The following is a 288,358-nucleotide window of genomic DNA, read 5'->3' as shown; positions in this document are numbered from 1 at the left end:
CCCCCAGTTTTTGCACCATCTGTGTCAGCTTGGGTGCTGGGTGCATCAGAAAGCCTTGAGCATATAGAGTAGCTGATGTTTGGGACCTCCTGGAAGGTTTATGGAATGCTGAGCCCACCTGAAGAAATACACACAAATTTTCCTTTTTGGGAGAGAAGGAATTTAGGTTTATTTATTTCCCTTGACTCAGATTGTGGAGGAAAAATTAATTTCTGATGGAGATCTTTATAATGAAAATCCGTATTTTTTGTGTGTCCAGAGTATATCCAAACATAGATTTAAATAGATTTAATCCTTACCAATTATATAGTTTTATTTTTTGTCATCTTCTCATTGGGAGCACTGAGGTCAGAATTCAAACAGTATATGCTTAAATTGTTTAGTTGCATGGATTTAATGCTTCTCCTGGAGAATTTATCTTTAAAGTTAAATTCTGCTATCCCTTGGCATGGGGTGGGGGGTGGGGTGGGGATAGGGGTGCGGGAAGAAGGCTAAATAACTACACATTTATTCCACATAGTTACTGTCTTTGCTCCATATCTGTCAAATATAGAAATACGTAAACAATTCAATGAGTTAAGAAGGGCTAACTGTAAATAAGGAAAATGATTGTTGGAGTGTTTTTATCCAACTAGATTATTAATGTGCATTTATTCTTAACTGCCCTCTGTTACAGGTTTCATTATGCTGCCAGCTAGAAATGACATACTGACAGCTCTATTGTTTCTCTGGGTCAGTTTTATCTCAGTTGTTGAATACTCAAACCTCATTAGCTTGCTGCCAGGCCTTCAGAACTGCATGCATTGCTGTGTGCAAATACAAGCACTTAGTAATGAGTAGTTTTGCATTAATTTTATTGTTCTGATTAATTTAATGGGAAAAAAACCCCACAGCTGGACAATGGAAAAAAAGGACTGTTCTTCTGGGTACTGCAGTGAGTACTTAAAATATGGATAATATTTGATAGTGAATTTTCACATATAACAGGTTTTTTGTTCTGCTAAAGAAGCTGAATATATTTTCAAGTCACTCAAAAATTTTGATCTTTATCTAGTCTATTCTTTTGGTGCTGGTGGTTTACTTTAGAGCAGCTGGATTGTTAGAGCCTCTTCTGTTGCTAAACCATAACTCACATATGTACCAGTAAAAGTGATCTAACCTGGCAACAAGGGTTACATGTGTCCAAATAAGTCTGTGTTTATGCTCAAGGGGGTTCTGATTACTGTTCTATACTGTTTTGCAATTGCTCCTAAAATTCAACTCAAAGTTAAGTTTTTATATAGCAATCAAAAGTGATTGAAAATATATCCGTAACTGGCAAAGGAAGAATGTGACTGTGCTTTGCTTGCCTTACTACATCAACAGAAGGAAGAAGTGAAAAACCTCCAGTAAGAGCCCTAACGTGAGACATTCCAGGAGATTTAGCAGGACTTATGACACAGCACAAAATAATCATTTGGATGACTCCTCTTTCTCCATGGATGTATGTGTCTCTCCAGTGCCTATTATACAGGATATAAACTAGCAAACCCTACAGACATCTCCTTTTTGAATATTATTTGCAATTAAACCAATTTCAAAAGAAAGTAACTGTCTTGGTTTGGGATAAGCAACTGCCAACCACCCCCTCCCCAAGCACAGAGAGAAAAGCCTCCCTCCTAACACCAGGGAAAGAGAGGAAAAGGGGGGGGAAGGAAAAAACCACTTCAAACCACGTTTATACTAAAACTACATATATTTTCACAGAAAGAAAGAGACAATTAGAAGAGAGTACAAATATACACTCACACAAGTCTGCAACAACAAGTTCCCCACCTCAACTTCTTAACGAACACACAAATTCTACTGTCTAAACTACAAATTACTTAAGAACATACTTATTCCCCAGGGAGACAAACTCAAGCAGAAAGGAGAGACCCAGAACAACACATTTTACTTTCCTGAGATGCCCTGTGAGCCAGTGGTGGGCCTGGTCCTCTCCATCCCCCCTGGGACAGCATCGTGCGTCCTCCCAAGAGGAGGGCTGAGAAGCGTCTGCCTTAACCACTCCCACACTGGTTCCTACTTCCCTGGAGATGATGTCATAATGTGGTATGGAATACAAAATTACTGACTAGAGGAGATCAGCTGTTAGCTCAGCCCAGCTCAAGTCAGCTGACAGCTTCAGCCTAGTCCAGACTTCAGAGCCCAAATTTAGGCCCACCTAGGTGAACCCATAACACTAAGTTTCAAGTTAGGCTAAGTATTTCTTAAGTTTTAGTTGTCAGTTTGTATATATTATCTTTTGATGATGTGCAAAATTACCAGGTGTTTTTCTCCATTAGCATCATATTTGCTGTGAATAACATTATGATAATCCATCATCAGAAGGTTTCTTTTGGTTCATTTAATATGTAGAAAGTAAAATTTAACAAAAGAGAGTTTTTCCACTGGAACTCTTATACTTGCATTTCAACCACTTTAATAAGTATGGACTAGGAGTCTTGTCCCTAAGTCACAAAAACTCCAAGAAGATCACAGATAACACTGTTAAGGAAGAACTTGTGGGGAGGGAAAAGTGAAGTGTGTGTCCTCATCTGCAATTTCTTTCCCAATCAGCATTGAGGTGCCTTGGCAGGACAGTAAAAGAAAGCTCCAACATTTTCCTGCTGAGCTGTACATGTTAATGGGTATGAACAATACATTAGCTGTCCAGTCTGTAAATCCAGCACTGATATTGTAAAGGAACAACCATATATTCACAATTTGTTTCCAGGGTGATGGTAAAAATTATCAAAGCTTTCCCCTAAACAAATCAAAATATCATTGTACAATGCTGTGTAAGTGGCTCAGATAAGTAACACTTAAATCTTTTTGTAATATTCAAAAGAATTGTAAACAAGGGATTCTATAGTCTCAAGGATTCAGATTTCTGCTCTGCTTGAGCTCTACAGGTTAAAATCCCTGAATGAATCCAATTCTGAATGAAATGGAATTTTTATAGTGAAAAGTCTTTATCTTTGACCTAATCTTGCTTCATGCCATTAAGGTAGAGTTTACACCAAATAATATATACAGAGGGGTCAGAGCTTTCTGGCTTAGTCTATGTCAGATTATAGTGTAATTGTTCTTGGTTGCAATAGCTACTGCTTTATTTGCAGTGGTCTTTGGCTCAATAAATAGCACTGCTGTCATGTAAAAAGTGTCTTTAATGGACTAGAACAATTTTAAACAGGAGATCCATAAGCATTCTTAATCCCATCATGTACACAAGCACAGTCTTGTTGAAATGATGATTTTCAGATATGACTGGCTAATATTTAGCAATTTAGGGTCAGATTTTTTCAGATGAGGTGAACATCTGCAGCTTTTTCTGAATAGCAAAATGACACTATCCAGCAAAGCAACATTTATTGAAATACCACCTTTCCTCAGGACTATATGTATTTTCAGAGTACTTTTTATGCCATACAGGTAGAGCTGCCAGCTTTCTTATAAAAGCAGATCCATATGTAGAATGTTAATTAGGTACACAAATATATCTTGTTGTTAATATCCATTTTGTAAATGTGTCCTAAGAAACAGAATAAAGGTTAAAATGCCTTAATAAATGTGTATTGTAAAAGGCATAGACATAGCAGGACAAAAAGACATATGGAGATAGATATAGACAGATGATATAGATAGATATAGATATATAGATATAGATATAGATGATATAGATATACCCTTCTTGACAAAAGAAATAAGTGGCATATGTGGTTTGGAAATCTGAGTAGGGACACTTTAGATGAAGAAGAACAACAGGCAAATTAAAACCTTAAAAGCACTAAAAATTGGTATAGAGCTCCTAGGCAAGATTTAAAAAGAAAAGGAAGATAAGGAAAACCTATAAAAAGGAGAGATCATTAATCAGTGGAAATTCAATTAGTTCATATTTACTGGGCTGGCAATTATGGATTTGATAAGAAAAGTTAACTCTTCCTAGAAGTAATGCAGGACTCCTTTCTGATACACTTTTCAGGCTATCCAGCAGAAGTACAGGCTATTTTGTACTTACTTCTATTGCTGGAAAATAAGACAAGGATGATAAATAACATAAAAGTTGAGACTCATCTAAAGTGTAGTGGTCACAATGTCATCAGAACTTCAAATGCCCTTGAGGTTATAAATATGAAAGACAATATCTCAAAGTTGCTTCACTTTAAAATACAGTAAATAGAAATAGAGCATGAGTGAATGTGGATTGACTTGAAAAAAAAGTCAATTAAAATGAATTTTGCTTTGAAGAATTTAGTATGAAAAACTAACTACATACCACAGAAGCAGCCCTGACAGATGGCCCTCAAGAAACCTTGTTTCATGAGAAGCAGCTGGATTTTTATTCTCCTGGATGGTGTATTTTGGAAATCATTTGTAGTCCCTTGGGAAATACACAAGTCATACATTCCTTTCTCATGAAAGCTTTGTCTGTTGTCTCAGAAGACACTTTACTTACACTGATGCTTGACATGAGACATTTCACTTTGAAGGGGAGAGATTACAGTCAGGAATACTACTTCTAGTAAAACAGGAGCAAACAGGTACATTCACTGAAAACATTAATGACTTTGAAGATGTTCCTATTAGAGTAGGATTAATTGTATTGTCACAGAAAAAACATTGCAATCGTCTTGAGTTATATGAAATGAACCAGCTGAGAAAAGCAAAGAATTAAGCTGCACAGATCATTGAAGTCAAGAGGGAGTTCTCTTCAAAAAAAGAGTTATCATAATTTCATAGGACAGTGAAGGCTAATGTCAGGGCTTGTCTAAATTAAAAACATCCTTTGTTGTGATTTTCTTCTTTAGCTTTGTTGCTTTGGTCTTCACTGGTCTTAGGAAGACCTGCCACTCAGGAATGTGCAATATTCCAGATGGCAGGTATTAGAGTCAAAATTTTCTTTTTTATTTTCCATCCTACAAAACAACTATAATAACCAAAGACATACCATGTTGCACCTTTTAAGACAATACTTCCCAGTGTTCTGATCTGCATGTAACCAATAGCTCAGTGTTTTAAGTACTTTCATGAACTACTGGAAAATTGTGCACAATTTCACTAATGATGAAGGAATTGAACTCAGAGGCCTCATGTTCTGAGTGAATGAATACCTGTGTCACTGGGCTATTGATTAGAAATACCAAGGATTCATTTCCAGAGATTCAGGAAATTCTGTGGAAGCAGATTTTATCTTGAGAAGTGTTTGAAGTGAAAATAAACTTTAAAATAATATGAATATTTAATATCTATTTATATATTATAGATTTGATATATTCTAGATTTTATATATGTTTCCTTTTCTGGCTTGTGTTCAGACAACAGTATATAATATTTTAACAAAATCAATTTTCCTGACATCCCTGCACACACATCCTCATGTGTTCGAAGTGGTATAGCTTCATCAGCTCTGGAGTCAGGATAACGATGTCTGTTTTCCAATCTTAATCCTCTGATGATAGTGCTTTAAGTCTCCAAGCCTTCAAAACAGACTAGAAAGAAGAAACAAAAATAATAAATTGAATGGTTATATCAGACAAACTTTTCACTTGCTTTGGCTTTGTATCAACTATTTATCAGATTGAAATAATTTTGCTAATTAATCAATGGTACTACAGAATATGGGTTTTCTCAATTATGGAAATGTGGTTTCCATTACTATTCCATTATTATACCCTGTCATTTATGACTTTATGGTAATAATTGCAGGGCATAGTTTTCACTGATAGTATCACACCCAAAATTGCTTATTCTACTGCACATTATTTTATAGAAGCCATTAGGTGCACCTGTTGGAAAACACGCACATTTTTAGGCTGGTGAGCCAAAGGCAGACTCCCAGGTGGGAATCTCTAAGATAACTGTGGAATCCCTCAGGTGACCTTGGGCTTATGCAGAGGCAAGAGAAGATGCCTCTGCTGAACTCTGTGGAGAAATACATACAAAAGCTCTTTTTCTAAAGTTAAAAATAAGATACATAAAGACTGTTTGGATCCAACAATTTTATGACATATATATTAGTTGCTGTTTAGCTGTAGCAGTGTGTTGTTAAATAGCTTAGATGGTGTGTGTGTAAGTTTTAAAATTGTGTGCAACTATATGAAAAAATAGTTCTGCTTGTAGCCCTTCTTGTAGTAAGTGAAATCCCTGTGCAGAGAACCATAAAAATCTTTAATGTAAACATAGATTGCCCATTTTCCCTGATTCCTCAAGTAGCTGTAAGCCATGATGAAGAGGACTTTGAAAAAAATCACAAAAAAAAATTAAAATTAGATGCAGTCAAAGTTGTTATTTAACAATTAGAGGTTGTAGCCTCACAAAAGGCCACTCAGAACTGTGTCTGTGTGAGATTAGATGTCGTGACACACCTGCTTGGAAGTTATGTATGGCCAGACTTTGGTAACGAAGTGTGGGTGTGCCCTTCCAGCCTGTGCAGTGGATTTGGAAGTTATACTGCAAAATTACACAGTATTTCAAAGGGAGAGAGATTCTTAATGTCTAGAAAAATTATAAATATCTAGAAATTATTAATTGATTGTGTCATAGATACTATGATGATAGGCCTCTCAAAAATCTTATAAAGTTAAAATAGTGAGTTTTCGTGAAAAATATGATAGCACAAATATTTCCCACTGTATGTCATGGAATATTAAATACTTACTTTGAATAAACTGATTCAATTCATTTTCAAATATTAATTTGTTACTAGGACCTTACCCAATGCATTCAGAATGCCTTCTTTCAATAGCTTAATCACAAGTCTATGCAATTTCCCCCAGTCAGGACATGCCCATACATGTGAATTCAATGCTTTACATCTGTACTGGAGAGTGATTAATGGAAACAGTACAAATAACAAGGAATATTAGCCTTGCTAAACAAGTGTGCTGCTTTAAAGGTAAACTGGCAGGAGAAATGAACGCGACAAAAAAGAGATTATAAGTCAGAGTTACAATTTAATAACAATATTACAATAAATACAATGGCACAAAGGGAAAATTGGTTTTAACCCACAAAACCCCAGACATATAACCTACCACCCTGGGGCACAAGCACAAAGGGGTTTGTTATCCCCCAAGTCCAAAGTAAAAGTCCAAAGTAGAAAAACCTGTTGGTGCAGCTCATAGTTGCAGTCTGGTTGAAAGTGGTGGTCTCCTCCTGTCGAGGATTTTGGTCCTCCTCTGGATCTGATGAGTGACTCCCTGAGGTCTTCTTACCCCAAGATATGTACCCCCACGTCAAGGTGGGAGCACCCAGTACCTCCCCCAGGGCAGGGAGTCACACAATGGGTGATCTCACTCTGTGATGAGGTATTTTGGAATTGTTGCTGACCCATTAGCAGACTCAGGCTGGGTGTGAAGGTGCTCCCTTTGAGGAGAGTTATCACAGCTCTTATCTCACAGATGTCTTTCACACCCAGCTCACAGCCTGAGGGCTCAGGTGTGCCTTGGGCAGCTGCTGCAAATGGTCCATTGTTCTTGGGAAATGAATAAAGAGGGTAGAATACATAGCTTTGATCACACACAGTGATAAACTGGTCCCACCTGCTGAACTAGGACAGCAAGATAGGATGAGACAATTAGCATGCTTCCAGTCTCTGAGCTAATTAGCATTATGCTAGTACAGCACGGTGTTGTTTACGCAAGTTATGCTTTCTGGGGGTGTAAGAAAGAGTTTGATATGTTTTCCTTTAGCCTAAGTGGCTGTGATCATGAAATAAATTTTTGTAGAGCTTTAGCTGTTGCAGTATCAGGAAATATTGTGCCAATTTGTCAAAATTTTGTCTTTTCTAGCAGCTGATTTGAACAGATTCCATGTTTGAAACAATTCACCTCAATACTGCTCATTTTTTCACTCTTTCGTAGTCACTGAAGCTTCCTCGCCCTGAATTATTTTGCTGCGAAATGCACCAGAGGAACTCCAGTTATCTTTGAAGCCACCAGTTAATATGCATGACTCTGGGATCCTCTCTGGGTTTATGTGATAAAACCTCATGAGGTCGATTGGACTGCTTTTCCAGTGCAAAATGTAGCTTCTCTTTGATTCTGAGAAAAGTTCCAAGCCTGTTTGATTGTAAGGTCCTGCATAAATCCTCAGGAGAGGTAAGCAGAGGTCCCTGTACATCGTGTCTATCATAATTTTTTTATAACAGCTCTATTACGGATAATTCCCTGGAATTCAGCAGTAAAGCTCAGCATGTCCCCCCTGATATCTTTCACATTTGGATAATTAACTGAGCTGTTTGAACAACAGAAACTTTATAATGTTCAGCAGTGGGAGTCTTGCAGCTGATCAGCTTTACCTTCATCAGCACTTGTCATTTTAACACTTGAAGGGTAATGTTTCAGGATGAATATAATCTTCATCAGGAAAATAAAAGATTTAGAAGTGCAGGAAAATAAAGGCTTCAATAAATTTATTATGCAGACTGTAATACTTCTTGTGCTGCATTGCTCATGTACTCTGTGTTGCTGCATAAGAAGGATTTACTCAGCCTTGTATCTCTATAAAATAGGCTTTGCTTCATTGCAAGGGAAAAACAAGTAACAAATCCTCACAAAACCTATCCATGACATCCTGAGAAATAGCACACAGAAAACCTTCATGCTGATCACAGCAGTCTTTCTCAGACAAAACTTCATATGTTTAGAATAGCAAAATGAAATCACTTCTTATTTTTTGTTCAGTTGTTCCCACAGTTAAAAATGACCCAAGTACAAAGCCTCTTGGCAGAGCTCAAGGGAGCAAAGTTGTTGGTTTCTACTGAAATTCAGGGCAAAGGGACACTGAATTCTAAGCCTGGTTGACATGTATTTATTATCCAACTAGGACAGAGAATATAATCACAGAATCACAGAATTGTAGAATGTGCCAAGCTGGAAGGGGCCCACAAAGATCATCAAGTCCAACCTTTAGCCCCACACAGGGCCATCCCCAAGAGTCACACCATGTGCCCAAGAGTATTGCCCAAATTCTTCTTGAACTCTGTCAGGCTTGGTGACCACTTCCCTAGGGAGCCTGTTCCAGCATCCAGTCACCTTCTGGGTGAAGAACTTTTTTCTAATATCCAACCTAAACCTTCCCTGACAAAACTTCAGGCCATTCCCTTGTGTCCTGTCACTGGTGACCACAGAGTACCTGCCATTTCTCTTCCCCTCATGAGGAAGTTGTGGACTGTGACGAGGCCTCCCCTCAGTTTCCTCTTCTCCAGGCTGAACAGACTGAGGGCCCCCAGCTGCTCCTCATACAGCTTCCCCTCAAGGCCCATCACCATCTTCACTGCCCTCCTTCAGATGCTCTCCGAAAGCTAAATATCTTTCTGATATGGCGATGCCCAAAACTGCACACAATATTCAAGGTGAGGCCGCACCAGTGCACAGCAGAGTTGGACAATCCCCTTCCCTGATCTTGCCTGATGACCCCCAGGACACGGTTGGCCCTCCTGGCTGCCAGGGCACTGCTGACTCATATTCAGCTTGCCATCAACCAGGACCCCCAGGTCCCTTTCCACGGCACTGCTTTCCAGTATCTCATTCCTCAGTCTGTACATACATCCAGGGTTGCCCCATCCCAGGTGTAGAATCTGTCACTTCCCTTGTAGAACTTCACACAGTCGGTGATTGCCCAGTGCTCTAATTTGTTGAGGTCTCTCTGCAGAGCTCCTCCCATTTTGTATCATCTGCAAACTTGCTTAAGTATCCCTTCCAGTCCTGCATCCAAGTCATTAATGAAGATGTTGAAGAGCACAGAGCCCAATATGGAGCCCTGTGGAACCCCATAGGGTTGCCAGTCTCATGTTATGCCATTCACTATTACCCTTTGTGTTTGAACCATAAGCCAATTGCTCACCTACCATATGATGTGTTCATCCAGCTGTGTGCTGGACATTTTGTCCAGAAGGGTACTATGACAGTATGGAAAGCTTTAATGAAATCCAAAAAGAATACATCAGCTGGCTTCCCTTGATAAACTAGGTTGGTTAACTTGTCCTAAAAGGAAATCAGGTTTAATAAACAGGATTTTTCTCTCATGAAGCTGATCTATTTGTGACCAGTGACAGTGCCATCTTTCTGGTGTTTTTCAATACCTCCCAGAGTAATCTGCTCTGTAACTTTAGCAGGCACTGAAGTTAGACTGACAGGCCTGTAGTTTCCAGGGTCCTCCTTTTTGCCCTTCGTGATAATCAGCACAACATTCACCAGCTTCAAGTCAACTCGGAGTTCTCTGGATTCTCAAGATCAGTAGAAATCATCGAGAGGTTATGTGATGACATGGATCTTTGAAGATTCTGAGATGAATCACATCAGGCCTCATAGATTTGTAGGGATCTAGCTGGAGCAGCAGATCCTGCACAATTTCAGGGTAGACTAGTAGCTGATCATTCTCACAGTAGTGGTCCTCTATCTCAGGGTACTGAGATCCCTTTGGTCCATCATCCATGTTGAAGACAAAGGCAAGGAAAGCATTAAACATCTCTGCCTTATCTCTGTCCCCGTTAGGTGACCATTCTTATCCTGTAATAGACCGATGATTTTTCTATACTGCACATTGTCATTAATGTATTTGATAAACTAATTTTATTGCCCCACATATTTCCAGCCTGCTTCAACTCCAGTTGAGCTTTGACCCCATAAATTTTCTCCCTACAACAGCAAGCAGAATCTCTGTATTCTTCCTGTGTCACTTGACCTTGCTTCCACTGGGCATATACCTTCATTTTTAGCTTTATCTACAAGGCATGATGTTTAAAAGTGATCAGCACAGATAGACCTCAGCAAATGCAAAATCATTTTTTCCAGGGGACCTTATTTACTAATTCTCTGAGCAGCCTGAAGTCTGCTCTCCTCATGTACAGAGCTGCTCAGCACTTTTACTCCTATCAACAGAGATTTTAAGCCTGATTAAGAGGAGTTTGGAAATCTCAGTGCATTATTTACTGTCTTGAAATATAGTTGCAGCAGAAAATTATTAATTACAGTGAGATGTTATTGTTTTGATGACTAAATGTAACTGAAACAAGAAATATGTTTTAAAGTAGAGCAGAAGCAACATATGCACAGTGGTTGGAAATATCCACATTTATTGAAGCAGTTTAAGCTAATTTTAATGACCTACAGTTCAACTACCAAAATAGTCTTCAAAGGTTTATTCATTATTCTTAAGTTTCTGGATACACAGAGGCCTAAATTTTATAAATATAACCTGACAGAATAGTGTAAGTAAATAACAAAAAAATTCTGTATACCAAGATAACTCACTATATCCTGATTAAGAACATTTCCACAGAAGAATTTGTAAGAACTGGCATTGATTCCTATGAGACTCATTCTGATGAGCTTATGATGCACTCTGTTAGGTCAGGTTAAAAATTGCCTTCTGAAGAGAATTGTTCAACATTTGTTTCTTTCCCCTCTTTGTCCTGCTCAGCTTGGATAAGAGCAAGCCCAATAAATATTGTGTTACATGAGAATGACTGATAGCAGAGAGGCTGTTTGTTGTTCTAAGCCATTCTTCTTAGCACAAAGTAGACTGCTTTCTATAAGATAAGTAGAATGCCTTTTCAGTTAAAGAGGTGCCAGTTTCTCTAGGTCTTTATACTTCTCTGAGACATGAATCTGTTCTTTAATGATACAAGCAATGTCTAGGTGCTTGTTAGTACAGCCTCCCATGATAGTATTTCTTCAACCTAATAAAGTGAAAAATATGCAGTATAGTAAGTCACTCAGCAACCAGGTTAACTTAAATATTTTATTAAGACAGAGGCCATTAAACTGTAGCTGCAGTTAGATAAAACAAGACTCAATGTTAATCATATCAGGATTTTTTCTAACACATTCCGCACAATTCTTTATATATATTTTTGTAATACTTAAGGAATATTTGTCTCAGGTGTCACTGGTCTCTTTCTTATAAATGCCTTGTGCTAGAAATTTCTGCAATGTACAACTCTAAAAACAAGAATATTAATATACTGAAAGGCTTTAATCTCCTACTAGAAGTCAGACAAATCAAAATTAAAACACATTTATGCATGAAAAACCAATATCTAATAATTGAAAGAAATTACATACAACTCGATAAACTATTTCTTAATTGTTACTCATTAAAATAAATTATGGTATATTATCCCATTTGCAATGCTGAAAATAGAATTTAACAGCAGTTGTTCTGTCAATTTACCTTATATTATAGCTTTTTATGGCAGTTATGTTTTGAAAATAATTTGTCCTAATCAGATAGTGTTATACTTTATCAGCTAGTAGCTACAACTCCTTGCAAACATATCCTTAGAGAGACATTGTGTTAAACATTAAAACTTACACATTAGAGCTAATTGAATGTTAATGTAGTGAACACGAAAATTTGTTGCTGTGGTTCAAACAACCTACAAATCTGTAGATCCTTCCAATTCCATTGCTAACTGTGACCTTTCTTCTGTACACTAGGCAGTATTAGAGAAAGCTGATTTTGAAAATTCATTGAGCATAGAAATAAGCAAAATAATGGCAAATATTTTGTCATTGTCAAAGCCCAGCTTCAGGTCATTCAGTGAACATGTCTTTTGCAATCAGTGTTGGGAATCTCAATACTGCTCCTGTGCATCTTCAGCTGGATGCCTGTAGTAGTTTGAAACCTTGGCAAAATGCAGGTCCGGGGAAAAAACAAAACTGAAGCTTAAACCAGAACTGGTTTATATATTTACACAGAAGAGGGAAAATTAAAAGCAAAATGCAATACAATACATACCCACAAAGGTAAGAGAGAACAAACAACCTGCCCACTGAAATAGCAAAATCCACAACTCTGACCAACCCAGAAACCAGCTTACCGAGATGTCACAGGTTTGGCCTAGCTGTTGCCAACCCTGGACTGGCCCCCCTTCCCCCTCCCAGAACTTTCCCAGCAAAGGAAAGGGAAAAAAAAAACTGAAAAGAAACGCACTTTAAAGAAACTGAACTGAATAAAAAGAATAAATTATGTTTACTAACATTTACAAACCACACTGTATACACAATACATAGGATCCCACCCCCCAGGGGTAAGGGGAAGGGAGAAAAGGGGACTGATTAGCCGGAAAATAGGGAAGACACCAACTCAACTCAAAGAAACCGAATGAATTAAAACAAACACAATTAAAAAACTTCAAGGAAGGGGAACAAGAATGAAACAATCTCACCCAGGACAGGAGAGCCACCAGGGACCGGAGGGACCAGACTTCAACCACTTCCCTCCAGCTCCTCAGCCAAGGACAGGGAAGCCACAACAAAACCACACCCTCCCCTGCTATGTGGAAGACATGTGTGGAATACTTGTAACTTCCTTAGATACAATGGTTACTGAGGAAGCCATGGGTCAAACCATTACACGAGAGAAACCCCAACAAAGAGAAAAGCCAACAACAAAAATGTTTACTTCCCCAAACCAAAACAGATGTGAAGTAGTGGCAAGGCCCATTGTTCCCAGCACAGTGACAGCGTGTCCTCCTGGGACAATGGCCATGGAGAGAAAAAGAAAGGCCTGCCTTCTCATTCCTTTTGTATCTGAGATGACACCAGAATATGGTATGGAGTACCAGCTCTAGTCATCTGATAATGCAAGGCCTGCTCTAAAACTAAAGCCTAAATCTGGGTCTAACTAAACGTATGACAATGCTTCGCCTGGAATTAGGGACAACTGGACTGAAAGGAGGAGCACAAACCATCAAATCAGGAACAGTTTGAACATCTGTATTTCCTAATCCTTCAGAATTTGGCCTGATAGATGTGAAGGATTAGTTGTTTGCTTAAATTCACTAACCCACAATGAATCAAATATAATACAAGTTTGGTTTTCTTGCAATCCAGTCACAATTTACCACTTCTCTGTTGTTAAAAGCAATGTCTCTGGTGACAACACCATAAGCACACAGGACATTTCATTTCAATCTGAAATTAAATTAAGAATTTTAATTTTATTATCTATATTTCAAGAACAGGATTCTATCATCATTATTTTATTTTTCTTGTGGTTTAATTCTTGATTTATTTTAGTTAATTCTACTGTCTCAAGCTGGTTCTGTAAAGGATAGGTATAGCTTTAATTATGGAGGTGTCTACAGTATGCAGTGGAATTAGAGAATTTTCTGAAGTGATATCGGATTGAACTGACAGAAAATAGACTAACAGTCTTCCAAAGCTTATGGATTAGCTTCTCCTTTAATAGTCTTATTTATGTTTAATAAGTAGCATTTGGCATCTACAAGCATGGCTATAAAATTGTTCTAATGTGTTTCCAGAACAGTGGCTGGGTGGATGGAGTTGGGGATGTTGGAAGCTTGCTGTCCTCTGCTCCTTTTTGCCATGATCTCTGCTTATTATAGGCTTGATTGGACTACTAACTGTGCTCTGCAAAGTGTTGATTTGGGGGCTAATAAATGTTTTCCTGTTTTCGCCTCAGCTTAAAATGTTTGTCTCCCTTCACCTATAAAAGTGTGTGTGCCCTTTCAGATTGTATAGTATATAAAAAATTAATGCTTGTCACAGGAGGGAGAAGGAGAAAGGGGAGAAATCCAGTGCACATTTAAAATGAAATTGGGAATCAGAGACCTTTGGATAAAACCCAGGAAACATAAAAGTTACAAAATAATTTCTATTTTCAGTGACATTGTAAACTAGAATCTGTCTCTGCTTCTTTTGGAGGAGGCTGTACTACATAACTGAACAAGTTTGGGGGTTTTTATGTTGAACTTTAGAGACTTTGTAGAACAGAATACCTAACTTTTTGCTTCACTTATTGTTTCTTTGAGGGGTTGCTACCAAAGGGGTTGTTTCCAGAAGTGTAGGGAACCAAATGTCATATGAAGAATGGGAGCAGTGTTGCAGGCAATGGATGGAGGAGGACAGAGGTGCAGCAGAATCAGTGGAAATTGAATTTGAAGCTCCCAAAGTTTGAATGTTGAAAGATTTTGCACAGTTTCCCCCTCCCCTGTGGTTTCTGTATCCCTGTGTTCCTTCTCCCACTGTGTGCACCCTGCGGTTTCTCCTGATGAGCCTCAGCACCAGGAGGCACCGGTGCCATCCCTCCTGGACTGGATCAGTCCCACTCAGGCATGTCTCCTGCCACAGGACTGCCTGACTCCCACTGCTGCCACAACAGGCAGCTGCTGCCCCCTCTCACCCAGCGACAGATTCATGGCCCCTCTGCTTCTGGGGAGCACTGCAGCACCTACGCCATGCGACATGGATGGCATGGGTGGCGGTGGGGGTGGTGGCGCCGGCAGAATGCTGAGACCACAGTTTCTGGAGCCCACCAGGAGATCCAAGCCATTACAGCCCTTTCAGGCGCTCCAGCAGTCCGATGGAAGTGCACCTGTCTCTTCTGCCCATCCTGCCCTGATTCCTTAGCCCTTATTGGTCAGTTACAGGTGTTTCCCATTTGTTACTCAGGTTCTCAGTTATCCAGAGCCCTGCCCTCAGACTGTCTCCCTCTGTTCTCATTGGATGTTGACAGTATACTGATGCCCCTTTCACCCAGTCCCTCCTGAGGTTCCACCCTGTTCTAAGCCCCTCCCTGAACCGACCCTTTAAAGGTCAGGTTCCTCCATTTGTAAACACTTTTTTGTTTCACCCCCATGTTGTGTGTGGTGTGTTCTCTGAGAAGCCATTCCCCCACAGTCAGTTTCCATTACAGAAGGATACCTTTTTCCTTAAATGATGTATTAGGGGAAAGGTAAACATCCAAAAGAAAAGTCAGACTCCTCTCTAATCTTATTGCAATAGACCATTAATGGCTTTTATCATTTCAATACTGGAAAACAAATGTTAACATTAGAGTAACCTGAGTTTAACCTCACAATGCTGCTGTAAGGGACAAATATACCATCTCCATTTACCAGTGGTAGCCTGAAGTATAGATAGTTTTTTGTGTGTCTGGCCCAAGGTCATGGAAATGCTATAGCAAAAGTATACTTAGATTCAAGATCTGAGATCTAGTTTAATACTTAATAGCTGTCCTTTCTATGCTGTTAATGGTAATGGGAGGCATTTATACTTATGTAGGAGAACACTAGCCTGAAGAAATTATTCTTTTTCAAGCATGGCAGAAAAGAATTTTTTACTGTCTGTGATGGCTTTTCTTGGCCATAGCATGCAGTTAGCTAAACTTGTCTGAGTTTAACCTCAGCAATAAAAAACTCAAAGAGGATGCAAAGTGTAATTCTGCAGTCCTGATATGGTTAGCATTGTGAGGTTCCAGCTTGCTGTTGCTTTGGTGTTTTGAGTTACAAATATTCTCTTTTAAAGTTGAGAGGATTTTTTTTCCTGCTGTTTTTGGTTGCTGTCTTTTTATCAGTCCATTTTAGCAATAAAATGTCAAGCTGGTTATCAGTGGTCTATGCATCAATAATCCACATGATACTTACTGTAGTTAGATAATTTTCTTCTGGGTCACAAAAGGTAAAATGTCTTCTTGCTCTTCCAAAATTTAGGAAAGAAGAAAAACAAAAACCACCTGTTTCGTCAACATCAGAAAGATATGGCAAGAGATGACATCAGAGAAGGATATTTGTTAATTCTTTTGCTATTGTTTTCTTTTATTATTAGTTGTTTTTTGTAGCAGAGCAATGCTTCCAAGGCCTCTGCAATGCCAGAATTGCTAGAGCATAGGGCAACACTTCAACATATTTCATTTATTTTACTGGATGTGCTTACTTTCATGCAGTCTCACTAAGAAAAAGACTAAACTGCAACTTTCAAAGCTCAAATACGTGTTTTCAGTGCATATACTCTTGACACTTGTATTCTTCATAAAATGCTCATTTTGTGTTGCCAAAGATATAGATTCAGGGATGTTACAAAAGGAATCAAAAATCCACCTAAAATTTTATGAGAGAATAAAATCAGTGTAAAAAGGACAAAATATTTCTTTGAAGCTTCACTAGGTTCCATTAAAAAAAAAAAAAGTCTGTGAAGTTCCTGTTTATCACAGGAATCTCTTTGTATTGCAAAAGATTGCCACTTACATGGAGATGAGATCTTTTATCCCAACACAGTGATGCAGTTCCACTAGTAACACTGTGCATCAAAACATCTCTATAAGAAATTTCTGAGATGTGATGCAGTACTAGGGGGTGTTTTATTTGTTGATTTTTTAATTATTCCATTGTTCCAGTGACACATTAAATTTAACTTCATCACTATGCTAAAACATTTCTCTTCATGAAATTTGGTAATGGTGACAAAGACAGGACAAAGTTCTTTGTATACAACATGTCTTGTAAACTAAATAAAAGTTGCTATAAGCTAGTCGCTAATAAAACACCATAGGAAATCAGATGAATCACACAATTTATTTGTCCTTGCTGGATCCAGAAAGGACATAATTCTTTTGTACGGTAATGTCGCCCAACAGATTGCAGCATCATCTTCAAAATTAAATACTTTTTTAGCAAGTACTGAGATATTTGGGATGAATTTCAGCTTCTGGCTGCCAATTGACAAAAGAAATATGGCAGTTTTTCTTTTAAAAAGTAGCATTGTAGGAAAACATAGTAGAGTGCATCTTTTTCTAATAGGACTTTTGTCAGTTCTTCTTAATACAATCACAATTTCATTCATGGGGAGTGCTGCTGTTCTCATTAATCAAGAGGAAAAAAGTACAGCTTGATTGATTCCAAATGGTCATTGATTCTTGTCTGCAAAAGACTTTGTTTCTGTTTATTGAACAAAAGCTTAGAAAGAGGAAATCTCAACTCCATTATGAGAGTTAGAAATATGTTGTACACACAAGGGTGCAGTCTTCAAGCTGTCAATTGAGAAAAATCCATCCTTTTATATAAGAAAAAATATTTCTCAATATATTGTTTTTGCATAGCTATTATTTTGGAAAGATGAACAGATCTTCATATGAACACAGGTTCTTATTCTAGGAAAGATGAATCTATATAGGTCTGAATTCTTGACATTAGATAAAGATGACAGTAAAAACATGAACACTTCAAGATCAGTGATAACTCCATTTATGAGTAATTTATAACTTTGACAATTATTTCATAATTCAGAGGAAAACTGAATGTTGGGTGACTGATTTTCAAATTTTATTAGAAGAAAAGACTTCAAACACGGACTATTCTGATTGCCAGCACTGCTACATTTAGAACAAGACAGATATCCTTTTTGGGAATAAAAAAAGGCAATTTTGTGATCACTTTCAGAATAATCTTTTTCTCAGTAGGAAAATGTCCTTAGTTCACTAGATGTCTATAGATATAAATATTATTGGTGCCTCTGAAAATAACAGAATGTGATTACCAGAACCACCCTGCCATATCCACAAAACAGAGTGTTGTTATTTTCTCAGTAATAACCAGACTAAATAAGATAGACTGTCAGTAAAATAATCCTGCTTATCCTTCAAGTAATTACAGCTATATATGTATATCTTTATATGCTTCTTTATGGTTTCTAGAAGAGGTCAGCTTTTTTTAAAGACCATAAAAGAAATTAAACTTTAATTTGAAAATTATATTACTCTCTATCAGAAGAGAAAAGCTATCTATTCAGCATATCCTGTGACATTTTATGTCCTTCCCCCACTAAAATATCTTGACTTTCAACAGGACACTTGGATTTAAGCAGAGAAACCCCTATGCATCCATAATTGCAGACAGTTGTTAATTATTATTAAGCAGTGCATGATTTTGAAATAATTAAAGGAATGAAATCCATTATACAATACTATTCTGATCTGAAAGAAGAATTTTAAAATTAAGATAATTAAGATGAAAATGTAATAACCTCTCCTATTGACAAGTTAAATCACATAAAGTAAGGAACAGTAGACTCAAGTTTTCTCTTGAAATTTTCTCTAAAAAATGGCAAGCTATAATTCAGATTGATGCTGGATGCTTAATTAGGAGGGTATGGAATTGCTATGCAATGATTGTAGCAATATGTCAAATAATAGCTAGGACGTGGTATACCATTAAGTGTAGAGTGTAAGCATAGGCAATAAAAAAGGCAGTCAGAAGCAAAGTTAAACTAAAATTTGTGAAATTTTGCAGATATATGGAAAGGAACCTAATGACTGTTCAGTTCCTATGCTCATTTTCTAGGAAAGCTATGGTAAACTTACTAAGAAGTGATTGAAATGATGGAGCAGCAGAAAGACTTTCATGTAGGAGGATACTACAGTTCTTTACTGAAGGGCAGGGGAGGACATGAGCAGATGCATTGTAGAATAATTCATCTCCTTCATCATCTTGGTTGGGCGGTCTGTAACAGACACCCACAAGGGTGTCAGCCTTGTTGGCCTTCCCCCTGATTCTGGTCCACAGGCACTCAACCCTTTCACTGCTGACCTCAAGTTCAACAGAGTCTAACATATAAAATCACCCTCCACCTCTCCTACCCTGCCTGTCCTTTCTGAAGAGCTTGTAGCCCCCCATAGCAGCACTCCAGTCATGTGAGTCACCCCACCATGTTTCTGTGACAGCAACTATGTCATAGTTTTCCTGCTGCACTATGGCTTCCAGCTCCTCTTGTTTGTTTCCCATACTGTGTGTATTGGTGTACATGCACTTCAGCTGGGCCATTGATTTTAATCTCAACTCGGGCTCTGCACCCTTAGGCTTATCTCTGGAGAGCCCAGTTGCCGTCCCTTCCCCCTTCAAACCTAGTTTAAAGCCCTCCTAACCAACCCTGCCAACTTATGGGCTACCGTTCTCTTGCCCTTCCTAGACAAATGAAGCTCATCTGGTTTGAGGAGTCTAGGCAACATAGATCAAAACCCCCAAAATTTTGATGGTAGCACCAATCCCTAAGCCACCAATTGGTAAGCTGGGCTTTCCTATACCTCTCCTCATTTATCTCCTCATTCATCCCAGCTAGCACAGGAACTGAGACAATTACTACCAGTGCTCCTGTCCCATGAAGTGATCGGGCCAGTGCCTTAAAATCTTTTTAAATTACCCTCGTACTTTCATTGATGTCATCAATTCCAACCTGGACAACCAACAGTGGGTAATAAGTTTAGGAAGTCTGTAGCAATATCGCTCACCCTGACCCTGGGAAGGCAGAAAACCTCCTTGTGGGATGGGTCTGGCCGACATATAGGGACCTCAGTTCCCCTCAAAAGGGAGTCACCAATTACAACAACCCTTTTCTTTTTCCACGTATCTGTAGTTGTAATCCTTCTGGTAGACTGGGGGTAACCAGAAGACCTTGTAGACAGATCTTCCTCCTGACTGTCCTTCATCAGACTTTCTGGGTCCAGGGCCATAAACCTGTTTTTCAAGGGCACCCTGGTAGGTGGAAGGGGTCAAGAGGGGGTGTTTTTGCTTTTATGACCAGGAACCTGTTTCCATTCATCCCCATCCATATGATCTGTTCTATCTGCCTGATGGCAGGAGAGGTTGGGCTTCACCACCTCCTGCTGGGCTTCCTTAGGAGTTGAAAGGGTGTGACTCCACCAGTCAATTTCCCTTTCACTCTCCCTTATGCTTCTGAGCCTTTCCACCTCTTCTTTTAGCTCTGCCACCAGATACAGGAAATCGTTCACCTGCTCACATCGTATGCAGGTGCTTCTCACACTGTCCTCTGGTAGCAGTTCCAGGCTCAAACAGTCTGTGCAGCCAGAGGCCTGAGTGGCTGCATCCTTTTTAGAGGATTCTGTCTGTATTGGCACACCTCTACTGGTAACAGGAGCAAAAGCTTTCATTTTTTTGGAAGGCATGACTGCCTTGAGTTGTGGGGAAAGCTTAGAAAAAATAAAAATAAAAAAATAAAAAGCCCACAAAAACACCTAGGCTTGTGCCCTGCCTGCTCGCCCTGCCTGTGCAAACTGCCATGCCACGCCCCTGTTTGCCCTGCTCCCCAGAGATGTTTTTAAAGCCTTCTCAATCCCCTGCTAACGAGCAAGCTACACCTCTGACTCACCTCTGAGTCACCTGATGACAGTTGGAGGAGCAGCAAACAAAGCCTGGCAGGAAATGAGCAGAGCATTCTTGTCAGATGTTCAGACTCCTGGTCAAAATTGTTTACTTTTATTTAGCACTTTAACAATTGACTCAACATCATGACATAAGGCTGATAACCTAGCTGCATTAAATAACCATATCATTGGTTAACTCAGGAAACCAATGTGTAATAGCAGCAGTAAGGCTACTTTCAAAGAATACCGAGAATCCAAACTCAGTCATTTTTGATTTCTTATGTGCAGTACAATTAAATCTCTGGAACAAAACAGGGAAACCATTTGCCATGGTCGTGATTGTGATTAATCTCAATGTAAATCGCCATCCAAAGCAATGTATCTTCCTGTGACTGGAGAAAACTGAGTTACGGCTTTCTAACCCTGTGTAATAGTTCAAATCACTTGCAGGCAGACATAGAAAGAGCTTGTCAAACCTAAACTGGTGACATATTGTCTCTTTTGGAGTCTATGATAGACAAGAAGATAAATGAAACTCCTCCCTCACATCCACTTCTTTCCCTACGTGACCTGTTTTGGAGATGCTTAAGAGACAGAAGATGCAGAAGCAGATCCAAAAGGTATGTGTATATGGTAGATTTGTCTGTCTCCATGAGATGTATTTATGGAGCAATAATTTCCATGATTTTGCTTCACAGCTCAAGGAACTTTTAATGTCTGCTTTACTTCAAAAAACAGCAGCTATCTTTTCTGTCCTCTAATAATCTGAAATAAGATTTTTTGATTGATTTAGTCCTCTCCATCAATTGTCATTTTTATAAACTCCTGAAAGGAAGAGAATGGAGAATTCAATAAATATTACATTTGCTCAAAGAAATGTGTTGCTGTACTATTTAAGCATACTGCTGAGTAGAGGTGCAGGTGCTAGAACCAGTGTGAATGCAAACTTTCCTATGTTGTCTATTTATATTTCTGGTACTTGGAAAATTTCGTTCAAAGATACAATCACAGACAAAGATGAGCCCACTCACAATGATGGCATGAAAAGAATTGTCTGCACAATTGCTGAGAGGCATGGCAAAAATATCCACACCTCTGCAGAGCAGTAGGAAATGTAATTTTGATATACAAGGGATGTGGGTTCATATGTATTTACCACAAGAAAGTTTGGATCCATCATTCCATGTTCTGGGCTTAAACAGCAGCCTGGGATTCACTTGGTATTAGACCCAGCTTGTGGTTCCAGGCTGGCAAGACAAGCAAGGAAAAGGTTAATTTGTCATTCCTGTGTTTTCTGTCTTCTCTCTGTGTAGAGCTTAAACTCTGGGTTGATGTGGTATAATGTTGCATTATATGTATGTAAGTATAGAAGAATCTTTCCAGAAGATTTAGTCTGAAGAGGCATGGGGTATGTCACTCAAGAAGGCTTTGCCAGCATCTTTCGCAGGGATAGTCTTAGATGTTTTCTCCTCCTGTATTCCAGAGGAGCTGACTCACTAGTACAAGAGAAGATAAGTTCATGCAGATATGTTTGAAGGCACCATAGCAGGATGGGAGATTGAATGACCATAAAAGCCCTGAGAAGAACAGGGGTCATGTCTTTCCCAGGCCCTGGTGCAGCTTGTGTTGAAATGTTACTGTTCTCAACTTTTAGAAATAAATTTTCCTAAATCCTTCCACTGCCTTGCATTTTGAGGTACCTGTCCTTAATCTTTCTTCACAATGTGATAATGTGCACATCCAGACAAGTGCATAAATAACAGATATTTGAATCTCACTGCTTTCTATTCAGTAAAAGTGGTTGGTTTAATTCTCTATATTATTTGTTAATGAACTGCAACATTTTATTATAAAATTCTCAGCTGGTATTTGCTTATTGATCAAGCCACTGCCTTCTAAAATTTTGAGTTCATAATCATCAAAAAGTTCTGTTTTAATGGCATTTCATTTTCTTCTTTGTTGCCATGTCTTGCTGACAGGATACCAGAGAAGGAAAAGATCAAAATTAATATATTCATTGAGAAACTGCAATTTGAAAAGCGTGCTGTGATTTTACTGTAAAGAATCTGGAATTGTAGAGGACAGTGCATCTGGAAGCATAAACATAGAGAATACAAGGTAAATTCAGCATTTGTTGTAGATATCTAATGTTACTCTACCTTTTTGACAAATGAAGTCTAAAGGGTACATCTAGCCTTAAAAAACAGTATAGTTACTTTGTTCTGACTGGATCCAAGGTATTGGATGACAACATGAATATTGCCTTTAGGAAAAAGCAAAAGATACCATGACATAATGAGCACAAATTAGTGTAGATGAATTGGTAGTATAATTCAGGCACAAGTTTATGACAGTATGAGGGACCTCAGCTGTTTGACTGAAGACTGCAATCCCAAATGGTGTTGCAAGTGTTGCTGATTTTAATGTTGCTTATGTGTAGCTGGGTCAACTGTCAGCTTTTATGCCACGTTGAACTTGCTGCACGTGTACTTTCTGAAACTTGTGCTTTATAATCTACTTTCTGGACAATACAGTGTATGGCAGCATCAGTGTCAGCCTATTTACAGTGTATGAGATATATTCCTCCTTGGGAATTGTACAATTTTATCTCAGTCATATCTATAGGAACGTGGTTGCTGTCTGCTGCAGAAAAAAACTGTGATGTTTCTACCTGTTTGTAAATCTGTGTCTGTAATCCCACATTAGGTCCTACCTTATGTCTTTACCATGGCTTGCTCTTGCTTAATTGTATACCTTGAAGCACTTGCACTGGCATATCTGAAAGATATCAATACTAGAGAAAGGATGGAGTTTTGCAATTACTCCTCTCCCTGCACTTAATAGTACTTTCTTTGTAGGTGCTCTGGGCAGAGGAAGAAAGAAAACAACCTTAAAAGACCTTTTTCTCTTTAGATTTGTACTTTTCCCTTGTTTGAATATTCTGCTTCAGTGGGATCACACAGGCTAGTGACTGCCTGAAAATGAACAGATTGCTTGTGATTTTCAAAGATCTAAGTCACTCTGCTAGAAACCCTCCAAGGGAACAATGGGACACAGATCTTGTAAACATTTAACTGAATCACATTTATTATATTAGAAAGTTTTCAAATGCTTTTGAATCAGAGATCAGGAGAATGATAACAAGTGAAACTGAATAATTCTGTTTACCATTATGCATACCTGTCTGTGAGCTTTGAGGACATCCTAACTCCAAGGAATAAACATGGGTCCAGACTATATCCATGTCTAAATAAGTTTTAGACTCTTTTTTTTCTGTTTTATGCTGTCCATGTCTTTAGAAGTAAATGAGGAGTGTTTGGGTTATCATGGAGCAGGACTTTAGGTCTCCCCAACAGTGTAGGCTTGAGCTCAAGTCAGTATAACCAAGGATTACAGGTTACAAGTTTCAAACTACATTATTGATCTTTTATTTCCCTCTTTTTCTTTCCCCCTGTTCCCCCTGCAAATGTTATTTAGCAAGACCAGTAAAATTTTGCTTTGTAGACCATGAAATGAAAGCAAACAAACCTGGTACCTCATCACAGCTTGTAAGATCCATGGAAAGTAATTGAGGCTGAAGACATAAAGAGCCAGACAAACAGGAGAGTTATGATTACATAAAGTGAATAAATTCAGAGATCTACTTGAAAAATGGCAAAAGATAAGGTGAACTATTTCTACTGGAAATTTTTTATAAATAGTCCTGATTAGTGACTTATTCAATTAAATACATTATTGACTCTGTTGAACATACTTTTGAAAGGACCAAATATTAGAAGACCCTTTTTCCCCCTTGCTTCATTTAAAGAGCATCAATAATTGTTAGGCATGTAAATGTATAAAAATGCCAGGCCATCTAGTTTGTTTGATGAAGACACACCAGTTTCTGGCCCCCTTTTCCCAAAGTCATACGATAACAAATAACTGAATATTGTTAAGAACTCATTTCACAATAGAGAAACAAAGTAAAACAGAGAGTAAATTAATTGTCTAAGGTCACAAAACAATCAATTACAGAGATGTCAATGACATCAATGCATAGCAAGTTCTTAATATAAATGCCATTCTGTTTTTTAACTTGGTACTCTCCTGAGATCACGCAATACTTGGTGAAGAAAAAGTTCAGCCATATTTCTTGTTCTGGATTTACTGTTCTAAAAATGGTAGCCATGTTATGTTAAAGACTCAGAATCTATTGATGGCTAGAGATTTTTCTCCTCACTGTAAACAAAAAAATAAAACACCCTTAAATCAGTGCTAAAGAAACAGTAAAGTTGGTATTGATTGTATTGAACAATGAAAGTGTACATGTTGGAGGTTATCTTACCCATCAATAAAATATTTAGAGAATAAAAGTTTGCAATCCTCATAACTGTTGACAGCAGCAACAGCAAGAAAACATTGCTAAAACAAAGACTTTCATTGACCATTTATAAGCTAACATCTTCTGTGTCAGTCACTCACCTCCAAGATATATAAAGTAAACAAAAAATAAACAGCAGAGGAACTGGACTTCACACAAATCTATGAGATTCATAATGAAGACATTTTATTACACATAGCGCACAGTTTATATATGGTTAGAACTACAGCTTATTGGATAAAAAGAGTTACACAACACCATGCTAGAAACTTCAATTGGTTAGAATCCCATATCTCACAAGTCCAATGTTTTGGAGAACTTACCCTAGATGTTTTCAAGAACCTCGCTGTGACTTGTTTATTCTTAGCTGCCTTCAGTCTCACAGGGTTTTCTATAGATCTGAATTGCTCGCTTTTGATATTACTGTAACTACAGATATAGATGTGGAAGTTTTGCTGTCATCTGATGAAGAGCTGCCAATGTATTTCTCTCTCTTGCATGCAATCTTCATTAACTTCAGGAGTATTCAGCAGCTGGGAATAGCTACTTGGTGTTGAAAATTCAAAAGAATCAATTTTCCTTTTCAGCAGCTATCTTTTTTTTATCATTGAGCCTGAAAATAGGTGAAGAAATAAGATCTAAGGTCAATATATTTCAAGCTGAAAGAATCTCTACAATGTCTTTAACCATTTTTCCAGCTCCTGAAGATATCAAGGCATGCATTCTGTCTCTCAAGACCAATGTGACGATTCTGCAGCTAGCCAAGAGAATGCCACTTAGCACTGCAACTGGCAGGGGCATCCTAGGAGATAATGCCACACTAATTTACTACTGCTTCACCCATGTAGAACTGATGCTTTGAAAAAGGGGAATCTGTTTGTCTGTAAAGTTGGAAAATCTTGTACTGCAGCCACGTTTGTTCTGTGGAAGTAATGAGAAAAGATTTCAGCTTTACAAGGTCTCAGAGCCATAGCTTCTACAAGCACTAAGAGAATAGTATGAACTTGAAATCTAGTCATTCTTAGAAATTCTAGAAGCATCTTGCTTATTAGAATGTCTTGTCAAACAGTTTTTGTGGAATTAGTTACACTTTCCTAGTATTTTTCTTTCTACTGCTGTAGGGAAGAATACACAAACAAGAGTAGTCTGTTATGTGTGGGGAGAGTAAAGAAGTAACTACACATATGTTATGGCTTTAGATAGGTGTAGGCCTAAATTTAGGCTTTAGATTTGAGAGTAGGCCTATCAGCTGACTTGAGCTGGGTTGGGCTAGCTGACAGCTTCTACTGGCCAATGGTATTCCATACCATATTCTGACATCATCTCAAAACATAAAAGCTGGTGTGGGAGTGGCTTAGTCAGTTCTTTCAAGCTGTGGTCCCAGAAGGACGCACTGTGCCGTCTCAGGAGGGATGGGAGGACCAGGCCCAGCACCGGCTTACCACCATGTTATCTTAGAGAAGTAAAATGTTTGTTCTTAGTCTTTCTCTCTGCTTGGGTCTGTCTTTGGGGAATTGAGTTCTCCAGGGTGATTTGTAGTTAGAATGGCGGGATTTGCATTCGATGGGGAGTGGGGAGTTATTTTTTGTTATTTCTAACTTGTGTGTGTGTTATATTGTAGTTTTCTTTTAATTTTCTCTTTTCTGTATAAATATATATAATTAGTTTAAATATAAACCTAGCTTGAGTTTCCAGAGGGTTTTTTTCCCTGCCTTTTCTCAGCAGGGGTGGGAGGGAGGCTCTGACACTTGGTATTGGGCAGTTGGCATTTTGCCAGCTCAACCCAAGACAACTTCGGTTTTCAACAGGAAAACTTTTTAACAAACAAAAAATGAAGAAATTATTTCCCTGCAGATCTCTAAATGTTGCATCTAAAAACACTGAGGAAAAGAACAAGTTGTCTGTATCTCTTTAAATTTTTCCAGGATAAACCACTGGAAAAGAGTATTTCCATCTTCCAAAAAAACTCTATAGATACTAGTAGATTTTAAAAATATGTAGATAAATATGAGTTTTTCAATAGCCAGAGAAGTTACTAATTTTTTTGTTTGGGATTTCTTTTCTGGTGTTGAAACTTTGGGGAATAACTGATTAAATACTAAACAGTATCACCTTGTAAGGATATTTTAACAAATCTTTCAAGGGCATTAATGAATATGATGCAAGGAATAATTCCTAATCTGAACCATGGAAAGTGCAGGCAGGTAGATACTTGTCTCTTCACTCTTTCCTTAATAATTGGAGTCAATATTGGGAAATAAAAAACCCTCAATAAAATCTTTCCAGGTGCTGAATAGTAGACACAGCATTTAGTGGGGAAAATGCTAAGCATCTTGAACAATACAAATCACAATAAAACCTTTATCAAAATCTTTATTCCCTTTAATTTAAATTCTTTTGGGTTTGAATCCTCAATAACTGGTATTTTTATACTCAGTCACTTGTACTATGCTGAATGGCTCAAGTTAATATTTTATTTTTATATGTTGACCATAATTTATCTTGAATAGTATCGTCTACACCTTCATTACTTTGAATTGTGTATTAGGACACTTTTTCAGTGTTTGATTAGATGGTGTTTAACACTGAATTCCAAACCTGTCACATTGTCTCTTTTAGGGATGATTCTGCAAATACTTACAAACAGGCATTATTTATTTTGTGTAGCTCAGTTAACTGTGCTGTAAGGCATCTGGTAACAAGCTGTGTGAAATATTTGTAAGACTGAGACACTAAATTTTAAGCATTTCAGGCCCTAAAAGTAACACAGTGCCATGTAAATACAGAATGCCGTTATTTGTACATTATTTATTGTTAAATAAGTACACTTTCAATTATATAATACATTATAGTTTTCTGGGAGAGAATATACAGTTGGAAAGTGACATTTCTACAATCTAGGGAGGGGCTCAGTATTTCAATGCCACAGTTTTCCACAGCTTGTATTTGCATAATCTCTGCAGTCTTTAGAGATGAATATTTGCCAGCATTTTAACTCTTAAATCTCTTCTATGCTAATTGATTGCCTAAATGCACTCTTATATTGGAGTCACCCTTTCTTGGGGTAATGTAGATCAGCTTTGCAGCAGTCGAGGAGGCAGACACACTCAGGCTGCAGCATGATCAGAAGGCTCACCGAAGAGAAAGGACTTTATTTTTAGTAACAGCTTCACTTTTATCTACTCCTTCATATAACATGCCAGTACAATATTGGTCAGTAGTTCACCTCACATACATGGAGAGATTCTACTGGCTACAAGGCATCCCCATTATACAGGTGGCTCTCTGGTCCTTAAGGATGCATTCATCAGTCACCTCAGACCTTAAGAGATCCAGACAGCCTAGAACTGCAGCCCGGAACCACAGCCTAGAACCCCAGTCTAGAACCCCAGTCTAGAACCGCAGCCCAGAACCGCAGCCTGGTGTTGGGTCAATCACCTCAGACCTTAAGAGAGCCACACACACACTGTCATCCCCACACTCTTATTAGTATTAATATTAGCATTAGTATTAGAAAAGAATTTTATTTGTATGCTTTATTCACAGAGTACTTTTGTGCACTGAACTCTGACCTAGTAACCAGATCAAGTGATCCAGTGTATTAACTCCTTATATGTCTATTTACGGGTATCATTCTGCCCTTTTTCTGCTGAGTTAAAGTTTGAGACAATTTTAAACTTGTTTTTGTATGCCTGTATGTCATTAATATCAAAAGTAAAGTGTTGGAGAACCTGTCTAATTCTTAATAGCCTCAAAAAGATCTATTAACTGTCTGATCAATATCTTTGGCCAAATCTGTGCAGTTGTCAAAGGGAGTCCAGCTTTGTACAAAATCTGTTGATTTATCCTAGCCAAACACCATGCCCATAGCATCTGCATCTGCACTGTCTGTTTTTTGTACATCAGTGTAAGAGTAAAAATAGTTTCCAAGCTAGTGTTCACAGATGGTTCAAAAATATGCAAAGGTTTTAAATCAAATTCATAATACAAGTACGTTTCTGAGAACATGTGTCAAATTTTGAATATTTGTGCTTCTTAGTGGGCTGCTAATAATATGAATCTTCTACCATCTTCTGTTTAACTGTACAAATGTTCATGAGTCTCAGAATTTTTAATTATTTGAAATGGATCAGTTATAAGAATTCCTCCTGGACATGCCAGTGAGGGAGTGTGGAGGAGGATGATTTGTTATTCTTTGCAAGAAGATTGTTAGCCAATACAATAATTGAAACAGTCCAGTAACCACCCACTGTGAAATCTGAGAATACATAAACCCAACATTTCACTAAAAATAACCTGAAAATTAAGTTCTCTAAACTGTTCCAGGAGAGCTTGCACATAGCAAATGTATTAAAGATGAGACTTTGCTCATGAAAAAATCATAAATCTAATAGAACTGAGGTGGTAAAAAACATTATCTTGCAAGAGAAAGTGATAGGTCTATTACCTTCAGTCATCAAAGTACATGGTAAGTTCTGCATACAGCCCATGCTTGATCTTTTTTTGCTTCTGCCTAGTTAAATTGCTGAAAAATTGAAATTAAATAATTTGGTTTACAGTTTGCCTGGGTAGCCCTAAAGTCTTTTTCGTGTAATGAATATTTCTTGGATTTGTGAATTGTTGGACTACAAAGAGAATCACAGAATTTGAGTTGTAAGGGACATTTAAAGGCCATCTAGTCCAATGTCTCTGCAATGAGCAAGTACACCTTCAACTAGACCAAGTTGCTCGGAGCCCAGTCCAACCTGGCCTTAACCATTTACAAGGATGGGCATCCACCACCCCTCTGGGAAAGACAGATTGCCACTGTTTTACCACCTTCATCACGAAAAATTTCTTCCATTATGTAGTCTGAATCTGCCCCCTTTTAGTTTAAACCATTACCCTGTGTCCTATCATTCAGGCTGTGCTAAAAAATCTGTCCCCATCTTTCTTTTAAGCTCCCTCTGAGCACTAAAAGGATGGAATAAGGTCTCATTATAGAAGAGTTTTCACTACTTCAGGCTGAACCCCAACTCTCTAAGTACGCAGAGCAGTTTTACAGACAACCACCAGGTAAAAGATAGGATGTGTGTGCTTTTCCCATGTACAGACTCTGGTTTTGCACATGAAATGATAAAACCACACTAAAGATGGCTATGTCAGTATGTGGGAAAAAGTTAACATTGGGAGTCATCTGTGTATTATCTGTCTTGGATAAGTGGTCCTGATTTTCAAAACCAGATCAGAGCAGTTCCTTTTTCCTATATTTTTGATGCTTTCTGCTGTGGTTTTGATTGTAAATTTACCTACTTTTTTTTTTCTGCGATTGTTTCCATACAAGTTTTTTTGTTCTTCTTCAGTAAAGAAAAATTCATCCTCAGGCATTAAAGGTTGTGAACACTTACTGGACACCATTTTACTCTCTAGAAATGTTCTGTGCTATTTGATACTTATTTTTTTTCATCCATTATGTTTCACTAATTTTTTGCAATCATAGTGATTTATGTTTTCCCTCTGCTTTAAAAATTATTATTTTAGAGACAGATTTTGTTCTGAATATTGTTAAATGCTTAAACTTATGGAAACATATCAGGGCTATCCAGCATATTCCATTTTTCTAGGAAAATGTGGAATATTTGACCTATTTTTACTCTTCAGTTACTGTAGAGTTACTGCAGTTCCTGCATTGTGGTACCCTGTCATCAGTTAGAGCCCAAGTTGTTTTAACTTTCATTTTAACTTACATGCAATCTTGTAAGTCAATTCTTTTGCCTTTCTTAAGCTACCTTGGAAATTGCCCAGCTTCTAAAATCAGGTTCCCTGAAGACCTGAGCAGCTCCAGAGGGAACACAGGGAAGGGTTATTCTGTAAGGGAGTGCATCAGAAATGCTAGAGGGCTTGGGACCACCACCTGAGAGAAAAGGCTCTTGAAACTAGGATCAGTTTTCCTAAAGGAAAAGAAAAGAGAGGCTCAGTAACAGTTTTCAAATATGTATGTTGTTTTAAGATCTAAAGGAATGAGTTCTTTTTCCCGGTCACTGGCATATGAAGATATAATGGCCTAAAGGGAGATCAGATTAAGTTGTCAGTGTTTCTAGTGCAAGGAGAGTTAAGCACTGGAATGGGTTATTGATGGAGGTTGTGGGACTTTCCTCACTGGACACTTCTTAGCACAGTTTATGTTAAACATCCTTAGCTGTGGTTTTGCTATAGTTAATGTCACAGAGTTGTAAGGGAGTCCTAGACAAGCAAGAGGCTGAAGGAGATCAATTGATCAATGGCAAATACTTCCCTGATACTTAAACTAGCAGTGCGTATGCCAATCTGAGCACCTGGAGTGAGCAAGCACATGATCTTTGTACTGACCTTTTACGACTGCTTTGCTTCAGCTTTCAATTTGAGTTCAGTTGACTGGTAAAGGCAATCAAATACATACAAATCTGAGGGAAGTTTTTTGTTTTGGTTTTGCTTTTTTTGTGTGTGTTTTTCTGGAATTCCTGAAATTATAATTTGATAAGTACTTAAAAGTGTGTACAAAGTGATTATCTAGTTGTAGCCTCAGTTTTGTATCATCTGGATGTAGACAACAGGTCAGCACAGTTTATGTTCCGCCATGACCTGAGTAGATGAAGGAAATGCTAATAAAGCAAAGATAAAAAATATGAAGTGTGCATACACATGTTCCTATAGACACTAGCCAATGTGACAGTTGCTTGTAGTAGTCAAAAAGTGTTTTCACGTTTTGACAGACTTGTTGAAATGCATGACTTAACAGGTCTCTCTTCTCAAATTAGTTTTTACACAGTGCAAATTGAATTTAAATCTCATTAAATTATTAATGCCTAATTGGGGGCTACTGAGAGATGACAATGTCCTAGATGGCTGCAAATTTTTCCAGTGTCACTGTCTACTTCTCTCTCCAATGCTTTGAAATGACTCAGTAGTCAGCTTTCATTTATTCAGTTTAATTAAATTCCACCTGAATAAATGCTGAAATTTCCTGGATGATGTATTGCAGATGAGATCTGATTTGATAGTACACAGCCCTGCATTGTAAGCTCCTCTCTTCTAAAAGAGAGGAGTTCCATGTAAATACTTAAATAATAATTTTGATGAACTTGTAAGGAAAATTATATGAAGAAGGCAAAGCAAAACTTCACACAGAAAGGTATTTTTGAATATGCTATCATCATTCCTAGAATAACAAAAATCATAAGTGCATCAGAAGTACATTTCACTTTGAAAATCCTGTCCTGTTAAGATTAGCAGGTTATTTATATAGCCTGATATTGTTCTGTCTATGCATTACATTAATTAAACAACAAGTGCTGTAATGAGATAGAACAGTATTTTCTCCTAAGATGCCTTGACTTTAGTAGAAAGACTTTAATGAGTTATATTCTTATATACAATCTGTGATATGAGGAACTGAAATAAATGCTAGATCATTGTCCTTCTTTTTCACACTTAGTGCAAAATGGATCAAAAATATTCCTTCTTTTCCAAAGCCCTGGTCCTAACTGACTGATTGGATGCATGTTGACCAATATGTCATACTTGGGAAATGAGGAAGCATGGATACACATCATTCAGGTAACCAGTGCTTACAGAGGCTGGGAGCAAAACTTGTCCTTTCTGGAAGCAACATAGATTGTTCAGAAATTCCTCTTCTCTTATACTGTATTTAACAATAAGGACTCTTCTTCAGGAGCTCCCATGTATGATTTTACAATACATTATTTGTACTTCTAAATCAGTGTAATAATCAGTCCTTCCTTGCAGGGAAATTCACATAGACTCCTTTTCCTCTCTACATGCTTCTAGGTAATTTTCCGTTACTTTTTATAATTTTTATTTTATTTCTTCTGAATTTTTGTTTTACAAGAACTGTTTCATCTAGGACAATCTTCCAAAGTATGAACTTCATTGCCTGAAAGTTGCAAAGCAGAGTTGACCAAAAGTAGTGGCAGATGACTGGCTAATGATTTAAGAGAATACTCCCATTATATATGTTTATCTACATTCCCATAGGTTAAGAATTTATGTGCTGATGTAGACATAAGTAATTAAATGTTTAATATACTTTCTCATTATGTTGATACTTTCATTATAATTTAAAACTTGCTTATACTTTTATTGTAATTAAGAGGCAGTCACAACTGGTTTTCTATTTATAAAATTTAGAAAAATTAACACCTGCTACTTTTCCTACTCTGAGAGAAGTCCTAAATAATTAAAATCTTTTCACCTTCTGACACAAAACAAGGAGTCTGGATGTGGAAAATGCTTGTGTTTCTATAAAATTTCATATATATTTACAGAAAGATATGAGTTGAAAATTCAATTTTTCTCTAATTTTCTAGATTATTTTCCGTGGCTGTGTTTCATTGTGGCAGATAAAAAGGAGCACAGATCGCAGGTGTTACACGCACAATAGTTTATTATATCACACCAAAAAGAACATGAAGAAGAAAAAAAGAAAGAAAATAAAAGCCACTTACTACAAGTTACACAATATATATTGTAAAAACCCACCCATGGCCAGCTGCCATAGCTTCAATAGCAGTGTCCATAAACTTTATTATAGCTTCTAATTGGATGTTACTCACTGTCCAGATGTACTTTTTTTCATAAGAAATTTTTCTCCCTGTCCTGGGTTGAGCTGACAAAATGCCAACTGTCCAGGACAGAGTGAAGAGGGTTCCTCCTCCCCCCAACCAGCCAAGGGAAAAAGAAGAGAGAGAGGAAGAAAAAACCCTCAGAACCAGGTTTATGCTGGAACTAACTACATGTATTTATACAGAAAAGAGAAAATTAAGAGGAAACTACAATATAACACACACTTACACAAGTTATGTATAACAAGAAATAATTTCCCACTTCCCAGTAAACACAAATTCTACCATTTTAACTACAAATCATTCTAGAGAAGTCAATTCTTCAGAGACAGACTTAAGCAGAGAGAAAAGCTAAGAACAAACATTTTACTTCCCTAAGATAACATGATGGTAAGCTGGTGTCCCAGGCTTGGGCCTCCCCATCTCTCCTGGGACAGCAGAATGTCTTGCTGGGACCACAGCTGTGAAGCAACTGAACAAACCACACCCACACACCAGCTCTTACCCCTTTTGAGATGATGCAATATGGTATGGAATACAATATTATTGGCCAGAAGAAGTCAGCTGTTAGCTAACTCAGTCCAGCTCAAGTCAGCTGACAATTCCCAGGCCTAGCTGAACTTTTAAAACCTAAATTTAGGCCCATCTGGCCAAACCCATAACACTCCCCACATTCTATTCCCATGCTTGCTTCTCTCAAGTCCTCCTTATCTCACTTTGTTTTAGTTAGCTTGCTAGTTTTCTCACAGGATTAATTATCTTTCACTGTTCCCAAGAGGTACTAGCCTACCTTTAGGCCTAGAGTGCTGGCTGCAGCCCCAAAGCCTTCCTAATTCAAAAAATCTTTATAATCCTCACAATTTTCATATGTGAAAGGCTCTGGAAATAGTTATTGGTATAATCAGATAAAATTTCATAGAAGTTTTTTGTGTGTTGAAAATAAATTTCAATATTTGGAAGAATTTGCTCAAAAGACAAGCAACAAAGCAATGTCTCCAAATGGACAGGTCTTGCTTGTCCTAAGCAAAGAGACAGACTGAAGAAGGAACCGGGTTACTCATAGACAAGCATTTGTAGTATCCTATAGATCCTGCTCTGGGATCCATCACCTTAATGTGGTGCAGAGGCATGAGAGAGAGCTCAGAATATTGGTTCAGAATGAGCTGGACAGAGACACATGTACAGCCAACCAACAGCAACAGCAATCCTGCTGACACTGCTCAAACCCCACCCTCATCAGCCTACCTTTTGGGCTGCCAGAAGGTGACTACATTCAGCTGAAATCCAAACCCAGTATTCCACGGAGTCAGAAACTCTTAGCCATTTTTTTTTTATGCAGTTTAACATAGATTCACTTTTTTATTTCAGCACAGACCAAAAGAAGGATTAGTTTTGATAATGTGCCCAGAGTTTAGCAAATGCTCTTGGGAACTCACACACTTATGTCTTCAGGCTCTAATCCACAGATCATGTCTCTCAGGAAATTTTCCAGACTGCAGGTTTACATAGTGAGTTGCCTCTTGAGGTCTCTTTAGCTTTCTGAACCTTACATTTCCTTCCATATAAATGTCATTCTACATATGGTGGCACTTTTAGGTGCAATGGGAAGCTTAAAAGAAAGCAGTGGCTTCTTCTCCTGGAGTGCTCCAGACTGGTGGGAGCTCGGAGGGGAGAGGCATACTGGCAGTGTGCATGCAGAGATTGGGAAAGAAATAAAAAGAGACAGTGGGCAAGCCCAAAAAGTATACAATTGGCAGATGATGGACAGAATAGTGGATAGCCTTGGTATTTGACTTGATAGGCAATTAAGCTCCATCATTTGATAACCACAATTTGCAAGTTGATACTACAAGAGGAGGTTGGAAGTCAACAGTTGATTCACCAAAGAAACAGTGAAAGACTTTAAAGTATTATTATGCTTTGTGTTGAGGATAATTGATTTGATTGCTAGTAAGAGCGACCAAATTCAATTCTTAAAGTAATAAAGATTAGGTTTAGACACTACTCAGAAATCAATGTAAATTAAATTTTACAGGTGCTCAGAGAGCTCAATTTTTCAGTATTTCCTTCCCAAAGAGCTGCAAGCTTTTGCATTAGATTAGTGTAGCCACTCAATCTGAGGCAAATTTACTTGATTCACTCAGATGACTGTATTTCTTCTCCCTGAACTACATATTGTTCTCCACTTTATGACACAATTACTAGTTTTGTTCTTTATAGAACTATTAACAAAAATAAGAAAAAATCCATTACTATGTTTAACTTTCTGTCTCTACTTTGTTCTCTAACTTCAATACAGCTTTCTTACGTAATTTCATTCATTCTATGAGGAATAGGTAGAAGTGGAGTTTACTTAGTCCATCTGCCTTACTAAAGAAGTTTGGGGTTAGATTTTATTTCAGTTGTTATGTCCCTTAAATCTGTGTCCACACCGTGCTTTCACATTGGTTGCCTTTCTGAGATTTACTGGGCATGCTTGGGGAGCTGGTTGCTCTATGTTTGTTTTTTCCAAAAGTAGGGCAAGGGCTTGGAGTGAATAGTGTTATGTCTAAAGGGCATCAGAGGACATTAAGTATGGACCAAAGGCAGCCTCTCTCTTGAAAGAAACCCTACAACTAAATTAGTGATGTAGCTGTGCCCACTGAGCTCACAAGCAGCTTAATTTAATTTTCCTGGATTTTTGGTCAGTGGTTTACTACAGTTTATAAGGAGCTTCTGGAAACTGAAGATTACCCTCATTACTGCCAGTCAAAGCCTGACAAAAGTGTTACGCATTTGTAATTAGGTGGTCAAGCTCAGCTGGACATATTTGGCACCAGCCAAAGATGGTAAACAGCTTAGGACAGAAGTGAAAAGGATAAAGTGTCAGTGCCTTTGCTGGATGTCACTGGACAGGGGTGCATATATAACTTAAGGAAGGGGCTTGTGACATGCCCCCATGTGTCACAGCTGTGATGTGGGGAAGAGGACAAAGAGGACAGGCAAGTGGGGCCAGCCTCACTCAACAGCACAGACAAGTCTTGGGAATTCAAAGATACTGCAAGAGAATATGTTACTAATTTTAATAAAGATTAGTCAGTGTCTTGTCTGTTTACCTCAGTACTACGACATGCTACTGAAAAGAGACATAAACATTCTAATGCTCTAATTAAGAGAGTAAGTTTTCTAGCAATGCTAAAATAGCATCCTTACTCTTCTTTCTTTGCAGTCAGTTAATAATTGTGACATTCTTCTTGGCTTTAACTGTGTGCCTCTGTGTCTTAGCTTGAGGGAAACTGAAATTTTTACCAAAACCAGTGGAGAGGATTCCTCGTCAATAACCATATCACCCCTTATAAAATTTAAAATAAACCTTTTAATTAGAAAATGTATATAAGAAGGACAACTGTTCTTAACTACACACTCTCTCTCTCTCTCTCTCTCTCTCTCTCTCTCTCTCTCTCTCTCTCTCTCTCTCTCTCCACATATATATATATATATATATACACACACAGATAGATGTAACTATAAACAGACCAGAGCAAACTACTCCCCCAGCACCAAAAATACCAACCCCCGAAAACTGTAGGTTCCTCCTGGTGCAATTATATTTACGGACAGTAGCAGTGTTACACCTTGGCTGTCTGCGAGTTGAGTTCTCAGTCTTTTCCCAGCGAGGCAGAGATAAAGGGGGTATGTGACTCATGTGGCACAGGATGGAGCCTTTCTTGTGGGGGAAGAGCAGACTCTCTCTCTCTCCTTGTCCTTTGTTCAAAAGAAGGAAACACTGGGAGCTGAGGAATGGTGGTAATTCCCAGAAATCTCCTTGCAGTGGAAGTCAGTCCCCAGGAAAAAGGTCTGCAGTGTGTCCCGAAGCAGCTGTGACCCTCCTCTCTCTCTCTCTCTCTCTCTCTGAAGCTCAGGCTGCCCAGAGATGGAGGATCTCTCAGCAGCTCAGCAAACAGTGGCTCTTTCCCAGCAGCTCCGCCCCTCCATTAAGTTGGAATCTAGAATCATTAACCCCTCCTTTGTTCTCAGTCCTGGCACTTCAATGCCCCAAACCTTTGTATTGGTAGCATGAGAAAAATTCCCTGAAGGACTCCTCCCACCACCACTTTCCTTTATTTGAATCTTTAACACCCTGAAGGCATGTTCAAGGCCCCCTGTGATTACAACAATGGGAATCGTGTTGCTGTAGTGACAGTAGGAGAAATACTTACTAAAATTTGCCCCCTGCTGTTTGTAGTTTCTCAAGATTATGCTTCTTTAGCAGAATTTAAAATAGAATTACATGATGCCTGACAGCTAGAAATTATGCTATAGCCCAAGTGTTGGGCAAGAATTAGAGAGTCAATTACTGACAGTCATAACACCTGGAAACAGAAGTGATAGTGAATTGTTTAAAGTTGCAGTTAGCAGATCATTTGTTTTGTGGCTGGTGTAAAGCAGATTTCTTGACATACTGTGATTGTATGCAAAAAGATCACATGACATACTGTGCTATTTGAATGTTTGCAAGGCATTCACAGTGTTCATCTGCTGTTTTCGAGTCGTGGAAATATGATGCCACTTTCTTTTAAGCCTGTCCACCTGCACAGCATTTTAAATAAATACTCAATGTGACATGTGTCAGACGAAAACAACATTGCTGCTTGACTGCAACAAGTTTACACTGTCTCCTGAATCAGCAGCTCCTGTTTGTCTTGTAAGTTGCACAACAATTCTATTTTCACCTCTACTGTTTATTTCCCTTTCCCTTTCAGGCAATTTCAAAAGCCAGAAAAAGACCTTTGTTATAATGCCACTGAGATTTAGAGCATTAAAGTAGTCTCATTATCAGTTTACATCCCCAGCTGTAAAGTGGAGATTGCTCAGCACATCAATAGTAAAGTGCAATGTGAAGTCCAAGGGCCTGATGGGACGTGCTGAGTCATACAGTGTGAGCTCCAGCTGCCCTCTCCCTGTATCTGAGGGATGGGGACAGAGAAGGAGAGTTGCTCGGTGGTGCTGCTAATGAACTCGAACCACCATACATTATTTTCCATCTACATGCCAAATATGGTTATATTCACTTATAACAAATATCTACAGTTTATATGCAAACTGGATGTGGCCCTTGGGCTCTTGGTAAATAATTTGTATACCCTTCAGGTCTGAAGAATGGAAGCCTCTTGCTAAAGCTGGAATGAGCGCATGGGCCCAGAGGCTGCCTTGCAGTGTGAGCCCAGGCTGCTCTTTGCTCAATGGCAATGGAGGAGGAGGACTCTTTAGCTTATTTTTCCCACTCAGCTCTTGGATACGTGAACAAGAAGGGAGGAAAAAACATTCTGTTGGCCAGATGTTTGCTGTATAAATTCTTGCTTCTTTAACCCTTAGCAGCAATGTGTATATAAAACCCCCATCGCATGACTGAGGTCTTCATGATGAATCCGCAAATGACATTACACTGTTGAATTTTTATGCTGTGGAAAGAATTTTACTTATTTTAATTACTGTTTCTGAGTTACTGGAAAAGAAACTCAGAATATATCATTAGTGCATCCAACTGTGCAAATGCAATATACAATCAATATAAAATGGGTTTGTCATACCCAGTTTGAACAAAGATCTATGACAGTCTAAAATTCAGAGGTTCTATTAATGCATTAATTGACAAGAAATTACACTACCGTGTCTATGGGGCTTAATTCAGTAAAAGAACTTTTTCTTTGTTAGTAATTTCTTCTTGATGTTACTCCCCTCTATTCAGTTTCCCCAAAATGACATTTCTCTTAAAATCAGCACTAATACAGGAGTTAAGCTTTCTCAATATCATATAAGATTATAATGTTGAGATGCAGTCATGCAAATAATTTGACCTTAAACCCCTCTATTTTACCCACTGTTGCCAAAGAACAACACAATTTGAACCATATTCTTTATATTACAGATTGTACTTCAAAATGGCAATAGTGACTGATAAGTGAAAAGCACCAAAAAAAAAATAACTGCTAAGAGAAAGTTTTCTTCTAACAGCAGCAAGGTATTTATTGATAATGTTGGAGGCAAGCCACTTTATACTGGGCAAAACTTGCCTAACTTGTTTGTGTAAAATAAGCAATTTATAGCCTTAAGTTCATAGTTAACACCCTATAATTTCCGTATTAGTGACTGGGTGAAATCTTGGGCAGACCTTTTGGCTTCAAATTTGGGTAGTGGTCTCCTGACTTCATCCCTCAGGGTGGTCTTAAAGTGTCTTCATCAGTGTTGGACTTCTGCCTTTTCTTTGTTCAGTGGCATGACCTGTCAAACTTGTAAAACCTTGGCTCCAACTTTCCAAAATCTTGGATCTTTACCATTTCATTTTATTTAAATGTCCAGCTTAGTTTAACGTATGACTTCTAACTCATGGTGCACTAGTTTCTATAATTACTAGACAATTTGTTCTAGAACAAAGTGGCACTAGCACTTTATGCTTTTTAGTGGCCCTGCTGTGCAAATAACACTTTGCAAAGCAGTATTAGAAAATTTCACAAAACGGGTTTTTTGGTCTCTTTTCTTTTTCAATGACCTTGAAATTATAAATGAGCATTGGCTGGCTGACATACAGAATCTGAAGATTACTTTTTGGACGGGTAACATCAGTGAGTTGGTTAGTTAAGTTAGTTATGGTGGTCAGAAGAGGCCGATTCAGGTTCAGGCAGCAGCAGGAACAGAAGGCTTTGAACTTAGAATAAAGAGCTTAGAGCTTTATTTTTAGTTACAACTTTATTTTTTATCTACTCTTGTGTACAGCATGTCATCACACTATTGGCTAGTCAGTTCAGCTAAGCATACATGGAAACATTCTACTGGCTACAAGGTCTGTCACTCTTTAAGATCAATTTCCTCATCAATTACTTCAGACATTAGAGGATCCACAGACTCACTGTCACCCCCACAATTTTTGATATGGAAAGAAAGTATGTAATTATATTGTTGAAGCATTTGTACCAACTTCACTTATTTTTAACAAGGTACAGATTTCTAACATAATTTTTATTATTTCTTTTATTATTAAAATAATATTGAACAAGACATCAGGGAGAGGTTATATAACTGTCAGACTAACGGGTGCAAAAATAGTTTATTCAAAATAGCCCTCGATTTTAGTTTATTTAATTTATTTATTGTCATAAAAGAAGCATAATTTCACTTTTGGGGGAACAAAATCTGAGTGTGACTGCTCTTATGCAAAACGTGGCTTTACCTGGGGAAAGAAAGATGTCTGTGTTGTACCATGGTCCATTGGGGAATTATGGATGACAGGTAGTGGAAGCTGAACTTACACAATGAGGAATATGCATCCACATTTACTTGCTGCACCACTTCAAAAGGTGAGGTGAAAGTGCCATTTATTTGCATCCTGGCAGAATTTATTGCCATAAATCACTTCTTTATTGTCTCCCAAAATGGCAATTTTATTTTGAAAATGCACACATCTAAAGTTATTAATTCATATTATGTCTTGATCTGGTTTCTATGTAATAAGTTAGGATGTTTTATTTGCTAGCTGTTCTTGACAATCTTGGGGGCTAAAAACCTTCAATTTCCTTCACCTGAAAGCTGACATTCTCATCCAGTCATTTGGTTTCAGGAGCTCTGATCAACTATAGAGTGACACTTAACAATTAAATCTCAAGAAATTATATGGTTGCCTCTGTTACAGGACTTTCATTGATAATGAGAATAGTTCTGGAGTATTATGATCAGTGAATTTGTATAGATCCTGCATTGTCCTAGATCCCTTTTGAGCTGCTTGTAACAACAGATCTTAGTGCTATACGAATAAATGCCGCTACATTTTTGGTCTAAGCATGCAGTTTGCAGTACGCAGAGAAGCTGGATGGCCAACTTGCTGCCATCAGTACTCTGCACTGTATTTTCACTTGGATTCCTAAAGCTGAAGTACACTGCATAGTTCTGAGTTAAATTTTAAGAGGGAGAAAAAAATTGGCAAAACATAAATGACTCGAGTAGCTATATATCAACCAGTCAGTAACAAAGCATAAAAAACAGAGAATTATTTTATTAACATTTCAAGGTTTTGCTCTACTATTCTAAGAGATTATTTAACATTTATTAGCATAGAAGTGAATCTGAGAAGCACCAAATACAGGAGGATGCATTTTCATTGTGTTTAGCAATCATGGATGTAACAAAATGAAGGTAAGTATTAGGAACTGGCATAGTCTAAGAGCCATTCAGATTAAAATAAATTACGTATATTTTTTATAGATGAATGTGCCAGGAAAATAGCATTGGGTAAGTAATTTATGCCTCTGAACAAAGAGGGCTCCTTGAAAACAAAAATAAAGAGATATAGGAAAGCAATGAATACAATGGAGACATCAAAAGAACCCAACAAAAATTATTACATCAAATTAAAAAAAAATTAAATATTTTAAGGTGCAAGAGAGATCAAAGTCTTCCTAAAGATATAAAAAACATGAAGCCTATGAGGAAATTAGGATGCTAAGAAGGAAAGACAAGTTCATAAAAATGTACATACCACCATTTAAAGTGGAAAATGAAATACAGTGTCCTAAGGTCAGTTAAAGTATTTATTACTAGTAATCCTTTCATCTTTTATTAGCTAAAATTAAAATATAGAATACATAACACCTGAAAAATTATGTTATTATTGAATTTGCTGTCATGGTTATGCAGAAGAATAAAAGGCTATCCTACTAATTACTTAAACTTCTTTGGGCATGAAAATAAAAGTAATGAAGAAAAAGAAATCAAGGATATTTAAACAGTAAGAAAGCCTCTGACTTGATGTCCTAGTTACAGCGGCCAGGACCAGCTTATCACTGTATGGGTGTAACCAAAACTGTGTATTCTACAACCTCTATATAATTTCTGATGAACTGTTAATAATATGGACCATTTGCTGCAGCTGCCAAGGTCACAAATGACACCTCAAGGCTACAAGCTGGGTGCTAAAGGATCCTGTGAAATAGGAGAGTGCTCCTGTCTTCACATCAATGACTCAGATAGGATAACTCCCCTCTGGGGAGGCATTAGCACCTTCACACCAAGCCTGAGGGGTCATGTCTGCTAGTGAACCATCAAAGATTCCATAAATATGCCATAACTCACAGAGTTAAATCACCCATTGTGAAACTCCTCGCCCTAGGGGAGGTACTGGGCATTCCCAGCTGAACCTGAGCATATATCATTTTTTGGGTTTGGGACTTCTGATAACACTTGTCGGATCCAGAGGAGGACCAGAACCTCAATAGGAGTGACTTCCACTCTCAATCAGACTGTGACCATCATCCTCACCAACAGGTTTTCCTTTCCTTTTACTTTGGACTCAGGGGGCTCATGTGGGGCTCAGCACAGAGGCTAATGAACACCGTTCTGTTTGTGCCTCAGGGTGCTGGGTTATACTTCTGGGTTACTTGTGGGTTAAAATCAATTTTTTTCTCAGTGTCATTGCATTTATTGTAATCTTTTTAGTAAATTGTAACTATGGCTTATAATCTCTCTTGAGTTCGGTTCATTTCTCCCAGTGGTTTGCCTTTAAACCAGCCCACTTGGATTCAGGAGAGCTGAACTACGTATCTTAATGGAATATTTATACTGATGCCAGTGTTAGAGCCAGCTCAAACAGATCTAAGCTAGATGAGTACTTTATGGTGTAAAATTGGTGAAGGAAGCTATGTTATGACCAATCTGTTCTGTGAAAATATTTTGGTTCACTGAGGTGATTTTACAAGGTTTTATTTTTGTCAAATTGTCATTTTCCCTTATGTCTTCTTACCTCAGTATAAGCCTAAGTACTGTTCTTCCAACCAGTAAGAAAGATATATAAATATTTACTTGAGAAAGTTCTTTTAAACAGAGTTTGACCTTTTAATTTTGTGTCCACGTCTCCAAAACCAGGAAATAGAAAGCAAAGGGACAGATTTTCAAGCTTATCAATTAAGGTCAATGTGACCTTTTTTCCACTAAGTTATATAGACTTAGCTTTCAAATAATTCTCTTTTCCAATCCCCCAGAACACATCATTTGTGGGTCTTGAAGATATCAACTAGTTCCTTTGAACTTGGGTCATAACAGGATCCTGCTTCATATATCATACAAGTGGATTCCACCTTTCTCTTTCCTTTAGGCATTCTCTCTTTTGCTTCACTGTACATGTGGTTGTTCAGCATTTCACAAAACAGTGTCTTCTGCAAGGAAAACTAAACAGTCAGTGTAATTCATCAAACCAATGGCATTGGGGATGGGGGGATGCATGATGGAGGAGGAAGCGCTTTTTTGTGTGTGTTGAAGGCACTAAGAGTATATATATGTTTTATAGACCAAGAAACTGCTGGAGAGGGACCTGAGAGCCAGCTATAGAGGCCAATGCAGTCTATGATGCTTTTGGATAATAACCAGGTTATAGCTCCACAATTTCAACAATGAAACACAAGCAGTATGAAAGTATCATGAGTATGAATTTGTCCACTGTCACTAATTAAATTAAGTAATGCATATGGGACCGCACATTTGAAGAATAAATACACATTGAAATTCTTGAGTGTGAAGCTTAAGGCAATTATACCTTTCAGGGAGGGAGAAACAGCTTCCTGCTTGCTTTAAGTAAGATTAGCTGGAAAAATCCTATAGTACACCTAGAACAAAGTCTGAGAGACAACAGGCAACTATTTTAATGTGGAAATATTTTTATGGGTTTTAATTAAGCAATGACATTTTTACTGCGTGTCTTAAACTTTAATTACCACCCAAGAGCACTGCGCATGACATGAGTTATTTACTGAGTCACTGAGAAATATGGTTCAATATTTTCCTATAAATACTTCATACAGAAACAACAGAAGTGTCTTCCATGGAAGTTGGCTCATGTCTTTAATAAGCATTAGAGCTTATAGTAGCTAAAGAAACATTTTCTTATGACTGACAATGTCCCAAAAATCAGAATCTGTCACCAAATGTCAGCCCTGAATATGTTTGGGGCTTTGAGGGCTTTTGTGGTTTCATGATGGGGTTTTTTTGTAAAATGATGGGGGGAAGGTAATGTAAAGCTTGTTGAAAGTTTCAGATGTCAACTGTAGCAGCTGCATGTATGGATGTGATGTACAGTGTAATATAGACGAGATTTTCACAGGACTTTGTCACTTTCATATATCACAGAGAAATTGGGCTGTTGATTTAAATACACCCAGATCAACTTTGTCATGGGCATGGAAGAGACACTACCACTAGCAATGAGTATATATTTATGAATAGCTACAGCTAAACTGAGATTGAAAAGATAGCAGTCATTTATGCTAAAGGTTTGCCCTTAATCTCCAAAAAAAAAAGTAGTAGGGCCTACAGCTCAAGTGTATGAATCAGCTCTCTCTAAATTTTAAAATCTATGGCCTATGCAGTGAGACATGTAGAAGAGGGAAGGAAGCAGCAGTAATGTCACTGCTTGCATGAAGGTGCCTAATCTGTAGGGCAGTGCAATCTTTCCAAGATTACCAGGTACTTAGGGAAAAGAAGTCACTGCCTTCCAGGCTCTCTAATAGCCTTGCACATGGTTTCTGATCTAGATCATTATGTGGTGAAGTAAATTTCTCCCCTCTAAATGTATCTTACCTCCATGAAACAAGGTAATTTGTGATTACAACAGCCAAGTAGAACAAATGAGATCAGGACAAACCTACAGCTGATACAGATCCCAACTGAATAGTGATAATCAGAATAGCAAAGTTTGTGTCAGCAAACTGTAAGGCTAATTGTGATTTACCCTATGAAGAACATGACATGATGTTTTTTCCAGACAATGCAATCCCATTATCATACAGAATTTACATCTGTGCTTCTTTTGAGGATTGCATTACAGATGTGTCACAACAAAAGTGAAGGAAACCTCTAGGTCAATTATGTTTTTAAGAGACTGGATTTATGTGAATGAGAGCCCAGAGCAGCAGAAATTGGGGCAGGAGACCAGAACTGAGGAGACTTTGTGCTCTGGTGCCTGAAAGCAGCCTCTGGGGGATGTTGGTGCTGGAGATCCTGTGCACCATTCACAATTGGCGGAATGGACTCTTCCTTCAAAAGAGTCACCTCCTCATTATATCCAAGTGTGAAAACCTGGCTCTGTCATCACTTTTCTGTGACATATTCCTTCTGATAATACCAAGATTTTTTTTATCTGTGGGGAGGGCAATTTATTCTGTTAATCACAGACTAAATCAAACTGTTCCTACATCTGTTGGCATAAGCCCAGGTGGTAGGTCCTCTAAGCAAAAAATCTGCAAAGTGGGAAGCCACAGTAGGAAAAAAACAGCTGTTGTTTTTTATATTAAAATTCTGGGTATACTGTGGATCCCAAACCACAGTTTTAACTTTTCCTTTCCCAGAAGAAAGCTTAAAGGTGTATAAATATATCCATACTGCCTGATCACTACACAGATCTTACCTCCAAAAACACAGGGCTTATTTGAGACTCAAACATACCTCTCCTAGGTGGTCCAGGTTTGCAATTTCAGCCTCTAGACAGTGTTTGCACTCATGCATGAGAGAAATCATTAGTCAGAAATTACGAACTTTAACCTATGCTTCAGTAAAGCTTACTTTTCTTTATTTGGACGCTGTGTACCGAGTTTTCATGAAAGAATGAAAAACACTTAAGACTTGATGTGCACAGAATATATAGCATTATAAAGGAAAGAAACTTGTCTCTGTATAGGGCTTGTTCATAAGGGTGCCCATTTGACCTCCTCTGCCGAAAACAGTAATGTATCTCCTAAACCTGACATAGACAAATTCTAGACAGTAGCTTCTGTGAAGAAAACCACATTATTAAAAGCCTTTAAAAAAAAGTCTAGTTCTGTTTCAAATACTTCATAATTTTTGAGCAGTGACTTCTACAGAAACAATAAATAAACCAATTATTTGAGATATTAAAAGCCTGCTGGGTAAAAGCGTACAATTGTTACAGGTTTTGTTAGGTAGGCCTAAATTTAGCCTTTAGATTTCAGACTGAGCTGGGACTGTCGGCTGACTTGAGCTGGGCTGAGCTAGCTGACAGCTGACTTCTTCTAGCCAATGGTATTCCATACCATATTCCGACATCATCTTGAAGTGTAGAGACCAGTACAGGAGTGGCTTGGTCAGTTGCTTCAAACTGTAGTTCCAGGAGGATGCACCATGCTGTCCCAGGAGGGATGGGAAAGACCAAGCCCAGAGCACCAGCTTACCATCATGTTATAGAGAAGTAAAATGTTTGTGTTTAGTTTTTCTTTCTGCTTGAATCTGTCTCTCTGGGGATTGAGTTGTTGTAACATTCAGATCTGCTTAATTTTGATGCAGATTGAACTATAGGTTCAAATATTCTCTTGAGCAAAATGAAAACTCAAACAAGTTATCTGTAAATACCAAAACCTGATTTTATTAATTAATTGCTAGAGAGATGTAAAAGAAAAAGAGGAAAAATAAGAAAAGTTAGAAAAAATGATTGAGTACTTTTTATAAGCAGAGAAAAAGTTACCACCATGAAAAAACTACTTTTTGCCGTATCGATGAAAGGGGGTGGGGGAAGGAAAAGAGCAATTCCTCTCTCTGTTTCTGCCATGATTTTATGTTAACTCTTAGCAGGAGGAGGGTAGGTCTTTTTTGAAATGTGGGATGCGCATTATCACCCCTCACGCCAACCGGCTGGCCTCTAGTTCAGCTGCAAAAAAGGCTGCCGTTATTTAGCCCTTAAGAGAAAAAGATAGTGAAAGGATATACCTCACGCATGCAGTCTCAGTATTTCTCCAGGCTGGCAGGCTGTCTCTCTCAAGGCCGATGAGAAGCTGGTGATAGCAGAAGGAAGTTGAGAGAGTTGAGAGGAGAGAGAGGACTAGGTAAGAATTTCCCAGTTTCTCTTTTCTCTCTTGGTTCTTCTGATTTCTGAATTCATCTTCAGGTCTTTATAATGCTCTTTCGATAGCTGTACATGATTTTTGGCACGTAGTCAATTGTAGTCAAGTCCAGATGTTCGGAAACTGATGACAAAGGCAGGATTTTTGGCAGGAAACATTTCCTTGAGAAAGTCTTCGTGAAAAGCTGACAGAGGTTTTATCAGGATGTATCGATATGCAGAAAACAATACAGAAACATATTTTTGGCTTCTCTTTGTATGTCACAGTTCTCCGGAATGATTTGTAGTTAAAATAGTGGGATTTGTGTTTGTGGTAGTTTTAGCTAGTCCTCAAATTAGCAGGCTCAGAGAATCTACGTAGATTAGGAGAGACAAATATCACCTAACTAAGTAGCCAAAGAAATATTTCATAGCAGATGATGCAAACCTGAGATATGAATACAGGAGTGGGAGGTGGTCAGTCAGTTCCATCATGTCTGAAGTACAGGCAGGACACGTAGCTGCTGTCTTGCTGGAGTAGGCCCTGCTGCTGCTGTCGCTACTTGCGTTTTGTTTGAGTTTAGGGAAGTAGAAACATTTTGTTGTTATACTTTCTGTTTCTTTCTGGGTGTCTTTTGGGGTGCTTATAGATCTAGAGTGATGGAATCTGTTTTTCAGTGGGAGGTAGAAAATTGTTGTTATATCTAACTTGTGTAGAGTGTGTGTTATATTGTAGTTTTCTCTTAATTTTCTCTTTTCTGTGTAAATATATATAGTTAGTTTAAGCATAAACCTAGCTTGAAGTTTTTTCCCTTTCTCCCTTTTCTCGGTGAGGGGAGGGAGGCTCTAACTCTCTGAGTTGGGCAGTTGGCATTTTGCCAGCTCAACCTAAGACTGTTCACTAGGGAGTGGGAAATTATTTCTTGTTATTTCTAACTTGCGTAAGTGTGTATTATATAGTAGTTTTCTTTTAATTTTCTCTTTTCTGTATAAATATATATGTAGTTAGTTTAAGTTTAAAACTTGTTTGAGTTTCTAAGTTCTTTTTCTTCCTCCCTTTACTCGCCCTTGGGCGGGGGGCAGTGGGGGCCGGAAGAAGCTTTGACTCTGTATTGGGCAGCTGGCATTTTGCCAGCTCAACCCAAGACACAACAAGAATGCATTCTGCACTCTTTGGTTCTACTTCAGTTCACAACTTTCAGCTCTTAACAAGATCAAGTCCCAGGTATAAGACTAAACACTGCATCTTGTACCTACTTCATTTAAAGGTGAAATATAAAGAAAGATCTAGAAATCCTGATAGCATTAGCACAGAAGATGGAAGTGTTACCTTGGATTTCTTGTGCCTTATGCTGCTGGAGATATCAAGTTCATAATTTAAATGATAATATGCATTTTTTCCTTCCATAGGGAACTTGTTACCACATTGCTGTGTGAGTACTTGTCCCAGCCAATTTCCAGAACAATATGTAACATTGGCCTATGAAACTGAAATTTAGAATGAAGTTCACTTCAGGAAGAATATCTATGGTCTGATTGCTTGTCCACTGAAATGAAATGATAGCCATCTATTCAGCTCATTAGGCATGAAATTAAGATAGAACTAGAAAAAACAGTGGAGTTTCCAATGTATTCTTGTACCGAAAAATTGAGAATTCAGTTTTTCATTCTCTTGCAGAACAAGAAAATAAAAGTTTGGAAATGTTTTAGGGCATTAAGACAAAAGTATCACCTCTTGTTTTAGGCAAGAGGTTTTTAAAACCAACTAAACAAAACATTTTTCTTCTCAGCATCAAATTTTAATGCTTTCAATGATGGTGTATCTTTGGTAATTTTCATTCAATTTCCTAGCAGCAAGTAGTTTTGTTGAGGTTTTTTTGATAGCAGACAGAAGATTGATATTTTTCAGGTATATCAGAACTTTAGGAGTTTGACAGCTTTCATGATGGTCTTTCTCTTTTGTAGAAACTTCCTCTAATATCCATAAAAATGACAGAAGCTTTAGAAAATTGTCTGGATTTGCTCTCCACATTAACATCTCTGAGCATGTTAACATCCAAAGGAGGGCAATGAAGATGTTGGAGGGCTTTGAGGGAAAGCCATATGAGGAGTGGCTGAGGGCACTTGATCTGTTCAGCTTGGAAGATACTGAGAGGAGACCTCATCATGATCTTCAACATCCTCACAAGTGGAGGTGGAGGGACAGGTACCAGTTGCTTCGCTCTTGTGACTAGTGACAGAACTCAAGAAAATGGCTTGAAGTTGTGTCAGAGGTGGTTTAGGTTGGATATTGGAAAGACTTTTTTCACCCAGATGGTGGCTGGGCACTGGAACAGGCTCCCCAGGGAAGTGGTCACAGCACCAAGCCTTACAGAGTTCAAGAATAATTTGGAAGATACTCTCAGGCACATGGTGTGACACTTGAGAATGGGTGCAGGGCCAGGAGCTGGACCTGATGATCCTTGTGGGTCCCTTCCAACTTTCCATATTTTGTAATTCTGTTTGTGTGAGTCACAAGTCAATGACGTATATCTATTTCCTAGTGAAACAGCTTCCCTGGTATAAAATTATCCTTACAACTGGCGCTGACACCATTTCTTGAAGTGTTTGTTATCAGTGCTGTGGAGAAGAAAAGGATTTGGTGTCCTCTTTTGCTCCCTCTAAAATAATGGATAATGCCTGAAATACACAGAGCAGTATTTCAACACTTGCTTTATTGCTCCCTGTGTGACCTTAGCTTTGAGACCTCTTTTATAAAGTCCACCTGACTGAGTGCATGAGGATAAAATAAACTATAGATCACTAAAATTTTCTATGATGTTGCTGATTTTCTGTTGAGACAGTTGCAACAACTGTTTGATGCCTTTTTTTCCTCTTTGGGGCATTTGATGTCTTCATAAAATAGCACTGTGTGGATATCCACACAGCATGTCCATCCCCAGATTTGGATAATGACTGTTGACTTCATATGAAAATTAAAAGCTGCAGAATATAGAACATTCTTGTTTTACTATTGTCTGTGAAGATTTTTAGGGTCCACTTTGGAGATGGATAAGAAGAAGTATCTATTTGTGTTCCTTGACACTTCTTTTTAGATGTTTCAAAATTTGCCTAGATACAAGGTGAACAATTTGGGAAAAATTTGAAAGCATTACTCATTGACATAGAAAAATATTTCCTAGTCTGAATTTAAAATAATTATGTACTGTAACTGTCAAATTAATGTCAATAAGTTTCACAGAGAGCGATTGTTCCATCAAGGCTCTGACCTTTGCCATCTATTGGAAATTTGTCCCAATTTGCCCAGGTTCATGCAGCTAAATACAGGCTTTATATTTTTCAGCATCATTGTGCCCCGAAGATTTCCTCTAGCCTTCACATGCTTCACGTTCTGAAATGAAGATATTGGTTGTTCCAGATTGAAAGGGAAAAGGAGATGAATGCTTCTTGGCATAGATGGAAATGGAAGCAGAGGTAGATGTGCTTAGAAAATAGAAATGTGTGAGAGCTGGGGAGTGGGAACCCAAGGCAGAGAATATCGTGGCACGAATTTGGGAAATGAAGCATGTGGCCATACAACTTGTTGGAGTGAGATACAAGTTTTTGTGCTTGATTTCTAATCTGGCTAGGTATTGCATTCAGTGTGTCATTATGCTTGAGATATTAAATCCTGTTGTTAAATAGATGAAAATTAATTGGACAGGATATCTTAAGTCAGATAAACCAGGTTTGGGACCCAGGGAACTTAGCTTATCAGGACAATGGGCTAAGATAACAATGATTTTAAGAGGTTCTAGAAAATAAAATGAAAATGGAATGAAACACTGTTATATAGTCAGGAAGTCTAAATGGAAATATTTCTGGCAATTATCAGTATCTGAGTGTTGAAGTTTGCAATATAACCTTTGTCTTCTAGCACTGCATGTATGAGTATGTATGAACATGTCCCCTTCAAATTCAAAGCAGTAGAAGCCTAGTTTCCTCCTGTAACTTTTAAAGGAGAAAGGATATTTATAGAGTATCATATAATTCAGGATGGCACATATATGACAATGGACATAAATAAATGTATGACAGATAGTAGCACTGTAAAAATCTGCCTTTATCTTCACTTCCCTATGTTGTGCTTGTTTTTATTTGCTCTGCATGGCACAGTTTATTCGATTTCTGAGAGTCTTCTGCCTACATATGGTAGTCCCTTTTTGATGAGACAGAAAGGTATAGAATTTCACTGAAGAGAGAAATACATGGGTCTTTATTGAGTAATTTATTTTTGCTCTTCAGTTTTATGATGGTTACAATTAAAAGAATACCATTCTCCTTAATATTCAAAACCTCATGTTTATAGAAACATACACATATATGCATTGGTGTGGGGGTTAATCAAGAAGCAATGTAGGAATTAATTACCCAAACTATTCTAACTGGCTATCTCAAGAAAGATTGTAAATCTCTGATTACATTTTCTAGTGAGGGTTTAGAATAGGGACTACATATTTCATGATAAATAGGATAAATCTATATTTAGGTTTGCAAATAGTAGCTCTATTTCTAAAATTTTGAATGTGTTCTTAAATTCTTTGAGGGCAGGTTTAAAAGAGTTATCCTTCTCATCTGTCTTTCAAATGTAAATATTGTTGAGTAGTGCTCTCAGTCTTTTCAACATGAATATTCTAATTTACAAAAGGTAACAAACAATAGAAATGCCATTCTACATCTAAAAGCAGAGAATAGCTTTGTCAAAGTCAATAATGACCTTTAAAAAAAAGTTTTATTATCATTTTTCACAAATATCAGTACTATATACATGTGTTTTTCTACTGTATAATCAAATCTTAGTACTCATGCAATATGACATTATTTTGTTTTAGTCACAGGGCTCCCACTGTAACTAAGTTGTGAATGCATTCTAGGACTCCAGTCAGTAATATAGGTTATGCAGTACAGCATACTCATGGGAAGCATTCTCATGAACTATCGATAATCTGATATTCACCAATCTAATATTAATAGAATGATGTGTCTATCTGTACAGTGGGTGATTACTTATAGCTTAAAAAGCAGTGGTAAGTACCAAGTTAATGTGGACTTCCAATTTGCAACCGTGTGTCAGTCTAGCACCGAGTTATTTGGGAGCTGGATTTTTACCACAATCTCTTATACTCTTATTGGAAGGATGACTTGAAGATGATATTGTACAAAATTAGGTCTAAAAAGAGAAGATTTTTGTGTACCTTAATCTGTTAGAAATATCTCTATTTTTAATTTTTTCTCTCTTCTTGAGGGCATATTTGCCATGAACTCTGAATTCTGTGGTTTACACTTCAACATATTCATTTTGTGTTTTTTGAGTGAATCCTGTGCTGCTTCTGGAAGCATGAGTTCTTGGGAGATTTATATACCCTACAATCTTCTTCCAGTTGCCATCATGTAAGTGTCTACAAGAAAAAAGCCTGCTGGGTTGCTGGGTGTAAGTTCTCTGGCAATAGTCACCACACTGTTTCTTATTCAGGAACTGCAAAAGCCTAATTAATATGAAGGGTGTTATTAGAGTCATCCTTTCCCAGAATGAAGTCTGTGAGTTTTGTCCCAAATCCTCATTTGTTCTGTGCATCTATACCCAAAATAGCATCTTTTGATCCAAATTCTGGGATACTGTTCAAGGATGAACCCTGACAAAGAAGGTGCTGCTTAGTGATTGTAGTAACATTTACAGAAAAGACATTACAATTTCTACATAGTGTTCTCACTGACTCCCTGACTTAGCACTGTGGCACCTCTGTGAGACAAAAAAACTGTACATAAAATGCCACTTTTCTTTCCCAGGGTCATTCAGAGAAAGAGTGCTAAAAAATGGAACATACCTTTTCTGAGGCTAAAAGTCAATACACTCGATACTGCTCAAATGGTCCTGGGAGAACTTTACCTGGTCCTGGGGCATATTGTAGTAGTCAGGGAGACAGAAAGCTTAGGGTCTTATTTTTGCAACAGGGATAAAATGGCCTCCAAGATGTTGTGAAAAAGGTCCTCTTGAAAAGCTCAGATTTCATAAGATTTATATGAGATATATTGGGTTACTCCGAATTTTAATTAAAAATTGTAGAAAGTCCTTTAGTTCATTAATTGAAGATGTTTGCCTGTAAATGAGAGGTTAACTTATGCTTGTTTTTAATTGTTGAATGCCACCACAACTGGTGCTGCGTAAAAGTACATACAGTACGTAAAATATGAATTAAAAAAAGGGAATAATTATACCCACATCAGCCTAAAGGCAGGAGGCATTTTAATATCAGAGTCTAGTAATGGTGCATGAATTAAGACGAATTAATTTTTCTGAGACAGTTCAGAAGTATTTAGCCTTTATTCTGCCCTGGTTTAAAATGCCTCATATATAATACATGCTAGTATTTTACATAATTTAAAATTTCATAAGACATTTTGTTCTTACTTTATGAGGTTCTTCAACATACTAAAACATTCCTAAGATTTTAGGTCTACAAATACTTATCTTTCCAAACAGATCCTTTGTTCTGAGGCTTTGCATTGGTAATCAGTCATATCAGTGCATGTTATAGACCAGCTTCCTCATTTACAGTGGTATTTCTCTTACAGAAATAGAAATATACTTAGATATGTAGGTAGGTGTGCATATATAGATAAAGACATTTTGCACTGGTCAGAATATTGCAGGTATTGGTCTATTTAGCATTAAGGTGGAAAAAGTGCTTATATTCTCTACTTTTTCAGTGTCAAACATACAGCAGAAAGCAGACACTGACGGACAAATCAGAGACAAGGTCCTGTGGTTTTGTGTTCTTAGGAAATAGGTAACATGTATGAACTCTGTACATGTTTCAGGACACATACTACAAAGAGATACTGATTCAGCAGTGAGGCAGCTGACCATCAGTGAAGTATTTCTCAATATATATAATTCTGAATCTTGTTCCAGTGACTGTTCAACCGGTGTTAACTAAATAGCTAAAACTAAGAGTGTCCAAGGGCATTTCTGGGTTTGGCTCGGATATTTTCAGGCCCTTACTGGCCTAAGCATATCAGCAGATTGTGTGGCTCTTGCAGTAATGTGCTTGAGTACATATCTGAAATTTTTACGAAAATGAGAAATAGAAGACGTAGGGCAACAAAGAAGATTCCTAAAGGGGAAAAAAAGCGAGAATCCTTACCAACTATAAAAGTTTCACTAGAGAGTAGAGGTTGTATTACCATGTTGATGCCATTATTAAGGTTTCGATAAACACTTTTAATATGAATACTAACATGAGATAGCCTGGATTCAAGTTATTCACAGAGCACAGAAACATTATCTTGGGTTCCTGAGTGTGTCTGCCAGCATATCCTTTGATACTGCTTTGTAACACAACTTCTGTTTCAGTTCTTGGTCTTTCTATACAGTCTTCCAACTCTAAGAGATTATTTCAAAACAAGTGGTAGCTTTGTGATGTGAACAACATCTACTGGGATCAGATTCTTTAAAGTATATATGAATAGTAAATTAGGTAGATGAAGCTCTTGTTTGCCTGCAAAGTGTTTCAGTTCCCTCAGCATGTGAGCTTTTTCTGTATTAGAAAGCAAATCACAATCAAAGAACCTTACATGGGGTTTTATATTTTGACCTTGGACCAGAGACACTGAGGCCCTCTGTGGTTTGGTTTGAAGCTCAGATTTGTGCAAAATGCTGATGTTCTGTGCATCAAGGTGTACAATCTTTTATTTTTCCTTGCAGAAAAATATGAATACTGGAGCTGACCTTTTTTTTTTAAATTTCTGAAGATTTTTCTTTTTTTTTCGTTCTCTTGACCAGTGCCATATGCACAAACTGCATATGTATTTCCAATCCCTATATGAACATTTTATCCCTATCTGCTACTTCAGTAGCAGAAGTTCTTCAGTTTGCAGCAGAGAGGTCCTGAGTTTTGCCTCTGCTTGAGAACTCTTATTGAGTTTTAGTCTTGGCTGCAACAGCTTCTATGATCCCAGAGTTCACAGTCTGCCTCTCTTCTTTGACAATGGATTCTTCTCTTTCTCCTATGGGAAGAACAGTACTTTTTTTTTTTAATGAATGGTATGAGCTGAGAGGCTCTGTTTTATAGTAGCTTTCTCACCCTTAAAACTATAGCTGAGGATTTTGTGCACAGTTTTTCACCCCTTGGGATATTATGAGGTGATTAAACCACTGTACTACTGCTCATCTGGTGGTCCCACAGAGTCTTCTATTCCAGGCCCCTGTAGGATTTATTGACTCTACCAAGTTCTTCTGCTCTTATTTATGTTTCTTTTTGTCTTCCCTTCCTCTTGCTTCCCCTGCCTAGTGTTTCTAATAACAATTTAATGTTTTTTTCAGAGTGTGACTTTACGAATAGAAAAATCCTTTCTCAGCTGAAAGGATGGAAGCAGAGTTGTCTGCAGGCTCTACTTAACTGGCATAACCAGTCTCAGAGCCAAGGCAGCCTTCTAACAGACAATGACTCTAACATTTGAAGGAGCCAAACTCAAAAAGAAGTATGCAAAACGAAACTACAAATCTATATTTCTTGACAGCTCTGTCAGCAAGCAGCAGAAGCATGACTCCCTTTCTTACCAGGATGTGGAGGAAAAAGTAAGTAGTTTGGGCATGCTAAAAGCATGACACCATAAAGCTGCTAAGCAGGTCGTGATGACTACCATGTGGCTGATGAAAGACCTTGTCAGATTTTGTCATAGAGCATTTGCAGGAATAAGAATGTTTCATCCCTTCCTCAAGAAATGATGCTGGTTGCTTAAAGAGCCTACTGGTTATTAATTCCAAGCCTTGCAGAGGTGAGTAGTTGTCTCTGAATATCATGTTTCCTGCATTAAAAGAGGAAACATAAATGCTGTTTGTCACGTTTCTTTTGGCTGAAGTTCCGATCTTTTCCCAAAAATTAAAACACACTGTGAAATGGGGTTTACTGAAATTTATAAAGTTATGTATAGGGTTAATCAAGAACTCTTGTTGAAAATTATATGTACTTTTCCTTCTTTGCCTGGACAGGTTTCCTGTAATTTCTAGGTTCGTGTATTGACCTTTCCCTCTGTCTTTTAAACTTTTGAAATATTCTTTTTCAGTTTGGGTACAGTTTTTAATATCTGTTATATCCTTGTCTCCACTGTGTCAATGCATAAAGGAAATAATCCTTGATCTTTCTGGAGAGCCTATACCAGCTAAGAAGATAAGTTGTGTCTGGGATCAAGTGTTCAGACTACAACTGTCCACATGAGCTGACTGGTGACACCATGCCTTGTCTCAGAAGCTTGATTTATATAGTCATTGCTTTCTGTATTAGCCCCTTTAATTCCTCTGCCTTTCAACATTGCTTAACTTTATGTTGACTTTTCGGTTAGTTCATTAGCTTATTTCTAAATTAAGGGACAGACTAATTTGAGCAAAAGTGGGGTATTTTGTATTTTCTCACTGTCTTTATCGATGAAAAAAAGTAAGATGAAGAATAACTTAGAAGACATTGTGCCCTGTTCCATGAGTGTTCAAAAAATACTGGATGATGAATAGATATATTTACTTGTATTCAGAAATAAGTTTTATTTCTTTTTATTCTTTCAGTTGGCAATGCATACTAATGTGTTTTAAAAAGCAAATACACATAATCCCATGAAATAATACTGTTCTGCATCTAGAAAGAGTTTGCTTAGTTGTTTGTGGTTTCCTGAGGTAAACATATGACTTTCTTATGCATTTTTGTATTGAATGGAGAATTATGTTAATTATTCTACCTTAACTTGGATTGTCATTTTAAATTCAACTGCTGAGTACCATGGACTGATGTCATCATCTGTATTCATGGCTGAAGATGTCCATAGTCATTACTGGATTTCTTTAGCTTAACAAAGCTTGGAATTAAATGCAACCCACAAAGCAAGCATTTATCATTCTGTGACGCATTGAAAGCTAGTGCTGCAAAATGAAAGGTTTGTTTCAGGCATTAGCAGTTCAGTCTCTTTATGGAACTCTGTCCATTTTTGGTGGAACCACTGCAAGAACAATAACATCGTTACCATCTGTGTCCTTGGCAGAGGCTTCATATCTGAATGTTTAGCATTTCAAAAATCATACAGATGTTGATATTGCATTATTCATTTATTTAGAGACTGCCACAGCTGTGTACTTTCCTATATATCCTTTCAAACAATCTGACAGCAGACTCTAATTTGAGCAGGGCACAGTACAGACTGCAATTTTTATGGGCATGACTCTGATATACGTGATCTGTGCATATTTGGCAAACTTACCTTCTCTGAAGATGCAAAATGGAGTATTGTCAGTGCACTCCAGCAGTTTTAGTATTCCAATGAGAGTGTAATGGATTGAAAATGAACATGTCTTGTGTACATCTGCATGTTCCTGTGATATTGAAATTATTTCAGAGAATCCTTTCATATCAGTTACATCAACTTGTCAATCAATAGATTGACAGAGGGAAAGAAACAGAGTATCAAAAAAAGCAAGAAAAATAGTCATGGAAAAGGAATGAGGAAAATGAGAAATGATGAAGGAAAAGAAGGAAGAAAATAATAGGACAAAAAAGGAACAAAAGAGATGGAAGAAATGGAGGAGGATGTGAAATGCACTGTATATTAAAAACTGAAAAAAGGAAGCAAATTGGAAACACATAAAAAAGGAGAAAATAATTAATTAAATTATAAGAAGGGAAGGAAAAATTCAAGAGAATTCATGAGAAAGCATTTAGTGAAATGCAGAAGGACTTTCAATACCATCTGAGTTCGCTACTTGAAAATATACTGGATTCAAAAACACAGTTTCCAAAATATTTCTAGCGAGTAACTGGTTAAAAATACTCAATTTTTCCTGTGACTGTACAGCAGGAAGAAAAGAGGATTGGAATCCAAATTACCAAATGTCCATTGAAAAAGATTCTTCCCCAGGAATCAGTACAAAGCTCTGTTTGTTTATTTCTACTCACAGAATTTGATATTGGAAATTATTCAATTGCTTGAAAGCAACTTGTTTCCATAACTTGTGACTGGGAAGCCAAATCCAAAGCCTGAAAGCTTTACTGAAACTACTTTAAATACACTACAATGATACTAAAACTGAAAGGTGACCTTAACTCAGTAATGTCTCCCAGAAAGAAGGTTGGTGCTTTATGAATTTTTAGGGAGTCAGTTCACAGGTTTTTTACTATCTTGTTTTCACTAGTTAAATCTCAATTATTGAAAATAACAAATTCACAAATGAACATGGGGTAATTCCCTTGCACAATCTGAAAGAGCCTCCTCATCCTATCTTTCTGAATTTAATTCATTGACAGGCATTGAAATCCATGTTCAAAATGCAATGAAAGAATGAGTTTATTGACCTCTGCTGCTGCCCATCTAAACTAACTCTCTCAATTTAGGCAACATTTACCCCTATAATGTGGCAAAGTAGTAACTAGTGGTGTTACCTTATGCCTCCTTTGTTCTTATAGCTCTCCTTTTCTTTGGGAAAGACTATTTTTCCAGCATGTTCTAGACTCTGAAAGGTTGCTGTTTCCAGGTCAGAAAAAATGAATTTATCACTGAACAAGACATATATTTATTTTCAGCTCCTGCACAGGCAGTTTGAGAGGCAAGGTTGAGACTGTGTGTGGCTTTAAATTTCACTCTCTAAGTGAATGCCACTGGGTTTCTCATTCCTCATCTGAAGAGGATGATCCCTGAGTGCTTGATGCCACTGAATCCTTGCTCCAGGACTCTGCAGGGAAAGCTCAGTGTCATCATCCTACACTTGTATTCAAATTCTGTACTCTGACCGGTCTGGACAATTTAAAAAGAACTTTATGATCATTACAGAGGAGGATTGCACTATTCCACATCTCTTTACTTTTTCTATGTGATTAGTTTAATAAAGCTCCTACCTGTCAGATGCAATCTATGCCACTTGATTATACAAAGGAAAAAAAATCTTTTGGGACAAGTGTAATGAAACACCTGTTTAGCGTCCAGTAACAGCCAAGCCAGTAGAGTTCAGTTCTCATGAAGAATTGGAGGAAGCACAGTTGGTCAATAGTGAAACTGAACAATTTCATGAAATCAGCTGTGTTTTCACCTTTAACTCCCTACCCTATTCAGATTATCCAGATGGAAGGGTGACAAAATTTATTTGTAGTGTTCTGTATTATTGTGGAGAGATAGATAAAAATATCTAGTTATGTTTAGAGGACTAGATTTGTTAGAGTAAGGAATAGCATAGGAAGACTAACCCAAGTAATCATTTATTTCTGATGCAACACCACAATAAAATTAAGCGTGTCCTTTGAAACTTGTAGGAGGAACCACACCTTTCAGAAAATATTAACAGTGTTCTTAGAAGATTGATTCTTTATAGCAAGAACAAGGTAACTGACAGTAAATTATACTGTTTCAAGTTTGATTTCAAATTTATCATACAAAGCATACTGTCTTAGCTGTGAAGATTAAACACTATTTCTTAAATAGTTACTCTCAGTTGTTCAATGATATCTCTGTTACAGAAATCGGCTTTGAAACCGATGGTATGTACAACGCTAGAGATATTAAAATGAACCAGTAATGTAATGTGAAAGACAGAGTTCCATTCTTATACATAACCTGTCTAATGAACTCCCTACAAAGGAAAAAATAGGCTACTTGAAAGTAGTTTCTTCTCTTTTCTAAATAAACAGCAAATAAAATATTTTGAGTAAATATTTATACATGCATGTTAACTTTTGTAAAGTTTTTGTTGCCTTTGTTCTTGAAAACAAGACTGTAGTGTTCCCATATTTTATAACTAATTTAACTGTGAAGTATTATGACATCAAATGTAAATATTGTGCCTTCATTCAGAAGATATACTCATTGATCACTACCAGTATTACTATGGAATTTCTAATCTGCCTTCCAACACTTTATCTGTAAACCAGTGTGAAAATGCAAATATGAAATTGGATAATGATTTGTAATGTCTTTCCCTGCTGTCCTTGCAAAACCAATTTTTTTTTCTGTTTTTTTAAGAAATATTTCTACCTTGATTTTTAATGTTTTCCCTTGATGCTTAGTCATCCATATTCTTTGGTGAAGTCTAATGTTACCAGCATTTTGAGTAGTAACTTTTGCTGAGTTTTACTAACCAGGAGTGTACTTTGATCTTTTCTTTACATGTCCATATTTCTCAACATCAAACAGCAAAATCCTGGAAGCTCTAGTAGTAAAATAAAAAAAAAAAAGTTTTAAACTATCATTGAAATTCATGGGGCAAATTCAGTTTTAACTTGTGACATTAGGAGAAATGAAAAGTTTCAGAGCCTAAAGGCAACTGAGACAGGGTAGGAGATAATGTTACCTGTTGTGGTCATCAGGAGACAGGGGAAGGGATCAGATGCTACATAAATAAGAACTCCATCAGCAGCAGTGAAACAAAAGTGCCAGAGAGAGTCTGTGGAAATCAGTGACTATATTCACCCATTCTGGTCCTTACCCTACCAATGTTTGTTTTACAATGAGGACACAGCTCTATAAAGGGATCCATGTAGGGATCCAGCCATATAAATGCAATGTCAAGTTTTATGTTCAAGTTGTGTCATATCAGTCTATCTATTTTAAAACTGTTACTTTCTCAAAAATCCCATTATTTCTCCATGAATTATACTATCTACAAAATTGAGGAGGGCAACTGGGTGAAAAAGAAAACTAAAAAATGTTTCTGGGAGCATTATTAATTTAACATATAATACAAAAAAATGACCATCTAGTTTTCCTTAAAAACTGAAATACTTTCTAATATTTTAGAAATGTTATATTAAAAACTAAAGTAGCTTCAGATCATCAAATTTTCTGATGCTGTAATTTTGACAAATTATGTTACTATAGCAGGACTTAGGAGGATGGGTCAAGTTGTCAGCTGGTTTAAATTGCCATAGCTTCACTTGAAGGAACAAAACTATGCCAGATAAAGAGAAGCTCTGAAGGGGATATGACTTACAGGTACAATAAGGTTTGTGTTTTTGTTGTTATTTATATTGCAGTTGCTCATAGGAGCCACACTTATTAGCAGGCCCCACTGTATTGGAGCGACATGTGCAAAGAACAGAAAACTATCATGACAAGTGGCACTGCCTTTTGTACATTGGTGACTAGATATCATGAGTACTGTGCTAGATTGTTTGCAGAAGTCTCTTCCTTTCTCTAAAATAGTTAATTTCAGTAATGTTTAGGCCTCACTTAGGTGTGCTCTGTGCAGAAGTTCTGACACTCTGCATGAGTAGGAAACAGTTTGAAAGCAGTTTAGAGGGAAGAGAAACAGGTCTTCATTTCCCCTCCTTCTTTAGAAAGAGAATAGTTTTACACTTAGTAAATTGTCTCTTGTTTTGAGATTTTATATGGCAAAATGGATTGATTTGTTTATTAAGGCCATCTGTCTATATACAACATTCTTAGGAAGAACTGTGAATTCTTCAATTAACTCATGCAAGTTAGTGCCTTTTTCCTGCAGAGTTATCTGAGCCTATGGAGAAATGTCCATGCACTCAGAAAAGTGAGGAAATCATAGTATCATGGAATGGCTTGGATTGAAAGAGACCTTTAATGGTCCAAACCAGCTGGCACAGACAGGGACACTTTCCCCTAGACCAGGTTGCTCAAAGCCCCATCCAGTCTGGCCTTGAATGTTTCCAGGGAGGGGACGCCATCTTTCTGGGCAACCTGTTCCATAAAAGAAAATGTCTTCCTTTTATGTTTCAAATTATGCTCTTGAAAATAGATGTGGGGTTTGTGTGTAGCTTTTGGCAGTTTTACCTGTACTAATACCATTTTTCATTCTCTCTCTGTTGTTGAAGGTGGGGGAATGTTCCCTTTCAGTTTTAATTTTCCAAAGAACATATGCAGTTCTGCTTTACAAGTGACCAAAACATTCTAGACCTTTGTTTTTTCCAGCATATTAAAAAGTAATTCCTCTGTACTGTGTCATTTATAAAAATCGAATTATACATCTGATTTGCTTTTCAAGATTAGAAAGTAAAGGGAAATTATACAGAAATACATTCTTATATATTAGATAAAGAAAAATTTCCTAGAGGTGAGAAAAACTGTATAGCTGTCAGCAGTGATCCCTGTGTCAGACAACACTTGTTCCTACATTCCTGTAGAAATGCTTCAAAATCTTTCAGGCTCTACATCCCCAGCATCACTTCATTTTTTTACATGCATTATGGATTCTTCACTTGTGAAAAACATCCTTGCTTTGATGTGTCAGAGGTTATTTTTTTCACAATTGTTTTTAAAGTTGTCATAACTAGTTAGATGAAATATTAACATTAAATCTTTTTTTCTTAACTACATGCAAATTACAGCACAGAGAAGAACCTTGTGTTAATGGACCAGACCTATCACCTCTTAAGGCATGAGAAGTAAATGAAAATGTAGTTAATGACTTTGTTATCGTGTGTGTGTGAGGAGATCAACACAAAAATAGCAAGGATGGTAGAATATGCAATAGTGACAAGATATGGAGAGGAGTATTTATACAGCTTTTTCTCAAACTATGAAAGATTTCTTAATTTTAGGCTCTGACAAAGAACCTGTGTGGAAGTTTACCTCAGACTTCATTCAGTGGCTCACTAAAGTCATCATTTTCTATTTATAGTATTTAGGTACTTTCTTAAAGTAAGGCATAAAGACCTTGCCTTCATTAAATTTCCCCAAAATTTTTCTTTCAAAATAAAGAAGAAAAATTGCATTAATGAAATATTCAACCCAGAATCTTCCTGTTGCAGTTTCAGTATGTAATAAACATGTGTCTTTAAGAAAGATAGTAAAACTTTTGTAGTTCCATAGAAGTTCAACTATAATTTAACATTGAATACAATGCTAAAGTTTGAGCAGGTTATATATCTTGTGAACTTAATAGCCCAGACCGCTGGCTGCTGGTAAGAAACATATGAGGGAGCTCAGGTGGAGGGTATTCAAGGGTGTCTTTCAGTATTTCTTACAAAACTGCTTCCCCATATAGGACAGGGAACCTAGAAAACTACGCTAAAATATGGCCAGTGCTAATTGCAGTTATAGTCATTGCAGCTGAAAGGTGGATTTCATTACTTTTTTCTGCTCCCATTTTAGGATGATAATATCTCTTTTAAGCTATATTGTAGGAGTAACTTCACAAATTACTGCTAGAAGATACCCATAATCTCAAGAAATCTTGTTAGCCAGTGGAATTATTTAATATTCATGCTATTCTGGCTACTTCATGCTATCGAGTGATATTTTTTTCCTTTTCTTTTTTTTTTATGCTGCCTCTAAAATTTCCTTGCATGAATTTTCACAGTAATCAGCTTCAGGTTATCTTTAGGGCATAACAGGGTCATGCATCTTTTTAGAGAAAAAACACATAATGAAATAATGCTCATTACCAGAATTACACAAAAAGGAAATCAATATTTAGCTTCTCCACTTATTTTCATTTCTTTCCTCACAAGTCTTATGTTTAATGTTGGGCTTTGTGATTAGCATAAAAAAATGTAGTTTAGAACACTAATGTATTCTGCACATCGCAAAATATATCCCCTAACCCCCACTATTTTCCCTCTTTTCCTTCTCCTGATTGATTGTGTGGTTGATTTGTTCAAAAGGAAGCTCACAGGAACCAGCAAAATGCATACACATAGTATTTTATATGTGAATGTTCTAGAGTCATAACTATTTCCATTCCTCACATGTTATAGTCTGAGTCAATAACAATGTATTGTCAGCTTGAAATTATTAGCATTTGTAAAATGCACTTTATCTAGACAAAACAACCTATCTACTAATGTTGGTAAGTATATCTATTTGAAAATGACAACTTAATTCTCACCTTTTTCTTTCAAGATCCAGGAGAGTAAATGTCTCTGTAAGGCCCTCACAATGAACTATTTCTTTTAACATTTTGCTCAGATAGCTCTGTTGTGGATGGGAAGTAGATAAGGTTAGAGGGCTGAAAATCTGTGTAGTACTTTTCTCGTAAAAATGCCATGTTTTATAAAGGGACTTTTCCACCCAAAAATATCCATATGCCTTTGTCTACCACCTGAAGTATAGGTTCACTGCAGTGTAGTAGACAGTATCACCAAATACTCAGTGCTTAGAATGCTGAGAACAGGTACTTTCATTGAAAATTTTACCAGTGATTCATTGAGGGCTTGATCACCTCATTCTGCAGAAGCCATTTGAATTTCCTAGCCTTGATGCCAGATTAGTCAGCACAAGAACTGCAGCATCTGGCAGAGACCAGTCAGGCTTCCATTGAAGCTGAAATGCTTTTTCCTATCAATATTACAGAGTCAAATCCTAAAGACCAAAAAAGTATTGCACAACAATGAACTATCCATAGGTATTTTGTTTCAGAAAGTGGCTTACACTGTTTTAGACCTCAGGCTATTACATTCAGAACATGAATTTTTGCAGTTTATTGCTAGCAGCACATTTTTCTAAGTGGTGGGTGAAGCTCTGCTGTTTCAGAGATCTACTCTCTATGTGTGGCAATTTCCAACCTGTAGAAAGTCCTTAACCTTCTCACACACAAAATTTATGTAAGGTATAGATGCTCCAACACAAAGCACCTCAACACACACTCCCTAGCCCTTCCAAAAGGCTCTCTGGGGACTAAGGGTGCTTGCTCCACTTGCTTTGAGGTCTGTGCTCAGGCTGTTCCTGGGCCTCACTTTTGTGTGTGACTGCTGCCTGGGTCTGGAAGAGAGAGCAGCAAGTGCTTTTCAGGTTTTATTACATAGTCTTTCTGTGAGGTCGACATCTCAGCATATAAATCTTTGTGCAGTGAAGCCTTAATGCCCTGAAATAGGCATAAAGACCTCAGGAGTGCTTCCTGTGTGCACTCAGGCAGTGAAGCCTGACCAGCACCTGAAGAATTGCGAACTGAAGTGAAACATCTGGGGAGATGTTAGACCTCTAATAATTAAGTATTTCCATTAACTATGGCTAATCAAGATATGATTACCTGAAACATGCCCATTTTGCAGCAATAAAAGAAGATTTGATGTGGAGTCCCCAAAAGAGAGATATTGCCATCTGGGTAGGTTCAAATGACTAGCCAAATCCCAAAGTCAGAAGCAAATGTTAAGGAGTCAGATTTCACACTCTCTTTTCTCAGCCACAATGAAACATCCTGCTCAGCCTCACATTTGCTCACTAGTGATTTTCTTTTTTCATCTGCTTAGCTGATGAAATTAGGGCTGTGTCACATAAATAGAACAAACAACAAACTTTAGTATGCTGGAACTTAGGTGTACCTTGTTCATAGATAAATTAAAAGAGGTTTTGATTTGGCTGGGATAACAACAAAATAAGAGCAGTGTTTTATTTATTAACAGGCCATGTCGTGCTACAGGTATCACTGAATGTTTGATGTGGAAAACGAATCTGGTGGTTATTTGAATTTTAATGTCCTGCATAGCCTGAAGGTCAAAAACTGCTAAATGTTTTTGTTAAGTTGAATATCTAGCTGTTTTATGAAAATTATAACAATCATTTGAATATCCTTACAGACAAAAGTTATATGTAGTGTGTTACAACCTGCTTAAATGTTGCAGAAATAACTTCAAATTCAAATATTCCCCTGAGCAAAATTAAAACTCACACAAGTTATCTGTTGATACTGAAAACTGATTTTATTAATTGCTAAGAGATGCAAAGAGAAGAAATAAGGTTGGAAAAGGCTGCTAAGATTACTTGTAGAAGCAGAGAAAAGCTACCACCAAAACTACTTTTTTGCTGAGGGGGTATGTGGGGGCAGGAGACAAGCAGTTTCTACCTATTTATTTTTTGTCTCTACTGCTTTTCAATGTTATCTCTTTAGCTGCAGCAGCAGGGAGTGCTCACGTGGAGATATGCAGGCCATGCAGGGTCCTAATTTATAACATTTTGGCCCCCCAAATACATGGTAAGGGTAGAAAGATAAGATATAACTCACGCATGTGGCATAGCAGGTCTCAGTTCTCTCGAGGCTGGAAGAGTTTCGGTCCATGGTGGCAGGTGGGCAGCAGGCAGTGGTGGAGAAAAGTTGAGGGGAAGGTGGGGAGAGATTCCCAGCTGTGGCAACAAGTTCACTCTCTCTTTCCTCTCCTCCTGATTTTTCAAAATTTTTCTTTAACTTCTGTAGTGTTCAAAGGAGTTTGTACATGGTTTCTTGGTATGTAGCCCTATTCAGATGAAACAATAGCAGGATATTCTGGCAGGAAAATTCTAGCAGGAAGCTCTAGTGAGAACTTCTGGCAGAAGCCTGACAGAGAATTTTTGGTAGGAAGATTTGACAGGCAGAAACAATGGTGAAACATTACTCATGGCATTTCTATATTACCTGTGTGTTATATACTGTCAGATCCCGTTTATTTTCATTAATTTTTGTTTTATTTTTGTTGATGGAAGAAGGATGAGGGTAATTGTTGCTATTCAATGACATTGTACTCCAAAGCTAATATCTGGATATTAAATGGCTTATCACTCATTTTGGTATTCTTGGTATCCTAAACAGCTATGAAAGCTTTCTAGAACCACTACATGCATCCTAGAGATATTTGGCATCATAAAGTAAATGGGTCTGTAAATGAATGGTGATATAAATTACAAATTTCCCAATTCCATTTTAAAGTAGTTCTAGAATTTCTTTAAAGACTAGTTCACACAGCTCAATAAAAAGTTTCCCACATACAGCCATTAAATGTGTATCTACTATAAGTAATTCTAATACATAACATATTCCATTATTATTAGTTATTGATGAGGCATAAAAATACTTTTCTCTAGCTTTCTGTCCTACTCCTCTCAATCTGTTTTTAAAGTAAAGAATCTCAGGTGCAGGGGAAAACATGTATATATATATATGATATATATAATTACGTTGTGTATCCTGCCTTTCACCTTAAAATCCAGGAATTTTTCTCTTGCCCTAATTCAAATGTTCTATCACTAATGAAAATATACGGTTATAAATACTGTGTCCTTTGAATCACTATTTAGTGTAGGTTTAGTGCTTGTCAAACAATCTCGCTAACAGACTAATGCCAAATTGTCTTTTTTTGTGCTAGGTTAGTTTTCCATAAATTGCCAGAAAACAATTTATTCAGTCTGTCTTTCTTCTAGTAATTGATTATGCAAATATTATTTATTGTACTTCTGCAAGCACATCTTCGCATAAATTGGATGTGCTTTATCACTCTGTGTTACGTTGTATTTACAAATGCACTGTTTTCTGCTCATCATTGATGACTTTATTCTATGATAAAACTCATCTTCATTAGAAGGGCTTCAGCATTGGTGTTCCTTTATCAGCAAGGGAATTTGCTGAAAAGCCCCACCATGTTTTCAATCTTTAGCAAATTCTTTTCCCAAAAATTATGCTTTCAAATCCTTCAGTTGTTTTTCTCCATATGAAAATATAGTAAATAGGGAGAATGATTTTATGTTAGTACATCCACCCTCTAGGTATTTCTTTTAGCTGCTATACTAAAGTTTGCAAGTGATTTCAGTTCTACCAGTTAAATAAAAGAGCCAATAACAGTAAGAAGGTGCAGCATGCCTAGCATTTTCTCAAGTGTTAATGACTGTGTTCAGGTCATCCCACTCAGAAGTAGTAAGTTCCCAGACCGGCAATTTCCTTGGTTAAAGACAGGGTTGACAGGGTATCTACATGGTTTATTGTCTTTTTCCTAGTCATGAACATTGCCCACACATGTTGTTTCTGAATTTGACTGAGTCCAGGGAATGCATGCACAAATCTGATTCACTTTCAGGTACAGAAAAACCTTTTCTCTTTACAGTTTTTTTCTTCATGGCTAAGAAAGTATTTTGTCATTGCTTCAGTATATATAATTACAATAATTCATCTGCAGTAAAAAAATTTCAGGTTTGAAAACCTCATGTGTAATTGCACTGGCATAAGTGTTATGTTCAAACATAAAAGCTGACATTAGCATAAATAAGGGCTCAACATCCAGTGAAGTACAAGGCATTATCTACTTCCATGCAAATTAGCAGGCTGTGAAAACGCTCATAAACTCACAGACTCAAGCTCCAGAATAGGTAGTCAAATCACCACTCTCTCCTGCTTTTTTCTGCATGATAATGGAGGAGCCATTTACAATTCTTTCTGCTTGAGAAAGAGTTTGCAATGCCAGCACAATCCTTCAAAAAGTCTGAGGAAAATAACATGAGAATCGACATGTCTTCTATTATGCTGAAACATTGCTTCTTTTTTCAGTGGTGTGACACCTGTATGGAAGCAGTGAGAAAGAAATGGTCTCCCTCACCTGACCATTCAAGCTTGATGTGCACACATGCCTGTATGAGATAAAAGGATCTTGGGTTTGGAAGGACATTCTCAGAAGATGATAAGAGTACCCATCTAGTGCACTATCCCTGAGCTGTTTCAGCGAAGCTATTTTGCGACAAAATGTTAAAAAGCACAAGACTATTCTTATACTTGTGTGGCTGAGTGCAAGCTCATCATTGCTGGCACCCTCAGAAATGCCTGTGTTACTAGACAGGAGGAAAAGAGGGTGAGACACTGTGCAGTCCAGAGGGTAAATATTCACACAGAATGTAGGACACCTAGGTTGTGTACTCTGCACCACATTAATAAAAATTGGAAGGAATATAAGAAAGGTTTACTGCTCTATTATTCTTTGGTTTTCTTTATCATTCTCTGATTTTTCTTTGAGAATAAGAACCAGTGTCTGATGAATGTCTAAAGGAAATAAGCATCACTGTATCAAGCAGTTATGTAACTTATCTACCTTCGAATACTGAACCTGGAGTTGTGGGTCTCCTCTGACATTTTCTGCATTCAAATGAATTACCACTTTGCTGGTTTGTGAAGTTGCCTTTGTGGGTGCTAATTCCACATGTGCATTGCATACAAAACTATTTTAAAAGTCTTTACAGGCCTCTATGCTCATCTTGACAATCTTGCTCATGTATGTGTGCAACTGATTGTTAATACTGGCTTTTAACTGAATCAGGGTTTTGAGAAGCCACAATCATTTTGAAATCCTCTTTTAAAGGAGAAAAAAACTCCAGAAGGTAAACAAACAAACATTTATAAATCACCCTTAAAATAGTGAACAGAGTTGCAGAATGTATATGTCATTTATACAGCTTTATGTGTAGGTATATGTCAGGGTACAGTTGATTTACAGCAGTCAGAGGAGGACGAGACAGACTCTGGCAACAACCAGAATGGAAGGCTTGAACAGAAGACAAATTTATTTTTAGTTAGAGCTTTACTTTTATCTACTTTGTTCCACAGTGTATCATCACATAATTGGTCAATCTGCTTCCCCAAGCACAGATGGACACATTCTATATGCCAGAAGGTCTACTGCATTCTACAGGTAGTTCCTTCCTCCTTAAGAGTGCACTCTAAACTGCTTTTTTTCAAAGGATATACTTTGAGCTGTTCTATATCTATTTCTTCATCAATTACCTCAGACATTAGGGGTCCACAGACCTGCTGTCAACCCCTATAGGTATAGACATTTATAATACAAAGGACATATTTGCATATATAAAGTATATGTATTTTGTTTTCCTCAATGTCACATAGGATGGCTACATATATGCTTCACCTGTTATATGTGAATAATATATATAATCGGTGGATGCTCAGTTGCTCCTGTTGCAGGACTCTGATAAGGTTTTACTGGAATATTTCCTCTTCTACCCTTTGCCATTTCAATTAGTTTTTCATTCCATAGAGAAATTATACTTTATCTGATATGAATGTGGAACCTGTGCAGTTAAATTTTGGTTTCTACAGGTAACGATTGCTTGCTTCAATGTTCCCAGAAAGAGAATCTAAAAGAGGACCAAGCATAGCTGAAATTAATTAAGATTTGAATTTCAACAGGCAGTCAATGAAAGGGGTATTTTCTTTAAAGGCATTCAGTTTTTTTGATGCAAAGGATTCACCTGGCTCATGATTTGTAAAGGACTGTCTGGAACTTACAGTTTTAAGTTCTTGTGCAGGCTCACTAGCCATGCAGTCCCTTACCATAGATTGTCTCTTTGCATCCCCTTTCTCAGGGCTTGCTTTGTTTACAAACACACAAACTAAAACAGAACAAGTCAACTCAAACTGCTCAGTAATAATCACCCGAGGCCCTTTCAGCCTCAGGCAGCTGGGAGAAGACAGCACACATCATCTTATGAGATTTTCTTTTGTACCAGCCTTGTCATTCCTTTCAAGACACCATCAGAGACACCATTACCAGTTCAGTAACCTCTAACTTGCCAAACTGGCTTTAAACAATGACACACTCCTCTTTTGCAATGGCTGTGCATGCCTATTTAGAGTTTTCACACAGATAGCTCACACTCCAGAATGAATCAGTACTTCATAATAAGACCTTTCATAATCTGAAACTTCAAGGACTACTGTTGAAGGGAATGAAGGGAATTGCTGGGAAATACCAAGACCTGGAGCAACCTGGAGGAACTTTTGCCTTGAATAATTGACACATGTAGTGATTTTAAATTGCAAGGAGCTTTTGGTTTTTTCTTTAATGACTAGTACATCATTATAATACCATATGTGTTCAACTTACCACTCTAAAGGAGGAAAATGAACTTAAGACAGCATACAAGAGTAGATAATGGAAATACATATTTACAAATAAACATATACACGTTTACATGTATTTATAGATGTATATTTACAAATATACATATATTCACATATGTTTACATATTATGGATGTATGTACATATGCTTATATAGTTATTATTATATATGAAACTTTAGAGATATGCAGAAGATTGAGTAGGAAGTGCAAGAACTTATATTTGTGTGGACATGTGAACCATTAATGATGTATCTTAAACAAATCCACAGGGAAGCCTTTTTTTTCTTGAAGCTTTGCTTTTTCCTAGGAAGGGGTAATGTGCTGCAGTACTTTGAAAACACTTGATCATGTGTATTGTCCAAGAGAAGAGCTATGCGGTCCATCAGTTAGATGGCAATATACAGCCTACACAAATCAAATTTACTTGGCTTTTATCTGCCTCTGTAGCAATTGAACAAATATCACAGAGATTGAACTTGTGCTACCGTAACTGGTAGTCTAAATTCTTCCAGCAACCAGTTCCATTGAGCCAGAAGGTCTGTGCAAAACAAGTTTATGACAGTGTGCTATGAGTATGTTGTAAGTGAAAGCCAATAGCTTTCAAGACAGGTAAATTGCAATGAAGGATATGACTGGTACAGCATGTAAAACCTGATAACATTCTACTTAGAAGTGGTTTAATTTCTAACTGCAAGCTCCTTTAAAAAAATGAAACACTAAGGAAAGATTAATGTCAGATAGAAAATTTAAACCTGAAAAAACCCATTAGGCAATGAATAAAATTAAGCTGTACCTGAAAATTGAATAAGTCTCCCTAACTAGTCAAAAAGGGAACTACTATATAGTTTTTATGCCATAAACCATTAATTCTTACATTCAGGGCCCAACTCTTTTGAAATTCTCACTGACTAAATCAGGTTTTTCTTTTCAGTCTGAAATCTAGAAAGTGTTTTGTCCTATGACATTTCCCTCTACTCATCTTCTTTGACTTCTTCTATATGGTTAATTTTTAAGTCCTGTTGAGAAATACTTTCTGCAGTGTTTAAAGGCAGAGGAACTGGGGATGATGAAACTCAACCTGTGCCTCCCAAAGTGAAGACGGAAGCCAAGAGCTCTGCACTTGGCATCATTCAGTGCAGTCTTTGGGCTTCTTGATTGCTCTGTACTTAAGTAAAATGGGACCTCAGGGCTGGAAAAAAAGAAAATTGTTTTATGGCCCTGCCCCTCCCTCACCTCTTCCTGGGGGAAGGGAGAGGATTATCTTCCATAGGATGTGTTTGGAAGAGGAGCAGTATCAACTGGTATCCAACTACATTATGGTGCTTATCCTAGTTGCAACATTTTCTATAATGAGGTTTCCCAGTCATTGCCCTAGTTTTATAGGTATAATATCTTTTCATGGTATTACATATAAAACAGCATATGAAACACAGCTGTAACAGTTCGTTTTGGATACATGTCCAGAATAAAGCTAATCACAGTCATAAGATACCACAAACAGCATTTATTGCAATAACAACAAGCAAGAGAGAATTAAAAGTATAAAATACTTAATACTCAATGCAAAAAGACTAGAAAGAATAAAATATTTAAAACTTTATTAAAGGATACAAAAGGATACAACATAGTTGAAACATAGTTGATGCTGCAGCAGTTGATTCCTATTTCTGATGCTTACTTGAGCAGACAGGCCAGGACTACCAGAATGGCAGAAGCTGGATGGCACTCATGCTTAGCGGGTGTCCTCGCGGAGCCAACACGGGCTTGGTGAAAGGATGGGTGTTGCTCAGCTCCCCCACTCCTGGTGTTCCTATTTATCAGCTATCCATTATACTACGTAGGACCAGGACTCAGTATAAGGTGATGCCTGAGAGGCAGCCAAACACTATTAATTGCATGAGTGGTAACAGTCTGCGCATGCTTGCCTGTTGGGTAGTGGTCTTACGACCCCTGCCCACCTATTCTTTCTCCCATCATTAGCTTTCTCACCCCCTTGTACAACTTTCACCATTGTGTTCCCATGTGTGCAGCCAAGTCAGAGAGGAACAAGGCCTTGATAATGAAGAACATCTAGTGTTATATACTTTGTATACTATTTTGCCTAGTTTCCCAGCACCTACTTTCTCACCCTTCTATGCTCCACTGATCATCTAAATTCAAAAATACCCCCCTTACAACAGCTTATGGCAGAGATGGGGACTTAACAGGGTCTGAGGTGCCAGTGTACTCAATGTCACTAAACATCTGCTGAGAATCTTGTCAATTCAAAGCAATTAGAATAAAGTGTTTTGAAGATGAGCATGATCACTTAAGTGTAGGTGATTTAAACAGAAACAATGATTGAAACAGAAACACAATTAGGTACTGATGGCAGATTAAGGATGTATTTTGACAAAGCAAGAAAAAAGTAGATAAGGAAAATAAGAAAATGTAGTAAAATCAGTTGTAAAACAGACTTTCTCCATTGCACTATTTTACTAATAGTATTGACTTCGTCAGCAAATTTTCCCATATTCCTTGTGACAAATTGAGTGCAAGTCAAAGCCATACAGATTTCAGAACCAAAGGGGAGGTGAGTACATGGTATAGGAAAGCATGACCCTGCACTGCCGCTTTGCAAGGTTTATGGCAGGTTTTGGAAGTCAGCAGAGCCAGATACTGGACAAAGGGTGAGTAGTTTTTGCAAACTTCTGAACAGCCGAGTGCTCATTCGGGTTTGTGTGGGAGACCCTGTCTCTCTGCTGAAAAGCTTGCTGCAGTTACAATTTTAATGAAAATTGAAAGCTTATGTGCCACTATTTTCCATATCAGTTTTCCCCTAAAATGATTTATTGACCACTTTTACATGATATATTCTCCTGTCATGAATAACACCTTATATATTTATTTTCATGAATAATGGCTACCATTTTAATTGATAGTTTCAGACAGAAGAGTAGATTTATTTCCACAATGAATAAAACTGTCCTCAATATAGAGCCTGTTTAAGTTATTTTAGCATGTATTCCAGTTTTCCTTTTGCAACCCAGATTCTCCTAATCTTAACAGAAATCAATCAATTAAGATCTAATTCATCACTAAACACCAGCTTCTCTAAAGTATGCCAAGACATTTTTCTACAATGTTTTTAAAATTTGTCTTAAGAAGTGTTGCCAGGAGTGTTCACTGAATCAAGGAGCTTTTGATTTGGCTGTTATATCTGTCCATAACATGTTTCTTTCATTCTCTGATATCTTATCTGTTAGCTTATTTGACAAACTACTTATATACATATATCAATTACTTGAAAACATCTCAATTAGGCTACCTTTTTAAGCTAAAACTCTAAAATTCAGCTATGTTAATAATTAAATACTGATTATAGTAATGCATGAGCTTGTATGGGCAGATGAGGTGTTATGCATTCATTCCTGAGTGTGACACCAAAAAGTCAAGTCTATGAAGAATTCTCTTAGCAAACGTGATCACAGTTCAGAACTGAAATCCCCATTACTTGCAAATGATCTCATTCTGATATCAATGTCCAAGTCAGTGTGTGCTCACAAATATGCCTCAATCGTATGCCGCAGAACTATTGATGCAATAAGCCTGCATACATTCCTCTGGCTACTATAAAACCCTACAGCTTGTTGTGAATCATTTCAAAATAGAATTTAAAAATTACAGAAGGTTCACCGGCTGCCTTCATTAAAAACAAGCAAACTCCTCTCAGGAACCGATAGGGGAAGCAGCTCCCAAGAACACATACATACACGAGGAGGTGGTGGGACTCAAAAGCCTTTATTTCCTGGTTTGGACCAGTCTTAAAGGTTCGGATAAGGGAGTGGCTTCACAAGGGGGTGTAAACTTGGAAAGGATTGGGTAGTACATTTGAGGGCAGGGTTAGGCTTGGAGGCAAGGATGGGCAGCCCAGAGGATCAATAGAGGTTTAGCTACTGGGAGGAACCACACTGGGAAGGACACTCAGGGACGAGGAAGAACCATGGGGAATACAGAAACTGTGAGCGGGGGCCAGGTGGGCACACTGCCAGTCCTGCCGGGGCTTCGGGAACAGCTGCCACCCTGTGCTGCCTCAGGAGTGGTGGAGTCTGCTACAGCATGGCAGGGAACCGTCAAAATACCTTCACGGCATGGAAAAACCTCAGGGAGAAAACACAGAGAGAGAGGGAAGGAACATGGGGGGTGTGAGTCTTGGGGGTTGACCCTGACAAACTTCCAAAGAGAAATTCCTAAACAAATTGCATTGCAAAGCATTGAGCCAAATATCTGTCTAATATATTTGCCTACCAGTAATTTTAGACAGCTATTATTTATTCTTCAAAGTCAGGAATGGTAGAGTTCTGTCTTCCTCTTTAATAAGAATTTCCTTGTTGTAGACTGACTAGAGTTTTTTAAGGCATTACTCCAATCCTTATGTAAACACTTACATAACAGTTTGTACTTCCGTTAAGAAATCCCAGATTCATGCACCACTGGAAAGTTTTGATGTTGTTATTTTAATGTTTTTTATGATGCTAAGAGGTTGGAGATGGGAACTCTGTCAGATATAATGTGCAAAGGGCAGAGGACAGAGTTTGTGAATGCACTATATATGAAATGACCCAAATGTGAGTGCCCAAGAGTGAATTTCAAAATGTCACAATAGGTTTTGACAAAAACAGAGAGGTAGAATCCAAGTAAGTGAAAAATATTTTTGGACAGGTGCCTTGTCTTAAGTAAGACACTTTACCATCTACTACACTATTTAATTAAATTCTAAATAGTAATATTTTTGGAGCCAGATTCTGCTTCCTATTTCTATTGATAAAGCACTCTGCAATGTTTTTAGTGGAAAGACAGTGTTGTGGGGTAAATATTAGCAACATAATGTATCAAAACATTTTAATCACAAGAAGTATTGTTTACAAATATGGCATTCTTGCCAGATGTGCAGTAGAATGGATGTACAGCAATTTAGTTTTACTGTACCTTATGTATAATATTGTAATTGTTTTCATATATGTAACCATAGTTACAGCTATGGTGTTTGAAAGAAAATGGAAATACAGGATTGTGTAGGAATTTGAATAGATTTATCTACATCTGCTTTAACACGCAATTCCTTTTCTCACTCTAAAACAAATAAGCCATTTGCTTTAGAAAACAGAGATGTGATTCTGGAGTTTTCTGTTATTTGTGCTATGAAATCAAAGCATATTTAAATAAGACACCACAGTAAATAAATTCATCCGTTAAGCTAAAATAAATATCAATCAAAAAATACTGCTCACTGCAGGGAGGCAAGTAAAGCAATAAAGAACTGAACCTAAAGCCCCATAGTTCTTTTTGTTAGGTAACATCAAAGTGATTTGTATTATTCATTACAACCCAGGAAGGCAAAAAAAAACCCCATCCAAACCCCCCAAACCAACACATTAATATATTGAAAGGACTAGATGCAATCTAACTGGCAAATAAAGCAGAGGTAAAGCAAGGGAAGCAAAGAAAGCAAAATCCTATGTAAGAAGGTTACAAAGGGTTCTAGAAATATCTAGAGAGAATAGAAGAAGACCACTCAAAAGTAACAAAGGGACTGTGTAAGTGAATGCTCCAAGATGGATGAATTTTTCAAAACAATGCTTTCTTAATTTTCAGTATAAAGGAAAATTATGAAAATTAAAATATTACATAGAAAGACACAAAAATTATTACAAGAAATGGGCCAGAATTGTGCTTAACTTGCACACAAAGTCCCCATTTTCTGCCTTTCTCATATTGAATAATACTTATGTTGCAAGTAGTCCCCCAGCTTCTCAACAGAAGGGAAAAAAGAAAGTACTGGATTGTGTAAGGATGGCACACAATTAAAAAGTGTAATACAAGCACACTGTTCTGAAAGCATTCTACAGAATCTCACTAAAATGTTATGAAAAACATTACCTGAAATGAGTATCTGTGTGTTGTCTTAAGAGACCACAGCCGACTAAGTGTATGAGATAAGATAAAAAGGGTAAGTCTTTTAATTCCAGCCCTAGAACCTTACAGGAATACATATTGATGTGTGTCCCCAAACACCAGTTCCATGGGTTTTATAATAATGTTCATCCAATCCCTGTCCACCCATCCCTCAGTTCTACCCCATCCCATCCCCTGGCACACTCTGTCAGGAATTGAGTCTGGGGGAGTTGGGACTCTTTCTTCATCATCTTCTTTGCAGCACACAGGGATCCTTGGAGGTTTTCCAGTGTTCTGGGCTTGGAGGTCACTCTGCCTATCTGTATGTCTCGTGGTGCAGGCCTCAAGATGTTTTTCAGCCACTTCTACCTTGAAAAGAACATCTAACCGAATTTTGAGGGACTGATATGGGATAGGGGTTAGTATGTTTAAACATCAAACTTAAGCTACTAGAAATACTGGTACACTGAAATCTACATTGATTACAGTTACTTCTAAAATCTACAAAAATTAAAAAATAAAAAATAAAAAAAAACCCCTGAGGCATTAATGCAAATTAAATTATGTTCTTCCTCAGTTCCGGTACATTGTGTTTGAAATAGGAGACAACCAGTGTAGTGCATGGTGTCTTTCATATTAACATACTGTGCTGTCACAGAATATTTAGGTTAGATGTTAGGAAAAGTTTCTTCACCCAGAGAGTGGTTTGGGCCTCGAACAAACTTTCCAAGGAAGTGTTCACAGCACCAATCCTGACAGAGTTCAAGAAGCATTTGGACAATGCTCTCAGGTACATGGTGGGATTCTCGGGATGTCCTCTGCAGGACTAGGAGTTGGACTTGATGATCTTTGTGGGTCCCTTTCAACTCAGAATATTCTATGATTCTAACACCCTAGCATCATGAAAAAACACAGAGGCCATGCTTTAGGATATTAATGAGCACCAAATGAGGCACTGTCCATGCATTCATTTAGATCCTATTCCAAATGTACTTAAAATATAATTTTGTTTAAGAGACTAAACATATTGTGAAAGGGTATCTTAGAACAATTATGTGGGTGCAAACATCTTCCATCCGATACTTTTGGTTCAGTAGAATTCCTTCCTCCCCTGTTTGTTTTGGCTTTTAAATATTAATGTATCCCCATAGGTCCAGGTATAATGTTTTATTAAACGAGTTTCAATGGGAAAAGCCATTACTGTCTAATTAACACAAATAGTGGAGCAAGTAAAATCTGTCTGAAATTTAAAATATTTTAACAACATGGTAACACTTCTTTTTGGCATTTTTGGCTCAATGGGAGTTACCATTTTTAGATTACTTTTGAAAATTACATTAATTCAAATATGAGTAAAAAGCAAACAAAACTTAAATTCCAAACCTAATATTTCAGTTTTATTAGAAAGATTCTTTGATTGATGTGGAACACTCTGTTTCACATATAATCTCACAGAAGATTTGTACTTTTTGGGTTTTCAATTAAGTTTGTAATAGGAAAACAACAATTTCTGCCCAAGGTCTGAGATAGATCCTGACCTGATTTCCTGCAAATAGATAAAGACTGAACATACACAGGTTGTTATTAAAATATGAAATGGATAAAACTGAAACCTAAATAAAATGCTTACTTATTTGGACTTGCTTATGCATAAAAATTGTAGGAAAAGATGCAAGAAGTTTTAAAATTTGATATGCCCTTTTTTTTTAAAAAAAAGACAAAATCTAGCTAGATTTCATGCATATACAGGTCATAAATTTCATCAAACGAATCTTGCAACAGGACAACAGCTCTGCACAGGCTATGGGCCGACTGGCTGTCTCTTGATTTAAGCTGTTATAAATTAAGAACGTGCATGCTCCAAAATGAATAATTCCAACGGTTCCCTGCCTTCTCTGGTAAAAAAGCCCTAAGCTTTTAAACTTAAAATTCCCAGTAATTAAATTTTGTTATACTATGGAGCCTGCTACTATGAAGAATTTTATTCCCATTTAGGTTCCTGCAGATCAGGAGCAATTAATCTATGTTAACCAAAATAATCACTCGGTCTAAATGAAGATTCCAGATGCTGCGTAATAGTTGTGACTATTTTTACTGTACTCTTTCTAGTATCTCAATAGTCTTTCTAAGTGGAAGATAAAAGCTTTAAATTTGAGCAATGTAATTTGTTTCCAAAGAAAACAGACTAAGGAATTAGTACTAGTCAATAAATGAGAAAATGTTTGTTTTAGGAATGTCAGCATGGAGCTTTCTGAGAGGAGTTTGCAATTAGATACTGTCAGAGAAAAAAAAGGAAATGCAGTGTAATCTGCATTTTGATGTCTCCACAGAGAGTTTGATGGTACTGAGTGGGACACTTCCAACTGACTTGAACAGCTTTGGAGCAGGCCTTAAGTGGATCAGGAGGTTTTATGTAAATCAACTTAGGACTTGGCCAAGCTCTGGTGAAAACAGAATTATGTGTTCTGTTTTTCAATGCTTGTGAAGTTCTGGAGGCAGGCAACAAGAATGCTGAAAGGATTAAAATTCATGTGGGGAACCTGAAAGAGCCAAATGGATGCAGTTTAAAAAGAAGAAATCTTAAGAGATGCACAGCTGCCCTGTAAATTCCTTCCAGAAACTCATGTATCATCCTGTAGCTTCTCTGGGAATAACCTCTCTTCAGCTTGTCCAAAATACAAAGTATACACGATAGAACTAATGTGATATGCACTCTAATGCACAACCACTGTTCTTTTTATGACAAAATTCCTCCCCCTCCTTCTTGTAATCTATTTCTCTGCAGGGTCACTTTCAGCTCAGCTCAGAGCTTTGCAGTTGAGTTCAGTAGGAGAGAAGTAGTTGCAAGTTATAAGGATTAGTTTCTTTAAGCTCTGGGTTCCAGTACTGCTGCAGTATAGAAGGAAAAGAATTTGTGTGAGCTGGAGAATAATGAAACATCTTTACTCTTCTTTGCCCCTGCCCATGACAAAGAGTAGAGCTGAAATCTTGATCCTCATAAAGAATATGACAGAATTCCCATTGAATTTGGTAGTGCCAATTATTGAATTTTTCATTAACATTTATGATTTTTTTCCCCTCAACAGTTCAACATTGGCAAAATAGTCTGTGTAATTCAATGTGCATAAAAATATGCAAATAAAGCCCTTGGTAGAACAAGCTCTTGCATGACATAAAAGCCATATATTTCAGTTATGTAATGCAGTAAGGGATGGGCAACACATGTGTATAAATACATAGATGCACACACCCCTTGTGGGCATCCAAAGCTACAGGATATTCTGAGAGGGACAAAGCCTAAAGCCAGAAATTTAATAACTCATGTGTTGATGCATTATTAGTTATTTCCATAACACATATGCTCAAAAATTCAGTATTTTTATTCGTCATAAAATATACATTCTTATTTCCTTTGTTTTTCTTGATCTTCTCATTAAGAGAGTAGATCGTTTAAATAACTATAAATAATAAAAAGTATCACCAGCTGTTCATCTCAAATACCAGACATATGTATGTCTGCTATACATATATATATATATATATATATATATATATATATACACACACACACATCTTGCAGAATTAGAAATATCTGAGAATCTTGATATTCTGTGACTGCTTTGAATTTTCTGTATAAAGTCACAAGGAAAGAGCTCCTGGATTATCACTTGCCATGTCTTAGAACAGATACCAGGGTCTTGAATCTATTTGCAAAAAGATTGTACATGCTTCAACCCCACGCCACCCCACCCCCACCCCCACCAGCAAGGATAATTAGCTATAGCTCTTTGGCACTCCAGTGAATGTCACTTTCAAAATAATGTGCATTTTTCTCTATTTTCTCCCAAGTGGATATGCAATCAGTGTATACACTCAAACATGCTCCTAACATTTTCTAGTCTATTTTCAAGTATAAAAATAGAAAGTATGTCTCCATAAGTATAAACATATCTCCCTAACTGCAAAGTCTAATATATTTATCTTGAATTTATTTCTCATGGCGCAAGTAATTGAATTCTTGATGAAGACAGCCAAACTCTGTCAACAACATATTTACACTTCATAACTAAAACAAAAACAATAGCAACACTAAATACAATTTTTAAAATTAAAGAAGCCCTTTTACTACATTCATGGTTTCTCACCATTCATTAATTACAGTCATCTGTAGGAAAGATATTTTACATGCTTTAGAATGATGTCTGAAAATAGTCAATTCAGATGTTTATTACTAAACTTAACCATGATGTGAGTTCCAAAGAAGTCACTAGGGCCGTTTAAAACTATTGTGAGTCATTCTGAGTATTCCTTAAACTTTCCAAGATGCAATTAGTTAGTCAATTTCTGTTTGCAAAATTTTCCTTAGGAGAAGTCACATTGGTCTAGTAGGAGCAGCTATTCCATTTGTGCTTGCCCAAATTGTTCAACAATTTTGGAACAAGATGCTGAATTCTTCATAAATTTTCTCACTTGCAAATAAACAGCAGCCCACACATGGTTTTCTTAGAAATAAGCAGTGGCAATTGACAATTAGCCTTAATATGTGTTGTGGGAGTGTTTCAAAGCTTCCACTGGTCAGGAAAGCCAGACCTCATCAAGGTGATCACTAAGGAGTGCATCAGAGACATCAGAGGCAGGTTGTGAGAATGATGAGGTTTTTGATAGTAGGTTGACTGCTTCTGACATAGCATTAACGCTTATAAAATTGACATTTACCTAAAAAAAAAAAGAAAACAAAGCTTTAGGCAGGCAAAGAGAAGTCCAGACAAAGCCTGAAAAATCCTGGGGCCAGTGCTGTTAGTTTCACACAGAGCTGGTGGCTACACCATACTGAACTGGCTGTGGCCTGTACCAACACTGCCTTGTTGTGGCAGCTCTTCACAACACAGCTTATCCCTGTGCCCAGTTGACAGCATCTCACAGCCTTAATGCAGGGTATGAGTGATGGAGATGACCTCACACTGACCTTTAATTTTGTCTAAACCTTGCTGAACTTTGCAACATATTGGTACAGTTCTACTTAACTTGTGTTTAATGTTGTATTTCACAGATACGGATCATCAAGCATAAAATACTCTGTATAAAAATCTGAGCTCATACCAGTATAGAAAATTTATGCACAGTATTAGTCAGCCACTTTTCACCTACCTAAAGGCCTGAATGTCAAGAATATCTGAGACTGCAGGATATATGGATCATAATGTAGCTGCTGTATTCAGTCAAGAAGGTCTGAAAGGAGTAAATAGACATGTGCAGATTGATTCTCTTTTAAGGTTTTCACAGTAGCATACACTGGTAAACTTTACATAATAATTACTTCCCAAATAAACAGCTGATGAAGACTGACATTCTTCACTCATGGTAAAAACTCTGAACTCTTTAAGGGATGTCACTGAAACCCAATGAAGACACTATGCAGTATGATAAAACTGTGAAGAATAGAGTTGCATGCATATTTACTTAAGTAACTGATCTACTGAAAAATTAATGCTTATTTTGGAAAATAAAATGCCTAGGTGAGCATTAGACGTTTAATGCATTAACTAAAGTGAAATGCAGAAGAGTACAGTTTATGATCTCTTTCTTTTGACAGGAAATTTAGTAGCAACAGGCGATAGCAACATTTGTCCTTCTTGTTAATAACCATTAAATCCTGCCCTGAAATATATTTTTACAGCTACTTAGTCTCTGATAAAAGACTAGGTATTGAGAAAAGTTTCTTCACTGAAAGGATGCTCAGGCATCTAATAACTAATCTAACAACACAATTATACACAATTATATTTTAATTGTCTGCTTACATTTCTCTTCTCAGAAAAAGTTTGCAGATGTTTTAAGCCTTCAGCTTGCAGAGGAGGAACCAAATTTGGCAGTTGAGGTAGTGCAATGACTGTGTCTCTATAAATTCCTCTGCCAGCAGCATCTGGCAGGTTACCATCCTTACTGTCTTTCCAATCTGACTTCTTCACAATTCAAGTAGCAGTGACTCTTAACAGCTTGACCCATGTGAAGGTACATGTGTGCTTCAGCAGAAAATGGTATGCCAGAGAATATATCACCTATTGTACTTCTTTCACAGTTTAATGGACAGATCTCTCACCATGTCATTTTTGTGTGGATTCTGAAAGGGTTCTTGCATAGGTCTTTTCTTGATAAATGGTAAAATTCTTTCTCTGAAGTCATTAAAAGAAGGGCTGGATATTTTTCTCTCTGATGAAAAAGAAAAAGATGGCATTACAAAAAAGAAGGGAGACAGAACAAAGAAAAAGATATACAGGATATTTTACTGAATATGTTAAATTAAATATTGATGATTCATAATTTGCAAAGATAGTTTCACAAGAAAGAAGATTCAGCTGTATGTATAAAACTCAATAATGGCACAAAACTTCCTCTAAAAAAATTGTGATCTTCAACTGACTGCAGACTCTGTTGAAGTAATTGTCTTACTTAAAACTTGAACAGATGAAACTTGAGGTAACTTCAAAGGGAATTTCATGTAATAGAACTTGTCTATATTTTTTAATTCTCTAGTATCTCTGAAATGCTACTACTATGTTTTACCGGAAACCAAAGTTCATGTCAAAATGTTGGTTTCATTGTAAAATTAAGACAGTAAGAATTACAAGGTGCCATCTGCATAATTGTACGATCATACAATCACATTTCCTTTTTTGGGTCAGGTATTGTTATAGTTCCAGAATCTGTCATGGAATTTCCTTCTACCGACACAGAAGTTTGAGGGTTAATGCCCAGCTCCCCACACTGCCAGATAACAAAGGGGTGGCTGCTTTGAATTCCACCTTGATGAATTCGGTGGGGAGAGAAGTTTTCCCTAGTGCAAGAACTTCAGTGTGTTTCTGGCAGCTGCTGTGACTAGAACCCATTTTGCTGAGGTGATATGAGCACCTTTCCAGCTTAGCTCTCGCCACTTATTTCCCCTCCCACTCTCCATGCACCCTGGGTTTCAAAGAGGAAGAAAGATCCTTTTGGATTTGCGGCAGTCTTTCCTTAAGACCAACTTCACCTACAGGGGTCTGCTAAGAACCATCACCGTGCCTCCATCAATTCCCAGCATATCCTTCTTTGAACAAAGGACAAGGAAAAGAGTCTACTCTGCCCCACGAAAAAGCCAGGAAAAAGACTGGGATCGAACCTTTCACCCAGCCGTGGTGTGACACTGCCACCTGCTCTCCGTAAATATAATTGCACCGAGAGAGCCTTTTGGTTCGAGATTGTTTTGCTACAGTGCGGAGTGATTTTACGTTGTTCTGTTTTATAGTTAAATAGATATAGATATAGACATATATAGTAGTTAAGAGCTGTTATCCTCTTCCATACATTTTTTCTAATTAAAGTTTATTTTCTTTTTTTTCCTTACATTTAAAAGGGATGTAGTGTTGGTTATTGAGGAGGAGTCCCCTTCTGTAGTTTAGATAAGACACTTTGGTTTCCTTTAAACCAGGACAGGTATGCCTGTTTGATTCAGTCATATCAATCCAAGGTGCAGAACCTGTGTTAGTCCAAGTGAATGAAGTTTCAAATGAAGGGACAGTGAAACTGTTTACTTGGAAGGAAAAATATGAACATGCTGAAAGAAGTAGATGGTGGAAGATGCTGTTGCTTCACCTCTGATGATAGTAAGAAACTACTTAGGAAGTGATTTGAAATTATATTCTATGGGCAGCATGAGCTAAAGGAGACAAAGTGATTCTAAATTATTATTTGTAGTCCATATATAAACACTATTTTCGCATATTTTTTTAGCTTCTTCTTTCTTTCCCATCAATTTTCCACTCATAATAATAGTAGCAAGAAATAGAATAAACAGTAAAATAAAATAATTTTAAAAAATAAACCAAATTCAAACTTCTTCTACTGATAGAAATATTCTCAGACATGGCAACATGTGGAAATTTAATTTGCTTCATAAAAGGAGCTGTTACTAGATGAGTGCTTCAACATCTGACATAGTGTATCTTGACTAAATAGCTCCTTGAAGATATGAGTAACTAGATGGAAGCAGTTGTCCTCAAGGTGGTCTAAATACTGCATGATGTATTCATTAAGGACATGAGTCAGTGTGCTGTGATAAGATTCATGAGGTTCTCTGCTCAATTTGATCATCTTTAGAAGCTCACAAGATCACAGGCCAGATTCATCAAAGAAAGAGATAAAAGAGATTTTTCTTTGTACAGCTTGGATGTGGAGCTATTTAAATTAATATTTCAATAAATTTAGTTTTCATTTCATTAATAGTTTTGCAGTTGTAGTAGATGGGAGGGTGACTCATAAAGCAAGAATGATATAAGAAGTTATGTACTTGTTTATATATATTTTTCAATTTTTTACCTAGAATTTTTGTGCTATTATTTAGTACAAAATATTTTTAATTTGTGACTGTCTTAATATAATAATAACAGGGCCTCTTAATATGAAGGTTTTGCATACATGATATAATTTTCATAAGATGATAGACTGGTGCTTGGGCTTTTAAATTAGTAAAAAAATAGATTAATTAGAGCTGGATTTAGGATTCTGTCATCTCAGTTTGTGAGAACCTATAATTGTTTAGACCAAGAGAATTAAAAATGTGAAGGAAAATCACAACTTTCAAAGCTTTAATGGGAATGCAGTACAAAGAATGAAATTTGGAGTTGGAGCATACTTTAAAATTTGTCAGGATCAAATAAAACATGGGAGGCCTGCACTGAAAGGCAATCACTTCTCTTTTGGAACCCATTATCTGGGTGATATCTAGTGTTTATTGCAAAAAATTATTTACTCTCAAGGGAGATAGCTTTTCTTTGAAATTAGATTATAGCAGTTGAAAATGTTTTATTCAGCACTGTCTTAGTTTGAGGGAAATCAAAATGTTTACCAAAACCAGAGGAGAGGATTCCTCCTCAATAACCACATCACTTCTTATTAAATTAAGGAAAAGGGCTTACGATCTGACTGTATCCTGGGATATACATCCTCCAGAACCCTATGGCACCCAGGAAGGCTTGTGTTTCCTTTTTGCTAGTTGGTGGAGACATTGCTGTGATCTTATTGATGACTTCTGTTGGAATCTGACAGGGTCCATCCTGCGTCTTCACTCCCAGGAACTGGATCTCTCGGGCTGGTCCCTTAACCTTACTCTGATGGCAAAGCCAGCTCCCAGAAGGATCTGGATGATTTTCTTTCCTTTTTAAAAAACCTATTCTGCTGTGTCCCCCCACACAATGATGCCATCAATGTACTGCAGGTGTTCTGGAGCCTTGCCCTTTTCCAGTGCTGTCTGAATCAGTCCATGACAGATGGTGGGACTGTGTTTCCACCCTAGGGGCAGTCAGTTCCAGGTGTACTGCATGCCCCTCCAGGTAAAAGCGAACTGCAGCCTGCACTCTGCTGCCAGGAGGATGGAGAAGAATGCATTAGCAATGTCAATAGTGGCATACCAATTCTCTGCCATGGACTCCAGCTCATACTGGAGCTCCAGTATGTCTGGCTCAATGGCACTCAGCGGTGGGGTAACTTCATTCAAGTCATGATAGTGCACAGTCAATCTCCATTCTCCATCAGACTTACGCACAGGCCAGATGGGGCTGTTGAAGGGTGAGTGGGTCTTGCTGACCACCCCTCGTCTCTCCAGTTCACTGATCATCTTATGGATGGGAATCACAGCATCGCGGTTTGTTCGGTATTGCCGACGGTGCACTGTCGTGGTGGCAATTGGCACTTGCTGTTCCTCAACTTTAAGCAGTCCAACAGCAGAAGGACTTTCTGAGAGACCTGGCAATGAGTTCAACTGTTCAATCTCTTCTGTCTCCAAAGTGTCTATTCCAAAAGCCCATCTATGTCCTTTCGGGTCCTTAAAATATCCATTCCTGAGATAGCCAATGCCCAGGATACATGGGGTGGCTGGACCAGTCACAATGGGGTGTTTCTGCCAATCTCTCCTGGTCAAGCTCACTTCAGCCTCCAGCACAGTCAACTCTTGAGATCCCCCTGTCACCCCAGAAATAGAAATAGTTTCTGAGCCCACATGTCCTGATGGCATTAATGTGCTTTGAGCACCATGACCAACCAAAGCTTTATACTTTTGTGGGTCTGATGTACCAGGCCATCAAATCCACACAGTCCAATAGACACGGTTGTCCCATGCCTTTACCTGGCTAGAGGCAGGGCCCCCCTGACACTGGTCTTGGTCATAGCGGTCAGAGCTTTTTCTTGATGAATACAACTGGGAGGTGCCCTCCAATGGGTCAGATCCTTGCCCATGGGAAACTGGTACTGCAATTATCCTCACTAACCTTCTTCCATTCTCCTTCAGTTCTTGTACTCGGGCTGCAAGGGCACGGGTGGGTTTCCCATCCCACCGTCCCATGTCTTCTCCATGTTTGACCAGAAAGTACTACATGTCAGTTTGTGAGGTCTGTCCAGTTTCTCTGGTTGGGCGGCGTCTGTCTCTGACTTCAGAGGTTCTGATTCGCACCGGTGCCACTTGGAGACTTTCACTAATCTCCACTCTAGTCTCCTCTCTAAATTTCCTCTGCTCATTTTTACCTCTGCAGGTAGCATCTTGAGACTCTCAACCAATGTCTCTACAGCAGAAATACAGGCCTGTAGTGGGCTGTGGACCATGCCTTCATATATCCAGAGTTTATTTGCTACAGAGCCCACTGTTTCTTGGTTCCTTTCCATATACACGGATGCCAGGAAATTGGTGTATTCAGCTGGCCCCTGGTGTGAAAGGGTCCACCACATCTGTGATGTTCATCTGACCTTGTCAGGGTCATTATTCGTTTGCCTGACCCTTCCAAAACACACTTCTAACAGTGCCATTTCCCTCAAATGTAGAATTCCTTCTTCAATGGTCTTCCAAGTCTTCTTAATGTGATGTTCCTGCAGGATTTCTCTATAAACAAACTTCTCTCTTACACTCATTAGAAGTCATGCCCAGAGTGAAAGGGGCTTTGATTCCCTCACAAACACCTCTTCAATACCCACATCCCGGGCCAGAGCCCCCAAAAACCTGGCTTCAGCACCATCCAGTTGTAAGGTTTGTCCCATAAGGTCCCAAACTCGGATCAACCAAGTCAGGATGGGCTCTCCCATGTGTTGAGCAATGTCTTTCTGCAAACCACGGAGGTTATCAAATGACAGTGATTCAGTAATGACCTCTGGTTCTGGATCTGCTGGCTGTGAAGGTGCCACTACCCCCTCATCGTCTGATGGATGGACTGATTTGGTCTTATATTTCCATTTCTGGATAGGGGCAACTTCCATAGGCTTGGACTGTTTTCTTGGTTTAGCCACATCCTGCATCACTGTGACGTCAGGGGTTTGACTCTCTTCCTTTTTCCCCTGCACTGGACTGGGCTTCTGAATGTGTTCTTGGAAAGCCCTGGCCCTACCTTCAAACATAAGGTAGGCCATAATGATACAAACTTGCAGACAAAACACAAAGAGCAAGGTATCTCTGGCATCTAGAGAGAATTTAAACATCCCAAAGGCCGTTGTAGCAAACTTGAAAGGGGACTGGATGAAGGTTTGGGAGAAAATACTTCTTTGTGTTCCTTCCCAAGGGTCAGTACCATTATCACTAAATCCCCAGAGGTAACAATTTAGTTTAGGGCAGGAATACAACCTTGAGAACATAATCCAAATGAGACCCACAGGCGTTGAATTCATAACACCATAAATCCAAAGTAAGAACTCAACAATAATTGCAGCTATTTGAGTTTTACTCATCGATGATTTCTTGATGAGACTTAAACCTGCTGCACCTTTTGGCATAAATTTGTACCAACAAAAAGGCGATAAATTATACAGGATGGTCCTGATGGACCCTAAGCTCAATACACACATGGTGACACAAGAACTGTTATCCTTCTTTGCTCTTGCCCCACATTGGGCACCAAATAAATGTTTTAGTTTGAGGGAAGCCAAAATGTTTACCAAAACCAGAGGAGAGGATTCCTCCTCAATAACCACATCACTTCTTATTAAATTTAAGGAAAAGGAACTTTAATTAGAAGATGGATATAAGAAGTAACTGTTCTTAACTACTATATATATATATAGATATGTAGCTATAGATATAACTGTAAACAGACAAGAGCAAACTACTCCAGCAGCACCAAAAAAAATCAAAAGAGAACAATCCGCTGCAAAAAAACACCAAACCGGTAGGTTCCTCATGGTACACTTATATTTATGGACAGTGGCAGTGTCACACCTTGGCTGGCTGTGAGGTGAATTCTGTCTTTTCCCAGTGAGGCAGAGACAAGGGGTGAACACTCATGTGGTATAGGATGGAGCCGTTTTCATGGAGGAAAAGCAGTCTCTCTCTCTCTCTCTCTCTCTCTCTCTCTCTCTCTCTCTCTCTCTCCTTGTCCTTTGTTCAAAAAAGAAGGAAAAGCTGGGAGTGGAGGAATGGTGATAATTCCCAAGAATCTCCTTGCAGTCCAAGTTGGTCCCCAGGAGGAAAAAAGGTCTGCAGTGTGTCCTGAAGCAGCTGCGTCTCTCCTCTCTCTCTCTGAAGCTCAGGGTGACCAGAGATGGAAGGGGAAAAGGAAAGAGCAGAGCCAGAGGAAAAGCTTAGCAAGCAGTGGCTCTTTTTTTGCAGCTGCCCCAAAACCCCAAAAGTCAAACCAGCACACAAGTAAAAAACCTCTCTCTCCTCACAGGTGATGGAATTCTGTTTCTCACCTCCACCCCACCATCCAGCTGGAATCTGAAAGTCATCAGCCATCTTTTGTCCTCGGTCCTGGCACTCCAAGCCCAAACCATTGTGTTGTTAGGGTGAGAAAAATCCTCTTAGGGACTCCTTCCAACAGCACCTTTTATATTTATGGAATCACTACTACAGTTTCCTTTGGGATTTGTAGCTCACATGTGTCCTTCTGTCATTTTCATCCTGAGACTGTTTTGCCAGGTAAACTGTTTGCCTCTGTACTTTCTCTTCCTTGGAGTACAACATGTTTGGAGAGGGGAAAAGGGAGTGAGTGAGCAGCATGTGGTTTGGAGTTTGGATGGCAGCACTAAACTGGGGAGTACCATTCCTAAACTACACCACAACACAGTCCATATGAAGGAGATTGGGGGCAGAATGACTGTTATATGTTTTATACTTAGGAAATGCCTTGAATTTTCTTGATAAAACAAATATTCCAAATACTGAAAATTCTATGCAGAAAGGTGTCTTATTCTCCCCATCCAAAACATCACCAAAAGTGATGTTTTGTTAAAAACTTATGAGGAAAAACTGGTATAAAATTATCATTTTTTCCTGACAACTCTAAAAGTAATATCAGGACTAAATCTTCTAAACTTGAGGTGGGGAATGAAGGTAGAATATCCCTGTTACAGGCACAGAAGATTAAAAAATAATGAATAATAGGGACGCAATTTCAAATTTTCCTCAAATTGCTTCTTCCCACTGTATAATTAGACATATATTTACTAATTGCTGATTATTCTCAAGTTTTTTTGTGCTTAAATTACCAATTGATATGTCCGTATTATTGGTGCCATGTTAAAATCTCCTCTGCATGATCAATTAACAGACATCTGATCTAGAGACTTTTCAGGCAAGTGCAACAACTATCAAGAAGCACCAATTAATTGTAAATGTTTTCAATTGTTACCATAGAAGATATTTGTCTGCTGACATGAACTTTGAAATGAATGCTCAGCCATATGCTTCATTGCCTCTGAACACACATAAATTATTCTATTCCAGCTACCAGTTAAGTACATTTATACACAGAGAAGTCTCTAGGAATACATGTCTTTCATTATTTTAAAGAGAAAATGGCAGGATTCCTGTCCATCAGAGGAAAACAATCCTGATTGTTTATCTAATTGAGATAGAACATTATTGTGGAAGAAATTCACTTAACACATTTCAGTACTTTGTCCACTTTGTTCCAGAAGCAAGGCTTAATCCACAGTGAGAGCTAGGCATGTAAACAGCATTAGCACCTTCATTCAATACTTGCACATTCAGAAGAATATATGAATGGTGGAACTGGCAATCTCCTGTGACAGTCTTTCTCTAACAGAGATCACAGATGAGTGTCTTTGGAAAAGTACATGAAACAGTATTTTTAAGTATCCAGGAACAAGCCTTAGGGTGTGTGGGAAACACAAGAAACTAAACATAACAAATGTCATCAACTATTTTGTCTTTTGATAAACTAAAATCAAATGGAGGTAAACATTCTTCTTCCAGCCTGCTCAGGCAACTGATTGTTTGACACCAAAACCTTGTTGTGGGATTTCTATTTTAAAGGTTAGAAACAGTGAAAATACCAAATTTACAGTAAATATCTTTACAATATAGTATCTTTAATAGAAAGTCTCTTTCACCAGTCAAGGTATTTTCCTCAGTCTTAAGCTGACATTAGAGGTATTGAATAAGTCTAAGAACAATGCATAATATTATGAACCTTACATTTTAGTACTCAAAAATCATTAATTCTGGCCTAAGCTGGCCATTTTTTTTTTGCTTTTGAGTCTTTGAATCCTACCTTGAATATTAGTTTAACCAAAAGGGTTTCTGATTAATATGTATGTGCAAGGCACTCAGTTCACTGCACTCTTAAAGTTCATCATTGTATTGCCAAATAAACTTTTATTTTAATATTTGGCTTACAGCTCTTAGGTTCTAGATTTTGAATTAAACACTGTTTTTATGGCTGCAAATTTATAATGAGTAAATGTGCACTCATATTCCCTTCCTCACAGTTTCTGTCTTTATTTTTTTTTTCTTGGATCAAGGAAGATGGCCTTCTATAAAGACTTTTGTTAGTACAAGTTCCTTAGTGTCTACAGTATTGTGTAGTGTGACAAGGCCTCATTTACATAGATAAAGCTAAATTTCACTCTTTTTTTGCCTTTAAAGCCAGTGGGAGCTATGCCCATACAACTGATGACACTTATTTAGTTATTGGACATTAAAGAAAAGAGTTGTGGGAAAAGCAACAAACACTTCATGAAATTATGAGGCTTTCCACAAAAGTCACAGTAGACATTTTCAACAATTGAGATATATTGGAGAAATTATTCTTCAGAGGCCATGGACTATTTAAAGCTGGAGCATGAAGGGAGCAGCCAAAAACTACTCTGTTAATCTCAGCCTCTGCCCATCCAGGAATTAACGTATTTTTTTCAAATATCTGTGTAGCTCACCTGTACTCCACATCAATGTTCAGCAGCAGGAGGCAGTTACATGGCAGTGCTAATGAGCAAGAGCATGGAGAAAATATTTGCTGGCTGTGAGCTGATGACAATGCACAAAGGTATCAGGGAATTTTGATAAATACATTTACAAAACATGCTTCAGAACTTCCTGCGATACCACAGTGAGGAGCAGATTCCTCAGGCAGGTGCAGACAGAAGTATTATAGAATATCCTGAGTTGGAGGGGACCTGCAATGATCATCAAGTCCAACTACTGACTATGGATGTAATGACAACAGGATAGAATGTTGACTTTGTTTTTAAAGAACACATAATGCAAATATGCCAAATTCATTACAAATCTGCTGACTCCAATCACCCTTTTAATGATCAATTAGTTAGCATGTTTAATTACTTTATTTTCATGGAATCTTATTAGTTAATTTTCTAATGGTCTGTTATTACTATGAATTCTATATAATAACTTAATCCTTCTCCCATGGTTTGAATTGGTTAGTGCTTTCTTTTATGTTGCTCTCTCACTTAAACTATTGACAGATGCTTTCTGACTTACCTTCTGGTCTTCCTCTACAGCCTGAAGTCTTTAGGTTATTGAGTTGTACTTGGTACAACTTGCAGCTCTGGAAGCTGCAATTGCTTTCACCTATGTCATGATGCCACTTTAAACAGTCCTGTCACTTGAGACTGCTTTTGTTGCCTGATAGGTCAAGTATTTAGGTCATCATGCTTATGAAAGCACATTGTGTAATGACTTGACAAGTAGCTTAGATTTGCTTTGACTAGACTGAAATATGTAGAATGCCAAAGTATGTTGAACCTAATCATTTTGCTTCATGAAATATTGAAGAACACAAAGGATTCTGCCAAAAGCAACTCTTCTCTTCTCCTCAGGGGTCCTCCTTGGATTTCTTATAAAGACTGTGGACAGATTTTGATTGAGTAAGGCATCAATTAACAATAATGCAGTAGAGAAATGAACTCTTATCTTTCCTTGAGGCATCTTGAAAGAGATATTTTTCAAGAACAAAGACACAAGTTAAACACCTAGAATTTAGTGCCTTAAATATAAAAGGCTTGTTTTCAGAGAAAATACAATTAGGTAAGCATGAAATGAGGAAATCATGGGAGGAAAAGCCCTCAGTAAAAAAGGTCTGTTGAAATAGAACTTTATGGACATTTGCTGTGTGCACTTATGGTATTATATCAATAAAATAATAACCCAGAAGGAGCTGTCTCCCACTTTCAAGAAATATAGAAAACCATGTTTTAAAGAGACTCATGTATAATAAAAGATAATCTGTGATGCTACACAATATATTTAACAGAAAGTCTGGAAATAAATCCTGATACCCTTATTTTGCTTTTTAGCATTTGTCTGCACATTTCTGAATATTATTATAATGACATATAAAATTGTATTTATTTCTCTACAAATAAGCTAGACTAGTGATGAAATTCACATCCACTTCTTTTCCCAGCTGTTCCTACAAATGGCATGAGATTCCTTCTCATGAAATGTGGATGTGTCTGACATGCTTTGCACTGAACTACAATGGGCTTCTGTGCTCTGAGTGGGCCTCCTGGGTCATTGGAAGGACACACACCATAACAATAGATGCCCAGCAGCAGTTTCTTTTCTTCTGCCTACCGGTCAAGGCACTGCTGATGGGGCTGTGACTGTCCTTTACATCTCTCTTTTCAGGGCAGGATTTGCAAATGAGGTTCTGCATGCAGCTACTTTTCTGTCTTGATTTTAGTATCTTGACGTTAAAACTCACTTCAGTCATTTCCATGTTGAGTATAAAGCTCCTAGTCTGTGTCATACATCAAGAGGGACAGGCTTCTCCTCTAGGGAAATCTGGAAGGCAGAATCACCCACCACATCCTGGAAGCCCCCTTCTAAGTTCTCAGTGAAACTCGTACTTTTAGGTTACATACTCTGTCAGGACCTCTGAGAGACTCGTTATTTTCTGAGCTGTGAGGTCTTTTTATCTTTGTGTATTTGTTTGGATAGAACAATTGTGTGATACAGCATAGTATTGGCTTTACTGAAGTGAATATAGACTTACAAAAGTGTTAATGAATTTACAACTCAATCCTACCTTCCCACGTTGAAAAGTTTCCAGGCATCTACCCAGTTCTTTAAAAGGGATGTTTTTCTGACCCATCATGAGGCAGCTTACCTAAAAAAATGCAAAACCAAGTAGAACTCAGGTTATGAAGAGGTACTGTAATTTCAAAACCACATCTGGCAGATCAGGGACAGTTGGGATCCACGGACATCTGTCCTGTGCATCAAGTAATTCTGCCTTTCTTTGACTCGAGTTTGCTGAATTTACTGCTTCGGATGTTGGAAATTCACTGCCTCACCTGCAGAAATAATTTTCTGGTGTGGATTCCTCCCACGCTGGACAAAAGAAACTGAGTAGCATACCAAATTCAGAAGGAATAAAACCCAAACAACTTAAAATGGAAAGCATTAAATGAATGTGCTATCAACAAGGTTATGTGTATTTGCATCAGAAACAGAGAAAATAGAAACACAGTTTTAAAAAATCAGCCTGTGGAATTTTCCTTTTTCTGACTGCACTGCGGATTCTTCAGCCATGGGGAGATGATCAGTCTGTTTAGATGTTTCAGCAGAAAGATCAGTACATGTGGAACTTCACTTAGTGCAAGAAATTCAAAATGGGCTTGCAGTAAAGCACAGTATTGTTCTTGTTTGACTGTGCAGGGAGTTACTGATAGGGAAAAGAAAGTTGTCCAGTTCAATGCACAAGGCAGATTTTTCATATATGAAATTCAAGCCACCATACATCTTGCTGCTTAGTGAGAAGTATAACTCTTCAGTCATTATTGAGATTTGTAATGCATTATGTTAATTGCAAGTTTAAAAATTACTTCTGAAACTTATTTTGAAATTCTTTATTTTAGCAGATATTGCAGTCAGACCAACAGCTGATTTTGCAGGCACCAGTTTGAAAACTGGCAGTTATAGAAATCTTGTTTTGACTTCTAAAATGAGAAATTTGTTATGGATGTCATTTAGAGAGAAGAAATGCAGTAAACCAAGATATAATTTCTATATAGTCATTTCTCTGTGTGAGGACTGAAACTCAGCTAACAGCAGTAAAGAACTTAATATGTTTAAGCAGCAAAACTTTCATCAACAGGGGCTGAAAGAAGTCCTATCACCTGAAAAAATAGAGAAGACCTGTTGATGTTCAGCCTTGTTGATTAGCCTGTCTTCTGCAGCAGGATAAGGAAGGACCTCTGAGATGAATGTTATCAGACCATGTTGAAACCTGTTCTCTTCCCCCCATGTAAATCCTTGTTATAGAAAATGTTAACCACTTGTGCAACCATAACAGAAACTTGTGTAATCCCCTAGATAAAATAAATTACCATAACCCATCCTCCTCATTAACATCCTGCCCCAAAGACCCTTAAATTGTGTGTCGCACGTTCAATAAAAGATTTTGGTTTCTACCCTAAAAACTGGGATCAGCTGGTTGCTAGACCTTTACATCTCTTACCATAGCTACACATTTGAAATGAGATTCTAGGATAAAGAACTTCCAAAATATTACATGATGGGAAATTTCTACAAATGATTACAAGAAAAAATTGACTTTATTAGAAATATAAGTGCTTTGATCAGTGTTAATAAACTGTACATGAAAGGTATGGATTTTAAAGAAATTATAGAAACCACAATGCTTCAGGAATGCAATAAAATGTTTTGCCACACACTCCTTACTTAGTAGAAAATTAATGACTTACATGGCTGGAAACTCTTATTTTAAGATTTTTAATTTTGAAACACTGTTATTTATACCTAATAAGGTTAAGTTACTGTGTGTCATGATGCCTGACCTCCACAGACACAGTTGTCAATTGAGCCTCTTAGGGGCTTTTCAGAGGCTTCAACCCCTAGAGTTGAATAAATCACTTGACCGCATCTAATTTTATGAGGTTTTACTCTTTTTCGTAGTTTATTTCTTGGTCCTCTTCATCATGGGTTACAGTAGTTGTGGAGAGAAGGGAAGAGGAATAGAAGAAGGAGAAGAGAGGGGGGAAAAGGGAGGACAAGGTGCAACTGCAACTATGCTTACATTAACAATATTTAAACTGTCATTGCACAAGAATATTCAAGTTTCAGGAGGGACTATATTCAGAACTACTTTTTCACACAGTTACACACAATCTTAAAACCTATATACACCATGCAAACTATCTAACATCGCACAGCTATAGATAATTATTAAGTAATACATGTTTCCTAAAAATTGCTAGATCTAAACAGTCTTAATGCAACTTATTCAACTTTATAAAAGAGCTCTATTAATGTTACCCTGCAGAGTTTCTGCAGGCTTCATTTCCTGCTTCTGCACCAGCTCAAGGTCTCTTGACAAATCCCATGCTTGTCATAGCAGCTGGCACCTGTAAATTTGTCTTTGGTTTGCTAGCCTGAAAATGTATGAATCCCAACAACTGTGGACACAAGCAAACAAACTGCTTAGTTCACTTTGGTGTGTATATTGTTCCCTGAGCTCTGAAACATGCAATCCAGCTACAGTTCAGCACTCCTAGAATGCCAAGCTAAATGTGTCTTCCCATAAACATGTACCAATCAATTAATCAGTTTCCTTAATAACCATTTGCTTTTACTACAACCACAGTGTTTGAAAACAAGCAGTCTGAGAACAGTGGATTAAATTTGCCTCTCTGAGGGCATGAGTATGATGGCTCACATTGCGGAAAAAGCACTTATCAAAGAAAAAACATAGATGCTGATACTGCCTCGTCTTTCCTTATATGTCTTCCAGGAAACACAAAGTTTAAACATATATGCAGCTCCATGTCAAGAAATACTGCACACAAAAAGTATTTCTGGATCTCAAGAAAACTACCTTCCTTTTCAGTTCATATATTGCACACACCAACTAACATTTACATTGGTTTTATTCAAAATCCTTGACCCATTTCCTTTGAATTTCATGGTCTCTTCTCCTTGTCATTTACGTGATCTTTCTCCAAAACACCTCACCTTAAACTGTAAGGCTATTCTCAATGTTTGTACCATCACTGACACAATCCTGAAGGGTTCACAGGAGTCTCAGGGCTTGTCAACATTGCCTTGATGGCCACAAAGAAATTCACCTGTGTGTAAACTCTGAGTCTGTTGTTAGTCAGTACATGATGTTACTGACCTCCAGATGTGCTTCTGCAGTTTTGTAGAGAAGCAGAAACATTCCCAGTGGCCAATGCCCTTATTCCAGAGTTCAGTACCACCACTGTGAGCAAAATAAAAGCATGCTGTGAATTCACTGCTAAAATGCTTCTAAACTCCTAGCAAACCTTATGGCAAAAAAGGTTTTTAACACTGAAATATAAAGCTTAAGGAAACAGCTGTTGTCTGTGAAGATAGAGGCTGACAAATGATTTGGTGAAGCACATAGTTATCTTCCATTTGGCTTTAAAGTGAATTCTTCATGCTTTTCAAGTAACACATTTTTCTTACAGAAAAGCTGATCTAATCTAATAGCCCTTCCAGTAAAAGGGAAAATCCTGTTGTTCCCCCTTCCTTTACCTCTATTTCTTCTTCTCTTTTTGGCACTACCATTCTCTCTTCTTCCCTCAGACTGGCTGGACTGCACAGCTAAGCCTGAGTCAGCTCAACCAAAGCTGTCTGTAGAAGATAATCACCTCCATGAAAAGCTGGTAATAGAAGTAAAAGTCTTGGCTGTATCAGTGCAAGAGGTTAGCTTTCATTCATCACAGTTTTATTTATTTTCATATCTCTCTATGTATGTATATATAATGTTAAAGTAGTTCCTCAATCATATTTACTTGTCATTGATCAGCCATTTCAGCTTAATCACTGCAGAAAAGTGACACAAAAGAATCTCTTTGTGTTATTCTCGTAATTGGCCTTCTGGAAATCTCTGAAGATATCAGATAATGTAGCTGTACATCAGTGTCCCTGCTATTAAGCATATAATATAAAAGGTTCTTAATTGACTGTGTCATTTTCAATGAAACAGTAGCTGAAACAAAGTTGTTTGCCTGCCCCACTAGCCAGGTTTAGTGGGATATGCACATCTTAACCCCCAGTTTTTCAATAGCAGATGGTAATAATAAATAACAACAGACATAAAAAAAAGGAAAGGCTTTTTGTATGAGTAAACATACACTGAACCTGTTGATCAGGTTTACTGCTTGTGTGCCATTTATGTGCACATAATTTTCATGGCAGGCATCAAAGTATACTGGAAATTGAGGCTCAGATCATCAGCCTTTTTTATTATGTGACACACAGTGTCATTCATATATCTGTCACTTTTAATTGCTTGGTGCTGGTCACTCAGACACATAGTGAACAATAAAAAAAAACCCTGTCAACAAAATCCATCATGAATGTCACTTTGGTAGAAGAGTTTGTTTGTTTAACTATTGCTGTTTTAAGTTAAATGAAACAAGAAATCCTTAGATGCTGTGTCAGGAATTAAAACTGTTGACATTTTTGTCCGTGTTTTTGCTAATGCCACCAGTGAAAAGATTTATCCTTTTTCTGCCAAGTTCTAGGGAACAAAAGCTGATAGAGAGAAGGCTGCATCCTTGAAGACAGGCTTTGCATAAACAAAAGTTACTTGAGTCTCTCCTATTGGTTTGACAGCCTTGGGAGGAGAGCTGAGGTGGGGAGAGCAAGGAGGAAGAGAGAAAAAGGAGCAGCAGGGTCTGCGACCTCTTCCTGGGGGGTGGTGGCCTCACCTCCCCAGGCAGATGTCTCCAGCAGGCTCAATAAAAAATTAAGAGGGGTTGTGCTCTTCATGTTGTTTTTTCCTCCAAAAAATAGACAGCAGGGATGCCTGCTGTCTGCCAATGCTTAGAAGATGTAGCTTCTGCCTTTGGCAGAGTGGTCTGAGTTGGTAAGACAACCTGACATAAGTAACTCTTTGGTGACTGGGGTGCTTAGACATTTGGGCTTACTGCTTTAGTATCCCTTCTTCTCTCTCCCTTCTCTTTGGGTTCCTGCTATTTGGTGGCTCCTGTTAATAAAGATACTGTTTTCTGAACTTTCCAAAGTCTGCCACAAAAGCAGACTACAGTTTGGGAGGTCTTGGGGAGGGATCCAAATGTTATTTATGTTTCTTCTGTCAACAGTTCAACTAACTCAATTGCAGATTCATAGTTCTGATTTTCAGTTAGCCATTGCTGATTACAGGGGTCAATTTTCAGTTCACCTCCTGTCTATTCCTTTTTTGCAGCTGCTAGCCCTTACTCTACCAAAGTTAACACATAGTTATTCACCTGTTCCATTAGCAGGTGCTAGAACTGTTTTCACAGACAGTTCTGGCAAAACATCTAATCCAGTTGTCACCTGGCTTAAAGCAAAAAAATGGGTATATGACACGCACAAGGTAACAGGCTCCTCTCAGATAGTGGAGCTCTCTGCATTCATACATGCATTTCAGCTATTCCCACAGCCTTTAAACATTGTTTCTGATTTGGTATATGTCGTCAGAGTAGTCCAGTCAATTGAGAATTCCTACATAAAAGGTACCTCCAATTTACAATTAGCTCATATGTTCAAATCATTACTCTATGAGATTAGTCATCATAAACACGAATTTCACATAATCCATATTCATTCTCACACATCTCTCTCAGGAATCATCACAGCAGGAAATCATGTTCCAGATCAAATATCTAGTACAGGCCACCTTGCACAAACTGCAGTACCAAACAACTTTGAAAAAGCGAAGCTGTCCCACAGCTTTTTTCACCAAAATGTAAAATCCCTCAGAAAAACATTCCACCTTACACTATCTCAAGCCAGAGCAATTATTTCTGTGTGCCCCGACTGCCAGAGACTCACTCCTCTACCTCTGAGGGGGTAAACCCTTGTAGAATTAACCCACTTGACATCTGGCAGATGGACATAACGCATTATTCATCATTTTGAAAATTAAAATACAACCATATGTCCATTGATACATGTTTTGGTGCCTTTGCAGCAACAGCACATGCAGGAGAGAAGGTCCAAGATGTCAAAAAGCACCTTATGTCTGCAATATCAGTCCCTGGCATGCCCAAAACTATAAAAACAGATAACAGTCCAACATACACTTTTCACTCTTTAAAAGAGTTTTTCCAACATGTGGGACATCTCCCATGTCATCCCCCACTCGCCCACTGGTCAAGCAGTGGCACATCATGCTCAGCAGACACTCAAAAATATGTTAACCACATATTGGACTCACACCACAAGAAAAATTAAATAAGGCATTATATGTTCTCAATTTCTTAAATAGATTAGAGCATGACATATCACCCATAGAAAGGCACTTTAATGCACACCAAAATCAAGTCAGTACTGATGCCAAAGTTACTTATAAAGATGTGAAAACAGGTGAATGGGTTGGCACTGTTCCTCTTATCCTGCGAGAGGGGGCATGTTTGTGTCTCAACAGGATCCAGTCCTGAGTTCCATCATGTCTGGTGAAGTTTTACAACAGCGAGTAGCTACCACAATGATCTCCATCATCATCATCCTGATTGATCCAGTCATCATGTAATATCAGTCTTTGTCACACCTCCTCCTCTTCCAGACTGGGTTGCAAGGAATGGTGGAAACATATGGTCTTCTTTGGCTAAGTCCTTAAAAGTTGATTCATTGTGTCTTTTGGTTTCAGATCCCTCTAACCCATTCAAAACATGTTTAATTGCAATCCCCTGGTCCCCTCAAAAATGGTCTGGATTTTGAAATCAATATTCCCTTTGATGTAATGATCCTGACAAAAAAGAAAAAAAAAACAGATTGTGTCCTGCATTCCCTGTCCCCCAGATTCCAAAACAACCCCACAATCCTTTACCTATGAAAATAATTATCCTGAAGAACTGGAAATTTTATGCACCCTCCCCTCAGTCCACTGTTTTTATTTTAACACAAAAAAAGAGGAGAAGAGTAAGTGGCAGCTCAATGTAACATCTTATGGAGCCTATTCAAGTTTGAGTTATGGTGCAAGGAAAAAATAACCTTTGAAATCCAATCTTCCCCACTGTCCATTGTCCTCCCTGAGTAGGTGTTCCTTATCTGTGGACTCCGGGTATGGAAATCAATTCCTAAAGAGGCAGTCACAGGACCTTGCACCTTTGGTCAATTAACACTTTACAATCCCGCAAAGACAGTTTCTTCCCTAGTTATTAATCCACCCAAAGAAATTACAAAGTGTGACATCAGAAACCACCCCGAAAGGCGAGACTTAACCACAGTGCAGCTACTCAAAGAGAGTGGATGACCATTCATTGTAGGACCAGTTGTTAAAAACTTAGCCCTCAAGCAACCCCTCAGCTCCCAGCTCAGCAGCATCCCCTTTCTAAATTCCAAAATTTGTATCAGTTCACAGAAGATTATGACTCTAACTTTTAGTCACACAGCCAAGATGTTTGCGGCAGCATAGTAATTCCAGCCATTGGCACAATGCACGCCCTAGATTTGCTCACAAAAATGGGATGCTGGTTAGCCAAAGAGGCAAATGTAACTAGCACAGCACTGAAAGACCTTTTACTTGATTCCCAACAAATTAAGAAAGCAACATTACAAAATAGAGCTGGAATTGATATTGCATTATTGGTTAATGGACATGGTTGCAGTGAGTTTGAAGGGCTGTGCTGTCTAAATTTCTCAGACCATTCCCAATCCATCCACTCCCACATAAATGAACTTCGCTGACTCGTTCAGCAGATCCTAAAATTAGACAAAGTTATTTGGAACGATATGTTTACTTGGTTATCCCTAAAAGGACTTTCACTGCCCCTGAAAAAAATTCCTATTTTTTTTGCTTTTAGGTTTGTTTGTGGTATTAATCCTTCTTTGTGTCCTCCCATGTATAGCTAGATGTTTTCAATCTCTTGTTTCATGCAACGTTAAGTTTCATGAAAAAAATAAAACTGGAGAATTGTGCGAGAAAGTCCCAACTATATGAAATGGAAAGAACACCTTTAGAAATCAGATCACCATGACAGCAACCTTCCAGAATTAGAGACTCTTAAAGATTAAGCTTAGAACTTGTGTTTTTATTGTACGGGTTTCCCTTTAAGTTTTGTTATTCCCCAGCACGCGGTACCCACATGGTTTCCTTGATCAGCACCATGTCATTCTACACACATAGCCAGCCCCACCTCTCCCCTAACCCCCCACTGGTTATCTCACCCATCTCTCCCCAGTCCCTGAATTCCTACTGGGTTTTGATTCTTCCATTCCCCCATTGGCTGGCTGAGTACCCAAGCCACTCTCTTCCACCTGAGGCCTTACCCAGTTGCACACTATTTCCTGGGGCCTTCCCACAGAAGCCTTAAAAACCCTCTGTCTCTTTGAATAAATGCTTTGCTTTTCACCATTGCACTCTCGGAGTGGTCCCATCATGGCTTCTGCCACCAGCACCAGGACTTGCAGCACCCTGCCCTGTCTCTGAGAGGCTGTGCATAGGGAGCTGTCCATCCCTCAACCCCTGCTAGGTATTCATGACTACTCTGAGTAAACATTGTTTAACATTCTGTGGGCATCAAGACCAGACCACGTTGTTACTTCTTTTTTTTCAATCCTTTCAGTGGGAAACACTTGATCATTTACTCTCCATTCCCTGCACAGAAAAAGAGTACCAGAAGTGCTTGGAGCAGAGAGATAGAACTTCTTGACAACAGGACATGAACTGGACCATGGGTGGTGCTTCCAGGCAAGAAGCACCTATAGCTACTGGGTAATTTGCAGTGCTGCAAAATTTAAAAATCACATCTTATCCTCATCTAAAATCACCAACAGGAAACAAAATATTTGAAAGTAATAATTTTATAGATGACACTTTTTTTTCCTTATAATCTTGGCTGACAAGATTGTTGATAAGTGGTATGTTCAGGGAGGATGTAAGTAGGCTGTAAATCAGTTTCATCTCACTTGTTAAAGGGAAGAATCTGCAAGGCAAAACAGTTGAAACACTGGTTATAAGTCCTTCAATTTAGTAAAGATGATCAGATTTTGTTATTTTCAAAGGGACACATTACACAGAGACTCCTCCCCTTGTCTCTATTAAATCATGTGAGCATGCATCGGTGACATGGCTTCTATCTCCTCTCTCATTAAAATACAACTATTAAAGCTGTAGCAGAAAATGTGGAAAATGGGGAAAATTGCCAGATTCTGAGGAAAATAAAAGACAGAAGACCACTAAAGATTTGCATTGGGATAAAATAACTGAATGCCCTAAAAGTGCTATTTGCAGGAAGAAATGCAAATTGATTGTTGAATAATTTTAGCAAATTCTAATGCCAAAATAATATGGCAAGTTGCATATTGGTCATTCTGTATAAGAAGTGCAACAGGAGGATGAATAGTTTCATCTGGTATCTTTACTTTTGATACAGGATGTGATCAGAATTGGCTGGATTGTAACAGCAGAAAAGCATAAAATGGGTGGATGAGTTCTGAAGGCTATCACCTGTGCTCCCTTAAACCTTCAGGCAAATTACTGGAGGCTGATTATCCAGCTAGGACTTAGCCACAAACCATTTGAAACATGAATAGTAATTTGAATGTAATTGTCCCTTGATGGCTAGCATTCCAACTGGTTTTGATGTTTTCCAGTGGCTCAACATGAGGATATTTGCATTTTCTGTTTTATTAGTTTTTAAATAAAACCAATTTGTAAAGTATAAACTTTAGGAAAAGCGAGATTTCAGATTGCTTTTGCCCATTTAGAATTCTCTACATACAGATTTCCATAGGCTTTTGCTTTGTTTTTTTCAAAGTCCAACTTTTATTAGTTTCAGTGGAAGCTGTGTTTTTGCAAATGAAATCTTTGCTGTGACAAGATAAGCATTAAGAAAATGAGGAGCATCTTTCCTCTTAAAAATCTGGTTTAAGTGACTTACTTTGAATCATACGGTAATCTTGTGACAGATGACGATACAGAATACATTTTCTAAGTTGGCATTACACTGCCTTAACTATAGGAATAAAGCACATTGAAAAACAGATTGCTGCTTCAGTCTTGTGACAAAACTGAAATTATAAACTTGTATGATGAATTGCTGAGTGGCTCAGAACAAAAGATTTCAGCTACATCAGAAAAAAGTACTCCCTGAATTTATTATCCAAGTCTTCATCTTACAGGAAATATTTCTTTGTCAAATAAACAATTTTTGTGCAAAGCAATCCTACCCAATAATTTTAACTAGTATGGCCTTTTAGCTCCCTTGAGTCCCACATTTTTAAATTTCATAACTTGAAAAAGTAAGATGAAGGTCTTAGTCATTTGATTTCTAAGTTGACATCCACAACTGTTTTCTGGGCATTGGAAATTTTTTCACTGTCTGAACATAAAAATTCAGGTTAAGATCATGAAATTAATAACTTTATTATAGTGCCTATAGAAAATAACTCTGACATAACAGCTTTATTTATGGTATTTCTCAATTATATGTTGGGCTTTCCCAATATTATTATCTGACATTTTTTATCCCTGTAAAAAAGTAAAATAAATAACCATATATTTAAAGCTTCCTTTTCTGCTTGACTCTAGGCAATAACACCCTGAAAATAAGGGCCTGCTTTCTTCTTTATCTCTGAAAGAACTGATGACTAATGAGGAATTATTATTAATGTGCTATTATGTATAATTCTGTAATACAAAGAAATTATAGGCTTTTATAATTACACTTTAATGTTGTTGAAATCATCACAATAATAAAGCGAGATAAGCTTGATAAGATCACTGACATACAGTAATGGCTAAAAAATATGTTAGAAGTAATGTATGGCAATTGTGCTGTTTGTTATTGATATGTTAATATATCATTATGAATGTTCCCCCCAGTTCCCTTTTGGATTAGATAATGAGCATTGTGGTTGACAGTAAGAAATTTTAATTAGCTAAACTATGTTAAGAGCAATTGACTGACTTGGACTTAGCCGCTGTTGCAGTACTACAAACTAGAAAGGACTGGAAGACTGGAATTGCCTCTGATGCAGGCAATATATATAAGAACATTTCAAGGGAAAATTTCAGCTTAAACTTGAACTAAAAGTCATTACCTTGAGAATACTCCTGATGTTCTGAATAGGAGGTTTTCATGAGTCATTTGTTTCTTGTTAATATAAATAGGTCAACTCCAGCTTTATCTGCAGAACTCATGGATCATGGATAATGTGTATAATCTTGTTTATGGCAGCTACATGCTTAGAAAAATATACAGATAAAAATAGATAATTAATCAGGCTACAAGGATATGTGGCTAAAGCTAGCTTATTTCACAAATTAATAATTAGTAATTAAGGACTAATTAATGGAAAAATACAGGAACATGATTTTTGCTTCTCAAGACTTAAACAGTCTGTGTTCAAAGATCATCATCCTTATTTCTATTTGTAATTTCTGGCAAATAAAGTTCTTTAAAAAGCTTTCTCAAAGGAAATCTTACAGTGCTCCTTTGGCCTTCTGAACCTTGGGAAATGTTCTAGAAACCTCGTTACTGGCATTTCTGTAATTTTCTAATGTATCTTACCATTTTCCAGGGAAGACATGCAAAGTGATTTCTTTGCTGCTTTGGGTTCAGCTAAGTATTTCCTCCTCACACAGTTTCCAAAACATACAATTAAAATTTTGAATTAAACTTCAAAATGTTCCAGCTTTCAAAACAAAGGGATGATGGCTAGCAACTGGCTTTAATGTGGTTTCAGTGTGTTTGAAAGGCTTTCTTGAGTAAACTCAGGGACTTAGACTTCTTGCTACTCTTGAAACCTCTGTAGGTCTGAATTCTTCAAGCCTTTCATTGTCACCTGTGCTGCTTTAAAGGTAAACCAGAAAGTGAAATGAACCCAACACAAAAGAGATTATAAGTCAGAGTTACAATATAATAACAATATTACAATAAATGCAATGGCACAAAGAGAAATTGGTTTTAGCCCACAAAACCCAGAAGTGTAACCCAGCACCCTGGGACATAAACACAAAGAGGTTTGTAGCCTCTGTGCTGAACGCCACGTGGTTCCCCCAAGTCCAAAGTAAAAGGAAGCAAGAAACTTGTTGGTGCAGATGATGGTCACAGTCTGGTTGAGAGTGGTGGTCTCCTCCTGTCAAGGTTCTGCTCATCCTCTGGATCCAATGACTAGTTCCCCAAGTTCCAAAACCCCCAAGATTATATCCCCCCAGGTCCACTTGGGACTGCCCAGTACCTCCCTCAGGGTGGGGAATTACACACTGGGTGATCTCACTCTGCGAGTCATAGGGTGTTTTGGAATCATTGATGGCCCATTAGCAAACATGACACCTCAGGCCGGGTGTGGAGGTGCTAACAACTTCCTGGAAGGGAGTTATCACAGTTCTTATCTCACAGGTGTCTTTCACACCCAGCTCACATCCTGAGGGGTCAAGTGTGCCCCAGGCAGCTACTGCAAATTGTGCATTGTTAACAGTTCTTGGGAAATTGCATAGAGGGTTTAGAATACACAGCCTTTGGTCGCACCCACATAGCGATAAACTGGTTCCAGCTTGCTGAACTGTGTGTGCGTATGGCCAGACTTCGTGAACAAAGATTTGGGAAGGGCTCTCCCCAAGCGGGTGTGCCCTTCCAGCCTGCGCAGTGGATTTTTTAGGTGAGGCACAGCATGCGCAGAACTGGCCCCACTGTTTAAGTCCTAAGGTCCATCTGCCACAGCCAAGCGAGTTTGGACAGTGACAATTAAGTCCTTGGGACTGTCTTCAGCACCCGGTACTAATCAGGGCTGACCTGCTTAGCATCCGAGATCTGATGGGATCGGATGGCAGGGAGGCATTGAACTGCCAGAGGATGGTCCCCACTGAGACTTGAACTCAGGTCCTTAGGATTCAGAGTCCAGAGTGCTCTCATTTACACAATGGGACTACCCCCCTTGCTGAACTAGGACAGACCTTATTCCACCTTAACCTCTTTATGTTATAAATCCTAGCACTCCAATGTAATTAATTGTGCAATGAATAATATCAATGTAAAGATATTGGGTTTGGGCCAAACACAATGGGTGTCTTTCATGCACCCCTCAGAAGTGACTATCTACCACCACAAGAACAAAGAGAATGAGGTCAACCAAAATCCTTCATTTCCACTTCAAATGAAAGCTAGCTATAGAGAACAAGTGGAGCCTGTGGTTTCAGTCCTACTTATAAAATTCATGAAGGAGAGTTCAGTTAAAATACTATACAATGATATTAGGAAAATTAGTAGGAAATAATTATAAAGAGAAATAATACCTTTTCTTAAACAGGTCCTGCTATAAAGTACCAGTGCTGCTAATATAAAAGCTTAGCCCTCTTGGTATTCAGTGTTATATTGAAAGAATTTTTATTAACTAATTCAAGAAGAAAACATGATGATTGTCTCCTTCCAAATTCTATCCCTATCTTTCATCACTGTAGTATCTGGTAATAGAAAGTGCTTCTTGCAATACTTATCTGCATACAATGCATAACATTTTTAAGAAATAAAAAGGTCTGTATGAAGGATGGGTATTTGATCCACACCACGAATATCATAACATTTACTCCTTTGATTTAAAATTAAACCTTATAGTTCTTCTAGTTCTTTTGATCTTATAATCAGGAACTCAGAAACTTATATGGGAAAAGTTTTTAGTGGAAGAAATTGTCATAGCTCCATCAGCGAGTTTTTAACTCATCTGCCAATCTGACCCTGTATCTTTAATCCATCATTACAGTCTCAGACATTTGCCTCTTAGAGGTTTTTTTTTGCCTTTGTTTTTTTACAACTAAATGTAAAATAAACAATTTTGTTTGGTTGACATCTTTTATGTAACTAAATTCCCCAAACCTGTTGAGTTCCCAGGTAGTCTTATGATTCCTTCATGTATAGGTTGTCAGCACACATGCCATGTGTAGGGTGATAGGCCAATTCAAGGCCATGATAGCCTCCTGATTGGTTATGGAAAACACCTCAGCACCTGGATGGGCTATTCCCAGAAACCATTGTCAGTTGATAATGGGTTACACAAGAAGGGACAAAGAGACCTGGTTTGGCTTTGGCTTCCTGGAAGTCCTCAACAAAATGAAATTTCTCAGCAACAGACTGATAGGATTAATGAAGAATGGAGTGTTATGGAAGTAGCATGGCCTTTCTTTTCGACATCCTGTGGGAACACAGAGAGCTGACCCTTAAGCCTATGTCATCTGTCTATCACTCCCCAAATTATTATTGACTATAGTCACTAAAATTGCCTAACAAAAAAAATGTATAAAAAGAGATCGGACATGAGCAAAATGGGGAGAGAAGTTCCATCATCTCTGCAGAGGTAACCAACGAGCTGTCCTGTCTCTTTCCACTCCTTCAGATACTGTAGGGGTGAGCAATCATTTACTCTTTTTCTATGCCCTATATTCTATACCTTACAACTTATACCTATAGTTTACCATCTTTTACTTTTACCCCACAGATACTTTATTTACTAAGTGTACTTTGCTGCTTTGATACTAATTTTATTTTGCCCTATACCTTGTAACTTACCAGATATATATTTTTTATTTTACATTCTTTTTTGTTTGTTTTTTATTTTGTTTTGTTACGCTCTACTTTATTGTTGACTCTTTTTTTGTGGCTTGCTTTAAAGTGTTCCGTTCCTTATCTTAGCGAGTTAAAAGGTGTGTTAGTGGTAAGCGGCTATATTTCTTCCCCCTTAGAAGGAGGCTTTGTGTTAACAGGTGTGTTTAGATTTTGTTCTAGTCTTTGTAAATTGGTCTGTTGTGGAAAGGGGGGGTTCCTTGAGTTTTGTATTGAGGCTTAGGTTGTTGTGCTGTTTTGTGGAGCTTGCTTCTGGTTTTTGTTTTTTTGTTATTAGTTATGTGTAATCAGGCAGTTAAAGTTTATCACTGGCAGTGTGAAGCCCACAGTGGTTGTCACATACTTGTATTAATAAAAGTTATTTTATGAACCGCTAGAGTTAGTCTGGTTTGTTTCTGATGCTGGCAGGGAGAGAAGCTTGTCCCTTGCTGTTAAGTGCCATCCCCATATCAGAGTATCACAAGTCCTGTCCATCACAGTGAATCTGTCTAGTGAAGGGTCTCTTTAGGTGAGACACGGACAGAGTGGTTTAGGCTTTAAAAGGCTTTGATTTTCTGGGGACACATATAGTCAAGAAAAATATCTTAATACAGGTAGGTCAAGAAATCTTTACATTTCTGTCCCTTTGCACGTGACACCATGACAGCATGCTAGTAGTATCAATGTCTGTTTTCCTACCACAAATTGCTTTTTGGGCTATAGGCATTTTTGCCCAGCCCCAGTCAGGATCAAAGCTCTCTCAGCCTAGGTAAGAATTTGATCTAAAGTGCATACAGTTTAAGAAATGCAATGCCTGGAATGTTGCTCATATAAGGTACAAATTGCAGCATTAGCCATCTGCAGAGTGGTAGCAAGTAACTCCAAAAAAACCAGTCTTGTCATAGACTTAAAATTCTTATGTTAAACAGAAAATCTGGGAGCTAGACAGGTGTGCTGGTTTAAAGATAAACTGGCAAGAGAAAGGAATGCAACACAAAAGAGATTATAAGTCAGAGTTACAATTTAATAACAATATTACAACAAATACAATGGCAAATGAGAAATTGGTTTTAACCCACAAAACCCAGTATGACCCAGCATCCTGGGATACAAACTCCATGTGGTTCCTCCAAGTCCAAAGTATAAGAAAGTGAGAAACCTGTTGGTGCAGATGACAGTCCCAGTCTGGTCAAGAGTGATGGTTGCAAGCTGGTTGAAAGTGATAGTCTCCTCCTGTCAAGGTTCCGCTGCTCCTCTGGATCCAATGAGTGGTTCCTGAGGTCTTCTTACCCCAGGATATGTACTCCCAGATCCAGGTGGGATCACCCAGTCCCTCCCCAGGGCAGGGAGTAAAACAACAGGTGATTAACTCTGTGAGTCATGGGGTATTTTTGGAACTGTTGATGGCCCATCAGCAGACGCACCCCCTCAGGATGGATGTGAAGGTGCTAACGACCCCTGGAGAGGAGTTATCACAGCTCTTATCTCACAGATGTCTTTCACACCCAGCTTACACCCTGAGGGGTCAGGTGTGCCCTGGGCAGCTACAAATGGCCCATTGTTCTTGGAAAATTAATAGAGGGGTAGAATACATAGCCTTGATCACCCCCACACAGTGATAAATTGATCCCACCTGCTGAACTAGGACAATAGGGTTGAGGCGGCATCAGAGGACAGATGCTTTCTGATAGTTGGCTATGGTTCTGATTCAGAAACATATCTAAACACAAAGATATGTTTAAAAGTTGCACAGGGATGTATATAAAGCTGTATTTAGAGTTAAACATTGGCTGAAGCATCCTGCTAAACTATGTATCTATGAACAGGACCTCTTCCAGGATTCTTTAAGACTTCTCTAGTGACCTGTGCTAGGATATCTTCTGTTTTGCTTATTTGTCCATTAACTGTCGGTATGGGAAGGTCCATCAGATAGGAAATTCAAATATTTTGATTTTGTAATATTTGCTTTGTCTGATTCTGTCAGTAAACGAAGATAGAAATCACCCTAGACATGACTAGTAAGGGAATTTGTTTCTTCTCTCAAACTACCATTTGCCTGTGAAACAATTAAACCTACTGTATCAGCTTCAACAAATTCAAAATTGAACTGCACATAGGTCTGAGAACACTATTGTAGTGTTTTTCTTTCTTTAGTATGGGCCAAGAGCAATTAGGTTGGAATTACAATTACTGGTCAATATTAAAAATTTTAAAAGTTTTAGTGTGCAATCATTCTCTTCAACACTGATCAGTAACACCAGCCTACAGTTATCTCACATACCTCTGCTAACCATTCCATATCTCTGGTATGAGGGTATGTGGAAGTAAATATCTGTTATTGCAGTAGTGTTCACTGTTCATCCACGTTTCATGAATTTGAACTGCACATATTGTCACTCTTCTCATCAGTTCTTACTGTCATGCAGAGGAATCATGTTTTAGAAGATACAATTACAAGGTTACCATGACATATTTCAGTATAGTTGTATTTCATTGTCAGCTACACATTATGAGGTACATTTCTCATATACTTTTGGAATGATAATCTAATATCACCTGGAGAAAGTGAAATAGTAGAATATATACAAAGCCAAAAAAAATTGTAAAAACAGGAATCTTGTTCTGGAATTATTTTTTGGTGTCTGCTTCAGTGTTCTTATGAGTTCCCTGTCATTCAAAGCATAATTTTATATAAATGAGAGTTCTTAGAAAGCATATATTTGAAGACATGGCATTTTTAAGCATGCCTAAAAATCCTAGGAATCTGCATTTCAGCCTCTACATGCAATCATGATAACTGCAAATCATATAATCTCTGTAAACAACTCAACTCCATGCTTGAATATTTCTATTATTGTCAGCTCTAGCAACTGATTTAAAAGTCTAAATTCTTCTTTGTGATGGAATGAGAAATTTTTGTTTCCAGCCTTGGAACCTTTGAACATTGGCCTGGGGCACCATAAAGGCATTAAACCCCCTCGTAGTGGTCTTGGCAAATTTAAGATGCCAGGTAGAAAATAGTTAATTATTACAGCCAGAAGGATAACTGGAGCTCACCAAGCAGTCAGATCCAGATGCTTCCTACACAGGGAAGCAAAAAGGACTAGTGAGCAGTGAAGGGAAGAATCTGTAGTTATCTTAGGAGATGCAACTGTCACATAAACACTGAATATGGAGTGCCATCTGCTTAATGCCTGAAGTTGCTTTTGTATCACAGAATGGAAGAATCTTAATTTGAGGACTATGCTTGTGCTCTGAAGAAGTAAAGAAAGGTGAAGAGCCTTCATGCTTGTTATCTGTGCTGTATGTTGCACCATGTAATTTTTAATTTCCAAAGGAAGGGGAAAATATAAGAAAGATACACGGATTCTGGTTAAAATATAGAGACTTGAAAGAACAGTATAGTAAAGATGAAAAACAACTCAGGGGGCAAAATCCAGTAGTGGCAATTCCCTGTACTCAGCAGAGGTTTCCAAAACTGCATACAAAACCTCCAGAAAGAATCAGGATGCCCAAGCTTGATGTCTGAGATGAGCAGAGGTTAAAGTCTGTGAGTGAAAGGCAGGATTGTGGGACTTGTTAATGCAAAAGCTGGATTTGAATACAGACTGCTTTTGCCTTCCTGACAGCTAAGTTCCAACCCCCAGACTGGAGTGGTGCTTGCTGCCATCCTTGTTCTGCACACTAAGGAAGCATTTTTCCTTTGTGGAAAGGACTAATACATCATTTCTTGGGTCAGTTAGTGCAGTCAGCTGTGGGGCAGATTTAAAATTCACCAGCTATTCTAAACTACCTCTGTATGTGCGGTCAGTGCTCTGTAAAGCTCTACTTCAGCTGACTCTGTGTCAGCTTTTTGGAGTAAAAAAAGCGTGGATGATGGCCATTGATTGAGAGAGAAATGAAAATAGAAGACTTCCAGCTCACTCCTCCCACAAAAAAGCAATTTATTAAGGGAAACTCAGGTTTATAAAGAGTTCTAGGGGAAGGTTCCGGAACTTGGACAGGATTGGGTGAAAGCAGGGGTGGATTATGTAACTAGGGAAACCAGATAGCCAATGGGACAATGGTCACCAAAGGCCAATGGGAAGACAGGGTCTTGGGAAAGGTGGGACAGTTAACCAATGGGATTCTAGGGATCAGGGCAAAGGTGGGAAAAGGGTATAGGGGGAAGAAGACAATATGGGGGACAAACCGGGATAAAGCTATGAGGGAAAAATGAGCGGGAGTAACACAGGATTTCTATAACTAAAAATGGTACAATAATAAATGCAATGAACTTGAACCAAACTTCAGTGTAACAGTCTTAACAGTCTCTCTGTTTCATGTCCTCCGTTTGTCATCCGATATGTGTTCTGTCACATCTGGAGAAGTGATTGTTCTTGTCAAATGCTGAAGAATTCAATATCTTTTAGGGCTGTGTTAGAGAGAATGATAAATCATCTCTGAAAAAAAAAAAGAAAGCAAAGATGTTCACTGCTGTATATTAATTTTGTGTTGGAACCCAATTTAGAAAAACAGTCTCTTGCCTCTGATACGTGAGGAAACCCCAGTAAATTTATTATCTTCATTTGAAAGCAAATTTAAGAAGATTCGAACTGCAGTATTAAATCTTTATGGATCAAAATTGCATGATATTGTCTCTGAAACTCACTGGGAAGCATTACTAACCCCTGCATTGAAGATATTGTATGTGACAGCCCTGAAATTTAAAGCTGGGCAGTAATTTTTTAAGGGATAATGCTCTGTCTTGTGCCCTAACAAAGAATTCAGCTGAAGTGGAGGAGATGGTTCCAATAGATTTATGCTGATATAACATCCAAAAGCTGGAATAGGAACTGCCAATAGAAAAAGTGTGACAATAACATGTTTTTTTATTGGAAAAATAAGTTTGGGAAGCCTTCTTGGAGAGCCATTAGGTATTGTTGCAGTATTAAAGTTCTTTTTTTTTCCCCTTGAAAAATGGTAGAAGTAGGCATGTACTAAAAATGCCCTTTTTAACTATAATCAAGTTGTAAACATACATAAAAAAAGGAAATTTTTTTCAAAAGTCACTTTGATTTTTCAGACCAGTTCTTCAACAGCATTACTATTTAGCAAACTGCTTCTAAGTGGTGGATGTAGTTTGATCTTAAACCAAATGCAGTAGCAGAGCTCTAAGCTGTGTTCTATTAGATCCTCACACTCACCTTATTTAAGGTATTTTAAATGCCCTCTTTCTCTAATACATATTTATTTATAATACTCTCAAGGTTTTAAGGATTAACTCTAGCATGCTTACCTCAGTTAAGACAGAAGGGTCAAGACTGCTATTAATTGTGTCTACCTCTAGCCTGTGCGTAGTGACTAAACTTGACAGTTACTGTAATTTTCCTTGATGTCCCATAGTCCCAAGCATCTCCCTTAGAATGAGGATTAAAAAGGACAATAACAATGCTACATCCTCTTCCTTTCTCTTTCCTTCTAAAGAAATACAGAAATACTGTGGTAAAAGATCTTTACAGTCATAGTGCAACACATGTTGGGATTTCTGAGTTTGGAAATGTTTATGATAGTCACTGTAATTAGACCAACCATATTCTTTACCCTTATGTGGAAAACTTTGCCCAAAGTTAGCAATTAAGTGTTTCTTTCAGCACACCTACACACCATTAAATTAGCTGGTGTAGATAGTCATTGAATTTTGTTGTTACTGTTGAAAAGTCCATTGTATTCACCTGAAGGAGAACCACTATTTCATGCATAATATTTTAAAATTAGAGTAATAGGTGTTGAAGTTAATCTTCTTCTGTGCTAGGTAATGATCTTATATTTCTCTCCAAAGGAAATGAAGAAGCTTCAGCTGAAAGCCAGCAACATTTTCTGACCCTATTATTTGTAATAGAAAGGCTGGCACAGAAACTCCATGCTCTGGTGTTTGGAAAGTATCTAACTACCAGCCTAAATGTACTCATGCCTAGTATATAACTGCTCATTCATTTGCTAGTGTTGCCTTTCAGGCAGTTTGATTCCTGTTGTGGCAACTTCACTCCATGTATATTTATAGAAAGCAACAGTGTTCTCTGAACTTCCAGATTATGAGGCCAAGTATGTCAAGCTTACTTGGTCTCCTCCAAGAATTTAAGAGACCTATTCAACACTGCATTTTATACTTTAAAACTGATCCAGCACTGTTCACGGAACATCAGCTGCTCTTTCTGGACATGATATTCAATCTTCTTGTGTATTGACAGTTTTGAATAATCCAGGCATTTTACTGCCACTCTCCTGCTTTCTGTGCTTGAATTACCAATGAAAATTTTGCATTGGATTAGTTCACATGACTGAGCCTTGAGAAACTCCACAATTAATCTTTTCTGCCCAAATCTACCACCATCATCTCTCTGTCTTGTGAAACCAGACTTGGTTAACTGGTCTTTCACTTCTTTCATCTCTCCAGTTAGACTAATATTTAGAAATAGTTAATCATCTAACTATTTGTAACTGCTTAGTAATCTAAATAACACCTCCCACATGTTATAGTACAATATTTAGGGAAGTACAGACATATCAAATGCACTGGCATAATTCTTAAGCTTAACAAATTTTGTGTTTAAGTATAAAAATCTCTGTGTTGAGAGAAAATTGAGACTGGCTGGATAAATAGGTCTACAGTTACAGGATACATATAAAGATGACTAATAATGAGAAAGAATTTGCTGCTTTCTCAGTTACGGTTTTGTGGGAGTTTTATTGTTTTCTCCTCCCCCTAAAGTATTAAAACTATCTGCTTTAACAGGTAGAGGCAAGGCTAGAAACTACTCTGCCCTAAATTTTAATTAATGTGATTAGTTTTCTGGGTGGGTTCTGATACATAAGTACTCTCATCTGTGAGACTGTATCCAGCCTCCTGACAAACACAGCTGCCTCTTCAGAGAACTGCCAAATTCATGTGAGTTTAAGCAACAAAGTGAAAGATGGTGGTTACAGAAAAGAAAGGGCAAGTGAGAATGAGTAACATAAAGATTGCTGTGTTGTGTCTGCTTTGTGGTTTCTTATGAATGTAAATCCACTATCAGAACATGGCTTTTGAAAGATGGTGTAACTTCAGAGGTATTTGCGTTTTTACTGTAGTTTATATTCCCACTGTAATTGTGTTATTCCATAACTTATGTTTCGAAGCAAGTGTTGCTGTAAAGAAACTCATGATTTTTCTCAGTTCTGGTTGGAATTTTGGTATCAGTAATCTTAAGTGTTTGATTGTTTTGGTTTTTTTTTTAACACAGCCTAATGATTTTCCTTTGAAGGCTTGTGATCCCTTATTTTAACTAGGTTTATATTTTATTACTGAACTTGGTCTGTTGGCAGATTTAGACAAATGATCTGAGCATACCTTTGATGGGTTGAAGAGGATAAAAGAGTTTCTTAGCTGTCTTTGCAGAGGATAAAGGGCAGAGGCTCAGCTTCATTTTTATTCATAAGGTTTCATCAACGAGAAATGAAGTTCTAATCCTCAAATGGAGTCAGCAGAGGGAACCATTTTGCTTGCAGAGTTTCTCACTGAAATCTATGACCAGCTCAGAGCAGAGTGAAAAAAAATGAGCTTTTTTTTTTTTTTATTTTCCCTGCCCTGCCGCCTGCCAGCTTCTCAACTTTCATTCTTTTGATGTTACAGGCAAACTCCTAATGCTTCCCATAACATAGTAACTGCTGACTTGGAGGTAGGAAGACAGGATTTTTAAAAAACAGAATAAATACTGTTGAATAATAAAACCTGGAAAAAAATCTAGAGAATGTACAGAGATGTAAAAGAAAGATTTATCTGACTTAGGCCTGTGCGGTTAGGTTCTGTATCTTGAAATTTTTCCCTAATGAAGATTAAACAATTGTACATCTTTCAAATGCTGTGCAGTGGAACTACCTCTGGAGTAAGAATTGCTCTGCACTAGAAGTCTGAAAATGGCAGTATTTGGTAGAAACAGCATTTGCCTTGTATTTTTGTCCCAGTACTTCCCACCAGAAATGGGGAAGTGGAATGATTACCTGGTCGTTCATAAGCAGGCAGAGTAGAGTGTTGCATATTGCAGGGCTGCTCAAACCCAGCTGGTTCCAGGCAAATACAAAGGGGAGCTCACTAGTCAAGGTGGTGATGCCTCTGTGAAAATGCATTTAAGGACAGCAAACAGCAGAGGAAGGAGTGTTAAGGGTGGAGATTATATGCAATCCCTTTCAAATGTTTGACTTTCCAAATATTTAAAGCAAAACTGAAAAGCGAGCCTCCAGTTTTTAATTTATATTTTTCAATTATTTTAAGTGAGCCTCTATCCGTCTTCCAGCGTCTGAAAGGACAAGTAAAAAACAATGAGAAGACAACTCCAGTTACCTGGAGCAACTCCAGGCAGTGGATATACTCACCTCGGAGCAGGTATTTCCCCAAAGGAACTGAGGCCCCTGACTAAGCCACACTAGAGTAGATACACCTCTGGGTTGAAGCTGAGCCTGGAAAAGGAGGTGGAAAGTCTTCTGAAGTGTATAAATGTTTGTTTCTTTTTTGTATTGGTTTACTATTACCCATATCAGGAACTAAATATATGTTTTGACTTGAAATAAATTAATTTCCCCAGTCTATTTAGCCCATGGTAGTGATTAGTAAGCGGTTTCCCTGCCTTTCTCAAGCTGTGAGTTTTCTTGCTCCTGTTCTTATTTTCTAACTTCTGTCCCACAGAAGAAATAGACTGAGTGACCACATACAGCTTTGAGCTTTGCTCTAGTTGTGATTAAGGCCAGTTCAATTCTAGGTCCTGCTGGGCAAGAGTAGAGGTGTGCTTTTCATCATCCATCTCTGCTGGGCTAGCAACTGAGCAGCAATATCTTAACAGCACAGTATGGTTCCTCTAACTTAGTTTGGAACAATATTCTGTTACCCTGAAGTCACACAAAAAGTGTACCCTAGAAATGAAAAGCTATTTCCCATCTATGAGAAAATCAATGTACATAGGGGAAAATATCAAAAAGATCGTACATTTTCAGTAGATGTGAATAATTACTTCTGATTAACTTGGAAATTATTTCAAAGTGAAGCCGCAAACCATGACTTTTGTGATAATTGGTAAAGCTGCTGTTGTGCCTAGATGACACACAACCCATATGATATTAACTACTTAATCCAGGCCTGGGCTAACAAAAGATGATTTACTTTTTAATGCACAATTTTCTTTGACTCCTGATGTAATCCCTCCTCCATTTGTTTTGTTTTTCTTCCCTAAGACAAGTTTGCTTTGCAGTTTATTACTTGATAGAACATTAATTAGAAAATTTTAATGAATGGCAGATTAATTCAGTAATTAGTTCAGTGAACAGTCTGAACACTTCTACTTGCTGGGGACTTGAATATTGCTAGAGATACACATGCAGCAATGACTACTTCTCTGAATTTTATTCAATAAACTTTTACCCAAAGCAAACCTGAGAATGGAAAATGTCACTGCTCAGCTATTAACTTGGGACAGTTGTTAGCATATTGCTTTCTATGCAGTCATGAAATAGGAATGTAAAGAAGAGAGATGAATCCCAGAACAGAAAAAACCATGGGCCATCCTGATACTTCCTCACCCTATGAGAACTTACAGTCAGAAATTTGTTAATTTTGCTGTGCTTTTAAGAACTTGAAGTTGCTTGGATGCTAAATGTTCACGGTTTTCAAGCTGTAAATTTTTTCTTTCTATGACTTCTATGATGACCAGAGAATTTTATCTCCCATCTAAAACTTTCAGGACAAACTAAAGAAATTCTAGGTGCTTAGCAATTTCAACTGTTGGTGTTCACTGTCTTGTCTGACAAGTTTTGTCTGAGACACCAAATTGAGTCTGATCTTATCTGAAAATATATCCTGCTCTTCTTCTCCTCCACCTCCCTCAAAACACAGTTGATTTAGCCTTGTTTTATCCATTTCTGTACTCCTTTTTAATGCTTGACATTGGCAAATATATTCATGTTCCATTTTTTTATGGAGTGCTGTATTCTATTTTCTATAGTAATTTCATAACAGTTTTTCTCTGCCTGAGTTAACTGAAATCTGTTAAGCATATCAAGCACTACAGAACTAGAAACTGTCCAAAATAATACTGCTGGATGTATTCCCTGTCGCTAGGAACTCTTTTCATTTTTTCCCAATGAAAAAAAAGAGTAAAGGAAAGCCATTAGCTTTTTCTGTTCTCCAAAGGGTTTATAATGACAGGGATTTAAATACTGGAATGCAATTTCTACTTAAGGTTTTGGGGGTTTTTGGTTTTGGTGTGTTTTTTTTTGTTGGTTTTTGTTTTTGTTTTTGTTTTTTTTTTACTACATTCATGAAACTATATGCTATTCAGAAAACTGAGAATCAATTGTCTAATAGAGATTTTTTTTTTTCTATCTTTGTTCATTGTCTAGTCTTGACAGATAAATTTGTTGTTACCTGATCCCTTTGTGGATACAACCACTTCCAAGCTGGTTTGGATTTTGAAGGGACTTTGTGCATACTTATTTAGTACTTCTTTAAGATAAAATACTTTAGCACTCCAAAGTGTAAGGAGTCTTCTCCAAAGGTGAACACCCTTGCTGCTGGACTGAATTTCCTCAAAGTAGTCATGGCAGGTTGAATAAGCTAGTCTAGACAGAGAAAGACTTAGGTCTGACTCTCCTTAGCTTAAAGAGAAAATGAGCTAAGGAGAAAATGAGCTAATACATTAATTCAATGTTTGGAAGGCCCGGGTTAAAAGAGCCTACTTTACCTTCCTATCTTTAAAAAATCTGTAGGACTGACTGAAGTGGTTTTTTTTTGGTTTTGAGTGAGAGAGAGAAAGCTAGTGTGGGAATACAAGTAAATTAGTTTCAGCACAGCACTGAAGTAGCTTTCTGTTTTCTTTCTCTCCCCCCACCCCTTTTTGCTTTTAGCTGGCATCAGTCACTCTTTGACCTTTTGCCCTCGATGGTTGTATGGGATCAGTTGAGAGGATGATGTGCATACAATTAGAAGTACTGTTCAGGGAAGAAATATTTGTAGAATGACAATATCAGTGGTATGATATATGGAAAAAATTGGAATCTAAAACTTTTTTTTTGTGCCATAGAGAAATTAGGCACTTTTTACTGAGGTATTGAGCCTGCAAGTCTGGGATAGTAATACATCATCTGTTTCTAAAATGTTTTTTTAAAGTTCCCACAGAACTATTTAGGATAGCAAGGACCTGGATTTTTTTCCCATGTTGGTTAATCTCTTAGGATGCTAGATTTGATTTTTTGGTTTATGTTTTCATTTTGATTCTTTTCCCCCTAACTGATCAATTGCACTCCATGGTATTCTCATCCCAAAAGCTAAAACTTCACTTCTGTCCTGTAAGGCACTAAGCATGGCTTGAAGAATGTGGTGAATACCTCACACAGTCAAGGGTGATGACAGCATAATGATGATGTTAAACACTTTTTTGGGCACATGGTTATTAAGAATTTCACAGGACAATGTTAATCTGACTCTAAACCAATCCTGTAAATCAGAATTAGCATCCTGTATATTCTTGCAGCAGCAATCATATGGCACTTGCGTCTGAACTGGGCACCCCAGGGAAAAAGTTTAATCTTGTGGTCTCTGAAAGACTCTCAATTTGGGTTCACCTTTCTGAAAATTTCTGAAATTCTTCTGAAGCATTTTTTCTGCAGGAGGTACAGGCTGCCATGACTCTCCTATTGGATAAATAAAACTAAGTCATCTTCAACCCACAAAAAGGTGTGGTGGTACTATTTGGGCAAAAACCAAAGGATCCTTCCAAAATACTTATTTTAAAAAAATAAAACCAAAAGTCAAATACACTAAGTTGGGGAAAAAATAATTGCCTATGCAAAATTACATTTGGACATCAGTTTTGTTGGGAACTTGTTAGTTTTTAAGAAGGATGTGCTTAGTAATTTCTTTTAAGAAAAAAATTGCTTGCCCTCTCTTGGAATTAAGCAAATCCTTCCTGTATCTTTTCTTCATCAACTGAAACCTCTCTGACTTGACCTCCTGTCTCACCATAAATAACAGAGAAGAGGGTTCAGTGAGTCAGAGAATGACAGTCAAGCTCCTTATTCTTCCTCTGAGTTGGTTTGACTCACTCTTGTGCAATTCTGCTAGGCTGATGAAGTTTGTGGGATGTTGTCTCTTGGGAAATACAATTAGAAGGATAAGTTAATTCTGTTTCTCTTCAGTAAGCAGTTCTGCTTGACTTCTGCAGGGCCAGTATGTCCAAGTAGTCTAAATTTGCTTATCCTAAGCAAAAAGGTTTGCAAGGCCACAGCTGAAACCCTCCCCTTTCCCTGCTTTGTACCACTGCATTTCATTATAAGGGATGAGTATTTAAGAGCCTAAGAACAACTGAAAACAGCTAAATGAAGACAAAGACTAGAAGATCTACTATTTTCCTTGGTTTAAAAAGTAAAATAATCTTTATAGGAGGTCATACATTATATACATATGGGCAGAGGGATTTGCAGTCTTGGTTTACAAACACAAGTCATTGTGGAACTGAGATTTTAATATGTATTTAATTATTACCTGCCATGTTATGTGATTAGGCATCAATGCTAAACACCTACAGTGAAGGAATGAAGGTCAGACTTTTGGAACTGCTCTCAATCAAGTGCTGTTCATTGTGGCCCAACCTGCATGAAATAATGGGGATCTATTTCTCATTTGTTGGCTGAATTAAAGAAAGAAAATAATTTCTTCTAGTAATTGTCTAGAGGAATACACTTTCAGAGTGTGGGCCTCTTGGTAGGGGGAAAGTAAAGAGTGTTTGTACTAACAGGCTTTTTTTAAAAAAGGCATAGAATAAAGACTGATATGCTGGAAATTCCCTTCTGAAACAATGCATCCAGGAAAAGTATCAGTAAGCAAGAGATTTTTGTTTGTTTTCGTGGGTATGGTCTTGTAGCTGCTGTGCTGGTTTAAAGGTAAACCCATCGGAGAAATGAACCCAACTCAAAGAGATTACAAATCAGAGTTACAATTTAATAAAAGGATTACAATAAATACAGGGATACAGAGAAAAAAAATGGGTTTAACCCACAAAACCCAGATGTATAACCTAGCAACCTGGGGCATGAACAGAATGGTGTTTGCTAGCTACTGTGCTGAGCACTATGTGAGCCCTCTGAGTCCAAAGTAAAAGGAAAGGAAAACATGTCGGTGAGAATGATGGTCACGGTCCTGTTGAGGTTCTGGTCCTCCTCTGGATCTGACGAATGGTATCACAAGTCCTAAAATCCCAAGATTATATATGCTCAGGTTCAGATGAGAATGCCCAGTACCTCCCCCAGGGCCAGGAGTTCACAGTGCATGATTTAACTCGGTGAGTCATTGGAATCCTTGATGGCCCATTAGCAGACATGACCCCTCAAGCTGAGTGTGAAGGTGCTAAGGCCTCCTCAGAGGGGAGTTATCACACCTGAGTGATTGATAGGAAGAGCCTGTCTCACAGGGTTCTCTAACACCCAGCTTGTAGCCTGAGGGGTCAGGTGTGCCCTGGGCAGCTACTGCAAAAGATTCATATTAATAGTTCATTAGAAATGACACAGAGGTTGTGGAATACACAGTTTTGGTTACAACCACTCAGTAATAAGCTGGTCCTGGCCACTCTAACTAGGACAGCTGCCTAGTTCCTCAATCATTCTGAATGTTACTAGTAGAACACATGGTACCATGAAGTAAATTTGAAAGGTAAAGTAATTTGTAATGTAGAAGTTAAAAATACTCAACTTTTTGTGGAGGAAAGTCTTTACTCATTAGCTACAAAGCTATTACTGATTGAAGGCAAACTTCTTTTCCGTATATTAGAATATGAAGTAACTTCAACAGTCTTATACATTCTAATACAGTAATTGCTATAGCTCCTGGGTTTTTTTATCTATTCCTAAGTCTTTAGCACTGCTCAGGGATATGGTTTAGCTGTTTGAGAGAATGACTTTATTACAAAAATTGAAGGTCTTGATTTGTGGTCTCTTCTTAAAGTGTGTATGGTCTGTGTTTGACTAGGTAAGGGAAACCCATGACTGGCAAGCAGAACTGAAAACTAAATGGTGCACCAACAAACTTGTAACTTTTGTTTAATTAGTCAGTGAGTCCCCTAAATAAACAAAAATTAATGGCCAATTCATTGAGCATCAATGCTTAATTAGTTTTGTCATAAACTTTTAAAAAATTCAGTAATATAAATCTTAGAGACATCCCTCTGGAAAAATATATGTTCTATTTTCAGAAGGAGTGGCACATTAATTGCCTGCAGATATATTGTTGGACTAATGAGTAAAATAACCTAGTAACTAATTGAAACTCCACTGAAATAAAGTCATTAGTAAAACAGTATAATATCTAAATAAATTAATTCCATTTTTCTATCCTGAATTATCTAGCTGTTGTGCTTTGATCACAGCTCAATTAGATCATTAACTAATTAAAAGTGAAGCCAATTAATAATTGCAAGCTCTTGTATAAAGATTTTTTTCCTCATTCACAAGGCATTTCAAGAAGAGGTCTTGGCTCTATGAAATTTTTTTCTTCAAATGGGAATGACAGAATTGATGAAACTCTGGTCAAGGAAAGATTGTGAAGACTACAACTAGGTTAGGGAACTGTGCACCAAAACAAGACTTGTTGTGAAATCTTTTTATTTCTTTTGATTCAAATGTCTTGAAAAACCATAACTATTTTGTCTTGATTTGAGACAATTTGGAGTGGCACAGACCTCAGAAGGAAGGGTCCTTCTGCTGATTCAATATACCCCAGGTTCTCTCCAATACAGATAGAGAGAGAGGTCAAATACACCAGCATGTAAGTGAAAAAAAAAACACTTTACCAAGAAGAATACTAAAAAACAATACTGATAAAACTTGGTCAAGCTAACCAGAAAAGTCCCAATCTCCCACCTCCTGGACCAAAATAAGATGGTGACTGGTCTCCCCCAACCCATGAAAATATGACAGGAATGGTTTGGAGGGTCAGTGCTAGAGTGAGGCTGTATTGCTGGCAAAGAAAGTTGGAGCAGAGCTGCGGACCTCCAGGTGACTGGAAGGACTCAGTAGACACCCACTGGATCCAGTGATGAGACCTGGTTGCTGCAACTCCAATGGTGGTTGTAGTCCTGATCTACTGAGGTGGTGGTAGAAGTCCCATGGAGTGAGGGAAGAAGACCCTGGATCTGCCAAGTAAAATCTGAGTATGGTCTTTTATTGGCCTCAGGGTAGGTGGGAACAACTGTTACCTCCCCTGGGGCTGGGAGTTCTTCACTGGATGATTAATACTGGATCACACAACATTTCAAGAGTCTTTGACACCTTCTAAGATGGCTGCCTGTTATGTCAGCACAGTTGAATCCATTATGGCCATCAGCAGAGATGAATATCTTGAGGCCATGTGGCTGAACTGTCCTGATGCCCCCCTGAGGGGAGTTGTCACGGATGAGTAATTTGTGTAAGGACAAAGAAAGAACACCCAGCTCATAGACTGAGGTGGCAGGAGTGCATGCCCTCAACACCTGGGTTATCTGAATCATCAACATTCCAGTCTTTTTACTCTTGTGCATAGATATATTCTGCTAGGACAATAGAGTACCCCTCTTATCTTAAGTCCCTTCTCACAGTCTTAATTAGTAGGCATATTTGAGGAAAATAAAAGGTGGATACCAGAATCTTTGTGTAACCCAGGACATATTTTAAAATAAAATAATCTAATGGCTTCCTAACTGTTCTCATGTTTATTCTGGAGAATCTGGGCTTTTTGAAGCTTTAGACAGTCTTTTCAGAAGGAGGTTGGGGTCATTTAGCTCTATTGTGTCCTCTATGGCTCAAGTTCCCTACCACAGTGATGTCATTGAGTTGAGCTGGTGGACTAGGGCTCCCTGAATCTTCCAGGTCCCTGTCACAGGACTGATGATTTTAGGTATCTAATAATGGGTCAGGTTTCCAAGCTATTCTATAGGGATCCTGAAGTCTCTGTATTTCCAGATCCCCTGGTGGTGTAACTGGGACCTCTATGCTGAAGCTTCAATTTCTGCTTTTTAAGATTTAGGGACAGAGAAGGAGCTGAGGACCTACACATCTTGTGAGAAAAAAATAAGGGCTTGAAGGTGATGTAGACATCTGTGAACTGTGAGTTTCAAACTTATTAATGCTGAAAAGTTATTCTATTTTATGTATGTCATGCCTACAAACTGGAAAAGGTTTTTTCAGATATCTAATAATCTATGCCTAAGTAAATCCAAATTGTAATAAACCAGTCTGGATTCTTAACTTTTTGGCTTTCAATGGAATTCCATGCCTTTCTGGTAATTTCAGGTGGTGATACTGTGCTTGGACTAAGCTCCTGAAGACTGAAATGCTCAAAAGTCTTCATGCTAAGGTGAGACCTACCTAGGTTCCACAACAGAAAATTATACAAGAAAAGATATGTCAGGGAGGCATATCCTTCCACTGAAGAGTCACATTCAGTCTCCTGTCTGAAAACTATTTGTCTAAACAAGCTGTTCCTCATGAGAGACTGAATACTGTCAGGGCTCTTAGGATGAAGCATGTACAGTGTTAAAAACTGGACTGGTATCTGACCCAACTTTTTCATTTTGCCCAGGAAGTATCTAATTAACTGGGTTTAGAGTACTGGAATCTTTCTGGTTTGTGTTAAAGCAGCTGCATTTTTGCTTGTGCTAAATATTATTTGGTCAGAGGATATGATTCTGTATTTGAGGTGACAGAAATTTCCATTTCATAAATACTTCAGTCAAAACCTTACATAAATAGCTAAGTAAACTGAAACAGCAGTTCAACATGCAAGACTACTAGCTGTCTTCTATCTTTCTCAAGCAATAAACTGGGAAGTTCAGATTTTTCAAGTATTTTATCTAAACTAAAAGGGAATAAAGAAAGATAGATGTATAGTTACACTATGGTGGAGGGTGGAATCCTTGTCTTCTGTCTTTTTAAAACAATAAAATAAATAGGGGCAAAGGTTAAAAGCCCCGATGTTTAGCTAAAGTAAACAAACTTTCATGGAGAGAAAGGACTTCACCAACAAGCTTATGAAGTTTATAGTGAAGACATTTTATTTCACACAGCACACGGTTTATATAGGGTTAGAGGTACCTCTTATTGGCTAAAAAGGTCTCACCCCAACACCCTAGAACTTCTAATTGGTTAAAAGCCTATCTCTCACAAGTCCAGTGTTTGTATTATCTCATCCCGATGTTTTGAGGTCCATGTCCGGAGATCAGGAAGGCAGTTGAGACGTTCTCATGAAAACACTTGCAAGCAGCGACCGTCGCCTAACGGACAAACAGCAGGTGTGTGTCCTTGCAAGCTGAAATACCTGCATGATTCTCACGGAGCTGAAGCAGTTTGGATTGCTCAGAAATTCACTTTTTGCAAGCAATCTCACAACATTTATCTTTTTATCTTTTTTTGGGTTGATCAAGGCTTTGTTCTTTTAAAATCAAAGCCCCATAGTTTTGGTCATATGGTCTGGTCATACCCTCCCATGGTACAGGAAAGCAATTGCTTTAAGAAATGAGAGAAAAGAATTCCTAATGGGAGCCCTCTGGTGGCATGATGTCTTACTCTCCCTCTTCATGAAATAAGTAACTCCAGGGTGTCCACACTTGAAGCTACCCTTGCAAAGATGTCTTACATGATCTGCAAGAATATGGAAGCTTAAATGAAAAGCATATTTTGTTCAAAAGCTTTGCTAATTTCCAACATTTCACCTTCTTCTTCCTGGTAACATAACTTCTGTGGTACACCAAAGAGCAATTAATCTTCTGGCTTTGTCTCTGTGATATTTGCCTGCTATTTGCTCTCTCTCCAAATCTGAAGTAAGCACCTTGGCTATTTACAGGGAATTGATAGTGCATATGGTGACAGTTCTCTTTCCACGTTTAGTGATGGACATTGGCCAGATTTAGAAAACATGTTCTAACCCTGTAGCACTAAAACTAATGCCAAATTAGTGCACTACAAGAAACAATGCATTTTACTGAAGGATAAGACATGAATCTTCATGCAGAATGAAAGCATTGATTAAGGACTAATTTGTGCAGCAGGAGACATACATATCACTGAGCTGCCATCTAGTCTCAAAATGAGTCATAAGCAGCACGTAAGTGGTAGGTGAGATTTGTGCTGGTCCATTGCCCAGAGGTGGATTCTAATTTAATTTTTAGCATTGCTTAATTGGTACATCAACAAATGAGGGGTTGGTTTCATTGTAATTGCTGTCAAAAAGCCAGAAACATTACTTGACAATAATGTATGGGAAACATTAAAGAAATCCCTTGAAACAAACCCATGTCATGTGGAATTTCTTCCTGAAGAAAAAATATCTGCATGTATTATTTTTATCTCTTCTTTTGAATTGCTTTGAAGTGTTCCTTTAAGATAAATAAATCTACATTATCACCTCTGTGAAAAATGGTGGGTTTAAATAGAGTGATTATGAAGTAGGTGGACAGTTAAGATTTAACTCATGTGAGAAGTAAGCTGCACTTGGCAGAAAAAATAATTCATTGAGAAAACACTTTTTATATTGGCAGTAAAACTTCTTTATTATAAAATGCTTTACAAGAACAAATACAACTTAAGCTGGTACATATTTCTTCCATAACTCAAAAATAATTTCCCAAGGCAGCAATTTATGTCGACTGTTTAAAACGTAGCATAAATGATTATCAGGTGACAAAGACTAATGAGACTTCATTGTTGCTCATTGGGACTTATAACATTGTGCATTATGTGAAAGACTATTTAAAGGAAACACTTTTCAAGAAAACTGGAAAGAAATCAATGCAGTAAAGGTCATTAATTTTAAATTGGAATTAGCTATTAATTCACATGGTTCTGCTTTCAAAGTTATGAAAACAAAATATTGCTATTTTGTTAATAAAACTATTGGAGTAATAAAATGTAAAGTTGATATTTTTTTGGTCAGGAAATAATAATTTTTACTTTCATTTACTGCTGAGTAGCAGCTTCTAGAGCAGAGAAAGTGATTACAATTGTGTACACTTATTTTGTGTTTGCCATTATTCCTTTAAAATATTCCATGACTCTGAAAGCCCAGAAAATATTTTTCTGTCCATAATTACTCTATATGGTTATCTTTCTGTCTTTATTCTCGTGTCAGTTTATGAATTAAAATTTTACTAATGCTATGTAACAACTCAAGTAGATAGCATTTTAAAAGGCGCCTTTGGATGTTTCAGATTTTTTCTTTTAAGCTTGATTTTTAACAATTTTCATGGCAAGTTTTTTTCTTAGAGCTTTATTTGCTCTTAACCATAAATATGTGCTATATTATTTTTGGGCTTCTCATAAGTGTAAGTGTGTTGACATAAATAAAAAAAATGAGGTGAATTTGTCTACAGGTAATTGTAAATTTCTACTTTTTCTAATCTAAGGTATAGAGGCTTTTGCCTTACTTGTCATCTAATTCTATGAAATTGTTTTAATTTATAATTGGAATCAGATCCAAGTTGAGATTCTTCTCCTACATGATTTTCCATCAGAAAAACTGAACAAAAATATATTATTATTTTTTCTTCTAATAAACATATTGGTGATTTTGGTACAGAACATTATTTCTGAGCAAAACAGAGGATGCAAAAGAATATCATCCCTTAATAGCTGTTTTACCTGGAGCTGTTTTCAAACCTCATAATTTGACAGATAAACCATAGTTGAGGTATAAATAAGCATTGTCAAGAGATAATGAAGCAGGGAAAAAGGAACTGTTACACTGAAAATATTACTGGAAAAACGGAAAGCACCTTGTTATCTGGTGGTTTTTGGCTCACTTTTGTGATGTCATGGTGCTAATAACACCACGGTTGTGGGTTCAATCCCCATGTGGGCCATGTACTCAACAGTTGGATGCATGATACTTGTGGGTCCCTTCCAACTCAGAATATTGTGTGAAAATTGAGTGAAACAAATTTTGGACATGAGAATGGTCCTGTCTCAAGGGTGATACTGCTCGTCTTTCATGGAGCAGCCACAGGATTGTGGGGTTCCTGGGAATCTCCTCCTCCTCAGTCTCTTGTTTGGGCTTTTGTGATGTACTCTCCTCCCAGCACACGACTCTCCTTGATGCCCAGGAAAAGTCAGCAAGTTGTCCCAGCACCTCCCTGGGCTCACACATGACTGCTGCTGGTTCCTCGGGGATGGCCTGGATAGGATGAGGGCTTTTTCACCCTCATCTCAGCTGTAGCCAGTACCTGCAGAGACAGCAGCACTCACTTGCCTGCTTATCAGCTATTGTCACAGCTAAACCCAGCTGGGGCCATGGCAAGACCATTCCAGCCTGAGATCTGGTTCTGTTGGTTCTGCACAATGTCTGTGATCTTTTACCAGTAGTACCAAACCCTTGATTTACTGGGCTACATCTGATTGTGCAGTCCAGTTTGGATAGTGGTTCCATGAGATGTGAGACACCTTTGTACAGGCTCCAGCTTTGAATTTAGGTGTCCAGGTTATAGGAGTTTTGCATTCTGTTTTCTCTTTGTGTGTGTACTATTGGTTCTACTCTATGGTGGGACGATAGATTATTTGGATTGTTTGCTTATTTTTTAAATATCCATGGTATTTTAAGAGTGGCAAAAATATATTTTGGTGGGTGGACTTCCATGCGTGTGATCTCAGTAACAACGTTGTAATTTAAAACCTGATCAAAATCACAGCTCCAAAAATGCTGGTGTTAACAATGTGGCTACTGGAATTAGGGAAAAAAATCCATTTAGTGACACATTTTCTTTAAATACAATTTTGAGTAAAAACCCTAGAGAGGGGAGAGGAATAGACATTTTAGCTTTATTCCCACTGCTACTCATTTTAAATGGTGAAGTTTTTAATGTTTGTGTTGTGAAATGACTACCTTGAAAAGACTCTTTTTAGAGGATATTTTGAATCATGAAAATCCTTTTTTATTTTTCAAAGTCACTTTCATCATCCCAGTCCTTTGCAAAAAAATTTCTGTCTCCCTATACAGTGCAAATCATATCTATAACTAGAAAATACGTATTCTAAATTCCTCAGAGAAGAAACAACTCTAGAATATAATTTGGAAAAAATGTGTACAAATAGAAATCTAAGAAAAACAATTCTCAGAGCTTTTGGTATACCTGAACAGCTCTTGAAATGTACTTGGAATCTTCTGGCAATTTGCAGTCACTTTCAGTATAATACACTTGTTGCATAAGGCAATTTTAAACTTGAAGAGCATTGAGTGAGGGGGAAAAAGATGTTACATGTGTTCTGCATTTAAAAATAGCTTGTACTAGTCATATCTGAATGTTGTCTGGAAACAGAATTATTTAGCTCCAGCACAGATTGGCATGCTGGTAGAGCTTCAATGTACTGTATTCTGGTTAGCTCAATTTAAGAGTTCTGTATTATCTCACTACAAAAAGTATCACATAAAACCTAATAAAAGGACATAAACTCCAGGGATGTAGACAGACACATTGGTAAACTATCTCCTACACTTTCTTAGTCATATTTGTTGGAGGAATTTTCACTGTTTCTTTACCGCTCACCTACCAAATGAACTATGTAATGATCTGTAGAGAATGGAAAATCTACACATGTAATTTATGCTGTACAAAGTAGGAGAGCTAAGTGTGCAAATGACAGAAGGGAAGGTGCTAGACATGGAATCCACCTTTCACAGCTGGTGTCAATACCATCAGAAAATAGGAGCCCTGTTACCTCTGTTCTACAGATGTGCTGAAACAGTGGTCACTATTCTGTATTGTGGGTCAGGAACTGTAAGAATTTCTCTTGTCTCATTCCTTAGCTATTTCCAGTTCCTTTTAAGTAATTTTCTATGTGTGACTGTGGACTGAAATCAGACATGACTTGTCTGGCATGCAAGGATTGTGGAAACTTTCTGATATATTCCTCCATCTGCTGTACTCATCACATGTCGGCTGTGTGTCATAATTAAGGGGAGCACTTGATCTCTCCATGGAGTGGGAAGTGAATTTTTATGAAAGAAGGCTATCTGTCTAATGTCACTTCTATTTTTATGACTTTGGCAGACTCATACAAGACGTTGCCTGAAAAGGTGCATTTTTGCTGTCAGTTACATGTTCTTCTGAGTTTCAGAAATTTCAGTGCTACCTTCCATTTAACAAAGGGCAAGATTGTCCATGCTTCCTTTTGTGGCACTTTTAAAAAGCCTCTTATTAAAGAAACTATGGTGGAATTAAAAAATAGATTAAGAAGAAAAAAGTTACAGTACTGTGGGAGAATTTCGTACATATAATGGACATGTGAGCAATCCAGCCTGCATGGACTCTGTGAAGCTGATAGAGATATGACTTGAAGCAGGCTGCAGTGAAGTTTAAGGAAAGGACATGACTGTGGTTAACAAGGAGGAAGAAGTATGCTGAAGTAAACATCTCCCAGATGCTGAAGCAGGAACTTTTGGTGGTTTGACGAAAATAATGTACTCGTGAACTATGAAGTACAACCAATAAGAAATGTTGTTTTGTTGCATGTACATTATCATGTCACCAGTCAACATTAGAGTAAGGCACGTGAACATGATTTGGGTCTATATTAACCACTTGCAGTTTGTGAATAAATGGCATTTACTTTATCATATTGATTGTCTTGTGATGTCCATTTCATGTCCATTTCTTTCGCAAAATTGCTTAAGTAAAGGTTGCAAGAAAGTAAACTAAGAAGTGGTTCTAATATTGGAGCATGGAACTAGAAAATTTTGTTCCCCAAGAGATTGCTGCAAAAGGTAATAATCCATCAGGTGACTGAGGAAGGGTGGAAATATACATATTTCTTTGTCAGAGCACTTGGAGTATTTCTACTGACTAAAGCGGTAATGAAGGGGGTGGGGGGAAAGGAACCTAAATGAAATACTTAGTTACGATTACTAGTAGCCAGTTAGCTGTGGTTTTATCACAGATTACAACAAAAATGATTCTTCCTCAAAGTGAATATGTAGCTATTTAATTCTGACCATTGTGTCTGTCTGTCTATCTACCTAATCTAATCTATCTAATCTAATCTATTTTATCTAATCTATCTATCTAATCTACCCATCTCTATGTCCTAGGTGCTCACAGGTAGTTTTCCACTCAAACTGCAAGGTTGGTATTTAAATTGACATAGTTCCAAATAAAATAGGAAACTGTCAGATTCCTTGAGAAATACGGATCTTAGAAAGTATAGTATGAGTAGCACCATCTTCAGTGCAGTTATTGTCCTTCTGATGCTGCGTCAAGTGTTACCACCATAGATGTATAGTGTTTAAAATCTGTGACTAAGTTCTCTATGTATGCATTTGTTTTAAGTGAAACCTTTTCCACTAGGAAAATTGCAGTACTGATGGTGATGCCTGTACAACTGCTTTGTAAATATATTTGCAAGGAAAATTGCACATTATGCTCTAACAAAAATGTGTTATTCTCCATTGGAAAAGGTCTTTGAAAATATTCATGCTGAACAGGTTCACATAGTTTCATGGTTTTCCCCATTATGTTTAAATGATATTTATTAATAGTGTTTGTGTATGTAATTGTGGGGTTTTTAGCTGTCATTTAGGGATCTGAAAATAGTGAATTCCATGTTTCAGTACTACACTAATTAAAAAATTCTAAGATAAATGATATGTTCATAATCACTTTGGATTTGGGAAAAAATAAATTGAAAACAAGTGAATGGTTTTATGTTGTTTTGATTATATAAAACATAGTAAGAGTAGTTTTGTGATATTTAAGTAGCCTTTAGGTATTTTAATGTCTTTTACACATTCCACTGTGTTAATTTCTTTTAAAAGGCTAATTAACATTATCATCAATGTCATAATTTCAAATTACTTAGACACATCACTATGTTTAGTTATGACAGTTTTTTTTTAATCTCTGATGAATATTAAACATTAGTTTATGGAACTGCAGTCACAGTGGTTTGATGTATTAGTAACACTTTATTTTAGTCATTTGAATAGCATTAATTGTAATAAACTCATTTGGGATTCATATAGAACTAACATTTATTTCCACAAAGCATTTCACAGTAATTGAACATAATTTCAGTTATGAATGCTGGATTGCTGCCAGAATATTTGTTTCTTTCTATTTTTCTTTTGTTTCCTCACTGATGATTTTGTAAACCCACCTTTCTGCTTCATTACCAATGAGATCCTTAAACCTAAGGCTGGATTCTTACCTAGCATACACTGGACCTCAGTGGATGTATCCTGGTTAATACTGATTGACAAATCTGGATGTTAGTTTTTGCTCTATTTTCATAAGGTTTGGACTTTTTAGTCTCAGAGTCTTTTGTAACTAAGTTGACTTTTTATGTTATTTTTATAGACATGCAAATGAATCATACTTCTACATATGAATTGAAAAAGAAAAAAAGTATTTACATGGAGTATCTCTTTCAAGCTACATTTAAGTATTGAACATATCCCAAGTAAGGGAATCTGAAGCTATACCTAAGACTGTTTTCACACAAGTCACCTTTCATGATGGGAATTATTTCAGTAAAAGCATTACTGTTCTACAGTAATTCATTGAACCGTTGCTGAGACCTCCTTTGTCCCTTTGCTTATTCACAAGACAAGTATAAAAACACTCTTAACTGTGATTCAATGCTAATATAGAAATTTAAATAGTCCAGATTTGAAGTGCAAGAAATAATTTATACATTGTTTAAAAGACAAATTATTCATGTGCTGCACAAGATATTTATGACACGGGATGATATCTCTAGCAAATATGTTTCAGGAGACCTCAAACATTTTCAAGAATGTCATGGAATTGTGACATATGAAGACTTGCAAAAGCACATGGATTGAGAAATGGATACCATTTCAATAACACTAGTTATTTTACACATAAATAAACCACTTGCTTCTATTCTATACAGTGAATAGATAGGTAATTGTTACATAGAGGTCATTTAAAAAGATGGGTTTGTTCTACTAAAGCAATTATTCACAGTCATGTTTGGAGATTTTTTTTTTTTCAAAAAGACTCTGCTTATGCATCAGGCTTAAAAATGCATGCAGCTTTTGCGATTTATTTTTACAATAACGATTTCTGTAAAATTAAGTTTCTATTTCTCATTTAAAAAAAAGAAAAATAAAACCGAAAAACAAAACCAAAAAACAAACCCAGACTTGAGAGGGCGAGATGAAAGCATTGGATATCTGCGTGAACTATGGAAATTCCCCAGTAATGAAATTAAAAATGGGAAATCAATGTAGTCAATTCTGATATGAACAGAGATTTGGAACTTAACACTTGTTTTGGTAAATTTCAAAGCTTGTTATTTTTTGAGATGAGTGTTTAGCAAACATTAAGTCATTAAAACTAATGAGACTTTATGAAATGCAGGTTCACACTAGCTGTCTGAATAGAACCCACTTCCATGGTTTATCTGCCACAAAATAAAAAAAAAAAAACAACAACAAAAAACCAAACCAAAACACCACCATGTTGTTTTAAGTATTCTGTAAGTCCATCTTGAAAATTTCACAACAAACTTGACCCAGTTGTGATAGACCCTCCAGTGGAACCAGGGGCAGCCTTGGTTTACAACTTAAAGGTCTGGACTTATCTAATTATAAAAAAGCAGAAAGCTTGGCTTGGTCTTGGCTAAATGCCTCTCATAAAAATGGGTTTCATCTCGTATAGTGTTTACCTACAAAATAACAACTTTAAGCAATGCATGTTGTTGTTGATTTTTTTTGCTTCTCTTAAACCAATAATTAGAGATTTGAACAGTTGTGTTAATCAGATCTTGGACTAAAAGAAAAAAGCTCCAATCTTGTTATTCTGTGGTTTCATAAAACTCTGGTTTATTTCTTTCATTACCCTGTTGTTCAGTAAATGGAATAAGAGAAAATAATAGTTTCCTATCAAAAAGAAAAAAAAAACCAACGTATAATTTCTTTTCAAAATGTTTGCAATTGTGATTTGAGTCTTGAGCAAGTTTGGTGGTTTTATGTTTGTTTTTTTTTCCCTGGATTTTATTTCTTTTCTCTTCCCCACTGAAAATAACTGACTTAGTTAAATAAGAAGTAGACTAATGGAAGTAAAAGTTTAGACAGTTCAATAAATTTGAATGAACACTGTGTTCAAAACACATGTAATACAGTCATTACTGAAATTTTAAAATGGATGGCAAGAAAAGGCATTTACTGGTACTGAAGAGGTTTTTGTCTGACAGAACTAAAAGAAAATCATACATGGAGATCAGTAAGTAAGGGTTCATTGCCTCCAGTTAAATTGTCAAACTCCAATTCGTTATGGTAGTACATCTATCTCTTTACTATGTCTGTAGTGTTTATAATCTTGAAGGATTTTTTTTCTTTTCATTGCTATCATGTGAGTATTTGCCTGCACATTTGCTAGTACTTCACTTTGGAGTAAAAATGTATTCTGAAGCCTTATCTCCTGGTAGGTCTTGATTTATCCCAAGCATATGAACTAGATCTTTTTTTAGAGAAAGTCAGACTAGTAGCTCACCTGCTGCTCTCTGATCTATAATGGGCATGTGAGAATCCAAACCCATTGCTCCTGAGAATCCAAACCCATTGCTCCTCTGGACAGCCTTGAACTGTATGTTTGGGATGCTTGATCCATAAGACATGTGAAACTGACACTTTCAAAGTGGGGATGGTGATGGAGTGCTCTCAGAACCATGTGCTTTGATTTGCTTTAATCTACTGATCTCCTGTTTTGCTGAATTTTTAATGTCAGCCCAGTCTTTGTTAATAAAAAGGTTGAAAGTAGAATGGCAAAAGTGATTAGTGCTACTGCAGCAAAAAAGCTTGGGGAGCCTTTTATTAAGATTGAGTACTATAACCCCACTGAGTACTAAGGGAGGGAAGAACTCAAAAAAAAATGAGGCAAATACTATAAAGGGAAAAAGAAAGGCTTGTCAGGCAAACACACAGGTAACTTGTAAAAGAAAAGGTCATTTAATATGGATGCAAAACCCCCAATCTGCTTGACATTGAATTTTGCTAGTATGTGTAATAAATTTCCTAAAGCATTTCAGCTAGTCTGGTCTAGATAGTAAGAAGTATGAAGCATATCTTTACTCTTAAAAAGCAAGATGTGGGTTGTCATATTTCTATGTAGTCTCATGGAAAGGGTTAAAGAGACCTGACTGACAGAACTGATGCATTGGGAAGACCTCATATGGCTTGAAATTAGTGAGACTGGTTTAACCTGATGTGGTGGCTTTGGCCTTAGTTTTAGCTAGGCCTAGATTGTATTTTTTTAGTAAAAATTATCCCTATTAACCAAATGAAATGACATATCTTTCTAGAAAATATTTTATGTAGCTAATAGAACAAGATTCATAGTTTAATGAACAAACCATAGTTCAGCATAACTACTGTTCAGTGCTATTCTTTTCAAAATAAAGACATTACTGACATGATTATTAGCAATATGCTTTAGTGATCAAATGGCATCTTAATTCTTGGGTTGTTTTTCTTTGTAACAAGGCTAAAAATTACATGCGTGGCTAAAAATTACATGCTTTGCTAGCTGTATACTTATGGTACAAATTTAGCATATTGAGCTTCTCTCCTTAGATTCTTTAGCAAATTCTTATCAGCAACATGATAAAGTAGCAACACTTTTGAGGGGTAATCTGTAAGATTTTAATAACTATGTTGCATATAAACAAAAAATTATCAGATCCCCTCTGCTTTTGCATCTCTTGTAAGATAAATCTTCCCTGAAAATGGTAGACTTATCTACGGCTACATGAGATGCCTGCATGGAAATCATGATTCCATTCATTCCTTTTGCCTTCATTAGATCAAAAGTTCCTGTTCTTGTGTTTGCAAACAACTGTATTTTTGCACCTCTGTCTCTCTCCTGATACTCCTATGGGCCTGAAATTATGTTTCACCTGCATGGCATCAGCTGTTAGGCATTTACATTTCACATCTTAAGCATGGGCTTACCGTATACTGTATTTTGAAGTGTGATCCCATGTCATCATGTCCCTGTCCCATCCTGCCTCCTGACCCCCATTGTCACATTTACTAATAAGTACAGTAATTATATTTACTTGAACTGATCAATTTGTGTTTGACATGAGTGGAAAGATGGATAATCACACTTCCAAAGAATGTCCCTGTACTTAAATTTTTAAAAAGACATTTCCCCTTCACACTCCTGAAAAGGTAGAGATGGGCAGACTGAGTAGGCAAATGTTACAGGTAAGCAAATTCCCTTTGCTGTTTCAATTGAAGCAGAGCTCGATGAACTTAAAAGTCTTTACTAACATAAATAATCCTACAGTTCTATGATTTAAAAACACTTATCTCTACAATATTTTTCAAGATTAAATTTAAATGTCACATAAGTCAATAGAAAGATTTTCAGGGAGATTTCCATGACCTCTAGTTAGGGACACGTGTGTGTGTGGCTCGGCTTCGCGAACGAAGATTTGGGAAGGGCTGTCCCCACGTGGGTGTGCCCTTCCAGCCTGCGCAGTGGATTTTAGGTGAGGCTCAGCATGCGCAGAACTGGCCCCACCGTTTAAGTCCTGAGGTTCATCTGCCACGGCTGAGCGAGCTTGGACAGTGCCAGTGAAGTCCTCAGGACTAGAACCTACAGCACCCGGCATTTCCCAGGAGGTCTCCCATCCAAGTACTAAGCCAGGGCTGACCCTGCTGAGCTTCCGAGATCTGATGGGATCGGATGTCAGGGAGGCATTTAACTGCCCTAGGGACACATGTATAGACTTTCTTTCATGTATATTCTTTTCAGAGATGAAATTCTTTTTAGGGCCAGTTTCATTCTGCTTTTACAATCAGAGAAATCAGTATTTTTTTTAATGATGTTAGGATCACAATGTTTGTATTCTTACAGACACCAGCAGTGCAAGGTGTACAAAGAAAGCAGATCTGAAGTTTTGCAGAGTGAAATCAGATTTCTGCTAAAACTACAGTGTTGTGAAACTCTTCAGGAAAGAGACAGGTTAAGTAACAGGTAGGTTGACCAAAATCTTCCTTATACTTGAAAGTAGAGGATTGTTCTGGGAGACAAACAGTATCATAGTGTAGAAATTCTGACAAATGGCATTGGTGGATAGTATCATAGTTCAATTGATGAAATAGTAAAATTCTAGATGTTTAATTAAGCATGGAAAAACTCTGTTTCAATTCTTGGATAGAATGAGAAGGCAGCTGGAGCAGCACCCTGGGAGGTGGGGGGAAACATGGGAATTAAACAGTCACAGGAGGTATTACCTAGAATTTCTTTTAAACTGCTTATAATCCTATGATCACTTCTTCAGCTACCAAAGACTGTGTGTTATTTCGTAAGCAAAAGGTAAACCATTTTGATCATCTGTCCAAAGCTCAGCAGTTGCATGTATTGCAACAAATGCTCCTACAAACTCACATAACTTTCAGGTAGGTCTTTCAGAAGACTCATCTTAATTTTAATAGACTACTTTTTACTGGAATTGGCTGCTTACTTGGAATTTAGCTAAGGTATATGAAAGACATATTGGGAAAAAAAGGCTCCATTGCAAATTTAAAATTTCTCTATCCGAATCAAGAACCTCACTCAGAAATGTTAATGAAGGCACAACTACTGTTTAGCACTACATGAATGTGATATCAAATATTATTATTTTTTAAAATTTATATTTCAAAACAGTACTAGTAAATGAAACTAAATAGTCAAAGTGGAATAAAGAAAAGAGGAAGGTAATTCCAAATTATATCAAGGCGTCTCTACTTTAATGTGTGGGAACTATGAGAGAGACTTCAGTCATGTAGGAAAAGAATATGGAAAAGATCAGGAAAGTGACAAATGACATGATGATGGGTCTAACTTCATTCATTTGGTTTTGAATAAAACCTTTCATAAAAACTTCTCTTTGTGTTTCTTTTACCTTTTCCTTTCTTAGCCAGATATGTATCTTTTTAGGCCAAATAAGTGACAGTGGGGTTTCTTCAAGAATTCTTTTCTTTCCTTTCATTTTGTCATTGAATAATAGCTTAATTACCTCAGTAAATCTCTACCCTAACTGCCCTGTAAACAAATTAGACCACTCCTTAAGCGGTTTTTCCTCTTCTAGTTTCATCCCTTTTGTCCAGGTTCCTTAAGTTTTGAATAATATAATTTTGTGCTATGAACAGGTCAGTCTCTTTTTCAATTGACATTACCCCTTTGTGGTCTGCTTCATTTCTCCAGGGCCCAATGGAGCATTTGTCACTTCAGCATAGAGAGGAGAGGGCTTTAATGAATTGCGCAGTGTGCTCTAATTGACAGTAATGCATTCTCTACATTTTTTTAATTAAGTCTGTAGAACTCCCTTATCTAAGGTGGATAATTGTTTCCTGAACTATGCCTTTCTATTTTTATCAGTTTGCTTTATCTTAAAATTTAAAGTCATTGTCACCTGTGAATGTGTGTTCATTAATCAGCATATAATACTCAATGACATTTACTGCTTCAGACATAACTGATGTTAAAAAAATAATTTAAAAATACATGGGCCATAATATAGGCCACAAAAATCTTTCATAGAAATGTTCAAATTATACAGATGCCATTTTTCCAGTATGTTTTGAAATCAGAAAAGCCATTAAAAATATATCCTTGGCCTATTTAATTAGTAATTTCTAGACACATTAAATTCATCACTGTACAGAGGGTCAGTAAAGTCCAGAAATAAATTAAATCCAATTTAAGCCCTTTGGGCCTGATTCAGAGCTCTTTGAAGTCACTGGGATATTCTACTTTGAGTTCAGCACAAATAGTAGTAATTAACAGTCTTACTCAGAGTGCCTCTTGACTGAAACAAATAATCAAATATGATTAAAAATCCTCCAACTTTGCATAAATGTTTGAATGATAGAGCAGCACTGACTGAAAGCTGAGGTCAGTCCTTTAATTCTGTTGTGGGGGAGACCAGAACAAGAGGTTTAGTGCAGCAGTTTTTGGAAGAGTTGAGGTCTGCAGTGCACAGAGAAATGACACCAAAGGCTCACTATCACACTTCTTGGGAGAAGGAGAGATGTCAGCTCTGATTTTGACTGTTTCAAAGGTTTCTGTCACCTAAAAAAACCCTTATGGGTATTCAGGTTGAAGCAAGCTTCCTAGAGACTCTTTTTAAGTGTTGCAGTAATTAGTTGTTAAAGCAGAACTAGTTAGCATTTTATGGAAGCCAATTGATTGTGAATTTTTATAATCCTGAAAGATGATAAATACTTTGTGAATTTTTATAATTCTGCAAGATGAGAAATACTTTACAAATTTATGAGAATTTCTTTCTGTGTGAAACTTTTTATATTTGCTCATAACTTCTCTTATTGTAAAAAAATAAAAATGAAATCCAATGTATTAGGCAGGGAAGAAATTGGAAAAAAAATCAGTTGTAAAATCTCAACCTGGTCTTGCTTTAATTTGTATAAGGCACTGAAAGAAAATTTGGGCATCCTAAAGTTGGTAACTTTGACTCAATATATTTCTTTTTAGGAAGGCAAGAGAGTTTATTGTATTAAATTGATCCAGTAATTTTAAATTAATGTGAATTACTGGAATAATGAATCACATGGAGTTTTACTGAAATGAATATTTACATTTAAATCCTTTCACTGAAAGATAAAATCAATAAAATACACAACTCTGTGGTAATATTCGATGGGATTAAGTATGCTTAAGACATTGTTATTTGTTTCTTTAGTATCATCCTTTAACATTTCACTATTTACATCTTATATTGAATCTAAGGCAAGGGATGAATTTTAGCCAACACACAAATTCTCACATTTCACTAGTCTAGCAATTCAAGCTATTCAATGAAATGATATTATTTATTTCCATGCTAGTCAATTCAACTCAGGTTTGCATATACAATTGTTTCTATAGTAACTGATTCACTTCACAGGACACAATAGCAGTTGGAATAAGAATTTTTAAAAAAGAACAAAATAGGTGGCATGAAAAGACATAGGATACTGTGGCAATGTTATAAAACTTTATTGACATTATTTCAGAATGCAGAGCATTTGTAAAGAATGCATGGATGACACACATGATTCCACAAAATATTTGCAGTGTGTGGAATGGTGATTGGTTTAGAGGGAAAATAAAGAAATAATCCAAATATAAACATATTACTTATAATGGAGCTTCTCAACTTTCCCTTTTTCCCTGCTGAAGAATAGTCAATCCATTGACATCCTATGTTTGATAAAAACTTACTTACTCTCATTTTCATGAGAAATATTTGTCAGAAGAGTTATGGAGTACTTGAGGAGAGAATAAACAGTTACACATGTGTACCAAGTTGGCTCAGAATGGACAATGCCAAGAGGCTACATTACCAAGGAAACTTAAGTCTAAAGGGACTTTTTTTTTTCAGGAATCTAGTCCAATATTCTGCTCCCATGTTCTAACCACTGTCTTACCATATTCCCAGGGTAGTTCTCGGGGTTTTTTTGATTGTTTTTGTTTCTTTTTGTTTTTTTTTTAAATATATATTTTTGTTGTAATTTATAAATTTGAAAGCTCTAATTTTTATTCCACTATAGAATAAACAAACAAAAAGCATAAGCCTAAGGTGATTGGGTGAAGCAAGATAGTTGTTCCTTGCTGGTGAGGAGACATTAAAAAAAAAAAAAGTTGAATTTATGCTTATAAATGAAATCCCCAAATAGAAGACAAGTTTTATTTTGTGGTGCTTTCATTGAGTTATCAGAGTATTGTAGTCTATGTTCTTCACAGTTCAAAAGTTTTCAGTGGAATATAGTCCAGTGTAAATAGGAATTTTCTGCATTAGCATTTGTGAGAATCTTCAGTGATTATAAAACAACCTGACTACTGATCAGATTCTTCATACTGGAAGGGGTTATTCCAGTGTATGAATAATTGAGTGAAGAGTTAATATTCAAGGGATACTTTTGTTTAGTTATGGAAGAAGATCTAAGTGTTGAGATATCTTTTAGATCCTGTTAAATAGCTTAATTAAAAATAAGTGCAATTGCAGAGACATTAGTCTAATACCAGCTGACGATCTCATGCAGTTGGACAAGCAGTTGAATTTTAGGAACTTCATTCTTTGACTTTGTCCTACAAGCATTTGGCACATAGTCAACCAAGTGAAATCACTACAAACTTTGTAATTTATCCATTATACTTCACTATTCAGAAAGAGTAATGGCAAGAAAGTCTCATGGAATTCATGTTTTTCAGAAGAATTTACCCATGCTGTGGTTTCCCATGCTGAAGCTGTCCTGTGCTTCAGTGGGCATGTGGTTGGTGCATCTCAACTCCTTATTAATATTGAGTAGCCTACCAAATTAGGAGGTGGATCTTTCTTACTGCACTCCTGAAGGAAAACCTTAGAAAGAATGTTAGGACTATGACATTTTCAAAAATTACAAAAGTTGGAGGTCCACGTGGAGATTTGGGAGGTTCATCTGTGTCCAGGAAAACATATTTACATATTCAGGCCTATCTCAATGCAAAAACTGTTTGAGTCTCAATTGCTTTTTCCATCAAGGATACAATATTAAAATATGTCCATAAAGAATTGTTCCACCTTGATGTACATCAACATAAATGGAAAAAAATATTCTGGCCTATCTTTAGTCAAGATAATTTTGAAAAAATAATTTAACTTTTTTCTTAATTATTATTTTTCTTTGATGCTCTTTAATCTGAACACTTTCATGATACTCTCTAAGACATTGATGTACATTTATCTGAAAACAGAAGACAATGAATATAGGTAATGAATGCCATCTGTCAGGAAGGTCACCTCTCCTGTTTACCTCATAAAAACAATATTCCAAATCCATAAGATGTGTCTTGTCTGTCTCTTATGAAACTACAAGAATGCTTTATTTCTTTGGATACTCTGCCAGATACCCTTAGATCCTTTTGCATTCATGGTTAATCTGCACTTATTGAATAAGTACTATGAAGGAAAAGAAAGATTGCCAGTAAAGTGAACATAATTTCTTGCACATATAATACATCAGAATTTTCTAAGGATAAGTAAATTATATGTATAAGTTGATGGAAGTTTAGTCTTTAAAATCCTTTGTGAAAATCATCATTTTTTTGATTGAACTAGTGATGAAACTAAAGAAGACACAATTCTTTAAGTGAGCATCTGCTTTTTTTCAGAGTATCTTTCCAAGCATATTAAATTAAAATATACAACTCTCTGTCTGTTCTTGTCAGGTCTCTTTATTGCAGTGATTATATATTTTCTCAGTTGTTTTTGAACCAACTTTATCACAACAACATCATTACCTCAGTGTTTATTTTCTTGACTTTTTGTTTCAGTAAACTACTAAAATAATTTATAATATATATCTTCCATTTTAAGCTATTTCAATTTTTACCTAATCTGTTTCCATTTCTGTGTCATTAATTTTTGGCATATGTTTTAAAATCAATTGTCATAAAGAGGTGGGACCCTAGGGGGCTATTTCGCATTTTCTTCTGTATTTCCCTAATGGTGGCAGGCACTCCCAAAGCTTTTGGAATGAGTTTCAAATAGCTGATTGAAAAATTTTATTTAGAACAAATAAATATATCACAGACAAATTGTTTCTTAATAGTACTTAAGTTACTATATTAATTTTCTATGTTTTCTTAATGGTGAATGCAGATCTTGCAATTTAAATTTAGTATTTGCAACTTGAATCATTTTGGTATCTTGTTTGTTTCGAAGTAATTGACTAAGTTTGTCTTTAGGAAAGACATACTTGTAAATATGAGTAACTTGTATGCTTTCTACTTGGCCCTCATTGGAATTATATAGTGGTTTTATTTTAATCAAGGAAAAAGTATGATGATAAAGAGATAATTCTGACTTAAACAGTGATAACGTCTACATACATATGCAGATTTACATCTTCTTTGTACTGTTGCTTTTTAATTTTACGCCTTTTCCACATTTGACAAATAAAACTATTTAGTTTCAAAAGTAAATAATTTACTTTGAAATAAGATTGTGTTCTGCTACTTAAGTATCTAGAGCTGCAGAGAGGCAATTTGGGAGGTCTGTAAAAACTAGACCAGGCTGCCATAACAACGCAAAAGCTATTAAACACTGATTCATATCAGATGGTGTATGCTTATCGTTTCTCCTTCTTTTCCCACTGCACCACTTCTTCTATATTCAGAAAATTAAAGATATTATAGAACAGATTGACTGCCGCTGGCTATGGTATGCTACAGGCAGAATTTTAGATTGCTTATTCAGAACAGCTTTATGCTTTTATAACACCAACCTGCACACATTCAGAATACACAGGGAATCTCTACACTGTACTCTTGTAATGTGGTCTCGCAGAAGTGTTTATGTTTCAATTGTGCTCAGTTCTTGCAGGGTCTGTCTCATCATTAAGATGCATGATGATTTCCTCTGAACTTTTGCTGGTCTTTACTGACCAGTTTAGTATTTTAATTCATACTGAACAAGTATTTCTTTGTTCGTTCATTGCATTGTTGTTTCTTTGCCCCTTTTAATTCTACAATAGTCTGGCATTTTGTGCCCAAAACAGTTCTGAACATCTCTGCCCAGTGGTTTTTTGGGAGAGGAAAAGAATGCAGACTGACTGAATTTTGAAAAAGAAATTTATTGAAAGGAGATATGCTTTGCTCTGCCAATAGCTGAGGAGGGGAACACTTAAAGAAGATACTTTGCAAGTAGAAAAGCTTAGCATAGGGGACTTCGGAGAGTTTTACTGAAATCTTTTTTGTTGTGTGGGAAAGAAATCTCCATTTGTAGATGTGAGGATGTGTACACATAGCTTTTACGATTACATATTAATGGTTCCAGTGCATTCCAGAGTGAGGGGCCTACTATTCTGCTCTCAAATGAAGGGTGTGTGCCTAACTGTTTCAAAGCTCAAACAGGCTGCAGGTACCATTAGTGCTGGGAATCCTCTTTCTCCATTTCATTTGGATTGATCCCAAATAGGTTGTAGCCTTATAGCAAAGCTCATGTCCCTCAAGGGTAACTGGTAACTTTGTATATAATGGTAGTTTGTTATAGTTGTTATATTCCATTCATTATATCTTTTAGTCAAAAGGTTGGGAAAGCCTCCCGTCAAGCTCAGATTACAGAATTTTGCAGTGTTATTTCTTGCCTATATATAACTCAGGATGTAGTAACTTTCTCTTCAAAATAAATGACTACAACACCTCTGATAAATCAGGAAGACAGATTGTTACATTCTATTCAGAGCTATTTCTGGTTTAGTTGTGGTTTTCTAGAGTTACAAGAACTTTTCCCATTGTGATACAAAACAAGGGTGTTATGTCTGGTTTCTTCGGCCTACAAGAGTGCTCTGATCTACTAAAAGGAATGTATCACTCTGGACCTCATTTGCACTCACTGGAATAGTGCTTCTGATATCTTTAAATGTTGTAAGTCATGACCCTAGTTACAGAGTATCACTCTTAAGAACTTCTATTTCAGTCACTTTGAGCTCTTCATTTCTTTTTTCAGTGAAGGGGCATAACTGATTGATTTGGTGTAATACATGACCTCCTGCTCTCTGGGAAGTCAGTGAATTCTTCATTGTTGAAGCTTTTTAAAGAGATATTTCCAGGGCTCATTTTAAATCTAAATTTGATTCTCCTAGAAGTCATCTCGGTGACACTTTCATTTACTTCACATGCTAATCCACCAGATAACATGACATCTCTGACTGCTCGTGAATTCACAGCATTCATTTATTTGCTTTACATTGCAACAAATGCAAAAATAGATTCACCTTAATGCTGAACCTTGTCATTGCATCCTCTCTGCAACCACTGATCGTTTGTGGTGATAGTGCTCTTTTTTTAAGACATCTATAATCTTTGGAAGTAATTACCATTTAATGATTTGTGAACAATTTCATTAAATGTTCTCAAACATTTAAATTGGTCTTCTTGTTTTGTGCAATGTGATTTGCATGAAGACAATACCTACATATCTGTTACATACCAGGCAAGTGATTATTGGGTCAGAACCACCTTGTAGGGAGTGCATGTGTGTGCATGGAGGGGAAAGGGATGAGTTGAACCACATGGAAATGGGGTGGAGTCATACCCGTCATTGCAGGCTCCTGGAGCCCACATGGGGAAGCCCAGGAGCAGCTGCCAATCACAAACAGACCAGGAAAACCAGAACACACCACACCTCCTACAGCTCCAAGCCTAGGCTTGGATTGGCAGTGGCAGTGACAACACTGCCCCTCATCCTGGCCTGGAACCCCAGAGTGGCTGGTGGGTCAGAGGCCCCACCTAGGCGGTTTGGCTACAGAGACCAGAACAGATAAAACCAAAGGCATATGTTTGGCATGTGTTGCAGCCCTGGTATCTGGACATGTGAGAGCTGATCTTCCACAAATTTTCAGAGGTAGCTATATAATCTGTCTCTCCCTTTTTCTCCTTCTCTCTTCTTGTTGCCTCTGCTTCTCTTTCTTTGCTCATTTCTTGATGCTTTGGGTGGCTTGAAGCTGGAAGAATTAGATTTTGACTTAAGTGTTGTGGATTGATTGGATCCTGACTCAAGTATTGTGAATTGTACTGAGTTGGTATTGCGGTGGAACATTTTGTCTATCTTGTGTAGTTCTCCTTTTTAACCTTTGCCAAGTTTCCTTATTTTCTCCCCTAAATTAATAAAAAAACCCCTTGGGAAAAAGTATGTGGCTTATTATCATGGTGCTATCTCGAGGTATTAAAGAACCCTATATATATTTTTTTCAAGAAAAACTCCTAGCTGAGCCTGTGAGCCTGTAGCTTCTGCGGCTGGAGTGTTACAATATCTGTTTGAGCAGTTTTTCAGAATTTACACATCTTTCTTCCTATGCTGCATTGAAAGCAACATTAAGTGATGCTGCCATGACAACAGCACATTGGATGTCTGCTGTTCTTCAACACTTTATTTATTAAAGCATTAATTATGATGCTCATCAGTAGATATTAAAATATTTATATAGAAATCAAATATCAAAATTGATCAGACATCTCTTATCATCTATTTCCTTCTGATGGAGGGGGCTGTGTGGATACCTGTAAGGGTGTTTTTGTTTTGGGGTTTTGTTTGGTTTTTTTTTTTAATACAGGACTGACCAATATACTTTCAGGTTGATGTAACCTTTTGGTTTTTCCTCTTTTTTATTTTTTCCTTTTACTTCAAAGTCATACATATTGTTGCTACAATACAGAATTGCTTTAAGTGAGATGTGTGGATTAGTTCCCTGGTTGTTGAACACCACTGTGATGTTTTGCGAGTTGAAATAGGTGGTATTTGGTTGAAGATGTGCTTTGTCTTAGGAGATAAACCCCTCTATTATGTTGGATGAGAATGTGAGATGCTTAAACTCTGTTTGAAAGAGTAGTTCAATGGATCATGTGAATATTTTCCCTTCCTAAAGATAGGAAATACAGGAACAAATTTTCTGCTGTTATTCATTAAGTCATTAGTTGGCTTAGGAAAAAAGTCAAACCTCTTTAATCGCAACTGAGCATTCCACTGTCTCATTTTGTAGCATCAGGGAGAAGAATGACACTGTAGATTTCCATTTTGAACACAAATTGGCTAAATAAATGTGGTACTTAGGCCTGGACTAGACTTTAGTTTTACAGTAGGCCCAGAAAGTGCTACTTATATTAGAAGGGACACAGGTTGTCAAACCTGACTTTAGGCAACCAAAGAAATATTTCCTACCATATGATGTAAATGTGAATATAAAAGGAATGGGGAGGAAATGTTTGGGGTCTCTTTCCTCGTGGCTGCTCTACAGAGATATATGCTGTGGCTTTGTTCCAAGAGCTGGGCCTCATCACTGCCTTCACTGCTGTTTTAATTTGGGGAAGGAAACATTTATTGTTAGTTTTCTCTCTGCTCAGGTGTCTCTCAGGAGGCGGGCTCCTGGGGTCAGAGTTTGTGAAATTTACTACTTAGTAGGGAGTGGAGAATTGTTATCTTTTACTTTCATGTGTGTATATATTACTTTTTGTTTTCAATTACTTCTTTTTTGTGTAAATGTATAAATTGTCTTGCTTTTAAATTGCAGTAGGTTTGTGGTTTCTAGTTTTTTCTTTTCCTTCTCCCTTATTGGGAAGGGGCGGAAGGCTGCATCACCTAAGTAAATATTTGGCACTCTGTGGGGTAGGGGTGAGTAATGGCAGACAGAAGAGGTGTCTAGGACATGGACATATTAATCAAAGATTTATCTGGGATTTATCAAACAATCCAGAAACCAAGAACCAGGAAAATGCTTCTTGGGGCAGGATCCTCTGGTGACTTCAACTGAATCAAGGAAAGAAGGGTCCCTCTTAACATTTAAGCACACTCAGCACCTCTTGTTCAGAAAAAAAGAACACGGAACTTGAAAAAAAGAAAAAAGAGAAACTCAGTTGAGAGCTGAGAGATTGAAGCATGGGTGGTAGAAATTCACAAGAACAAAAACAGTAACACTGCCAAAGTTGTGGGCTGCTTGCGAAAGCAAGTAGAAAAAGACTAAACAAGATGAATTTAGTAACAATTCTAGTTCAAAGTACCTTTCAAGTCCTTGGGTTTTTTTGGGATGAAATGCTCCAGGAAGACAGACAATACCCCTTTAAGACGAGCAGGGAACTGAGGAACTACCCCTGTTCCAATCCGGAGCAGACCTGTGGTGTGTTCAAGATGGCACCAAGCCATGTGTTCCCAGGCACGGACTCTTGCAAAGTGAAGGCTGAACTTGCCGCTATGGGACCATGATGCTATGCTCCTGCAGCGCTGGTGAGTGCCAACAGCCATAAAATGATCAAGCCCCATGTGGGGCCAGACGTGAAAGCGAGCGGCAGAGCGAGCTGAAACTTGGACTCAGTGTGGGAGCTTGAGACAGTTCCAGAGGCAGTGGTGAACTGGTACTGCTGCCATGACTGCCCAGCATCTAAATCCAGCAATCCCCAATCCCTGCTGGGTGGTGCAGGACAGCAACACTCTAGTGATGGTGTCCATTGAGGGACCACCTTGGGAGTAGTTGCATGCCACACCACGTGGGTGCGACGGGCAAAAGTTCCACTGGCGGGAAGCAGTGGAAGTTGGGCAGCACTGTGGCAGGGAGCCTGGGCACCAGCAGCAACAGAGCCATGCCATGCCAAGCTGTGATAGAGGTGTGCCTCCACGCATGAGTAGCACAATGGCAGCAGGGAGCCAACAGCGTGCTGAGCTGGCATGATGCAGAGGCTTCAGGGTGGTGGTGGTGTGGGGGTGGTGACAAATCAGTTTCCGGTGGGTTCTGGAGCTGGCAGTAGGGCTGAGAGCAGTGCGAGAGGCGGCTGCAGTGCGAGCACTGGATTTCAAAACTGAAAGCATGCATTTGTTCATCTATCTATCTATCTATCTATCTATCTATCTATCTATCTATCTATCTACCTATCTATCCATTCATTTATTTATTCATTTATTTATGTAGGTATGTATGTATGTATGTACGTATTTATGTATATATGTACGGCTCAAAGCTTCCTGGGGGTGGGGCTGAAGCGTTTGGCAAAGGGTGCTGGCAGGCACCACGTGGGCACACTGCAAGGGTTCCGATAGTGGAGGGTTGCAGTGCCGGGCACTGCAGAACTCTGTGCCAGCTGGCACTGGGAAGGTGCAGCTGGAGGAAATGCAGGCAGGCATGGTGGGGATTGCCTGGGTTAGCAGAGAGTGCGCTGCCATCGGGTGCTGTGGTGTCAGCAGCACCGGTTGGCGCAAGGGGCACAAGCCAGCAGCTCAGTAGGAGAGAATAAACCCTCTTCTGGACAAGCCGTAAAAGTGGTGCGCTAGAGGCAGCCCTGTGAAACAGGAAAAATCCATCCTAAAGACAGGTCCAGCTGTCTCAGAGGAACAGAACTCATGGTACCCTCAGTCTGGGGGTGTGAGCAGATGTTTAATGGTTTTATATTTTTCTGCAGAGGTTTAGAGTGGCTGGTGACACGCCTATCTGCAGCATGGCAGGGGAATGGTGGCACTGCCCTTCCGGGCTCAGCAGGGCCAGAACAGCCAGGGCATTACAGGAAGATGAAAGTACTAAATGGTAATATAATCTGAAAATTTTAATGTTGCCCAAAATTTTCATGCTATATCTTTTTCATACTCTATACATTTATTGTGTGTCATGGTTTAGGAATGTTATTCTCCAATTTAGTGTTCCCACTGAAACAATCCAAACCATGCCTGCTGCTCACTCACTTCATCCTCCTCCTCCCCTAAGTCAGGCTGGAGAGAATTGGAAGCACAAAAGATGAAGATCATGGGTTGAGATAAGAATAATTTCTGGAAACAGCAATGAAATAAGAAAAGCAACAGTAACAGCAAGAATATCAATAACAAAAGTGTAGAAGAGAGGTGAGCACCACTCTACTACCTGAGCCTGACCTTACACAGACATCAAAATGTGTATTAGGCAAGATATCAAACCCTGACCTGGAAGGAACTCCTTCTCCACTCCTGGAAAATGACATGAGGTCCTACAGAATAACTTCTGAGTCCTGGTCATGCCTGCTCCTGGCTACTGCAAAAGTTAGACCTGTTCTAGCTAGAACCAGGACAGTGTGAGAAAAGCCTAAATTAATACCAGAAAAATGCTGTAATTTTAAGTTGTTATTCTTGCTTTGCCTTAGGCTACAGGCATGTATACATTGGTATAAGTGGAAAATGCTTGAGCTGTTGTTCTCTCTATGATGAAGTTGTTAAAACCATGGATAGGAAAAACACTTAATTCTAATTTTCCAATGTTTTTAAATTTGTGCTTTATTTCCCAATCTACTGATGCCATAGGGGTTTTTTGATTGTCTGATTTTTTTTCATTTTTTATAGATTTTAGAAGTACGTGTAACTGTAGTAAAATGTTGATTTAGTGTGTTAATATTTCTAGCAGTTTAAGTTCAATATTTATACATGCCAACCTCTGCCACATATCAGTAGCTCAAATTCTTTTAGATGTTTAGACTTCTCTTCAAGGTAGAAAGCTGAAGAATATCAAGCGGCTTGCAGAATGAGACATAAACATGAGCCAACAACCTTGGGTCTGAGAGCACTGGAAAAGCTCCAAGGGCCCTATGTGTGCAGAGAAGGAGAAAATGATGAAGAGAGGAAACCACTGCCCCCGACTCAAATCCTGAGGAGGTGTAACTAGGGGTAGGATGGGGCTGGACCGAGAGATGTGTGAACTGGGGATTGGGTAGACAATATTACAAACCCCATAGAAATCAGTGTTTGGGGTGCACATCAATATGTATTCCTGTGGGCCCTAGGCCTGATATTAAAAGACTTTCTCTTTTTATCTGATCCCACACTAACTTGGTTCAGAGTCCTGCTTTGCTGGGGTCTCTCTAGGCATCTTACATTAGGAATACATATTAATAATATGCAAATTAAGCCTGCTTTTCATGTATGTTAGCTAAACCTGGACCTCTTGTCACATTAGTCATGTTAGTTATAGCATACGGCTGATCCTGATAATATACCTGTAAGTGGTCTGTGATGGCTATGAGTATTCTGTTGGACAACTAAACTTTCCAAAGTTACTGAGTACCTCAGTGCTGATGTAGAAATACAGTTCAGCTTGCCAGCTGTCTCCCTAAGACTATGCCTCTAACAAGAATGATAGACTTATACGCTTTGTTGAGCTATAGTAGAACAGGGAAGCAATTAAAGAAATGAAGTAAGTCACAGCATCTCTCTTGCGACATACATTAAATAGAAAATGGAAATAGAAATGGAAATAGAGTAAGATGGATTTTGTACTATTTACCTCAAAGAAAGCCAAGTTCTGTCTCTGGAAATTAATTTCAGTATTAAAAGCATATATAAACACTGAACTCACTGTCAGCAACTAGTTAAAGCCCAGCTGCTCTGTCTCAGGCCTCCTAAGTACATCGGGATGTATACATTCTCCTGTTCATTCACACAGGTTTCCATGAGTGTCTTTGAAGCATTCAACAGCAAATTCTGTGGATAGCAAGAATGAATTTTTTAGAATACTTCCAAATGTCTGCTAGCCAGTGCACAATATTCTGGTCTGCCCAAAAAACCCTGTTTAATTTCCTGATGTTCTGGTGGATTCTTGTGCTGTTTGCTATGAAGATGATGGAGTAATATTTTTTGCTAGCCACTTTTTACTTTGCTTTGTAATTCTAATGAGCAATGAAGGAAAGTGAAGGAAATTTCAAGCACATTTCTTTTTCCTTTTTAAATAAAAAGAATTCTTGTATTCATTTATATGGATTTCATATTAAGTGCTACCACTTACCTTTGACTAGTTTATATCCTCTTGGAAGGATTGATGATGGTAGTGGAAACTGCTTAATTTTGTAATGTAAAAATCAAGTGACAGGAGGGTGGTGCTATTTGAACATAAAGATTACTGATGTGTTCAAACTCAGAACTGACTTAAAAATGGTATAAAAATGGGTATGTGCCTACTTCTAGAAGTGAGATAGGCCTGTTTCTTAACCCTAAATGGCTGAGCATTGTTTAACAAAATCTCTTTGCAGTTTTGTAAGTGTCAGACCTGGTAATGTTTCCAGTGATAGTTTCTATTCTGTCCCAGGGGGAATAAATCTTACTACTGAGGAAACACCTACCACTTTTTCAGCTTCAGCTTGTTTTTACAGAACTGTACATTACTTTCACAACATGGATTCCAGTGTTGTGGGTTGGTTTTGTGTTTTTTTGGTGGGGCTTTTTTGGTTGTTTGTTTGGGTTTGTTTTGTAGGGGGCATTTTTTGGTAACAATAATTGCTTCTTAAGTCATACCTATATGAAAGCACACTTTATTTAAAGGAAAAAGAGGAATTTACACAGAGCATGACTCTCTCTTATGCTCTGAAACTGTGGGATCACAAACCACCCCGATTGTGAGAAGATTGGTTGGGAAGTCTGCAGCCCCTTGGAAAACCAGCAGAATTTGAAAAGGACGCCAGTAACAGCTGGAATAAACGTCTGCAGGTATTGCTGTCCCTTGCATTTAAAAGAAATATAGATTGCATATGTAAACCTTGCTCAGCCTCCAGAGTGTAAAACCTATGTAGAATTTCTCTTTGTTCTTCTTCCCCTTGTTTCATGAATAATGGATTAGCTTTAGGCCTCTGCTGTAGACAGATATACAAACTGTAAATTCCTTAGTTAAGAACTATTTTGCATGTTGCCTGCCCCTGGATTGTAGAACCATATATTAAGCAAGAAGCTGTACAATAAGTTGTCTTTATTCCTCCCTCCGAATAAAGTCCGTTTTTGACTGTCTCATGAAACTGCACTGTCAAAACATTTTTCTAAAACAAACCGCAATAGAATAAATGTTGAATGAAGTTTCTGTAATTTTTTGCCTTAGTGCTAGCTGATCTGCTGCAGTCAAGGGCACAAGACAAGGGGAGCCACAGGGGTATCCTGAGGAAGCTCTCACAGCTTCAAACTAACTCCATCAGCTGCCTTTGGCCTCACAGTGCCAGCAGACCTTGTGGCAGCTGCCTCTGGTGATGGAGGGTCAAACACTCTTTCTGCTATTGTTGTGGAAGGGTCTCTATAAAATCCATGTGCAGAGCACAGACCCAGAGTGCAATTGTGAGACACTGGATTATTATATTAATTACTGGCTGTCACCAACTGAGTTGTGTGTGTGTAGGGTGGGCAAAGGGACAGGTCGAATTTCATACCTCAGCCCCCTGGAGTCTCCTTGAACAGCCACAGAGCAGCTGTCAAACAAAAGTAGCATGAGAGCACTCCTCAATAACACACATCCTTTCCTCTCCAATCCAGCCTCTGAATGGCTAACACACCAGGAGCACTGCCTCACCCTGCCCCAGACTCCCAGAATGGTCAATGGGCCCGAAGTCCCACTTGAGGAGAGGTGGCCACAGGAGACCAAAGGAAATAAAAGCAGCAACAGGTGCTCTTCATGTAGTTCGAAACTTGAAAGTCTTCTGGACTCCTGTAGCTGGATCTAGGAGTGGTAGCTATAATTCTCTTTTTCTTCTCCCTTTCTTTACTCCTTCTCCTAATCTCTTAATTTTTTGTCTAACTTAAAACTGGATGACTTACATTTTGCTAAATTGTATGCATTACCATGTTCTAAGTTAGTGCTTTGTGAAATACTTTATTTTGGTTAAATGTTGCCCTTTAAAACTTTTGACAAGTTCCCTTATTTTCTCAAGTTTACTCAGGTAAAAGTACCTCCTGGGATAACACATGCAGCATTTGTCCTTTGTGATTTCTTAAGATTTTAAAAGACTAAACTATCTTCTAATAAATTTGGCAGGCAAATTTTTGGACTCCTGCATATTTTTGAAGTCAAATCCCTCCAGTGAGCTCGCAGCTTGAAGTGTGGAGGTTTACAGCAATGAACAGGTGCGGCAGTTCCTGCAGAAGGGCACAAAGAAGAGACCCTCCCCTGAACTCAGACCAGCCTAAAAGTTCCTGATTATGGTGGTCTCACATCACAGGGCATGTTGCCCAACAGCTTTGATGCAGCCCCTTCTGTCCCAGGCTACCGGTTCTTCTACCTGAGGCCAGGAGAAATGGTCCTTTGTCTTGAAGGTGATGCGCTAGCTTTGGAGAGTTTTGTTGCCAGTGGAGGAGTTAAGGAATGCAACAGCCTGTGTAGTGTCAGGGAGGATGAGAGACAAACAGGATCTTCTCAGAGATGCAAGAACTTCAAGAACCCCAGAGCGCAACTGTGGTGAAATCTGCAACTTTGTTCTTAGAACAGTAATGCAAACTCTGGGAAAGGTCAAGGGGGGAGGATGGTGACTCCAACTCTACATGAAGTTTTGCCACTGTGGGACAGGTTTATTACCCTCAAAGCCTAGGAGGAGCTGGGATTCTTGAAAACAAAGCATTTGGACAAACTGACCCTGAACCATCAGGAGGAAGCAGTGAATGATAGTAATGGGACAACTCTGCTCTTCAGATCAGGCACACCCATCTGCCTCTCTGCAAGTCTAAGGAGAGGTCCTGAGCATCATTAAATTGTGAACCAGCAGCATTCCATTGCTGCAAAAGACACTACCAGGATCCTGGGCTGCCTCAGAAGTGTTTCCAGCAGAAAGGAAGGTGATTATTCAGCACTGGTAAGGCCACACTTGGAGTACTGTGCACAGTTTTGGAACTCCCAGTATGAGAGATGGAGTTAACAGAGAGACCAAGGGCCACTATGATGACTTAGGGACTGAAGGATCAATTCTATGAGGAGATGGTGAGGTAGCTGGGATTTTTTAGCCTGGATAAGAGAAGGCCTATGCAGCACTGGGAGAAGGGGAAAATGGTTCCCACCTGCCCCCCAGAGCTGATATAGTGCTGAGAAAGAGATGTTTGGAGTCCAGAGGACAAGAGATTGTTATAGATACCGAGGCGTTGGCTAGATAAATCAACGTTTATTTTATTTTATAAGGAAAAAAAGGTTAATAGCATTTATAAAAAAAAAAAAAGGTAGTGATTTTATTAAGTGATTTCAGCATCCAGCTCTGTAGGCCTTAGCCTCAGTGATTGCAGCGTCCAGCTCTGTAGGCCTTAGCCTCAGTGATTACAGCTCTTTGTGAAGGCAAGGAGAGGAGCAACACAGTGCTTGCAGGATAGCAGAGCACCGGGTGACCCAGGAGACCAGCTCCCAAAGGTTCACATCTGGCTCTCGTCCAGGGCTCTGCTTATATTCACTTTTTCTGGCGTAGGCCACGCCCCCTTTGCGCAGGCGCAGTTTCCATGTGTTACATAACAGTTTCGCAATCGCTTCTCGTTTGCGCAGGCTCAGTTCTGTGCGTTGTAACAGTTGCAGTCTTCAACCAGGTCCGGCCGTGTTTCGCAATACCTTTGCCTCATGGTGCCCAGGAGTGGGGGGGGGGTTTCCATGTGGCTGTACAGTCGGGGGTACTTGGCAAGGGACAAACTGCAGGCTTTGCCATGATGTCCTGTTTGGTCGTACACAGCAGGAAGGGTTACAATGCAGCACGTTCAGACGGGGGTCGGCTCGTGCCGAGCCGGCGCCCGCTGGCATGCTTGGTCGCAGGCTCCCCACGCTGGTTCAGCTTTTAGCATGGGCGGCGGGACTTCCCCGGTGGGGCTGCTTTTGTCCGGCTGCGTGGCTAGCTGGAGAAGCTCTCCAGGGTGGCGGCTATCTCTGCTGATCCATCTCCACTGTGCTCCTGCCTTGGCATGGGGTAGCTGGGGCCAGGTGTGGGGGCTGCACAGCCTTCCTTTGGGGGGGAACTGGCGGGGAGCTTGGCAGGGCTTGCGCTGTGGGTGACCGTGGTACTGGGACTTTTGGGGGTGCTCTGTGCGACTTGGTTTCCAGCGACATGGCTGGCAGGCACCTTGACAGAATATGGAGGCAGCCAGGGCTTTCTAGCACGGCTGGCGTGGGAGTCGAGATTGACCGGGGCCGTAGGGGAAAAGAGAAAAACTGGTGGCTTTGAGTTTTGGGTGTTTTGGGAGTGAAACCGGGCATGTATGGCCAGGAAAGGCTTGTACTGGGAAAGATGGAGGGGCTGAGAGGAAGTGGGGGTTTTTCCCGGGTGCTGGCTTAGGAGGGGAACGAGACGAACCGGGGGGGGTTTGCAGGGCACGGGTCTTCCCCGGAGATTCAGTGGGGGGGGTTTTGGAGAAGAAGGGAATTCTTAGGGCTAGAAACGGTAAAAAAAAGGGCAGGGAGGTATTTTTCTTAGCAGGGCGAAACTGTTTGGGGCTAGAAAAACCTGTAGGGGAAGGAGGGGGGGAAGGCACCGGGCTGAGAGGTATCGAAACTGGGGAATCGTTCCTTTTCTCCACAGAGAGTACCCTACATTCCTTGTTAAGCACCGAGCCATTCTCCGATAAGGCATTGCTGGGAAGCTGTCTTTCTGGTTTTTTTACAATCCTCCAAGTTTTCAGGCATATTTAAAACAAAATTAAAAATACTATTTGATTTGGTTTCTAGCAAATTAATTAATTCATCTATTACAAGATGAAACACCTTTCTTGTGAAATACATGAGGCTTTTATGAGATCCTGGGGATAGAGTTGCTAGAGTTGGGAAGGATTGGGTAAGAACTCTGGATGGGGAAGTGGCTTAGGTGCTCAGCTAGTGAATAGGAAAATGGAGGGACCAACATGCAATAGAAGTCCATGGTTCGGGGACAAATGGGGGCGGTAGCCAATTATTTAGGACAGGGGCGGAAGTGGGCAGCAGCCATAGGCTCTTCCCGCCCTGGGCAGCACTGGCTCCATGAGGCAGAGGCATTCTGGCACGGAGCTACCCCTGCTTGGACCAGTGGGAGCAGGGAGGGCAGCTCCGTGCAAGTTCTGGCTGCTGCTGTCACTCCAGTAGTGCGGGGGAGAGAGGGAAGGCACCTCCTACACTCCGGGCAGGCCACGACAGCCTGCGGAGAAACAATAGCTGCCTGGGACCAGTGGAGGCATGCCAAGGCATGTTCTGGGACTGTCCCGATTTCGGGGGTCCCCTGAGGCTGGGGGCTCGCCCAGCCTGGGAAGAAACAATGCTGTGTTTAACGAGCTCCCGGTGATGACTCACTTGGAGAACAAAAAGCCTCCAGGAAACACAGGGTCGGGGGTGGGAGGGGGACACAATACAGGGTGGGTGCTGGCAACCCAGCAGGAAAGTGATAACGAACAGGGAGAGCTGATACAAAACTTTGTAACTAAAACCTGGTACAGGTAAAAACACATAAATTTACAACTTCAAGTCTCTCATATGTATGCAGCTTCTCAGGTTCAGGGTGCTTTTCCAGTGCTGTCCTCCTCCAAGTCCACAATCAAAGCCTGTTCTTTCTTATACTTCATAGTCTGGTGTGTTTCCCACGAAGGCCTAGGGAGAGAGCTCATCAACATGAAGGAGGGCATAAAAATTGTAAAGACTTTGCCTTCATGCACATGCACATGTATGAAGTGTAATAAGACTGGACAGACTTGTTTGTAGGGATACATAGACATGTGGAAGTTGAATCTTAATAATTATTTATCTGCTTCAACAACAATAAGCAGGGAAGATGAAAAGCCAGCTTCAGCTCAAAACCTCTTCCAAATTTCTTTATACACCAAATTTCTGGTGATCTTGCACAGGTAAAATAAAATATTGTCCCTTGAAAACCTTACCTTACAACTTATTCCTCAAACAAAAAACACTGCTTTGCTGTTATTTTTATGCAGTCTCCTGCCTCAGGTTATGCAGAATTTGCATGAACATTTTTAGCTTAGTATCTGTTAATGTAATTTTTAATAATCAAGAATCAAAGTATGGGAGAAAAAACCACCAAATGATTTATGGACATATGTTAAAGTGTGTAAGGAAAGAATTAGAGTTTTGCAACGTGAAAATTAGTTCTCAGGACAAGTTTAGATGGTGTATAACTTCTAGTTAATGGACAGTTCTCTAATAACAGTATTTTTTCTCTTCCAGTAATCTGTTGTGGTAAAATAATAAATTATTTGGGCATATTATTTTTTAACATATTGAATGTATGCAGGTATGTCTTCTTCAAACAGTACTGCAGTCGTGTGTATGTGTAGGGGGGTTTTGGTTTTGTTGGGGGGGAGTTTTCTTGAGTATTTTTGGTTTAGTGTGGTTCTTTGTATGGCTATTTTGTTGTTGTTTTTAAGGCCTTGTAATTCAGTGCATATGTGTATATGATAGGATTGAAAAGAATCATTGATTTCTGCTGGCTGAATTAAGAGGACTACAACAACAGAGTAATGACTGAAAGCATTTATGAAAAGGAACTGTTTATTGTTTGATGCAGCTTGGATTAGGCCATATGTACAACCTACAGCTGGCCTATTTTTTACACTCTTTGAAAACCTCTGAATTCTTTAAATTGCTCAAAATAATGCTACAATGCAGACAGTGTGCTGGGGTGCTCCAAGTTCCGAATGATGGATTAAAAATGCACTGTGTTTTGACAGCTCTAGCTATCCATCTTGTTTTTTTAAAAATTTTATTCTGTACGTCTTATGAGCACCACCATGGATCATAAAAGATAATTCATTTAGTGTTAGGAGCATAGGGGTTTGAAAATTTCAGAGGTGTGACAATGCTGTAGCATTTGGAATCCTAAAAATGCATCTTGGAATTTCCTCTTTGACATCAGAGTGAGAATAGCTCTGGTGAATGTATGGTTCCTTTCATTTCTTCCATCTGCTACTAATAATAGAAGATTTCCTTTGAAGTTTTGGATCTATGATATTATTGGTAATTACATGTTAGTTCATCCTAATCTTATGAGAATGCCAAACTGTCTTAAAATATTGCCTTGCTTTTTGTCATTCAGGGACCAGAATTGCTCTGTTATTATTAATAAGTGTGAGGAAGAAAACTTAAAAGGAATTTTTAATGTTTTTTCTATAAAAAATTGAATCAAAGGCCTGATGCTCTGAATTGTATGAAGGGCAAACAGCTTGAGGAATGAGTGTCAAGCAGTTTGGCAAAGAAATACTTTATCTGTTTAATTTTCAGTTGCAAACTTTGCACATGGGAATTAGAGATGGGTGAACAGCTGGGAATAGATGTGTTGGGTAATGGTTGCTAGAGATTTTGGCAAACCTTTTTAGTTTTTCTAAACTTTCCTTACATATTGTGAATGTTGATAATAGGAACTGAAGTGAAAAACCCTGTACAGAAGTTTGAAGAGCAGCTGTCTTAGTTTGAGGGAAAACCAAACTGGTTTACCAAAACCAGAGGAGAGGATTCCTCCTCAATGACCACATCACTCCTTATTAAAGAAGAGAAACTTTAATTAGAAAATGGATATAAGAAGAATAACTGTTCTTAACTACTATATATATAACAAGACAAAAAGAAACAACTACCCAGTACCCGCAAAGGGACGAAAAAACCTACAACCCATTAGGTGAAATTGAGTTCGCATCTCTGTGACTTATCTGGTGCAACAATATTTGCAGACAGTAGGGGTCGCTGCTGCGCCTCAGCTGGCATGGAGGTGGTTATCCTAACTCTGCTTTGCCTACTGTAAAAAAGGCAGTGATACTAAAATTTATTTTTTGTCCCCTAACACACTCAAAATAGAAATTGAAGATGCACATAAATTGCTGTATCTACTAATCTGATGCCATAGCATACTGAGTGGTGCCAGAAGGTCAGGAAAATGTTCTTAGAATATGTCTCACTTCCTGTATTTAAATTTTGGAAGCAAATTTATTTTCCTCTAGAATTTCTCTTTTTGGAAGTTAATTTTTAAAACTTTATTTTGCCTTCTATATAACATTTTAGGCTTCTGGATTTGTGAAATCCTCTGCATCTCCCATATATTTGTAAATAAAGACTTTGACTTGATGAAGTATTTTATCATTGTGTATAGTGTTATCTTTTTAAATTTTCTTTATGTCTAATTGTTTTTTCAGAAAAAAAAAGTCAACTGCAACATCTTGTTTTTTAATCTTAGAATTTGTCACAGGTGTGAGATAACAGTAAAACTATTGCATCTTTACATCACTGTGCAACTCTGCTAGGGCTCTACTGAGACTTCATTTATATGCAAGGTCTCTGTAGCATATAAAGGCCTTAATAAGAGAAAGTCAATGAGCATCATGTACGTTTTATAAAACGTGACATAAGACAATATAATTAAAACTAAATTTATTTCTGGTAGTGAAATTAACTTACAGAAATAAAGGTGTTTATTTATTAAATAGGATCTCTGGAGTTCTCGCTTTGTTCTTACTCCTCCTGGGAAGGTTTTGATTGTTTGCTTCCTTTTTCTTGACTGCTTGCTGTGTAATTTAAAACTGATATCTTCCTTTGGGAAACAAAATTTGATCGGAGAACAGCCTGCATCACTAGCTAAACAAATTAGCAATGTTTTGCTCACTTTTCTTTCCTATTTTTTCTCCCCACTCCTAATGTAAGGGGAAAAAAAAAAGTCTGCAGAGGTTTTAGAAACATAGTAGTGCAGATCAAATTTCCTTTTTTTTCAGTAGCAAGGAAGGCTTTTTCTTTCAGGGACAGGTAAACACCTTTGGGGGTTTTTGTTGTTTTTTTTTTTTTTTTGGATGGGTTTTTGTTTGTCTGTTTGTTTGTTTTAAATAGCAAAAGGAGTTAGCAGATGGTTGCTTTTTTGTTCATGTCCTGTGACCAATGCTTTCTGTGTTGAGTGTTAGTCTCCTAGTACATGAACTGAAATGGATGTGGCTGCTTTATGTTATATAATGTGTGATTTATAGAAGGATTAAAGAGATATTACTACTTAGCTTCAAATGGCCAGCAGTGCCTTTATGATGATGTATTAAAATACAAGGCAAAGCAACACAGTTTTGTTTACTTGTTTAAGAAAAACAAGTATCAGTGAGTGGCTAAAAAGAATGATTATAGCCAAAATCAAGAAAGCGCAGTTTTTTCATGGGGTGTCATGGTTTCTTCTAATAAGAGTATTGACAATAGAAATGTTCTTTTAGTGTGAAAATATGTTATGATATGGGCAAAATTAAATCTTCATGCTCATAAACTTCAGTTGAATGAGTTTTACCCTGGATTCCATATGGATCTGATCTGGATGTGTTTCTGCAGTAATATGGGCAGAGGAATAGTTTGGGGTTTTTTTTCATATTTTCATCATCCTTTATGCAGAGGCAAAAAGTTGAATAATTTAGATCTTATAGTCCTTAGAAAGTAGTAGTAATTTGTAACTAACTTGAAAGATTTTTTTCATTCCGTTTTGCACACTTATACACTGTCTACATAGAATTATTAATTATTACATTCTTTCTCTGAAAAATCATCATGGTTTTCCTGTACTCTGTGGAACTGAGAATTGTTTAGACTACTCACTGGAAACTGTCAGCCACTAAAGGTTCATATTCTAATAGAAAAGACTTTTTTTTTTCCCTATCATTGATTATTGAAATTGTATTGGGAAATTCACAAAATAAAATTCAAGAACAAGGTTCAATTTAGGTTCAGTTTTAGTGTTGTGTAAAACATTTGCTATTATAAATTGGTTTTTGAGATATGAAAATCAAAAAGCAATCAATTTTTGACTTATATCTATTTTTGGTAACCAGGACTCTTGGTTACCAACTCTTGACTTTTGTATACTATTAATATGGTGTGAATAACTCTTGCAGAACTGGAGTTAGAGAAATATGAAAATACTGACCAGCTCTAAAGATTCCAGTGAGTTAGACAGTGGATCTTCAAGATTTCTTTAATGCACAGTCTTGTACTTACCGAAGTAGTTTACACTTCAGATGCAAGAGGGGAAACATTAGTTTGCTTCATTAACTGGGAAGAAAGTTTTGCAAAAGACAGATTTTAATCTTACAGAAATGGTAGGGAAGCATCTTGTTAATCCATTGGTCTTTGTACTCCTCAGATGTGAGGAAATGGATAACTCTTAGTTAAGTATGGTTAAATGCAACTCTGGCTTTTTTCTGTACTTTATCTGCCTAATGTCTTGAATTAGTAATATTTTCTGCCTCTTAACAAGTTCAACCTGTGTAATTTAGTAGGTGTCTGATTTCTCCATATTATTACTATAAAAATTGCATTTAAATTTTTATTACTTCTATTCTCTCACCGCATATTGTAGGCACAGAGTGGAATCTAAGAATTCAACATTAAAGCCTTGTAGTTCAATTAAGTTACAGCAATATATGCCAAAGTATCTGAAAGGTTTGGGTTTACTAACTTAGAATTTCCTGAAATTAAGCAGTGTGTGGTTCTGAATTGCTGACATAAATGCCATTGCTTTTAATAAGGTAGCACAGCATATGAATCTCTAAACTTACGACTCCAAATGCATCTAAATGCACATATTTCTTTTCTAACAAGATGATGTGATTTAGTCATGGTCTTGGATTGATCAAGAAGCATGTTGGCTTTACCTTTATAGGAACCAAAGTGAAACTAGAAGTTGACCCAATGGAAACTAAAAAGCCTCCTTAACCTTAACAAGCATGCAAAATTCTGCATTTTTTTTTCCATGGCCCCTAAGTGTTTTATTTTACTGTTTTGAAAGTTTTACTGTGCTTGAGGTTTTCCTAATTTTGCAGAGCGGAAAATGAAATGAGCATTAAAAGGATTTTTAAACTGAAAGTCCATCTGCAAGAGTGCTGAAGAATAAAAGGATTTTTTAATCAACATTCTTTTCCATTCCAGTATCCTTATAAAGCTTCACATATTACTGCCTGTAATATCTTCATTTGGAGTCATCATTTATTTCTCCATTTTACATCCTGAAGTAATACAAGTGTTTTTATGGGCTTATAACTGCCTTCCTGTACTCTTTTTAACTTCTGTGGATATTTAATTTATTTAATTGCTAGGAGAAGTTAATTTTTCTCCTTTTGGAATGTGCCATTGATAATTTTACAGAGTATGTCCTCTCCTTTTAAAACAATTAGTCCTAAGAAATGTAATTGAAGGAAACTAAATTCTTGAGGGACGCAAACAGCAGGGAGGGAGACAAGCTATATAAAGTAAAGGACAATATTGATACAAGAACTAATGGATGTCAGTGGCTATAAATAAATTCAAGCTGAGAATTAAAAGAAGGTTCCTAATTGTTAGAGCAGTGAGGTTCTGCAATGGTTTTTCAATCAAAACGAAATAATAAGCACTCTTAGGAAGGAATTTGATTGCCTTATGAAAAGCATTAAATTATGCAGTACTTTTCATGAACTGAAATTTGATGGTCCTTTCCTGTCCTATAATACTTTGAAGCGTGTGCTTTCTGAGACATTTGTGTCCGACTCAGAAATCTGTATGTCCTGATGGATGCATAAATTTAAATCCTGTTGATTTTAGTCATAAGATCAGCCCTCAGCACATCTAGTTTGATGTGTTAATTCTGAGGGATCAACCTGGAGTCTCAGTTCAAGTTGCCGAGGCTCACAGTTTGTATGCGATAATGAGGAGTTAGATATTGAGGTACGTAGAAGCTGGAGGTTTCATACATTCAATTCTCCGAGTTTACATGAAGGAAGGTTTGTAATCTTTTTACTGATAGTATATGTTAAATTAGAAGAACAACATTTTTTTTATTGCCACTCTTCATTTTTAGTACAAACCCAAATAGCCCTTTAAAAAGTACTACCTACTTGGGTAGCTTAGATGTAGTAAAATTGAATGTGGTTTATTTCTGCATTTTTCTGGTCTCTTTCCCCTGTGTCTACCTGAAGTGTTTAAAAATCAAGAAATACACCAGCAAGACAATGCAGAGTTTTCTCATTAAAAATATGTGAAGCCTTACTTGTACAGTTACCCATTCCAATGATTTGTACTGCCTCTTGCTGATTGAGGTTAACATGTGTCCTGGGTTTAAGTAGGTGAGGCCTAAATTTAGTCTTTAGTTTTAGAGCAGGCCTCTAATTATCAGCTGACTCAAGCTGGGTCAGGACAGCTGACAGCTGACTTCTACTGGCCAGTGGTATTCCATACCATATTCTGACATCATCTCAGTATAAATACAGTGTAGGGAGGTGCTTAGCTCAGTTTCCATCATGGCCAAAGTAGAGACAGGACACACTGCTCTTCTGTTCCAGGCCTCGCTGCTTCATGCTTCTACGTCACATTTTGTTTTAGTTCGGGGAAGTAAAAATTTTTTTTTTATTATCTCCCTTTTCCTTGCTAAGTGTTTCTTGGGAAGGGTTAGTGGGGTGATTTTGTAGCCGGAATAGTGAATTTTTTGTTTGGAGGGATCCAGTTTTCTCTTGGATTGAGAGGTAAAAGAATTATTTGCTATATCTAACTTGTGTGGGTCTGTGTTATATTGTAGTCTACTTTTAATTTTTCCTTTTTCATGTAAATATATATTCCAGTTTCTGTTTCAAGCTTAAGTGTCCAAGTTTTTTTCTCCCTTTTCTTGGCCAGTGGGAGGAGGGAGCCTTTGCTGTTTTGGTTTATACTTGGCATTTTGCCAAAGTATTCAAACCAAAACAATGTTGGTATTTCTGCCCAGTTTTGACCAAGGACCTTTGGCGGGTGTTCTGGAGCTTGGCAGGTTTCCTGGGAGTTGTTTTTTAAACTATCACAAATTTATCTTTATGTTTTGAGTACATGGAGAAATTATAACATAAGCAATGTTTTCCTGGTGGATGCTTGTGTTAACCCTTTTTTCACTGTCTTTCTGAGTTCAGACCCCTTTCCCATGTCAAGATCCTGAGAATATGAGTACAGCCCAAGAGACCCGTCTCTCTCTCCTGCCCTACCCCAAAGGAGAGTAAACCCCAAGCATGGGTCATATGGTGAACTGTCGTCCTTCCTGTGTGGCCAAGGGGCATTTTGCCAAAGTATTGAAATCAAAACTGATTGTTGATTCATCTACATGGTCCACAGACTATCTTGATGTACTGTTATGCACTGGAACTTAACTATTCTGATCCTGCTTTAATTTTTTTCATGCAGAAGTCTAACCAGCTTCCGAATTGCTGTCAAGGAGACTGAGCTAACTCACACGTGCTTGAGCACTCTGACAATCTTTTTACAGTATTTTCTGCCTCCTCATGGAATCCTGGCATATTACTTTGTGTGTTGGGGTGTTTCATCAGGGATTTTTTGACCTTTCATACTAGCACAAAAACAAGTGAATATGTTTACTAACCTGTGTCAGCTGAGCATTTGATGTACTGAATTTGATGAGAAAGATTTTCTTGAGATTTATCCATGTTGAGCAGCTGCTTGCTTGTAGTGCATTCAGGGAGTAGCAGAAGGTCTGTTTATTACTTTAACATGCTATAAAGACCACTCTTCTTAATGAAAATGTATTTTTATTTTTTGTCTATGTTAAGATGTGCTGGTGTGTTAAGGGTGCACTCTGTTAACCTTACACTGGCAGAGTTGGATTAGAACCTGGAATGGAGCATCAGAGGGCCTTTCAATACAAAGTTGAAAGAATCCCCTGTGTAGCGTATGAAAAGCTGGCCTTATGCCATCTGACAATTGCTTTGATCATATTTCTCTTGTGGGAAGGTGGGTTTTATCATATTAGACTCTTACAGGTATTTTCAATGAGCTATTATGAGTGAAGCAGATAAGCACAGTGACAGTCTTTGATGTCCATTTGATTTGTCAATGGTTATTAGAGGAGTTTCATTCTGAAGTAATTTTGTTTACCAAAATAACTAATTGTCTTAGTTTAAGGAAAACCAAAATGTTTCCCAAAACCAGAGGAGAGGATTCCTCCTCAATAACCATGCCACTCCTTACTAAATTTAAGAAAAAGAACATGGATATAAGAAGGATAACTGTTCTTAACAGAGAGAGAGAGAGAGAGAGAGAGAGAGAGATAGATAGATAGATAGATAGACAGACAGACAGAGAGATTTAGATGTAACTATAAACAAGCCAGAGAAAACTACTCCCCCGGCACCAAAAAAAAAAAGAATAACCCCCCCCCAGCCCCTCACCAAAAAAAAAATCCTTGTAGGATCCTCCTGGTGCATTGATATTTATGGACAGTGTCTGTGTCCCACCTTGGATGGCTGCAAGGTGAATTCTCAGTCTTTTCCCAGCGAGGCAGAGACAAGGGGGTGAACAATTCATGTGGTACAGAATGGAGTCTTTTTTTGTGGGGGAATATTGTAGTTTTGGGATGTTAAAGAAAAAATTCTCTCCCCTGCCATTACCGAATTCAAAGACTGAATGCCTGAATCCCCATGCTATTAGTTAACAAAAGAAGTGGTCAACTGCTATGAATTCCTGCTTGATGGTTTTGGGTGGGGGCAGACTGGAGGCTGGGGGCAGGGGGAGGAGAAACAGTTACTTTTTGTGGGACTGGGGATGAGGCCGGCAGTGGAGCTGGGCTGCTCTGGTTCTTTTTTCTTTTTCCTTTTTTTTTCTTTTTTTGCTACCTATGACCCTCACTCAGCCTCTGCAATACCAAGGGGAAGTAGATTACACCTCTCCAGTTCCTTCCCTCAGGAGACGGGGGCCAGTGCACAGTTTCTCCAGGCCTGCTGCCTGTGGCTCAGCCCCATAGCTCTGCCTGGCAGCCCCAAGCTGACTGTGTGGGCAGGCGGGCACGGTGAGACTCTGTTGTTTCGTGCTGCTCGTCAGAGAGAGAAGGGGAGCTTTCCCATCTGCGGGGAGAGAGGTTCTGCATCGCCTGCTGGCTTTTTTTTTCGGCTTTCATCTCTCCAAGTGAGTAATTTCGGCGAGGTCATTGGCTGCTGACTGCTTTGCCCCGGAGGGAAGCTGCACCACCTCACTGCCAGCAGAGGTGTGGCAGTGCCCCCTACTGTCTACAAATATAGTTGCATCAGTGAAAGAGCAGACACAAATTCAATTTCATCTAAAGGTTTTGTTGTGTCTTGTTTTGTTCTGATTTCTTTTCTCATTGTGGGGATGGTGCAGTTGTTTTGGTTTTGTACTAGTTTTTGGTTATACATGTATAAGAACAGTTATCCTTCTTATATCCATTTTTTAATTAAAGTTCCTTTTTCTCAAATTTAATGAGTGACACGATTATTGAGGAGGAATCATTTCCTCTGGTTTTTGGTAAATATTTTGGGTTTTCCCTACAAACTAAGACAGGGAAAAAGCAGACTCTCTCTCTCTCTCCTTGTCCTTTGTTCAAAAAGAAGGAAAAGGTGGGAGTGGACTAATGGTGATAAATCCCAGGAATCTCCTTGTAGTCCAAGTCAGTCCCCAGAAAGAAAAAGGTCTGCAGTGCGTCCTGAAGCAGCTGTGTCTCTCCTCTCTCTCCCTCTCTGAAGCTCAGGGTGCCCAGAGATGGAGGGGAGAGGACAAGGAGCAGAATCAGAAAAGAGGTCTCACCAGCTTAGCAAGCTGTGGCTCCTTTTCTGCAGCTGCCCAAGATCAAAAGTCAAACCAGCACACTTGGAGAAAACTTCTCCCCCCCACCCAGGTGCTGGCGTTCTGTTTCTCACCTCCATGCCACCATTCAGCTGGAATGTGAAAGTCATCTGTCATCTTTTGTCCTCAGTCTTGGCACTCCAAACCCAAACCTTTGTGTTGCTGGGGGGTGAGAAAAATTCTCTGAGGGACTCCCAACACCACCTTCCTCTCTTTGAACCTTTAAGAGTAATTAAATCAGCTAGCCAAATATCATATTAAAAAAAAAAGGAAAAGAAAAAAGAAGCCTTTCCTTTCAGGAAAAATTCAGTTTAGGATTACGTTCCATATTCATGTCTTATTTACAATTGTAATGCACATTTTCCATCAATATTTTCTGACAGGTTTGTATTAGATTTAGGCCCAGAAGGTTTTCTCCATATGTAGGTTTTCCAAAAGGTATTGTTTTAGGGATTTTTTTCAGATTTTTCATAGTGAATTATAAATGGCTTCTTTTCTTTACCGATTTCTCTTCAGTTTATTTTATCTGGAGACCTGCTCAGTAGATTAAAGTATTCTTACTCATTCCAGTCCCAGTTAGTTTAGCCCTTTGTGAACTTTTCTGGGTTTTGATGCAGTTGGGGACTGTGGCTTTGAGCACTGTACATTTGGGTCTGTGCAGGTATCATTCACCAAACTGGCATAAACACACAGCTTTCTTTCTCCTCTCCTGGAAATTCGCAGTCTGTAATAGATACACTTGAACATGGATTTTGCAACTTTTGAGGAATATTTGATTTCAATTGTGAGATGAATGATGATTGATATCATTACACAGTAAAATTATTTTCTTTAAGAAACAATTTCTCAAGTAAAAGAGGAGTGTGGGAAACCTTTGTTTCTGTGGTGTGACTTTCTAGCTCATTTTTTTTTACTAGGGTGATTTATTAATGCCACCTTAAGACAAAAGTTATAAACTACAGTTAAAAAAAAAAAAGAAAAAACAAACCAAAACCCAAAACAAAACAGGGGAAAAGCACAAGAGGATGGGAGGAAAGGAGAAAAAAGGGCTTTTGGAAATGTGCCACACCTGGTTTTGTGGCTACGGCTACTAATTCTCTCATTAGGTGGCTGTAGTGTCATGTAAATACAAGTAGAAAGTGACTTCAGCCAGTTACAGATGCACTTTTACAAGTTCTGCTGTTTACTGGAGTATGTTATTTCTCATAGGATTTTATTTTCAACTATTAAATGGAGGGCCAAGCATTTTTTATATAGAAAGCTTATGTTACAACATTTTGTCTCCCCAGAGACTATATATTACAGAATAAGTGTTACATATCCATTGTACATCATGGAGCAGGAGCAGGAGGAAGGGAAAACCTAGCAAAGTAGTGTACAAGGTTTTCAGAAACAACAGAAGAGTAAGTGCTAGGAACAGGAATACATTCTTAACTGATATTGGAGGAAAACATATGATCCTTAAGTGCTATGTAGAGATTTTTTTTTCTTATTTTCTTTTAAGCTGCTTCCAGAATCAGTGGTAGCTTTGGTTGCTGGTAATGTAACAGGTCAGCAGGCATACCAGGTCTGGCTAAGGTACTGTTTAAGATTAAACTTTTGTAGGAAACTTTTTTCCACAAAAATGTCCCAAACCACAGCAAACCATCTTGTTTCTTTTATTAGTTTGCAGTCAAACCTTTATATGTTGGAATGCTAACATTGTTGGTAATTAAAGCTTCTCTTTTCCTACAGAAGCTATTTTGTAACTAAGGAGGAGGATTTGCTGTTGGATTTTCAGTGACTCTAAAGATGATTTGATAATAAACATTAAATAGATTGACAGTGGTAAAGAAGAGGGTATGGATATTTGAAATAGATAGTTGTACATAATGTTTTAGCATTTGAAATTCACCATGCAAATCAATTTCTTTTTAAAAAGTTTTGTTTGAAAATTTTTCAGAGAATTATAATTATATTCTAAGTTATGCTGGCCCTAGTTTTCTTAAATTAGCTATTTTAAATGTGTATGTCTAGGAATATATCATTATGGAATGTGAGAGCAAATTGGATATGGAGGACCAGACGTGTGCTGAGTGCTTCTTTCTGGGAATAAAACCATATATTTAGAAGCCTCTTAGGCTGAAACAAAAAGTAAAGTTGAAATGTTTCATAAACAAACATTTAATTGGTGTTGTTTTTATTTAAAATAACCTGGGTTTGTTTTAACATAAACTGTTAAGGTAATCTGTTTAGTCTTAATTCCTACTCTGAAGAATTTCAAGTCATTGTAACTCTTTGTCATTGACAAAACAGTCTCTTTTAACAAAGTAGAAAAGACTAGGCTGATAGTAAAAGTTTGCTATTTTAACTATGTTTATTATGTATTATTTTATTTCTATGTGTTTTATTCTCCAAATATCTGAATAGGTCAAATGCTAATAATAAAATTCATCCATACAACGTAGTGTTTTGCATGGTGCTCCTGTTGCAAGCACAAAGGAGGAGCATAGATCTTCTGGGTCATGTCTTGTCACAAGCAACAACATTTATGTAAAGCTTTTGCACTTTGATCAAGTTTCAAATTGTGTTTTTGTACATGGGTCTCAGAGCTTGCCTTACCGAAAGTGTGTACTGTACAGTCCAATCGTGTAATGTCACACATGAGTGCTCTGGAAATAAGTGGAAAAAATGAGCATTGACAATATATTCTAAAAACAAGTGCTTTCTTCTGAATTTTTTCTTTTTGGCTCTATCCTTAATATTGTCTTCCTCCCTAAGCAAAGCTTTTTCTGTCAAAATATGTCTGCTGAATAATAAAAATGCTCTGTAAACTAAAGACCTTTTTTATTTTTTTTAAGAACTCAGATGTCGAAGGCCTGCTTAGTTCTCTGCTGAGTCCTTCAAATTATGTATCATGTGCCTCTCTCTGCTTAGGAAGAAAACCTGTAGTTCATTTCACAGTTATGCTGACATTTGTTCTGTTCCATTTTGCTAGGGAATTGTTTGATGCTTAGTTCATGACAAGTCTTACGATTTATTTAGTTTTGAGTGATAGCAAGGCTTTCTTTAGACAAGATTAGGCCTCATGTACAACCCCTGATGGTAATGTGGGAGGATTTGTGTTGGTATGTGTTGGTTGCCTAGTTTTAAAATCTAGTCTTCCCAAAATAATCCCCTAAATTTCTGTTGTTAATAACTGGAAATGTATGCCTTCTTCAGGGACAAGCATTTTAACTCTCTCTTGGATACATAAAACAACCACCAGCTTTGGTGTCTCTTCTAGGTGCTAAAAGCTTCAGCTCTCCCCTTCTCAACTGTCACAACTTCCAGCTCTTTTTCGATAAGTTAGGCATTGGTGTCTTATCTTCAATGTGAAAAATCAGGATGAGAAATTGGTCTTTATCATGGAACTAATACCATCAAGTACTGGATAAGAGAAGAGGGATTGGAGGATGGTGATGCTGCCTAGTTTTGCTTCCACCAAAGAAGGGTGAAGCTGCGGGTAGCATTTCTGCTATGTCACTATTTTAGTTTTGCTCTTGGCCATTTGAGAAGTATCAGTCTGTGTAAAATAAAATTAGTAGTTCTGAGAATGGCTGGTTTCTATGAAAATATCCTTGCTGGTTCTCCTGTGGAGCAGCTTCAGTAGCCTGCCTTTCTAACTGTTCTTAACAGCATGAAACCTGATTTTACTGTGTGGAAACAGACTTTGTCACAGCGGGGATAAGGCAATGTGCATGTGTAGCTGCAAAAAAGCTGAAGGAGTCCCACATTACTGCAGTTTCTGCAGGGTCCACCTTTATGCTTCAGTAATTTTTCTATCAGTTAAGATAACTACATTGGCATAATGGAGTTCTTACATACTAGTTTATAAAGGAAAGTCTAAGACTAGAAGAGATAAATGAACAGTGTGGTAAAGTTAAAAACAAGGAAATGTAAAAACCAGATCTTATCTATGTGAACTGCATGACATAGATAATGCAATATATAATATGTATTGTAATACACACATAAAATGAAATCTACAAATTGTGTTATCACAGGGAATTGTGGGAAAGTAAGGCTCCAGAAATTTTGCTCAGTTGCATTCTAGGTTTAGGTTAATTTAGGTAAATAACAGATAATCAAAAACTGCTAGTCAAGTTGAAAAAGTATGAGAAGGATTTCTTTCTCCCATAGTTCTAATCAGAATTTACCTGAAAGAATTAGGTGAGATCAACATGGTGCTATTTTTGTTTTAAAATGTATACCCAGGTTTTATTAAGAGAGCTGCATAACAGACATTTTATTAAATATGAAACTGAAAAGCAAGTGGCGCAAGCTACTGTGCTTTCATTACTGTAAAAATATTTTGCTGGAGAAAATAGTGAACGAAAGTGTATTAGTTGTTTATTTTTCTTTCTCTGTTTGTTAGTTTTATAAATAGTCCTCATGAATAGAACAATAGTTCTGATAGAAGAAAGGGAGCTGTAGAGGTAAGTGCTTTGTGTAGTAGTAGAGAAATCCATATGTCGAAACTGTAAACATGTTATCTCCAATAATGAGTAAGTTCTGCTTTTATCGAGCATTTTAATATTAATATTTAATAATAATGTGGGGTTTGATGTCCTGCCTGTCCCCCTCTCTCCTTTCAATAGGTTTCCTGCCAATAAGCATAGGTTTTGACTCTGGTGACTGTAAAGAAACTAATTTTCAGGTTTTGCTTAATATCAAGACATTTGGTGTTCATCTGTAGAGCAAAGGAAACTTTTTCCACTAGCTAAGTAAATTCTTCTATACAGCTGCTCTGAATTTATAAAATACTAACACTATGTTATATTTCTATACTTCTCCTGAGTGCTTTGAGTTGAAGAAAGCATCAGATAATTGTTTGTTGTGTTTTCAAAGTGTAATAGCATCCAAAAAAACTGATGATACAATGCTTTCTGCTTGGTTCTATGCTGAAAGGGACAATACAGTCAAACACTGCAAATGTCACTATAGGTGAAACGCTAGTAGCATCACAGCAAATTTCACATCCTTTCAGTTTATTTAAAGAGATTCACAATGCAGCAAGCAACTTTGAATAAGTTTGAAAATACAGTATTGGAAAGAAAACTAATTGAAGTAAAACTCTGACATGAAATGGGATATCCTACCTAGGGGTAGTAGTATGTGTTCATACAAACAAGGCTGCTTCTATAATGGGAAGAAAATGTTTTTCAAGGTCAATATGTTTGTAAGGAGCAGGGGGAGGCTCTCACATAAAGCAGACAACCTTAGACACCAGTATTAACTGGTTGTTGATTTTGAAATATTATAGCAGTTCTTTATCCTCAAACAGAAACACAGTTTCTTACCCACTGTTGTGTGTCAACTATGGATTTTTGAATGTTTGTCTTGAAGTTCTAGCTCACATTTAAGGGCATGTAAATAGTCCTAGAGAGAGGAAAAATTAGTGAGGAAAAATGTTGACTAAAAAGCCCAAACCCCCTAACTTTCAAATTCCCACAGCTCAGATCAAACCAGTGTGGGGATATCTGACTCTAGTCTTTGTGCACCAAAATATTCATATCCTTATTAGAACATAGTGTTCTTATTAACGGTGATTAGATGGACAAAAATGAGAAACTGTAAATCTTAATATTAGTGAGAAGATGAAACTAAAGTAAAAGATGGGGATCAGGTTTTGGTTTATTTTTTTTAAATTAGAACTGGAACTTCAATTAATTCTCAGCTGAAAAGAAATATTGTATTTTTGTCAACTAATGAAACCCACTGTTTCAAAACAAAATTCACAGTTTAATATTCCACGTTAAGTGTAAATAGTTCATTACTGCAGGTCTTGCTTGAAACATTGTCCTGAATAGGCTCTAAAGAATGGTATCATTTTATAAATGTTAAATAAGTCTTATTAATAAAAATATAGTTTGCACATGCATTGTTTGTCAAAGTGGAATAATAGTCAATTACTTTCTCAACACAGAAACCTGAATGCATATTTTCTGTTTCTGTTACTGAAGAAACACTTGAGCAGAATGCTCTGATTAGCTTAGTTCAGCAATGAGATCTTTTATTGACCTCATTTACTTACTTTTTTAGAAAAAAACAAACTTTATTTCTTGTCACATGTCAGGGAACTTGAGGACAATACTGTAGAACACACAGGCACACTAAGAGAATTATTTGGTATTTAAGCATTTGTTACTGCAAGTTTCTCAAGCAGATTTATTTCATCTGATTTTGGTCCATTTATGGAACCATAATGAGAGCATATGCAATAGTTGACTGTCTTAAGGGTCAAAAATATTTTCCTCTCAGTTTTTTGCACTAAAATATTTTTTTTTCCAGCCACAGGGGTAGAAAATCTTGATATATGCATAAAGCTAATATGCAGTGTAATATAAAATTACTAATTATTGAATCTGTAACTTAGAGTTTTGTATGTTTTGATTTTTTTTAGTTGCCTTTAATCACAAGCATGTTAGAAAGACTGGCTTACAGTGAGAATTACAATACTACTCGGGTAGTAGGTATTTAAAAAGTGTAAAAGGCTGCACTGTAGGAGTTTTGGACAACTTTTACTAATGTTTTTAAAACCTTGCAGAACATGTGCTTGCAAATACAGAATAAGTATGTTAAAAAAGCATTTAACTGTGTTTCTTAATAAATTCTAAAGAAGACCTAGCTTATTTTTACTGGGAAAGAACCCTAATTTAAGTATTTTGTTTATGAATGTTAGCAAGTTGTGAAAGCACTAAGATGAAATTTACAAATGAGTGAATAAATCAGGTTTTGAACTATAATAATCTAATGCAGTATGGACAAATACCCAGAAATAATTAAAATGATGGACATGTTGGTACTGCATCCAACTTGTTATTTTGCATGAAAAGGCCAAGGAGGGGGAAGATGCCCATACATTATTGGTTTAATTGGCAGTTTCTGGTTATTAGAATAGAGGGTTATTTTCATTCCCAATATGCCTAATGCGAATTTAGTACTTGATAAAGGTTGATAGGTGAAAGATTAGGTTAAGGGTGGACTTGTGAAAGGTTTAGTATTCCTGGATTGACAGCTCTGAGAATCTCACAGTAGCTGTACAAAGAACCAAACCAGCACAGACACAGCACAGACAATACTGCCACCATCTTCTAATTGCTCCATATCTTAACAGTGGCATACCTACTTTTAACTGGAGTTCATCTGGAGCTCTGAGATGTATTCCTTCAAATCTTGTCTTTTTTTTTTTTTTTTCCCCCCACTAAATTTACTTGTAAGAGGACTAAACACAAAAATGCAACCATAGCATTGTCTCCTTTCAAGATCCCAACCTTCTAAAAATTGGCTTATGAGGCCATATATACCATTCTATTGCAGTCAGCTGCTCCTTACTTCTTCTGGAAGAACGTTGAAAGCATTAAGCCTTCGGCAAACTGATTTTTTTTTCTCTGAAGTGGTAAAAGATTGTTACAGACGTCAAGGTGATCATTCAAATTCAGACTCCAGTAAATTTCTTTCCTCAAAAACTGGTAAGAGGTAATAAGCTGCTCTTGAACTTTTCTGATACCCAGGATGTGATCTGTTGTCCCATCTCACAGTCTGTCAAATGTGAATTGCTTGAAAACATCTGAGGAAGCTAAAACACATGAGTTGGATGCTAATTGTCCAAGGCTGTATCTCTTACTCATATGTATGTTTCCTTTCCAGTGCTGCTTTTCAGAAAGACATTAGAATCTTTGAACATACTTATGATAATTTTGCTCTTAATAACCTGACCATTAAATAGTATTACCTGCAGTTTATATTCCAGATATGTGCAGGTAAAATATAGTAATATAATAGCTAAAATCTGTGGTATTTATTTCTCAAGAGAGCTAGACTTCCAGAAATAAGATGTTTCTCTGTTGACTTAAATGAACACAAAAAAAAAAATTATTTTTTTTCCCTATCTTGGAATGGAATACTCTAAACCGATAAAATTTATGGAGTTATCTAATTTTATAATTAAATTATTTTTTACTCTTCATTGTAAGGTCCCACTTCATCACTAGCAGAATATAATTTTGTGTATGAATTTGTAAATATACTTGAAAAAAAATAGCATGGGCTTTGTAAGAGTTTTGGAGTTATCCAAGGCTTTTAATTATAAATGATAGTTACTAACTTGATGTGATATGATAAAGCTAGAATTTCCTCTCTATTGAATTAGTCATCTACCATGCAACAATGGCTAGTGTTTTTAAGCAAGAAGTGGATACAAAGAATGGAAGTTCAGCCTCTAAAGTTTGATCACATCTTCTTGGCATCAATTCCTCTATTGCTAAAGTTTATCACTACAGTCAGCTATATCATATTTAATATGATCAAAAAATTCATATATTCAACTATTCATATTTTGTCCATTAAAGGGCAATTTTGCCAAGATCTGAGGGAAGTTGCAAATATTTTCACCTTTTAAGGTAATGTTCCTTCTAAAATTTCATTATTTTCTTTGCTATGTTACCTCGTAGCAAAATGTGCAGTGTGTAGCAAAATGTGGTAAATTTTATTAGTATTTAAATATTGTGGCTATATGGGAAAGTAGCCCTATCTATAGCATGAACTTCCAGCAAAAATTCTGAGTCTTTTAAACAGGATTCCTTTAAGAACTTTTGAAGACTGCTATAAAACAGGAATGACAAACTGAGAAAACCAGTTTAAATGAGGAAAACATAATATGTGGCTACAATCTGCATGATCTTTGAAGCAAAATATGTTTCAAGGACAAGATGCCTTTGGAAACATTGAAGAAGAGCATAAAGAGGATAAAGTCCTTGCACATAAACATTTGAAAGTGGGCTGTACCAAAGAGGGATTTGACTGCAGTACTAGCATGTGGAAGATTAAAAGAAGGATTCTTCGTAGGACTGTTTCATGTTATGCACTGGTGGTTCTGCTAAGATTGCAGGTTTAAATAAAAGACCTTTCAGGTCTTTCTTGGTCCTGGTCTCTTTGATCCCCTGAATTTGACTCATTTGTTTAGTAATTCCCAAATGTTCTTCAAGTAATGTACATTAACAGGATATTGACTTCTCTTGAGGCAAACATCAATGTTTATTGAAAGGAGAAATAAATATTCACTGAAGTAATGCCAAAGTTAATTTTTTCTTGGAACTGTAAACCTTAATGTTCACTGAAATGTCAAGTAAATATACAGTGTTTGCCATTTAAACCTGAGCAATTCTGTGGAGATATATATAACATTACCATTTCTGTTTACATGTAAAATATGACTGTTGTAATAAATACATTAAAAGAATTTGCGAAGGCTTAGGTTGTTCAGTAATGGAAACACAGCTATGAAAATGAGATTTGATAATTTTGTCAATTATGATCAATTATTTAGTAGTATCATAGCCTTTAGTAGAAAATGTTTTATTTGTATTTTAAATTAGTTTTGTGTTTGTTTGCTTGTTGGTTTTTCTGTAGTGGATTTTTTTCATTATTATTCCTAAGAGAGTAATGCAACGTACTTACTGCAAATATGAACTTATGCTAATTAAAGGAATTGTCATTCAGTTGTAAGCTGGCTAAACATGTAAATGTGATCTCTATCCTTTAAAAGTGTCTTGTCTGAAAGACTATGTTTATGTATTTGTTGTGTATCTACAAAATTATGATCCATAAACATGATCTCAGTAATTATTTGTTAGAAAAAGCATTGCAGACAAGTTTGTTGCTGTGTTGTAATTGGGCAAGAAAATGTTTCTAAGGATGAATTCACATTCAGGTTAAGTACTTAATTAGACAGAGATATCTGTCTAGAAGTAAAAGCAGCAGATGATGTAAATGGAGATACAGCTTTTTGAAGACACTAACAAGTCTGACTTATTAATGAAGGCTGGTTTCAACTTCCTGAAAGTTTACATATTAATATAGGATCCTGTTTTGTTGAGTGATTCAGTCATAAATGATTCTTGTCGTGAATAAATGAGCAATTACCAGTGAGGGTCAAGGTACAAATAGCTTTTGAGGAAGGCAAGTGACAAGATAAGTTCCATCAAAATCTCTTGAGAGTATATTAATTGATTTTCTGAATGACTGCATTTGGCTAAAACTATTACTGCTTGCAGTACTATTTGCAAAAAATCTTCATTAGACTGATAAAGTCCAAGCAGATTCTGCAAATCTGATCTGCACTTATATTTGACTTAACATTAAATGGTTTTCTTTATACTTCTGCTTCCCAAGCCAAGTAGAATATGGTCTCCATGGTCTTAATCCTTGTAGTGGTGGATCTGAAGGACTGTTTTTCAGTCTTCTTTTCACTAGTTCTCTTTACAATTTTTTCATTTGATACCTCCCATGTAAAGGAAGCATATTTTTATCTATGGTTAAGGGGTTTCATGCTCACTGTGGTGATCTGTGCACAGAAAGGTCACTCTGAGTAAGATCTTCCTTTGATTGAAGTGGCAGTAGCACACTGTCTTTGTGACATTATCCATGATGTCCAGAAAGGGAATACTTTTCTGTGTCGTTTGTGCTCTCTTTTCTCCGGTATGGTCCTTGCTTCTGAGTGTCTGTCTGCAGTGCGGAGTGAGACAGACACACTCTGCATGCAGAATTTTTAGCTGTCTTCTAGCACCACATAGCCTGACATCAGATGTTGGTCCAGTCTGTAAAGGAGAAGGCATGTTCCAATGCAATAGGTGAACTCCACATTTTGGATTACTGGCGTGTGCTATTTTCACATATGTAACCTTCAGGTATCACTACCCTTTTCAGAAAGCCAGTACCTGGAAATGAAGTGGTGAGGGGTTTAAGGCAAAATTAGACACAGGAAGAGACAAAATCAATGGCCCTTCCAAAGTAAAAGAGACACCAAATGAACTTACTGAGCTATGTGATACAACCAACACTTCTGCTGAATGGTAAAAGTTCTTTTCAGGCAAGTTGCAGGTTGTATACGTAAAAGTAATGTAATTTTTAAATTTTCAGTTCTAGTTTGAAAACTGATGTAACAGAAAATACAATGCCCTCCCCTTTTATAAAGCTCAAATCAGTAATGTTACTTCATAAAGAATGCTGTCATTGAATAACAGTCCACTGCCACGAAAATGCTGAAGCAAGCTGTCTTATATTTTCAAAGCAGGCACTTCTGCCTTTGAAATAATCTTGTAACTGTTATATGATGGAATACTAAATAGAAGACCAATTCCAGATCTTTTGACAATGTTCTGTTATAATGACTTTACTCCTATTATATCAAATGATTGATGCAGATATAAGTATTTTGGTTGATTGATGTTAGGGTGGCAGGGTGACATTTGATTTCTGTTTTGTTTGAATTCTAATTAGTTTAAAAAATAAATCTATGCAGTGTGGCTAGAAAAAATGTTTACTGTATCTGTGTGACTAAACTGGTGTCTGAAATTTATTTTTATCAGTGTAGAAGGGTCAGCAATCCTTATTATTCAGACTTTAAAGTGAATTTTAATGCTTATGAAAGGAACCAGAATGACAGCTAGAGAAGTGAAATCCTTTCTCAGTCTGCAAAGGAGCCATAGCATAGGCAAGGAGGATGGTTCGTATCCTGCCTAGGGACTCTTTATTCTTATTTGTGGGTGAATAATGTTAATGGTCCCAGATCTGATAAACAGCAGTACTGTGTATTTTGGCCATGTGGGTTTGTATTATAACCTGCCATATGTGGGTTGTGGGAGTTTGAGGGGAAAGTAAAATTTCATGATCTGTTTCATGTGGGAGAAAACCAGGGGTTGCTGATAAAGTGGCTGTGTGTAGAGGTGACAGAGATGAAAAATGTATGAAATTTCAGTTATTTTCATCTTCCTTTCTGCACCTTCTTTCATCTCAAAGCTATTGCAGGGCAAGAGTAGTGATAGATTTGTTACTGGGAAGGTCAAGAAAAATATTTTCTTCTGGATATGTAACTAATTCCTGTTATTATTTTATTTTATAACTTTTATTACTGTATTGGCCTATTTCTTCTTTGCAGTTTGGTTCAGCTCTGTCTCTTGGTGAGCCCTTAGGAGCTGGAGTGGTGATTTCCAGCTCTCACCTGCTGAAGACTAAAGAACCCATCTGAGATGAAGTTCATTTTCTTTGTAGCAGCACATATGGTGCTGTGTTTGAGATTTGTGACTATAACAGGATCTGGCTGTCGCCAATCATTAATTGCACAGCACTGAGACTTTCTCTCTCTCTTGCTTTGCCGCCCACTTCAGTGAGCACTATGGGGTTGGCAACAACTTGAACAGGTACTCAATGCTTTCTCCCCATGACTATTTTTACACACTAATCAAGTTACTGCTCAGTCATCTTTTCGATAAGCTAAACAGATTGAGCTATTTCACTCTCTCACTTTAAAATGTTTTGTTCAATCCTTGAAAGATTTTTTTGCGCTCCTTCTTGCATTTTTAACACCTCCTTCAGATCTTCATTATACTTTTGAAAGTATCAGAAGGAGATATTATATTCCAGCATTGATCTAAATAATACTGTATTTAGAGATAAAATGACCTTTCCATTCCTTTGTTTGTACATGAATCTCTTTGCTATAAAACAGCCTGCACTTTTTTCCTCCCTGGATGTACGATTTTGACTGTATTAAAATATGTTTGATTTAGAAGACCTATGTGTACTATAACATGAAATATTTAAAGCTAAATACAAGTTACTTATTGTTTATTATTATATATCTTCGTGTTGAGAGGATTCTGCAACTGTATTTTGGAAAATATTCCTGTAAATGAAATGAGCTTCAGAACTTATTTATAAATGTTTCTGTTACAGTTAACTTACAGCTATAGGAATAGATAAATGTGGTCTGAATATTAGACAAATATCATTCGTTTTTTATGGAAATGTATTGAATGAACTCTTGATATTTGATCTGCAATCAATTATTTGTCTATAATTTTCCTCAATTATTAATAGGACCTAAATTTAAAAAGAAATTCTTGAAAAACATAACTAGTGTTATAGGAATAGCTCCTGATCTCATGCAATAGTTTTTTGGTGTTTTTGTGTCTTTGTTTGTTTGTTTTAGTTCATTTTTGTTTTTATTTTTTAATCTTCCATACTCCAAGGCTCCTCAACTCTCAAGTTATAATCTGTGTATTTGTGAACTGATCCTGGTTTCTGAACTTTTCCTGTTGGAATCAAGTTATATATATATGTATATATATGTATATATCTATATATATATCAATATCTATATGTGTGTATATATATATGTATATATTTATTTATGTATTTATTACTTAGTTAGCTAGTTAGCTAGTTAGTTAGTTAGTTAGTTAGTTAGCTAGATAGTTAATTAATGATTCAGTAGAAAAAAGACTTCGGAGTTAAACAAGTATTTGTTTTTAGGTTCATATGCAAAATAAATCTTTGTTCTTCTCTCCTGAAAGTTTAAATATTCTGAGGTATTTGAGATGATACATGACATTGTTTTTCCTTTGAAGTTTTCTTTGAAAAGATTACAATTTCAAAAATATTTAAATCAACTTAATGTTGAAATTACTTTTCTGTTGTTCAGTTCCCTGAGAAGATCAAATGAAGCTTTTGAGTTGATCAAGAACCAATTTCAAGAATGAATTATTTACACATCTTTAATCTAGATATCACCTAAATTTTTTCTTGTCTCTCTATATCTGACTGCTGCATGATGATTGGAAAAATGTACAGGGTTCTAAATATGGACAAATTCTTTAATATATAGAAATTAAAATGGTATTTGCAGGTCAAATTAATCCTGTAATAAAACCTGAAGTTGAATTTTTTTTAGATTAATTTCTCACTCCTTTTAAAAGAGTTTAAATTTCTGGAGGGATTTTTAGCCTAATTTCTAACTCCTTTTTAAAGGAGTTTAAATTTCTGGAAGTTCTCAGCTACAGTGAGCATTGTTATATGCCATCACTCTAGTGATACAACATAGCACCATTTTAAGGTAAAGGAAGGCAAGAAAGGAAGCACTAAGTAAAAAGAAGAAAAAATCAATTGCTGTAAAAAAGACAGAAGACCTAGAGTCAGATAAACAAGTGGATTTATGTTGTGTCCATCCTGTCTAAAGGTGGATAAAACCTATTAGTTTTTGTCTTTGGCGTTATTCCAAAATGAATTTATGCTGAATCTTAATTGGAAGAGATTAGTGATTTTCTCAGAAATTGTTCTGTGTTCTCAGTCTGCCATACAAATTGTAAGAGTCCTCAGAAGTGTTTATGTATCAAAATACTACGTAAAACTGCCTATTTCTGCATTGAAAGAAACAGTGGAGAGAAAAAGGAAAGTATACTGCAATGTAGTTCCTCAACCCATGCAGATGCTGCTAGTGGTTTCACCTTTCTTGTGAAGGTAAGTAGGGAATAGCAGAACCATCTATTAATGGACAAGGTAGAAGAATCTGAAACTGTCAGCGGACATGCTCAGATTAGAATAAAAGTTATACTTTTGTTTAGTCATAGCCTGTCAGAAGAAAGGTAAAGGACTGAGCAGCCCAGAGATTGTTCTTGCCAATTAAAATATGATCCTGTCAACAGAGATGTTGGCAAAGCAGTGCTGTGACACATGGTCCAGAGTTTTAAAACAGAAAGCATTGTGAATTAAAAAACCCTGTGGATGGAGCATGAGCGCTTAATCCAGTGGGCAATCCTGCTCTCCGACCCACCAGCCTGTGAGAAAGGCCCCAGTGATAATTGTCCAGTGTGTTTGGGCTCAATGAGGCAAAATAATCCAGCCACTCTTTTGAGTGCAAATTACATTGAAATGCATTAAGAGCCTGCTATTGATGTAAAATGTGATGACAATAATATATTAATTGCTTAGCTTAAACATAATATACTTTGCCTGTTGCAGGGAGTGTTAAAAAATGTACTGAGTAACATTGCTGGGTAGCCTAACCCATAGCAGAAAGTGTGGTATGAAACATTTGAACTAAAACTCCCATGAAAGTTTCAGTTTACTCTTTCTTTGAGGAGAGCCAACATACTGCAATATTTGGATGGGATGTTTATCAAGGGTTTATGCAAAGTTCCATTTTCTGCTGAAACTAGTTTGATTTAAAAGCCTTTTGAAAGAGAGATTGGTGCCTGATTTAAATTCTCCCTCCCCCATCTTGTTCATCCTTTCACCTTGGTTTCTGTGAGGAAATGTAATGTTTTGAGGTGCAGAGGGAATCACTGTCTTTATCAAAATGCTCAGAAAGAGAAGCAACTTTATGAACAGACAGATCATTTTCTAGGACAGTGAATGCCTTGCCATTCTGTCATGTAGTTTTGATGCAATCTTAAAGACTAGCACATCTAGATATACAAAGCCTTACTGAGATTCTAATTCTGACGCTTTTGTGTTTGGCCATTTAAGTGACAATTAACTCTAGAAAAACTTCTAAAGGCTTAAAAAGTAGCTTGAATCAACATTCCACATCAGATGTTTAGATAATGACAGAAACTTAAATGAAAAGCCTGGTCCTCATGAGGCAGCTAACTAAACTGAAAGACTATGAGCCATGGGAATTTTGCTACTCGCTTTGTGAAGTTTCCAAAATACAATTGAGATGTATTCTTTTTACCATAGTGGGGGGAAAATTGTCACTGTTGTATTCCCTTTTTGTTGTGGTGTTCAGAGCTTACACTGGCAACTTGTACTGTGGCAGTCAGCTGAAGTACATACAGAGTATATGGAAGTCACTACAGATAAACTAGTTTTGAAATATTTGACCTTCTCAGGGGGATTTCCTTTTGGCTCCAGTCGCAGAAACCTCCTGTTTGAAACATGAATCTGGAAGTGCTTTTAAATTCTGAACAATACAGACAATTTGGGAAGTACTGCATGGCTGCCAATGAGTAGGTTAAATGAAGAGAAAAGAGGCAACAGGGAGATGAGTAAATCCAAATTTGTGTAGGGTAGAAAAATGTAAAGGAAGAGAATCCAAATAAAGAAGGGGTTGGGACAACAGGGAGAAGAAAGGCTCAGACATGAGAAAGAAGAAAATAAAATCAGTATATCAGAAATAGAATCTCTGAGTTAGGAACATCTTCAAAGCTCCATAGTCTCCCTTAATCCTTTATATATATTGCTTTGAAAATATATCCACTTGATCTGTTCTTTGAAAAGTATTTTTTGGAAATAAAACATTCCTTGACCTCCCTGAAAAAGAAGCACACTGACATCAGTAACAGTGACCATCATTTCATCTTCCATAGGTTGGAACCTGTGTGTCTTGGCCTTCTAAACTCTTCTTATTTTGGTGATTTCTGTGTTACATGACTCTTTCTTGTTCCTGTGGTCAGAATTTGACTTCATTTTTTAAGCTGCAGGCAAATATTTGTCTTAAAAACATAATAGTATAAATGATGAAGGGCTAAAATCGCTTTATAGAATGAGACACAAAAGGAATTAATTATATTTCTTAGGTACTGCTATAGCTATATCCTTCAGTTCCAATCTGCAGTAAGTTATGCTAGTTCTTTCTTTCAAGATGAGCTTTTTTTGATAAATGATGCTATGCTGTGCCAAATGCTGTTATTGTATCAATTAGTATCTCATAAAAAATGTCTAAGAATAGAAAGCTCATTGAAGAAAGTACTTAAATGGGATTAGAAAGTCAGTATGAAGAGAACAATTTGATTCAAGCAAAGATCCTCTTAATACTGATAACAAAGGATTTAATATCTTAAATGTATTTAAAAATTGTGAGGTTGTTACCATGTATATTAAAAAGTATGCTTGTTGAGTATAATTTTGGCAAGAGTCTTAGATCATTGTGTAGTTTTGCATATTGCTTGTGTAGTAATTTCTAGACATTGGAGTCAGTATTAGTTTTGCATGAGTAAGAACTGCTGGTTTCATCCCCTATGATTCATTGATAAGGGTATTGCTTCTGACATTAGATTCAGCTAAGGGTAAAAGACAATAACATGGCTGATTACTAAGTAGAAGATGTAAATTCTTTCACATTTCTATGCATTAAAAAGGCTTAGAATTCCTGAATTTTAATATAAAATACAATGAAGTGTATCAAATAAGATTCCCCTATCTTGCTTTGTAATAATAAATTGCAGTGTGCACATTCAAAGGGTGAAAAATGGTTTTAAAGAACCTTTGCCTCCTAAGGTTGAGCAAATACGTTACCAAAATCTCATTAAACATCCTTGCATTTTGTGTGTCTGATTGTATGTTCCTTTTTTTCAAGTGATTATTTCTAGACTTGCATGATATTATTAAAACCATTTGGACACACAGTGGCTGAGTGGGTCTACATCAGTGGCATAACTGGTATGAATGACATTGGTTATTACCTGTAAGAAGAGCAGAAACAAATGTTATCTCTCTAGGTGGGGATTCTGGAATACATTTTCTACTGTGTTTCTTATTTTGATGTAGGCTTCACCACCTTCTTTTCTCCCAAACTTACCTGGCATCCTTGTTGAGCTGTGCTGATAGTTTGGCCTTTAAAAGCTTGGAATGCCTTCCATTCTGGGATTTCAGTTCATGTTCAGTTTATGCACACAAATATCCATCAATACTTGTGTGAAAAAGACATGTTGGGTTTTGTTTTCAGATTTTCACTGCTCTTTAGAATCTGTGTATGGAAGGGAGAAGAGAGTTGATACTGGCCAGAGCTAAGAGGAGAAGAGCAGATGCAGTATTCTCATCGGAGTAGGGTGTGGTGGGCTTCATCTCTGAGTAAAATCTTCAGTTATTATTTTTTAGGCTAACCATGGCAATGACAGACATACTAGGACCAGAACATTTTACAACATGAAGCACAGTGTGTTTATGCAGTGGTGAGTTAATAGAAGGACCGCCACCAACTAAAAATCACTGGAGCCTCCACTGTATCCAAAGACTCAATTTTTATTCCTATTGGAAAAGTAACTGAAATACAATGACACAGCTGTGTGAAATCAAGTTTGGAATTCAAACTCTAATTATCCTCAGTGTTTTTGGACATGTCCCTACAAATGCCATTACTAAAACAAACAAACAAAAATATATATTTTAAATATATTTTCCAATGTTTTCCTTAGCAGAGGTAATCAGGCTTCATAGTTGCTCAGGAATAATTCATGATATTTGTTTTGCCTTCTTAAATAAGATTTTAAGAATATACTGGTGCTAGGAAAGAAAAGAATTGAACACGTAGCTTCTGTAATTTCTAAATTTTCTGGGATCTCTGCTGCCAGCTGCTGTTTTGCTCCCTCGAAATACACGTGGTCCAATTTAAAAAAACCCAAAAGCATATCTAGGGAAGACATGGCAAATGAGTTGCTATACAAATAATTAACAATTGTAATTTCCTTTTATTTTTTTAAGCAATTGCTGCTTTCAAATAACTCACTGCATTTTTATCAGATAATTTTTTTTTCTGCATGAAGAATAAAGAAGCCAATATCAGAAATTTACTGAAATTCACATAATTTTTAAGTTGTGATGCATGTTTCAGCACTGTTGGGTTATTGTGAAAGGGTGAATTAGTTAGGAGTTCCCTGGCTACATAATTTGCTCTGTGAGCAGTTAACAACCCATTGAAATAACTTATCTTGATGCCTTATTTTTATTAAATGCTCTTATTTTATTAAATGCTCTTATGTGAATGTATTTGTTTGACTGATTGTGCTGTGGTTATTCACTTGTTCCACAATGACATTCTCATCATGCCGTAGTACTGAAAGTATCTGGACATGATCACATCTGTAAGAAAAAAGTAAGCCTTGAATGAATGAATGTAAATATAGACAAGTTGAATGATTTTCATGAGTGTTAAATGCTGTGAAACGTTCACTATTGATGTATTGTACATAAGATTCTATCCAAATTACTTAGCCCATTATGTAATTAGCAGCAAAGAGAAAGTAGAGGAGAGTTATTGTCTTGAGTGATCTATAAATGCAGGGAAGTCGTTTTTAATCGAACATTACCTTTCCGAAGCTCTTAAATAGCAGCTGAAGTGTGTTTTTAATACCAGTAGATGGCAGCATAGATCTTCAGGAGATTGATAACAAGACACGGCGACTTTGGGTTAATGTAAATTACCTTAGCAGAAAGCTGTTATCTGAGTATATGTTGTTCTGCTGCATTTTAACATGTTCCCCACCTATTTTTGCTTTAAACAAGCAAGGAAGAAGCTACGGATGGGACAGAAGTAAAGACTTAATTTTATTACTAAATATATACTAGAGGAAGATTTTAAAAGAAAAAGCATTTTGTACACACAGACATATTTCTCAATCCCAAAATAGTAATTTGAGCTAAAAATCTTAATTATGTCTTCTTTGATTTGACAGAGCCTACATTCTTTTCATAGAACATCAAGAACATAAATCAAGATTACCACTTTGCTGTTAGGTAACAGTACCTAAGTCAAGCAAATAAAGCTGAATAAGTAGTCAGTGTTGTAAACCCTAAAGGTTTTTAAGGGAATTGTAAAGTATTTAGATGGACAGATTTTTCTATAACCTGTTCTGGAAAAGTGCATTCTTATTGTACTGTTAGCCTCTTAATTTTAGTCTGAGAAGTGAGGAGCTGATTGCATAGGATCCTAAATGGTCTTGTTGAAGGATAAATTACTTTGAAATTCCAATATTCCGGTATCAACAATAAACTATTAAATGTATGCTTGGTCAACACTGTGATTAACTTTGGCAAATGGGGTGGAGAGAGGCAGAGTGATGTGGGACGGGAACAAAACCCACAAAGCTTTTTATAATACCATTCACAAACTTAGCTTTTCTGTCACCTCTCACAGTGAGAAAGCACGTGTGAGAGAAACTAGAGAGAATGGAGAGAAGGATTCATGAAGGGCATTTAAGGTTGGCAGTGGCTGGAAGCTTTCTACTGAGATGCAGACTGTGTTAGACAAGAAAGCAATCAGATCAGGGAAACCACAACTAGTAGGGAACAAACAAGTTCTTCCAGTCTTGATTTTCAATGCTTTAGGGGATATAGTAGCACATTCTGAGTTGGAAAAGAAGATCTGTTTCTGAAAACAATGTTCTACCTTCTAGCTAAGTTCATGCTGCAAAAATTTCCTCTATCCTTACCATCCTCGCTTTCTGACTGAGGCTCATTTTGTTTGTATTAATTTCCTATTCTTTGTTTGGGGTTTGTTTTGGAGTTCTTGTTTGTTTTGTTTTGTTGGGAGGTTGATGGTTTTGGTTTTCTGGTGTTTTTTTTTTTTTTTTTGTTTTGGTTTGGTTTGGTTGTTTTTTTTTAGTTTGAGGAGAGAAAATTGTCCAACTTCTGTTATTTGACTTACCTTGATGGCATAGAACAACTTTCCATATTACAGATCTTGTAACTCTTCTGCTCTCCTTTTTTATTTGGAATACAGGGAATCTGTTTACCTTTCAACAGCAATGCATTTTCCTTATTACTCTTATTTGAAATATTTAGATATTATTGCATGACTGGTCACTTCAAGTGAAAAAATATTTTCTAGCTGTTAACTTGCCTGAAAGGCTGATACATAAACTGGTTAATTGGACAGAAAATCTCTCTCAGCCTTACAGCATCTGGATTTGCCAGTCTTTCCATTCAAAAAGAAGGCATGCATACTTCACTCCTCTCCTATTGTTGCTGACCAGAAATTCATCTTGACCACAAAGTGAATTTTTCTTGGTGGAAGTTTTGTTGAAAACACTGTATCCTTGAGAGAGCTCCCTTGACTGACCAACATTTTTCAGTAGGATCTTTTTCTTGTGTTAGAAAATAAATTAGACTTGGAATGCATAATCCTTTAAATTTTTTTTTGAAAGGAAGAAATAGATTACTTATCAGATTACAGGATTTTTCCCTTTATACAGAAGTTATTTATTCAAGAGATTAAAATTGTAATATTCAAATTTTTGGGGGGGGTAACTGTGGGAAGTTCCAGAGCGAGTGTCCATGAAATATTCTGTACTTTTACTGTAGTGATCTCATAAAAGAAGATTCATCCATTAATACAACTGATATTTCTGAGGGGGAAGATTGGTATTTCTGAGAGATACTGGAAGAGAGGGATTAAAATAGTAGGAAGATTAAATTTTTGTGTTTCACTTATCCCTATGTTATCTGAGTAGCTTTCATTCATGCATCACTTTATATGATCATATATTGTTTCTTTTCTTCCATACCATAGGAGCAAGTGTACATCATATTTTAGCAAGTAGGTTTTGGGTTGGTCTGTTTGGTTGCATGGTTTTAGTTCAGAAGTATGTGCTCAACAGGGCAACATCAGTGGTTTTTTGAAGGAGTAATTTGTGGTACTTAAAATGTTTCTGATCAGCCCACATGGTGATTGCCTGAGGATATTAAAAATCACCAGTGAGTACTGTTCCTTGTAGTCCTTCAGAAATGAGCAAGCCAGAGATGATTGTACAGTTCCCCATCAATATTTGCTTGTTAGAGGTCTTCCCAAAAAAGAGCTCAACCCTTTCTGATGAATACCTCACCTGTTATCACCTCTCAGATAAGACACATTTTCTGCCTTACAGGTAATAGTATCAGATTTTATCACCAGGTGTTGAAGTATGGGGATGGGTTCAGTCAGTATTAGCTGATGGTTCTGGTCAAGAGTTTGTACCAGTTCCTTATGATGCTCCACAGCCAGCCAAGGAAGATTTGTAAGTAGTGTATTTCTAAGGAGATGGAATATTTTTTGGCAGAAAATCCTGAACTGATCAGCATTGATTGTAGTAATTTTTTTTGGTTGAGACCTCTGCTGTATTTGTATTTGAGCTCTTAATAGTAGCTAATGGTGTTGCACGGGTAGTTATGGAAACAGTTTTTTTGTGTTTTTGTGTTATCTTACATCCTGGGAAATATTTCTCTTGGAATATAACTGTACCCTTCTTAGTAAGACCTATTTAAAAAAAAAGAAAAAAAAGAAAAAAAGGTAGACAATATTTTTTAGCACTTTCCATTTAAAAGTGTCTCCCCAAAAGTGGAAACAAATGAAACATTCCAAGGAAATATCTTCTGCCAGTTATCAATTTAAACTGAGTTTATGACAGGACTTCAAAGTGTCTCTGTATTTAGGCCCACACATCGAATTATCATTATATTTTTTTCAGATCTGGAAGTCCATGAAGAGTCAGTCATATCCATGAAATACAACAGATGGCCTTCTAGGCTAGTTTATCTGAATTTTCCACCCTCTAAATGTAAGTTTAAATGTAAATTTAAGAATGTGAAAAATTCTCAGACTGTTCCCCCAGCCCCCACTTGTAGATTTATAAGGTGATTTCTGATAGATCACAGGGAGTAAAGAGAATCATGAAACTGAAAGAATATAATCAGAATATATAACAGAATGTATACTGCAATTACTTACAACTGCCTCATAATGTGATGAAGAAAACCTTTGTAATGGTGTCATAGTTAGTCTGAAAGATCCCTATAGGGGAAATGTTGAGAACTAAACAGTTGATATTTGTAGGAACAAGGTTAGACAACATGATAATGGGAACTATCTTTAATGAATGCTGGATTAATCATAAGTACTTTATATAACCCTTTTTCTCCCCAGATTACTTCTATTCTGAGTGTAGAGAGATACACAAGCAGTAATCCTGTCATGTTACTCTAGTTTGCTATTTAACGGTTTTTATTAGTGCCTGCAAGAACTGTATGCACAAGTAAATTTATGTACTATTTAATGTCTTATTAATGCCAGCTATCTTAAACTATGCTCTTCACAATATTTCAGGTGATCTAAAACCAAAACTAAGCTTCAGGCTAAAAAAGAAATATTCTTAAGCTTATTCTTCCACATCCTCTGCAAATCAGCTGAAGCATATCCCAAACTTAACGTGCAGTAGGTTGCAGATAGTTTTTGATTTAATGAGTAAATAGCTTGAATAAAGCACATCATAAGCAGTGTGATCTTGTGCTCCATGATAGTCTTCCTAGTTTGTTTTGTTTTTTCTGTGCATTAGCATGCATTTTTTAGGGAATAATGAACTACTTTTCCTTTTTTTAGTATAAGACCTATATTAGTTTATTTTGGTCTCTAAAATGTGTTTGTGCTTTGAAATCACTGAAGGTACTTTTGAAAATACTGACCTTTGAAAAACTTGAAATTCATAGCCTAGTATTAGATATCCAATTTGGAAACTGTTGACTCTATAATAATCAGTATAGAATACAATACCTTTTAACAGCAGATTATTAACTGATAGCAAAACATTCTATCAGTTCCAATCAAATCCAACCTAGACTGCTGCCTGCAACTATTAGAAGTCAGCAGAACATGGGGAAGAAGCTTAATGATTCTTAAGGGAACATGCACTGGCAATTCTGTTATAGTTTATGTTCCTGGGATGATTGTAATACTGCCTAGGTCAGCTTATCATCCTCATCCTGAAAATGCCTTGGCAAGACCAGAAGAGAACCATATCCAAAACTGAGTTGTACTGTAACTTCCTCATGCCCATAAATACAACCACAGATTAGTGCTGGGAGAAAATTGGTCATTAGTTCCCTGTCATGTGTACATCATATGTTGCTGGAGTAGGGAAGGCAAAATCCTTGATATCTTCCTTCAGTATGCATCCTTGAAACCCTAGTGGACCATGAAATTAACTGTAGTGTTAGGTTTTGAAGACAGACAGGAATTCTTTGGTTAATGTAACCTAATCTCAAGCATCAAAGACATCAGGGATCACATTCAGGAATCTCTACATCAGAATTTATCAGGAAATCTTACCAGTTTATAGTTATTTGATGTTTTATTTGCATTAGTGTTCTTAATCCTTTTAAACTCTTGACTTCAGTTACACCTTGTGAGAAAGATTTCCAAAAGCTGTTCCCAAGCAGTCACAGCCACATCATTCCTTGAAATGCTATTATTTTCAGAAATGTGCTTTCCTCCATTCTTTGTTCTGAAATACAGTTTTCTGTGTACTGTAGGGCATTGCTGAAAAGCCACCTTTCATTCTTCTGCAGTAAGGAGAACATACCAGGGTTGTTTAAATGCAAGAAATTTAGAAAATGTCTTCATGGAGCATAGGTTAGTCTTTAATAACATCTTTTAAATCTATTATTATCTTTTTTGTAGCATTTCCAAATACCATTCTCTAAGAATTAAAATACTTGCAGACTCTGACAACTTGTCCCAAAACAATGATAGTAAATTTTGTAGTATATTCTGTCATGTTTATATCTCATTGTGAAGTCAACACTACATTTACAAGTAACCCCAATCAAATTCAAGGAAATGTATATTTATGATTTAATTTTTACAGTACTGGATATGTGTTATACATATTATTTTCCCCCAAATTGATATTTTCTTATTATTCAATGTCATGTGTTCATCATGTGTTATGCAAACACTTTAAAATAAAAATATTTTTATTTTTAAACCTGCAGTCAGATTTGAACCACAGATGATTAGCTATGTAGCCGGCAAAATTCTGTATTTGCTGGACTGCTTTTGTCATGTTTATGTTATGTATGCTTGTCTTTTAATCTAGTCTAGTTCTTAGATGTTTTTTATTTCCTATAAAACTTGAGATCATTTTTAGTATTATTCAGAAATGTTTGGCATATTGAATTGTATAATTAACTAACCAGCCTAATTTGGGAAATTAGCCTGCCATTCTAGGCTTTGAGAACTGCCATTATATTTTAGTATGTAAAGTCTTTTTTCATTCCTTTCATTCCTTTACAATCTTTCCTCTTAATCATTTTCTGCTTTTAGCAGACTGAATGTCTGAAGATACTTAGAATGAATGTTATTCACTGGTCATAGAAAACTTTCAATTAGCAGACTGATGCAACATATATTATTATCCCATTATCAACTCATCCTCTTTTTATTGTTTTTTAAACTTTTGTTTTGTTTTATTTTTTTCAGAGAAATGATCTATTCTCTATTTGTATTCTCCAAGGTATCTTTTCAGTGTCTCCAGTTACACAGCGCCACCCCGCACAGTGATTGTAATATTTCAGAAGTACAGAAGGCTCCTATAAATAAAGACCAAAATATTTTTAAACCCAAGAAAACAACACAAGCCAATGTAAAAGAACCTTTCTAAAAACGGTCTCCCTTTTATTGTCTTTATAAAATTTTCATACAAAATGATCACTTTAAGATACAAGATTAATTGTCACACACAGTAAGGTGCTGGCAGTGTTGTCAAAAGAATAAGATGCTTGTTCCTATTTTAAAGCATTAAGCACTTGCATTTAATAGTAAAATATTTTTATTTTAAAAAATTTTGTAGACTACTTTGCCACTTCTTGCAAGTATGCAAGCCCATCTTTCTTTGTAGATAAACTTCACTGTTAAAAATCATGCCCTTTTCCATATAACTCTCATATAGAGCTTGCACTCATCTTTGAAGATGAATTATAGTGAAGGCATGAAAGGCTGGTGGATCTAGGGAAGAAGAGAAATGGGCAGGTTTTAGGAGTGGCCTTTGCCCATACCATGAAGTGAGAGCTATGATGTTTGTTTGTCACAGCTTAATCCATCTGGTTTTGGCATTACGAATTAGCAAGTCATGACATTAACAAGTTGTCAGAAATTAGCTCAGTACAGTTGGGTTTTTTGACTTCCATATGTCTTCCCCAAGAATCTTTTTTCTATTAAAATATCCTTGTTATGCAAATATTTGTTGAACAGGCCTTTATGAGTATTTACCTTGGTGTTGGGTCTTTTTCTGTGGTTTTGTTGTGGTTTTGTTGTTGTTGTTTTGTTTTTGTTTGGCTTTGAGTGTTTTTGTGTGTATGTTTTTTTGTTTGTTTGCTTAGAGTTTTTTCACTTGTGTTTGGTGTTTTGTTTTGTTGGGGTTTTTCCTTTTTTTTTCTCACATGTGAAAATCTTGATGTCCTTCAAAAAGTCCAAATAGTTCATGATAGAAAATAATTTTGAAGACACTTCAAGTAATTTTGAAAATGCTGGCAGACTACTGTAGTATTAATCCTTGTGCCTTAGAAATCAGTAGGAATTTTTTTTTGTCTTCATAAACTTATAGGATGAATAATTATTTTTTGTCTCAAAATGAAGTTATGTTTTTGCTCCCTATGTGTCCTGTAGGATGGATTCTTTTCCATTTGAAGACTTGTTTGCAATAGAAACATCATTAGAGTTAATAGTGGAGTAAGTATGTGGGCTAAGTCCATATATAAACACATTGAAATTAACCCTACGTTATAATATTTATTATTACTAAGAATCTAATTTTAGCTGTTAAAACTGAAGGCCAATTTTCAGGCAAAGTTTTGCTGCTATTCTTTTTTCTTCGCCTAAGAAAAGCCAAGTAAGAAATCAAAGACAAGATTTTTAAAGTGTTTGTTTACATACTAGTGCCTCCTTTCTTTTTCTAGTAGTACAGTTTTTCTTAATAGTTTCCTGTGTAAGTTACCAGAGGTTAAACAAAATAGCAGTGAAGAACCAAGCATATGTCATTTATGCTTACAAATATCAACAATAGTTTATTTTGATTTTTGCACCTACCTACAAAGATGTAACTTGATTTAATTTAGAGAGCCCTGAAACCTCCTAAAGTTTTGTGACACAACTGATGAAAACTTCTTCAGTTTTGAAAAAGGAGATTGAAAACATCAGTGGTCTCCCTAAGTAGAAATCCCAATAAAAACTAGCAGAGATATGTTTATAAAATTAAGCACTTTTACATATTTTTAATTGTGTGCTAATATGTCCTTTCATCCTCAGTAATTTGTCTTGGTTAAAACCATTACAGAATCAAATATAGGAACATTAATATAGCATTCAAGTTGATATTTTATTATGGAAATTCAAGAAATTCAGTTATTTTTCCCACTACAACCTTGTCTTCATACTCCCAAGTGTATGCACTACGAAGAAGGACTTTATTTAACAATTACACTGCATGGACACATAAATATATATATATATATATATATATATATATATATATATATATATATATATATATATAAGCTTCAATAAAATAATTAATTCCAGAGTAACTCAGCTGGTTGCCTTAACTTAAAACCAGGAATCACAGTGGGTTTCATGCAAAGTATGGAGGAGTTGCATTGTGGTGATGTTTAGAAATCGTGACTATTACCATATATTTATTAATATTATCCTTTTATGGCAAGTAAGTAGCTTACATTGCCATTTTAACTTTACAATATGTTAAGCAAGTTGGCTGAAGAAATGAAACTGCATAAAATAGACACGACTGGCAGCTGAGGATTCATTACTTCTAGTGGTAGAATTGCATGAATATGGAATTTCTAAAACTACATTAAAATTGTGGTAATAAATGATGATGAATTTTGTAACTAGTATGATGCTTTCTAAAGTTTGAGAAAAATTTCCAGATCATCTCTAGATTACACTGATAATGACTTTGTCAGGTTTTTAAATTGTGCAATGTTATAGTCATGGGGAATGTGCTGAAACTATTTTCCATTTCAGCTTCTTAACTGCTCAATATTGAGTGTACGTTGTACAGGACTTGTAGTGTTCACATGGAATTCAATGGCAGAACTGCCATGGATTTCACTAGTATATAACTCTTCTGTGAAAGGAATTCATACTTTTGGGCTGCTTTAGACAAATTTGAGGCAGCTCTGACCCTATCTAAATGTGAGATTGGACCAACTGAGAATCCTTAGATGAGAAAAATAATGTGTGTGTACCTTCAATATTCAGTAGTGCAATTCAGTCTTCAGAATACTGCAGCTCTCTGCTCATGTGCTTGCTCTGGACAACTCTATACTGGACATGTGTGGCATTTGATTTACAGTATCTGGAATGAAAAAAGTACTGTCAGAAGTGGACTTGTGAAGAAAATGAAGAAGCTAACTGTAAGCCTTAAAAACTGAGGGGTTTAATGTTGTTTAAATGTACAAAATGAAGTCTATTGTTCTTTTTTGCCAAGTCACCCTTCTCCTTCCCAAAATCTCTTGAGTTACCCTTATCTCCCACTTTGGAATGTCTGCAGTGTCCTTGAGGAAGGCCCAGAAAGTTTTCTCATTGGCCTATTATCTAACCCTTTCTATTTGTTGTTAACCCTTGCATCCTATTGGTGAAAATCCAAAGCCCTTCGGGATCGCTATTGGTCATATCCTGATCCTCCTTGAACCCACACATCCCCCTTCTGTTATGAATAAAGCTCTCTCTCTCATCCCTCATCCATGGTCCCTGTGTGGTCCTTGCAGGCTCCCTGGGGGCTACGTGGTTGGGGGCAGCGGGGGGAGCACACCCCTCTGGGTAATGGGTTAAGCCCGGGACCTAGAGACCCACTCAACCATTGCAGATGACATGGATTTAGGATTTTGCAAAGTCTTACAAGGTTACTGAGCCAGGCAAAAGCAGAGTAAGGTAAAAGCACAATGTCACATTATATACCATTTAAAAGAAGAAGTCACTTTCCAGTTTTGAAATAAAAAGTCTAAATTCTGTCTAGTGAAGCACAGCAGGATTAACAACAGGGTAGAATGTGAACCACAAGGAATTTTATCTTCTCTAGACTTAAAAACTCTGGAATTACTACTCTAAAGAATACAAGCTGCAATTATAACCTACTGTTTTCATTTTATCTTTCCTTTTTATCCTTCTTCCCCTTCAAATTCACCCTTTTCCTTCAAACAACCAAAAATATGTAAATACAAATAGAGGCAGGGAGATGAAGCATAAGGAATTTTAGCCCAAAGTGTTACTTTGTGTCAATGTCACAATAAGAATGAAAGCACTAATTCAGCCCCTAACTTGAATGTTGCCACATCTGCGTCACTGTAATCACCATTTTCTGGGGAAACAGTTTTGAAACTACAACATGGTAGGCTGAAAACTTTTCTGAATGAGGCAGAGGATTTCTTCGCATTTGACTTGCTGGGTTGCAGTTCTGGTAACTCAGTGGCTGCAGAAGTCTGGAGGAAAAGAGAAATAAGTTTTGCATCAAAAAGTGCGGGTGTGTACTTTGTATATGTCTGTACTGATTAGGGGTATGTGTCTATGTATGTTAAATATGCATATTTATCTTTGACTGTTTGAAATCACTAGCTTCTCTTGTTTGCTGGAGTACTATTGCAACTTCCCATGCCTTCCAACTGGATACACTTAACTGAAGTTTAACTCTGAGTTTAATAAATAAATTATAATAAAAAAAGTTTTTGCCTATCAAATACTTTAATAGGTGTTCACTTAAATATTAACACCTACCTCAGGATAGGCCCATTTGACTCAAAAAAACTCCTTTCAAAATATATTCTGAGTCCTATTTTAAATATTTCCCTTTAAATATGACTGTATGATATCAGGTTAGAGCTAAGCTAAGTTACTGCCTTTCCATTTGGAGATGTACTACAGTGAAAATAGTACAGTGGCAGTACAAAATGTTGCCCCTGAAACCAAGTCTCATACAGTTTGGTGTGCCTATGTATCTCTATATTTTAAATGAGCTAATTTAATGCTTGCTTAGGGTTTTATGCCCTCTAGTCCCTACTGTAATATGTGCCTGTGTGCAAAGGGGAATGAGGTTAGAATGGTAGAAAGGGAGCCTGCAAGAAGGGTCTTTGGAATGTGAAAGCTGAGGGCTGAAGGATGTCAGCTGATGTAACTTTAGTTATTCAAACTGCTGAGGTGTGAAGTAGGAAGCATTGAACATGCTGCAATCCTGCAAAATATCATCACATGCATTCTCTCCGGAATGTGCAGTCCTCTCTGTATGAGCAACAGGGTAATATATGTAAACTAAATAGGTATTTGACAATCTGGCATTGTTTCACTTCATTGACACCATTTATCTTTGAGACATGGAATAATAAACTCTGCCCACTGCACTGAATGAGGGCAGAAATATAGTCAGTCAAGAGAAGCTGAGTTTTTAGAATGAAGTTATACAAATGCTAGTGATAGGTAGTGCTCCTTGCTAAACTGTAGTGCAATGGAACTGCTTGGTTTCTTCTTATATAGTTGTATTTCTTTCTTTAAAGAGAAGTGTCAAAAAAGAGTGGATGTAATTGTCCTGTTGGACTCCTTTATGCAGAAAGGCCACTGAATTGTAAGAAAAATTTTGTTTTAAATGCAAATGATTAATCAACATTAAGGATTCAGTGCTTTCTGCAAGGCTGCTGCAGGAAGATCTCAAAGACAGGGAATGTCACCAAGCCAATCTGTAGAGTTTTATCACTTTAAGAAATAAACAGCTCATTTTTTTTAGTATTTTTTATTTATTTGTTTGATTTCATTTGGTTGGTGGTTTTTTCCTTTTTTTTTTTTTTGAAATACTGGCTTCTGGTGGCTGCAGGCTTGAAAAGCTGATATTGGAGCAGCCCAACACAAACTAATAAAGCATGTTATAGGCTAAGTCTGTAAATTCCTATTTGCAAGGGATAGTTTTAGAACTCTGCATTTAGAAAAATTGCATTGTTTTAAACATAAAATTTTGTGATTAAAGAAGGATATTTTTTGGTTAAGAGGCAAGCATGAAGCAGTGTGCTTACCTCCTTTCTGTCAAGGAATCTAATGTGAAGCATGATTGAAAGATGATACAGTCATATATGTGAATACAGGGGTGAAGAGTGCTCAAAACATACTGAGCCTTGTCATAAGTACATACTATAAGTCCACTAGCATGTTATTTAAGAGTGTTTTTCTCTTTCATATTAATGGCAATAGCATTATATTGGGTATCAACTTCTCTGTAGTTGTATCCAGACTTTACCTTTTTGGCTTGTCTTTTTGTTTTCCTTTTTTTTTTTAATATATTTAGGACATTCATGGAATAAAGTGGTGCTTGCATCTACTTATATTTACATCGTAGTAGGCAACTTAAAAGGATCCATTTCACCTTTAAGTTCACCTTTGCTTTTCTTCTTTTCTGTACCTATACAAGAAAGGAAAGTTATCTTCCTTTTTTCGCTTTTTTTTTTTCTAGGTCTATGTCAGATACCAAATTGTCTGTAGGTGATCTCCCTCAGTGATATGGACATCAATACTTGGATGCAAATAAGATCCCACTGGCTGTATATGCAGTGTGCTATTACAGTTACATAGCCAAAGCCTCCCTTTCAATTTCAAAGACAGCAGACCTGAATCAACTGATGTCATTTGAGTTTGCCATCTGACATCTAAGCCTGTTTTGTTGTTTGTTTTTTTTTTACCTTGAAGACATTCTATGCATCTTTTCTCCTCCCTTTCTCAAAGTTGAGTTCTGTTTTTTCTTACAAGCTGTAGAACCTGCTGTTTCTTATTACTCTCTACTTGTGTCTTGTGACTGTAAATAGCTATTACGTTCTTAAAGAACCAAGAGATTTTTACCTCCCCCTGTTGATTAGTTTCTGTCAAAATCTGTATGTACCAATAAAATGATGTACTGGGTGGTTTAGGACACACCAAAATTGATAGTAAATAAATAAGATTTGTATATGCCATTAGTTTCCATTTTATAGGCAATATTGGCATAGTCATAGAAATTAGAACTGGAAAAATATGAATTATGCCATTCAGTTCAGTCTCATCCAGTGCGAGATTGCCTTGGTATATTTAGAATGAATATTTCCCAATGCTTTGTTTTAACTAATCAAGTGATGAGGCTTTCAGCATTAAACTTGGGAAACTCATCCAGAGCACAGTGGGTCCCACTATTATTTATTTTGCAGCAAAATTTCTCTTCTCTCTCTCATTCTTTTTTCTTTGAAGTTTTCTTTAAACAACATTTCCAGCATGTTCTTAAAGTCCATAAACTGTACAGGGTTACATCTAATCTTTTTAATTCAGTTTTTGATTTGTTGGTAATAAGTGGAAATATAGCCACACTTGCAGGATGGATGGATGAGTAAGGATTATTCAGGAATTTTCAATGCAGACTACTTATTTAGCATGTAACTTAGATTTACATGCCTTGCTAGCTTGACCTGAACTTCGATTTCAGATTACATTGTTTTCTGTTTGTTTGTATTTTTTTCAGTATCATCTTTCTCAAATGTCTTTATGTTTACATTTTCTATAGAAATAAACCCTTAATGAAGATTATTGTGAGGTTTCTGATTCCTACATTGGAATAATTTTTATCTCTTAAAGAAAAGTTTACTATTTTCCATACCTATAGTTTTAAATACAAGTGTGGAGAGACTAGTGTTACTTTTATCTATTGCCTAAATAGTCACTTCTGCATTTGGTTATAATTATCTCTACTTATCCTAAAAAAGGCTGTGTGATGTAATAGAAATTCTGGAGGTGTTGTTCAGGAATGTTGGAGAAAAGAAATAAATTTAACTGTGCCCTGACGAGCGTTGACCGTGAAATAATGATCCACTCAGACCCAGTGGAAGGAAGGCACAAAAGTGAACCTTTATTGAGGAACTCACAGATACTTACAAGGTTCTGAGGGGAAGGTTCTGGAACTTGCATGCGATTGGGTGAGGATAGGGACAGAGTGGGTAACTGGCAACTGGATAGCCAATGGGGAAGAACTTGTCCAATGACAGGAGAACTAACAATTAGAAACCCAGGGATTGGGGCAGAGGCAGAAAAGCATAGGAGGGGCAGGCATGCTGCAGGTGACTGCATCGGAAACTCGAGGAAGAGTGATCCTGAACTGGGGAGGCCCTGGCCCAGACCTGCCGGGGGTAGTCCTGGTAGGCCCTGGCTGCTGTTGCATGGCAGCAGCAGCAGCTGCAGTGGCGGCTGTGTTGGCAGCATAGGGCAGGGGTGTCCCCTGGGCAGCACAGCCCCCACGCCTAAGTGGTGCGATGACTCATTGGGGACAATGTCTCAGGGGAATGCATGAGGGAGGGGGGGTTGCAACCATGTAGGGGGATACAGAAAACTTTCTGAACCAAAAACGGTACAGTAAGACATAACTTTTTAATTCCAACAAGTCTCTGATATTTGTAGCTGGCCAAGTCCCAACTGCTTCCCAGTGCCATCCTCCTCAAAGGTCCATTTTAGCATTCTCCCACAGTGTCCCATTAATAGCACTTACTGAAGATGTGTTGTTTGTAGGTATAAAATGTAAATATCAAATAGTCATTCAATAAACAATGTAGTTGCATGGAAATACTTCGGGTGATCATAGGGAAGTCTTGGTAACAAATATTGCCACCTGTTGTACAGTACATTCTATTGCAACAATCTACACTGTCTTTCGGGAGCAGGACTCTTTCTAGGAAAAATGCAGATGTTTTCATTCATTCTATTCCATTTTATTTAATTCCTACTCATGGGATACAGTAAAGAGAATACTTTTAAAACAACTTTGCTGCCAAGAAACAAACAAAGTTGGATCTGTTCTAGGGTAACGTGTCAGGAATTAAAACTGTTGACATTTTGGTCTGTGTTTTTGCCAATGCCACCTGTGAAAAGATTTATCCTTTTCCTGCCAAGTTCTAGGGAACAGAAGCTGATAGAGTGAAGGCTTCATCCTTGAAGACACTTTCCATAAACTAAAGTTACTTGAGTGTCCCCTATTGGTTTGACAGCCTTGGGAGGAGTGCTGGAGGGGGAAGAGCAAGGAAGAAGAGAGAGAGAGAGAGAGAGAGTGAGCAGCAGGTCTGTGACCTCTTCCTGGGGGGTGGTGGCCTCACCTACCCAGGCAGACGTTTCCAGCAGGCTCAGTAAAAGGTGAGCAGGCTCATGCTCTTGGTGTTGGTGGTTCTTTCCCCAAAAAGACAGCAGGCACACCTGCTGTGTGCCAATGCTTAGAAGATGTAGCCTCTGCTTCAGGGGAGTGTTCTGAGTTGGTAAGACAACCTTATGTGAGTAACTCTGGTGACTGGGGTGTTTACACATTTGGGCTTAGTGCTTTAGTCTCCCTCCTTCTCTCCCTTCTCTTTGGGTTCCTGCTATTTGGTAACTCCTGTTAATAAAGATACTGTTTTTCTGTACTCTTTACAGTGCTCAGCCTTACTTTTTCAGCAACTGTAGAACCCACCCTGTTACAGGTAATATAAGTGAGGATATGAATTTACTGAGATTTTTCAGTAAATTCTTTTTTGTCTGCCTTTTCTGGATTGGTCCCAGATTTCCTATATGATCTTCTTTTCTGAAAGTTGCAAAGCAGGCATGTAAAATTCAAATGGTGTTTCTATTACTCTATTGTTGAAATGTCACTTGCCAAAGTCTATAATCAGTTAAATTGTTATGTGACAGAAAAGGGGCTCAGGTAGTGGAAGAAGAAGGAATACAGAACTATTCAAGGAATCTTTGAGAGCCAGGTCTTTACCTGGCCTGAAATTTGGCACTGGGCTTGTCCTTGTTTGAGAGGATTTTAATTTGTTTAAAGTGGTCCCATAGTGCTGGCAAGAGGCAGTGACAATCCTTTGCAGCCACTAGTTAGGCTCAAAATCAAAGGCTGAAATCATAGATCCACCTTGAAACTCCTGAAAAAAGTTTTGATTTAAAATATGTGGATGAAAGAGTACATTGTTAGTGCTAGAATCACACTTATGAAATGAAACAAACTAAGAAGAAATTATCACATACAACGATTTTATGACAAAAATTATTGAGAGTGACCATGAAGAAACATTCAAATTTCTTTTATGCCTCTCTTTTTTCTTGTCCTTTCTATTGCTCTTCTGCTTAAAATTCTTTATGCAACAATATAGACTTGATTACAGCAGAGTAGATTATGATTTTCTGTTTGAAAAGATATTTATATTCATTATGCAGAGATCTTTGTGTGCTTCTGATTGTCTCCAGTGGTTAGGCATTTGAACCTCCTGGATAGCAGCTAGTATAATCCAACTCTAATAAAAATAGAGTTTATGCATATCACAGGAAGGTTTTAGGCAGCTGTGAGCTATTCATACTCTCTCCTCAGGAGAGATCTAAAATTTTCTGTTTTAAATCAAGTGCTTTCTTCCAGTTAACTTTAACTGGGCAAAAGTATTAAAAGAAAATTCCTGACATCTGTACACCCCCTTCCCTGATCCTCCATGTTTGACTCTGTCCCAGTGAAAAGACCATCCCTTCTTTAGCACACACTTTTGGTGGGCAGTAACTCAGAATTGGAGGCATTTTGATGGGAAGGGCCTGTGGGATACAGCCAGTTTCTTAATGTTGTTCTGTTCTAAAGTTAGGGAACTATGTTGCATGGTTTGGTTGTTTGGGTTTTTTTTGTTTCCTAGTTACCATTCTTTGTACAGGTTTTAATATATGCATATAAATCCACTGACGTAGCCATTTGTGACCCTATATAACCAAATCTTTAAAGGAGGAATGTTACAGATAGATGTATAGCCACATGCGTGGCTGCTAAGTCCAGTGTTCAGTTGCAACCTTCAGGTGTAGAAGTTCAGGAAGGGCAGACTATTGGAAGCTGAGAGCATTAACAATATTGTGTGGCCTATGCTCATTCCTAACACCTGACGTTACGCACTCTTGGAGATAGTGTAACACAGGGCGTGGCAGACCCTTGTACGTTCCAGTACATACAATACGTTCTTACACAAGCAAATGGACCTTTGAACAACCCAGTTGTAGGTAATGTTTAAGAGATTTTTTCTTTCACAAGTCTTAAGGGTAAGGAGACTTATGTTTTAGATACTGAAGGAATATATGTTTGCGTTGAGTAAATTAAGCCCTGGTGATGACAGCAACAGAGCTATGGCCATATCCAAATGCAGCTCTCCTTGCAGGACTCTCCCACAGAGTAAGAACGGTGCTCCCCACATGACTCACACCTGCAAGTGTGCCTGCACTTTCTAGAGACATATGCAAGTTTAGGGTTCAAATAAGTTTTGAAGTACACCTTTGCTAGGGAGATGCTATGCCTGTGTTAATAAATCCAGCTTGATGCACTTAGAGCTGTGTATCACACCGGGACCAAGCTGGAAACTTTGGATGGCACTGGACTCCACTGCATCATGCAGGATGAGTAACGTGTATTTACTGCTTCAGTGACGCCTGCACTTGTAAAGCATTTCTTACTATCCATTTCTGCATGCAGCTTGTTTCTCCCCTGAGACTGACAATAGGAATGCTGGCTGTGGTCATCTATTGTAAAAATGGATGTTGAGCTCAACCACTCATATTATGTATCCTCATGAAACAGGCATCAGATAAAATTGACTCAAGGTCATTGTGGGCATGATTTGGTATTGAAACCACAGCCTGTAAAGAAAAGGCTCTCTAGCCATTAGCAGTCCCTTGAGCTATTCAGTGTCTTATAAACTAAGCAAGATAATCTGATGTGTTTGAGCATTTGTCTTGCTTAGATGTCAGAATACTTGAAAATTCAAGCTAGAGACCTGTGAGGGAGAAAATAAACCAGAGATTGAAGTGGATTATGCATCTAGTTATGTGAATTGAGGGGTGAGGGAAAGTTGGGAGGAAGGGGAATGAGGATGGGAGACCAGAGAACTGTCAGCTCTTCAGCAATATGCTGCTGCTGTCTCTGGCAGAGAGTAGTGGGGCAGGAAGGAGAGCACTGAATCAGTACATGACTGTACATGGATCACTTGTTTCTTATACTTCACTCTCTGAATAGTGTGTACACTTCCTGAGATAACAGGGATAGCAATGGCAAGAAGTTCATGGAATAGCTATTGTAATCAGTGTGGCATTAATTAAGCTACACAGTTATAGGTCAGAGAAAGAACAGCAACAGAGTGAAGTAAAATGTTACTAAGGGGCAGATACAGGTGACAGTAAGAAAAAAAAGTCTTCATGATTTCTTATTCTTAGTTCTTTTAAAAGTTGAATTGTCTAATGTGTTAAACATTTTAGGTTTTATTATTTTTGTTTTATTTTATAATCCTATGCTTTGCACTGAAATTTTAATGTAAACAGACTGTTTTGCTTAGAAAATAACTGGGAAAGGACATTAATTTTTACTGTTACTTTTTGTATTAAATGTGCCTAAATTATGTATCAATCCTGATTTTTCCAAGCAACATTAGTCCAGGAAAGACAAGTTCTTCAGCTTTGAGTCTCAATAAAGTAGGGATTCCTGAATTAAAATTTACATGACAGCACAATGATATGAGATGAAAAACCAAACTGAGCATTTCTGCTGTGTTTGTAAAGGTTTTTAAGTTGCGTGTTAAGTTGACAGAATTTACAAGACTTGCAGACACTACTTCAGCTCATGCTCAAATAAATGAGGATTTATTCCTTTATGTTTCTTTGGTTTCTATGCTCTAAGGAGAACATAGAATTGATTCTAGCTCAAAAGAAACATTTTAACAGTGAAAAGTCTCCTTATAACCACGTTCTAAGATGTGATTCCTGAGTGGAAACCTAAATCCTCAAATAATGTATTCATTCTTTTAACTAAAACTCCTGAGGCGGGGAATGTAAATGGTGAAGCGGTGGCTTTTAGAAGTATGAAAAAGTATTCCATATTGTTGATGGGAATTTCCTCAGCAGTATGTCCAACAGCACCATTAGATTTTTGGACATAGTGACATTCCTTGAATAATGCCTTCAGCTATCATTAGTGCTTTGATGGTATATTATTTTAGTGATATAGAGCTTATCCGACTTTAGCTTTTTAGACATGCATGTGCAGGAGTGCACTCTGTGATTTATTTGTAACTGTTGCAGGAGGAGCATTTCCTAACAAGGCTGTCCTGGAGTGATTGGAGGGGTCAAGAGCCTTGTGATTTGTTTCTTCAACCTCTGTAAGGTGAATGTTCTCAAATGCAGTTTGCAGTAACTTTGGGAAATTAATTGCATAAACATTACTGTGTAGTTACTTTGACTTAAAATTCATACTATAGATGAGTCCTAGAAGCCTACACATTGAATATGAGCAATATTTCTAGTTTGTTTTTATTTCTTTAATCAGGAAATTATTTTGATGTGTGAAGCATCTCACATAAAAATATGCCGCTAAAATATCAAAACAAAAAGGGTTATAAAAGACAAAATATGACACACACTCCGTCCTCTTTGTATGTGCTATGTAATTATCTTTTCTTGTCTTAGTAGATTCTAGTTTGTTTCACCATCTTTTTTCTTAGAACATTTTCTTCTGGAAAATCATGGTAAACAGGCTTCAACTTTTTGTGAGGATGGACATGGTTCACCTGTCAAAAAGGGAAAGAATACTTTACCTGAGGAAGGTGTTAAGGTTTGAATGTAATTCTTAGCCAGGGAGGAAGTTTGTTTATTGTTGGTTTTTGTTAGAGTTTATATGGAGAGGTATAGACAGCACTGCGAAGCTTTTTGTACCTACTTTTTGTATCTACTCTCTAAGAATTCAAATCATAGTTCACATAGGAAAGGATCATGTAAAAGGCTAAAGTCTCTTATGACTCTAGTGAAAAGTGATGAAAAAATTCACAATCATCCTTTCTGTATTAATATTGTGCAAAACATTAGTTTTTTAAAAAATCTTAAAATCTTGTGTTTCAGACACTTTGCCAGGGTGAATGTTTTTGTGGGTTTTTTTGGGGTGTGTCTGGGTTTTTTAAGTGTAACATAAAATATGTGTTTAATTTTTTAATACAGCAATGCTTTAGCATTTCTAGCAATAACAAATGACTGGAATTATAAAGCTCAGATAAAATTCAGATCATTTGGACATGTTCATCCCTGAATAAAATTTTGGGCACAAGCTCTAAAGCACAGCAAATATTTGCAGACCGTATATTGACTGTGAGAGGAGAGTAGTGTCTGTATGTTGAGTGGCTGTGAACTCTTTAGTATCAAGGATTCCTCAAAAGCAAAAGTATTTATATTTAAATATTTTTTATGTTCCACAATGGTAAGAAACCAAGGGTCTTCTCTGTGTATATTGGTACATTGGTTTCTTACTCTCTCAAGAATATATATGTGTTTTGCATCTCTGGGAATTGGCAGAAGCAAAATTTGACTCCATATTTATATTTTTAGTATCACATGGATATAGTAAATCTGTTTTAAACCCCATATTTGTTGTGAGCAGCCCATTTTCTGGAACATCACTGAATTTTGAGGCAGCTCTACATACACAACAGCTACAGAACTGCTCCCTCATTGAAAGCAACACGGTATTAGGTGCCAACCAAGGGCTCCCCAGAAATCAGCAGGAAAGCAGATATATGAGAGCTGTTTTTGCTAGGAAGAGTAAAGTGGCAAGACAGGAGATGGATGCCTCTTAAGAAACCAGATTTCAGCTTAGTTTTGAGGAGCAAAAGGAAATAAAACAAGGTAATAGACTTTGTAGTCAAGTGGAAATGAAAGCAGGTTTATTGTTATTAAAAAAAACCACTATTGCAAAGCTTTCCACTTACATGAGGTAGACCACATAGAAGTCGACATACCTGTTTCTTTTATGTATAGTATCAACAGAAAATCTCCGATCTGTAGATAACAATGGTGATATGCAGTTTTGCAAGAATGTGGACTGACCAGACTGTTAAAAACAGGGGAAAATGAACATCCCAGGGGAGATGAAAGTTGCTGGAATTGAAGGTTCAGTTTTCCCACAAGTTCTTGCAATAATGCCTTGTTTGTGGGTTCATGTTTATTTTAAAGAAAAAAATGTTTATGTGATTGAATGTATGTATGGCCAAACTTCATAAATGAAGTTTTGGGCCGGGCTTTCCCCACGTTGGTGTGCCCTTCCAGCCTGCACAGTGGATTTTTTAGGTGAGGCACAGCGTGCGCAGAACTGACCCCACCATTTAAGTCCTAAGGTCCATCTGCCATGGCCGAGTGAGCTTGGACAGTGACAGTAAAGTACTCGGGACTGTCCACAGCACCCGGTACTAAACCGGGGCTGACCCTGCTTAGCATCCAAGATCTGACAGGGATCGGATATCAGGGAGGCATTTAACTGCCAGGGCACAGTCCCTACTGAGACTTGAACTCACAACCTTGGGATTTGGAATCCAAAGTGCTCTCCATTACACCACGGGACCACCCTGTGATTGAATGACATATTTTTTTAAGATAAAAAAATAAGGAAACTCATTTTCACTGACAAACCATAAAACTGAGTTGGACTGAAGACTTTCCCTTCTGATTTAGGGCTTTGGCTGCTGAATCCACAAACAGACCTTCAGTCTAGCCTTCCTAAGTGAAAATACACCTGTGTGTTTCTCAGAACATTTTGTATTGCTGTTAAAACTCTCTGTGTTGTTCATGACTTTTTAAAGCCTTTTTGAGTCAGAAACTCAAAAATGCACAAGTCTCCATTTAGATGATGGGAAGTGAATATCAACATAATAATATAATGATTTGACCTCATCCCTCTCTATAACTACCTGAAGGGAAGTTATAGCCAGGTGAGGGTTGGTCTCTTCTCCCAGGCAGTCAGCAATAGGACAAGGGGGCATGGGCTTAAGCTCTGCCAGGGGAAATTTAAGTTGGATATCAGAGAGAGTAATCAAGCATTGGAATGGGCTGCCCAGAGAGGTGGTGGATTCACCACCCCTGGAGGTTTTTAAACTGAGTAGACGTGGCACTGGGTGCCATGATCTAGTAAATGGACTGGAGTGGACCAAGGGTTGAACTTCATGATCTCAGATGTCTTTTCCAACCCCACTGATTCTATGATTCTATGATTCTATGATTCTAAAAGTATATAGCATCAGGAACACATAATCAACGTGACGGGGTAACTGACATAATCACTGCAATCTTTAAAGATGCAAAAAGAGTAAATGAAAAATACAGTACTTGTCTGTGTGTGTGTGTGTGTGTTTATGCAAGCTACTTTTTTATCATGGTGATATATATTTTTAACCACATTTGATGCATAGCAAGCAAAATACAATTATCTTTTACAAATGCACGATCAACTCAGGTGAAACTCAATTTCACTCTGTTGCACAAATAACATTTGGCCTTGACTGAGTAGTCACACTCCTGTCAAAAGTAATGTAATTCTTCCAGAAGTAACCTACAAACAAAATAGGTTTTTATGCTATGTGTACTTGGAAAGGTTGTAGGAGGGAGAGGGAGATCAGAGAGCATATATTATTGTTCAGCAGATATCAGAAATTAATAAGGCAAAGAAAGCAAAAGGCAGCAAGCAATGCAATCAGCAGCAAATAAGTATGGGAAAAGCTCAAGTGTTGCCAGAGACAGGAACATTAAGTGTTCTCTCCCTTTCCTGTGTAACAAACTGGAAAATGTGGAGACTTGAATAAAAGCATGGAGGTAGTCATCGAACTTCAAAACAAAGCTGGAAGTCGCTAGTCCTATGCCAAGATTAAAATGAGCAAATGAGAAAATACAAGACAAATGGATCTGTAAATGTTACAGTTTCTTAAAAAAAAAATTCCTAATGAAATGAGTAATCTGGTGTTTCCCAGAGCAGCATCTGAAAGCCCATCACAAATAGGGATGCTGTCTTCATTCCACAATTGTAAGCAGTTTCAAACCACTGTTTTCTCTGTCTTGCTACAGAAATGTTTATTTCTTCTACCAAATGGAAGCACAGTTTAATTATTTTTATGGGCTGATGGGATAGAATGAATTTTTTGATATTTTGTCATAGGTGACAGAAAGATAACCCTCAGACCTGATTCATGGGAGGAGGAAAAGGCAACCTCTCTGTTTGTTGAGTGATACATGGGGTGTTTTAAAGTACAACACTAATGAATGTTAGAATTTTAAGATACACAGAACACAGCTGGGGTAACACAAAAAGCTGCATGCCATTTTTGTTAAAATAATGATACATTTTCTGAAGCAGTCTGAGTTTTTTCACTATAAATACAAGGAAAATAAATTAGTTTTATGGCTTTATGGGTATTTAAGTGGGGTTTATCATACAGGAAAAATGCAGACTTCATTAACTCAGTGAAACCATTCTGTCATTTTGTGCTTTTTATATTTATGGTTTTAAAGTGAGCTAGTTTCAGTTAAAGCTCTACATAGTTTGAAAATTGTTTTGCTTACAGATGATAATTTTGGACATCTGTATATCTTTTCAGAATCATTAGATTAATTTAAGAAAATATCTACTGAACTCTCCTTGCCCTTAACTGCTTGTTAGATCTCCATACAAATAGTTGGCAAAATTCTGAGTTTCATTACAGTGCAGTAAAGCAGGTCTGCCTCAAAATTGGTCATTTATTGATTTCTAGTGGCAAGGGATTTGAATGTATTCACTTTGTAGGCTGTTACTGCTACACATTCAGAAAAATATCTGCTCTTGTGAGTAGCGAATTAAACATGCAGATATTATGATATTAGGAGCAAATGGAATATTTGTACTAGGGATGCATACCTGAAAAATTGTGTGGAATATCTTTTCTGGAACCTTTGTCACTAAAAAAAGACTCTAGCCTGGCTTATAGTGCAGCTTTGTGCTTCTTTTTCATGTTCAGCTTTCAGAAAACCAGTTAGGAAGATGCAATGCTTTATTTCTGTGTTTAATTTTCACATACGTGGCATTTGTAAAGAATCAAGTTACTTTTGCAGTCATTTTGTTGCCATTCTGCCTTTTCTTCTAGCTTTTCCTGGTTAAAAATCCTAGAATATATTCTGTTTATGTAAATTGAAAAGAGAAGAAAACAATCAATTTCCCACAGCAAAGATGTTAATGTTATGCAGTCACTAGGTCAACCTGACGTACTGGCTATATCTTGCCTGAGAAGTAACAGGGATAAGAAAAAATGCTCTTTGCGTGAAAGAAGTGGAATAAGTGAGTTTATTCATAGTTGACTGTCTTCTTCCTCATGGAGAAGGTTTAATTTAGTTTAATTTATTGAAAATAAGGGAGTAGGGGAAAAAAAGGATCAAAGTTACTGTAAGTCACAGCTCAGCCCTGCTGTGCTCAGGCCCCCATGGTGCTCTCTGTCACTCAGGAAATTCACAAACAAAAAAACCCACTGAGTCCTGTACACAGTGAAATGCCAGTACTTAGATAATTGCTGTTCACAGAGAAGATTTATTCTGGTTATCTAGAACTTTAGTATGTTAAATTTTGGAGATAATTTTCCATAAAATTAAATTACAGCAGTTGAAGAAATAAAATCTTATTATACTATTTATCTTAAATACACTATACTTTGAAATTATTGCGTAATACTAAGGGATGTATTAATTAAAGGGTGCATCTGTTTCTTTGCATTTAGATGACCTTTATATTTGCATACTGTTTCAAGCCTTCAGAATGGTACAATTAATGTGACTCAATAGTTTTCATTGATACTATCTGCTTAGAATCGTTATGTAACCCAGAACTGCCCGCCTGACACTGGACAGAACACAACCTGGGAGGATTTTCAACACTCCTGTGAGGGCTACACTTAAGCCAGGGAGAACTTTCTCTATAAAGTTATTAGCTATAAGAATCCTCAGAACATCAAAGCTTTATACAACTCAGATGAGTCTGTCTGCGTCTCACTTAAAGAGACAACGCTGCATAGCAGAGTCTGGAAAGGTCTTTGACACCGCTATGAGACCACACTTAATAACAAGAAAGAACTTTCTCTAAACCAGCTTCTGAAATAACTTTTATTAATACAAGTATGTGACAGTTATTGTGGATTTTGCATTGTTGGTGATAACGTTTAGCTGCATGATTGTATTTACTGGTTGACAAAAAAACTCAAAAGAAAGCAGCACAAAACATACTCTACAGACAAGCATACCAAACTTAAGTTTCAACACAAAACTCAAGCAGTATATTCCCCACAACAGACTTACCTAACAACAGAAAACTACTGACCAGAAACACAACAACCTAAAACACAAATCTAAACCCCCTCGGAAACACAGAAAAACAAAATGAACTGCACACAACCTTCTCTGTAACACAAAGCAAAAGGAAAGAATATAGCTGTGTCCTATTTAACACACATGTTAAAAAAAACTACACACCTTAAAGGAACATAACCACCACTATGAAGTAAATTACATACCTAGTAGGTTATAAAGTGTAAAGCAAGTTGTAATTAGCATTAAAGTAGCAAAACACAGTTAGTAAATAAGGTGCCTATAGAGTTAAGATACAGCCCAGTGAAACTGGTATAAAAGTGAAAGCACAGTATAAGGATTTAAGGTACCTTTTAAGTTATAAAGCAATAAGCATAGTATAAGACATAAGAGAGCAAGTATGAAGTAATAGGCATTGAAAGAATGTAAGTACCAGATATAAAAAAAAAAAGTATAAAGAGTACATAGTTTCTCATCCCTACATTGTTCAAAGATGTGGGAGGAGACAGGACAGCTCCTCTCAGCTACCCCTGCAGAGACAATGGCATTTCTCCCCAACTCCTGCTCATGTTCAATCTCTTTTAGACTTTTTCTTAGGTGAGTTGAGTGACTATTGTAAATAATAAGTTTTGGGGTGATAGGCAAATGACATAAACCTGAGCGTTGGCTCCCTGTGTTCCTATAAGTTGTGGCAAAGCAAGGCCATGTTATCTCCACAACACTCTACCCTTTGTTAATCTTATCAGTCTGACTTTAGAACTTCTGGAAAGCCACTGGGTTTCTTTGTCCTCTGACAATGCTTCTGGGAGCACCCCTCCAGAGGGCTGAGGCATTTCCCTCAACTCATCAAGAGTTTATCAGGGCTATCATCCCACAATTAGTCACAATAAAAATTGGACTATAGATATGTAAGTTACATAAATGATTTTACAAACACTTCATAATTTGTTTTGGTATGCAGTTAATTTGGGGATCAATAAGAATTCAAGATACAGCCAACATGGATTTTCAAGGAGTCATGTTAAACTGATATAGTTTTTTCATGGATTGTTGGGTAGGTGGCAAGCAGCATCTGTGATACAGTTTGACTTCAGGCAGGTTTGTTACATTGACCTCTTGCACATTTCAGAAGCAAATCACCAAGAATTAAATTCCCAAGATGCTTAATGCAAAAAATATCTTTGCTGTTCATTGTGAAGTTGAAAGGATGTTCATTATGGGCTGAGTCTTAATTTGATTTTTATCAGCCTCCTCCATGATAGAAAAGATAAAACTTTAAGAGGGTTTTATTGTGCAAGGGCTGGCAAGAACTTGAAATCCAGGTTGAAAATTCAAAAAGAACTTGGTAAATAAAATTTTGAGATGACTAAGATCAATGAAGACAAATGCAAGTGAGAAAATGGGGAATAATTAGCAATGCAACAGTGATGCTGAAAAGGATAACAGCGCATCACAGTACATGTTAGCAATATGTTGCAGTTCCAAGGAAGCCAAAACTCATTCTGAAGTGTATTAACTAATTTACTGTACAATACTCTATTTGTATGGCATTGTATTACTGTCATGGTACTCTATTTGGTGCTGGTCAGGCCTCAGCCGTAGATGTTTTAGGGCTTGGAGATACCTGCAATAATGATGATTTTGAAAAGAGAAAATGATGCAAGTATTGGAAGAATTTTCACTAAATAAACAACAAAATCTGAGAGGGGTGTTGGTATATCAGCCATACAATAAAAATTGTTAGAAACCATCATCAGCTCTTTTGGTTCTTTGTGGTTTTGCTTTTGTTGTTTGGTCATTTTTGTTATTTATTGAGAGGTTTTTGCTAACAGAAGTAGAAAGGATTAGTTTGGGGTTTTATAAATCCAGACATATTTAGGAAAAGCTTTCCACTTGGAAAATTAAGCCCCGGAGGAGCTCCTACAGGAGATGCTACTTCAGGTTTAAAAAAAAAAAAAAGTCCATATATCATAATTAGACTATGAATTATTTTGAAGTGGAATTTAGGTTTTCTGCATTTAATCAAAAAGTTTTTCTTTCTATTACTACAAATGTAATTTAAGTGCCGTTTTTAAAATAAGTTTTAGGTTTCAACTGCAAATATAATTTAGGTGTTTTGGTTTTTAAAAAATTAGGTTTCAGCCAATATGTGCTTTTCATTACAGAAAAACATCTGGCCACAAATTCCTGGCTAAAACAAGGGATCCATGAATTCTGTACACAAAAAGGTATATAAATGTTGTTTGACAATGAATTCTTTGTTTATATTTTTGAACAAATTTTAATTTCAGCTGTGCATTCCTAACTTAATTTATACAGTCTTGTGTTTTTTTAATACCAAGAGGAGATTTGTCAGCCCCATCATGAGTTCAGAATACTTCTGGTACTGAATAGGGTAAACAGGAACAATTTCGGCTGCTTAATGTACCAGTAGACTATTGTTCATATATATTTACAGAAACTTCTCCGAGGACACCCCCTTATCGCGGGGGAGAAGCTTGCGTGCCTTCATGAGGTTGTGTGCTATGCTGGCCGTGGTTTGTGCCTCCGGTAGGGTCTCCCATGCCAGACAGGTCTCAGCTGAAGGGTCAGATAAAGTGTGTCCATGGGCAAGATGGGCTTGCTAGCCATCTGGCACCCATCCTAGGAGAAGAACAACTCTAACACCAAAACCCAGGCAGATGGAGCTTGCTTAGCCCTGTAAGGCCATCCATCTAAGAGAAGGATACTCTAACCAAACCTACATCCTGAGGTATTTGCTGTCACCATCCAAGCTCACTAGGCTGTGGCAGATGAACCTTAGGAGTAAAGGGTGGGGCCAGTTCCATGCAAGCTGTACCTCACCTAAAAAATCCATTGCACAGGCTCAAAGGGTTCACCCACATTGCAAAGCCCTGTAGCAACAGGAGAAGGTCGAAACAGAAGATGATAAAAAGCATTGGAAGCTGCAGACCCAACGCTGCATGCAGGCAGTTCAGGACATTGGTCGTCCGAGACTGACTCCAAAGATGTCAGTGTCGTGTGGCAGCATCCTGAATGATCAAGCAACCTATTTTAAGGAGAGCACTGCTTGCTTCACCCGGAGAGTGACCTAGAAAATGTGGCTTAACCAAAGCTCATCTCCTCACCTCGGCCAACTGGCATCTTCTGATGTGGTCAAACAAAAACAAAGATAATGATATTTGCAAAATGAATAGATAAGGCATATTAAAACCTATAACTATATATAATTTAATTTTTTTATATAACAGTTTTAGAATTTATGTTTATATAAATATATATAGTTATTTCAGAAAAATATTTTACAGTCAGGTCTTCTGAGTTGATTACTTGATCTTAGCATAAGTGGCATGTGCTGCTTCAGTGTGGTCAAGCTCAATTGCTCTATCAGCAAGGCAGTACAAAAAATTATAGTAGTATATCAAAAATAGTATTTAGAAATAATATTTTTACAGCTTAATATTTAAAACATAACCAAGTTGACTGTCTGGCAATGGCTGTGGAGATACACATTTTCTTGAGTATATTATACTATGTAAATATATATATATAAAGTTATACTACATATATAAAAATATATACTTGGAACATGAGTGTTTAAAGTGTGTTGCCTGATGATCCAGTGTGATTAATCACAATGAAAGACATGACTTATTGTCTTTCATGTGCAGTGGCTGACCTTGCAAGCACTTGTGAAATTGCCTCAAGGGAATAGGAAAAAAATAATCTGTTTCTTTGGCTTCTTATCTATATTCTTTATGAATGTTCTTAAAATAAAGTTTGGGAAAGTATGTCTGAAATCTAAAGAAAACAGTAGCTATTATGTTGAAAATGTCTGTGGCGTTTTATACCTTTTTTATTTATTTCTTTTTTAATCTTTTTTGACTGTTCTGTTCCCTACAGTCTATTTGCAAAGTGCAGAAAAAGTCCACAGCAGATATTATGCAGAGTAAAAAAAAAAAGAGTGTTTCCTGATGTTCTGAAGGAAACTTTTATAGTTCATGTTGTGCTCATTGCCTCATCGTGTTACTGGACACTGCTCTGTCTCCTTGATATTTGTACACATTAATGAGGTACCTCCCTACGTGACATCATGTGTACTATACTTCTTTCTTATCTTTAACTTACATCACTGATAAGAAAGACTTGTTTATGAGAATGTCCACTCCTGCCCTTGTTTGCTTTTTTATTTTTTTTGGATGGGAGGGATTCTATAAAGAAGATTTAGTCGTTGGATTAGTGCACTATCAGATTCCACTTTCTCTTTCAAAGAATTTAAAACATTTTACAGTTCATAACTAATGGATAAAAATACAGAAAGTATTTTGGAAGGAAAGACCACAACTTTGACTCTCCCAAACCACAAGGAAATTTCTATGGTCATGAGGCCTATACAGGAGAGCCTGTTTCCATGATTTCACATTCATGGGTGATAGGTGAGCAATAAAAATATTCAAGAGGATAAAATGTGAAAATACATGTCTTAGGGGTAAAAGAACTTGAAAGGAAAATTTTCATGAGCCATGAAACCATCTTTTACGTAAGATGACTTCTTCATAGTAGTTTACAGTGGCTGGAAACTTTTTTTTTTAATAAGAAACCTTCTCCAGGTTTATCTCTGAAAAATATATGTACACAGAGTAAGAGAGAAGGATAAAAACTGTGTGGTGTGTATATGTATCTGTAAGAATATATCAGAAATCCATATTAATTGAGGAAGAGTTTTTCCTATCTTGCCAATCTATACTGTAATTCAGTCACCTTCGCTGTGTTGAATGAATGAAAACTGGTAATTTTCATTGCTTCCTGCAGTTCACTGCTGTTTCCATTACTTCTGTGCAGTTTAATCATTTTTATTAAGGCATTACTAGGTTTTCCCTTGGAAATGCTAATTTTCTGAATTCAGAAGATTTCTTCCTTACAGCTTCATGAGAAGTTTTTTATTGACTGTTGAATGTCTGTACTACCTTGTGTGACTGCTCAGTCTTGCAGAGCACTGACATAGTTGGTTGAGAGAGAGTAAGAGTCCCAGAGAACTTATGAAAGCCATGAGTGAGGGAGCTGGAAAAGGCATCTTGACCTTGACTTGATTGCTGCAAACCCTCTTTTTTTTCTCACTCAGTTTGTTGATCTTTTAAGTCTTAGTTTCACTGCCTCTTTTACAGTGTTCAGTCCTCCTTTTGTGGAAGACCTTTACTTTCAATAGTCTCAACACTTTCTATAGTGGGAATAAGTATAACTTGACAGATATTACAGCCAGGTAGATGTGTTCTGACAATTCCATATCTTCACTGCTCAGAAGAGTTCACACTGTTCATCAGAGAGTTCCATGCATTTCTTAGGCTAGTGGCTATAAAGCCCCTGGTTTAAGTCACACTCTGCCCAGGCATTTCACTTATATTTAAGACTCCCAAGAGTTTGCTCACCAAACTTCTGCAAAGCCTTTTAGTTCTTTAATACCCTGAGGTTGCATAAAGAGAAAATGCAGACAAGTCTTCCTAAGAGATTTCCTTTAATTTAGTGAGAATATAGGTATTCTGGCAAAAGTTTCAAAGGAGTAACATACAACTAAGGCAGAAGCATTTCACTAAAGAACCCAGCACATAACAACCCTCACAACACTTAGTAAAATACAACCCATTGGTTTCAAGGTACCCAAAAGAGATTAAGGACAAAATAAAGAAAAGCATAAAGGAAAGAAACTGAGAGAAGAAATGGAAGTAATGAGAGAGAGAAGGAGCCGAGAGTGAGATTAGAACAAGAGAGCAATAGTGACTGCTAAGAATCCTTCACATGGTGTCCACTGGAGAAAAGAAAGAGAAGACTCTCTGCCCTTCTATTCATATGCTCTGGCCACTGTGGCCACTCCTCCCAGGTGGGACATCTGGCTCAGAGACCACTCAGGGTCCTCCAGACCAGATTGAGGGGTGGTGCAGTCAATCCCTGTGGATTGGAGATCCCTCCACATACACAGAGCTTGATATGACACAATATTTAAATAATCCTGTGAGATACGAATCTGATCTCTCACAGTGGCATTGAGTGCTTTTAATGTTTCTGTGATCTCTATAAAGATTATTTAGAGAAAATTATTTCTTTGTAGTAAAGAGCAGCAGATTTTCTGAAAGTGGAAGGGTTCTGAGTCCAAGATGTGAGCTCACAGTCAAATGACAGTGCCAGAGCCAGCACTGGTAGAAGTCTTGACCTAAACTTCAGACTTGTTTAAGCAAGAGAACCAGAACTTTTACCTGAAATACCAAAGGAAGGATTATGCCATTGATGCAAAGGCATATTATCTTCAGGGATGCAGAAGAGAAAAAATGAGATGGGGAAATGGGCTTGTACATAAAATGTTCACATAATCTCCAATGTGACTGAGATGAAATTCAGGTACTTGCACTATGTGATTGTTAGAAGTGTGAATGAAGTATAAAAACACAGGAAGTTTTTGTTGTTAAATTCCTTTTTCCCTAGTATTTTTGCTCTAGCAAATTGATAAAAAAATTTAAGTATATCAGGTGTATGATAAGGAGGATAAGCCAGATGTCCAAACTTATGTAGCCTCACTGAGATATGCCAATAGCAATAAGGGCCATTAGTGTGTTCCTATCACCTTTTCTTGTTAGGCAGTTAAATGCCTCCCTGACATCTGATCCCATCAGACCTTGGAAGCTAAGCAGGGTCAGCCCTGGTTAGTAATTGGATCTCCCCCTCCTGGGAATACCTGGTGCTGTAGTTCTAGTCCCGAGGACTTGACTGCCACCATCCAAGCTCGCTTGGCTGTGGCAGATGAACCTTAGGAGTTAAAGGGTGGGGCCAGTTTCACTCATACTGTGCCTCACCTAAAAAATCCACTGGACAGGCTCGAAGGGCACACCCACATGGGTCGAGCCCTTCTCAAATCTTCATTTTTGAAGCCTAGCCATACATATGTCTTATTTTCTTGTAAAATAATGATAAGTGACAAATGAATTCAGAAACAAAGTTGTCCTCTTCCCATTCTGATTTTAGGGACAAAATCTTGCTGTGTTCAGCATTTTAAACATTCTATTTTGTTTTGTTTATCTCATGATTCTTATGAAAATAAATTTAATGTTTGGGGTTTGTATTATTTGTTTCTGTGTATGTGCCTTTCTCTCTTCCCTCTCCCAGTTCGGAAGTAAATGCATTTTAAAAAGTGGTTGTTTTTCAGGCAATGAGTATTTGCCATGCAGCCAACTTGGCTTCTGTGTCTGTTTGCTTGCCCTTTGGATCAACAGCTGCCTAGCAGCTACTAGTGTAGCTGCTTGCTCTGTGATGGAGAAGGAGATGTTCTCCTTCTTCCAAAGTATCTCTGGAACTCGTGTTTGTTGATCTCACTGGAGGAAAGCCCAGGGAGAAACAGCTGAAGTTTGAGTCATCCTCATCAAAACATTTTTTTAAATGGGAGCTTTGTGAAGGTTGTACTGTGTTGCCTGATCTCCCAGCACAGAGGCAGCAACTGCCATATGTAGTGCCCTGGCAGCCAGGAGGGCCAACTGTGTCCTGAGGGGCATCAGCATCGCCAGCTCATCAAGGGAGGGGATTGTCCCGCTCTGTTCTGTGTTGGTGCATCCTCACATTGAATATTGTGTGCAGTTTTGGACACTGCCGTATAATAAAGATATTAAGCTATTACAGAATGTCCAAAGGAGGGCAATGAGCATGGGAATGGCTTTGAGGGGAAGCCATATGAGGAGGAGCTGAGGGCACTTGGTCTACTCAGCCTGGAGAAGATGAGACTGAGGGGAGACCTCATTGCAGTCTACAACTTCTTCATGAGGGGAACTAGAGGGGCAGGCACTGAGCTCTTCTCAGTGACAGAACCTGAGGGAATGGTCTGAAGTTGTGTCAGGAGGGGTTTAGGTTGGATACTAAAAAAAAGTTCTGCATCCAGAGGGTGTTTGGGTGCTGGAACAGACTCCCCAGGGAAGTGGTCACAGCACCAAGCCTCACAGAGTTCACAGAGTTCAAGAAGTATTTGGACAATAATCTCAGGCATGTGGTGTTTCTCTTTGGGATAGTACTGTGGAGGGCTAAGAGGTGGACCTGATGATCCTTATGGGTCCTTTCCAAGTCATCATATTCTACAATTCTATGACCTCTGATCCAGTGGCCATGGCAGGGGACACAGCCAGCTTCAGTGGCTTTGTGCTGGGGTGCCCCCATTCTGGCAGAGGTGCTCCCTCCTGCTGGAGACTCCTGTGCCAGGGCTCAGACTGTAGCTGTCTGAATGGATGTCTTTGATTTCAATGACAGTCAGAAGAGACGAGTTTCAGATGACTGAGTTCAAGAGGTCACAATATTTTGCACTGGGTTTTTCTCACTACCATTTTGGTGCAGGAACAATATTCCAGCATGTGAATAACTTGTTCCTCTGTTAGATATACTGTTGACTGGCAGGCAAAGAGAAATTTGTTTTTCTGTACTGTGGTGATGTCTTAGGATTTTATTTATTTGTATATTTTTATACACTGCATAGTTTCTCACGTTTGAGGTAGCAGCTAACAGTTTCTACCTCTGTGCCACATTCCTGGATTTCTGTCTCAAGGGTGAGCTAGGAGCTAGAACATCATGTTTGGGACATGTAGCAGGACTAGAACAACAAGCCATATTATGGTCAAAATAAGATAGAATACCCAGGACTCTTGGATGTGTTCCAAAAGGGCAGTTCAAGGGTGGCATCAGAGTGGCACCAGGGTGGTAAGGTCTGAAGGGTTCTTGGGTTGGATGTAACTTTTAGTTATGGTAATTAAATAGTGTTATACATTTGTAAGACCCCTATATTGTGGCACAGGTCTATATACTGGGGGTGACGGGGATGGAGCAGAGCCCCCCCACCCCTGGACAAGCCATGAAGAGCCTCAGGTCCCACCTGAAGAAGCATAAGGCCATCATTAGGGGCAGGGTGTGCATCTATATGCTCTGTGCACCTGAAAATTTTCATTAAAGAACTGTTCTCTGCTTTTCCCAGACTAATGTCTCGAAAAGTTTTACCTTGATTTTAGGCAAGAGTCGTATGTATGATAAATTTCTTTTCAGTGTGTAGCTGATCAGCTACTTCCATGTGACAAGTTTTCCTGCAGTCTGGGTAGATTAAAGAAATTAGAAACAGTTGAAGTAGTGATTTCATAGAACTATTCTTTTAGCATTCTTTTAGGCTTGTGCCTAAGGACACTGAGTTTTTCCAGCAAGTGCTTCAACAGGTTCTGAAGGGCCTCATGAAGTCTGATCTGTTGTTGAGTGCCCCAGAAAAATGTTATGTATTCTTCGTCTGTGTGAATTAAAAAAATTATACATATATACTTTTGTTGGGTTTCTTAAGTACTGTAAATTTTAAGAAGTACATGAGGTAAGAAGAAACAAGGAATTTTTACAGTTAATACAAAGATTTTTATGAATCAAATTTCTAAAAATCAATTGATTCCACAATGATTAACAGAAATTACAGAGAATGTAATACCACAGGTGTGGTAGTTTTGACCTTGGCAAAATGTTAAGTATTCACCTACTCAGCAGCAGCTTCCCTCTTTCCCAGAGGGGGAAGGAAAGGGGAAAAAAAACCCCAACACAACACTGCGATTTCCAATAAGGCAGATTATATTTACACTGAAAAGATGAAATAAAAATGGAAAAAAGCAATATACACACACGCAAGAATAAAACTAACAGAAAAATATCTACTTCCCCACAAAAGTAGCAATGAGGGATCTCCGGAGGGATCTCCCAGCTGGAGGGAGCAACATCTGTCCTCAAGGACTGCCACCATAATAATAGCCAGAGCAGCTCCTCCTCTCTTTCTTTTATATCTGTTTTGACATCATATGGTGTGAAATAGCTCTTTGGTTAGTTAAAGTCAGCTGACAGCCTGTATCCCTTTCGGTATCTACTGATACAGAAACATAGGGCCTACTAGGAGAAACTAAAGTTTGGCCTAACTAAACCTATCACAACAGGTCTCAGTCACCTCATCTGAAATGATGAAGTACTTCTCATCATTAAAAGCTATCATGAGCTTATTTTTCTTTAAATATATTGTTCTATCAGGATCTCAAGTTTATTATATAAACAATATTAACTTCTGAAAATAAATCTACCAAACTGTTCTTGTTCATCATCCTGGCCACTCTACATAAGCCACTCTTTGATGCATTATTTTCCTTTTTACCCTTGTGTTTAATTTTTGCATGCATTAATGCAAAAAGCTTAAACCAAAACTAATGTAACATAATCTGTTGTTATTTTATTAGACCAGTCCCACAGAAAAAATGGTGTGTCTTTTCTGCTTAAGCCTATAGTAGTTACAAAGCAAGATGAAACTCTAAAAATTAAACTGAAGCTATTTTACTTGTTTAAATTAATAGTTGTTAAATTATAATGGTAATTTGCACAGTTTGAAATTTTAAATTATATTCAAGATCATTCCTGCAAAATAAAAAGAAATACAAATAATGAAACAGGGAAAAAACTGGCAGAGTAAATGGAGCACTCATGGCCTTTACTGGCATTTCATTACTCAGATTATGAAAGGGACACTGTTTTGGTTTGTTTGGTTTGTTTTGTTTGTTGTTTTTAAATGGCTTAGCTTCCAACTTCTGCTTTACCTCTGGTTACCAGGCACATCACTGGGTTTATTGACTGCAGAATGGATCCACAAAGGCTTCTGAAATCCAAAGATGTGGGCTTTCCCCCATATGCTCTATCTTGTTTATGGTGGTAAGAAAACAGTTTTGCGATACGAAGGCCTTGTAACTGTGACTTACTTATGTAACCCAGTGTTTTCTGTTGTAACAGAACAAACTTTCCCATCAACTCAGGCCCAGCATGGTGTGCAGGTCAGCCTTGTACACTTTCCCTGTTTGCATTTTCCATCTGGTTCTAAAACAGAATAAGGAAATTGCCTGCTGGTCATACTTTCTAAGCACTTGACAATATTTATTATCAATTTATTTCCTTGGAATAACTGAGATGCTGATAGTAATAAACAAATATTACTTCAGATTGCTCAAGAAATTTTTTTCTTTGCCCTAATTAAATTAATTGTATGACTGTTAGTTTTCTTAATTAAGGACTTCTTGTAGCCATTTGTTTTTAGTCATTCAAAGCCATCATTACCTAAGGTTATTCAGCTGGAAATTATAGCCGCGATGTGAGACAACCTGGAATAGGGATTACAACAGAGCTTTCAGATCTTTGAAATGTGCATTAATAAAACTCCGACTTATTCATGCTGGAATAGATACATTTCTTTAAGTCTTCATTGATTTGATTAAAGTAGAAATAAATTTCCATACAGTGGAAATTATTTGCCTTGGGGAAATAAAGGTAATTAATGAAAAATTAATAATGGAAAATTAGACTCATAGAGGTGGGTAGTTCTGATGTGAGTTTTCTGTGTGTCAGAATATAGAAAAAAGGTCACTAGAGCCCTGGAGTTCTGGCATCCAGAGTCAAAGGTTTCTCTTCACAGAAGTAATCATCAATGCTCTAATTTATTGTTTATTACACACAAACTTATATCTCATACTTCTAAAAGCACGTGAATAATACAAGCACATTATTGGCTAATAGTGTTCATGCCTTACAATATGATTCGATTGGTCTCTGCTTGCTGCTGCTTACTGCAAGTCTGTTTGTTTTGGGGTTTTTTTTTTGAAACTATTTCAAGGACACAGAGGCTTTCTATTTTCTGCATAGACTGGGTTGGGCATACAAGCCTCAAAGTTCAAATTTCTCCCTTCATCAGAAGGTTTCAAATGAGGTGGAGTCTGCCTGGCTTTCACTCCTGGATCTTATGTGGGATACCACTTATTGGATTAACTGTATGTGGAAGCTGAGTTGGCAGATATGAAACCAAGTTCATCTGTTGTGTGATACGTTTAAAAACTAGAAATCACATATATGTGTCCTCCGCAGTTTTAATTGATGTTTCTGTGATATAATCATGGTATCATAGGCATGCCATGCAGATAATAACATAGTACTTCTTTAGATAGGGACAAGCCCATTTGCACTTTCTACTTCTACAGATATTTGGTTGTCCATTAAGCTCTGCTAATTACTTACAAGACCAGAAGATAGGCAAATGGAGTAGGTTTGTAATTTTGATCTGAAATGTCTTGGCTGATTAATAATTTCCTAAAGTAGGATCAGAACTTTACCTCACTGTGTAGAAGTAAGATCAGAAGAAACTCAACAATCTGCTGAAGATCCTATAGCTGTGTTGTGGCTTCTTTAACCCAATCAGAAAATAAAGCTATAAAAAATTATTGAAATATGCCTGGACAAAAGCATCAAGTCCAGAAAATGGAGATGCTATGTAAACTATGGCTGGGAGTCTAAATGCGTTACTGCTTTCTTATTCTAGTTCATATCATGAAATGGACTAGTGTACTTCTGCAAACCTCCCTACTTTCAGAGTTGGTAAATGATTTCTTGTTCATTTTCCTAAGAATTAATTTTTTTTACAGAAAAGTTTATGAAATTATTAGGTTATGCAGAAAGTGAGTTTTGAGGAAGGTTGATCTTATTTTACCACAGTTTTCATTTTCAGAAATATTTGAAATGGTTTTTTTTGAGAAAATAGACTTGTAATTAGTAATGAGTGTTTGTTATGGATATGATATGCAAGGATTCCGAGGCAAAACTATGACAATGTTTAAAATTCAAGAAAAACAGCAGTTATTACAAAGTAGCAAATTAGAAGAAAAAAAATAGGAGATAAAAAGAAACCCAAGACAACTCCCACTCACTCATGTGTTACTCGCACAGTTACTGTATATACTGAACCCAATGTGTTTAAGATCCCCAGTATGACTAGCTGCTGCATCCTTGGGCTTCAGTAGGCTTAACACACTTAGTGGGCATTCTCGTGGAGGCAACGTTATTCTCTGTGCCAGCACACACCTCTGTAGCACTCGACTTACGATATTTGGAATGGAAAAAGTCATGTCAGAAGTGGATTTATGAAGAAAAGGAAAAAGCTAACTCTAATGCCTTAAAAACTGAGGGTTTTAATGTTGTTTAAATGTACAAAATGGTTTCTATTGTCTTTTTTGCAAAGTCACTGCTTCTCCTTCCCAAAATCTTTTGAGAGAACTGTTATCTCACCCCTGAGGAATGTATCTGGGGGTCTGGAAGGAAGTTACAAAAAGTGTTCTGATTGGATGTTATCTACCCCTTTCTATTGGTTATTAACTCTTTGTTCCTATTGGCACAGAGCCAAACCCACTTTGAATCATAGAATCATAGAATCATAGAATCGATTGGGTTGGAAAAGACCTCCAAGATCATCGAGTCCAACCCTTGGTCCAACTCTAGTCCATTTACTAGATCATGGCACCCAGCGCCACGTCCAATCTGCATTTAAAGATCTCTAGGGATGGTGAATCCACCACCTCTCCGGGCAGCCCATTCCAATGCCTGATTACTCTCTCTGTAAAAAATTTTTTTCTGATATCCAACTTAAATTTCCCCTGGCAGAGCTTAAGCCCATGCCCCCTTGTTCTATTGCTGAGTGCCTGGGAGAAGAGACCAGCCCCCACCTGGCTATAACTTCCCTTCAGGTAGTTCTAGACAGTGATGAGGTCACCTCTGAGCCTCCTCTTCTCCAGGCTAAACAACCCCAGCTCCCTCAGCCTCTCCCCATAGGACTTGTGCTCCAGTCCCTTCACCAGCCTTGTTGCTCTTCTCTGGACCCGCTCCAGCATCTCAATATCCTTTCTGAACTGAGGGGCCCAGAACTGAACGCAGTACTCAAGGTGTGGCCTCACCAATGCAGAGTACAGGGGAAGGATCACTTCCCTGGTCCTGCTAGCCACGCTATTTTTGATACAGGCCAGGATCCCATTGGCCTTCTTGGCCACCTGGGCACACTGTTGACTCATGTTGAGCTTCCTGTCAATTAGTACTCCAAGGTCCTTTTCTGCCTGGCTGCTCTCTAGCCACTCTGTGCCCAGCCTGTAGCGCTGCAGGGGGTTGTTGTGGCCAAAGTGCAGGACCCGGCACTTGGCCTTATTGAACTTCATCCCATTGGAATCAGCCCATCTCTCAAGTCTATCCAGATCCCTCTGCAGAGCCCTCCTGCCTTCCAGTAGGTCGACACTCCCTCCCGACTTGGTGTCATCAGCAAATTTGCTGATGATGGACTCAATCCCCACATCTAAATCATCAATAAAGATGTTAAACAGGACAGGACCCAATACAGACCCCTGGGGAACACCACTGGTGACTGGCCGCCAGCTGGATGCAGCTCCGTTCACCAGCACTCTCTGGGCCCGACCCTCCAGCCAGCTCTTAATCCAGGAGAGGCTACACTTGTCCAAGCCATGGGCTACCAGCTTTTTCAGGAGTATATTATGGGAGACAGTATCAAAGGCCTTGCTGAAGTCCAGATAGACCACAGTCCAGATTGCTTCCTATTGGTAGATTTTCAATCCCTCCAAAACCCATACAAACCTTCACCTTTGAGCAATAAATTCTCTCGTCCTTCTCCTGTGGTTTCTGTGTGGGTCCTTGCGGGCTCCCTGGGGGCCATGTGGTCGGGGGCAGCAGGGAGAGCACACCCCTCTAGGTAACGAGCTAAGTCTGGGACCTGGAGAACCCCACACAACCATTGCATACCTCCATCTGGAGCAGCAACTGTCTGTTTTTTATACACTATGTCTGTGACGTCTATCTAGGTGGCCAGCACACACCCAGATAAAGAGACCCTCCACTCGTTACATAACTGGACATCCCCCTGTGCTTGAGCAGTGTATATCAAACGTTTTCCTTTTTGGGCCAAGGGTCATTACTTCATCATTCTCCTGTTTCTCCTTGACTCGTCCTTGGCTGGTTGTCAGCAAGTAGTCAGGACACAAAACAGTTTGAGTGCACACAAGATGTTTCTCCTTCAAGGACAAAGTCACAATTGCCAGTACTTGTTTTTCATAACTTGGCAAGAAAAGAATAGACTCTCTCAGGTGGCAAGGCTGGACACAGATAAAAGTAAGGTGTATCATCACACACGAATACAGCGGTTTTTTGGTGATAGTGTATCCGGGATTAATTAAATGCTAATACTTTTGGTCTGTGTTTTGGCCAGCCACCTGTGGAAAGTTCATTCTTTCCCTGCCAAGTTATAGTGAACAGGCATTGATAAGGGAAAGCTTTGTCCTTGAAGACCACGCTTTGCATAAACTAAAATTAACTGGGTTTTCCTCATTGGCTAACAGCCCTTGGAGAACATTTGAAGGAGAAAGTGAAGATGAGAAGGATGAGGTTAGCCCCCAGACCCATTTGATTAAGACCCTCAGGATGATAACACACATGCTCAGGGGACTTCCAATGCCCACACACATGTGCAGAAGAAGCACCGCTTACATAACAAGAGTGTAGGGCCATGGTCCTCTGGCCACACCTGCCCAGGTAGATATCATTGGCAGACTGAATAAAGGGCAGATGGCTCATGCTGTGTCTGGGCTTGATTCACATGAAGAACAACATTGCCTGTCTGCAGGGACACCTGCAATTCTTGTTAGCCGGCTGACGCCTAGAGAATGCAGCCTCTGCCTCTGAGGAGTCTAAGCACTCTGGGTTGGTAAGACAACCCCATGAGTAACCCCTAGGTAATTGGGGGTGTTTACATGTAGGGCTTATGTTCCCTCCTTCTCTCTCTCCTTCTCGGGTTCCCATTTATTTGGCCACCTCTGGTAATAAAGATACTGTTTTGTTAAACTGTCAACAGTGTTGAGTCTCACTTCTGGCAACCCTCTGAACCATTCCTGGTACAGATGGGTAATGCCTAAAAGATGATAGGACTTCCATGATGTATAAGCATTAGATTTTATCTTTTAAATATTGAGTGTGAGAGAGAGAAACATAAAATAATGTTCTAATAGTTAACAGAAGATAACAGATATTAATAATGGAAAATGGAAATGTTCAAATCAGGTTTTGAAATTTGTTTTAAATTCTGCGATTTCAATTTTTATGTATATCATGGGCTGATTATATTAGAGATTATTTTCCAATATATTTTGATATTTTTCCTTTGGAGTTGCATATCAATGTTTTGATGTTATCTTTTAAAACCATAAAACAGTGTTTAGACAATAAAAAATAGAATAAAAAATATCTAAATATGAACCAGTAACATGGGAGCTGAGAAATACTGATGCTGGGTGTCATGTGAAAGGGAGGAGGGAGACAGAAATGCAAAGATTTATAGTCTTAACTGTATTAATAAGAAATTATTGGCAAAAAGTGCTTCCAGACAATCAGATCCTTATGTCCCAACACTGCCTATCAACTATGGACAGCACACAGGTTGGAAGGGTTTCTGATCTCTGATACAAAGCCACACTTAAGCTGGGGAGAACTCATCAGCTAAATAAGTGCTTCCAGAAAATTAAAGTCTTATGAACCCAGCACATCCTGCCGAACCTCTGGGCAGAACACAGGCTGGAAGGATTTCTAACCTCCAGTTTGAAGCCACACTTAATAGTTAGAAAAGAAATTTCCCCACAATAGCTCCTGAAATAACATTTATTACTACAAATATGTGACAGTTATTGTGGGTTTTGCATTGCCGGTGATAACATTTAGCTGCAAGATTGTATTTAATTGATAATAAAAGACCCCAAAAGAAACCAGTACAAAACATGTTTTACAGAGACAAACACACCAAACTCAAGTTTCAATACAGCAATGTATCCCATTTTCACGACAGACAGAAACTAGCAACAAAAATCTGCTAACCAGAAGCACAGCCACCTAAAACACTTCTCTAGACATTATTTCAATAACATAGGACAAAAAAAATAGCTTGCACACCACTCTCTCTGTAACACAAAGCAAAAGGAAAGAACAGAGCTGCTTCTTATCAACACATGTTGAAAAAGAAACTGCACATTGCAAAAGAAAGCAATAACTAATATAAAGTAACAAAGCGTAAAGCAAGTTACTGTTATAAGCATCAAGGTAGCAAAACACAGTTAGTAAAGGAGATGCTTATAAAGTAAGAATCAAAGTAGCTGTTAGCATAAGATGTAAGATAGAACGTATAAAGCTTTGTAAGAAAGTAAAGTTAAGAAAGTAAAGAAAGTAAAGTATAGAACAATAGAAAGCACATGGTCTCCTTACCCCTACATTGTTCCAGGAGGTAGGAGGAGGCAGGACAAGCTGCCAGCAGCTACCTCAACAGAGACGATGGCATTTCCCCTTTCTCCTGCAGTTAAAACTGCATTTCTTTTTATACTTTTTTTCCTTCAGGTGGTTTCGTGTGACTATAGTGAAAATGTTCTGGGAGGTCATACAGATGCCTGAGGGCGGGGTGGGCTCCTTGAGTCTGCAGAGACAGACTGCAGCAAAGAAAGGCTATGCCAATCTAATAACATTCCATTCCTTGTAAACACCCACCACTTACCAGTTTGCCTCTGCTTTTGGCTTTGGCTAGGAACACCCCTCCAGGGGGCTGAGGCATTTCCTCAACCCATCCAGGCTTATCAGGTCCATCACCCCACACTGGGAAATTAGTATTTTAACCTGTCTTAGAGAGATTTGGTATTGTCAGACTCAAAAAGGAAGACAAGGACAATATCTTCAAAATAGCTGGTGCATTTTTACTACGCCTTATTGGTTTGTTACTTTGTTAGTTGATATAGAAGGAAAAGTTTTTGTCAATAAAAAGTGAGTAAATCTTGCCATGCATTGATCTTTAGAATATTCAGTTCCAATTCAAAAAATAACTGTGAGAAATGTGTCATTGCTTTTGGAAGGAGAAATTGTTAAGTATAATATATGAAGCCCATTAGTATATTCTATACAAAATTCAAAATGTTGTAATAACTCCCCTGCTCTTTTTGTATCCTACCATTTATTTATCTGTAACTGTAATACAGTTTATTTTTAAATATGTGATAATATATTTTTAATAATTTCTCCTTTGTCAATAATTAGCATGCATATTTTAACATGTTTGACTTCTCATTTTTTTCTTTGCCCTCTTCAACTGAAGGAGAAAGAAAAAGGCATTCTTTCTTGCCTTAAACACCATAGAGCAAAAAGAAAAATCTAAAAGCTCTTTCATTGAAGATAAAAGATAGACATTTTGGAAATAGGCTGTGAAACTTGTTTAAAAAGTGCAAAGGGAGATAGCCTTAGTTACTTGGTTTATGTAAAAGGCCAGATTGTTAAATGTGTTTATACGTTTTCCTCACTTTGAAACTAATGGGAATTAGATAAAAAAATGCCTTTTGAAATCTGACCGAAATGTTCTAGATGATAATTTATCAAAATCACAAGAAAGGCAACTTGTTTTCTCTTTTTCACCACTGTGACTTGGGAGTAGCTTCACTGAGGTCAAAGTTAAAGTGCTTCAAGTTGTACGTGGAGGGGTGTGTTTTTCTTGAGGAACCATAAAATTTGCATTGTAAACACAAATTTTGCTCTCTTTTTATTTTTATAGTTCTTATCATCAAAGAATCTCTCAGTGACTCACAAACTCTAAGGAGTTTAGTGCTTGGACTTGTCTGTTTTATGGAAATATTTGGATTTAAAAATCGCAAGCAGAGGATATGTTTATGTACATGTACACACCTGTTCACTCCTTAAATTGCAGCAAAGTCAATGATACTGACTTCTGTGTGAAAAGTTATTCCTTTCCGCTGTGGAACACAGTAACTCAAAAAAGAGAAAACATCTGCAAAATGAATTCCACAGTTTCTTCTGGGAAAATAATTCCAAGTAATATATTGCACTTGAAAGTAATGATTTTTTCCTCCTCTGATTTTATGGGATGAAACTACTTGAAGGTGGCATTTTTCTCTAAGCATATTCGTTCTTTGGTATACCTGTAATGATTTCTGTTCATACTTGAAGAACCTAAATAAGGTTCTCCAAACTCTTCTTAGAAAATAATTTTTCAGTATTTCAAAATATATTTCTGGAACAATAAAAGCCAATACCCTAACACTTTTAAAAAATATATATCCTTTACCATTTGTCCCTCATTATGTATATTATAGGAATTCTTTGGACATTGGAGAGAAATTGATTTTCAGTACTGAATAAAGAATTAATTCTACAAAGAAGGGAACCAGCAATTCAGCTGGGTACTGTGTCAAGAAGTCACATTCTCTCTAGTTTCTTGCATTCCCTGTATGAAGCATTGGTATTTTTTGTTGTTATCATGGTTATTCCACTGCTTTAATCTCTTACTTACATTCTTCTACAGCTTCAGCAACTGTTAGGTGTGCTCTGAAGGACACAGATGACCTGAGATTTATATCAGTGTACTCTGACTTCAAGATGTTAATTTGTTCCTTATGCTATATGTTTTAAAACACACTAAACTCTTATGCAGGAAGGTTGAGAGGACTCTTTTGTTATTATATGGCCATCTGATTTTTTATTCCTCCCTTCATCATTTCTAAACTGTTTTGTCCAGGTGACCACTTACTGTCACTATTTTGGCTACATACCACATTACTTGGATGTAACAACTTCCTGTATCATTTTCTTTCTTCTAAATGTGGATTTCTGTGGGCCTTGGTTCATCACTTGTTTCACACAGCATAATCACCTGATCTATTTAAATGAAATTTCCTGTAAAATTACTTCTCCACATTTGACACACTGTCAGCAGAGATTGCCAGATTCTGTGTTACATCCAAGAGAACCTGCAATGCTAAGTGACTCTTCTCCTAGGATTAGTGCGTGTCTATTTTATGTTTTCTTTTTTGGTCATGCAGTAGCAGTGATTTAAAACACTTCTCAAATGGTCCTCATTGATATGGATACTTAGTTGATTGTATTCCTTTCCTACTGAGTCAGGAGAGTAAGAACCACAAGAAATTTGACCAAACTGATGAAATAAGACTATTAGGAAAATTTCAATATTTATGCAAAAAAGAACTCCCTATCCCACTAGTGTTACTGGTGTTGCTTAGCAAAATCAAAGATCCTTGTCTTTAGCTGCTTATTAGCCTAGCACATCTATGGAATCAGTTGGAAGGGACCCAAAATGACCATCCAGCCTGATCAGTTCAGCGCTGACCAAAAGTTAAAGCATGTTGTTAAGGGCATGTTGTCTAAAAGACTCTTCCAACACGGACAGGCCCCCTCTTCAGGAAGCTGCAGAAAGCAATGAAGTCTTCCCTTAGCCTCTTTCTCTCTAAACTAGAGAAACCTAAAGTCCTCAGCTGTTCCTCACTTCCAGCCCTTTCACCAGATTTGGTGCCCTTTTCTGGATGCAAAAGACTGCAGACTTTTTTTTTTTTAATTACAGTTTTGGTTTTGGGGAAGACAGAAGAAAAATAGGAATAATTAGCATCAGTAAATGTTTGTGGTTGGTTTTGGTTATGCTTTTTTTTAATCAGTAAATCAGGCTTATTTGCAGTTCATGGCATTGAAGGGTTTGAAAAGTGTTTGAGTTTGGATTAAGTTTGGCTGCCTCAGAGTTTTGTATTGCATACGTACATATATATATGTATAATTAAATCAGCAGTAAGCTAAAGAACAGGCATATTTGTATATAACAGTGGCCTCAGAGAGGGAGAAAAACATTTCATATGGCCCAAAGCACAAGCAGTTTTCAGAAGCATAAGCTTTCACAATCTACTACTTGACTGTTAGGAAACAGAAGTAGCAAATCATAATATGGCCATGTATTTAAATCCACACCCAAAAAGCATCTTCAAACCCCTAAAAGTCACCACCTCTCTTCCCCAAATCCCTACTGAAAGAGCTAACCTTATATAATGTATTCACAGTTAACTTCTTCATTAAATTTTTCTGGTAGATTTTTTCTCTTAAGTTCCTTTACAGAAGTGAGTGAGCTGACATACTTAAGCCTGTTAAAATATGGATGGGAGCAATTTCACTCCATTAACATTTAAGCAGTGCATTGGAAGTACAGTTGTACCTTACAGGATAGTGTAGCTCTCAGAATCAGATAATAGATTAATTATAAAATAAGTTTGGTGGAAAATGGTCCCTGGAAGGTATTCATTTGATCACATCTTCTTTTACATGATTTCTGCACTGCTTAGCTAAGCCAGTGAGGGTTTTTTTAGGCATTAGAGAACAGGAAGGACAGAAATCTGCTAACCAACCGCTGCTATGCAACATGCAAGGTTGCAAACTCGCTGTTTAGTAGGTAAGCAGGTCTTTCCCCCTTTCATTATGGCAAGGCTTCACTAATGAAGATTTGGGATGCTTGCTGCAAGCATGTTGGTGGCTAAAACGGCCAATGCGGGATAGGAAAGTCTGGTCACAAAAGGCACAGCAAAAAGTCTCCTTAGGTGGTATTGTCGAGGAACAGTTCTTTCTACATTGTCCTTTCTCCTTGAGACTGATTCTGTGTGCATTCTCAAAGGAAGCAGCAGCGTTATGATAGTGTGTCTCCATTAATCCTGATTGGAGGCCAGAGTGGACCATTGATGGCAGTCAATATGGCCAAGACTGAGGTGTTATTTCAGGGAGTTCTTGTATCTCCTCTTTGGGGCTCTTCTCTTGCAGCAGCCAGTGGTGAGTTCACCACAGAGCACAACCTTTGGGAGGCGATGATCCTCCACCCTGGAGACGTGCCCTTCCCAGCACAGCTGCATTCTCAGCAGCATGGCCTCGATACTGGTGACCCCTACCTGTTCAAGAACAGACACATTAGTCACCTAATCAGACCAGTGGATGTTTAGGATTGTACGAAGGTAGTGCTGATTGAAGCATTCGAGGAGCTGCAGGTGGTGGTGGTGGTAGATGACCCATGATTTATGAGACAAGTAAATTTGTAGAGATGGTGGAGATAGAAAAAAGCTTTAAAAATTGTGAAGAGAGGAAACAAGGAATTCTGCTATGTCTGAGTTGTACCTCAGCATCTGTTAATAAAACAATTTGTTTTAAGTAAGCATAACATTTTTGGTTGGGAAGCTTGGCACTGTGTTGACAATAATAAAAAAAAAAGGAGTTTTTCTGTGGAAAGAACCTTTGAGAAGGATGTCCAGAGCTACAATTTAGCTGTTTATAATCAAGAAAAGGAAAGGAGGATCAAAGACTTTGTAAATTCTCTGAAAGTCTTATCTGAGAGGAGCTTAGGGTACTATACTGATGACTACTATGGAAATTCCTGAGTTTAAATTTGCCTTTTTTTTTTTATTTTATTTTTGTCACTGCACTTCTCTCTTCATAAAGCAGAATGAGATAAAAACTATATACCATGCCCCAGGAATTCCTTTCTCTTTACTGTAAGTCAGCCTTGAAAGAGGTAACATCACCCTTCTTTTCTCTCTGTAGATCAACTTATTATTTGCAAAAACTGTGATCAGTATGTATTCCTGAAAAAATGCTGTTTACATCTAAACATTAGTAAGACAATAGGAAAGCAACTATCAAGAGTTCATGAGCCAGAAAGGCATGAAATAATGCATACCTTAGAGGTTTTTTCCTCTACTAACAAATTGAGATGACTTTCTGTTGGAAATGGAGAATGTGCAGGATCTAGCCTTTGTTCAGGAAAGCAACCTATTAAAACTTGATTTATTGAACTATTTCTCTGCTTCTTTCCTTCCTGTAATACTTCCAAAATATTTGAATGGTGTGTTTTTGGATTGGTGAAATTACAAACTAGATACTAAAGCAATCAAACATTGAAGTATACTGTTGAGTATGCACATATCAGCCCTGCAGGGGTAGGTAGAAGTTTCATATAAAAATACATTGGCTGAATTTAGTTCACAGTGTGTAAATGGACTTGAGAAGATTTTTATATTGCACCTTGATGCCCTGTAATGTATTCATACTGTGATGCTCATTTGTTGTGCCATGGTCCCATTGTATCCCTGAGAATTTTTCACTGCCCTTTGTCTACAGATGAAGAAAAACAGGATATGGAAAAAAATGTACTAGAAGGTTTTCAAAATGACTAAGAAATAAATTAAGCAATCAACATTTCACCTCCTGTAGTAAATGGATGCTACTAGTAAACCCTAGAGGGTGGGTTTTTAACATATAAAGACTCTGAGTAGCAGCAATCTTTGATAATGACATAAATTGCATGCTTAATTCCCTGCATGCCTTATTGAGAATTAGCTAGTGGCTGAGACTTAAGATCTGTTAGAGCTGTCTGCAACTCCAAGTTTTAATTTCTCGAAGTTGAGAATACTTTTGGCTTACAAATCTGTAGACACTCTGAGCTGATATTTTACATGCAAATTGAGTTTAACTGGAACTTTCTGCATCAGTTTGAGCTGATGAGAAAAGCCTTATGCTAACCATATGTTACACTATCTCTGTAAAGGGAGCAAGGGGATATTCTGTACTTTTCATAGCTGTCCCTGGATCTGTAGCTTTTTTCCTAAGCTGTATATTTAGGCACCCATGGAGGACTGGATTTACACTCCTCTGTTTCCTGAGTTACAGTGATTTTGGTCTGGAAACAAAAGAAAATATTTTAGGGAGGAAAACACAATGCTCTGTACAACTGTGAGGGGACAAAAAAGGTCTCAGTAGATGGAAATTCATCATAAAATTAGTTTTGTCAGCTTTCATGAAAACTAAACATTTGAATTCGTTTCCTTTATTATTTTCTTCTCCCTTCTTAAATGTAGCACAAGGTATCCTCTGGGATTTTTGGAACACTTATGCTAAAAATCAGTGTAGTTACCTTCAAATACCTTCAATAGCCTTTACTTGCTACTCCTGTTTACTGAGAAAGCATCCCCTATAGTTTTCTCCCACAAAACTGACAAGTTTTTCCATTTCCCTGAGAGTTCTGTACATTTTTGTACCATACATTGTTTTCCTGGTGTTCTAGTTCATTTGAAATGTACTGTGATATTATCAGACAAAGTTGCCAATCAGGCTTTATCAAACTGGGAGGAAAATTACAAAACTTATTAATAAATGTAGTAACTATTTATCTTTTATTTTTCCTTGTAGATATGGTTGAACGTTGTTGTAGCCGATCTAAGACTTCTTCAAGGTTTTAAATACCTTCTTGAATATACTGCCTGAGGTTTTCAAAGATATCAAAAAATCTGTTTAAGGACAAAAATCTTCCCTTTTTTTTATTATGTACTTTAACATCATACCTGAAAAGACTGTATGTTGAAATGAAATGTTAGAAAATATTTCTATAGCTGCCAAAAATGTTAAGAACTGTAGCAATTAAGCAAGAATAGGCATATATGATATTGTCATACCTTTCCTAAGGGAAGACCTTATAGTTCTCTACAACTACATGAAAGGAGACTTTAGCCACGTGGGGGTTGGCCTCTTTCTCCCTGGTGACAAGAGGAAATGGCCTCAAGCTGTACCAAGGGAGGCTGAGGTTAGACATCAGGAGGAACTTCTTCACAGAAAGAGTCATTAAGTATTGAAACAGAGTTCATTGGGAGCTGGTGGAAAAGTGTTCCTGAAAGTGTTCAAGAAATGACTGGATGTTGCACTTAGTGCTATGGTTTATTTGACAAGGTGGTGATTGGTCAAAGGTTGGACACAATGATCTGAGGTCTTTTCCAACCTTAATGATTCTATGGTTCTATTATATTTGGCATAAATTTAAACTAGAGTGTGTGGTGTAGTTAAAGCTGAAAAAAGGTGGGGGGACCCATTTGAAGAGCTAGATTATATTAATTCTGGAGGGTTAGTAAGATGTTAATCATGCCCTGAAATTACCTCAATTGGTTAGACCAAGGTTGTGTGTTTGATCTCTGTATGGGCCATTCATTTTAGAGTTGGACTTGATGATCCTTTTAAGCCCCTTCCAAATCAGAATATTCTGATTCTGTAATTGAATGGAGTAAATATGTAACAAAGCTGTGACAATCAGAAAGACCTCAAGATGACTTTGCCTGTGAAGATACATCATTTTATGTTTAGAAACAGTGTTTGTTTGGTAATTTTTCTCTTTTGCCAGACAAGCAAGATTTTTGCAACCACACAGTATTATATCTGTCTCTAATAATTTTTAGATGTATTCTGATCATAAGGACTTGTTTTGACCATGTCTGATAGTATGATAAAATCACATTGAAATAAACAGATGGATAACATGCCCAAATGAGAGAGATGCTGTATTATTTGACTATCCAGTAAAAAAGTGATAAATGTCCTAGGCTCCAAGAGAGGTCCGCTTAGAGCTTACATCTTCAATACACATCAAGGTCAATCAACCATGGGTGACAAATCTGTGAGATACCAATCTTCTTTAGACCTCATTGGTTTACTTTTTTTGTTCGTTTGGAGGTAGGGCGTAGTATGACTTCCCTGTAATGATGTTTTGTTTACCGGTTCACAGACAGATGATGTTTCTGTCAATTGGATATCAGTAGCTTTGCTGCCTGGTTTAGCTTTCCTTCTTAAACTATTACCTTGAAATAACAGCAGCAACAGATTTTGGAGAACACAGTGGCAAGTATCCCAAGAGAACATGAGAGAAAAACTGGGGTAGGGCTGGGAGAAGGAAGACAGAAGGGCGGTGAGATATTTTTTTGCTTTAAACAGGAATGTGTAGTTGCATATCTCATCTATTAGGTTGTTAGCAGGTATTTAGTTTGCTGCTATATATTATCTGTTCTTTCAGCTGGTACATGCTCTTTCTCACTTGTTTTGTGTTCAAAAAACATTGTATAAAAAGACTGCGTAAAAGAGGTATTTGTTCTCCTATGATGTGGCCTGCTTCCCTGGCTTTTGAGCAAGGGAAAATAATGGAGTGTTGGATTTGGATTTTTTGGGGATGTTTCTTGTGTGTTTTTCTCATTTTCATCTCCAGCAACTAATGAGTTGTTTGGAACCATCAGGAAAAGCTGACCTCTTGGGAACAGGTTTGGGGCCAAGGTGGGAGGAGACAAAAGGAGGGAGTTCAGTCTCCAGAATTTCAGTGCTGATGGTCTCTAAGCTGTTTCAGTGTTAATGTGAGGAGTTCAGTAAAATGCACTTGAGAATTAACTGGTTACGTGTTCAAGGCAATAATTTGGCCTCTGAATGCTAAGAAATGAATCATATGTTGATCAGTAATGGAAGGGAAAGAATACTGATTTATTCAAGAAATGTGAATTATGCTGCATTTTAAGAGGATTCCTGCCAACTTGCCACCCTCTGTTAAAAAAAAAAAAAAAGGTGTCCAAGTGAGGTTATTTTGTAAAATCCTTTGATAAAAGGACAAAAGTGGTTGATGATAGGAATAAAAATATCATAATTTTTGTATGTGATCAGGAGTTTACTTGATGAGGCATCTCAGAGCAAAAGCATTACATGAACTAGATATTTATCAGAAATTGAAGATCTGAATATTTTGACATCAGCCATTCTTTGAGTAAATAAATGTTTGCAGAAGATTTCTTATTCAAGCTTCTTTCTTTTTTTCCCCTCATTTTTTCTTTTTTTTTTGTTTGTTTTTTCTTTTTTGTTTTTTCCTTCCTTCCTTCCTTTAGAATGAGCCAGGGCTGGTTGCAACAGCCTATCCATATTACAGATAGGTTTAGTAACCATCAAGGCAGTCTTTTTGCTTATGATTAAGGTTGTTAAAGCAGTTTTTATTTATGTAAATTTATATTTACTAGTTTATTAATATTCCTACACTTGGTGAATATTATGTACAAGGAGCTCATTTATCTGGTATAAAAACAAAATCATCATTTGATATATAAATTGGTCAAAAATATTATGTACATTTACTTATAATAATATCCAGACTGCCAGAACCTCACCCAAAAATGCTTTAAAGTCTTGACCTTTTTCTAGTTTAACAATTTTAATTAAAATTTCCCTACTGCCTATAATGATGACAAGTAGGATTTTTCACTGTTCTTTTCACTTCTTATTTCCTAGTGACATAAGTAAAGGAAAAATTTGAAATGTTGAACAGTGTATTTGGATAAAGTGGGTTTGGTTTGGTTTTTTTTTTCTATCTACAGTGTTGCAGCTACCTGTATTAAAACCCAAAGGGGATGAAACTGAATGGAAAGAAAGAAAATGTCATCTGAGAAGCATCATTTGCATTTTCAAGATTGCTTAACAAGCATTTTACTTTAATGAGCATGCTTCAGTCATTTCATAGGAATTTGAGAGTTATTTATAGCGATGTCATTCCCAGAGCAGTCATAAGTACTTAGATCCCTCTACTGAGCTTAATCAGTTTAAAGAAAAAAAACACAAAAAACCCCAAACCCAAACATATACATATATGTACACACACACATACACACACACACATCTTTTCTCCCTAGTGTGCTGCCCCCAAAGCATGTTTTTCAGTGGTCAGACAACCTCTTTCTGCTTCAGGACTCTTAATGACTTCAGAGGACTTAAGAGTTAATTATTTAATTAAACTATTTTATTCTGGAATATCTCATTAATTTTATTCCTAATTTCAGAATTATAAATAGCCCTAAAGACTAGATCATGTAAATTACATTGAATATCTGCTGTTCAAATAAATAACACAAGCTTTTGCATAAGTGACATGTAATCTCTGTAATTATATTTTATTAGGATTTTCTCTTTAATACTAAATATTGCTTTTATTTTTTAATGTTCATGTGACATTTAATTAAATATTTTCTAGAGGAGTGCCTTCTAGAAATATTGCGTATAGATGACTGTGAAGCATGAATGCACTTAATGCATTGAGTTTCATACTCTGCCATGAATAATTTGAAATTAGCATTAGGCTCTAGAAAGCACTGGATTAATATTTAAGGAACAGATTTAGCAAAATATTTGAACACGTTCATGATTCTGAACACAAGTATGTTCACACAGGCTTCAGTTAGGCACTTACATTTACACATGCGATACTACCTGTTTGAGTCTAAGGCATACATGACCAATTTATGTGAAAAACTATTTTAGGATAATGTAAAGACAGATCTTTCCTTGTGTATGTTTCTTTTTGCTAAATTACCAAATCCGTTAAGAGAAAAACTCTAAGGATTAAACTAGAACTCTTCCTCCCCAGTGATTGTAAAATACAACACCAATGAGTCACAGTGCATTGGATGCTTCTCAGTTCCACTCCATTTAGTTTTGCCATTTTGAATAATGTTATCTAGGTTTGAAAAGCCAACTTCTTTAATATCTGTTTCTTTTCCACTGTTTGTAAATAGAAAGCATAGCTGTTCTATATTTTCAAGCCTATTATGTCGGTGTTTCACAAACAGAAAGCAAATAGAATAATTGGGATGATAGAATACCCATTCCCATAGTTTCTGTCTTTTAACCTACCAAACACCATGTCTAGTCTTCTTCCTTTCTGTGATGCCAGTGGTTTTTATTTTTCAGCTGGTATGGTTGCAGCGGTTTATGTTACAGAAAGAATGTCTTAGTTTAGAAGAAACTAATATATTTACATGGACCAGGAAAAGAAGGGCTTCATAGGACAAAACAAACCACTACCCTGTCCCTCCAAAGAAAAAAGAACAGAACCCTTTAAAAGAAACTGATTTTTTGTCTCTACTCCTTTTTGGTGTAATTATATTTACAGACAACAGGGGTCGCTGTCACACCTCAGCTGGCAGCAAAGTGATTCACCGTTTCTCTGGTAAGACAAATAAAAAAGGTGGTCTGTGAATCTCTGACTTCTTTGAATCGCTCACGTGGAGGGATGGAGGTCGAAGATGAGGATAGGGTGGAACCCTCTGGCAGGCAATGCAGAGTCTTTTGTCCTCCGGTCAGACACTAGGGACAGGGACTGGTGGTGGTGGTGGTGGTGCTCACTCTTCTGCAGACAGAAAACTGGCTGAGGAAATGGGATCTTTAGCAAAGGATCCAGGACCATGGCCACGGCTCTCCGCTCTCTCTCTCCCCCTCCCTCCATCAAGCATCACAGAGCAATAGAGCTGCGCTGGGGTCATGTGTGCCAAAACCAGGGCAACTCAGCTCCCTGCAAACACCTTCACCAGTTTGGTGAACGGTGGGGCTTTTTTCACTAATCACAGCTGGCTAAAAAAGAAAGTGATCTTCCTTCATCCTCTGAGAAAACCTCTCCCTTCCCCTTCAAGAAATCAAGTTGGAATTCAAAGCAGTTGGCTACTCCTTTTGTTATCTAGTGGCATGGGGGTGCGGCATTAGCTCCTGAATTCTGTGGTGGCAGGGAGAGTGAATTTCTTTAACATCCAAAACTACAACAAAGGAGACTGAAGCTTGGAAGTTGTCTGTGAAGTGCTGGTAGTTGGAGTTGTCTGAGTAGATGGGGTAACTTAATGTGTATGTAGAAAATGTAAAAAAAGCCCTGGAGGAATGGTAAGTGTGCATGAAACTGCATCATCACAGATATGTCAACTCCTTAGTCCTGTAAACTCTCCAGCACTATGAGCTTCTTTACTGAGATAGACTTCATAGGCAGTTGCAGTAGATTACCTTTGAAGCAAGCATGTCTTGACCTTAGACTGACAAAGACACTCTTATGAGTAAGAAGACCATGTTCTTTGCTTTCTCTGCATAGTGATTGTGCACAATGTGAAGACCCTTGGGATATTTAGTGGACAAGGCTGTGTTCTCCTGCAGTTTAACTTTCCTCAACATGAAGTTGATCAGTGAGCTGAAACAGAGAGAGAGAGAGAAGAAATAGGAGCATGAGAGAGAAAATCCACTTAAATAGATTAACCTTGACATACATTGATTTAACACAAAAAGAAGAGCTTATATAGCAAAACAATATATTTTTCATTTTATTACAATATGAGGAGAAAAAAAACTCATATAACTATGTTATAAATGAAATTACATAGCCAGAAGAGAAAATTATATACAACAAGATGAAAAAATATTGCTTTATTTGTTTTCAAAAGGAGCAGAGGTAAATTTATGGAAATTGCTTCTATTTTCCAGCTCCACTTGCTTTCACAGAAGATTCCATTAAAGAAAGATGAAAGCTAAATATATGTTTTGTATAATTGTGTGACTTTTCAAAATAAAGAAGTTATTGGAAGAACCTGAATTTAGATACTGCTTTTTTCTTTTTTTTTTTTCATTCTTCTTTTTTTTCCCCCATTGAGGGAACTGGAAAATATTTAATTTGAATGTCTGCAACTCTGGAAGGTGAAATATTAGTTTCACCTACCCAGTTCTATTCAGAAAAGTCTCTTCAGATGTATACTACTGCTTTTTTGTGGTTACAGTATTTTAGGAAGTATCTTTTTCATTCCTTTGTTGAACCTTGATTTCACAGCACCTGGGGCAAAAGCCTTGTTACAACTATAGTTTCTACTTTAGTTTCACTTAATCAGCTATTTATTTACAACTCCAAAAGATGAGTTTGCATGAACATATACAAAATAGAGTAACAATGCATCTTCACTATTAATGTACCTGGAATACTATACTAACTTATTGCCCTCTGGCAATACATGGCATTTCTGCCCAGCTGACAATGTAGTACATCACTATCTGCTGATGGAATGCAGGGGCTTTCTTTAGTCATAGGATACTTTGGATTGGAGTCTTAACAAGTAAGGTACATTGATGTTAAAGTTTTCAAGTTTTATAAGTTTAGAGTTTGTGGTATTACATGTCTACCAAAGAGCTGTGCAGAATTTAATATCATGCCAACTGCTTTCACAGATATTATCACAAATACATTTGTGTTAACATTGTTTGTGCGTGATATATGCAAGTAGGAGTTGAACATGCCCATTAGAGGTGGACTCTTTTCACACATTCACATTTTTATTGCTATTTCTTGAAGTCACAAACCTAATGTATTAGTTCCAGGTATCATAACAGGTGGATTAACTTGCTGTAGGAAAAATTACTTGGTACTTTTAGAAATATCTTAAATTGTTTGGTTTGAAACAATCTAACACCAAAAGAATCTTTGCAATATTTAGTCAAAGTTTCTTGAAACATTAGCTGGAAAGTATGAATTTACTTGTTTTAAGCAAGTGATAAACCCTAGAGTTTAATATCAGTAAAATCTGATTTATATTAGGAAAAAAACCTAATTACATGAACATACATATTAATACAAGAGAGGAGACAAAATTGGTATCACCTTTGTGTCAACTGCTTTGCCATTCTGGTATCATGTACTTTTAATTAATGTGTCAGTATCACTTAGTGTTGATACTGAGAAATTAAATGTGAACAATTCAGATCTATATGGACCCTGTGGGGCTGAAAGAGCTGCCAGCTAAGAATAAACAGGGTCACAGCTGCTGCTGACCAGTAAAGGAGAAATCACTCCCTAGGAGCTCTCAGCTACTCCCCAGAAGTTTCTCATGAGAACTCTTCAAGCTTCCCACAGGACTCTGGAGATGTACTGGAAAACAGTCAGGATGAGTTCACCAAAACACTGGACTAGTGAGATATGGATTATAACCAATTAGAGTTTGCAGTTAGATGGTGTGAGGTTCAATTTAGCCAATGGAGTGTAGCCTTAACCCCATATAAACCGTGTGCAGTGTGTTATAAATGGCATTTTCTTGATCATATTGGTCTGGTGTGTGATCTCCTTATTCCTCTGCATTTTTTAAATTTTGTTTACTTTAACTCAGTCCCTTAAAAGAATCTCCATATCTTTTCTTTAGCTAATGACCATCAAAAAAGTAATTGAAACAGACTCAATTTCTTTATATCAGTGTGCTTTAAATACTCCAATTATTTTATTTCTGCTATCCCTGAGATTACTTGTATGTGGTTAAGCAATTTGAGTATAAAGGAATGAACAGAAATAGGCCAACACATATTTAATTTTGACCTATAGCCTCTTTCATGAAATTTAAATCTCTTATGCTTTCAAATTAATGGTAATTTAATCTGAATGAAGAATTGTGTTAAATATACCAACAATACAGTTATGACTAATCAAAGAAAGTAATAATTTTGCAAAACTAAGATTCCTGATTGTACACCTTTATTTTTATGAGGGTGAAGATGTTTGTGCTCAGAGACTTACACTTTCTTCTGCTTACACAATATATATCTGATTGAATATGTGTTGAAAGGAGTAGAGTGACCAATGTCTACTTATCCCCCTTTAACTCATCTTTTCTTATTTTTTTCTTTTAGAAAAGGTAGACTCTATAAATAATTTGTTCTGAAACAGATCTAAGGAAGTTTGATGGATGTGAAGCTTTGATGATAAATCAAGCTTCAGAGACACATTCATTAAAACAGAATGGCAGGTCTGCAGTAATAAAAATCAAGTGTCTAGAATGGAAACATCTACAGATGTCCTTTCCTGGAATATCTATTCATCTTTAGAGCACCACAGATAGTTTTACCAATGCTTTTTCATAAGTTTGCAGCACAAGATGAAGTATAAGGGCCACAATATTTCCTTTCTTTATAGTCTCTTAGTTTATAATGCCTCAGCCTGAACTGAGGCTGGAAGTCTGACACAAGGGCTATCTTTTTGTTTTAGCAATGTCCATGAGTAGAGCTCCTGATGTTGGTTAAATATTACTGACAAAGCATGTAAATACCATTCTGCTGGACTTTAAAGTATTTTTGTGGTTGAACTAATTTAATTTAACATTTCTGTTACAGGCGAAGAGCATATTCCTCTCACCAGTCAAGACTAACTGCTCAGAGGTAATTTATTCTTTAATATAGGAAACTCTTATTGGAAGTAACATTTTTATTTGTCAGATGAGCAGTCTATTGGTGGATGCAAAATTCAATCTGCAACACGAGATATATGGCAAGATTTGCAAAAATGGAGCAGCAGGTTCTGTGACGTCTTCACATCAATTGAAACTTCTATCTCAATTGGAAACTTCAACAGTACTTGAACTGGAAAACAGCATTGTCACTACAAGACTGTAAATACAAAATAATCACATTTTATTACTCTGTGTGCTGTTCTAAGCAGACTTTTCACTTGCCATTTGGTTCATTATCTAGAGCAAAATGATAGATTAATATTATTTCTTTGGTTTTGCCTCTGATTCTTGTAAGCACTTACTGTGGTTTAAAATCATTATTTCATTCAGTAAAAGCACTATGGAGTTAAGTATCTAGCAATAATACAGATTATTTAATTTGATATTGAATGCTGTTCTGCTCTGAATAGAATACTATAACTTTATTAGCCATCTAAATTTTCATTCAATTATCTTTATCCAATGCTAAAAAAAAAAGATCATATTGATTCTTCCCTTCAGCTGGTAATGATCAAATTTTCTGTATATCAATGATCAACAACAATTAAGTCAATGTTATTACATACATAAATTAAAAAAATATAAAATCTACTTCATTTTGCTTTACTTACAGGTATATGAGCATGAAATTTTAATCTTTAAAAATTCTGGTTTTTGTTATAAAAAAAAACAACAGGAAGAAGACATGTCTTCTAGTAACATGAAGGAATAAAAGTTACTTCATCAGTCCTTCATAAACTTCTTCCATAGGAACAAATTCACATCTGGAGAGGTCAGGTTACACCTGTAATTGTGTGTTGGTTTGAATGGAGGGAGGTGGAATGAAAATGAAATTACAGAAAGAAAAAAATGAATTATTAAGAAGAAGAAGGAAAGGAAAAAGAAAAGAACTTGGGTGACAGCTTTAGAGTTGTACATGTTTGCTGGGAGATTAATCTGATGAATTCTTCAGTTCTGACCTGTACAGTCCTAGTTAGTAAATTATATGAAATCTGTTTGAGTTTTTTTGTCCTTTTTTCCCCATGATTTTTATCCTCCTTTGATCTTTACAGCATAGCATATAGGTCATCCGATGACTTGAACTAATCAGTGTACTAGGCAATATATTTGTGTAAACATCTGAAACCTCTTTATATTTCCTTGCTGTTTATCAAGGAAATACTGTATATTTATATTCAAGACATTATGTATTGTTGTTGCCCAGACTTAGAAAATTGATTCATATGGAAATAGCTGATAGAAATTTGAAATATAAATGCTCTGACAGCATCCATATTCTCCCTACCATTGTCGAGAATTTGGCTGGCATTTGTGCCAGGGAAGTACTTCTTTATTTATTTGATGTTTTCAGTTCAGTGTTGAAATACAAGATTCTTTTATGCAAATGACAAAATTTCACTTTGTGTTCTATAGAAATAGCTGTCTTAATCCTTCTTAAAATTAATCCAATCCTTATGGAAGATTTTTGCTTCTTTACAGCCTCATAAGTGTTTCAAAAAGTTCCTCATTATTGGTTCTTTAATTTTAGGTCAGTAATTTCATTTGGCTGTTCTGGAATTTCTTGCACTCTTTGTGTTTATTTTCCAGTGACTGAGCATTACTGAAACTGGCAGGTAGCATAAAGTGACCTCTCAGAGTAAATAATCAAATCTTGAATTAGCTGCAAATTACCTAAAATTTTAATATCGGTGATTATATTTAAGCAGTATTAAGTCACACGTCAAGTAGATTAAGGACAGAATACTGGAACAAGGAGGGCTCAGCTCTGGTGACTAATAACAATTTAGCTTTACAATTGTCTTGTCACTTATTATCCTGATGTTAGCTGAAAGGGAGGAGAGAAAATTGTGTCATTAACTACCTCAATTCCCCTTTTCTTTCAACATGGATGATGGAAGTATAAGGGAAATACATAGTCCTTCCATATTTTAATGGTTAGAATAATAGAATGTTTGCTGTAGGAATGGTAGAAAATCCCTGGATTTGAGGAGAACAGGTTGAAAAAATGAAAGGTGGGAAATTGATGTGGCAAAGTAACTAAACATTTTTGTAAGAATAATTTCTTCCCTTTCTCTGAGACAGAAGATAAGTGAAAGAAAATGTGTTAGGTTTCTTTTAACCTTTTGACAACAGGAAGACAGGGAATTAAGTTCATCTGTCTTTCAATTCTGATCAAACTGGGCCTGGCAGTATCTTAAGTCTTTCTTATCAGCATGCAGAGGATGACTACAAACTGCTTGTGCTTTACAAAACTCCCATTTCAATAGGGCTTGCTGGAAATATAAGCAAGTCAGCACTCAAGTTGGAGAGTGTCAAGGCAGTCCCCAGGCTAACTTTCCAGAAGCAACATAAAGGCATCACTGGTACTGGGCATGTTTGGGTGGTGGTTGTTTTGTTTTTGGTTTGTTTTTTTTTTTTAATCTAGATTGGTATTAGTATTGAAAAGAGAGGGAAGGGGAAGGGGAAGAGAAGGGGGAAGGGGAAGGGAAAGGGAAAGAGGGAAGGGGGAAGGGAAACTGAGAACATGCAGATCCTTTTTAAGGTCGTTTAATTTCTGGGCTCAATTTTTATGCAGCAAATAGAGTTGGGAAATTAAATATATATGGCTTCCAAATGTTATTGCTTTGTGTCTTAAAAACTTTAGACTGTGTTTGTGAATGTGATTTTGCATCAGCTTAGCAAGGTCATGCTTTCATTTCCAAGGAAGATAAATTACAGCAAACAAAAGTGACACGTCCATAACTTGAAGAAAATAGTGGAATTGTGTCATGGTTAAGGAATGATATTCTCCAATTAAGTGTTCTCACTGAAACAACATGCCGCTCACTCACTCTCCCCATCCTCCTCCCCACTATGGTGGGCTGGACAGGAGAATTAGAGGTACAAAATGTGATGATCACAGGTTAAGATAGGAACAATTTACTGGAAACAGCAATGAGATAAGAAAGGAAACAGTAACAGTACTAGTGATGGAGGGTACCAAAAAGACATGAATGATTCACAGGGAAACAATATCTGACCTCTCCCTGCACTGACCTGAAAGGAACACCTTTACCCTGGAAGAGACTCTCCTGCTCCTGGCAATGACAATGAGGTTGTATAGGTTAACCTCTGGGTCCTGGCCATGCCCCCTCCTGGCTACTGCAAAAATTACCCCTGTCCTGGCTGAAAAGAGGACAAAGGGCCACTGATAAATTCTGCATCTCCTGGTTCTCAGCACTAATCCCTCATTCGAGTGTGTGTACTTAAAAATAATTTTAAAAATCTTGAAAATTCATCCGGTGTATTTAACCACAGTTTTTATGCCTATGCAGAATAATCTTTTACATATAATCTTCTGTGAAAGGAAAAGGTTGCAAATAGTGTTATAAAAACTTTGAGATTTATACTACATTACACAGGGGTATCTGAAAGTATTTTCCAAATATTAGTGAGTTGCTCCTCTACCACTTTCTGTGGACACCTGCATGATGCAGGTGGTCAAATAAAGGCACACACAGTGTTGATGAAATGCTAAAATTGTCATAGGAGGAATAGAGCAAAGCCAAGGAAGGAATAGACAGCTGACACTATGCAGAGCCAGAGTCACAGAACTTTTCTTCCTTTTTGCCAAAGATGAGAAGCTAAAAAAGTCTGTAGTGTTTTGAGACTTGATAGGTATGTTGAAAGTAATGAATAAGGAAATCCCTATCTGTCAACTTAAGCCCAATCATTATGCTGAAGATATTACACAGACACAGTTGATTAGTCTGTTGTGCTGTACTGTCTGGAAGAACTTTAAGTATAAAATGGCAGTCTTTTGTATCTATTGTGAGAATGCAGCCCCTTTCTGCAGCCTTCAGATGACACATAATTTTTAATTAATTATTCTTACTGATCTAGTTTTTCTTCTTGCTTTAAAATTTTCTACTACCTTTAATTAACTTTGCCAACCTTGCAAACATATTTGTAAATCAGCAAAAGGAATGCTGGTTCAGAGAGCAGGCTTTCTCCAACTTGGATATGTATAGATCAGTTGTTCTGACACAGGTTATTACTAACAGCTCTCTCTATAAAACATCTTCTGACTGTTATCCCTGTTATCACCTTTCATATTTCCACCAGTAGAAGCAGATCGGGTTGGGGGAGGCATTCATTTTTTGCAGTCTCAGCAGTATCACAGGCTTCCTCTCAGCAAAAATAGAAGGGCAAATTGGGCAAAGACGACTTAACTCTCAAGTCATGAGCTCTTTGGAGCAAGACTGGGATGAACAGAGTCTGGCACATGGCAACTTTGGCCTAGTTGGCACCTCAACATGATCACCAGCAGAAATGTGTACTGAAACCTTTTGAAGTTTTCAAAAGCTGGTCACTGCCACTTCATTTTTGATGAGACTTGTGCACACATTGTTTTACAGTAGGAAGAATGGAACGGTTTTGGTATTCTTGCTAGCTTCATGTCTTCCCAAAACAAACTGCAAAGAACTATTTGAATTACCACTCTGTTACATGTGTGGTGAATGCTTCCCCGGAAAATCAAGCATTGTGACACAGTATTCCCTTGGCATACTTGTGAGTTTGTGTTTTTGCTGAACTATGTTGCTATGAATCTAATTTTCAATTTGAAGCAGTTTTCTGTCCTTGGGCTGATGGTTTCAGGACAGATCACACTCCAGAAAAATGCTAAGTGAGGACAATTTAAGCAGTCATCTAAAAAATCTGAACAGCAGTAAATAAAAATAGAAATTACACTGACTTTTCAGGAACTTGAAAATATTTCTTTATGTATTTTTTGAATGTTCTGCCTGCTTTGAGATAACTGTTGAGTCTTATAGACAAATATATTGTTAATATGGGTCTGTAGAATAAAACTTTGAATAATTGGTATAGTGTTGCAACAGCTTTTTATTAATCACAGCCCATATGACTTACATTTTCATTTACTCCATAGGTTGTGTTTCTCATAAAAATGTGCAGCTGTGTATGACCCACGAAAGAGTAGTAATACGTATACAAGACTTCAGCAGCAGAAAAGAAGAAAATACATCTTCCCTTTGTAATCCTAATGGAGCACTTTTTTTAACAGAGCATCAGGGAGTGTATATTCATAATGTACATTACCAAAGCTACATTTCTTATTAATTATTTTGTAACTGAGTTTCTTTCAACATCAGACATAAAAGTGAAGGGCTTTTTGTTTTTGCATTAATTGGTGTCTTTGTGATAAAGCACTTTTTGCTTCTGTGGCTGATAAAATATTCAGCATTAGGGTATGTATGTGAATATTCCCTTAAGGTTGACTTCAAAGACTATGAATGAGGCAGATTTTCATACGCATGAAGAATTGGTTTAGGACTGTAGGACATGTTGTTTGATAAACAATTCTGCAGCATCCCTTATAGTATGCAATATACAAACAAGGTAATATGTCTTTTTAAATGACAATTATTTTTTTAGGCAGAAAAATGGTTTTTCATCAATACATCATAATGGAAGGTTTTTACAGCCTAGTTGTTAAAGTGCTTCTGCAGGTTGCTATATTCTGTTTATTTTCAGAATGCAAAGATGTGATTTTTTTTCCCCTTAAACTCACAGAGTTATGGATTGTAGACCACTTGTATACATCTGTTTACACACAGGGGAGCTTCACTGTGTATTGAGATCAGAAAGGAGCCAAACCTGGTATCCTTAGCCAATGCTCCCTATCTCATAAAATGTCAGGAATATTTGCCTAGCAGCATTGTTTTGAAAGTGAGTATTCATACTTATAAATTGTCCTTCTGTATTTAGGATTTTGGCAATCAACCTGAACTTTGCATACAGATGAACATTAATAAAAAATATTTGAGCCTTGAATATCTGAACAAATGTGGCTTGGGATATTTAGAGGTAGATGAAAACTTTCATTGATGCTCTCAATCACCTAGTACAAAGTAAGTGTTGATAGGCATTGATAATGCAGTACCATGTACTGCTTGTAGTTAAACTGAAAGAAAAATACCATGGGGGTTATATTACCCAGAGAAAGGATTACTTACTAGCATTCCATTATCCTTAAAGCATTTACAGAACTCTTGGTATGATCATTAGGGAATTTGCTGGGAAAAAACCATTTGAGATTATCTACTGCATCTAAGGTCTTACACTCTGCTCTTTAGAAGTTTATTTAATTATGGAGCTAATGGAGAGCTCATGAAATGGAGTTTAAAAGGTCAGTAAGAAGAGCTACCTGCTTGCAAAGTGGATTTTTGTCTGCTAAATAGTGACAAGAATTTGCTGGGTTTGAGATGCAAATTTTTTTTTAGGATATAATTTTTTTTTGAGGATAGAAGATATGATCAAATGATGATGCCATTCCTGAGCACACCAGTGGAATATACAACTACTACTTGGGTAGGACTTTTAATTGTGTACCTACAACTTTATGTTTTCAATTTCATCCTTCCTCACTAAAAGAAAGGGATTTTTGATGGTCAGATTATGGCCCAAAGTAATTTAGAATAGAATAGGATAGAATCATAGAATCGATTGGGTTGGAAAAGACCTCCAAGATCATCAAGTCCAACCCTTGGTCCAACTCTAGTCCATTTACTAGATCATGGCACTCAGCGCCACGTCCAATCTGCGTTTAAAAATCTCCAGGGATGGTGAATCCACCACCTCTCTGGGCAGCCCATTCCAATGCCTGATTACTCTCTCTGTAAAGAATTTTTTTCTGATCTCCAACTTAAATTTCCCCTGGCAAAGCTTAAGCCCATGCCCCCTTGTCCTATTGCTGAGTGCCTGGGAGAAGAGACCAACCCCCACCTGGCTAGAACTTCCCTTCAGGTAGTTATAGACAGTGATGAGGTCACCTCTGAGCCTCCTCTTCTCCAGGCTAAACAACCCCAGCTCCCTCAGCCTCTCCCCATAGGGCTTGTGTTCCAGTCCCTTCACCAGCCTTGTTGCTCTTCTCTGGACCCGCTCCAGCACCTCAATATCCTTTCTGAACTGAGGGGCCCAGAACTGAACACAGTACTTAAGGTGTGGCCTCACCAACGCAGAGTATAGGGGAAGGATCACTTCCCTTGTCCTGCTGGTCACGCTATTTTTGATACAGGACAGGATCCCATTGGCCTTCTTGGCCACCTGGGCACACTGTTGGCTCATGTTGAACTTCCTGTCAATTAGTACCCCCAGGTCGCTTTCTGCCTGGCTGCTCTCCAGCCACTCTGTGCCCAGCCTGTAGCGCTGCATGGGGTTGTTGTGGCCAAAATGCAGGACAATTTGTGTAATTTAATTTTGTTAAATTTTTATCTGTGGCATGTGTTGACTGCTGTTCTCAGTTCAAGCATGGCCAAAAGGAAGAAACCAGTTCCTGAGTACGTAGCCAAGACTTGGGTTCCATTTGTATTCTTCTCTGTTCTTCCTTTATAATTTTGATCAAATCACTTATTTCATTTGTACCACACTGTAAATTTAGATGGCTCATAAGAATGAAAATCCAGAGGGAATTTGTGTTTCTGTATTACCTAGAGAGATGGTGCATCAGTTGAAATGTACTTTGTTATCATACTTCTGTCCTTCTCATGAGAGTGCTTTGATTTCTGTGGATCTTGGTAGAGTGTTTGGAACTGATTTTTTTTTCCAGTCAAACCTGGTGTCTCCTCTTTTGAAGATGTGACCACAGTAACTTGCTTAGTTTATGCTGATTGACATTTTGCATGAAAATTTGCAGTGTGTTTTCAGTTTCATTAGGCTTTTGTCATTTTCTTTTCTGCTTTTGCCATGTACTTTAATGTCACTAAAGATGCCTTGATTCCTGTCATGTCTTGCTAGTATTACATGTACCAATTTCAGAAAAAAATTTTTGTTCCAAAGGGTATCTAAATTCAAAAAGATGTTTTTTAAAATAATGTTAAGATAGTTACTTAGGTGTTTGGTTAATATTTATAATAAATTGCAAGTATGTGACATGCAGTGGTGACAGAAAGCCTATAGCTGACAGACTTTGGTACTGACAGGTTGTCATGTTCTTTGTTTGAACCTAGGGTTCTGTGAATATCTGAAGTGCCTGAGTATTTTCTTTTACACTCTAATTGCTTAGTTAATTCATCCTGATAATCCTTCCATCTTTTTAACACTGCTAAACTGTGCCTTACTGTGGAGTTCTTTATCTGCCTTAGACCTTCTTGTTAATCTTGAGAGCCGGATCCCCAGTACATCTCAATCATACAGTATTTACACTCTATATAATATCCCAGAAGACATGTTATGCATTCAAACATGTCACAGCGGAGTATTCTAGTCTATCCCTCCTTATTTTTTTCTAACATGACAGATCCTGTGTTAAACTCTGATGACTTTTTTATCAATTTAGCAAGCTTTTAATTTCTATTTTTTTAAATGTATTTTGCTTCTTACAGAGAGATAAATATATATCTGACATATTAAGCTTTGTGCTAGCATTTTGCATTTCATTTCTCTTCTTATGTAAAGAGGTAGGGGGAAGATACTAAATGAGGATTTTTGTGACTCTTTTATCTCACAACTCTTTCCAGAATGTTACATGGCTGCACCTTTTCAGCACAGGCCTTGAGACAGCTAAACTCTTAGTAATGGATCTGACAGAGATGGTACAGTTTGCCTCTTCTCCAGGTCACTAATAAAGTTATTACGCAAGATAGATGCTAAGATGGACCCCTGAGGAATTTGACTTCTAGTCACAGTATGAGCCATTAATCCCTACTCTTTGTTGATTTCCATGGGATTCTTTGGTGAATGATTTCACATTTATCAGGGAGAAAACATCAAAGTCTGGACAAAAGAAATTTCCCCTACATTTGAAGAAATTTTTGTGGCAAAATGAAGCCTGGAATTACTTTCACTCTGCTTTTATATTTACATTATTGTAGGAATTGATTCACAATATCTAGAATGGAGAAAGTCCTGCCAAAAATGGATTTGTGAAGAAGACCACAAGCCACTGAAAATGCTTTAACAACTGATGTTTTTAATATTGTTTGAATGTAGAAAATGGCTGGTAAAATGTCTTTTTGAAAAGTCACTGCTTCTTCTTCCCCGAATACCCTGTAATCTCAAGGCTCTGGAGGAAGGTTGCGACATGCTGTTACCTGAACCCCTCTCTCATTGAACGTAAATACCCTTACTCCCATTGGCCCAAAGCCAAATTCCCTCTTGTTTTCTATTGGTGAGTTTTGAATCCCTCCAAGGTCCATATAAACCCCTGACCAGCAATAAACTTTATTCTTCTCTCTCTTCAGTAGGCCTTGTGTGTCCTTCTCAGAGGCTCTCAGGGACCATGTGGTCAGGGAAAGAAGGGAGCATATTTTCTCCTGGGTAATAGAATAACCTTCAGGACCAGGAGAATCATCCATACTGTTGCAGATTGCATCCCTGCAACAGACAGCACCAATGAGGCAGAAAGAACCCCCAAAGGGTCACATTATATTGCAATCTTTTCAGTATTTCTGCCCAGTCTTCTGTACCTTGTAAAAAAAAATCACCTAAATAGAAAGTCAATTTAAAACCAAGTTAGGGTACTGTAAGTATTTTGGGCTCAGTTGAAATTACTTGACTTTTTGTAGCCTTTTGTTATTGCAGTACCTATAAGCAGAAAACACTATCTCAGTACTCTGTGATGAATAATTAAGCCTTTGAAGCTCTGATTGTCCACCATGAATGTGGGTTTTTTCTGTTCCAAAGGACTGACATAATTATTTACCTAAATTTATATAATTTATACCCATACTTCTTAAAGTATTCAGGATTTCATTCTTAAATGCTGCATGTATTATCTCTTCTTTACTACAATCAGTTCAGGAATCCTATGCTAACGATACAGTTGGTCTGGAGAAACACTAATACATGGCAGGAGCAACTGGCCATCTTTTAAGAACTGTGGTGAATACAGCTACAAACAATGCTTTGCTGACATCTTGAATGAAATGCCAGTGCATGTGGGACTTGCTGTAAACTGAATTACTTTCGTTCTCCTGACTGGAATACTTTTTTCGGCTTCTAAATTCCTTTATGCCATAGGGCTGATTGCCTTAGGGCATTGGAGGGACAGTTCTGTTTTTTTATAGCACACTCTTCATTCTGATATGTGAACTTATGACAAAATATAAATGTAAAAATTTGATTGCGAGTTCAGCACAAATTTTCTTGGCATTTTTATTTCACAGTCTCAAATGTAAATGGGAATGACACTTAATTGCTGATGCAATTTAAGCAAAGAGTATCGGAGTCAAGGAGGTGATAACATGAGTCATGATAACGTGAGTCATGCTAACGTGCTTGGACTTTGTCCATTTTTGCACTACACTGTGATCTGTCTGCTAGGTCTAACACAAGCATTACTCCTGTAATACTGCCTGATAGCTCTAGAGCTCGTGCACTTCATCTAACAAAAACATTGCATCTCTTCTCTTTGGAGGGTACTGAAGCTCTTCCGCTGGGTTGGAGGAAACTGGAATGAGGACAAAAAGCATCTCAGCACTTGTCCCCTCCTGCTTACAATTGACGGGGCCATCCTCTGCCTTTTCTTGACCTGGAACTTTTGTTTCCTTCTTTGGTATTGCCTTTTGTATAGGAGAGAGCTCCAAAGAAAAACATGGAATCACCGAGAAACCAGCTTACCTTCCTTCTCCTGCTACCTCAAGACTTTTTCCAAGATATTCCTGGTAAATTGAAACCTGACAAGGGGTAGACAAATGGAAGAGAGAAGTCTGCTTTTGCCAAAGGGTTCTGTGTACCTTATGCTTTGTTTTGCCATACTTCTCTAAATTCTTTTATTTTCTAACTCTTATTCCATTTTTTTTTTACTTAATGTCTCAAATCAAAGTCTTTAGGAGAGGTCTTTGATACTTATTCTGTTCCTGTGAGAAAGAAATGTCCTAGTTCTAACCAGGACAGGGTTAATCTTTTGTAGTAGCTAGGGGTGGTCATGGCTGGCACTCAGAGGTCATTCTATACCACATCATTACTGGGGGCAGGGGAAAGGAACTGTCTTCTAGAGAGACGGGGTTCCTTCCCATCAAGAAAATGTGACACAAGGAGCTGTCTGCTGGTGTCTGTTATTAGGTAGGAGAATGCTTTCCATGTGAATAATTTCTTTTCTTTATCCTCTATCATTAGCATTTTGTTACTATTCATTTTCTTATCTCATTACTGCTTTCAGTAAATTGTTCTTATCTTGACCAATGATCTCTTACTTTTTGGCTCTAATTGGAGCGGGGAGGGGGAGTAGCACATGTTTTTTAGTAGGAATACTAAATTGGAGAAATACCATTCCTAAATCACCACAAGAATTTCAGGCTGGCTAAGGTCACTGGATGCTTAGAAAAAGACATGTAAACAGTAAAAATGTTAATAATGGTAAAATTCCTTGTGGTGTAACAGAATAGCAGACCATCTGTCCGCAAGTACTGGTAGAGTAATTGTGCCAGTTTTCTCTGTAAGGACTATGTAACACTGCTCTCCCCAGGGAAAAGTTCTGCCTCAAAAGAATTCTCAAACACTTCAATATATAATTTATTTTTCAGCTCAGGTGATGCTGTGTGGGAAACACACCAGACTATGAAGTGTGGAAAGAACAGGCTTTATTGTGGACCTCAAGGACAGCGCTGGAGAAGCACCCTGAACCTAAGAAGCTGCATACAAGAGACTTGTTGAAGTTTTAAAATAATGTGGTTTTAGTTACAAAGCTTTGTGTCTCCCTGCTTGTTATCGCTACGGGCTGCTACCACCCCCACCCTGTCCTTTGTGTCTCCCGGAGGTTCTTTGTTCTCCTGATGAGTCATCACTGGGAGATCGTTAAACACAGCTTTGTCTCTCTCTGAGACCCGGATGGCACCAGCCCCCTCACCCCCCTCCACAGAGGACCCCCGGGATCGGGACGGTCCCAGACCCGCCACCTTTGCACTGCCGCGACAGGAGCTGCGCCAACGGGCCTAGGTGCGTTCTTGCCAGTTGCAGCAGGTATTGTTTCTCCCCAGCATGACTATGGTGGCTGCCCGTTTCTGTCCGTATCCTAATCCTATTGGCTACTGCCCCTGTCTGTCCACAAACCATGGATTTCTATTGGGTGTTAGTCCCTCTGCTTTCCTATATGCTAGCTAAGCACCTAAGACACTTCCGCTTCCGGAGTTCTGACCCAATTCAGTCCCAGCTTTGGCACCTTCCTCCCAGGAACTTATAAAAGCCTCGTGTATTTTACAATAAACATCTTTTGCCTCTCTCCAGACAGCAAACATCTCTTTCCCAGCGCTACCTCGGCTCCGGAGGCAGGCAGGAGATGCCTCCCCTCCCCCCAGTGCTGCATAATGCTGTTAATTTTACTTGCTGGCAATCCTTTCTGTAGCAAGTACTATTGCTGTAGCAGACTTCTGTAGGTCACTTTTATCTAGTCTTGATACCAAAACTTTGAAAATGAGGGCCAGTAATTTACAATACAAAGTCTGATATGAGATTCCTCTCTCTCAGAGCTGTTTTTCTTCTTTGTAGGTGTAAAAACTGAAGATTTTTGTATATTCTCCTTTATTTCATTACTTTTCCTCAGAAATTTCAATTTCTGTTATGCTCCCTATTCTCTCTTCTCCCTTAAATTCTCCCATCTTTGGCTCTTCTCTTTTATTGCATATGTCTAGTTTGTTGGTTTTGTTTCACACACAAAGAACTAAACACCAGCTTTTAAGAACAACAGCATTTACCTTTACAGCAGTTAACTCTCTCGCTATATCCCTGAGCATTCACATTTCTTTCTGTTATAGTTAAGCTGAATTCATATCTGTGATAGATGAATTCATTAATTTGCTGAAATCAAACCAAATGGTATTTAATTATTTTATTCGCTTGAATGTAGAAGTAGATATGCTTAAAAACTTAAGAATCGAGCAAACAGGGCAAGCAAGATAACACCAGGAACCCCCACACGTGGGGCCCCGGGATGGGCAGTGGAGCCAGGTGCTTATCAGGATGGAAAATTGCAAACCGCACCCTGCTGCCCAGATGCTCGCTGTGGGGGAGGGAAGGATGGAGAGCCTGCAGCAGCCGTGGGCGACCTGTCAAGCCCGTGGTCCAGCACTGCACCCACTCACCCGCACCGGCCCTGGGACATCCACGACCTGTGGCCCCCCCGTCGCAGCCCCAGTGTCACGCACACTCCCCTTTTTCAGTCCCGGCCCCGCGCCGTCTCCAGCGCCCTCCCATATCCCGCATCCCGGCTTCCGCACAGAGCTCGCCCAGTGCCTGCCATGCTGTCCAAAGCCCTGCTGCCGGCCCACGCTGAAAAGCCACCAGCTGCCTCCACGCTCCGGTGGGTGCCCACATGGCCACTCCACCGGAAGCTGATTCTGTCTGCGGCTCGCCATTTTCCCTGGCCCATCCCACGCAGCCCGCATGGCCCTGGCACTGCACCCACTCCCCTTTCTCTGCCGCGGTTCGCTCCTGCCGACCTGCAGGGCTCCAGCGCCCACCTGGCCCTTGTGAGGGGATGGCCAGTGCCCGCCATGCTGTCTGGGACACCCTGCTGTCTGCCCTCCCTGTACCAGCTGTGGCTGTGGCTCCGCTATTCCTCAGCCCACGGCGCTGCAAACCCCCCTTCTCTGCCGAAAAGCCAAGCCTGCCGCCAGCTCGCGCTGGGGAGCCCCGGCCGCCCTGCACCCATGCTGAAGCAAAAGCATGCCTGGGATGGTCCGGCACCTGGCACAAACTGGCTCCTGCTTGGAATGAGCCAGCAGGTTTGCCCTGCTGCCCACAGCTGCTCGGAACAGCCACCACACCACGTCTGCAGTTCCCTCCCCCGCTGCCTGTGGCCGCCTGGAACGCCCGGGACACCCGGGGCGCCACCGCAGAATTTCCCACGCCGCCTCGCTGCTTCCAGACGGAATGTCCCCAGCTTCACCGCGCTTCTCTCAGACCGCGCCGTTCTGCGTTGCATGGAACACTTTGACCCTCCCCCAGTCACAGGACTGCCATGAGGCAGCAACTATTACGCAACACGTGCAAAGAGCCTATCGGACCTGGTTGAGGACTGCTACTACACAGAACTGAGTCTGCGCAAAGGGGCGTGTCCTACACAGAAAAAGTGAATAAAAGCCGAGCGCTGGCTGAAATCCAGTGCGTGCCTTGGGAGCGAGACTCCGTGGTCGCCCAGCGTTCTGCCACCTGGCAAGCTGTTATGGGTTTAGCCAGGTGGGCCTAATTTTAGGTTTTAAAGTTCAGATTAGGCCTAGAATTGTCAGCTGACTTTAGCTGGGCTGAGGTAGCTAACAGCTGACTTCTTCTAGCCAATAAAATTGTATTCCATACTATATTACATCATCTCAAAAGGAATAAAATCCAGGGTGTGGGAGTGGCTTAGTCAGTTCCACCATGGCCGAGATACAAGCTGGACGTGGTGCAGCTGCTGTTTTGTTGGAGTAGGCCTTGCTGCTGGTGCTGCCACTGGTTGCATTTTGTTTGAATTCAGGGAAGTAGAAACACTTTGTTGTTATACTTTGCTTCTTTCTAGGTGTCTTTTAGAGTACTTATAGATCTAGAGTAATAGATTTTGTGTTAACTAGGGAGTTAGCGGTTATTTCTTGTTATATATAATTTGTGTAAGTGTGTGTTATATTGTAGTTTTAATTTTCTCTTTTCTGTATAAATACATAAAGTTAGTTTAAGCATAAACCTGGTTTGGAAATTTTTTTTTCCTCTCTTCTTCCCTTTTCCCTCAGTCTCGGACAGTTGGCATTTTGCCAGCTCAACCCAAGACACAAGCGCTGTGTTGCTCATCTCCCTGCCTTCGCAAAGAGCTGAAATCACTGAGGCTTGAGCTAACACAGCTGGACGCTGATATCACTAGCTGAAATCACTCATTGCTATTTTTATAAATAAAATCACTCAGTTTTTTTTCTTTATTAAATAAATTAAACGCTGATATCACTAGCTGAAATCACTCATTGCCTCGGTGCCTATAACAATATCTGTGCTCTGAGATGCTTTTCCTCAGACTTCATCCTTGCCCCTCTCTATTCCTTGGTTTCATTTCCTGAGGTTCATTTTTGCTAAAGTAATCTTTACCTCCTTCCTAGCCAAGTCAGGGCCTTCGTGACCTGTCAGTCATCTTTAGGACAAATGACCGTTCTTTTTTTTTTTTCCCCAAAATCGTTTTTCTCCTGATTCTCTTCTATACCTGTACCCAGACTTCACAGATCATTTGATGAATGAGGATATTCCCTTTAAACTCCGTTCCAGCTTTCTGTGGCACTCTTGTTGGTGAATCTATGTTAAGCCTCTTTTTTTCATCTTGGGATAATTTCATTCACAAACACAAATTAACAGAATATCTATTTACCTTCTACCCAAATGTACAACTCACTTATAAAAGGGAAAAATATATACAATGTTTTTTTCCCACTATATCAAACATATCACATAACCATTAATTTATGAAGGTAATTTCTGTTAATACACTTGTTATTATTAACAAGGTATTTGAAATAACTATTTTATTTTAAAGTATTATTCAATTTTCTCTGCCATGCTAGACTGCTGTACTATTTCAGATATGAAAAGCCATTACAAAAAATGCAGGAACTTTCCTAGTAAAGTCACATCTTTCGCCTTCAGTTTTCAACTAACACACAATCTTTAAACATCCTACATAACTTTAGCATCTGCACACTTCTCATAAGTGTTGTAACACAAAGAAAAGGCAGTTAAATACCTCCCTGACATCTGATCCCATCAGATCTCAGAAGCTAAACAGGGTTAGCACTAGTTAGTACCTGGATGGGAGACTTCCTTGGTGTACCGGATGCTGTAGGTTCCAGTCCCATGGACTTCACTGTCACCTCCAAGCTTGCTCAGCTGTGGCAGATGAATCTTAGGAGTTAAAGGATGGGGCCAGTTTTGTTCATGCTGTGCCTCACCTAAAAAATCCACTGCACAGGCTCAAAGGACACACCCACATGGGTAGAGCCCTTCCCAAATCTTCCTTTGCGAAGCCTAGCTGTACATAACACAACATATGGAATTAAGTAGAAGATGCTCAAGTATCCTTAGGGTTTTTTTTGTTTTGTTTGTCGCTTTATGTGTATTTCCTCAAAGTTGCATTATTAAATATATTTACAAAATTATTGTTACAAAATTAATCTCTTCAGCATAAGGATCACTTGGTGTGACTGGATAACACATACACTGTGGCAAAGAGGGGAAGGTTATCTTGCTTTGCTTAGTTTTATTAATATGCACTGTTGTAGCTTGGAATTATTATGTAAATTCTCTCCCCTGCCACTAACTGCCCATGCCAGTAGTTAACAAAAAAAGTAGTTAACTGCTGATCACTTGGGTGGGGGCAGGTTTTGTCTCTTTTGTTCTTGGGGACTACACACGGTGGGGAGTAGTGTGTGTGCGGGGTTGAGGAGAAGCCGTCTTGCTGCTGCTGCCTGCCCCGGGACTGCTTCTGGCTGCTCGTGTTTCTGCTTCTTGGACAAGGAACACAGGGGGAAGAGACAGAGTTCATCTGAGAGCTCACCACTCATCTGTCTCGCTGGAGAGGGACTGGAAACTCACTCCGCAGCGACCCGGGCTGTGACACTGACACTGCCTAAGTATAACTTTCCTCCTCGGAGGAAAACCTGCTGGGTTTTGTTGTTGTTTTTTTTTTTTCTCTCTCTCAAACCAAGACATGCACATATTCACCAACAGTAAGGACTTGCTGGTACAACATTTGCAAATATGTGTGTGATACAAAGTGGTTCTGAAGTTTTATGTTTTCTTTCTTTGTATCACATTTAATCCTCTCTGTTCTCTTGCTCATCATTTTGCCCATTGTCTAATTCTGGTGTTTGATTTTATAGTACTTCATGAAAAAGGGACAAGGAAAGTAAAAGAAATGATTTTTTGCTTTTCTGTTTTTTTATTTGGTACTTTTGACTATTTTTGAGCCACTGACAAGTGAAGATTTTCTTACCTTTGAGAGAGACAAGTCTTCATTGTTTAGAGTTTGATGCTTAGTCAGAACCTTCCCCAACCCCAGCACATTTGTTCTGTATTTCTATATACAAAATCTCCATAAGATACTTGCATCAAGTGATCTGTTTGAACACTGCTAATATAGTGTGAGAAATCTCCTTTCATGTAGGTCTGTTATCATGGTAACTGAAAAGATTCAGAGTAACACTTTCTTTTTTGGGAGGGGATAGTATACAACTGGAAAGGTATTTGCATGGTAGAAGTTAATAATTTGGGGCATAAAGGACTAAAAAGCATCAGAGAATGATATATAGTATTAACCTATGAGTAGTTCTACTTTTTGTTTAACAGTGTCTTATCTACCTAGTATGTCAGTTTCCAAGCTTGAGTTTGGGAAAGAATATTACTGATGGTCAGAGGGCATTCTCCAATCTTATTCAGAACCCTGCATTGTCCATGGAAGCTGTTGCCTTCTGGTAGATGCCCTCATATACACCTGCCTGCATCAGAAGGATTGATGATTCAGTCTTGTTCCATATGTCACAGGTCATCAACATTCACTAAATGCTGGTTGCAGAAAGAGCAGGATTAAACTTTTTGAATGTTAAATGTTTAGTCTCTTCATTCTCAAGGTCATTGTTGCATATGATTGCCTCCAATTCATAGTGTTTGCTTACACATTTACTGTATATGGATTTTTTCACTAAAGAAATGTCTTTTGAGAGAACTTTTATCAGTAAAGTAGGAAATTATCTGGTGAATATTAATAAGCATGTCTAGTGTCTGATGCTTGAAAGTAAAGCTATAAGTGTTTGATCCTTAGCTGCACTGAAGTCAGCTTGAGCCACTCAAGTAGATATTGTAAGTAAAACTGAAAAAGAGAAGGAAAAACAAGAAAGAGGCTGTTGGGCTCATTACCTGAAGCAAGTGGCTTTACATACTGGAGGTGAAATGTTTTGTTCTTTGTTTCTGAATGATTGAAGATCCAACATGTTTATTTTTTAGAAAACAACATTATCTGCCACAAGATAAGATGCAACCCTGATATAAGGGCATTGACTCCTGACGTTTTCATGCCACTTAGCCAAGATGGCTGTATGACTGAGAGTTATCCTGACAGGAGGAGAGAGAGGCCTCCATTTCCATTATTGTGAAGATCCTATGTCCCTGACCACATAAGGGGAAGGAGAAAAATGCAGCTTTTCTCTCAGTGGATGAATAGAATTGGAATGAGAGGAGCTTTTCAACAAGTCTTTATCATATGCACAGCTGCGGTAAATGGCTTCCATTCTCACAATTCCTACCCAGGGTACTGCATTCAGTCCTAAGCATGGTGCAAGGATGGGTGTGTTTCACCTTGAAAGCTTTAAGGTTAGTGTCTGCCATCACTGATTACATTTGCAATTCAAGTTAGTCTATTTTCTGCTTTTTAGCTTTTATTCAAATGGATTTAGTGCTTGCGAAAGATGTTGGATTGTTATTTCTGGAGACTGATCCTTCCCCTGTTCAACAGTACCCATTCCAGTGTTTCTAATGCTGAAGAAATACCTCTTAGGTATGAGAATAATGTTCCATTTTCTTGTAGCTGTCAGAGTTTTAATGAGTAGCTTTTTATGGATGAACTTAAGAGAAATCCTCATTATGGAGAACAACAAGGAAATGACAGTGACCATCTTCTGCTAGAATCAATACTGGTTTATAATGTTCTGTCTTAAAATTTTGATAATATAAATTGGTGGGGGAAAAACTGTAGCTAAACTTGATTTTGTGACCATCTTGGAAATAAAGTGGTGTGTCTCAACATCCTGAGAAAAAGGGTACATCAGCAGGGGTGTTTCTTTTGAGTTTTCACAGACACATACTCCTAGCACATAATGCAATGCTATCCAAGTGGGAAAAAAAAGTAGTGGAATTGTAAAACAATTGTCAGAATAATTTAAAGATCATTACTACAGTAAAGTTAAAATAATATGTTCCAAAACAGAAAGTTTATTTGTAATATGAGAATGACAGACTATGATGATGATGTTGTCTAAGAAAGGAGGTATATTCGCAGAGCAGAAGTACAGAGAGAGTCAGTGAAGTGATACTTCCCCTAAGAATCTGCCAACTGGAAGCTAAAATTCATAGTTCCCATTAGAAATTGTGCTAAAATAAGGACAGACAGTAGAATGGAAACTATGCTTAACTCCTGTGCAGAAAGTTTCGTAAGACCAGCCATGTGCTGTGTACATTTTAAATCATTCCAGCTGCTGGATACTTAGATGAATTGTTCAGTGATATCAGGAGAATGTTCTCTGTTCCCAAGTTTCTGGGATGGAGCATGGTCTAGTGGCAGATTCATTGGCCTAGAGAGAAGGAAACATAACCATGCATCTCTAAATTAGGAAACCCTGCTGAAAGCTGCGTCTTAGGTAGCTCTTCCTAATTCAAGAAATTATGAATAAGGTAGCCTATAAAGTATCTCAGAGTCCTTGGAGTAGGAATAAAGCAAGAATTATGTTCCCTTCTTGGTCCTTAAGAAGGAAAAACAAGAGGTACCAAATGCAACATTTCCTAGAAGGGTTTATAGAGCATTCCTTCGTCTCCCTCTATAATTTATATACATATCTATGTATATGTATACTCTTAGGTTAACCACCTATAGACTAGAAATATGTACCCTTTTTGAGTGTTTTCATAAGTGTATTTGAATACTTCCTTCAAAGAGAGAGTATCTTATTGTCTCATCTTTGGTGGGTTAACAGAGCTATAAATATAAAAGTGATGCCGTATCATCCAGCCATATTTGTAAGGAATCAGAATTCTACTGCTTGTTAGTAGGAATAGAGGGTTTAGTTTTTCGACTGTGCTGGGAGAAAAGCATGAAATAAATGTCAAGTTTCTCATCTCTGTCAAGACTTGAGGCACTATGAGTCTTCACCAGAATTTTGGGAATCATAAGGAATGTGAAAGCTGATAGGTCTCTGAAGTTTATGTATTTCTAGGCTAACATAACTGTATGGAGATTACAATTTTAAATTTGTAAGCCATCTGTAAGTCTCACTTTCAGACTTAATGTATGGATTTGGATTTTAGAGCCTGTCTTAGTAAAATGAATATGAACTTCACTAAAACCTGGAAGCTAAAAGTGTGAACTATGAAATAAGCTCAGAATAGGAAGTCTGAATTCGTTATTTGATATTACTAAGTGTAGTGCTAGACTACTGTTTTCAGATTCTCTTTTTAGCCCAGGATTTTGAAAGATTTGTGCAAAAGTCAAGTACGGTTTCAGAAAAGAAAGCTGCAAGAATGAATCCTTCTGGAAAGAGAAAATTTTGTGTAGTAAGAAATCTTTGAATTTCAATTACTAAAATTAGGGTATAGAGACACTTTGAGTGCTCTTTGCAAGTATGTTTTTGGGGATGAGATATCCAGCAGCAAGTAATTCTTCATGGCACAGGAAAAAAACAATGCACAATCCAATTGTTTGAAGTTGAATCTAGATAAATTAAAATTAGAATTAAATGTATGTTTTTGACTTAAAGTACTGCAGCTTTTGAAAGACTGATTTGAGGAGGTGGTGTAGATTTATTTTGTTATTTGAAATCTGTAAATTGAAGACTGGATGTTTTTCCAAAGGTAAGTTGTAAATCAAACAGAATTTTATGGACTAAAGTTGAGTGTGTGTGTGTGTGTGTGTGTGTGTGTGTGTGTATATATTATGGTCTTATGTTTGTCATGCAGGAAATAGTTACAAATTCAGCTAACTGCAAGCTTCTGAAGACAGAACTATAGGTAAAATACTACTTTTCACTTCACATTTAGTGAGTTATTAAAGATGATGCTGGAAAATGTTAATTCTCTTTCTTCTAATGTCATCATGTTAGGGATGCGTGCAAGCAGCTCTCCTGTGGTGCATGAGAGACAGTAATTATTCTCTCATGGGAGCTCAATTCCCCCCATTTTTAACTCCCTAGTGTGACATTTTACTTATGGAAAAGATAAGCCCTCAAGCTCAGGTGAAGTGAGAAGGGAGCCCTTGCTATCTTGCAGCAGGGAGGAAAAACAAAAAGTCACTTAGTGTTAACTGGCTTTTGCATTGTCTGTAGTAGCAAACCAGAGGGAAAAAAAAGCTGTTTTCCCCATCTGTCTCTGAGCACTGAAATTATTTTGGCTAAGCTACCCAGGCAGCTATGAGAGTTGAGACAGTCTTCTACAAGTTCAACTGATCTATAGCACAAAGAAGGCATATAGACTTCCACTTAAAAGCTGTTGATTGCTACAGTTTTGGTAGAACTGTATTTTATTAGTCATGTATTTACTTTTAAATAAATATTTTCTCCTATAATTATTCATACTTTATGATGAGCTTAATGTTTTAATGTTTTGAAATGGTTTTTTTTTTTGTTGTTTCGTAGCAGAACGAACCAATTCCATGAGATGTAACCAATCCAGAAATGCGCACAAACAGTAACTGCTCATTTCAACCCACAGACAGAAAATTGCTGAGTTGTGCTATGAGAGCAATAGATACATTCAACTGAAATCAGGATAGCTCTGTGAAGAATTATGAGAGAGAATAAATTTGCATTGATTACAATTAGTGTCAAACAGATATCCTAGAAAATTTAATCTTAATTACAATTCCTATCCAGGAAATGCTTAAGCATATGCTTAAGTATAATTAAGCATATGCTTAATCCTTCATCGATTTGGAGGCTCTACATGAAATGTATGTACGGGGCCGGCAGTCTCACTGGTAAGTTCTGCAATGTATTTAACTGCCAGGCTCCAATTCTGAGTTGTTCTAGTGTTAGAAAAGAAACTGTAATTCATTATGCAGTTACTTAGTCAAGGGTTGTAGTTCCTGCTGGTTGTGATTGTGTCTAAAAAATGAACATTACCTCAAATAACAATAAAAAAATCTCTGGGTATTTAAGTAGGTTGACATTAATTCTCTATTTTAGAGGGCAAGATTCTAATTTAAGTAAGGGAATAATATTGGGGAGACAGTTATTATTTATGCAGTGCTGTGTTGTTCAATGTTAGTATTTCTGTGTGAATAGTCATAGCAGCAGGCAGATGGAGTGTTCCTGCAGTGATAGAATCTTGATTTGATTTGACGGTTAGGGGTTTTTAGATCCAGATACAATATTTTTTTAGTGCTTCATTATTCTTGCACATTTCTCTCCTTTACATCCTTATTTCATATTTTAATGCATATAACAATCCTGAATTAATATATATTTATTTTTAAGGCATTGTTCATAAAACCTAGGATAGTATGGAAGCATACAGTACAGGAAAGCAAATAACCATCCTCTGAGTTGTTTTGGTTGTTTGGTTATTTTGGTTTTGTTTGTTGTTTTGGGGGTTTTTTTAAAGAAAAGTAACAAAGAGATCTTATTCCTAATCGGCACTTTATATTACAGCTTTACTGAATTTCTTTACCTGACTTCTTAAAACAAAGTGATAATTTAAATTTGCACTTCAATTTATTTATGTCTTTGAGATCGGTTGTTTTAGGGTGGGTTCAAAGGGTTGTCAGAAAGTGAAACAGACAAGCTGTTGAAAGGTTAACAAACAGGTTTTTTATTACCAAAAATTGCTGAGTAACAGGAGTTTTATAGTGGAAAAGGAGGAGGAAGCAAAAGGAAGGAAAAAAAACCCTCAAAAAGCAACAAACCCAGGCGTGCAAACACCCCCCACCCCACTCACCAAGGGGGGGTGCTGCTAATACTAATGTCTTACCAACCCACACACACTTAGATTTTCCGAAGGAGGAAGCTGAGACCATGTGCGCTGGCTGACTCACTGCAGTAACAAGGTGTTCTCAATGCAAGGTTTTCCTGCACGGCAAGCAAGCCAGGCCAGCGCACCAGTCATCTGCTCTTAAAATACAGGTAGCTAGTGATGTCTGACTGGGTAGGTGTGTCCAATACCTACCTCGATACCGCCTAGGCTGAGGTCACCAGCTCTACCTATCTGTTGTATAACAGTTTTCTCTCTGCACATGTGTGTGGGTATTGGAATGCCCTTGAGCATGTGCATAATTGTCCCAGGGTCTTTCTTTATTTGAGTCTGGGGGGCAGCCTTCCTCTCCTTCTTCCTCAGTTTCTCCTTCAAACGACCTCCAAATGCAACTAGCCAATCAAAAGAGGGGAATTATTTTTAGTTTATAGTTAGCCCAGTCTTCAAGGGTGAAGTTCCTCCTTTATCTATACTCATTACTAGCAACAAGGTAGGGAATAATATAAACTGTGCCCAGATGGCTGGCCGGAACACGGAACAAAAATGTCAACAATTTTAATTTCTGACCCATTGGCTTTTCAAGGTGATTTCCTATTATTTTCAGCATATAACTGGAAAGTCTCAGAATGAATTAAAGATTAGGGGCCATCTCAATACACTTTGTTTTCTATTGATGCTGTGTAGTTTTTATGTCATTGTATGTCTTGGGGTTTCTCTAACATTCTCAGGTGTGATACCTTGCCCTTATTGGGAACTACTTGTCAACCTCAACAAATGTCTTCTATTGATAACCCTAGGCTCTTGTGATTATGAAATTAATGAGTGCATTTACTTTCATTCATACCTCTGCTGTCAGCACATTAATTTTGCCATCTCTTTGAATCTATTGTCCTCTTCACAATGTTTTTAACGTACTTGGGGAAATTCTTATCTCAGTCTCTTGCAAAGTTTGTGTTCATTTTCCATATTTGACTTACCTTTCCTCTCCTCATTTCAACTTCTAACTCCTTTATATTATATCTGATATATAATACCTTCTTATTCTTGATTACATTATGCAGGTTTGATTTAATTCAGGTTGGGATCCTGTTTCCTTTCCCACCTATTCAGCCAAATGAAATGCAGAAAGACTGAACATATTATGCAGAAATACTCTACAAACATTTCTTCTTTGCTTTCACAAACTCTTTACTTCCTTCAAACTTGCTATTTCAAAGTTTTTCAATGGATTTGTTTTGAATTTGTTCCTTTTTTTTTAAAATTTTATGTTTAAAAGTTCAAGTTTTACAAAACTAGGGCCTTTTTGATGCTTAATATATTTTGGGTGCATATTGTTATACATATGTTCTATGTTACCACAGAATAAGTCAGTATTTTTTTTTCACCACCCTATTTTCTTAGTAAAGAAAATACTTTCTATTGTCTCTTAATTCTAGGGACATTTTGATTTCTAATACCACTTTATGGGTGCATTGATTTATATTATGGCAACTAAAAAACAGCTAATGACACAAAAAAATTTTTTCATAAAATTGTTTCACTTACAGAGTTAGGCTGTATGTGGTGTGCAAATGATCAGCCTGCTTGTTTTGTTATTTAATGTAGAACAGATGTTAATCAGTGTTTGAAGAAAATTGCTTTAGTTGATATGATCAATGAGATGACTTTTATCTGTTTTAATTATGTGTCACTGTAACAACAGTGATTTATAAAGTATAATTGTATGCATACATTGATCTAAGATGATGGAAATGCATAGGTAAGGCATGGAATTTTACAAATAACTTGAAAAATATATTTGGGAATCAGATGACATTGAGAATTTTTTTTTTTGTCTGCATGAAGGATGTTAAAGAATCTCACTATTAAGAATAGAGATTTACTTAGCTCATCTATGAACATTCCTTTCTATCTTAAGTGATTTGATTACACCTCAGATGAGCGTGGTGATGTCCCATTGCTGATCAGAACTTAAGTGGTTGGTTGAGTGTAGCTACTCCAAAAGTAGCAATATATGGTACTCAGTGAAATAAATAGTATCATAGAATTGCCTGAGTTGGAAGGGACCTTAAAGACCACCTAGTTCCAACCACCCTGCCATGGGCAGAGACACCTTTCACCAGAAGAAGTAGCTCAGAGCCCCATTCAACCTGACCTTGAACACTTCCAGGGGTGGGACATCCACAACTTCTCTAGGCAATCTGTTCCAGTGTCTCATCACCCTCACAGTAAAGAATTTCTTTCTAATATTTATTCTGAAACTGCTGCATTTTCTGTCTCTCTCTGATGGTGCCTGGATTTTCTTGGAATCTGAAAGAAGCTGCTGTTACCTATAAAGAATAGGCTGATGCTGCTTTGTACATCAGTAACATAGAGTGCACAGAAGAAAAAAGAATAAAAATCCCAGCCCCATCTCCAAAACAGGGCTCTGTGTCTAGACAGAAACTTTATGCTGATACTAACCGGCTTCAATATTGCAATCTAATCAAAAAAGTTCCAAGTTTTAAAATCTCATCAGCATCAGCTTAGTCAGCATCATTAAAGATCAACCTCATGAGTAAACTGTACTTGATTATAATGGCTGATATTTATAAGCTCAGAGTGTGGGAGAAAACAGAACACTGAAATGTGATAATATGCTAATTCTGAATGTTAAATCATTCATTTTTCCTCATGAGTACACTGCATTTTATCATTTACAAATTAGCATCTTTCTAGGTCTATTTCAAAATCTCAGTGCAAGCAAATTAGGTCTCCTGTATAACTGTATAGGAATGTAAGACTGAGAAAAGTATTGCTGATACCAATGTGCAGACCAGAGATACTGGCGTCAAGGTAAAATATGACAATCTATTTCTTCATCCAAACTCATAATTCTGTTTTATTTATGTTTAACTTCAAATGGCTGTGAATTTTTTAAGGAATTTCTTTTCATTTGTGCATAGTGAGTGCTCACTTGAAGTAGTCGGTCACCTGAGTTGCAATGTCTCCTCATTTGTATTGCAGAATGAGAGAAAATTACAAAATTAGCAAATTTGGCTGTGTTACAATCCAGACCTGAAGCCGAGGATAACTCAGGTTCTTGTAAACAGACCCCTCAGGGGTGATGAAAGTGACACAACACTGAATGAACTGATGATTATATATTTTTTTATATATATATGTACGTGTGTGTGTGTATATATATATATATATATATATATATATATACATATAGTTTAGAGCAATTTGGATGCAATGGAAAGGACGGATGTTGTCATTTTGGGTTATTATCTGTAGAAATACAGCAATATGAAAGCATAAAGATAACACTTAAGGAAATGTATAAGGAAAAAAAAGAAAGGATAAAAGTGGAAAGACATCACCTCCTGTGGATGCAGCAACAAGACTTGATTGTTGCAATTTTGATGTCTGTTGGTCAAACTGATGGTAGCAGTCTTGATCCATCAGGAGTAAGGGAAGGCCCTGAAACACTGACTTCAATGGGTTAATACACATTCAGGTTTACACAGGAACACTCAGGTACCCCTTCTGCTGGACAGTTTTATGCTGTTTGATGCAGCACTGTGCTTCTGTTACAACACTGTAGATCATGCGCAGTTCTCTCATGAAATGCCCCAGAAATTATTCTGGGGATGCTCCAAGGGTCTTTGATGGTTTATGACCCCTTCTAAAGCATAACAGCTGCCTTTCAAGTAAGAGTAGGTGAGCCAGTTATATTGCATCAGGGATGAATAACTTTAGGCCTACCTGTGAATGTCCTGGTACTTAGCTAGAGGGCCATTTTCACACCTGAGTCAGTTAAGTAAGGGAGGACACTAGCATCATAAAAAGCATTATCCCACCTCACAGGATCTGCTTCTTTTCAGCCTGTTCCATTATCTGGTTCAAAACCCAGCTTGTAACTTCCTCCAGTGGTGGGTGGGCACCCTCTCTGTCTTAATGCTGGTCAGAGATTTCACCACCACCCAAAAAACTCTCCTCCTCCCCTTTAGTTGTGTCCTCAGAAAAGCACTCACTGCTTTTGACGATGGTCAATTGTTTAAGTCATTAACCATTAGCATTTCAGTCTCTCACAGGCTGGAGAACTGTGGAAAAAGTGGAAAATTGGCCTTGAGGTGCATTGATCAGTTGCTGTGTTTACAGGAGATTATTCACTTGATAACTTTAACTTCAAGATTAGTGAATAAATGGTATCCAGTCTTCTCCTCATTGTAATATACTTTATAAACCAAAGACTTAACAGATGACTTTTACTTTTATGACAACTACTATTAAATATATGAAGATTTAGGATGTAGCATTTAGATTTTGGCTTGAAGGAGTTAAAGAAAAAAAACAACTGACAAAGGCTAGTTCAGCAGGTAGGACCAGTTTATCACTGTGTGGGTGTGACCAAAGCTATGTATTCTACACCCTCTATTCATTTCCCATGAACTGTTAACAATGGACCATTTGCAGCAGCTGCCCAGGCCACACCCGACCCCTCAGGATGTAAGCTGGGTGTTAAAGAAGCCTGTGAGATAGAAGATGTGATAACTCCCCTCCAGGAAGTCGTTAGCACCTTCACATTTAGCCTGAGGGGGCATGTCTGCTAATGGGCCAGCAACAATTCCAAAAATACCCCATGACTCACAGAATTAGATCACCCATTATGGAACTCCCCACCTTGGGGGAGGTACTGGGCATTCCCACCTGGACCTGAGGCTATATAATCTTGGTGTTTGAAGACCTATGGAACCTTTTCATCAGATCCAGAGGAGGATCAGAGCCTCGACAGGACTGCGACAGTCATCTGCACCCACATGTTTTTTTTTCTTTCTCTCCTTTTTACTTTGGACTCAGGGGAACTACGTGGGGCCCAGCACAGGGGCTAACGACCACCATTCTGGTTGTGCCCCAGGATGCTGGGTTATACTTCTGAGTTGTGTGGGTTAAAACCAATTTCTCTTTTTATCATTGCATTTATTGTAATATTTTTATTAAATTGTAGCTCTGGCTTGCTGGTTTACCTTTAAACCAGCACACTAGGCAAAACTGGTACTGGATACACAGACTACTCAGAATATGAATATGATATTTAATGTTAACCTTTTAATATGTCTTTGGTCTTGTTTTAAGCATTTGGGAAGAAGTGGTACCTGTTAATTTGATTTAACCTATCTATGTTTCTTGTGTCTGCTAATGAATATACTGTTGTAATACACATTTTCTGACATATAATTACCATGACACATGTTGCAAAAAAAGGCACTGACTAAAAATATCATCCTTAGTAAAGGGACTTCTCAAAAGTGAGTATTACTATAGACTCCTAAAACTTTGAAAATGCCTGTTCAGCTCTAGGATTTCCTTCCAACGGCACACTTAAGGAAGGATCCTCACTTATGGAGGAGGATATTTAGGAATATTTTTGGAACTCTATTTTCATCTGCCATAGTCTTAACAAATCAACTGTGTTGGATCCTGCTGAATGATGTGGTTGTTATGGCTTATTGCAAACCTTTTCAAAATTCATCAGGCAGACAAAAATAAAACAAACTACATTCTGTGCTGTAAAATTCTGACTGAAAATTTTAGCCAAGAATATTATGCATATTTGAAAAAAAGTTTTGTTGTCCAAGATTGAAAAGTGAGCATGCTCCTCTATGAATTACTATTTGATACAAGTACATTTTTGCTGTTTTCAAAGGGACTTTGGTAAGATTGTCTGCTATGATCAAGACATGTCTCTAAAATTAAATGTTACAAACTGAAACGTAATAGCAGGTAAAGAAAAATTAATCTTTAACATAAACTAAAATATGAGTAATTATACTTCTGATGAAACAGCCTGCAATATAAAATGTGTGTTTCCTTCAGTTTCATTACACATTAGTTAAATAAATCTGCAAGGTTCACACTTTCTTTAGATCGTTTATGCTGATCCATCAGTTTTTGTAAAGAGCTGTACTCTAATGGGTAAATGTTGCACTCAATAATTGTTCATCCTGACATGGTTTAATGAAAGATTCTGTTCTAATTATGAATATGTTTGCAAAAAAACAGTGTGGCACTACAGCTCTCAAAACAAAAGAACTGGCATGAATTTTGGATAACAGTTGAAGTTTCACATCACAGATTAATTATGCTTAATGCATTGACCAATTTAATTGTGTGTAAACTACATTGCAGTTAATTCATTACTGAAGTGACTGCTGTTAAACAGGACAGATCATCTTTGGACAGTCCTTTTGAGTAAGAGTAGTATGTAGTAGCTTTGATTGAGGTTATTTCTGACCAATTAGTCATTTAAGAAAATAGAAAAAAACTCCAAAACTTAAGAGTAGTGTCACACAATTTGATTTAAAAAGTTTTCTTTTTGCTTTGTTGCTCTTTTCTTAAGAACTTCTCTTGGGTTTTGCTGCATGTGAAGATGACTTTTAGGAATACAGCATGACCTGATGCATTCTGGAACACTGAGATGAGTTATTTTCCATCATAAATGCTAGACAAATGTGTAGTTCCACAAGAACCTCTATGGGTGGCTACCATTCAAGCCATAGCACCTCATCCTTGTCCTTCTCTACTGACCCTGGTGACTGCAGTTTCTCTCACATGTTCTTGCTTCTCTCCAGCATCAATTGTGAAGGTTTTCTTCCCATCACTTCTTAAACACGTTATACTAGGATGCTACAAGGCCTGCTGGCCAGCAGCTGGTTTGTCCTGGAACTGGGTGGCATAGCTTCATCAGACATAGGAGAAGCTTCTGGCAGCTTCTCATAGAAGCTATCCCTGTGTTCCCCCACTCTCAAAACCTTGCCACACAGACTGCATACAGGCAGCAACTAGTCTGAGAGTTGTTTTCGTTCCAAAAGAACATATTTCTACTGCCATGGCTAATATTTAGTATGTACGTGCTTCTGATAGTGACTTCTACTCATACTGGAGCTCCAACATATCTGGCACAGCAGCACTCAGCGGTGGCGTAACTTCATTCAAGCCACGATAGTCCACAGTCCTTGGATTGTTTTGTAAATAGTCCTGAGTTTAGAGAACAGTGTCTGGGAGAACTGCCAGCTGAAGTGGTATTTTCAAAATAATCACGGGGAAGGCAGCCAAGAGTACCTTGTTGATATAAACAAGGTTTTTGTTTGGGAACAGAGGACTCAGGCGTAAGGTAAACAATAGAAAGAACGGTTTTTACCCTTTTTAGCAAATACCTGAGAGGTACCAGAGGAGGTCACTCCAACCATGCTGGCATGGCCTGGCAGTCTCTTGTAGTGAAAGGCCTCCTGTTAAGTGTCTTTCTATTCTTTTACCTACTGATGGTGCTAACACTTACTCCCACTCTGAGAGGTCTCCTAGGGACGTACCTAGGTCTGCCTGATAATTGTCATCCATGTAAGGCCCTCCTGAATCTTGGCATTAAAGGCCTGTTGACATGTGACATGAAAGGCCTGTTAAAATATGACATTAACAGCCTATTAAGAGAGATCCCTACTGTTACAATTGGTCCCAGTTATTACCTAAATTGTATTGTGACAGCACTAGTGTTTATAAAGGTAATGACCCCTTTTTCATACTGGTATATATAGTTTGGTTAAATCTCCATACCACGTTTTAGGCTGAGAGTAGATCTTGAACAAATAAGGGTGACACAGTCCTTTTGAAGCAGCTGTAATTTACTGGGGAAATTACCCCAATTGCATCTATCTTCCTCTGGTTTCTACAATCTCTTCCTGTGTCTGTGACAGTTGAAACCTCATAGTATGACAGAAGTTAACAGGAACTGACGGGGGGAAAACGGATCCCCAGGAACCACACATGCACACGTGGTGGTGGTGACCCAAAAAGCCTTTATTTCCTTGTGTGAGTAACTTTCAAGGGCTTGGTTAAGGGAGGGGCTTAGAAGGGGTGTAAACTTGGGAAGGATTGAGTAACACACCAGTCGGTATCCAGTGAGGGGATCTGAGGGGAGGGTTCAAGAACTCAGTTATGATAGGCTCAAGGGGTGAAAAGGGCAGCCTGGAGGACCAATAGAGGCTTAGGGGCCAGGGCTGGATGGGCAGACGGGAGCGGCTTAGGGATCTGGAGGAACCACAGGGGGACACGCGGGGAGGGGGAAAGGAATTCAGGGGATATAGCAACCATGGAGGAGAGGGAAGGGTTCTCAGAACTCAAACCCATACAGAAGAAAAATGAATTGAGCTTCAACAACAGGTCCTGTATTCCCACAAGAAGTGACAGACCAGAGCACTCTTCTTCATTCAAGCCACTTGCAGCCTTGGAATTTCCATAGAAGGGGGGGGGGAAGAAAAATGCCTTTGCATCAGTTACTGAGATACTGTGAGTTTTTTCATAATTTCTACAATGTGAAAGATATTACTCAATGTTCTTTCTAGAAGACTATAAAAGCAAAAGGTTCATTCAGTTCGTAGAGCAAGAGGAAACCATCAGGAGAGTTGGGAGATGTTGATTTGTTATCCACCTACTAAAATAAAAATCAGCTTAGCAACATATAAGATAAAGTCCTTGTACTTAGGTTTGGACATTTCAAACTGAATATTCAGTCTGCCTTTGGCAGGAGAATTTTTCTTTGGAGTAAGAAATAAAGACAGTAAAAGATTACTGAAATGGATGAAAATCCTTCTAACCAAGGTCAGAGTGCAGAATGGCTAATGGAGATGTGCTCTGCAGGTTTGACAGCTGAAGTCGGAGCTGAAAGAGATCCTCAAGGCATATACCAGCTAGAAGCAGAGGAAGAGAACAGGGGTTGTAACTGCTGCCCATTGCACACTGCCACAATGCCTGAAACAAAACTGAACCAGTCTTCCCAGTGGGTCTAGGAAACAACCAGCCAGTGCTGGCCACATGACAAAAATCAAAGCAGTCACACATAGTCACAAATTGTCAGATGCTGTACACATTACACCAAACTAAAACAAAACAGACTGATGCAAGGAACACATTGAATTGTTGGGTAAAATAGATACTTCACCTTATGGTATTATAACATGATGTGTTTAACGTTGGTTGATACTTCTTAGCGATTAGTTTATCACCATGAGAAGTACATTTTTCAAGTAAAGAAATGGCAATTTTATGATGAATTCAATTTCATCAGTTTCCAGGGCTCTGATCATACAATAATGACTTATAAAAGCTTAATAGTACAATCTCAGTTAAAGATGTGCAGGTAGGAGGACATTTGCATTAAGAAGGAGCAAAGCCCGATTCCCAAACCCCCTCCCCAACTTTAGGCCTGTTTGCTCAATCTTTATCACTAAACATGTTCTGTTCTCTTTACCAGGACTTGGTTATCACTGAGTTCATTGTACTGTAAACCAAAGGTGATAAATCAGGTAGTAGTAGGCATATGAACAACGCAAAATGGTAGCTAGCCAAGATCTTTTCTACTAGATTTTGTCGGAGGAGACCCAGGGTTTATACACTGGCAAAAATACTACAAGAGATGGATAGACGAGGACGCCGAAGTCCAGGAACCCGGCTCCCCGAGTGTGGAAACTCTGCGAGAGATTTATAAGGACTCTAATGTTCACATCCTATATTGATGCTTCCCCAGCTTGAATGTTATACACCCCAATGTGTCTACCCTGGTTGTTTTTCCCTTGGTAGTTCCTTGTCCGGGTTCCCTCTTCCCACAAAACCCTCCGGGTCGCAGTCCCCTGTCCTGGCCCGACCCGGCCATGGGGGCGGTTGCCGGCGGGGCCGCCCACGAGGCGCCGCTGGAGCCCGGGTGGGGGCTGTGCTTGCCTCGAAGTGCCGGAAGCCCTACGGTAGACTTTCCCCGCCCATCTCATTCTCCCATTGGTCCTTTTGCCGCTCCTCCCCTCCCTCCTTCCCTTCGTTTGCATGTACCCAATGAACTGTGTTACTCCGCCCCGTCTCCGCCCCTCTTCCCCGCCTACATCCGGGGAATTCCCATGCTCTCCTCAAAAGCAAGCGCGCGGCAATAAACTTGGCTTTTCCTCGTGGACTCCTGGCAAGTGCGGGCTTGTTCCGTTCGGGACGGTCGCCGGGCCGGGGGCGGGAGGAGCCGTCCCTCGCTTCTAAGGGGCCTGATCCTAGGGAGCCCTGCTTGTCGCTTTCCTAGCCTGGCTCCTGGAAGCGGAAACCCCTCCACCGTATCGGTGGGCTATTTTTAATCCGCTGATAGATTTGGCTAGGTCACCTATGAAAAGAAGCAAGCTGTGTCAAAGCGAGGAAGACCTACTGAGACCCTTGTTTTGGGGGTGAAGAACAGAAAATTGATGCCCAAAATTGATGCCAGAAGAATACACCCTCCCAAATCTGCACAGACTCCACCTGTAATCAATATGTAATGAGATATTGTAATCACTTGCATAATGAATAAGAAATGTTGTAATCATTCATGTTCAAATGTATAAATTAGCCTGATTTCACACCTGTCGGGGAAGCAAGTTTTGTGCGGTGTTAGCTGCCTTGCTTCCCTGCGCAGAAATAAATACCTTTGCTGCTAATGGAATCAAAAACTTTCTCTTAGCAGTTCTTTTTGCGACGCTTTTCACTATCAGCATATTAAAATAACAACAGGTTCTTTAAAAATATAATATTATGAATTCCATTACACAGTATGTTCTGTATCCTCATTCTCATGAGTCATTTGTCTTTTGTCTGTCTTATGTGTTGTAGCTTCATATAGAAGGTGTTTTATTGTATATTATATAAGAGAAATTGTTGTTATAAGCCTTTTTGTAAACATGTGACAAGACCCTGCAGGAAGCCATATTTATGATGAATAAACATGCTTGGGTTAAATTCATATGACTTGTTTTCCATTCTGTTTGCTAATAGCCTCCATGGTATTGCAGAGATAAAACAGTATAAGTGCTTTGTTTTGAAGGAATACAATAGCTGGCTAGCAAATTACATAAAAAAAAAATAAAATATTCTAATGCTGAAAAAAGAAGTCTCAAAGTTCCTTTAGACATCAACCTGTCCTTCCCTGGGAGGAATGTTATTATCAAAGAGTTTGTCATAGCTGAAGGGAACCTGCTCCTTAGAAACACACAGCAGGAAGAGTTCACTAAAATATTTGCATTTTTTGAGCAGAAAACTGAATTTCCACAAGTAAAAAGAGATTGCATGATACAGCAATAAGGTTTTTGTGAAAACTGGAAATTTTCTCACAGTGCAGGAGCCACTAGGACCATGTAATTAAATATTGAGGTACAAGTTCTGAAGTCTAGATCAAAAATAACATATACAGACCTTTCTTTCTCTGTGTCATGGGGTTCTAAAAGTGAATGGAATTAAGACAGACACTTGCAATGAGGCTGCCTGCAGTCAGTTCCAAATGTGAGCACTGGGACTGTTTCTTTCCAGAAACTAGGAAGTGACAAGTCTGGCAGCCATGGATTGTAGGAAGTCTTAACTACCTTCTCAGTAGTCTTGAGCTTGGACATGTAGTATGTACCTCAGCTCTTGTCACGGCAAGGAAAGACAGCCAAGTATTATAATGGGGAGCACTTTTACATCCTTAATACAGCAAGAATCAGTCAAAGATATCAAAAAAGAATTAACTAGAACAATAAATAAATGTAATAATACAAACAGGTGTTGTTGAAATGGAACATTCCCCATGTTCTACTAGCATGACTGTTGCCAAAGAGAAATGTTGAAGACTGGACCCAGCAGCAGGAAATGCAGTCTTAAAAGTAACTGTATTTTTTCTCTTCCGGAGATTTAGAAGGGTTCCTGAACATATCTCCCTATGGGAAGTGCTTGTGAAAGCAGCATTCAAATAGAAGAAAGTATATTATAACTAATTATAGCTATTAAATTACATAGACCTGATTCTTGACTGACTTGTTTGAAGTCAGACAGTGCCTAACAACTGGTTGATGCTAGCACTCATAATCTACTCATCTCAAAGGTTCTCTGTTTGCAAGTTTAACAATAATTAAGAAGTGGCTTAAGCTGAAGTTACTTCTCTACCCTTATAACTAGGTTTTGAGAATTAATCCTTATGCTGCAGTGTTACTTCATCATGTTAATGCTAACTGTCAGCTAGGCTCACCTAAGTAAAATTTTACAGTATATAGTATATGATACCTGAATTGTAAGTACAGCTGAGATTGGAAGGGACCTCTGGAGGTCATCCAGGCCAGCTACTCTCTACTAAAGCTTTGCAGAACTTGCTTATTTACTGAGAAGGACTGTAGTGGGAACTCAGATCTTATTTCTAGTTCAGTTATGTTCTGCTTACAGAATTATGTGTGTTTCCATAAGGACAGTGTGTGCTTTTAATTTTTAAAAATTTTTTTTGCTTTGTTTTTAAAGTGTGGGGGGGAAAACCTACAATGTCTTTGGAGAAAATCAGCACAATCCTGAAATCAAATGTTCTTTAAATAGATCTTTTGCTTTTCCTATAGACTTAACTTTTACACAACTTAGGTGATATAACAGGGCAGATGATTATTGGTATTTGGAAAGTAATGTGTTTTTATTCCATTTTAAAAACTAATTTTAAGTTGGGTTGTTCTGTACATGACTCAGTGTCCTAGTTCAGCAGGAGGGACCAGTTAACACTGTGTGTGGGATGATCAAAGCTGTGTATTCTACCCCCTCTATTCATTCCCCAAGGACAATGGACATTTAGCAGCAGCTGCCCAGGGGGTCATTATCACCTTCACACCCAGCCTGAGGGGAGCGGAGCTGCTAATGGGCCATCAACAGTTCAACACCCCCTGGCTCCCAGAGTTAATCACCCATTGTGTGAGTCCCCGCCCAGGGGGAGGGACTGGGGGGGGGGGGGAGCTCCCTGAGGGTACATAAGTAGTGGGTAAGAAGACCTCAGGGACTTCTCATTGGATCCAGAGAAGCAGCAGGACGTCAACAGGAGGAGATCACTGCTCTTGCCCAGACTACAGCCCTCGCCTGCACCAACAGGTTTTTCATTTCCTTTTGCTCTGGACTTGGGGGAGCCACAGGGGGTCTCAGCACAAGGGCAAACAAACCCCCTTGCATTTGTGCCCCAGGACACTGGGTTATACTGCTGGGTTTTTGTGAGTTGAAAGCAATTTCCCTTTTGTGCCAGTGTATTTATTGTAATATTATTATTAAATTTTAGCTCTGACTTATAATCTCTGTTGTGGTGAGTTCATTTCCCCTGCTGGTTCGCCTTTAAACCAGCACACTCAGTTTCACATATTTTTTGATGTAAATGGTAGAATCACTATGTAATGCTTGCTGCACAGTGGAACTCAATAATTTGTAACATTCCCTTGGTTTAAAAAGGAGAATGAAAGAGTGACCTCATCTGCTTTAGCTCACTGAGTCCAAACTTGCATGAAAGAGATGAATAAAACGCTGTAGAATGAATTAGTTGTGTTAATGCTATATTAGAAGAAACTGTGACAAGTCAAGGTCAAGCACAGTAAGAAAACTTCTCAAGCTCAAAAAAGGAAAACTAGTAAGCAGCAGGCAAGCAGAGCACAGACCAGCAGTACTCAGTCCTGGGGAACTGTCACGATAAGTTCATGTAGTTAGGTGAAAGTATAAGGGATTTATGGAGAAGTGCAAAAGAAAACAACAGAAAAATTATTTCAAGTGTTAAGAAGTGGAGTTTGCATTAAAGTTTTAGCTCAGTTTGCTTCATATAACTAGAAAATAGAGTGCAAGAAGCTGAACATGACCACTTGTGTTCTATGAGTTTTATAATGCTCATAGCAGAAAGAGGATGAGAAGTATAAAACACTTTGAGTCTGATTAAACACAGAAGAAAAGCTAAGAAGTTGATGACTGCAAACCCCATTAATGGTAAACTTATACTTTTTATAAATATTAGATTACTAGATAAAGAAAAAAACAACTAAAAATACCAAAATAAAAAAAATTCTGATCTATATCTAAGCTACTAAAATGTCTATTTTTCTTTGCTCCTCATTTCCTGTTTATAATCCCATGGATTAAGGAGTTAAAGGTAAATGTTTTGAGAAGGGTAAGTAAGCATGCTGAGTACAACTTACACTTTTCAAAAGGAACTCAAGCATGAGATAAACCATATGCCATACTTTTTATAAGGAGGATGAAGTAGTAATTCCTTGCTCCAAAACTGCAAGTCCCTAAATGTGAAGAGATTTTTCCTGGATCTGAATCAATGGGACTAGACTTGTTTGGCCAGTAACTTTTCCCTCTCTGGGTTTTTTAATTATTATATATGCTGAAGAGGAAAACACATAGGGAAATATCATCACTTTTTACCTTCAGTATCGCAGATACATTTCAAGTATATATACTTTATTGTTAACTAGATAAATTGAAAGTAGCATTAAGGCCCAGGGTTTCAGCTTGCACTGTCCACATAAAAGAAAAATAGGCAGGCAGCAGAGCACTAGAGGTGTCCAAAGATGTTTGTGTAAAAAATGTCAAGGGTAGAAATAAAAATGCTATACAGAATACCTATAGAAGTGGGTTTATACTGAAAATCTGACAGGTAGGATAGAAATAAAAGTAGCCTTTAGTTATGGAAATATTTCTGCAAAATATTCATTAAGGAATAATCTTCCTTCTGTCTCTTAGCACTTCATGAACAAAGAAAACTTCCTACTCCCCAAATTATGTTATGCTCTGCTAGCATTTCTTTTAAGTCCATGTAAGCATTTGATAAATACAGAATGCTAGGATTTATATGAAAATTCCTGCTTACCAAGATTTTTTTTTGTACCCTGCTGACAACTTTTCTGAAAAGTGTTTTTTACCAAACAGCAAAACCTCATCTGTTACACTAAGTGCTGCCATTCATAACTATGGCAAGCTAGATATTTACAAGGAGTGGATGATTTAGCCCAGTTCATCTGTACATCAAGAAAACTAGTTCCTCATAACATTTTTTTATCTAATATTTCTTTGAAGTCTGTGTTATATGCTGGTGATGCCAAATGTATTCATACCTTGAGTTTAAAACTATTGTGGTATGGGGGTTTGAAACTGCCAGCAGTTTTCCACCTAAATGAAGTGTTGCTCCCTTGAATGACTGGGAACAGCTGGAGATAAATAAGACTGTGAGAAAACTGGCAATATAACTAAAACAGAATGAGATGAGAAAGAATCTGAGAAAGGTAAGCTGTGGGAATGGAATGTGTGCTGATAATTTCTCATGAAACTAAGATTACTTCTGGACAGTGTGTAATATCCAATTAGAAGTTGTAACAATGTATACGGACACTGCCATGGACCTATGAGAAGGTGGCTATGGGAGGGATTTAAAATATATAAAGAGTGTCTTGTAAATTGAAGGATTCCCTCTCCTTCTCCTTCTCCTCCATTTTATTTTCTTTTCTTTTGAGTGAGTTATATGTAGTTTAATAAAATCAGTTTCATGTGTGACACCTGCGACCCTATGCTCCTTTATCCACTACAACTCTACGATGACATTGTGGTATTAACATATTTTGATTGAAATAAGTTTGACTAGATTGTGGCCTATGTATGAAACATTTTCGTAAGATCTTTTAACCATATTTCTTCATCCTGCTGTGTATGGGTGTTTATTTCAACTATCATCTCTAAGATACCATGTGTTAGAAAAAGAAAGTGAGATCTGAAACTCAATTTTCTCTTAAATTTGTTGGTAGTGGTCATGAAGTCCTGGTTTGAGGGCTCAGGTTTCATGAAGGATGTTGGAGGTGATTCCTTGTTGGATAGCTAAGTCCTTTTTCTGTCTGAGCTAGTGTAACAGGCTGTACAGACACCTTTAATGGTTTGTTTGGTTTAAGGCAGCACAATTGTGATTCACAAACCTATAATTTAAACATACTGTTTATGTAGTATGGAAACCATAGTTTTAACTGAATGCAGTGTGAATATAAAACATGACCTGTGAGTCATCGCAAGTTACAGTCTAACTTCATCAAATTACTATGGCAAAGAAAACATGCATGTTGTTTTAATGGACAAGCAGATACTCCTAGAGGAGCAGATTAAGATGATAAAATGAAAACTATAAAAGTTTGCATCTACCTTTAATGTGACACTGAAGGGTGAGAAGCAGTCCCCACCTGTCCTCTGGAGCTGGGGAGCTCTGAGACCCAGATTTTTTCAGTCTGGCAGACGAGGGGCAAAAACAGATTTATTGTGAAATTCACGAGGCTTTTATGAGGTCCTGAAGGGAAAAGTGCTAGAACTGGGACTGGATTGGGTAAAGATCGGGTGGAAGGGAGGGCTTTAAGTGCCCACTAATCAATGGGATAACAGGAGGAGCCAAAGCCAATAGAAAATCAGGGATTGGGGATAGAAAGGTGAGACAACCCATACTGTTAGGTCAGGGGCAGAAGCTGGCAGGAGTGACAGCCATGCTGCCCCAGGCTGCTCCAGGGACATGAGGCAAGGAGGTCTGGGGATGGAGCCACCCCTGCTCAAATCAGTGGGATCAGCCCTGGCCCATCTGGGACCAGAGGGCGGAGAGGGGCAGCAAGCCTGGTCAAGTTCCAGGGTCTGCCACCACAGCAGCACAGGATGGGGTGGGGATCCTCTGGTCGGGGTTGGGCCTGGCCCAGGGAGAAATAATACCAGTGCTTAATGAGCATGTGATGATGATTCATGTGGAGAACAAAAGCCGTGGGGAACACAGGTGAGGACAAGGGAAGGATGGTGATGATGCTGCAGGAAGGTGATAACAATGCAGGGAGAGGTGATACAGAAAACTTTTCTGAACTAAAAACTGTACAGAGAAAACACATAACTTTAAAACTTCAACAAGCCTCTCATGTACACATAACTTTAAAACTTCAACAAGCCTCTCATGTATGCAGTTGGTCAGGTCTGCTGCTTGCCAGCACTGTTCTCCTCGAGGGTCCACATCATAGCTTGCTCTTTCTATATCTCATAGTCTGGTCTGTTTCCCTTCATTGTCAAAAGTGAGGTATTTGGAACTTCTCCGTTTTATCTTAGCTTTGATATTTTGACACCAGAATGTGGGAATGGCAGCTTCTGGTGGTCAAGGCACTCCTTCCCTGAAAGCCTCCACAGTCTGGCCACTGTCTTCAGCTTGGCTCATGCAATAAGTTCCATTATACTCAATCAGTCTCAAGTGCTCCATGCTTCATCACTCTCATATCATCCTTGGTAAGATGTTCCTTATTTCCTGTATTTGACTCTGTGGTGAGGGCCTACAGTATTGTCTTGGGTTGAGCTAGCAAAATGCCAACTGCCCAATACACTGTCAGTCTCTCTTCCCCTCCCACTGAGAAAAAGGAGATAGAAAACTGGAAACTCAAAAGGTTTATATATTTATACAAAAAGGAGAAAATTAAAAGAAAACTACAATATAACACATTGTAAGTACACAAGATAGAAATAACAAAAAATAACTCCCCACTCCCCATTGAACACAAATCCCATCATTCTAGCTACAAATCACTCCAGAGACAGCTACTCCATTCTAGCTACAAATCACTCCAAAGCTACAAATCACATCCAGCAGAGACAGACCCAAGCAGAGAGAAAGGCTAAGAACAAATATTTTACTTCCCTAAGATAACATGGCGGTAAGCCAGTGCTGGGCATTGTCCTCCTGGGACAGCACAGTACATCTTTCTCAGATGACAAGCTATGAAGGAACTGAGAAACCCCTCCTACACTACTGTATTTATATCTCAGTTTGCATCATCTAGTATGAAATATTTCTTTGGTTGCTTACGTCAGGTGATACTTGTCCCCTCTAATCTACATCAGATTATCAAGGCCTACTAAAATTAAGGTTTACATCTAGGCCTAACTAAAACTACCACAAGTATCGACGAGAGGAAACATTTTGATTGAAAACAATTGCACACACCAGGAGAACTGTAACTAAACACAGAGGAAACTAAACATTTTCCAGTATAATCTCCTGACACTTGGAAAGACTGTGTCCTTAGGCACAACTGCTGTTTATATGAAAGTGGAGCAGCTCCTGCCTACCAAGCTCAGTATGAACTTGAATACAATAGTGCATCTGACGTGCTGTCTTGAGAACAGTTTGTGTCTGTAATGGTTCAAATGTGCACATGAATGCTTGCACACATTAACAATCCCAGGTTTTTACACATTTAAAAAAAATAGTTTCCAGTACAGGAGAATAGTGTTCTTGGCATATTTATTCTGACCTGACTTCAGTAAAGAATATGCATTATTAAGATTATAATGTTATTTAAATCAATTTGGACTGAAGTTTCTGTCGAAAGTGTGCTGAGAGATTGTCAGTTTTGCTCATTTTATGTTGAAGAAGGATGGAATGCCTTTCTCCTTCTTATGTGGAATTTCTCTATATTTGTGGCTCAGGAGAAAGTATAAAATTGGGCTATTGACTTGTTACCCAGGAATTTCTGAGAAAAGTATATTCTGCAATTTTAGAACTTTGCTGAGATGATTTTTGTACTGATCATTTTTGAATTTGGAAGCAGAGCAAGTTTGATGATATTTGCCCTTAATGCCAGCTTGGGAACTCAAATGTATACATTTTGAACACTTCAACTATATTCTCCCTCCTATCTTAAAAATCAAGAATGTTAGCTGTCATAATGCTGTTCTTTAAAACAAGAATTAAGATATGAAGCAATGAATTGTTTTCTCAGTGAAACAGCACTGAGTGTGAGAGAACATGTGTTATAATTGTTTTGTTTGGTGGGTTTTTTTACCACAGTTAAAGGTTTTTTAAATGTGTTTTTGGCGGAACAGCCTGATTAATATATTGGGGTTTTTTCATGTTCTAGAAATGGACTTTCGAGGGCCCAACTTAATACCTAATTGGATATTTGTTAACACAAAAAAGGATACAAGCTAGCACCATTCAATATGATGAGTATTCATACATAAATTTAGAAGATGTTATAATTGTAATAATTAGGCACTGCATAGATAATGACAATGTTTATTTTTGAGAAATGGTTTATATTTCAGATCACCTTGTTACATGAAGCCACTAGGGAAAAAAAAACCAATGCCAGTACTCATGGAATATTAGAACTACATGTTTCTGAATAATGTACCTACACAAAATACAGTGTTATATCTGTGCCCTGTATTCTGGCCAGAGACTGCTAAATTTGGGCAGTAAACAGCTTCAGCTTTTGAAAGGTTTTAAAAGATGCAGAAAGTGATCATGTAATGATAGAAATATAGAACTGGAGAAGACCTGAAGAAGTCACCATGACATTAGTTTGGTTGGTTAGAGCATGGTGATAATATTGCCAAGGTTGTGGGATCAATCCCTGTACAGGCCATTCACTTAAGAGTTGGACTTTAATGAAACTTGCGCATCTCTTTCAACTCAGAATATTCTGTAACTCCTGTAAGCAATCTCGTTCATACTTTCTTCCAGATTGTACCAGATATAAATTTCTGTTAACTTTTATTCTTAGAGACTTCTACAGGTAGCATTCTGTCCTAGTTTTAAACAACTGCTTTGAAGAACTAACTTACCATGACCAAATAAATTTTTTCTCCCCATTAGATAGGTTAGACAGGGATTTATTAAGTGAGTATTCATTCTCATTCCTGCAATTTACTTGTTTGATTCATGCTATCTTATCATCCTACTGGATTTTTTTTAGATACTTGTTGAATCCTTTTAAGAAACTTGTCTGGAAGTTCTTATAATGATTTTTTTTGAAAGTTAATAATGTGACTATATACAATTATACAGATACCCTAAATGTCTTATTTCATAGGAACTTTTAACATATATAATACTTTATTCCTACTTTATTGCATTTCTTTTAGGTGACGTCAACAAAGATGTAATTATAAAGATCAAAATATAAAATAACTGTTAAAATGTTTCCCGTATGCATGCTGTGCTTTCTTTTTGACTGTAGCACAGCTGACTGTGACAGTCAAGGTTCTATATCATCCTCCACTCAATACCTTCTTTTTGTGGATGTTTGTGATGCTCCCTTTGTGTTTACATGCCACACCTGTTGAGATACTCCTTTGACAATGAGTGGCAGTCTGTGTGGCAGGTTGAGGGCAACCCTTGTTGGAATAATCTTTTAGGTAGGATGACTTGATTTCTTGGAATATAATGTATAAAATTATTCAATGAATCAATAATTTTCAAGTAGAAGAGGGAGAAAAAAAGAATACTTTGCAGAAGTTCTGAGTTCAATCACAAGAGAGAAAAAGAAAAGAGATTTTCCACCTCCAAACTTCAAAGTGTTTGGAGGGTCAGAAGATAAACTTCTTCTTGTATGAGGCTGAGCTCTGTGCTGCTATTAGATATGGCTTGTAGTCATGTGTCAAGACTTCTCCAGCCCAGATTTACTCTAGTTTTTTTGAGAATTCTACAGGCCTGTGAGGACTCTGGTAGTTGCTTATGTGGCATTTGAAGTTAACTTTGGAGTTTGCATGGCTTTCCCAATTGCAAGTCTCAAGGTCTATGTGCCTTGTAAAGTTTTCTATTCCTGCCTTGCCTTTTTCAAGTTTCTTGATATTTTGGAATGAGTAGGTGTGGTGTCAGAGTTCATTGCTGTCCTAGACAATCTCTGTTTTCCTTTCATGTAGAATGTGGTTTTAAAAACCATTTGTCAATTCTCTCAAATACATTCTATTAGTCCTATTACAACTATATATCCTAAGCAGAATGGCTCCAGTTTCCATTTTGATTAGAAATCCATATGCCCCCCTTTGTCTTAATAAGACAGAAATCTAGAATATTGCCTTTTTTTCCTTTCCTCTCCAACATTGTTTGTTCACATTAAATAACACAACTTTTCATGGAATGTGTTTTGCAGAACAGTATACATTAAAAACACATATCAAGCTTTTAGAAAAGAAACAAGTATAATATCCCCTCTGGAATGCCACCATCCCCCTGGAAAAAAAAAATAGAATTTGCCATTTACATTCTTTATTTGATTTTATTTATAAATGTCTTTCTGAGTAAATTACAATTTTAATTTATTAGCTTTGCGGACTTCAAATTTTAGCCTCTGCATTGAGTTATGCAGTCACCTCCAAGACGAAGGAAAATTTTCCTGTTGTATATAAAGATGGGGGGGACTTTACTGAAAATGTCTGTCTGTTTGGTGAGGAGGATTAGTTTGACAAGTGAGGAGCATTGTTTTATAACTGAGCTACTACCCTAGGGAAAAGTGAATGCAAACAAAAGACATGGGTTTAGCTAGGTAGGCCTAAACTTAACCTTTAGATTTCAGACTAGGCTTGAGACTATCAGCTGACTTGAGCTGGGCTGGGCTAGCTGACAGCTGACTACTGGCCAATAGTATCCATATCATATTCCGACATAATCTCAAAGTGTAGGAGCCAGTGTGAGAGTGGCTTGTTCAGTTTCATCATGTCTGCAATGGAGGCAGAACACGCTGCAGCTGTTCTGCTGTCCTGGGCCTTGATCCTGCCGCTGCTACATCGTATTTTGTTTTAGTTTTAGAGAAGTAGAAACATTTTATTGTTATGCTCTCTTTTGCCTTGCTGGGTGTCTTTTAGAGTATTTTATGAATCTAGAGTAATGAAATATGGTTTTGGTGGGAGATAGAAAATTGTTGTTATATCTAACTTGTGTTAAGTGTGTGTCATATTGTAGTTTTCTCTTAATTTTCTCTTTTCTGTATAAATATATATAATTAGTTTAGGTTTAAACCTAGTTTGAGTTTTCAGAGGTTTTTTTCCTTCTCCCTTTTCTCGCAGGGGAGGTGAGGGGTCGAGGGCGGGGGGTGGGGGGATTGAGGAGGTAGGCTCTAACAC

Source organism: Pithys albifrons, chromosome 5 (genome assembly GCF_047495875.1).
Source record: "Pithys albifrons albifrons isolate INPA30051 chromosome 5, PitAlb_v1, whole genome shotgun sequence".
NCBI classification, from domain to species: domain Eukaryota; kingdom Metazoa; phylum Chordata; class Aves; order Passeriformes; family Thamnophilidae; genus Pithys; species Pithys albifrons.
Note: the sequence above shows the minus strand (reverse complement) of the source record.